This window comes from Callorhinchus milii, unplaced genomic scaffold (assembly GCF_018977255.1).
Source record: "Callorhinchus milii isolate IMCB2004 unplaced genomic scaffold, IMCB_Cmil_1.0 Scaffold24, whole genome shotgun sequence".
In the NCBI taxonomy this organism is placed as follows: Eukaryota; Metazoa; Chordata; class Chondrichthyes; order Chimaeriformes; family Callorhinchidae; genus Callorhinchus; species Callorhinchus milii.
The window spans coordinates 3,056,651-3,345,008 of record NW_024704765.1 but is presented as its reverse complement, the minus strand read 5'-3'; the positions used below and the strand labels follow the sequence as shown (position 1 = coordinate 3,345,008).

General features: G+C 44.3%; 2 protein-coding genes across 2 annotated transcripts; one reads left to right on the top strand and one right to left on the bottom strand.

The window, feature by feature from the left end:
• Nucleotides 1-66,771: 66,771 nt before the first annotated feature.
• hspg2 (heparan sulfate proteoglycan 2) lies at nt 66,772-264,157 on the top strand. The gene is made up of 88 exons (XM_042343774.1): nt 66,772-66,910; nt 116,884-117,010; nt 118,451-118,522; nt 139,702-139,811; nt 141,227-141,285; nt 143,387-143,547; nt 145,634-145,762; nt 146,826-147,104; nt 149,563-149,682; nt 150,620-150,751; nt 151,896-152,040; nt 154,056-154,207; nt 154,463-154,609; nt 157,402-157,565; nt 158,734-158,913; nt 159,027-159,223; nt 159,814-159,961; nt 160,122-160,249; nt 161,538-161,624; nt 162,283-162,341; nt 164,170-164,240; nt 165,142-165,282; nt 169,125-169,304; nt 170,121-170,300; nt 170,460-170,578; nt 170,865-170,976; nt 171,681-171,794; nt 172,889-173,016; nt 173,806-173,892; nt 187,441-187,493; nt 188,172-188,242; nt 189,201-189,341; nt 190,224-190,409; nt 191,591-191,629; nt 192,904-193,005; nt 194,216-194,545; nt 196,661-196,744; nt 198,104-198,196; nt 199,226-199,309; nt 199,397-199,627; nt 200,163-200,276; nt 201,262-201,389; nt 204,205-204,291; nt 205,071-205,129; nt 205,233-205,397; nt 205,753-205,863; nt 206,518-206,618; nt 207,100-207,280; nt 215,698-215,751; nt 218,895-219,017; nt 219,158-219,310; nt 219,685-219,830; nt 220,928-221,008; nt 223,733-223,868; nt 224,635-224,786; nt 225,740-225,869; nt 228,195-228,349; nt 228,840-228,969; nt 229,941-230,081; nt 231,821-231,955; nt 233,684-233,865; nt 234,668-234,863; nt 235,455-235,634; nt 236,051-236,311; nt 237,873-238,035; nt 238,140-238,237; nt 238,877-239,143; nt 239,694-239,806; nt 240,812-240,959; nt 242,116-242,232; nt 243,094-243,111; nt 243,801-243,885; nt 244,078-244,222; nt 245,962-246,064; nt 246,149-246,258; nt 246,909-247,017; nt 248,394-248,492; nt 248,895-249,116; nt 250,203-250,447; nt 251,356-251,527; nt 252,027-252,149; nt 257,793-257,868; nt 258,938-259,016; nt 259,716-259,757; nt 259,893-259,963; nt 261,662-261,745; nt 262,511-262,614; nt 263,020-264,157. The coding sequence occupies exons 1-88, from the start codon at nt 66,833-66,835 to the stop codon at nt 263,190-263,192; spliced, it is 11,487 nt and encodes a 3,828-aa protein (XP_042199708.1). The 5' UTR covers nt 66,772-66,832; the 3' UTR covers nt 263,193-264,157.
• A 12,166-nt stretch (nt 264,158-276,323) lies between these two features.
• Nucleotides 276,324-287,386, bottom strand: ldlrad2 (low density lipoprotein receptor class A domain containing 2). Its single transcript, XM_007897813.2, has 5 exons — nt 287,196-287,386; nt 284,251-284,757; nt 282,930-283,079; nt 278,640-278,798; nt 276,324-276,579 (listed from the first exon to the last, which is right to left on the bottom strand). The coding sequence occupies exons 1-5, from the start codon at nt 287,275-287,277 to the stop codon at nt 276,335-276,337; spliced, it is 1,143 nt and encodes a 380-aa protein (XP_007896004.1). The 5' UTR covers nt 287,278-287,386; the 3' UTR covers nt 276,324-276,334.
• Nucleotides 287,387-288,358: the final 972 nt, after the last annotated feature.

The window sequence follows — 288,358 nt, the reverse complement described above, 5'->3', positions numbered from 1 at the left end:
GGGAAGTGTACAGTGGTGTCCCTCAGGGGTCAGTATTGGGACCACTGCTGTTTTTGATCGATATAAATGACCTGGACTTGGGTATAGGGAGTACAATTCCCAAGTTTGCAGAAGATACTAAGCTAGGAAAAGCAGTAAACAGTGAGGAGGATAGTAGCAGACTGCAAGAGGATATAGATCGACCGACTGGTAAAATGGGCAAACACGTGGCAGATGAAGTTTAATGTGGATAATAATAATAATAATCCTTGCATTTGATATAGCGCTTTTCACGTCGGGAGGATGTCCCAAAGCGCTTCACAGAACACAGTGTAAAGTGAATTGACTGTATATTTGTGGGCGAATGCGGCAGCCAATTGCGCACAGCAATGTCCCACAAACAGTCGTAGATTGAAAATGACCAATTTATTATTGTTTTTTTATTTTGGAGGGATTATTATTAGGCTCTGTGTGGAGTAAGGAAACTTGCCCAAGGTTTCGCCCTCTGCCTGGAATTGAACTCAGGTCTCTCGCTTGCAAAGCGAGTGCTCTAACCACTGAGCTACAGGATAAATGCGAAGTGATATATTTTTGGGAGGAAGAATGAGGAGAGGCCATATAAGCTGATAGTAGAATTTTAAAGGTGTGAAGGAACAGATAAACCTGGGCTAAATCTTTGAAGATGGCAGGACAGGTAGATAAAGCTGTTAATAAAAAAGCACACGGGATACTAGGCTTTATAAATAGGGGCATAGAATTCAAAAGTCAGGAAGTTATCCAAATAGATAATTATTTGGTGAGGACAAGTTTATAGGGCTATGGGGAGGTGGTCGTAAGCACGGTCATGAGGAAGGTTTTCAGGAAGGTTGGGACTTGAAAAAGGGGAGGGAGTGGGCAAGGTGGAGGGATTGAGGGAGAGTGTTCCAGAGTTTCAGGGCTCAGTGGCTGAAAGCGCGACCTCCAATGGTGGGGGGGAGGCATGAGCAGGATGTCATGCCTCCTCTTCGACAAGGGACGAGCAGGAGGTTGGGGCCAGTCGAGAGGAGGCATCGGGTGGTGGATTGGGGAGTGAGGAGATGGGAGAGGGAGGGAGGTGCCAGAGAGTGAAAGGATTTGAACATGAGCGTCAATTCATTTGGTGATGGGGAGCCAGTGGAGCCTGGGCCGGAACTGGTGAGATGTGGGGACGGAGTTTGGTCCAGATCAGTATGCGGGCGGCAGAGTTCTGAATGAGCTGGATCTTTTGAATAATATGCAGATACCAAAAAGGTAAGCCAAGCATAACACTATTGGAAAGCAACACATATGAAACATATAAAGTAGATTAAGTAATGAAGCATCTATAGGGCTGTTAAAGTATTAGTAGCCCGATCAAATCACAAACCATATCAAACAGATGATGCCTGTAGATGCTTGCATGGTTTACAGGTAATAACTCAAAACAACGGTAGGTTTGCACAGTTGAAGGCTCTATTGGTGAGGCGAGGTTATAGAGTTCCCTCACACTCAGCAACAAAGCAAAGTCCATCAGATCATCTTCATATAACAAAAATGTATCAAGCCCGTAAACACCTCCTGAGCAGGGGACCAATTGCTTCAAAGTGATTGTCTGGTGCTAAGTTGTTGGTAGGTTTCCTGTCCAAGATAAGGTGGTCGTCTTCCTCCTCCGCAAACCCCTCATCCAGTCATGGAGTCCTGTAGCTCAGTGGTTAGAGCACTCGCTTTGCAAGTGAGAGACCTGAGTTCAATTCCAGGCAGAGGGCGAAACCTTGGGCAAGTTTCCTTACTCCACACAGAGCCTAATAATAATCCCTCCAAAAAAAACAAAAACAATAATAAATTGGTCATTTTCAATCTACGACTGTTTGTGGGACATTGCTGTGCGCAATTGGCTGCCGCGTTCGCCCATAAATATACAGTCAATTCACTTTACAGTGTGTTCTGTGAAGCACTTTGGGATGTCCTCCTGACATGAAAAGCGCTATATCAAATGCAAGGATTATTATTATTATGATAGACTCTCAGGCAATGGCACAGGAGGAACTGGAGGGCTTACACCTGCAGTGTTCTCCATCCAAATTGACTGTCGCATTTCGCCCACAAAATATACAGTCCATTCGCTTTACAGTATACTCTGTGAAGAATTTTGAGACGTTTCAATTATGTGATAGGCGCGACTATATAAAATGCAAGGATTATTATTATTATTATCCATCCAAAGGGATGGATAGCTTGTCTCAGCATTGTCCCTTTTGCTGGCCCTCTGAGATGATTCTTTTCAAGGCTGAAAAGCCCTAACTTGTCTAATTGTTTCTCATAATTCATTCTTCTGACCCTGGGGATCATCCTCATTGCTCCTCTCAGCACTGAGAACCTGGGAAGTTCTCTGCATAGCTCAGGCTTATCATAGGAGATTGAGCCGATTTCAAGATTCTACTGCCAGGCATGTCACATTGAAGCTAACTTCAGCCCAAAAAGACCTTGTCCTCCCCTCTCCTCACCCTCTTCACTTAAGAAAATCACTACTTCAGTGAGCGAGTAGTAAACAGGCTCCCGAGGGAGACAGACAGACGGTGGAAGTAGAAAGTATCATTTGTTTCGAGAACAAATTAGATAGATTTCTGCTAGAAAATAATATCTCAGGGTACAGTACGTAGTTTGTCAAGTGACTGCCAGGAGGGTGGAATTAGTCAGACCTTGGTCTTATGTTCTTATATTCAGGGTACTCATTAGTTATTAGACCTGTTGAGCCAAATGAGACCAGTTATCTTAAACTGTAAACATGCATTGCTTCCAGGTCAGGCATTGATCCATGCCAAAAATTAATCAATGGACTGTGCACCATTGATTTACAAATCTTTCAAAAATCAAATGACGCCCTGTATTAATCTTTATCTAATTCATACATCATATTTTTCTCATTACCCAATGATCAACTGTTAATGATTACGCTGAAATATAAATGTTTACCACATAATCTTCAAAGATTAGTAATTATTAGAAATCAATAGCTGACGAGCGAAAAACAAATTTTAATCAAGACTTCAGGAAGGCAGCTGGGATTCATTTAACCCTCGAATTGCTGGTAAATTAAGTGACCCATAACTGTGAGCAACAACAATAACAAATTACATTTGTATAACGCCTTTTACATCAGGAGGATGTCTGAGATGCTAATCCACATGACTATATGTGGGGGACTGGTAAGCAGAATGTTTTTAGAAGGTGAATAGGGAGGTGACAAAGACAAGGGTTGAGGGTTTTGGCTGATCGGGATAATGTTGTAGCAGACAACATTGCGGAAATGGAAGAAAGTAGACTTGATCAAAACCCAGATAAAGGTTTAGAGAAGTGAGAGTTGAATAAAGTGTTGAGGTTCTGTACACGTTCCATAAGTTGGAGTGAACAACCAGGGAGATTGAGATGGTCAGCACCTGAGAAGAGAAAACGCTAGTGGGAGCCCAGCAGGAAATCCTTGGTTCTGTCTATATTGAGGTGAAGAAAGATTAGACCCATCCAAGTCTTGATGTTTGTCCTGCAGTCTATCTGAACAGCAGTGGTCTGGAGTCAAAGGTAGAGGCAGGAAGTTAGAGTTGCATGTCACCTGCTGAAATACAGAAGTGGATCTCACATCTGCAGAGGATGTCACCAAGGGGGAGCACATAGATAAGGAGAGGACAGAGGATAGCGCCCTGAGAAACACCACCACCACCACAACAACAACATTCCATTTATAGAGTGCCTTTCACATCGGGAGGACGTCCCAAGGCGCTGGACAGTTGGGTCGGGACCCGAGCAGGGGGGAAATGGTCAGGGTGAGGGGAGGGAAGGGAGGGAGCGAGGAGGGGGTAGAGAGTCAAGAGGGGAGCTGAAGGCACGGTCAAAGAGAAAGGTCCTCCACACATAGGAGGAGACATAGGAGAAGACCCTGAGACAAGAAGGAGTGGGGAAAAAAATTAAAACAACAACTTGGATTTGTATAGCACCTTTCACAAGGAGGAGTAGCCGTGAAGATGGACTAAGGAGATAACCAGTGGAGAAGGAACAAAGAACAGAATTAAAGAATTTAAAAATTCTGTTTACTCTGAAATGCTAGAAAAATAGTATAAATCTGGACCCCTGATGATGTTTAAAACTTTCAACAGGTAATCTCTCCACATCAGCTAACACTTGTTGTTTAATTCAGTACCAATTTTATTCCACACATTCCAGTGGCAAGTGGAGCAGGTTTCATTGGGTGAGTATCTGGATAACAGAAGATATTCAACTGGAAGAGGCTAATTTCAGTTGAAAAGGGATCTGGATGGACTGGAAAATTGACGGCTGAAATAGTAATCGGGCAATGGGAGACCTTCAAGGAGGAGATAGTTCGGGTACATGCCAAACACATTTCTATGAGGGGAGAGGGATAAACCTGGTAACTCCAGGCCTAATGTCGATGGTGGGGAAACTTCTAGAGACCATAATCCTGGACAAAATAAATTTTCACTTAGAAAAACATAAGCTAATTAATGACAGTCAACATGGATTTATTAAAAGCAAATCATGTTTGACAAACTGACAAATAACTGAGTTATTTGATGATATAATGGAGAGGATTGATGATGGTAGTGCAGTTGATGTAGTGTATATGGATTTTCAGATAAGGTGCCACATAATAGACTCGATAGCACAATTGAAGCCCATGGATTAAAAGGGACAGTGCCCAATTCTGGGCACCACACTTAAGGAACGATATCAAGGCCTTGGAGAGGGTGCAGAGGAGATTTACCGGAATGGTACCAGGGATGAGAGACTTTAGTTACGTGGAGAGACTAGAGAAGCTGGGATTGTTCTCCTTAGAGCAGAGAAGGTTAAGGGGAGATTTAATAGGTGTGTTCACAACGATGAGGGGTTTTGATAGAGCAGATAGGGAGAAACTGTTTCCACTGGCCGGGGGGTCAGTAACCAGCGCACAGAGATTTAAGGTAATTGACAAAAGAATCAGAGGGGAGATGAGGAGTTTTTTTTCCCCAAGAGAGAAGTTATGCTCTGGAATGCACTGCCTGAAAGGGTGGAAACAGATTCAATAACAACTTTCAAAAGGGAATTAGTTAAGTACTTGAAAAGGGAAAATTTGCAGGGATATGGGGAAAGAGCAGGGGAGTGGGACTAGTTGGTAGCTCTTTGAAAGTGCTGGCACATGATGGGCTGAATGGCCTCCTTCCGTGCTGTAAGATTCTATGATTCTATGTAGATATTACAGTTTGAGGCTAGTTTCCACTTTTATCAAGAAACATAAGCTTAGAAGGTAAGTGTTTATAGAGGGACCTACGATGAAGATGGAAGGACAGCACATCAGAAATATTAAATGCTTCACCCTATTGTTGATTAGTTAGTTCATTTTTAAGTCTTGTTTGCATTGAAGAGGTTGCTAATGCCCTCTTTTATTTGTTCATCTGTAATGAAAACCTGTCCTGATCCTTTGTGTTCTCTCTCACGGTGATAAATTTATTGTAGTCACGGCATTCTGGAGCCATAAAATAGACACTAATCCTGGATAATATCAGGAGCAGATCACAAAGGTGCTACGTGGTTAACAAGAGATATCTTATCTTACATGTGACAGGTACTGACAGATGAAACATCTTGCTAATTGCTTAAGGTAATCGTGTCAAATTCTTCAGCAGTGAAACAACTGCAGTCCAGAAAAAGAGAGGGAGTGAATTTAATTGCAGAACAGAATTGATGGGAAAATGATCTCCTCCTGTTTTTATAAACTCAACCAAACACAAATCTGAGGTAAACTGCTAAGTTTCTGTGAACAGGCACTGAAATAAACATTGGTGCCCTTGCATCAGCTTCCAACCCCTGAGCCAAGGTTAGGTAGGAATCCACCAGTTTGTAATGGTCAGCTGGACTTGCTGCATTTATCAATGACGGGATAATTCTCACCGGTGATAATAACTCACATCACACCTCACAAATTTTATACTATAATGGAATAATAAAGCTGTTTTGCTCGCAAACTCCCAGGGTTTTATCTGCCGCTGTGAAACTCACTGATGCACTCTTGTGGCTATTTTCAATCTCTTCACCTTTCTCTTTCAACGGTGTTGAGTTTCTCGATTTAATAATATTGTACTTGTAGTGAATTTAGTGCCTTGTCATGTCATGTCAAAGACTTTCACATCGTGGGTTACTCTGAAGTGGATTAGTTTCAACATTTGCCAATTTAACAACATTCACTTTCATCTTGAATCAATTATATTTTCTTAAATGTAGAACAGTTTCATAAGTGTTCTTACGTTTTGGAACATTTATTTCATATGAATGGCAATTTTCTTGGTCAAGCGGATGTCTGAGACAATTGAAAAACCCACCACTATGTTGAAGAATATCCAAAGCAAAATAAGGATTCCACAAATGTATGATTTTTGATTGACTGATACACATTGAACCCTCTCTCTCCAGAGGGATTTATACTGCTTGCTTAGCATTTAGCCACAAGATGGCAAGGCTTGGGGACCCTAGATGGTATTAGGACATGAATAACCCTCTACTTACCTCCCAGCTCCACCTCCTTGCCCCTCAACTAACAAGATAAACCTTGTTATTGCAGATACTGGCAAACTTGTCCAGCTACGTCATCTGTTGGCATGGGGTCTATTTCCACACATATCAGGTGGACAACCAACTCACCTTTCTGCCTCCACCTTCATCGTTAATGGAACATTGATATCCTGCGCCTGTTGCTCAATCTCCGCTGATTTCTCCTCTCTCTTCACAACTTTTCCCCTTCATCTACTCCACCACTCACATCCATGGCCACCTGCTTGACCTGGTGATTACCTCAGACCTAACCATCAATGACAAAAACCATCTCGGACCATTATTTCATCTCACTTAACTTCTCAGTCCCTCTCCCCAATGCCACCCAGCCCACCTTGATCTTCAAACGACTCCAGAAAAAAAATCTCCCATTCCCTATCCCTCTCCACTACCTTGGAATCATCTGGACTCCTCTCGAAATGACCTATCCTCCTAGGTCACTCTCCTCCATAACTCCTTCTCCACCACCCTTGATGTCCTTCCCTGTTAAGGAATTTGGTAAGAGTGGGAATTAGATGCAGAGGGGGGAAAGAGGTGCATAATTATAAAATATATAAGTTATATTAAAATAATATAAAATATGTCTGGGAATATACAGGGCAGCTGAGACCGGTTCCATGCACATTATGTGCTATGTCGGAAGTCCAGGATTCTTTGTGTGCCCTGGACAGACACGTGTGTAGGATGATTTACCAGAATGTTACCAGGAATGAGGGACTTCAGTTATCAGGAGAGGTAGAGAAGTTGGGATTATTCTCCTTTGGAGCAGAGAAGGTTAAGAGGAGACTTAATAGAAGTTTTCAAAATTATGAGGGGATTCAATAGGGTGAACAAGGAGAAACTATTTCCACTGGCGGGTGGGTCGGTAACCCGAGGGCACCGATTTAAAATAGTTGTTAAAAGAAACAGAGGGGAGGTAAGGAGGAATGTTTTTCACACAGTGAGTTGTTGGGATCTGGAATGCATTGCCTGGAAGGCTGGGGGAAGCCGAGTCGATAACAGCTTTTAAGAGAGAAGTAGATAATTATGTGGGGAGGACAAGTTTACGGGACTATGGAGAGAGACCGGGGGAGTGGAATTGAATTGGATGCTCTTTTCGAAGAGTTGGCACAGATACGATGGGCCAAATGGCCTCTTTCTGTGCTGTCTAATTCTATGATTCTATGATTCCACTCCAAGATAAACTTGGAGGCCAAGGACAAGCCCAGGCTCCTCTTCTCCACCACCAACCAGCTCCTCCGCCCACCCTCTCACACTTCGCCCATTCTCTCCTTCAATTTCAACTGCAAAGATATGTTGGACTTATTCGAGACCAAGATCAAAGGGATCCACTCAGCCTCCTCTGCCCTTTCAACAGCTACCAACTCCCGATCTCCCATTCACACTCTGGCCCCTACCCATTCCTCCCTCCACACCTTCGAAGTTATTTCCCCACCTCTCTCACAACCATTATAACCCATATGAAACCAACCACCTGCTCCCTCAACTCCATCTCTACCTCTTTACTTACCTCCCAGCTCCACCACCTTGCCCCTCTAATCACAGACATCACCAACCTCTCCCTGACCACTAGCAACATTCCCACTCATTTAAAAACAGCCTTCATCACCCCATCCTCAAAAAACATTCCCTGGACTCATCCCTGCTCTCAAATTACCGCCCCATCTCCAACCTCCCTTTCTTTGCCAAGGTCCTAGAATGAGTCATTGCTTCCTAGCGTCGCTCCTTCCTTCCCGCCACTCACTTCAGAAACCCTCCAATCGGGTTTCTGTGACACCCACAGCACAGAAATAGCTTTGGTTAAAGTGACAATTGACATTTTGTCTATCTGAGACCAGAGCTCCCTCTGCCTCCTCATCCTCCTTGACCCCTCTGCTGCATTTCATACCTTTGACCACTCTATCCTCATCCACCACCTCTCCTCTCACCTCAACCTTCAGGGCTCTGTCCTTGAATGGTTCAGATCGTACCTCTCACACCATCTCCACTTTGTCTCCACAAATGGTTTCTCCTCTAGCCCCCGCACTGTCTTGTGTTGTGTTCCTCAGAGCTCTGTCCTTGATCCCCTCCTCTTCAACATGTATATGCTCCCTCTTGGTGACATCATCTGCAGACATGGGGTCAACTTCCACATGTATGCAGATGACACCCAACTCTCCCTTTCTGCCTCCACCCTTAACTCCAGGACCCACTGCTGTCCTGACAGAATGTCTGTCAGACATCAAGTCCTGGATGAGAGCGAACTTTCTCCAGTTGAACGCCAACAAGACCGAGGCTCTCCTGATTAGCTCCTGTCAGCAGCTTCACACCTCAGGCATTGACAGCATCACTATCCAAGGATGCACAATCCTGCAACAGGCTCCATGACCCTATTACCCACCCCCTCGCCTGGATCCACTGGCTTCCCATCCCGCAGAGGATATAATATAAAAAAATCTGTCCTTGCCTTCAAGGTCTTGCTCCTCCCTACTTCTGTGACCTCCTAACCACATATTAACCTGTCTGATCCCTCCGCTCAGCGGGCTGTGGCCTGTTTTACATCCCCCACTTGACCCGCCCCATCATTGACGGTCGGCCCTTCAGCTTCTCCCACCCACCCATTGAAACTCCATCCCACATTCCCTTTGCCTCGCTCCTTCCCTTGCCTCCTTCAAGGCACATCTCAAGATCCTCCGCTTCAACCGCAGCTTTGGCCACCCTCCTACCCTCCCCTTCCCTGACCTCAACCCCCACCCCAGCTTGGTTCCAAATCTCTGACTGTCCAGCAACTTGGGACGTCCTCCTGACATGAAAGGTGCTGTGTAAATATAATTTTGTATTGTGTTGTTTTGTATCTTCAACTCTAGGATTGCTGCTGTTTTGACAGACTGCCTGACAGAGCTTACAGATGAGTTGGACCTTTTTCCAACAATGCGATATTGGAGCAATACAACATTGAAATCTATTGTGTTAGACTTCCATCAGCTCTTTACCTCAGGAGCTGTTGACCATATCAAACTCCCTGGCTGCTCATTTTTTGGAGTATGTGCAAATCCTTTGCATTTTGATCAACCCTTAACTCTCAGACCTTTCATTCAGACTCTGACCACTCCACTTTCTTTCATCTCCTCAACTTTGCCTAATTCACCTTACAGTGAAGCACTTTGAGATGTCTCAACAGCAAGGATTATTATTGTTATTATTACCTCCACCTCTTCCTTACACCACATGCAGCCGAAAGCCTCATCAACAACATTTGTCACCTCCAGACTTAATGATTTTCTCCTCCTCCTTAATGTTTTCTACTATCCACAAGTTCCAGACCATCCAGAACTCTACAACCATATCCTCTCTGGCATTAGCTCTGTCCCACCATTGGAGGCAAACCTTCAGTCACTTTGCCTATGCCCTTGAGACTCTCATGAAGTCTTTCTGCTTCAATCACCACATTCAAAACCTGCCCAGAGACTGCTCTCTGACGGCATGTTTAGCTGCCTGCCTCGACAGATACTCAATGTCTGTGAAATGCTTTGAGACATTCTTCCAAAATCACAAACTTCCAATGCTGTTTCCAATCAAATATGTATTCAGTTATTTTCTTGAAGAAAGTACATCAGCACAGTAAATAAACTTGCCACGCAAGGATCGTGGTTTGTGAATGAGGATCGGGTGAAAAACTCTTGAGAAATAATGGTCTTTGTGAAGTCACAAACCAAAGGATTAGAGCAGGAAAGAGCCCGTCACAATATTTGTCAAATAAACCAAGTGTATTTATTCATGATAGCTTTATAGGATTATCCAAAATAATTTCAGCTGGTGTCTTCTTTATGTAAATGCACAACCAGCAAATAAAAAAGCCAAACCATTCTTCCCGTGTAAAAGGTGTGGATGTATTAACTCCACCGCTTACCTGTATGGCATCTGTGTGAATGTGAGATTTGTGCAAATTAAGATAACACACCAGGCCTTGTATTACACTGTATTAAGAATACATTACAAATATACTATGAGATGCAGTTCATTTGAACCAGAAAATCATGTTTAAAATGTAGAAAACATTTCTTTACATTCTAGACCAAGCAAGTGAACATTTCTTTACATCCTGTGACCACAGCATAGACCAAACAAGTCCGCATTTTGAAAAGCCAAAAGTAAAGGAAATAACACATTTTCTCTAGTTTGATTGAACTGTTTATCAAACATAAATAATTACTTGAAGGTTTCTGTTTTCTTGCTTTAGTTGCTGGCCATCGTCTGGAAGAGAGAAAGAAGATTATTGGTGAATAAATATAGTGAGAGTCACCATGACTGCAACTCTACCCTGCTAATGTCTTGGCTTTGGCATGATCTTGCCTAGCTTATTCATATTTAGTCATACAACAAACCATGTTAGTAAGCAATGTGCTGCCACTCAAATAATATATAAATGGATAAAAATGAAATTCGATCCAGCTCGTGTAGCTTGTTTATCCAGCATCTGTTCAGTTAATATCCATAACTTTCATTGTTCCATTGGTTCCCCATCCCCCAGACGATAGAGTTCAAAATCCTCCTCCTCGCCTTCAAAGCCCTCCATGGCCTTGCTCCTTCCTACCTCCGTGACCTACTGACTCCATATTGACCCACGTCCGCCATCTGGTCCACCCCACCATCGGCTGTCAGGCCTTCAGCCTCTCTGCTTCTACCCTTTGCACGTCTCAAGACCCTCCTCTTCACCCGTGCCTTCGGTCATCCTCCTTCCCCTACCCTCCCTGTCCTCCACCGTTTATTACTGTTTATCAGTAATGTTTACTTTATAGCTGTTTATTAGATATTGCTTTGGATAATTTTGACGTGTGTCACAGCTAAATTGACACTGTTACTGAACTGATTAGAAGGACATCAATAACAACGACAACAACAACAAGATTACATTTGTGTATCGATTTTCACGTCGGCATGTTATTTTTTATTTTATTAAATAAATTATTGCATTAAAATATCTTAACATATTAATTTATATTAACATATTCATATTATATTATATCAAAGTACATTCACGGCACAGAATCAGGCCATCAGAAAGTTTGTGCTGGTGTTTTTTCTCAACCAGTCTGATTTAGCCTAATACCTAAAAGCTAATATAACACTTAATTTAATTGAAATTTTTTAACTATTTACTGTTAGATGTACCTTAGCATTGCCCACTGACTTGGCTTTAAGACTGAAAGTGGTGGAGGTCAAAGAAATCTCCACAATAAACTACATCTGCTCAATCTCCACAGTAATACATACCCACCCGCAGAGGAAATGACAGAGGGGAGAAAACGAGGTACACATACCATAAAATGTTTTTAGAAAACACAAATAATTTTCTTTTTTCAAAAAACATTTAAATTGATTAATTCTGTTGTCAGTCGGCAGAACAATGAAGGGTTTCAAATTCTTGACATTTTCAACATTATAAATGATCAAAATTCATACACCATTCAATTTGGACATTTGTAACAATATAAGAGCGCAATGACTTGTGACAACCAACATATAATAATCAATACAACTGTAGCACATTAGATCACTGGAAAAATACAATGTAAAATAAGTAATATAATAATAATCCTTTTTGATAAAGCACCTTATCACATCGTTGAGACATCTCAATGCGCTTCACAGGATATACGATAAAGTGTATTGACTATTTTGTGGGCAAAACGCGGTAACCAATTGTGCACAGCAGCGTCCCACAAATAGTCGGGTATCGAGTGACCAAATTATAATTTTTGTTGTTGTTGGAGTGATTATTACTTCCGAAAAGTGATTGATTCACCAATTGACTAACAACTGGATTCCTACTTACTGGAAGGTAAACAGAGGCATGTGGAGTAAGGAACCTTTTAGCTCATTTTCCCCTCACTGTTTCAGTTATTACCGCTGCATTGAGTGGGATACAGGCTTCTAATTCCCCTCAGATATCTCCTGGGATTCTAAACAGGAGGTGAAAGCAGATCAAGTTCGGTGGAGACTCTCCTCCTTTGCACATCAGGATGATATGTGTTCCCTTATTCTGAGGTTCATCATATCTATCCTCTAGATACTGGGATCAAGTCTCCACTTTTTATTTCAGCAACATCAGCCTTGTGGCTAAAATGTGACACTTGTGCTGCACTCTCTTAATAATAATAATAATCCTTGCATTTGATATAGCGCTTTTTACGTCTTCTGGATGTCTCAAAGTGCTTCACTTAGACTGTGAAGTGAATTGACTGTATATTTGTGGGTGAAATGCGGCAGCTAATTGTGCACAGCAGTGACCCACAAACAGTCGTGGATTGAAATGACCAATTTATTATTGTTTTTTTGAGGGATATTATCAGGTGTGTGGAGTAAGGAAACTTGCCCAAGGTTTTGTCCTGCCGGGAATCGAACCCAGGTCTTTTGCTTGCAAAGTGAGTGCTCTAACCACTGAGCTACAGGACTTAAGCACTATCACCAACATTGGAAATATGGGGTCAGTTGGAGATTAATGTTGATAATTTGACAAAGAGCTTTACTAATCGCAACTATCTTAACAAGAAGCATTCACGCAACACAGAGGAAGTCTGTCGATCTTTTCATTCTTTTGGCACATCCTTAATTGCCAGAAGCGAGCATTTTACAGGGCGTGTTATATCCCCTTTAAAATCTTGAAATACAGAAACTCCAACCTCACCTAATCTTCCTGGTATTTCAATCAGTTATGACCCCATGAATAGGAGTGCTGAAAAAGTCTTATGTTTGATGCAAATATGTGATTTCCTTTTGTGTCTTCACAGATTTTTTGCCTGATGATAGGACATTTTACTATCTTATTACATTTTTTACTTTTAGTTCCTTTGCTCCCCCTCAATAATCACTTCTACAAATCAAGAAGCATGTCCTTTAGCTCAGTTACTAAATTTAAACCCTTCTGAATCCAAAGAAATATTCATCCACATGAATTCCCTCTCTATTGAATCATTCGTCGTAATGTGAAAGAGGTAGTCGCACAGTATAGGTGCTCTCTAATCTTGTGTGTTCAAATCAAGACTATCTTACAGTTGTGATTTCTCCTTGGTTCCATCAGATGTGGAGAATAATTGATCTAAGGAATTTAATTATTTGGCTGTTCTGTTGTCTGGCAATATAGTGAATGAATTTATTTTTGGATTACTGAGTTTATAGAATTATAACCTGAACAAAATGAAAAAGAAGACCTATTATTCGACGTCCAGAGGTATCTAGATTTTTGGATGCAATCCTTATTGACTTAATGGTATGGATAAACTCTATTGGAATGCTTTACATGATCTGAGCTTGAATGATTGGGTACACATAGTCTAGTTTGAGCACAATTTCGAACGTTATGTGGCAATGTCACACATTCGTATCATATACAGTACTATCTCTGGTGAGGATTAATCATTGGCCCAGCAGAGAGAACTGATGCTGTTATTGGAAGCCATGTTGTATCTTGACGCTAAAATTTGCTGCTGAATGTGTATTCTACTGCACAGAACTGATATGTCTCATCCTGAAAAGCACAACAAATTGATAAGTGTAAGTGAAGGGCCCTTATTATTGGCTTCTTTTAATGGGGCAAATTAATTATCAGGATTTCCAGATAATATTTATCTCCTCATGGTGCAATTCAGATTCAGTTTATTTTCAGGACGCTATTGAAGATTTGTGGTCTAGTAGCTTTGGAAATATTATGTGAAAACAGGAACTCCTTCAACACCTTCCATAAAGTTTTGTTGGTGAAGATTGTCATAGAGTAATACCTGCTTTTCTTCAAGTTGGGTCTCTACTTGTAGACTCTACGGAGTCCTGTAGCTCAGTGGTTAGAGCACTCGCCTCGCAAGCGAGAGACTTGGGTTCGATTCCTGGCCAGGGCGAAATGTTGGGCAAGTTTCCTTACTCCACACGCCTCTGTTTACCTAGCAGTAAGTAGGAACCCGGTTGTTAGTCGATTGGTGGATTGCTTTTCTGGGGGTAATAATTCCTTCAAAAAAATTATAATAATAAATTTGTCACCTCAATCCATGGCTGTTTGTGGGACACTGCTGTGTGCAACTGGCTGCTGCATTTCACCCACAAAATACAGTCAATCCACTTTACAGTTGTTTGAAGCGCTTTGAGACGTTTGTAATGCGTGATAAGGCGCTATATCAAATGCAAGGATTATTATTGTTATTATTACTTGAAGTGATGGTGTTTGACCAATCAGCTACCAATTCTTGATAGTTCCCACTTCTCTTATTGAGATTTCCCCCTTCTGGCCATCAGCATTGTGACATTCGCTGTCACCATACGCTCCACGAAATTCATTTCTTTAGTTAGTACAGGAAACGGGAGATGGCCCAATCAATTAGATATCTTCCCTTCAGTAAATTTGAAAGTGAAGCTTTGTTTGGAGTTCATTTATAAAGGAAATTAAGCTTCAAACAATGGGTTTTCAGCACTAAAATGCATTCAACTGGTGTAATTATGTCACATATTGCTATGCTCTAAATTTAAGTTTCATTATTTTGAAAAAAAAGTTTTGCTTCATATTTGAAAAATAAAGATTCTTTATGGTATTTTGTAATCAAATGTACAACCCCAGAAAGTCTATAAAATGAAACTATATAAAGAAAGTGACTCTCAGACATTTTCTCACTTTAGATGCACTAATAAAATGTTGAGCAACTATATATTATGTCATTTGCAGCAGCAACTGTTCCTTTCCTGTTTTTGGAGAATTGTGTTCATTTTTGCTCAATGGACCATTGCAGGAAGGATATCATGAAGATAGGAAGCGACAAGCTAAGTTAGGGCTGGTTAATAATAATAATAATAAAAATCCTTGCATTTGATATAGAGCCTTATCGCATCTCCGAGACATCTCAAAGCGCTTCACAAAGTGAATCGTATATTTTGTGGGCAAAAGAAGAAGTGGTTCCACTGGAGCAGTGGATATTGAGGGAATATGAGCAGTGTTTAAGATAATAAGGGGAGTATGACAATGTAAATCAGGTAAGTAATCTACTATCGAAATCCTAACATTGGGATAAATATTTTGATAAATCTTATAGGAACTGTTAACTAAGAATTCTGAATAAGAACTACAAATAATCTAATATCTATTATCAAGGAAACTCCACTCAGAAAATAGATCAATAGATCAGGTTGAACTGGACTTTTGGATTTCATAATTAAAAAATTGTGATAAATTCTGAAAAAAACCTGTCCCAGAGTCTTTCCCTGTTAGATCCTCCCTCACCACTCTGAGATGCAGAAACCCTTCATCACTTCCTATACACTTTTTAGTTTGGAATAGGTGAAAATAACGATACAAGAGAAACAAAGTCTATTAATCTCTGAGAATCCCTTTGATTTTCTGTGAAAGTGATGAAAGATATGTATTTCAGGCTGAGCGAAACAGGAAACCCAGAACCACAGATCAAAAGAATATTAAGTAGAAAAACCTAAAAATCAATCATTATATGCAGGATTACCAGCTGTGTCATGTTTGTACAGCATATTTGGCAAGTGTATTGTTCTACATACATAAAAGAATGAAGAATGAGTAATTTATTCGTAAATAATATTCACACCAAATTGTTAATCATCAGATATATTTATTAGTATTCTATGAACCAAAATAAGGTGAAATTGTGACTTTACTTCTCTACTCAGTGAGAGTTTAATAAGCTGGCACTGTGTAAAATCAAACCAAAATGTCACTCGCCTTAAGCTGCATACATTGCTATTTAATATTGTTTTAAGTTCTAACTCATTTCATTTGAAGTATGAAATGAGTTAGACCAAGGGATAAGCCACACAAAGGGATCATTTATATTTCAATGCTTAAATTTCGCCCACAAAATATTCACTTTACATTCTGTGAAGAGCTTCGAGACGTCTCAAAGATACGATAAGGCTCTATATCAAAATGCAAGGAGTTTTATTATTATTAAATGCTGATACTTACTTCATTCAACCAGTTGTTGAAGGCAGATACTCGGGTATAGACTGTGGGCTTTCCTGGCACATCGCAGTTTACAGGTCCGATAAAGCTTCCCACACCATGGATATACCATCGTCCATCAATACCAATACAATTCAAAGGGCCTCCGGGATCTCCCTGAAACAGCAGGCAACATGGTAAGAGTTCTGGAATCAGGAGAAGATCATTGTTTCATCCAGCGGCCAAACCAATTTCCCAAAAGCTTCCTTGAACACATCTATCTTATGATTGAGTTGCCCCAAATACTTTCAAGAAACTTCTCCAGTTCTCTTTCACCCACTGCCTGTTTGTTCTATATTGATGTTTTGGGGGTCAGCTTGGTGTCTGTCACACATGGAAACCTATTGCCATGCTTAAGAGTATCCAAAACAAACTACTGCGAGTTTCACATAGTGTATGTGTGGAAATTTCCCTTCGTCTGGAACAGAGAGCACAGTCCCTTGTGAAACAAACATTCTTGCAAAATTCTGTACAAGTTATCTGTTGATTATGCTGCAGTGTATTCATTCTTCCTTCATTGACACACAGCCAAATTGGCAGCATCTATTAACACAATACACATGTCTCACTATCAGGGTCTATTTTAACTAATGCAATTATTGCAATGTTAACCATCTGGGGATTCTTTTACATTGGTATCTAATTTGAGGTATTTCCAAATAAGAAATCCCATTAAAATTACTGCCAACCTGCAGTAACTCCACTCCAATCAAACACCTCATGTTTCTGTGAATCAGTGTAGTGTACTTCCCCATTTGTAGCGATAACAAAATTATATTTGTAGAGCGCCTATCATGTTGAGAGAACATTCCAAGGAACTGACAGTCAGTGTTTCAGACCCGAGCTGGGGGTTGGGATTGGGGAGGGTGGAGGGCAGGGGGGAAAGGAGGACGGATGAAGAGGAAGGTCTTAAACGGTCTTAAACGGGTCTTGAAAGAGGCAAGGGAGGGGGTGAGGCAGAGGGACTGCGGGATGGAGTTTCAGAGGGTGAGGGCAGAGTGGCTGAAGGCTCATCTACCAATGTGGGGCGGGCAAGGCGGGGGAATGTGAAACAGGCAGGAGCCCGCTGAGCGGAGGGAGCGGGCAGGTTGGTAGGGGGTTAGGAGGTCGCAGAGGTAGGGGGGAGCAAGACAGTGGAGGGCTTTGAAGGTGAGGGAAACCAATGGAGTTGGACAAGGATGGGGTGATAGGGTCACGGAGCCTCGCATGGGAGAGGACATGGGCTGCCATCTTCTGGATGATCTGCAGCCTATGGAGGGAGGAGTTTGGGAGGCCGGCAAGCAAGGAGTTTGCGCAGTGAAGCTTGGATGTTATGAATGTGTGTATGAGGGTTTCGGTGGCCTGTGGTGTGAGTAAATGGCAGAGCCGGACGATGTGAGGTGAAGGCAGAGCGGGTCATGTCGCGAATGTGGGGTAGAAAGGATAGTTGAGGGTCAAACAAGACCCCAAGGTTCTGGACCGGCTTAGCAAGGTGGAGTGTGCAACCACGGATGGTGATGCTGTCAGCGCCTGAGGTGAGGGGGCGCTGACGGGAGCCAATCAGGAGAGCCTCGGTCTTGTTGACGTTCAACTGGAGAAAGTTCGCTCTCATCCAGGACTTGATGTCTGACAGACATTCTGTCAGGACAGCAGTGGGTTCTAGAGTCAAGGGTGGAGACAGAGAGGGAGAGTTGGGTGTCATCTGCATACACATTGAAGTTAACCCCATGTCTGTGGATAATGTTACCAAGAGGGAGCATATAGAGGAGGGGACCAAGGACAGATCCCTGAGGAACGCCGCACGAAACAGAGCAGGGGCTAGAGGAGAAACCGTTTGTGGAGATGAAGTGGAGGCGGTGTGAGAAGTACAATCTGAACCAATCAAGGACAAAACCCTGAAGGTTGAGGTGAGAGGACAGGCGGTGGATGAGGATAGAGTGCTCAAAGGTATCAAAGGCAGCAGAGCGGTCAAGGAGGACGAGGAGGCAGAGGGAGCCCTGGTCGCAGATGAACAGAATGTCATTTGTCACTTTAACCAAAGCTGTTTCTGTGCTGTGGGCAGCATGGAAACCCAATTGGAGGGGTTTGTGAAGGGAGTGGTGGGAGAGGAAGGAGCGAAGCTGGGAACCAATGACTTGTTCCAGGACCTTGGAAAGAAAAGGGAGGTTGGAGATGGGGCGGTAGTTTGAGACCAGGAATGGGTCCAGGAAGGGTTTTTTATGGATTGAGTAATAATGACCATTTTTAATGTGGTGGGAAAAGTACCAATGAGAGGTTTATGATGTCTGTGAGTAGGGGACAAGGAGGTGGAGCTGGGAGGTAAGGAGAGGGGTAGGGATGGGGTCAAGGGAGCAGATGGTCGGTTTCATGCGGATTATAGTGGTGGTGAGAGAGGAGGGGGAGACAGGTTCTAAGGTGTAGAGGGAGGGATGGGTGGGGTGTGAAGGGGAGATAGGGAGGGGGTAATAGATGGAAGGGCAGAGGCAGCTAAGTGGATCCCCTTGACCTTGGTTTGAGGAAGTCCAGCATCGCCTCGGAGTTGGCATTGGAGGAGAGAATGGACAAGGCAGGAGAGGGTGGGCGGAGGAGCCGGTTGGTGATGGAGAAGATGAGCCTTGGGTGTCCTTGGCCTCCAAAATTGTCTTGGAGTAGAATGACAATTTAGCAGAGGCAAGGTCGGAGCGGTATTTGCACACTACCAATACACAGTCGCTCCACTTTACACTATATCCTCGATGATGTGACAAGGCGCTATATGAAATGCAAGCATTGTTATCAGTACTAGTACTATCCTCCTGACAGGAAAGTAATTTGGCTCCAAGATGACATGCCTGGCATTGCAATACCGGAATCGAGTCAGTCCTCTGTGACAATCCTCGTCATCCAATAACTGAGATGCAGGCCCACGATACTCCCAAACTCTGTTGACAAACTAGGCCATCAACAGGAGTTATAGGAACAGACTAACTGCCAAGGGCAGGCATTGCTAATCGGTCCCCCTGAACCCAAAGGAAGCCAAAGCCCTAAAGCGTGGATCAGCTGGCCAGGCAACTCGAAACTGGCCAGTCAGGGTTCAAAATATTGGGTAGATTAAACTCCAGTATTCTCCAGTGCACACTCTAGGCTCCCAAGCACCGACTCTAGTCAACTCCCTGTCCTATACTTTCCAGAATTAGGTGAGGAGAGTGTGATCCTTTGGGAACGAGCATGCACTCTATTCCAGACAACGGGAAAATTCCATGTATATCTGGGGCTTGCAGTACTTTGATTTGGATACGCTTAATCGTGGCGATGGGTTTCTACATGTTTCACACACTCAGCTAACCAAATAATCTCCATTTGCGTGTCTTGCATTCCTTATTAAGAAATACAGCAAATGTTACTGCTTATTTAACTGAAAAATAACATTGAAAAATGACATTATTGGTGTATAGAGCAGTCAGAAAATTTATCGATTACACGTTCTAAATTCTGATTAATCAGATTTTACTTCCTTCCGGGCCCAAGTTAAAACAAAAATCATTCACTTTTGTAACATCATAATAGACTTTATGATACAAAGTGACTGTGAGTTTGATTTATGTGTGTACAAACCCCCCAGTATTCTATAGCATACTTCACATGCAGTCTTTTCGAAACCTCCAACACAAACCATGCTGTCCACCACAGTAGTTCCCCACCAGTCAGCACGGCTACAGGTCTCATAATCGATTGCAGGCAAAAGGGACTGTAGGAGCTTGCGTGGTTTCTGACCCTTTGCTGTGTAATGTAAGATAAATGATTTCAGTTGATATCAAAACAATCGGCTGAGTTGCTGCAACATAAAGTAATTCAAGTTTGATGTATTGTAGGGCACTTTTAATGGCCCATCTTACAGGTCAACTATACTGTCATGAATTTCTACAAAATGCCTTAAAGAAAATTTATACTTTGGTGTACTTCAGTGTCTGCCTTGCTCCAGACATTTATATGCTTCACAATTAAAGAGATCACCACTTAGAAGCGTTGGTTAGGCTTCACCATCTACTAAATGATGAATTAGACATTGCACACTCAGTATGAAGCTTGAGTGCTATTTCAGTCCTGTCCATCCTTCGGATGAGACGTTAAACCAAGGTCTTGTCTGCCTGTTCAGATGATGTTAAAGAAGAGGGAGTTTCTCCCAGAGCCCTGGCCAACAAACCCCGCAACTAAAATTGATCATTCATTCACTCCATGGCTGTTTGTGGGACATTGACAACTGGCTGCCATGTTTTGACTACAAAGCACTCCACTTTACAGTATATGAAGCCTGTGAAGCACTTTCAGACGTCTCAACGACATGATGAGCCGCTGTATCAAATGCAAGGATTATTATTATTAATTAGAGTGTGTCCCTCCAGGGAGAGATTGTACATTCCATTCCAGACACAAGGACATTTCCAAGTGCAGGTGACTTACATATGTGGAACTCTATCTGGTTTGGATACTCTAAAGCAGAGTGACGAGTTTCCACACACATCAGACACTTGGCTGATTCAAAAAAGATCAAAAAGGTGATTTTAGGAATTGTTGGCCATTTCTTATAACAGTTTAAAACAGAGGTTTATTAAAACATTTTATCTATCTATCCATCTCAATTATATATCTTTTCTTGATACACTTGATAATCAACATTGCCTTCAGCTGTAGAAATAGAATCTGACTTAATTGTGCATAAATAAAGTACTATGATATTCAGAACTCGAGAGTATTGAGAAGCAAATTAGCTCATGGCAGTTTGAGATACTGAGGGGCAAAGAAGTGTGAGAGGGAAGAAAATGGAAGAAATGTTGACATAAAAGATGAGGTTAAACCGAGGTTTTATTTTATTATTTTTCTGGAGGACATTCCTTTATCCAACATTGATAATGTACAAGGATACTTAACACCAAAGCTGAAAGAAACAGAAACATCCAAAATGTAATAATATGTTTATAAGCATGAGACATGAATACAGAATTAAATTTGCTTAGCTCCCACATTTTGGTTTCTTCCCACACTGGGCTCTGGTCATAAATCTACGCTTCTCTGGTGTTTCCAAAAGTGGTAGCGATTATGCAGCAGTTGCCCATGATCGTATTATTTGAGGTGCTAAGTGCAGAAAAGGTATCTATAATAATAATAATCCTTGCATTTGATATAGCACCTTATCACATCGTTGAGACGTCACAAAGTGGTTCACAGAATATACTGTAAAGTGAATTGACTGTGTATTTTATGGGCGAAACGCAATTGCGCACAGCAGTGTCCCAACAGGCCAGTTGTGACCAAAGTAATATAATTTTTTTCCATAAACTCCCTCAAAGAGGCTTTGAGGGATTCCAGGAAGCCTGCTCTTGTAGAATCCAGTGGGCCACAGTTTCTGCCAATCTTGGTAATGAATTCACCATCAATCTAAATTAAAACCAAAATTAGGGATGAAATGTTTTACTCGTAGATGATTGGGTCCGGTAAGGTTGTGGAAGATACAATCACTGTGTGAATCTCATGATAATGTCTCTGCGTTGGCAGGTTGCTGGTGTCCTCCTGTCTCAGTACCACATTAAAAATAATCTAGGGGAGAGAAAGGCAAGCCATAACAATGTATTTGCTTCAGGGAAATAAAGTTAAAATGTCACCAATTTAGTAACTCATTATGTATGTGCAAGCAAGATTATAAATGCTCTGAAAAGCAAATTTAAAGTTTTTTTTCAGAATATGTTTGAAAGGATAATAAAAAGTTTGGAAAAAACCACAGTTTTTTGATCTGAGCTTCGTATTTTATAATATTTATAGTATTTTATAATATCTAGGAGAGGCTAGAGAAGCGAGGGTTATTCTCCTTGGAGCAGAGAAGGTTAAGAACAGACTTAATAGAAGTTTTCAAATTTTTTAGAGGATTCGATAGGGTGAACAGGAGAAACTATTCCCACTGGCGGGCGGGTTGGTAACCCGAGGACACCGATTTCAAATAGTTGTTAAAAGAAACAGAGGGGATGGGAGGAGAAATGTTTTCACACAGCGAGTTGTTGGGATCTGGAATGCATTGCCTGGAAGGGTTGTGGAAGCCGATTCGATAAGAGCTTTTAAGAGAGAAGTAGATAATTATTTGGGAAGGACAAGTTTGCAGGGCTATGGGGAGAGCGCGGGGGAGTGGGGTTGATTTGGAAGCTCTTTGCACAGAGCCGGCATAGACACGATGGGCCAAATGGCCTCCTTCTGTGCTGTATAATTCTATGATTCTAATATAAAAATCAGAATAGCACATTAGACTACTTAAAATTACTTAAAATGATTTTGTTTCCTAGAGATTGGATGTTAATAAATAGGAAGCCAATTATTTTGGGCCAGTTACATTATTAATAAAAGTTCTGGGAAGGCCTGGTCAGACCTAACACTCATAGAAGAGCATAGATAATAATAATAATAATAATAATCCTCGCATATGATGTAGCGACTCATCACATCTTCGAGACATCTCAAAGCGCTTCACAGGATTTACTGTAGAGTGAATTGACTGTATATTTTGTGGGCGAATGTTGATGATATGCAAGTTGCGCCCTGGTTAACACAGTCAAAGCAGTTACATGTTATGAGACTGTCAAGATAAATGAAAGACTTGCCAAGTGCCTATTAAAAAAGTTTCAACGAATTGATAACAAGAGTACAATAGTCAAATTAGAAATGACTGAGAAAAGTTCCTTGAGAAGTGCAGATAGCTGAGCACTGATGACCCATGGAAAGACTTCACGGAGAATACATTTAATTTCATTCATTAAAAAATGCATCAGCAACCTGACTTGACTGCTCAATACAATACAGATGAAGTTAATACTGTTGTCAGGGACAAAGTTCCATCTTCAGTATGATTCAAATTTCTGATCTGACAAAGGGCCCTGAATTCTCAACATTAAGTGGATTCAGAGCAGCAACACAATATTAACCACAAGAAATATTCCTGTCAAAGTTCGACAAGTTGATTGCATGTGGAAAGTGATCACTGATGGTGAAATTATACATTTGCGATTGCCAGAGTGAAAGTTTTTTTTTGGTCAGCCGGGTGTCTGACACTGCGGAAACCCATCACCGTGCTTAAGAGTATCCAAACCAAGCTGAGATTTCCATGCATCCCACCTACACATAGAAATCGCGGAGATAATCCCAGAGACAGAGGGGAGGAATGTTGAAGGTTTCTCAAAATAAAAGTCGATGACACTGCTATTCCATCGCCCATCCGAAAAATAACATTAGAAACTAACTTAGAAATACATTAAATTCTGTTTAGCCATCATTGCACATGCTCCGTTCTGAAAATCAGAGCCTTCTGGAAGGCTATGGTTACCGTACAAGACATACTTGCATTTTTATATTGCCTTATCACGTCCAAATATCTCAAGGCACTTTACAGGTAATTACTGTCAAGTGTAGAGACTATTTTGAAGACAAGTTGCAGAAGAGTCGATAGCAAGTTATCTTAAAAACTCATAAATCCCCCCCCAAAGACTAAGTATATCTAGTAAACTTTTAACAAAATCACAAATATCTCATAATACAAGAACAACTGGCACTTACATAGCACCCTCCACGCAGGGTAGTGTCTCAGAATGCTTTAATAGTTTAGTGTTCTGAGCTAGAATAGTACAGAAATAGTAGACTTGAGCAGAGAGCCCAGCAGAGTGAGGAAGGAACTGAGTGAGTTAGAACAGAGTGAGAATTCTGTTAGGGAATTTGGTGAGAGTGGGAATCTGGCACAGAGGAGGAAAGCGAAGCATAATTATAAAATATATTAGTTATATTAAAATAATATAAAAATGTCTGAGAATATAGCAGGGCAGCTGAGACCGTTTGCATGCACAATATGTGCCATGTGGGAACTCCAGGATGCTTTGGGCGTCCTGGACAGACATGTGTGTAGGAAGTGCCTCCGGCTGCTCGAGCTGGAGCTCAGAGTTTCTGAGCTTGAGGAGAGGCTGGTGTCACTACATAGCATATGGGAGGCTGTTTCAGGAGGTGGTCACCCCACAGCCACCGAGGGATCAGAGGGAGAGTGAATAGGTGTCCATCCAGCATGATAGGAGGAAGGGATGGGCAGTGCAGAAATCCCCGAGAGTGTGGCACTCACAAACTTGTTCTCTGTACTGAATACCAGTCAGGGTGATGACATCTCTGGAGAGGGGAGTCAAAACCAAATGGATGCACATGGGGACACAGGGACGAGTGTCAATGCAATTGTCATTGGGGACACAGTGGTGAAAGGAGTAGACAGACATGTCTGCAACGTGACTCTCACATAGAATGTGTCTTCTCTGTCAGGGTTGAAGACATCACAAAACGGGTCCTACAGGGAGAGTATCAGAAGCGAGAGAAAAAGCTAAAGAATAGAACCTAAAAGGTGGTGATCTCTGCCTCGTGCAAGTGAGTATCAAAGCAGTAGGATCAACATATGAATGCATGGCTGGAGAAATGGTGCAGAAAGGAGGGCTTCAGGTTCCTGGATCATTGGAGCCAGTTCTGGAGCAGGTGAGACCTGTACAAGGTGGATGGGTTACAGCTGAACAGGGCTGGGACCAATGTCCTCACAGGAAGGTTAACCTCGTGCTGTGGGGAAGGATTTAAATGAATTTTGAGCAGGGAAGGGAATCAGGATGTAGCATTAGAGAGGACAAACCAGTTACGTAGAGGTCTGGGAGAGATGAATAGCAATGTAATAAGAAGTAATCCAGAAAAAGGAGGGATTAGATGGGGGAGAAATGCAGAGCAGATGCAGTTGGTCTTGGAGTGCATGTGAGTAAATGCATGGAGTGTGACAAATAAGATTGGTGAGCTTCAGGATCAAGTTGCCACATGGGGTTATGATGTAGTGGCAATAATGGAGACCCGGCTCAGACAAGGGCAGGAATGAGAGCTGATTAATCCTGACTACAGTGTATTCAGGAGGGATAGGGAAGGAAAAAAAAGGAGGGGAGGTGACAATATTGATTCAAGACATGGTTATGACCCTGGAAAGGGAGAAGCATTCTGAGACTCCTTCTGGCGTGGAGGGCGCTATATAAATGCAAGTTGTTGTTGTTGTGCTAGAGGGTCCAAAAGCAGAATCTATTTGGTTAGAGTTAAGGAGTAGAAAAGGAGCTGTTACTCTGTTCGGTGTAACTATAAACCAACCAAATAGTGGGAAGGAGATAGATGAGCAAATCTGCAGCAGATTTCAGAAAGATGCAAAACCAATAGAGCAGTGATAATGCGAACTTCAATTACGCTAATATAGACTGTCAAAATAACAGTGTAAAGGGCAAGGACGGGGAAGGATTCCTGAAATGTGTGCAGGATAACTTTCTGGATCAGTAGGTTTCCAGCCTAAAGAGGAAGGAATCAGTGCTGGATATAGTTCTGGGGAATGAAGTGGGGCAAGTGGAGCAGGTTTTAGTAGGAGAGCACCTGGACAATAGTGATCACAACACCATTAGGATTACTTATGGAAAGGGATGAAGAATAATCAAAGGTGAAGATACTCAACTGGAAGTGGGCTTAATTCAGTGAGTTAAAAAGGGACCTTGCCAAGGTGGACTGGAAAGAAAGATTGGCAGGTAACTAATGGGAATCTTTCAAGGATGAGATAATTCGGGGATGGAACAAATACTTTTTCATAAAGGAGAAAGATAGGGCATCCGAACCTCCCTGGATGAATAAGGAAAAGGGGATTAAAATCAAACAGAAAAAGGAGGCTTATGATAAATGTCAGATCCAAATACAAAAGATAATCAAATAGAATATAAAGAGTACAGAAGAGAACTGAAAAAGGAAACAAGAGGGGCAAAGAGATTGTATGAGAAAAGATTAGTGGGGAACATAAAAGGCAACCCTAAGGTATTTTATAAGCATATAAATAATAATAGTAATAATAATCCTTGCATTTGATATAGCGCTTTTCACGTCGGGAGGACGTCCCAAAGCACTTCACAGAACACACTGTAAAGTGAATTGACTGTATATATTTGTGGGCGAACGCGGCAGCCAATTGCGCACAGCAATGTCCTACAAACAGTCGTAGATTGAAAATGACCAATTTATTATTGTTTTTTTTTTTTGGAGGGATTATCATTAGGCTCTGTGTGGAGTAAGGAAACTTGCCCAAGGTTTCGCCCTCTGCCGGGAATTGAACTCAGGTCTCTCGCTTGCAAAGCGAGTGCTCTAACCACTGAGCTACAGGACTCCATAAAGAATAAAAGGTTAGTCAAAGGAGGATGGGTCCAATTAGGGACCAAAGAGGAAATCTTCTTGTGGAGGCAGAGGGTATGTCTGATGTACTGAATGAGTACTTTGCATCTGTCTTCACAAAAGAAGAGGATGCAGCCAATGCCACAGTATTGGAGGAGAGGGGAGAGAAATTGGATAAGATAAGAATAAACTGAGAGGAAGTACTAAAATGTTGTCGGTGCTCAAGGTAGATAAGGCACCCGGTCCAGACAGGATGCATCCTAGGTTACTGGGGGAAGTAAGGGTGGAAATAACGGAGGCTCTGGCCACAATCTTTCAATCCTCCTTGGACACTGGGGTGGTGCCCGAGGACTGGAGGGTTGTAAATGTTACTCCCCTGTACAAAAGGGGCAGAAGGATAAACCCAGGCATTACAGGCCAGTCAGCCTAACGTCAATAGTGGGGAAACTTCTAGAGACTATAATCTGGGACAAAACAAATATTCACTTTGAAAAATATATGTTAATAAAGGACAGCCAACACGGATTTGTTAAAGGCAAACCATGTCTAACAAACCTGATATAGTTTTTTGATAAAGTAATGGTGAGTGTGGATGAAGGTAGTGCAGTTGATTTAGTTTATATGGATTTTAAAAGGAATTTGATAAAGTGCCACATAAGAGACTTGTAAGCAAAATAGAAGCCCACAGTATTAAAGGGACAGTGGCAGCGCATACAGAACTGGTTGTGAGGCAGAAAGCAGAGAGTGGTGGTAAACAGTTGTTTTTCTGACTAGAGAGATGTGTGCAGTGGTGTCCCCCAGGGGTTGGTATTAGGATCACTACTATATGACCTGGACTTGGGTATAGGGAGTATAATTTCCAAATTTGCAGATGATACTAATCTAGGAAAAATAGTAAACAGTGGGGAGAATGGTAGCAAATGGACATAGACAGACACGTGGCAGATGAAGTTTAATGTGGAGAAATGCGAAATTATGCATTTTGGGAGGAAGAAATGAGGAGAGGCAATATAAGCTGATGGTACAATGTTAAAGGGGGTGAAGGAACAGAGAGACTTGAGGGTTCATATAAGTAAATCTTTGAAGGTGGCCGGACAGGGAGATAGAGCTGTTAAAAACGCATACGGGATACAAGGCTTTATAAATAGGGGCATAGAATACAAAAGTCAGGAAGTTATGATGAACCTTTATAAAACATTGTGAAGGCCTCAGCTCGAGACTGTGTTCAGTTCTGGGCCCCACACTTTAGGACGGATGTCAAGGCATTGGAGAGGGTGCAAAGGAGATTGACCAGGATGGTACCAGGAAGGAGGGTCTTCAGTTATCAGGTAGGTAGAGAAATTGGGATTATTCTCCTTTGGAGCAGAGAAGGTTAAGAGGAGACTTAACAGAAGTTTTCAAAATGCTGAGGGGATTTAATAGGGTGAACAAGGAGAAACTATTTCCACTGGCGGGTGGGTCGGTAACCCGAGGACACCGATTTAAAATAGTTGTTAAAAGAAACAGAGGGGAGGGGAGGAGAAATGTTTTCACACAGCGAGTTGTTGGGATCTGGAATGCATTGCCCGGAAGGCTGGGGGAAGCCGGTTCAATAACAACTTTTAAGAGAAAAGTAGATAATTATTTAGGGAGGACGAGTTGGCAGGGCTACAGGGAAAGCAGAGGAATGGGATTGATTTGGATAGTTTTTTTTTAAGAACCGGCACCGACACGATGGGCCAAATGGACTCCTTCTGTGCTGTATAATTCTCTGATTCTATGAAAAAAGTGACAAAGACAAAAATAGAAAGGTGCTATTTATATTGTGCAGAGAAAGAAGTCATAGAAAGCATGCTGCACAGGCCAGGATACCCATAACAAGGATCTAAATATTGATCAACTAATCCCAAATAGCAAAGCAAACAAGATCTGATATAAGAAAGGATGAGATCAAATAATGACTAAGAGGTCAAGAAACAAGTTATGATCAGGACAATCTTCTTGCTCAAAGTTGATCAAAGCAAGCAATTAGAGTCAATATGTCTAAATTACCAGAGATTAAAATAAATATGCAGGATACTTACATTAATAAAAAGCAAAAACATTAAATTCTGTGTAGTACATGGCAATATAATTTGCTTTCAACTTTAGTGATGTGGTTTTTGGATTCAGAAAACAGTTGAAGATTGCAAACACGTTTCATAGAACAAATGGGGTTTCAGACCAAGGAAATACCTAGAACTGATATTTGTTCTGTATCATCTACTAGAGAATGACAAACAAGTCTGGAAACAAAAATATTATTAACAAGCCCAAGGGAAATACTTTAAATACTTGGGAAATTTTGTGCAGAATGCAAATACTTAAAGTGCAAACTTATAAATGCCACTCATTTCATCTAGTCTAATTTCAGCTAAACATTTTTATTGCAAACTAACAAAATTGAAATTTGACTTGCAGGCAATATTGCACAAGAGACTTGAAGAAGCACAGTCGAATTGATTTATCCCTAAATAAAACTAGACAGAACATCCTTTCTACAGTGTTGAGATTACCAATTTAGCCAATTGTTTGTGGGCAGAAACAATCTACTCGAGAGATAGCTTTGTGAGCTTTTCAGACTTAATAATAATAATTCTTGCATTTGATATGGCGCCTATTCACATCTTCGAGACATCTCAAAGCACTTTGTCTTGTTGAATTTGAATCATTTTAGAGTGATCTTAAAAACACAATGCATTGTGACTTTGTGTCTTTGCAACTGCAATTTGTCTTTGTTCAGGATAGTCACATTGCTATTATCTTCCTCTCTTAGGGAGGAGTACATGATTGACAACATTTGAAGAGTTAATTCAAATGAGGCAGAGATACCTCAGCAGGTTTAATAGACTTGTCCTATTTTCTTGATTGAATATGGGGAGGGTCCAGATTGAGAAGGGAAGCCGAGAGTAGATTGTTCTGTTATTTGCTCCAGATATGCAAACTACTTTGATGTTTGCTACGAAAGTCTTTCAAGTTTGTGTCAGAGATTATACTGGTAATTGCTTAGAGCTAAGTGTTCAATTGTGATTGAGTGATTAAGACTCATGACCTAATTTTCCTAAATTTCATTGTTCGGCAGTACTCAAAGAGAACAGCTAATAATATTCCTTGTATTTGATATACTGCTCTTCACCTCGTTGAGATATCTTGAAGCACTTCACATGATTTTACTGTCTCAAAACACTTCTCTTCGACTGTGCCTTAGGTCACCCCTACTCTCCCCGCCCGCCACTTCTCCTGAGCCCAGCAACCAGCCCTGACTGTCCAATGTCTTGGGATGGCTTCCTGACGTGAAAGGCACTATACAAATGTAATTTGTTGTTGTTGCAAAGTGTAATGACTATAATTGAAGGCAAATTGTCAAGACAGAGGTCTATGCAGGATTTTAAATAGTTCAACTGCTCTATCAAGCGCACTTTGTAAAGTACTTTGCACTTCACTGCAGCAGATGAGAAGTGTTTAATCAGTGAATATGTAGTTTATTTAGAAACATGGTGTTTAAGTTTATAACACTGAGATTGTTTTATGTCACTTACTGAATAATGTTGTGCTTTTGCAAAGAAACACTTTCCACCCCAGTCTGTAGCTCTATGGAGCAGGAAGTGTGATTTCCACTTGCTTTCTTCATTGCAATAAATCAGGCCATAAAACTTAAACATCTAATATTTCAAATTCCCACTCAACCATTGGATGTCTGGGTTTGCGTTATTAAAGAGCATTCATGATGTGTAATTTTCTCTTTAGTTACATTTTTAAAAAATCTGCTGAAAGTTCCCGAGAAACTCAATGGTTCATCTGAGAGCATTCATCAGAATAATGGGACTCAACTAGAGTACTTTGCACCCACCACAATTATAGAATAATAGAATCAAGGAATTTTACAGCACAGAAGGAGGCCATTCGGCCCATTGTGCCTCTGTCGACTCTTTGATAGAGCGACCAACTAGTCCCACTCCCCCGCTCTTACTCCATAAACCTCCAATTTGTTTTCTTTTTAAATACCTATCTAATTACCTTTTGAAAACTATTATCTAATCTGGTTCCACATTCATAACATATTTAACGGAACAGGTTTTGATATGAGCAGGCAGCAAATGTTTGTGGAAAACTAAAGGTGCAAACAAGACAATAGGTAGGAGAATTAAATACAAGTCAAATTGATCATTCAATAATTTACTCCACCTGCAACTGTGTAGGAAATCACAGGCTGTGGTTTTGCTTTAGAATATTCCACCTTCTCTCCTTCAAAATCCTCCTCGTCTACCGTCACTCCAACCCACCTGACTCTTTCCTTTCGGACATCTCCTCCCTCTTCTCATCTCTCTGTCTCTGTACTGGACACCTGCTCATAATGGGTGAAACCTTACACGTTTCCTTACTCCACACCCCTGTGTGTTCCTAGCAGTAAGTAGGAACCAATTGTTAGTCAATTGGTGATCACTACCTAAGGGTAATAATCTCTTCAAAAAAAAATGTGGTCACTCAATCCATGGCTGTTTGTGGGACACTGCCGTGCGCAATTGGCTGCCGTGTTTTGTCCCCACAACGTACAGTAAATTCACATTATAGTATATCCTGTGAAGCGCTTTGAGACATCTCAAAGATGACAAAAACAACAAAATTACATTTGCATAGCACTTTTCATGTTGGGAGGACGTCCCAAGACGTGATAAGGCATAATATCAAATGCAAGTATTATTATTATTATGAACACCCTCTCATCCTCGGTCCTTCTCCCTTTGTCCTTCCACCTGTAATAATTCTCAACCTTCAATTCCCTTGCCCCCCTGAAAGCCAGGACAGTGCCCAAACCTACTTGCTCCCCCTAGTATAATACCCACCTCCACTCCTTTACATATATATATATATCTCAAACCCAGTCGCTCAAGCTCAGGTGGCACAAAACTGGCCTCACGGTTCACCACCAAATGTGGCTCGAGGATTTGCATTCCTCCCACTTCTCCCTCTCTCAGGCCAAGGTTGTCTTTTACTCCAAGGCCATTCTGGAGCACAAAAATAACCCTAAAATGCTGTTCTCCACCACCCATCACCTCTTCTGCATGATCTCTCAAGCAACCTCAATCCTTACATCGAATGCCAAGTTAGAAGAGGTCCTGGACTTCTTCATATCCAAAATAGATGACATCTGCCTGGCTGCCTCCTCCCTCCAACCCCATTCCTTCTACGTCACCCACTCCTTCCACCACAGCTCCTCCCACTGCCCCACCCTAAACTCCTTTGCCCACATTTCTCTTTACTCCCTCTCAATCATCATCACCAACATGAAGTTCACCACCTGCTGCCTCGAACCCCACCCAACTGCTGGTGACTCAAATCCCCCTCCTCTGGCCCTTGTTGGCTGACACAGTCAACCAATCCCTCTGTGCGGGCTCCACCCCACTCCCCCTCAAAACCACTGTCATCACTCTTCTCCCCTCCCCACTTGGATTCTCAGAACCTTACAAATGACCGGTCCATTTCCAATTTGCCCTTCCAGGCCAAAATTCTGGAATGCGTTGTTACAAATCAATTTGGCTCACACCGCTCCCTCCACTCCCTCCATGAGCCTCTCCAGTCTGGTTTTCGGCCAGCCCACAGCACAAAGACAGCCCTCGTCAAAGTCACAATTGACATCCTCTTTCTCTGTGACCAGGGCTCCCTCTGCCTCCTTGTTCTCCTGGACCACTCCGCTGCAATCAACACAGCCAATCATGTTGTCCTCCTCCACCGCATTTCCTCCTACATCCACCTCAATGGCACCGCACTAGCCTGGTGTGAGTCCTACTGACTGCCATCACTTCCACTCCACACGTTTTTTTCCTCCCGCCCTACAGTCACCTGCAGGGTACCCCAAGGCTCCATCCCTGGCCCCTTCTCCTCCTCATCTACATGCTTCCTCTTGGCGATGTCATTCACAGACATCGGGTAAACTTCCTCATGTATGCGAATGACACCCAAATCTACTTCTCCTCCTCCTCCAGTTGTGACTCCCACTGATGTTTTGGCAGCTTGTCTGTCAGACATCAAGGCTGGATGAGCGCAAATGTTCAGCTTCCTGCAGCTGAACGTCGACAAGATGGAACCCATATACCTTGGCTCCCAAGGAGTCTTCTCTTCTGTGGCTCTGCCTCCTCGCTCTCCCTGGCCTTTCCCTCACCAAACCTCGGGGGTCAGGTTCAATCCCCGCTGTCCTTCCTCCCCACATTCGGTCCCTGACTAGGATCACTTTCCTCTGCCTCCATCACATTACCTGACTTTGACCTTACCTCATACACGAAGAGTGCTATATAAATGCAAGTTGTTGTTGTTGAAGGAAGAATTACAAATGCCACAACCCAGATACCAAACTCTACGGCTTCAGATAAAAACCTTTCTACATCTGCCACAAAATCTTCCTTAGGACTTTCTCTGGGTGGGAGAGCCTGAAGGTTTTCAAAACCGAATTGTGGAAGTCATCAAGTCATCAGCCTTGTGAGACTGATGGTGGACTTGAGCACTTCCACCTTTATACAGAACCCGCAGGAAGGTAATTACCTGCTTCCACTCAGTCTGCTCATCATATTTGATACACACACAAAATCTCTCTCTCATATTGCCAAGACACTGCCCTTCCATGTTGCCTCCAATTCTCTGAATGGATCTTCTCTGTAGCTAATAATCAGTTCTCATCAGTGACTGACGTGACTCCAAATAATGATTTCTGGAAGATCCTTCAAGTGATACGCTGTGTCAATACTGTGAATAGAACACAGTTTAGATATAAGAAGACAAAGCATCACAATAAAATATTGCTGAAACATTTTCTCATTATCAAGATTACTGTTACACATCATTTTTCAGTGTTTAGAATTGTAGTTGCACCACAGAAATATATTATTCAAGTATTTACTTTTATATAAACTAAATAATAACTAAAGCAATGATTTTAATTCAATTATAATGATTGTACATATGAGTTCTGAACTGCAATATTTACCTGGTTCTCACAGTGAACTATTTCCACTCCTGTCTCCAGTGTTTTTCCTTCTTTGTGGCAAATTTTCATTTTCATTTTATAGGTGGATTCAAACCTCCAGCATGTTACGCATTCAACTTCCCAGTTCAACTCATTCAGTTTATAGTTTTTTTTCGTCAAGTATTACTCTCTTCTGTTTGACTGTATTTATGCAGAGGTGTTCCAACAAACACTTTCGTTCTTCCAAGTGTTGCTGTTGTGTGTCCGTGCCAATATAGTTGTGTCCACCCAGAAAAATGCCATAACAAAATGTAGTGCAGTTTCTTGGCACTCAATGGTATTGGCTTACGTCAACCAATGGTAATGAAATTGTGCCTGAAATGTCACATACCTCCGGTGGTGCCATTTTAAAATTCAGAACGTGCAGTATTACTTTCTTGTAGTTGCACCTGCCCATTAATAATTGGCTGAATTGGCATTTTTAGTAACTTCGACAGTTAAAATTTCAGCATGTTAACTCGATTACTATAATCTCAACTATGTTAAATACCAAAATGCAAAGTAACATTATTTGTACTGCCAAAGCAGCCTTACAATTCCACCCCCCCCGCCCACCCAGCCCCACATTAAAGTCAACATAAAACATTCCAACATTCAGAATATTAGCTCCCAAATCACTTTGGATTATGTTCTCACCTGGAACTTGTTAGTTGACCAAATAAGTTTAAACTGAAGCCCAACATGAAAATAATGTTCATAATTGTCTTTAAAAAGTTCACCTAAAAATGTGATACTGTACCATTTAACTTTCCCCATCCAGTGACGACACATGTATAGTTATGGGGCAAAGCTTCTCCAGGTCCTGGGAGACAGCCTAGTCTAACCTTGTCAGTAAAGACTACAGGCCATGAGAGCTTCACCAAAGCTATATCAAACCTATGAAGAACAACATGAGACAAGTTTCTTTTTGTCACAGCTAATCATTTTTCTTTAGAAAAATCAGTTTTAAGTAATTATTAAACATCATTATTTGACTTTCGGCACCCACAAAACTATATTTGTACTGAAACTCGGTAAATTAAACATTCAGTGTGGCTTTGCTCTGGAGAAATAGTGGCTCACAAATAATTAACGGCATTTCATATTTTCTCTACACCACCTTTATTCCACTTGTGTCTACCACATTGCCTTTCTCCTGAGTGGCTGCTTGGTTCTTTGACCAACACTCTTGTCAAAAGGGTGACCATACGTTCCTGATTTCCGTGGACAGTTCCCGGTTGAGGTATTGTGTCCATGATCAAATGTGCCCTCTCTTGAGTTCAGCAACGAACCGAGCAACAACAATAATATTTTAAACCAGATACATTGGCAGAAGTGACGTCCTTCACAAAAGGCGCTAACCAAGGTCTTGTCTACCTGCTCAGGTGGATGCAAAAATTCTTAGGAACTAATGGAAGAAAGGAGGGAGTTTTCTCCTGGCTGACAATGTGCGCAACTGGCTGCCACGCATTACCCACAAAACACAGTCAACTCCAATTCATAGTTTATCTTGTAAAGTTCCTTAAGACGTCTCCACAACACAAGGCAAGGATTATTACTATTATTTAAAGACCACAAGAAAGGCTTGTTAAATCAATTGAATTAATTAACCCCAAACATTTTCCTCCAGGAAGCGATAGGTGTTCTGTTCTGATAATCAAAATCATACTAAAGCAAAGCAAACAAAGATGGTCCAAAATTTGCTTAAATTTGAGTGAAATTATCTTCATTTCGATCTAGGTTGTTCTCCCCAAATGACTTCAAAACTATAAACTGTACATAGATATTATATATATATATGTGAGCATAAACTTCTTGCAATTAATTGTCAATGACTTTTGTCCTGCAACTCTGACCTCCTTAACCTCTCCGGCCTATCCCTCGGACTCACCAAATTGGTGGTTAACCGAGGCATCAGGTTTGACTCATAGCTGTCCGTCTTACCCCACATCCAGCCCCTGACCAGAGCCACCTGCCTCCACCTCAGCCATATTGCCAGCCTCCGTTTGTACCTTACCCCGGACGCAGCCAAAACACGTGTCCATGCTTTCATCACCTACCGACTGGACTTTTCAAATGCCCTGCTGTTCAGTCTCCCCGTTTCCTCCATCCACAAAATCCAGCTGATCCAAAACTCCATCGCCCCCATACTCACCTGTACTAAACTCCGTATCACACAAGTTTTAGCCAAGTTCCACTGGCTCCCTATCACCGAATGAATCGATTTCAAGATTGTCACACTCGTATTTAAATCCCTTGCTGCCCTGGCATCTTCCTACCTCTCTGACCTGCTTACCCCTGAACCCACAACCCGCTGCCTCCACTAGTTTGACTCCGGCCTCCTGGATGTCCCTCGTTCCCTCCATTCCACCATTGGTGGCCGTGCTTTCAGCCACTCTGGAACACTCTTCCTCTGTCCCTCCACCTTGCCCGTTTCTTCCCCATCTTCAGATCGTGCCTGAAGACCTTCCTCTTCAAGCATGCCTACTCCCCCTGGCTCGGAGTTGTGTAAGGAACGCCATATAAATAAAAGTTATCGTTGTTATATTTTGTTGTTGGAATTGCTGATGTAAATTTGTATTGAAGTAATTAGCTCACAAAATACATAAACCAGAAGTACGGTGAATGTGCTGCTGGTATTTAGCAGTATCAGCTCCTCAGGATGTCCTCCTGATGTGAAAGGCGCTTTACACTTATAATTTGTTGTTGTTGTTTTGAAAGTGAGAAATACTCCCCCCCCCCCCCCAACCCTCCACATCAACAGCCATTTCTATAGTGAAACTCCATTGATGAAATGTTCACACACCAGATTGATATCTTGGTCACTTCACAGATAGTGGGGATGAACAATAAACCTGTATTGAAGGTGATTCCTATTGAAGGTGATTCCTACAGTAATTGTCAAAGTCAGTTTGAAGAATATAATAGGCTCTCCTCTTTCCCATCGACTGTTCTTCTGCAAACTTTATGCAATCTCATGAGTGAGGTGAATAGCGAGAAATACAACTTCAAGATTGAAATGGGGAGTTGATGGATTACAACTTGTCGGTAAAGAAGAATTTAAATGCAGCAAAACAACAACAATAGATTGCATTTATATAAAGCTTTTCACATTGGGAGAATGTCCCAAGATACTGGACAGTGAGCATTTGCACATGAGCTGGGGGTTGGATTCAAGGAGGGCAGAGGGCAAGGAGGGTGGATGTGGAGGATGACTGAAAGCACGGTCAAAGAGTAAGGTTTTGAGACGGGCACTGAAGAAGGGGGTGAGATGGAGGAGTTCCAGGATGGAGTTCCAGAGGGTGGGTGCGGAAAGGCTGATGGCTTGACCAACGATGGTGGAGAGGCCATGGTGGGGACATGGAAGCGGCCAGGTTGGTAACGGTTTAGTAGGTCGCAGAGGTAGGAGGAGGAAGACCGAGGAGTGCTTTAAAAGTGAGGAAGAGGATCTTGAACTCAATCCTCTGGGGGATGGGGAGCCAGTGAAGCCAGTGAGGATGGGAGTGATCGGTGCACAGAGCTTAGGATGGGAAAGGATATGAGCTGCAGAGTTCTGAATAATCTTCAGTTTGTGGAGGAACGCAGACTTTGCTAATCAAAATAGTGCAGGTAGCCTCTGACTTTCATTTCCCATTATCTTGCTTATCCTTACCCTATCCAGTCTATACATAGCATCATACTCTATTGCTGTATTTCATTCTATGGGGTAAAACATCTGCAATGCTAGTAGTTTATACACCTGTAAAAGTTTGCATTTCAATACAAATTGTTTCAGAATCTTGGTTCTGTCCCTAGAAATACTAACATTTCAAATTCATAGAAATAATTTCCAAACAGACATCAACTTGGATGAAATTGCTGGGACTTACCCGCACGTAACACATTTGGGATTAAACATTGGGTGAATAATAATTTTTGTAGGATCAATAAACTGTTCGGAACCCTCGGTGAATGTCAGATCATATTTTCCCAGCACTATGCGATACTTTGTATTATAGCTTTAAAGACAAAACACATATTTGTGTCACTCACTTATTACACAGAAAAAGAATGCTAATACCTGTGTGTTGATACAAATATAAAATATAAGATTACATTTATACTCAGGGATTTGGACCCGAGCCGGGGGTTGGGATCAGGGAGGGGTGGAGGGTAGGGGAGGAGGGTGGCTTAAGGCGTTGTTAAAAGAAGAGGTTATTGATACGTACATTGAACGAGGCAAGGGAGGGAGCAAGATGAAGGGCGGGGGCACAGAGGCTGAAGGCCCGACCGCCAATGGTGGGGCGGGCTGGGTGGGGCATGTGGCTGCTGAGCGGAGGGAGCGGACAGGTTGATATGGGATGATATGGGGTTAGCAGTCACAGAAATATGAAAGAGCAAGGTCACGGATAGCCTTGAAGGCGAGGATTTTGAACTCTATCCTCTGGGAGATGGGGAGCCAGTGGAGCCGGGCGAGGGTGGTGGTGATGGAGTCGCGGAGCCTGGTTAGGGAGAGGACACGAGATGCAGAGTTCTAGATGATCTGCAGCTTGTGGAGTTGAAGTATTGGGGAGACCAAGAAGCCTAGATGTGATCAATGCATGGATCTTAGCGGCCTGAGGGGTGAGGTAATGGTGGAGCCGGGTGATGTTGCGGAGGTGGGGGAAGGCAGAGCAGATCATGGCATAGTTAGAAAGGACAGGTGAGGGTCAAACACTGCCCCAAGGTTCCGGACCGGCTTAGCAAAGTGGAGTGTGCAACCATGGATTGTGATACTGTCAGCGCCTGAGGTGCGGAGACGCTGACGGGAGCCAATCAGGAGAGCCTCGGTCTTGTTGATGTTCAACTGAAGAAAGTTAGCTCTCATCCAGGACTGGATGTCTGACAGACATTCTTTAGAAGAGCGACCTGATCAGTCCCACTCCCCCGCTCTTCCCCATATCCTTGCAAATTTTTATCTATCTAATTCCCTTTTGCTATTGAATCTGTTTTCACCACCCTTTCATGCAGTGCATTCCAAAACCATAACAACTCTCTGTGTAAAACAATTCTCCTCATCTCCCCTCTCGTTCTTTTGCCAATTATCTTCAATCTATCTGCCCTGGTTACTGACCCACCGGCCAGTAGAAACAGTTTCTCCCTATCTACTCTATCAAAACCCCTCATAATTTTGAACAACCCTTTAAATCTCCCCTTAACCTTCTCTGCTCTAAGAAGTTGGGAACCATCACAGCTTCTCTATTCTCTTCACATAACTAAAGTGCCTCATCCCTGGTACCTGGTACCTGGTACCTGGTACCAAGCCAAGGATCCCATATACTTTTTATTAACAGCTCTATCAACCTGTCCTGCGATCTTCAAAGACCTGAGTATGTGAACCCCCAGGTCTCTCTGCTCCTGTACCCATTTAAAACTATACCATTTATTGTAGATTGCCTCTCCTGATTCTTCCTCCCAAAATCCAACACTTCACACTTCTCTGCATTAAATTTCGTCTGCAAAAGTAAGGAGGAACACCGCATAAGATGGTGCAGGGGCTAGAGGAGAAGCCATTTGTGGAGATGTAGGATCTGAACCAGTCGAGGACAGAAACATGAAGGTTGAGGTGAGGGAAGAGGCGGGGGATGAGGATCGAGTGGTCAACTGTATCGAAGGCAGCAGAGAAGTCAAGGAAGACGAGAAGACAGAGGGAGCCCTGGTCACAGATGGACAAAATGTAATTTATCACTTTTACCAAACCTGTTTCTCTGTTGTGGGCGGCACGGAAACCCGATTAGAGGGGTTTGTGAAGGGAGTGGTGGGAGAGGAAGGAGCGAAGCCGGGAAGCAACAACTAGTTTTCAAGGACCTTGCAAAGGAACGGGAGGTTGGAGATGGGGTGGAAGTTTGAGAACAGGGATGGGTCCAGGGAGGGTTTTTTAAGGATAGGGGTGATGACGGCTGTTTTTAAGGGGGTGGGGGTGATAATTTGGGGAAATGTAATTATTTCCTTTCAAATGTAAATGTTTCAATGTTATTAAATAAACTTACTTGATACATTTCCCAGCGGTCAAAATCCAGAGAGGGGTGATGAGTGTTCCTCCACATATATGAGAAAATGCAATTCCGCTTTTGGATTGTAGGGAAACCTATGAAATAGCAACATATGATATTGTACTTTCAGTATGATGTATCTTGCAAGATATTACCGTACACGCTAACAAAGTCTCTGCCTTGATTTACCTGCCATGGCCAACTGAATGGTGCTGCTATGTCATAATTTCCATTCAAATCTGGTTTGTAGACTGCTTCTCCACAGCTGAACTCAAAACCATAGGCTGAAAGTATGGGGAATTATTGATGAGTGATCCATTCTGGTGAAAATATCTTTACTTAAATGTGTTGTTATTTCTGGCCTAAGAAGCTGTTTGACAGAAGTTAATCAAAGAAACAAATCAATTTAAAATCAGTATTTTTTTTATTATTGAAAGTTATCCACTTTGAAACTTTCTTTTGCCTCTAAAGCTGATGTTTTATTTGCAATAGTTCTCTGACTTCCATTATTTGCCAATGGGTTTGTGCTAGAAATTCAATCAGAAGTAAAACTGAGAACCTACCAGTTGCTGCTAACAGAAGAGTGAGGAGAAGTTTCCTCATTTTCGTTCAGTAGAACTGGAAAAAAAAATGGTACAAACTTTTTGTTTTTATGAATAATGTTTCAAAGCAAGAAATAAAGCAAAGTTTAAGACTGAGGTTTAAGCAAAATAAACCTCTCGCACACAAAATGAGTGTTTATATTTTGTAGATAATTTCCTGGAATCTATCATTAGGGACAGAGTAACAGAACTTGAATAAGTATGCACAGTTTGGGAGATACAATTCCTGGGACTGAAATTTGTCAACTGCAAAAAAAAACAAGAAAAAGAAGTGGATAATACAAAATGTTTATTGACATAATATAGAAAATACAATGGTAATTCAAATTGCGTACGTTTCCATGCATTTAGACCACTTTTCATCAAACAAATCAGTCAATAAATGAACTAATATGTGTGAAATCCTAAACTAATGTGTACAATTATTTTGAAAAGAAATTTAAGTACAACGTGATACAGTGGTGTGGAAGTAGATAACATTCTCTTAACGTGTTTTGCAGATAATCCATTTAAGTGCTCGACAAGTTTCATTAATTTGACAAAATGCTGTATCTAATGCATTATTATACATTTTATGATTTATATATTTGACAAATTAGGAAGGTAGGAACAGGAGGAGGCCATTCAGCACTTCGAGCCTGTTCCGCCATTCAATTATATCATGGCTGATCTAGTTGTAAGTGGATATGCAAAACTTTTTTTTTCCTTCTACAACCCTATATGGCCCCCTGACTCCCTGACCGAGGGCGGGCTTTAATCGCGCAGCGTTGCCAAAAGTCTGTTGAATGAATTCAGCGCGGGCTGGCCTGTCTGTTGTGATCAACCACCTCAATAGGGGGTCCAAGGCAATAGTTCTTGACATTCTGCCTTATTAGTGTGAACAGCAAAATTTCTTCCCCTTTGCTACATTGTGCAATATCCAGCAAACTGCGACTACTTGGCACAACTTACATAGTACCTCAAAGCAGGTCCGAGTGCTACTGCAAAGCAGCAGGATTGCTGTTTCAGTAATAATAATAATAACAATACACTAAATATGTCCTCCATGACCGCCTAGGTGCACCAATGTCTACCATTGACTTGTTCCTTGGGTGGGTCCATGAGTTTGGTGTGGGGGCCAGCAGTCATATAGCTCCTATCGCCAAGGAGCCACTTCTATGACCCACGGATTCTCAGTGGATTCTCAGAGGGATAAGTGCGTTGTGTGCAGCACCTGGGAAGCAGGGAAGGGATGTGTGATGGAGCTGCGGGTAGGAAGATGGTGGCAATACTCTCATGCATTTCATGCTGAGCTATATTCCCCATCAGGAAATTCGCAGGGAGAAGATAACCAACCCATGCTTGGCGGATGTCAAATACCCAACTAGTGACTGTCCTCCAGGGAGGGAGGTAAATGGGGTGAATGAAGCTGGACTGGCTCCAAAATGACATTCTGTTTCCCTTCCACTCTCAAGCATGTGGATCATCTTTCGAACCTTTCCGTGCTACTGCGGCAAACTGATAGCTTCTCTTGTCAACCGTGCCGAGGAGCTACAGTGATAGGTCACTGGATTGCACAGATCTGTGGAAAATAGCATTCAATACAGAAAAGTGTAAAGTAATATACAATAACAGCCGCTTTAACCATGGTTAACCTCGGACACCGGTAGATTGGAATAAAACATCTGACCCCCGATTCATTTGTATTCTTACCCCTGTTAGGTCTTCTGGTTAATTCATAGAACAATCATAATAATAAACCTTGCATTTGATTTTGCACCTGATCACTTCTTCGAGACGTCTCAAAGCGCTTCACAGAATATACTGTAAAGTGAATTGACTGTGCATTTTGTGGGTGAAAAGCACAAAATATACAATCATATAAGAATCTGAAATTTAAAAAATCACACACAACGAATCTGGGAAAGATCTGGAAAGTTAATCCGGAAAAAATGCCGCGCTGGTTGCTGCTGAATGTACTCACTCGGGCCTTCTGTCTCCAGCAGCTCCATCAGCCACTGGTGGCTCCAGGATGGAGATGGGAGGAGCTCAAATTGTGATTGATTGACAGCGGACTCCAGCCATTCACACGCGGCTGGAGTTGGGCTGTCAATCAGTGAGGGGACGGAGCAGTGGGGAAGAAACAAGGGAAGGAATGAGAGGAGCAATTGATCAACAGTTGGAACTGCTTGTGACGAGGCGTGTGGAGTAAGGAGACTCCACCCAGGAATTCTCACTTGCGAGGCGGGTGCTCTAACCACTAAACTACAGGACTCCTCATCTATACAGCATGTGGGAGATGACGAAGGTGTGGACAAGGGTTTCGGCAGCTTTTGGAGTGAGGTACACAGACGGAGGCAATGTGGCGGAGGTGGAGGAAAGCGGATCTGGCCAGGGACCGAGTGTGGGGTAGGAAGGACAGCTGGTGGTCAAACCTGACGCCTAAGTTGCGTTTGGTTTCGTTGAGTCTTAGGAAGAGATCGGGTAGGGTGAGGAGGTCTGAACCGCAGGAGAGAAGACGTTGCCGGGAGTCAAAGAGTATGGCTTCCTTTGTCAAAGTTCAGCTGCAGGAAATTTGCGCTCATCGAAGCCTTGATGTCTGTCAGACAAGCTGACAGGACATCAGTGGACTGGGAGTCGCAGCTGGAGGAAAAGAAGTCGATTTGTGTGCGTCATCCACTTACATGTGGAAGTTTACCCTGTGTCTGCGGGTGGCATCGCCCAGAGATCTTTAGAGATCTTTAAACGTTTACCTTTATCGTCACGCACTTTGCGATATCCGCCCGATGTCAAAGGTAAGTACCTTATGGTATCCTCCCATTGTCAGACAGAATGGGATGGTGGGTGGGAAGGGGTTGGGGTTGGTTGGCTGACTCTGATGAGAAGGAAAGACTTGGGCCGCTCTCAATCAAGTTCTGGCTCTGAAATAGTCTTTTAGGTGATTTTGAGATATTTCTTAACACGATAATAATAAACCTTGTATTTGATACAGCGCTTTATCACATCTTCCAGACATCTCAAAGCGCTTCACAGAATATACTGTAAAGTGAATTGACTGTATATTTTGTGGGCGAAACGTGGCAGCCAATTGCACACAGCAGCGTCCCACAAACAGTCTTGGATTGAAGTGACCAATTTAATATTATTTTTTTTTGAAGGAATTATTACCTTTGGGAAAGTGATCCGACAATCGACGAACAACCAGGTTCCTACTTACTGCTAGGTAAATAGAGATGTGTGGAGTAAAGAAACTTGCCCAACATCTTGCCTTGCCAGAAATTGAACTCTAGTCTCTCAATTGTGTGGCGAATACTCTAACCACTGACAGGACTCCACCTAGCGCCTTATCCCATATTCTTTGATGCAATAAACAGAACTCTTATTATTACAATAATAATCTCTGCATTAGATTTAGTATCTTTCAGGTCAGGAGGATGATTCAAAGCGCTTTGCAGGCTATACTCCACGCTTCATTGACTTTATTTTGTAGGCGAATGGGGAAGCCAGTTTGTCCACAAACAGCCATGGAGTGAATGAACAATTTTGATTTGGGGGAATTATTGACCAGGTCACCATGAAACTCCCTAGTCTTTTTGACCAGTCCCTAGGCAGCTTTAACATCCACCTGAACAGGCAGATGGTATCCCGTTTTAACATTTCATCTGAAGGATAGCACCTCCAACAATACAGAGTACTGGAGCTCAGTGGTTAGAGCACTTGCCTCGCAAGCGAGAGACCTGGGTTGGATTCCCGGCAGGGCGAAACCTTGGGCAAATTTCCTTACTCCACATGCCTAATAATAGTCACTCAAGAAAAAAACAAAAAATAATAATAAATTGGTCACTTCAATCCATAACTGTTTGTGGGACGCTGCTGTGTGCAATTGGCTGCCGCGTTTCGCCTACAAATATAAAGTTAATTCACTTTATTATATTCAGTAAAGCGCTTTGAGACGTCGAGAAGACGTGAAAAGTGCTATAGCAAATGCAAGGATTATTAGTTTATTAATATCACAGAAGCCCCTCAGCACTGCTTTCCAATGTCAGCCTGGACGAGATGAGATAAAAGTCCCAATGTAGGACATTTTCCATTAAAGCAGAGAAGGTTGAGGGTATGATATGATCCAAATATTTAAGATTATTAAATGTTATGATGATAACTGTTGAAGAACTGTTTCTGCTGCTACATGATTTGAGGACAAGAGAACAAGAATTTAAAATTATAACCAGTCGTGTGAAAGGAAAAATTCAAGAGATTCTTTTCTCTCCCAGAAGGTTATTAGAGGTTGTTATAAATTGCTGGATGTTTCATCAGAGGTGATTAGGGGGCATTTAAAAATGAATTGAATGGAAGTGCAGAAGGAGTGTATTAAAGGGCATAGGGGAAGAGCAGGGAATTGTCATTAATATAGATTCCTTCATTGGAAGAGGCAACATCACAAATCATATTAACTTGAGGATTAATACCTTGGCAAACATTTGAACAAACAAAAGAACACCGTGTATAACAACATTTATATAGTGCTCCTCACTTAGAGTAAGGTGTCGGAGTGCTCTAGAGATCATGTGGACACTGAGTAGGAGCGAGATGATTGCAGCCATGGTCAAAGAGGTAGGTTTTTATATAGCTTTTGAAGACTGATAGAAAGGTGGGGCAGAGTGGCTAAAGGCAAAGAGGCCTGAGTTTGCCAAATGGAGGGTTGAGTAAAATAGTGCAATTTGAGTTCACAGAGGGAGAGGGAGTTCGCTTGCGAAGCGAGTGCTCTAACTACTAAGCTATAGGACTCCTATGACAGTATTTTAGTATAAATTTGTCAAACGCACTAGATTACTAATTCTAGTGAAAGCTAAATCCAAAAACATAATTTTACTATGGCAATCAAACTCCATGCAGCACAGAATGTATTTGCATGTTTTAGACCAGATGAATAGTATTACTTACTTAGTAGGATATCAGTGCACACGACTGGAAGATAATTAGCCACTACTGCCACTTCCTAATGCATAGTAACTTCAAAATTTAATAAAGTTTTCAATGAGAACCCATCAGAGACCTTTTTTCGAGACATAAAGATCGCTATATTATTCATTATTCATGGAATATAATGAAATATCCAGCAATAGTAATTCAAAATACCTCAAACCACATCGTGTTGCTAGAAAGTGTAGAATTTGAGCCTCTTTCCTGGAGCACAGAGTCTTACCTCTTCTTGCAGGTGCTTCAGATGGAGGAAAGCCCGTTTCAAAGAAAATCCTAGATAGTCGAGGGAAACATGCGGGATTTGACCAACATAGGAGTTAAAAGACACCAGTTTTTAAGATCACTTAGGCCCTTCCATCGGGTAAGAAGTAGTAAGGAGGACTGTTGTTAAGGTTTAACTGTGACCTGATGGGAGTGTCATAATGCTCCATTGTTATGGTCATTTATTAGCTCTACATTGTGAGTTAAAAATCAAATTTGTTGTTGACATCATAAAATTATACCATGACGACCACAAGTATTGAGTTCTAAAGTTCTGTCTGTTCCTGCTAGCCCAATAAATAGAAAGGTTGCCCCTCAAAACTGTCAATTGAGTGCCTGGACTAATATTCTGATTTGCAGGTATTAAGGCATGAAGGGCATTCCCATGTAAGCAATAGTCAGGTACTTCATGTGGATAGATTGCATCACTTGTTGCTGGCTGTAAGTATGGCAAAATGGAGGCTAAATCTGGATTGGAAAAATCATTTTTTTAAAAAAGAATCTGTAGTTCTTAACCTGAAGTTAATGAACCTTGTGATTGGATGCAACAAAGCTGGCTGTGTTGATCTGCTGGGGAGACAGAAAGGACATTATTCTGGTTTAGTTTTGACATTAAGATAATGTGTACCAGATATTATTATTATATGTGTACCAGACGAAAGACAAAGACCCTATTCTTTAACAAATCTGACACTACACAGAAGGACTCGAGTGCATGGCTTGTAAAGAACATTTACAACATTTAGAAAAAAACATGGCGTGCCAAAGAACCTGAACATTTGTCTCACAAGGAAGAGGAATACAAGAATTAAAAGAATGGCTATGAGGATCTATTAAAAAGAATGAACCTTGGCAGAATTCATGATAACCATGAATTTCAAATTATGAAAGTTCCAACAATTTAGTAAGTAAACATAACAAGTTGATTTTTACCGATACTGCTCAGCAATAATCTTTACATTTTCACACATTGGGAGGGTATCTTAAAGAATTAAACAGGATTTACTGAATAGTGCAATGGTTTATAATTTGTAGGCCCATAGAACAATAATTAAAACACCATACATAATGCCTAAATCAGATTATTGGTATCACTTTACATATGTGAGACATGAATGAAGTTCTTAGAAAATATCCCTCAGCTACACTTTAACTACAGTGGTACTTTCTGGGTCGTTAACACTAGTAGCCTTCTTTCCCATTACGAATCATCTCGAGCCATAACCTGATTAATAATGTTCTTTCTCTCTCCCCAGAGGAGTCATCTTAAACCAGCTCGAGTGACCATTCCACAAGGTCCACCTGACAGAGGACACTTACTAAGAACGGGATGGGGGTGGGGTGAAAGACTACCCATAGCTAAATAGTCCCTCTTGCCAGACGGATATATCAATTATTGCTGGGTCATTCCACAATACCTTCTCTGGGGGACGTGCAGCAAGATCTAATGGCTGAAAATAAGCTATCTCAGCCATGAAAGGGAAATTATTTGCTCTGCCTCCTATTTTGGTGACGTAACAAACATGGAAGTTGTGTGCAGTTGGCCTGTGGGTGGTGCTCTAAGCCAAGTGAGCACTGTGTTGATTGTCTAACATAAACTTTCTAATCTGAATTTACTAACCTGGGGGTGAGTTAGGCATTCAGAGTCAGTTTGGTAGCAACATTGCTAAAGTTGTGGCACAAATAACTGTAGTGGCAAATAATTGTTGTTTATTTCCAAGCACCTCATAGTCGAGACATTTTTAGGCCTGTGCCAAAAAAGCCACTGTTTCTTCTCCTCAATCAGTTACTCCCACTGCTGCTCAATTTCGATATTAACACTGTCCAATTGTGAGTGTCTTGGCACAGATTGCCCTTTATTGTACTGCCCACATTGCAAGCATACATGGCATACATTAGAGCCATTTATTCCTGTATTGGACTTTTCTAATCCTGTCCAATGTGTAGCAGTCATTGACAAAGAAATAATAATAATAATGCTTGCATTTGATATAGCGCCTTATCACGTCTTCGAGACGTCTCAAAGCGCTTCACATGATATGCTGTAAAGTGAATTGACTGTGAATGTTGTGGGCGAAACGATAAAACACTATCCGTAGCTTAAAAGTAAACAAATAAACAAAGTAACAAATTATGTCCTCTCTCTCTCTCTGTGACCAGGGCTTCCTCTGCCTTCTGGTCCTACTGGATCTCTCCATCCAAGCCATCCTCCTCCAACGGCTCTCCTCCTTCATCCAGCTTAATGGGTCCGCATTTGCATGGTTCAAGTCCTACTTGACCAACTGCCAGCACTTCATCTCGGCCAATGGATCGCCCCTCCACGCCCCCCTGGTCGCCTGCAGGTACCCCAAGGCTCCCTCCTTGGCCCCCTTATTTCCATGCTCCCTCTCAGTGATGTCACCCTCAGAATGAGGTAAACTTTCACTTGTAAGCGGATGACGCACAAACCTACTTCTCCTCCAGCTGCAACCGACCCCCAGTCTGCTAATGTTCTGTCAGCTTGTTTGATGGACATCAAGGCCTGAATGAGCACAAATTTCTTGCAGCTGAACGTTGAAAAGACAGAAGCCATACTTTGGCACCCATCAACGTCTTCTCTCCTGCGGTTCAGACCTCCTAACCCTCGTCCACGCCTTCGTCACCTCCCGCCTCAACTACTCAATCGCCCTCCTCGCCGGTCTCCCCTCCTCCACTATTCACAAAATTAAAATAGTTCAAAACACTGCCCCCCTGGTGTTCCCCTCTCTCTCTAACCAACTCTCTCCCGACACCGACAGCTGCTGCCTCCGCTTGACTAGCTTTGGCCTTCTCAACCCCCGGACACTCCACCTCACCATTGGCGGCCGAGCTTTCAGTCACTATACCCCGAAGCTGTGGAACTCTCTCCCTCAATCCCTTCACCTTGTCCCCTCTTTCCCCATTTTCAGGTTGCACTTGAAGATCTTCCTCTTCGACTGTGCCTACGGCCATCTTCCCCTCCCCCTGGGTTGGCAACAGGCTCCGCCACTGATAAGCGCTCCGAGATGCCGACCAGTGTGAAGGTCGCTATACAAATGCAAATTATTGTTAGTGTTTTTGAATTTCTTGTGGAGTAATTGTTTGCCTGCAATAATTCTGATGTACACCAAACAGTGAGTGGCCGACTGACTAAATGTTGAGTTACACACAATGGCAGACTGGCTCTGTGGAAATCTCCCAAGTGCTCCCATGATTGGTTCCTGAGGGCACCCATGAATGTTTTCCGATGCACGGGGTGGGAAATCGGAGCCACTCATGGGGGCGCTCGGGCACTATCCTGCCCCCGCTCTCAGGAACTACATGCCAATGTCCCTCCACCTTGTCCCCTCCCTTCCTATCTTAATTCAATTAGGATTGTACATAGGAACAGGAGTAAGATAATTCAGTCCCTCAAGCCTGTTCTGCCATTGTATTAAATCATGGCTAATCTTTGCCTCAACTCCAATTACCCACCTTTGCCCCATATCCCTTGATACCCTGACCAAACAAAGATCTATCCACCTCAGTCTTGAAAACTTCAATGGATCCAGCATCCACAGCCCTTTTGGGTATGGGATGAATGGAAGTAGTTCTATGGTTAAGCCTTCCATTAGCTAATAAGCAGAAGTATACCTATCATCACCAAACACTGACTCGATTCCAACATTCCATTCCAAGCATGTCATGTTGGATCCAATTCAGCTCCACGGAGACCCCGATTACCTCCTCCCTAAGGAGAAGAGTCAAACTCGATGGGCCTTCTTTTTGTTTGTCCAGCACCTGCTTATCTAATTCCAAAAAGTATAAGGCGCAAGTTGGCAAAAGCCAAGGCTTGGGGACTCCAGGGTGCGTTGGGGTAACTGCTGGAGTCTAACCAGCTAAAACCACACAGCTTGCCATTGATAACCACTGTCTGGCAAGTTTTCCTGCTGCTTGTCCACGTAGGACCACCCGACCCATTTGAGCTTTGGTTTGCAGGGTTAACCCTTCTCAGGCTTAAATAATGAGAAGGATCACTTGAGTGCCTGGAACATTAGTTTCTTAAAGGAACTGTGTTCTATATAATCTCCCCTTCCCCCCTTCTGTGGGGTTATCACAATTATTTGTTTATAGAAGTTAAACTGAGGAAGAATAGATTATTCAAGCAGAGATCAATAATGGCATAAGTCTGTAACAATGTGACCAACCTTTCTTCCAAGGAATTAAATCCACATGAGAACTCTAGTATTGTATTTACTCAAATCAACCAGTTACAGTGTGCCATATTGGAAACAGCTGTTAAAGTGATGGAAATGAAGGTAATGCCAACAGTTAATTGGTTGGCGCTGCAAACATCCTGCAAAATGTGAAGACTGATTTCCCATGACAAATCCCTATCTATTACTGCATAGACAAACATCCTCTGTAAACTTTTATTCAAGATGTCTCAAAGTGTGAGCAACAATGATTAAAGAGAAAATGTTGTCCAGAGATCCATGTCTGAGTCTCAGCTTCATCAACATACTTTCTAAAGACTTATTATTATTATTATTATTATTATTATTATTATTATTATGTTACTTAGCCTCTCAGCTTGGTTAGAGAAATAAGAGCATTTTAGCAGCAGGCAAGATTGGTCTGAGAATTCTGGCCTGAACATTTCAATTGCCAACTAAAGAGGGAATCACTAACGGGGAGATATGATTTCGAGCTGTGTTTCTGCTCGGCTCAAGGAAAACGACTGACATTCGTAATGTGTGAGAAATAAGAATATAGTGAAAAGTATTATATTTTTATTAAAATAGAACTTTTTTAGGCTGTCGCCTTTCTCCTTTGCCTTGGGTCTGTATTTTTTATTAATCACAGTGTTATCTCAATCTGATTAGAGCCCTGTGAAGTGACACCTTCAATCTCAGATGTGGATGACCACCTGGTTCAATTGGTGCCTCCCTCACGTCTGAGTCAGAAGATTGTGGTTTAATGTGAGGATTTTGAACACTGCATCGCTGGGTGCTGCCGTCCTTCTGATGAGATGATAAACTGAGGTCCTGCTCTGCTTGTTCAGATGGATTTTAAAGATCCCATGCCACTGTTTGAAAAGGGAAGGGAATGTCTCCTGGCTTTAATTGCCCAAGAGAAAAAAAAATGGTCATTAATTTCATGGCTATTTACGGGACATTGCTTTGTATAAATTGGCTGCTGCATTGAACAATACAAATACAAGTCACGACATATTACAGTAAAACGTTGTGAATTGTTGTGAGATGCTTCAACAAAATTGTGAGGCGCTAGATCGAATGGAACTGTTATCTCATCTTACTACTGTACCAATCAGTATTTCTATCTCTGAAATAACCAACTCCCTACTCAGTATTTTCTGATTATTAAAGGATTTGCCACACAGCTGGTTATCAACTCGTCTTTCTCACTGAAGTATTTTAATTAGAATTTTCGCTTGGCAAAATGATAATCTGCACAAGCTTGAGAATGGAATACTGCACTATATTTATTCAAAATCTAAAGTGCAGGATGTGTCCTAAAAGTTAGGGTGCATTATAAAATGGCTGAAAATCTGCCTGCATTTTAGATTAAGGGGCATCTTAGGTTGGATTAAATATCTTCCAGTTTAGGAATATGGTAGTTTACAGAGTGACTTGCAAGTCAACATAATAATAGTAACACAGTACATTGAGTAGGATGTATGTACACATTGCAGCTCTTACTCACATCGATGAGCAAAACACATTTGTGAATCATTTACAAGGCCTTGGGTGACTGAGGAGCGCTCAGGATAGCCAAACGAACCTTGCTTACCTCCCCCTAAGGGGGTTTGTTTCAAGATACGGCATTTATTTTATCAACCTCAGAATCTTCTGAGCCCAAATCTATCTCTCAACCAGCTGAGCTAGCAAAATTATTTCCAAATCAAAAATGATTTCCAGGTGCTGCTCTCAATCAGATCTAACTCTCACCCATCCCTAACATTTTGTGGTGCAATATAGATATAGATGTCAACAATTTAAGGAAGAGCCTTCTTAAACATGCAATGTGTGATTCAGACATTCAGAAATATTACCGAATTCTCTTTTCTCAGTTTTCCACCAAATTTGCTGATTTTCGGGATGCACTGCCTGTATTTCTGACATATCTAACAATTATAACATTACCCAGTTTGTTTCTTTCATCTCTGTATTCAGCCCAACTTGTGATTCTCTTTGGGGCACAGGTCAGTCTACTCAACTATTTCTGTTTTTACAGGAATTTGGACAAAGACTTCTTGCTCCTTTGGTGTGAAATTCCATGGTATCCTGGAAAGCCATCTTCAAAGAACATTCTCTTACTTATTCTATACCAGTTTCTTTCTGTGATTTCGAGCTGAAAGACCAACATTCAATGATAAGCATCACTAGCAAACTGATAGATATCGGAGACTAGTCAGTCATCTGAACTTTAAAGTAAGGGTCTTTCTCAAGAGAACTGGTGGAGAAAATATGCATTATCCAGTAGAGCCATATGCCATCTTATATAAATGATGTCAGTTTTACTTAGAAATCCTGGAGTATTTAATATGAAGCGTTGTGAATTTGAAAGCATTATGCCTATGTAAATATTGTAAAAAATATTAATTTTCTCAGCTTAGATCTCACTTTGAAAAATAGTTTACTGGAGTATGCTATCCCACAGCAAATATTAATGTATATACTTTTACCGAATTTGATGGAGGTCATAAAATATTTCAGTGAATACACTCTTCCTCACTTAAATATTTGGACTTTTCATACATATTTGCTTCTTTTTAACCTCCTTTAGTCACATATAAACTGTCATCTTTTATGTTTAAGGTAAACAATATTTGTACTACCACCAATGTAGTTTACTGCATTCACTGCTCACGATGTGGTCTCCTCCACATGGGCGACCGATTTGCTAAACCATTCTGTCCACAACCCTGAGCTTCCGGTTTCTTGCCACTTCAACTCTCCCTCCGCCCCCTCCCCTTTGCTCTGCATATTAACACCTCTTTAACCCATCACCCCCTGTCCTCTAACCCATTTTCTCCTTTGTTTTCCATGCCCGGCCTCCCCCCTCTCTGTTAGTCCTTGAAAGCCTCTCCCTCCCAAATGCTCCAGTTCTGACGAAGTTCTGCACGTGTTTCATCTGGTCAATTAAAATTACTGACCTACTCAAGTGCTCTGCGTGAATGGTGTTATATCAGTGCAAGTTGTTTTTGTTGTTGCTGACCTTGACTGTGCACCTTACCAATGTTATCCCTTCTCTCCAGGCAGCCCATCATCAGTGTCCAGGAGGCACCATTGAGATGCTCCAAATAGTGAAAACTAAGCATTGGACAACCAGTTTTGTGCAAGTGTGCAATCGTTAGGTTACTCTGGAGATGATTATAATCATTTGCACAAATTCACATATGTGCAAATTTGACTAATATGCAGAAATTTGGCTAATTTGGAATGAGGGGTGAGGGGGAAATTTCACTCACCTTTTCAAAAAAACAAATTCATTGTAAAATAAATCTTTCAGTTCCAACTAACACAGTCTGAGTGAGGTGGCAAATTCTTGGTACGTTTATGATATGGGTGGAGAAATTGCTGCCATGTGTATTGGTGTCCATATGCAGGAGTGCATTGTCACTATATTTGTGGGTGGATTTGTTGAAGATTGACAGTGTTGAAGAAATGAACCGTTTAGAATTTACATTTGGCAGCTGCTCAGTTTAACGTAGGTCATTAGCAAAGCTATGCATGATGCGGGTCATTAGCAATGTTATGTACGCTTAGCCAGCCTCAAGATGCCAAGTCAAAGCAAAGTCATTTCCTTGAATTCAATGCCTTCATTCAAGTCCTCCCCCACTGAATCCAACAAAAGTACAACTATTCACACTGAAAGGTCAGAATTAAAACAGTTCACCTTCCAAAAATGCATTCATAAGATTCCTTATTTTTATCGCTACATCGCTACATGTGGGGGGCTCTATAAAAATGTGTGTTGTTCCTCATGTGTCTGGCTCTGGAATGTATTTTTAGGGGTTGCCACACAGCCGGCAATACCAGAAATACTCGGACTTATTACTCAACTTGTTATTTTACTGATTTGACTTTGCAGTGTGGTATTATAATCTCATAAGTACACGTTGCAAAGATGAGTCAACATACTAACAAGCAGAGAATAGCCCACATGGTTTGCTTACCCTGTCCAACTGTAATTACTGTCTCAATTGTGAAAAACGGACAATGGCAGACAGGTTCAAGGCCAATCCATCCTCCAAGAATTGTTTTAATTGAATTCAAATTTAAGGAACATAAATCAATGCATCACAAATCACATGTAGCTGCTCTGCATCAATGACTATTTGGCCTTTTTTTTTACCACTGGCAGCAGCAGATACACTTCATGCTAATCAAGGTGATGATGCCTATCCCATCTTGAGCAGACAGCTGTTATCTGCTATAAGCAGCACTGATATGGAAAGCATAAAGCAATAACAACAAATTACATTTGTATAGTGCCTTTCACATTGGGAGGATTTCCCAAGACGTTGGTCCAAAAAAAAACTCTAAACTGTTAATGCTTATCAACAATGGTCAATGCGTGCAATCTGCCATCTGCCTTAAAGGTGGAACAGTAACAAAAAATCTCTTGCCAAAACAACTTTTTTACACACAATTCTTCCTCGTTCTGCAGTTTCTATGAACTCCTGAGTTAAACTCTGCTGATATTTTTTAAAAAGTTCTACTTTAAGAAGCTTTATGGTGTTGCATTATGTGATAATGCCGTGCTGTATTCTGACAATTTAGGAGTTGGCATTATCAAGCTAATAATTATTTTACATTTGTATATGTGTGTATATTTTATTTTACACACACACATATATATGCACATACATGCTGTCCTGGTCACCTTGGTTTGATTAATGCTCTATCTCTTTCTAACGATATTTGCTGAGATAGTCTGTGTACATAGTGTTTGCGTAAAATAAGATGCTTTCGCTTTAAGTGCATTTCTGGTCTAGGGACCAGAATTTAATTTTAAAGCAGTACAGCCTTGACAACACAAAGTCTGTGACCTGACCATTACCGTTGAGATTTGTATTCAGTGCATCTCAAATCACTGTTAAATTCAAGGAGGGAGTGGGGGACACAAACAGGTTACCGCGGACGTCAGCTATTGCGAAGGACACTGACTGAAGCATCTCATTGTTGCGCTATAACAACATCAACAAAATTACATTTATAGAGCGCCTTTCACGTCGGGAGGACGTCCCAAAGCGCTGAACAGTCAGGTGTCGGGGCCCGAGCGTGGGGGAGGGTTGATGTAGAGGGGAGGGGTGGCGTAGGGTGAGGAGTGGTGTAGGGGGAGGGAAGGCAGAGAGGTGGGAGAGAGACCAAAAGCACGGTCGAAGAGAAGAGTCTTGAGACCAGCCTTGAAGGAGGTGAGGGAGGACCGTGGGATGGAGTTCCAGAGTGTGGGCCAGAGAGGCTGAAAACCCGGCCACCGACGGTAGGGTGGGTCGGGCGGGAGACACCGGAGCCCGGTGAACGGAGGGAGCGGGTAGGTTGGTAGGGAGTCAGCAGGTCAGAGAGGTAGGAGGGGGCGAGGCCAAGGATAGCATTGAAAGTGAGGACGAGGATCTTGAATTCAATCCTCTGGGGGATGGGGACTAGTGGGGTCGGGCGAGGGTGGGAGTGATGGGGTCACGGAGCCTGGTGCGTGAGAGTACACGAGCTGCAGAGTTTTGGATGATCTGCAGCGTGTGAAAGGAAGAGTTGGGAAGGCTGATGAGGAGGGAGTTCCCGTAATCAAGCCTTGAGGTGATGAATGCGTGGGTGAGGGTTGAGGCAGTGGCGGAGTCTGGCAATGTTGGGGAGGTGGTGCTGGTCATGGCGCGGATGTGGGGGAGAAAGGACAGTTCAGGGTCAAACAAGATACCCAGGTTCCTGACTGGCTTAGTGAGGTTGAGTGTGCAGCCATGGAGGCCGATGTTGCCAGCGCCCGAGGTGTGGAGGTGCTGGCGCGAGCCAGTCAGGAGGGCCTCGGTCTTGCTGATATCGAGTTAGAGAAAGTTGGCCCTCATTCAGAACTTGATGTCGGACAGGCAGTCAGTCAGGACGCCAGTAGTCCTGGAGTTCAGGGTGGAGGCAGAGAGATAGAGTTGGGTGTCATCCCCATAGATGAAACTTACCCCATGTCTGCGGATGATGTCACCAAGGGGGAGAATGTAGAGGGTGAAGAGGAGGGGACTGAGGACAGAGCCCTGAGGAACACTGCACGAGACGAGGCATTGGGATTACCTGCCGTCGTGTTAATTCTCGCTTAGTGACGTTTAACACAGAGAGGGAACTTACACAACATAGCGGAGGATCTACACAGAGGCCACCTAGTACACTGTGCACTTCACATGACGCGGGTATAAATTAAGGGGTGAGAACCATCACAAAGCATATGTAAATGTCTCCCAATATGAAAGGCACTCATATCCTCCCACAGCAAACACAAGGCTTATTTAATGACCAACACTGAGCAATTGGAAACAGATTGCTTTAGCTGAGAGTAGGGCTCTTATTTTGCAATTATCTGAGTAATCAACAACAACAACAACTTGCATTTACATAGCGCCCTTCATCACTCTGTAACTTAATGTTAAATTCCATCATGTTATGGTCACTCTGCCCTCGAGGAGCCTTAACTTCCAGATTGCTGATTAGCCCTATTTCATTACGCTACCTACAAATGTAAATTGGTATTTAGGAGCAGCTGATTCTTGCTTCCAGTAACCCATAGGCAAGCCACACTTGTCGTGGCCTTGTTATTACTCCTCAATCATAGTAATGGTACTTGCATTTGTTGTCACGTCATTGAAATGTCTCAAAACAGAATAAATTCGTAAAGTGGATTGATATATTTTGTGGATGAAACTTGGCAGCCAATTGTGCAGAGCAGGATCCCACAAGCAGTCGTGGGTTGAGGGTTGTGAATCATAGTGAGCAACATGGAGGAACAGGGAGGAAAATAAATAAATGCAAAGAAAAAATGTTGATAGCTCAACAGAACAAGGAAACCGTAATTCCTAAATTGGCCCAACCCCTACAGCCACAGCGTACTCCCAACCAACATAGGGGACTAGAATGAGGCAGCGATGGAGTCAACATTGTGGCAGGCAATCAGATCAGTACAACAAAGTCAGTTTATCTGATGGCTTCTTGTGGAACACAATGGAGAGGAATATAAAAAGAAGATTTAGACTGATAACTGACTAACGTCATAATACATGCCAGGTGATTTCTGGAAGACACAACACAAAATGCTCTGCCGTCATTTCAACTGGGAAATGCTTTGAAATCAACAGCTCTCACATTTTGTTAGGTCCCATTCCCCACACACCTCTCTCGACAGGGGAAACGGTTACAAGGTTTATACTGAAGCTTATAAATGTCAACAGACAGCATACCACCCCTGCCTATGTACAATAGTGCTTAAAATGGAGGGACTTTTTCACATTTAGCTTTCATTAAAAAAATTGGTCACTTCACTGTTTGTGGGACATCGCTGTGCGCAATTGGCGGCTGGTTTCGCCCACAAATATACAGTCAATTCACTTTACAGTGTGTTCTGTGAAGCGCTTTGAGACGTCCTCCCGACGTGAAAAGCGCTATATCAAATGCAAGGATTATTATTATTATTATATAATTACCTTTGCAGCTGTTGGTAAATGCTTCTGGAGAAGGTTTAGTTGAAACTTTAGTTACATTATAGTATTACATACTTGTAACCTATTGGTTTGACTGTTAAGGCACCAAAGAGAATATTTGGATGCCTGAGGTAGCCTAAGGCTCTGGCAGAAAAACTAAAAAGTAATTAAATACCAATTATACCCGGCAGAGGTGAAAAGTCGCACAGTCAGGGATTTTTTCTTAAGCTATCAGCAATACCAGCAACATTCTGTCGCCACCACAGAATTTGTTCATAATTTGGAAAGATAGGACATGGGTTCATTAAACCTAATTCCTCACAGTGAGTTCCCAATCCTGGTTGAGACACCAGAGGAAATGTTTTTTCACCTGGAGGCAGAGAAATCAGGGGATAACTCCTGTGTTATTTATGTTATTTGTCCACACAATAAATAGTGTATCCTGTGAAGCGCTTTAAGACATCTCAACAACGCGATAAGGCACTATATCAAATGCAAGGATTATTATATAGTTTGATTCTTCTCACTGCAACAGTTGGTTTAAGGCCAGTGTTTCCCAAATGTGGCTAGCGGGCAGGGCAACTGGACCTCAGCTCCCAGGACAGGCAGCTGGTCAGACATACACACGTTCTCTCTCCCTCTCTCTTTTTCTCTCTCTCTCCCCATCTCCCTCCCTGTCCCCCGTCCGGGGCTTGAGGAGTGGGGCGGTGATGCAGATTACTAAGAGTGGCACTGTGGCCACCAGTAAGTGTTGGTGGCTGCACATTGAGGTCACCAAAAAATGCTGTTTGAGAACCACTGGTTTTAGGGCAGTATTAACAATGGCCCCAATGTTAGGTCCTCGTATCTTGCCCACAAATGCCGTTTGGTATGAGGCATCTGACAAGACTCAGAGACTTAAAACAAAAAGGGAAACATCAAATAAGTCAATGAATAAGAACTCTGGCTTGTGCTGAAAGTGGCCATTGACTGGTTCTAACCAAAACGCTACAGAATTTGGCTTCTCTCCCACTCCCTGCTCTTGGCAAACGGACAGTATCAATCTGTAGTGAATGAATATTATGAAGGTAGTAAGGATACTCCTACTGGAACATTTCCTGTTGCTTTAATTGATAGCAACATTGTGCACTTAAATAGTGCCTTTCAGGTAAATAGTCTTGCGTGCTTCGGAGAGTGTAGGAGCCTGAACAGGGATATGAGATACAAGAGTTAGGAGTGAGATGAGTGAAGGTATAGTCCAAGATATGGGATTTTCGAAGGGGTTCGAAAGTTTAGAGAGACAATGCCAGGTGGAGGGATTTAGCGAGAAAGAGTAAATAAGAAAATATAAGATAAAAGGTCAAAGCAGAACATATTCGAGGATTACTCTTACTTTGCTCTTCTTCAACGATAATTACAATTTTCTGCTAAAAACAATTGCTATTGTTTGTGTCCTCATCCAACACGCAGACTTTTCAATAGGAGCTGCATAGCAGTCGGAAGGAACAACTCAAGTTCATTCGTCCATCCTTTCGCAGCAACATAGGTTAATGAAGCTAATGACAATGCAGACACGACACTCTAGCTGAGAAAATAATAATAATAATTCTCGCATTTGATTTAGCGCTTTTCACGTCTTCGAGACGTGTCAAAGCGCTTCTTAGAATAGACTCTAAAGCGAATTGACTGTATATTTGTGGGCGAAATGTGGCAGCCAATTGTGCACAGTCGCGTCCCACAAACAGCCGTGGATTGAAGTGACCAATTTAATTTATTTTTTTCTTGACGGATTATTATTATCAACTAACAGGACTCTCCTGTTACTCTCGTCTACTCTCTACCATGCCTCGCCCAGCCTCTCATACCTCGCCCACCCTCTCCTCCAATTCCAACTGCGAGGAGATGCTGGACTTCCTCAAGACCAAAATCATGGGGATCTGCTCCATAAGACCATAAGACCATTAGACATAGAAGTAGGTCATTCGTCCCCTCGAACCTGCCCCGCCATTTAATAAGATCATGGCTGATCTTCTAACCTAATTCCATTTCCACGCCCTATCCCTGTATCCCTTAATCCCTCTAACCTTTAGAAATCTATCAACTTCAGTTTTGAATATGTTCAAGGACTGAACATCTACAGCCTTCTGGGGGTAGAAAATTCCACAAATTCACTACCTTCTGAGTGAAGAAATGTTTCCTCAACTCAGTTCAAAAAGGCTGACCCTTAATCTTGAGACTATGACCTCTAGTTTTAGATTCTCCAACCAGGGGAAACAGTCTCATGGCATCTGCCCTATCAAGACCCTTAAGAATCTTATAGGTTTCTATAAGATCACCTCTAATTCTTCTATATTTTAAAGAATTATAGACCTAGTTTACTCAACCTCTCCTCATAGGTCAGTCACCTCATCCCAGGAACTAACCTAGTGAATCTACACTGCACTAAGGCGAGGATGTCCTTTCTTAAATAAGGAGACCAAAACTGCACACAACATTTCCGACTCCGCCACTACCTCACCCCTCAGGCCGCTGAAACTCTTGTTCATGCCTTCATCACCTCCAGGCTCGACTATGCAAACGCCCCACTTGTCAGCCTTCCCAACTCCTCCCTCCACAGACTGCAGATAATCCAGAACTCTGCAGCCCGTGTCCTCTCCCGCACCAAACTCCGTGACCCCAACTCTCCCATTCTCGCCCGACTCTATTGACTCCCTATACTTCAGAAGATCCAGTTCCAGGTCCTCACCTCCATGGCCTCGCCCCACCCTACCTCTGCGACCTCCTAACCCCCGACCCACCCGCCCCACCATTGGTGAGAGAGCCTTCAGCCACTCTGCCCCCAACCTCTGGAACTCCATCCCCCAATCATTCCGCCTCGACCCCTCCTTAGCCTCCTTCAAGTCCCACCTCAAAACCTTCCTCTTCGACCATCCCATTGGTCAGCCCCCTTCCCCTTCCCTCCCTTCTCCCCCCGACCCCACCTCGGGTCTGAAATGCTGTACACTGTCCAGTGCCTTGGGACGTCTTCCCGATGTGAAAAGCGCTATACAAATGTAATCTTGTTGTTGTTGTTGTAGGTGTGGTCTCACCAAGGCCTTATACAACTGCAGCAAATCGTCCCTTCTCTTCTACTCTAACCCTTTTGCAACGATAGCCAACATGGCATTATCCTTCCTAGTTGCTTGCTGTACCTGCATACTAACTTTTTGTAACTGGTGTACAAGGACACCCAAATCCTTCTGAACACTAACATTGCCTCGTCTCTCCCCCGCTAGAAAATAATCTGCTTTTCTATTTTTACTACCTAGGTGAATAACTTCACACTTCCCCACGTTATACTCCATCTGCCACCTTCTTGCCCACTCACCTCGCCTGTCTATTTCCCTTTGCATTCTTTGTGTGTCATCCTCACAGCTTACTCTCCCACCTATCTTCTTATCATCTGCGAATTTAGATATGTTAAGTTCTATTTCCTCATCTAAATCATTGATATAGATTGTACACAATTGAGGCCCAAGCACTGATCCTTGTGGCACCCCACTAGTCACATCCTGCCAATCTGAGAAGGACCCGTTTATCCCTACTCTCTGTTTTCTTCCTGTTAGCCACTCTCCAATCCATGCTAATATATTACCTTTCATTCCATGGGCTCTAATCTTATGCAACAGCCTTTTATGTGGCACCTTGTCAAATGCCTTCTGGAAATCCAAATACACCACATCTGCTGGTTCCCCCTATCTAACCTGCTAGTTACATCCTCAAAAAACTCTATAAGATTTGTTAAACATGATTTCCCTTTCGTAAAGCCATGTTGACTGCCTAATCATGTTATGATTTTCTAAGTACCCCACGATGACGTCCCTAATTAAGGACTCTAGAATTTTCCACACCACCGATGTCAGACTAACTGGTCTATAGTCCCCCATCTTCTCTCTCCCACCCTTCTTAAAGATCGGCGTTACGTTTGCGATCTTCCAATCAATGGGAACCATTCCAGAATTCATGAAATTTGGGAAGATCAAAAACAAGGCATCCACTCTCTCTGCAGTCGCCTTATTTAACACCCTAGGATGCAGGCCATCATGTCAAGGGGATTTATCGGTTTTTAATCCTATCAATTTCTCTAGTACTATTGCTTTACTGATGTTGATTTCTTTAAGTTCCTCACTAACATTAGCCTCCAGCTTCCCCTCTATTTTCGGTACATTTTCAGTGTCTTCTAACGTGAAGACAGAAGCGAAATATTTGTTTAATGTCTCTCCCATTTCTTTATCCCCCATTATAATTCCTCCTGTCTCTGCCTGCAATGGACCTACATTCACTTTTGATAGTCTCTTCCTCTTTATGTACTTGTAAAAACTCTTGCAATCTGTCTTTATCTTCCTCGCTAGTTTGCCCTCATATTCCATTTTTTCCCTCTTAATCAGTTTCCTTTGCTGTTCTCTAAAGCCTTCCCAATTTTTAGGTTTACTGCTCTTTTTGGCAGTATTATAGGCCTCTTCTTTCAATTTTATACTTTCTAGTTAGCCATGGTTGAACCACTTTTCCGGTGGTATTTTTATTTTTCAAGGAAATATGTGATCACTGGGACTTATGTACTATATCTTTAAACGTTTGCCATTGCTGGTCTACTGTCATATTTTTAAATCTAATTTCCCAGTCTATATTAGCCAAATCCTCCCTCATACCTGCAAAGTTGGCTCTATTTAAATTTAAGAGCCTTGCTTCGGACTTAACTATATCGCTCTCTAACTTAATGTTAAATTCCATCATGTTATGGTCACTCTGCCCTCGAGGAGCCTTAACTTCCAGATTGCTGATTAGCCCTATTTCATTACACAAAACAAGATCTAGGATAGCCTGTTCCCTGGTTGGTTCCTCAGCAAACTGATCTAGGATACTATCTTTAATGCATTCCATAAAATCCTCCTCTAACTTACTTTTGCCAATTTGGTTTTCCCACTCTATATGAAGATTAAAATCACCCACTATTAGTGTATTTCCTCTGCTACATGCTCCTCTACTTTCCTGGTTAATACTCTGCGCAATAATGTGACTGCTGTTCGGGGTCTATAAACTACTCCCACTAGCGTTTTCTGCCCCTTGTTATTTTGTAATTCCACCCATACTGACTCTACATCCTGATTTTCTGATTTAAAATCCTTCCTCTCTACTGTTTCTATCCCATCCTTTATTAGCAGGGCTACTCCCAACCCTTCCCCCCGCCCCCCCATCTCGTTTTCCACATTGCCTATCTTTCCACACAGAGCCTAATCATAATCCCTCCAAAACAAACAATAATAAATTGGTCATTTTCAATCCACGACTGTTCGTGGGACATTGCTGTGCGCAATTGGCTGCCGCGTTCGCCCACAAATATACAGTCAATTCACTTTACAGTATATTCTGTGAAAACGCTTTGGGACGTCTAGAAGACGTGAAAAGTGCTATATCAAATGCAAGGATTATTATTATATTATTATTATTTCCTATATGACAAACACCCAGGAATATTTAGCTCCCACCCTCGATCTCCCTGTAACCACGTCTCAGTAATGGCTACTAGTTCATACCCGTTTGTTTCTGTTTGTGCCATTAATTCGGCTATCTTATTAGGAATGCTTCATGCATTAATATCAAAAATATAGCGCTCAGTCACCTCCGCCCTCCCAACCGCCATCTCCTCCCCATCTCTTCCTCACAATCCGGCCCCTACCCATCCATCCCTCCCTCCCTCCACATCTTTGAACCTGTCTCCCCCTCCTCTATCACCACCAATATAACCTGAATGAAACTCACCAGCTGCTCCCTCGACCCTATCCCTACCCCTCTCCTTACCTCCCAGCTCCACCTCCTTGCTCCTCCACTCCCTATCCACTGGAACCATTCCCACCCCTTTAAAAATGGCCATCATGACCTCTATCCTCAAAAAACTTTCCCTGGACCCATCCTTGCTCTCAAATTATCGCCCCCATTTCCAACCTCCCTTTGCAATCCAAGGTCCTAGAACAAGCTGTTGCTTCAGCTTCACTCCTTCCTCTCCCGCCACTCCCTTCATGAACCCCTCCGATCGGGTTTCTGTGCGGCCCACAGCACAGAAACAGCCCTGGTCAAAGTGACAAATGACATTCTGTCCATCTGTGACCAGGGCTCCCTTTGCTCCTCATCCTCCTTGACCTCTCTGCTGTCTTTGATACCGTTGACCACTGTATCCTCATCCACCACCTGTCCTCCCACCTCAACCTTCATGGTTCTGTCCTTGACTGGTTCAGATCTCTCACACCGCCTCCATTTTGTCTCCAGGAATGGCTTCTCCTCTAGCCCCCGCACCTTCTCGTGCGGTGTTCCTCAGGGCTCTGTCCTTGGTCCCCTCTTCTTCAACATCTATATGCTCCTTCTTGGTGACCTTATCTGCAGACATGGGGTCAACTCCCACATGTATGTGGATGACACCTAACTCTAACTCTCTGCCTCCACCCTTGACTCCAGGACCCATCGCTGTGCTGACAAAATGTCTGTCTGTCAGACCTGGATGAGAGCTAATTTTGCACAGTTGAACATCAACAAGACCGAGGCTCTCCTGATTAGCCCCAGTCAGTGCCTCCACACCTCAGGCACTGGCGGCATCACCATCCAGGGAGGCACAATCCACTTCACTGAGTCAGTCTGGAACCTTGGTGTCTTGTTTGACCCTCAACTGTCCTTTCTACCCCACATCCATGCCATGACCCACTCTGCCTTCCCCCACATCCACAACATTGTCCAGCTCCACTGGCTCCCCATCCCTCCCTGCATGTCGGCCTTCCCAACTCCGACCTGCTAACCGCTTATCAACCTTTCCACTCTCTCCACTCAGCAGGCTGTGGCCTGCTCTACATCCCCAGCCCGGCCCCACATCGGCGGTCTAGCCTTTAGCCTTTCTGCCCCCACCCTTTGGAACTCCATCCCACATTCCCTTTGGTTTGTTTCCTCCCTTGCCTCCTTCGGGGCATGTCTCAACACTCTTCTCTTTGGCCACCCTCCTACCCTCCCTGCCCTCCACCCTCCTTTATCCAACACCCTCCCCACCCTTTCGCGCCCAAATCCCTGACTGTCCAAAGCCTTGAGGCGTCCTCCAGACACGAAAGGTGTTGTACAAGTACAATTTTATATTTGTACCACATTATGAACCCAATGAGCGTATAACAACAACACCAATTTGCAATTATATTGCACACTACACATGGGATATTGTCTTGGAGTGGTCAACAGTGGCTGAGCTGAGCCTCCAGGGAAGCCCAGTTGTGTTTCTCCTTATCTCTGGTTTTATCTCAGTGATATATTATAGGCGTTGACACCAGTTACTAAAAATAGTATTTTTTTTTGTTATATCTTTATCATAGGACATCGCAAGCTAAAAATGTTGACCTTTTTCGGGTGGATATTTCCAACATTTTGATTTGTGTCAGAACACACTGTTTGTATTTATTAATAATCCTTGTATTTGGAACTTGGAATCGCATAGTCTAAGATGACCAGTGCAGTGCTGGGGGTGCGTTGCATTGTCAAAGGTGCCATCCTTCAGATGAGACATTAAACTGAGGTCCCATCCTGTTCTAGTGGATGTTAAAGATCCCGTGACGCTATTCGAGAAGACAAGGGAGCTTCTCCTGGTGTCCTAACCAACAATCCCCCAAATAAAATTGGTCACACGGCTGTTTGTGGGACATTGTTTTATGCAACTGGCTGCCACATTTCACCAACAAAATACACAGTCAATCCACTTCACAGTACATCCTGGGAAGCGCTTTGAGACCGCTCAACGATGTGATAAGGTGTTATATCGCATGCAAGATTTTATTTGATAAAGCACCTGTGCGATATCAAAACATGTTGACCAGGATCTGCTCACAAATGTAGTGATTTTGTATTTACAGGCAATCACAGCAGTCAAAGCGCAAACAGCAATGTCCCACAAACAGCCACGATGAATTTATGTGTAAGAATGTTCATAAGGACACGAGGACAAACTCACTTCTCTCTTTGTATAACCTCACGGGATCCTTAACATCAAACCTAAACAGGTTGGCAGAATTACAGCCTCAGCTTTAGGAGACAGATATGGACGAAACGAGGAAAGCGCAGAGCCATGGAGGTAGACCAGGGAGTCCTGTAGCTCAGTGGTTAGAGCACTCGCTTTGCAAGTGAGAGACCTGAATTCAATTCCAGGCAGAGGGTGAAACCTTGGGCAAGTTTCCTTACTCCACACAGAGCCTAATAATAATCCCTCCAAAACAAAACAATAATAAATTGGCCATTTAAAATCTACGACTGTTTGTGGGACATTGCTGTGCGCAATTGGCTGCCGCGTTCGCCCACAAATATACAGTCAATTTACTTTACAGTGTGTTCTGTGAAGCACTTTGGGACGTCCTCCCGACGTGAAAAGCGCTATATCAAATGCAAGGATTATTATTATTATTATTAAAAGATGGTGGAGGAGGGTTGAATGGCCGACAGTGTTGAAGGCTGTAGAGCGAGCAAGCACGACAAGGAGCCCGAGTCAGAGACTGAGAGGACATCATCGGTGACTTTGAAGCTGCTGATTTGAAGGCTAGACTGCTGCCAACTGTGTCAAGCTGACACCTGGTCAACTGCGAGCCCATCACACACGCACAGCCCTAACCAAGGTAAGCAGACATTTTCCTTAAAAGAAGGCCATTACAAGAAAGAAAGAAAGAAAGAAAGAAAGAGAGCGCGGGAGGAAAAAAAAGAGAAAAGAGCGAAAGGAAGGAAGGAAGAAAAGAACAAACCGAGTTGGAAACTCTGGTTGTAAGAGTTTTCCAGGTCCGGCATTGTGCTGCGGAATGATGGAACGGATGGAAATGGAAGCTCCATTCCTGAGAAATCCACTCCAGAGAGTGGGATGTTGGAGCGGCTGAGGATCCATTCCCGACAATCCAGGCAGTGGGTTGTCCTGGTCAGACTCTCTCCAAGAGAGAGCGAGAGCGAGAGAAGGAGTGAGATGAAAGTTTGAGAGTTCCTCCCAGTCAGCACTGCCTTTGTTCCCGGACTGGAGGCGCCGAGAGCGCTGTGACCCGCAGTAGTGTTTGGGGGGGAAAGCTGAGAGCAAGAGGGCGGGTTGGGATCTGTGGGGGAGACAAGGCTCGGGCTGGGGAGAGGAGGGACTCTGATTTGGTCTGCTGGGGCTGGTGTCTGGGGCTGTGTCTGGGGCTGTGTCTGGGCTGGTGTCTGGGGCGGTGTCTGGGCTCGTGTCTGGGGCTGGTGTCTGGGGCGGTGTCTGGGGCGGTGTCTGGGCTCGTGTCTGGGGCTGGTGTCTGGGCTGGTGTCTGGGGCTGGTGTCTGGGGCGGTGTCTGGGGCGGTGTCTGGGCTCGTGTCTGGGGCTGGTGTCTGGGCTCGTGTCTGGGGCTGGTGTCTGGGCTGGTGTCTGGGGCTGGTGTCTGGGCTGGTGTCGGCTGGTGTCTGGGCTTGTGTCTGGGCTGGTGTCTGGGCTGGTGTCTGGGCTGGTGTCTGGGGCTGTGTCTGGGCTGGTGTCTGGGCTGGTGTCTGGTGTCTGGGGCTGTGTCCGGGGCCACGGAATGGAACGGAGAAAAGTTCCCCACAGTTTCCTCTGCACCGTCCTCCCCGCTCTGATGTTACTGTCTTCTGCCCTTTGTGTAAGTACAAATCGTTAAAGTTTTTTTTGGTTCCATTTCTTAACTTTTTATATGTTACTCGGAACCAGAGACAGAGACAGAGACAGACAGAGAGACAGAGACACAGACAGACAGAGAGACAGAGACACAGAGACACAGAGAGAAACAGAGACACAGAGAGAGACAGAGACACAGAGAGAGACAGAGACACAGAGAGAGACAGAGACAAAGACACAGAGACACAGAGAGAGACAGAGAGACAGAGTAACAGAGAGAGACAGAGACAGATAGAGAGAGAGACACACAGAGACAGAGAGAGACAGATAGAGAGATAAGAGACACAGAGACAGAGACAGAGAGACAGAGAGGGGGAATGGGATAGTTTCCCAAACGTTTAGAAAACAAAGTTACTGCAGAAAAGTTTGTGTGTGTGTGTGTAAGTGTGTGCACAAGTGTGTGTATATAAGTGTATGAGTGTGTAAGTGTGTGTATAAGGGTGAGCGTGTGTGTGCGCGCGTGAGTGTGTACATGGTTTATAAGTGTGTACGAGTGTGTAAGTGTGAGTGTGTGTGTGGAAGTGTGAGCGTCTGGTGGTCCCGATCTCAAACATTCCCCCAAAAGGTGTTGGTTTGATTAGGGACGGTTTTGCGCTGTGTTTATTTGTTGTCAGTAAAGATTCTCGGCTTGACGAGCCTGGCACTGTTGCTATGCCCTTAGGTATGAAACTTCTATTCATAGTTTTCCCTAAAACAATCCCTTGAATAAACTCCTGTTGTCTCTGCGCCGTATCCTTTAGTTTCTGGGGTGGGAGTTGGGGGTTTATTTTAACTTAATGTTACTCTCAAAGACTCTCGTGGCATCAGTGGGGACCACAGGGAAGTTGGTTTTTAGAAATACATTTTGGGGGTTGAATGTAAATCCCTGTAAAGCTGAACTGTGTTCAATCTGAAACGCTGAACCTCATCTGGAAAATGTATTCGGTGGTTGCAATTTGGCGGTTTATGTATTAGCTGGACATTGGGACAGTCAGTCAGTCAAGCCAGTCACTACACTTGCCGTCACTTGTGTGAAAGCGCCGGGCTCTCAATTATAAATTGCTATTTTACAACCGTGTGGCCATTAATATGGACAGGAGTCAGAAACTTGGCTTTGAGGGTGAAAGGGCGTCACAGGGAAGGAAGGTGGATACCAGCGAGTTCCTCTTGGAAATGTGTGGAAACTTGTCATTGTATCGTGGGGAAGTCAGTCACAGTCACTGGGAACAGGAGGAGCCCCTTGAGCTCATGGAGGCTGTTGTCTCAGTTGATTAGATCTTAATGTAATGATAATAATAATTCTTGCATTTGACACAGCGCCTTATCACGTCGTCGAGACGTCTCAAAGCGCTCCACAAGTATACTGTAAAGTGAAATGACTGTATATTTTGTGGGTGAAACATGGCAATTGTGCTCAGCAGCGTCCCTCCCACAATCAGTCGTGATTTGAATGACCAAACTTTTTTCTGTAGGAAATATAACCACTGGCAAGCGCTCTGCCAATCGACTAATTGCTGTGCGCAATTGGCTGCCACATTTCTCCCCACAAAATATAGTCAATTCACTTTACAGTGTATTCTGTAGACGTCTCGAAGATGTGATGAGGCGCTGTATCAAATGCAAGGATTATTATTTATATTGTTATAACAACCGGGTTCCTACTTACTACCACGTAAACAGAGGTGTTTGGAGTAAGGGAACTTGGCCAAGGCTTCACCCCGTCCGGGAATCGAAACCGGGTCCACAACTATGGAGATATTGGCAGATCTTTTCCCAAGTCTCTGTCTGTCTTACGTTTAAACAGCCCTATTGATTCTTGTCTCTCCTTGGGCAGCCCATTCCACATCATCACATCCTCCTGTATGATGAAATGCTTCCTGACCTGAGTGCCTATGATGTGAAGTCTTTCTTCTGATTATAAGCCCCTGCCCCTTGTACATAGTCAACGGTTCAATACGTCGCCTATCCGTTCGTTTCAGTGACTTTGTAGAAATGTGTATATAAACTATCCCGATGATGATCCTGTATTAATCCAGTTATTGTGAACATTGTGAATGATGCAATTCTCACTAACTGTGTGAAATGGTTGAACAGAAGTGCACAGCATCAAATTCAAAGGCCATACAGATATTTCAAATATACAAATGGGAATCTGGAATAGTTTAATAGATCATTAATGCATCACAATTCTGGTGAAATTCCACACCACTGAAGTTGCCTAAGGCTACAGAATTTTGGTTAAAACTATCAAAATATTTTCTCAGTACAATATACGTACGTTTTTACAGGAAAAAAAGTTCTAACTGTCCAAGGCTCATTGCATTTTGTCTCTAATAATCCTTGCATTTGAAATGTGAATCTAGAATAATCTCCATCAGTGAGAAGACACGAGCAGTGAAGGTAGTGATGTTTTCTGCTGCTCAGGGACTGGCATTGATAGGGATGGAGATCAGAATTTGCAGTGATAGGGGGGAGAAAATATTTCATAATTAGATTTCAAAAGAACTGTAATTTATTTGTTTGTGAATGAGTCTCACTGCCCCCACTCTTTGGAACTCAATCCCACAGTCACTTTGCCTCGCTCCCTCCCTCGCCTCCTTCAAGGCACATCTCGAGACCCTCGTCTTCGACCGGGCCTTCGGCCTCCCTCCTACCCTTACACCCCTCCTGATCCCATCCCCCAGGGCCTTGGGACGTCCGCTCGACGTGAAAAGCAAAAGGTAAATGTCATTTGTTGTTGAGTCAATTCTTGTAGAGGTCAAAATTACGAAGGTTTGTTTGTGGGACATGCTGTGTGCAAATTAAGTGCCCTGTTCACCTACAAACACACAGTCTCTACACTTCACAGTAAAATCCCGTGAAGCACTTTGGCACAACAACATCTCGCGGTTATGTAGTGCCCTCCACGCAGGCCAGTGTCTCAGAGACGTTGCAACAATGTGATAAGGTATCCTACAATACAGGATTATTGTATACTTATGATGGGGTAGAGAGTGGGATATGGGAGGGGGGGGGAACTCAGTCATTTAAAATATTCACAAAAGGAACTAAAATGAAGGTTAGAAAAACATCTTCACACGTAGAAGGTGGTTGAAGTGTGAACTTCTCCGCTGCAAGCCGTTCGACCGAGCCTACGGTCACCTCTCCCCGGCTCAGCAAAGCGCTCTGGGACGCTAAACTTGTGTGAGGGACGCTTTGTAAAATGCAAGTTGTTGTTGTTGCAGTTGTCTGCAAGCTGTTGTTCAGATTCCACCTTAACAATACACACAGTAGCCCAACAAGATGTGGTCAGTTTCAGGGGTTATTAATGAGTCAGGGAGGTTTGACTCTCTCATTCCTATACCTTCTATGCTAAATACAGTGGGAATCTGACACGGTACCACGTACTGCAATGTAATGAGCACTTTTGAGAGTTATCGTAAGAGAGAACTTCACAGATGCAGTATTTTTAGAAAATCTAATTTTAATATACAAAGCTCCCCTTACACGAGGAATCACTCTGTGCCATAAAAAACACAACTCAACTCCGCGAATGTGTAAAGCAGTGATCTATTCACGTTAGGGTAACGTCTGACTTGTTCTATTCATGTCGGGTAACAAGCACTCCGGGACGCTACTCTGCGTGAAAGGAGCTGTGTGAATGCAAGTTGTTGTTGTTATTGATTTTCAAGTTTGCTTTCACTTAAGCGGGAAGTATTACTTGATTGCGGAAAGGTATTTCCTGGCTCAGTTGGTTGCGCACTGACCTGCGGATTTCGAGCTGATGCTTTGGGATATCATCCTGACAGGAACGGTGTTGAGTTATCAGAGGTGACATCCTTCGAATCAGACATTTAACTGAGATCCCATCAGGTGGATGTTACAAATTACATGGCACTATTCGAAAAGAAAAGAAAAAGGAGTGTCCTCGTGTTGGCCAACGGTCCTCGGGGTGAAATTGGTTCTTTGTGGAATATTGCTGGGTGCAAATTTGTTGCTGCTACTTTAATCTGTCATGAATAGTTATGCGTATTGACGCCTTTCCCTGTTGAATAAATGACAGTATAGGGTTAAATAAATAGTAATCCTTTTTGATGTAGCACCCTTTCATGCCTTGGGATCTCAAAGCACTTCAAAGGATTTACGGTAATGTTAGTGAGTGTGTTTTGGAGGCAAATGCGCAGCCGGTTTGTGCACAGCCAATTTGTGCACAGCGATGTCCCACAAGCAGTCATGAGGTGAATGATCCATTTTATCTGGGAATTTGACTCGGACACCACCAGAAACTCCCTTCTCTTTTCAAGTAGTGCTATAGGATCTTAGTGTCCCTGTGAACAGGTAGGTGGGACCTCAATTAAATGTCTCGTCCAAAGAACAGCACCTCCAACAATGGAACGTTCCCCCTGCATTGCACTGCAGTGCCATTCTGGACGTCGGACTCTTCTCATCTAGAAAACAACAACAATAAATTGCATTTATACAGCATATTTCATATCGGGAGAAAGTCCTAAGGTTGTGGGCAGTGAAGGGTTTGCTCCCGAGCTGGGGGTTGGAATCGAGGGGTGGAGGACAAGTGGGTCGGAGGATGATCGAAGGTGCGGTCAAAGAGGAGGGTCTTGGGACACGCCTTGAAAGAGGAAAAAGAGGGGCCGAGGGAAAGGGACCGTGAGCTGGCATTTCAGAGGTTGGGGGCAGAGAGGCTAAAGGTGACCGCTGGTGGTGGGGCGGCCAGGCTGGGGGACATGGAGCAGGTCAGTGGCCACCAAGCGGAAAAGCGGGTAGGTTGGTAAGGATTCAGTAGGTCGCAGTGGTAGGGAGGGGGAAGACCATGGAAGGCTTTAAAGGTGAGGACAAGGATTTTGAACTCGACCCTCTGGGGGATGGGGAGCCAGTGAAGCCGGGCGGGGAGGGTGGTGATGGAGTTTAGAGCGGGAGAGGACACGCGCTGCAGAGTTCTGAATAATCTACAGCTTGTGGAGGGAAGAGTTGGAAAGCCCAACGAGCGGGGAGTTTGTCTAGTCAAACCTGGACTAGACGTGGGGCTTGAACCCACAATGTTCTGACTCAGGCGACTGAGCCAGGCTGACGCACTGCTGGTTGCGGTTGGCACAATTAATGGTTAGACTACTTTGTGGTTAAAGCTAAACTTCTTTTGCTCTGGACAAGTAGATTGTGGTTGGGTTTGAAAACGAAGGAACCGCTGTCACTTTCTGAATATAGATGCACACAATAGGATTTGTCGAATTCACTGTCACACTTGTAAAAAGACGGTGGTTTTTGCTCGCAGCTGTTATTTGGGTGAATTCACGTTTCAACATTTTCAACATCTAATGTTTCACACAATTTACTGAGTCTGCAGAATTTGTATTTATTGGATTTCAGGCTCTCCGGCTTGAATTCAGGTACAGTTTAAAATAACCTGATCAGTAAATTGCCTCCTTTTTATTGTGACCCGTTCTCTAAGTTTCTCAGCCACATTATGGTTCTTTTAATACTCTGGTTTTAGGTCCTTTCCTGGATAATGTGGGTGTTGTACAATGCAGTGGGATTACAAAACATATTGCTCTACAGTGAATTCTCCCAAATCAAGGATTTCAAATAGCAAATATTTCCAGATTGCTGTAATAATAATAATAATTGCATTTAATACGGCGCCTTATCGTGTCTTTGAGATGTCTCAAAGCGCTTCACAGAATAAACTGTACAGTGAATTGATTGTATATTTTGTGGGCGAAACGTAGCAGCCGATTGCACACAGCAGCGCTCCCCACACAGTCGTGCATTGAGTGATCAAATTATTATTATTATTTTGTTTTAAAGAAAATTTGAAACGATCCCTGAAAAACGATCCGCCAATTGTCTTAACAGGCAGGTTCGTACTTACTGCAAGGTAACCAGAGGCGTGTTGAGTAAGGAAACTGGCTCAACGTTTCACCCCGCCCGGGAATCGAACCCAGGTCCTCTCGCTTGCGAGGCGAGTGCTCTAACCACTGCGCTGCAGGATCCTGTAGACCTATTCTCTTCTGCTCTAGAGTACATTAGTAAATCTAATCCAATCCTTCCTACAGATTATTTGCATGCATTGGTCATGCCAACAGCAGGAATTTTCATTCCCCTTCAGAGCAAAATATTCTTCAGCACTTTGACAGTTAAAGGAACAGCGTACAGTACATTCCCACATTGAATCTCCTTGATCATTCCACAGGAATGAGATCAGAGCCTGGATGGGGCTTGCCTAAATAAAAGTTAATCACTTAGCGAAGAAGCTAGTGAAAGACTTGGGAAGTAGACTCCATGGATTCCATCATCTTTCCATGCGGTTTTCAACTTCATCTCGACTTGTGTTCCAGATAATATTTCTAAGTACAACTGATTTCAGCCTCTGAGACAGAAGGATATGAAGTTATTGGTCTCTGAAGCTTTGAGCTGCAGGAAACTTGAAATAATACTCCAAATGCAGTTGATTGTGTGTTATGTAAAATGGTGCTAACCTGATTGGAAGCTCTTTGAGAAAACCCTGTATGTAATATTATTAGTAGTATCACTGGTCCTCACCATGAAAGCCCACCATGGTCTTGCTCCCCCCTACCTCTGTGACCTCCTACCCTGCCCACCTGCCTGCTCCCTCCGCTCAGCGAGCTCCGGCCTGCTTCATGTTCCCCCGCCTTCAGTGAGCCTTCAGCCTCTCCGCCCCCACCCTCTGGAACTCCATTCCACAGTCCCTCTGCCTCGACGTCCCTCCCTCGCCTCCTTCAAGACCCATCTCAAGACCCTCCTCTTTGACCGTGCCTTCGATCACCCCCCTTTCCCTCTGCCCTCCACCTGCCCCAATCCCGACCCCCAGCTCGGCCAAAACGCTGATTGTCCAGTGCCTTGGGACGTCCTCCCGACATGGAAGGCGCTTTACACATGTAATTGTGATGTTGTTAGACTCTGTATTAATAATAATAATAATCCTTGCATTTGGTATAGTGCCTTTTCATGTTATTGAGACGTCTCAAAGCGCTTCACAGGATACACTGTAAAGAGAATTTACTGTATTTTGTGGATGAAACTAGTCTTTCTTTCAGTGAAACTGTAGCCTTTCAATGAAGGCTACTTTTATACTATATTATAGTAGAATCTCCTTATTGGGCCCAGTTTTCACAGTCACATTTACAGCCTTGTGCATGTGGAAATCCAATGCAGGAGTAAGAAAAGTAATTTTACATGAAACGGAAAGCAATCAATGAAAATAAGAGGCAGATGTTCTGGAAGGCAATAAAATTACAGGCACGCCTCAGATGTTGGATTTTCTCACAGTTCTTCCTCTGGGTTGACTCTGTGTATTCTGCTGCTCTGTGTGTTACTCTGTGTGTGTGTGTGTGTGTGCAATTAGGAAGGCTAACGGTATGTTGGCATTTGTTACAAAAGGGTTAGACTATAAGAGTAGGGAAGTCTCGCTGCAACTGTATAGGGCCCTGTGAGACCGCACCGAGAGTATGGTGTGCAGTTTTGGTTTCCTTATTTAAGAAAGGACACACACCTTAGAGGGAGCGCAGCGTAGATTCACGAGGTTGGTACCTGGGATGAGGGGGATGAGTTACGAGGATAGGTGGAGCAATTTAGACCTATATTCTCTAGAATATAGAAGACTGAGAGGTGATCTTATCGAAACCTATCAGATTATTAAGGGGCGCGACAGAATAGATAGTGGGAGAGTTTTTCCCGGTTGGAGAAACTATAACCGGGGGTCACAGTCTTAAAATTAAGGGTAAGTCCGTTCGCACTGAGTTGAGGGAAAACTTCTTCACTCAGAGGGTAGTGAATTTATGGAATTCTCTACCCCACAGGGCTGTGGATGCTCAGTCCTTGAACATATTCCAGACTGAGATTGATAGATTTCTTGTGGATAAAGGGATTAAGAGATATGGGGATAAGGCGGGAAGTGGAGTTAGAATACATCAGCCGTGAGTTTACTGACTGGGGGGAAGGCTCGAGGGGCCGAGTGGCTACTACTGCTCCTAATTCTTATGTTCTTATGTGTGTGTGTGTGTTGCTCTCTGTGTGTGTGTTGCTCTCTGTGTGTGTGTTGCCGTGTGTGTGTGTGTGTGTGTGTGTGTTGCTGTGTGTGTTACTGTGTGTGTGTGTATGTGTGTGTGTGTGTTGCTGTGTGTGTGTGTGTGTGTGTGTGTTGCTCTGTGTGTGTGTGTGTGTGTTGTGTGTGTGTGTGTGTGTTGCTGTGTGTGTGTGTGTGTGTGTTGCTGTGTGTGTGTGTGTGTTGCCGTGTGTGTGTGTGTGTCTCTGTGTGTGTGTGTTGCTGTGTGTGTGTGTTGCTGTGTGTGTGTGTGTTGCTGTGTGTGTGTGTGTGTGTGTGTGTGTTGCGTGTGTGTGTGTGTGTGTGTTGTGTGTGTGTGTGTGTGTGTGTTGCCGTGTGTGTGTGTGTGTGTTGCCGCGTGTGTGTTGCCGTGTGTGTGTGTGTGTGTTGCCGTGTGTGTGTGTGTGTGTGTGTTGCCGTGTGTGTGTGTGTGTGTGTGTTGCCGTGTGTTGCTGTGTGTGTGTGTTGCCGTGTGTGTGTGTGTGTGTGTGTGTGTTGCCGTGTGTGTGTGTGTGTGTGTGTTGCCGTGTGTGTTGCCGTGTGTGTGTGTGTGTTGCTGTGTGTGTGTGTTGCTGTGTGTGTGTGTGTGTGTGTGTGTGTGTGTGTGTGTGTGTGTTGCCGTGTGTGTGTATGTGTGTGTTGCCGTGTGTGTGTGTGTGTTGCCGTGTGTGTTGCTGTGTGTGTGTGTGTGTGTGTGTGTGTGTGTGTGTGGCATTACCTTTGGGGTTCGACTTTTTTTTTAAAAAACTAATTTTTTTTGCATCTTCAGTTCACATGAGGTTATGTCAGAATGTCCCGTCACAGGATCAACAACAACAACTTCTCTTTATAGAGCCGGGTGTCACCCAACAGCACTCAACCATTCCTAATCCAGTCTGAACCTTACCTTCTGTCAATTGTAGTGACTGTTTGTAAACAAATATGCCAAACTCGGTCCCTCAAACAAGTTTGGAGAGAAAGACCAGTTTACCTGAATGATTTTTGACCAGAAACCTGGAAGATACTCCTTTCTCTTTTCCAATAACAGAACCTTTACATTTTATCCGGAAAACAGGACGATAGCACCTCTTTAACAGATCATCTGAAGGACAGCACCTCTGACAGTACAGACTCCCCCAGTACTGGGCTGGAATATACCATAACCCACAGCCTTCTGACTGCCTGAGCCAAACTGGGGTCCTGATCGGCCACACTCACACTAGTTCTTTGCTACCCACTCACTGTAGATCTGCTAAACATGTTGTCCTCCTCAGTCTACCCTGCATTTAGCTGAAAATAATGTTCTTATATCCTGTTGAGGAGTTTGCAGTCAGCAAAGGCTCTCTCGCCTTCCAGATAGTCCTGTGGTTAATCTGAAACTCACAAATCAGCACAACACTTGCATTTCTGAATCATTAGTCAATGGCTCCACCCTGACCTTCCTAATTACGCCAATAATCTGCGGGGAGAATGTCTGTCTGCTTTGGGGGAAACCCACGCTATGTTTCTGGTTATCCAAGGTGGCAGCGCACACCCTTTGAGTAGCCCAAGAACCTTTCTTTACGCTCCCGGGTTTTAGGAAACAAATTAGAGCAAATCATTCCTGAATCATATTTAATCAGATGATAACTGACTGTACTTGGCTGCTGCTTGTGTTTTGAGGCATAACTGAGTGTCTGAGCTGTTGAAATGAGTAGAATATCCCGTTGGGTCTCTATGGGGGGGGTGTTAAACTCTGTAAATGACTTGTAAATGGACAGAGAGAGAGAGAGAGAGCGAGAGCGCGAGCGAGGGAAGTAACAGTATTGAGCAGCTCTAGTAAAACTACAGTGTTCAAGTGTATTTGTTTACTGTAACTATGACTTCCCCTCTTTTAAAGACCGTCCTTGCTGATTGTGCTTGCGGTCACCTCCCCCCCCACCCCCACCCCCACCCCCACCCGGCTCGGTGTCAGCCTCTGCCATTGGCAAGTGGTCCAGGTGATGGGCGCTGTGTAAATGCAACTTGTTGTTGTTTTACTTCCCTCATTGAATCTGTTTCCCAAACGCTTCACTTTTAGCCTTTGTTAACCTGCCTTCAAAACCCAATCTCTGGAAACCCAATGTCTTTGTCACACCATTGGTCAACACCCTCAATCAATCCCTTCATCTCTCCCCCGTGAAGTGAACCCCCCGGGAGATTATGTAGCTGTTTGTGACGGGGAATTGCCTTCTCTGTTTGGCTTATGCTATATAAGTGGCATTTGTTGTTGTTTGTTGGACCATTGAGGCCTCGGGGTAAAAGCATTGAGTAAAATATTTTATCTTTAGAAACCGATGTGAGTAATGTAATGCAATGCCCCAGAGTACAGATGATCACAACACATTTTTAAGCGGTAATTTTCTATTAGGGCTGCCACATTTCGACCAAAGTATACAGTCACTTTACAATATATTCTGTGAAGCACTTTGAGATGTCTCGAAGACATGATAAAGCGTTTATGAAACGCAAGTATTATTATTAGAAGGAGACATAATAAATAGGTAGAAAATACTTGGTTTCTGTGAAATCTTAGGTGAGTGCTCACCGCGTGAATTTTTAGATGCAAATGTTATAATTAAGTGCATGATACAAACAAACATTAGAACAAGGAGAGTGATTATTAACTGATTTTAGTACTGGATTATTTTCCTCAAGAGGTAATTTTGTGGTGTTTAAAGCCGTTGTAAACTTTTGGCGTAAATCCATTGTTAAATTAAGTCTGTAATTGAATCTCAGACATTCACAACTGGATAATTTAGAGGAAATGACTATTATAAAAACACAACATGGATATATTGGTGTGGGATTGTAGAAGCTTATTTTCTAAGTTAGTAAATGGTATGTATGTCTAGACGGAAGGGATTTGTGGAGCGTTGTGTGTGATTGTGGGATGCGATAATACAGTGTTTTAAGCAGCAAACAAATTCCCCTTTTATATCGCTATGAGGCAGAGGCGGAGTCGGGCAATGTTGCGGAGGTGGGGGAAGGCAGAGGGGGTCATGGCACGGATATGGGGGAGAAAGGACAGTTGAGGATCGAATAAAACGCCCAGGTTGCACATTGAGGTGGAGGGTGCAATGCTGAGGTGGATGCTGAGGTGCTGGCGTGAGCTTAGTGGAACTAAGCTTCCAGTATTCCCACTCGGAGCAGGCAAGTGGATTTTATACTCTTGCCTTTTGCAAATTGGTCTCGCCAGGGGCTGAAAACACAGAGCTCTGTGCTAAATGCAGGTTGGTTTTGTTTCGTTTTGTTGTTATAAAAAAGTGTTTCTTCCTTTAAGCTTTCTTTAAGGGTTAGCTGTCAACTTCGAAATGGTCCATTTTATTCTCGCTTCCAGGTTATTGATGTACAGGATGAAAAGCCGAGCCTTGTAGAAGGCCCAGCTTTCTTATGTAGAATGAATGCCTCAAAAAAACCTAACCAATATGACTGGGACCAATGTTGACGCAGTTAGAGAGGTATGTTGGAGGGTTTTGAACGCAGAGAGTGAGGGGAAGCAAGCCAAAGTTACTGCGATACATGTGAGCCTTGTTTTTGAGTTTTGGAAGACTCTTGAGCTGTGTGGGACATCACAGCAGAGTCCTGATTCCTGTATTATTGTTTTTCTTATGGAAAAAATGTGACTGCTGAGTTTGAAATATGACTCACTGAAGCAGCTTGGGAACATTTTTACTGGTGAGAAGCGTCTGTAATTCAGAAATGTTCCGAATGATTCACATGGATACGTGCATGTTCCCTGTGATCCACTTGCTCCATTAGACCCCAAAAGTCAGATTTCTCCTCGATCTGCCTTACGCTCCATACTAGATGCTCTCAATGTGCAAATAATTATATATTTACAAACTGTTTGCAACTGTAATTCCTTCCAGAAAGGACAGAAACAAGGTTTCATTAAATGTAGCACCATTGCCAACTCCCACTTTCATTATAAGAACAAACTCCATAAAACCTTTGCTCGAGGTGAAAGGCAAGTTTTGATGTGAGGATAATCTGAGGCGTGTTACACACACTGCCCTCAATTCACTCAGAATTCTATCCTCACAAGTCAGGCTGTCTCGGAGCCCCAAGGGATGACTATAAGAGCCATATCTAAAGACAAATAATCTCGAAAAGACCCACATTCTGTTGTTATTGGGTGGGGCTCATGTCAGCAACTCCTTTGTAATAAAATCATTCTGGTAAACCACAGGAGTGGTGCGGTCAGCTGAGCGGTGACTGTTCAGACCTGATGGGCTTTCCTCACGTAATTTAACCCATTTGTGGGTGATGCCACTGTGATCAGTGCTCCTGCAGTGATCTGCTCAGGGACATCTTATAGGAGCAGATGGGGGGCGGCGGGGGGGGGGGGGGGGGGGGGGGGGGGGGGGGAGTGTGGGGGGTTATTGGTGGAAATGTACCATTACACGGGATGTAATTTCAGCAACACACAGCGAACATCAACAGTAACAGCTGGTCTATAAGAATCTCTAATAGCAGCCAGGGATCCGTAGCTTGGATGGTGGTGAAGGTTCACCCAAGTCCAAAGCAAAAGTTTGTCTCTCTGTGAATTCTCTTCTCTGTGTGACCATGTTTTACTCACTTTATGTTACCTGTTACTTTCCTTTTTCGATTATTCGCAGAGCATTCTATCTGACCAGAGCACCACGTAACTTAAATAATATGCAATACATAATCGTGGAAGTGGTTGGGAACAAGTGAAATCTCGTGTTGGGCAGATGTGGCAAGATTTATTGATTCTTAGTTATGAGATCGTTTGTATTTACTCCAAGCCCAAAGCGTAGGAACTGACAGGGCTGGAAACGATACTTGTCCATGTGGCCAGTCTCTCTGAGGGTTATCTACACTCAGATCTTGGTGGACTAATCTTCAGTGGTGATCTGACTCACTAGGAAGAGGAGAATAAGACGGATGTCTTATCACTTTTTGTATTGTATTGTACAATGTACCACACCATCCTTATTGGAGGTTATTCCATTGCTTCGTACATTTCGCCTTTCTCCGTCACTTCTCAAGACCCTCCCCTTCGACCTCTCCTCCGGTCACCCACCTGACCCTACGCTCCCCGCCCTCTCTCCCTCCTGATTCCAAACTCCTGTTCGGTCTAGAGCCCTGACGGTCCAGCTCCCTGAGACGTCCTCCTGATGTGAAAGGCACTGTACAAATGTAATATGTTTTTGTTGACCAACATAACCAGTGCAGGATGCGCTTACTTTACTGCCCTCAATTCAGGGCAACTAGAAATGATTTGGATGTTCCCCTGCCACTGGAGCAGAANTTTTTTTGCCAGAATATGTATATGTGAATATTGGACCAGACAAGGATAAGGTTATGATGGCAATAAATGCACGGTTAATGCCTTTGTCTGGGTTGACAGAAGATTATGCCCCAGTTATTGTACATATCCAGCACCAGTCCTCATGTTTGACAGAGGAGTGGAGGCAAAAAGATGCTTTTCTCCGGATGTTTTTGATATCTGGCTGCATGTACAAGTTTGGAAAATATGATCTTAAAAAGGACAATGCCACTGGGAAAGGATGATTTGCTGATGGTCAGTCTATCTGTGGTTCATGGAAAATGACAAAGTTGGTGGACAAAACAAATATGTGACAGAATAATTGTCACCGTTTGCTTAGGAGACGGGGATGTTCAGTATTAAAGGTCTGAACAAGGAGGTATTCAAAAGGTGAAAATGTTTCAGGAGAAAGTGTTGGTTATCTCTTAGTGAAGTCCTGAATTTCTGTGGCAGTTGCAGTGGAGTCCGTTATTGTTCCATCAATAATGTTATGAACTGAGATTCCTTCCTCCCCCTCTGCAGCTGCTTCAAACCATCAGCAACGTCTGAACTGGAGGAGAACAAGGTTTGGCTTGTGTCCATAATCCACCCCCACCTAGTTTCCCTTGAATATCACCTGTCCTCCTAGAGGTGGTGTTCAGCAGGGGACCTTCAGAATGGCCTCGTGGAAACAGATGTTGCAATTGGATCCTTTCAATTAGTTAGCCTTTTGCTAAAAAAAATAGTATTTTGGTTGGTCTACGGATAGAAGAATACATACAATCCAGTCCCTTTGAGTTTGTTCTGCTTGATGTGTATCTGATGTACAATGTAGGTTTGCAAGTTGTCAAACCAGCACTGTTGTTGCTGTTGAGACTTGTTCGGCTGTTAAACAGAAAATAGACTCTCCAAGGGTCTCGCTTACAGTGGCGGCACCAGTCGACACAAGTCAGTTTAAACTGTTTTGCCATTGAAACAGAAGAGGAGACACTGGAAGCAGCTGTTTCATTTTCCCCCAAATAATGGGATTTCAAGGGGAATTAGTGAAACGTTTTCCATCTTTTGTGTTTGACCCCGAATCTGTGTGGAGCCAGTAGCAACCCCCCAACACACTGTAGTAACTATTCCCCGACATAATTGACATTTCAAACTATTCATTGCCTCAATGCTGTTTTCTCGCCTGATTCAGTGCTCTTTAGTTTGACGACACAGGAACAGTCTGTGTAAATACACTCCCAGATAAAAAGGATCATTTTCTTTTCCCCCCAATCACAAACCCAACCACCATTCATTCTCCTTGTTTTGTCTGGCCATTGTCTGCCAGCAGGAGGTCAGTGGTTTATTTTCTTTCCGTGACATGGTTGACTTGTCGCTGACACTCTCGAGTCCAATTTACATGGCCAATTGGAATTACCAAGCAGTGAATTGTAAATCATTGGGGATTTCTGCAAGACTTTGACTGTTTCTATGTGGGCTTTTGAGGCACCATACCAGCTCCTTATGTCACTGCTTGCATTTATGACCCCTATATTGACTTGGGAAGTAACATAACATTGTCCTTCACCCCACCACACAAGGAGGAATATTGGCCATGATAGCGGGAGGAAACTCCCTTCCCTTTCCTAATAGTGTCATGGGATCTTTATGTTTAACCGCATCCCAAAATTGAGCGTTTGAATTCATCACCACGGCTTGTTCATGTTCATGCCAGAATGTCTGGTTGTTTCAGCTGTCTGGTGATCTATCGTTAGAAAAGTTACCCTAATTCATAAACCTATCCTCCAAATCAACTTGATTTGTAAACGTGATGATTACACTCCTGTGCTATTGGAACACTGGAAATGGAAATTCAGTCATAAATTTCACAAATTCTACAAGCACCAATCACCCTGCTTTGCGAGGGGTGGTGGCGAAAGGTTCTGTTAGCGGTGTTTACACACGGCATTACATTCAATAGATAAAAAGCGATACTGCCTCTTTGAAGACCGCTCCCTACATGCCTGTGCTTGAAGTTTTGATCTCTCGAAGTTGTGAATAGGCCAGAGTTGTGAGTGTGTGTGATTAAAACCAGTCCATCTGTGAGCTCAGCCAATGCTGCTAACTTACCATCTCCAGAGGGTGGTTATGTTGGCTGTGGGTGGGGGACAGAAGAACAGATTGAGAAATGAAATGGTCTGTATTAATGTGCTCACTCATTTCTGATGGAGGATCTCAGTGTCACTTCAGTCTCATTGTAGTTCCATTTTCAGTGAGTACTATAAACCCTTCCATGATTGCACGTCAATAGGGTATAGATTATATTACAAACGCATAGTTTTTTATGAGACATTTGGTTCAGAGTTTGATGAACATAAGATTTCAGTAGAGCTGTCTTGTTCGTATCTTTGGTCTCTTTCACTAAATATGTTGATTTGTTCTCTTAATATGTTGACACTAATTCACATTGATTTATTTTCTTAATTCCTCCTCCCTCCCCTGAAGGCACGGTCTGCTCAGGTTTTAGTTCCCGGCTCCAGTTAATAATAGTAACAGTAATAATAAGCCTTGTATTTGATATACCTTTATCATATCTTCAAGGTGTCTGAAAGTGTTTCACGTGATATACTGTACAGCCTCTCTCTCATATGTGTGGCCACTGAATAACAATTAGGAGTGGGAATCCTGTCTGCATTTCTTTTTCTTACGTCTATCCCTTGAGTCCTGAGGTCCACTGGACTTTGGAGTAAGGATTCAGTTTTCATGCAAACACTGTATCTGGGTATCTCTTGTTGGCATCTCCCACACTCCTGCACCGGATACAAGAAAAGCCTCATTTTCTGCAAAGGTAATTATTTTCCTTTGTTCTTCCCTCCAACATCCCTTTGCCTGTTGCAACTTTTCCTAATTCCCCTGAAACATGTAGGCATTTCCTTGGCCAAGTGGGCTGCTTGTCAGTGGTGCTATTGCAGGACAGGTCTGCTCTGATTGTCAGCTTCTGGCTCCCTGTCTGACACTCAATGTGGCCAAAACCCTTAGCTTTGTTGCCTCCAAACTTGACTTCTCCAATGCTTGTCAGTCTTCCCTTCTCTACCATTCACAAGCTTCGGCTCATCCGAAACTCAATCGCTGGTATGTTTATCCACTCTTAAGCTGCACGTAGCCATTTCCCACGTTCTCACCAGGCTCCTCTCCCCCTTGGTTTCACTGTGGATCAGTTTCAGTATCCTCACTCTCACCTAATAATCACTTACGTTCTCGCCCGCCCCAATATATGGGACTTTCTCCAACCTCACTATAATAATAATAATAATCGTTGCATTTGATATAGCGCTTTTCACGTCGGGAGGACGTCCCAAAGCGCTTCACAGAACACACTGTAAAGTGAATTGACTGTATATTTGTGGGCGAAGGCGGCAGCCAATTGCGCACAGCAATGTCCCACAAACAGTCGTAGATTGAAAATGACCAATTTATTATTGTTTTTGGTTTTGGAGGGATTATTATTAGGCTCTGTGTGGAGTAAGGAAACTTCCCCAGGATTTCGCCCTCTGCCTGGAATTGAACTCAGGTCTCTCACTTGCAAAGCGAGTGCTCTAACCACTGAGCTACAGGACTCCACACTGTCCTGCTCTCCGCTCCGTCAGCAAACTGTCTCAGTCACCAGCCTTTTCCTCCATCCATGCTTGGTGTCGGGCACCATTTCTGTAAAGCACTTTGAGACTTGCCCTGTGTGAAGGGTGCTATATAAATGCAAGATTATATTAACATTGACTGCTGCTGTGTGTCTTCACTTAGTTTACTGTTATTGGGCAGAAACACTTTCCACGATGAACAAATCCAGGTAACTCCAAATTTGATAATAATCTTTATACTTGGAGTGAATTTACTTTTACTCTGGGTAAAAGCACAAGTCTTACAAAATTTGGTCAAAGATTATACTACAAATTACACATCTGGATCACAGACCTATTGTGTAATTAAAAAATGATGTGGACTGTTAAATCAATTTTCGTAGAAGTAAAACTGGACAAACTTGTGTGTGTTTAGGGAGTTAAGTAATCTGATCACGTAAAGCATATGTGTTCTTAAAAGTTCAAAATCAGATTTATATGGAGTTTCTTAATGGTCGATGAAATAATTTAATTCCCCGAGAGGTTGTTCACATTCATCTCTTTCATTTCGCCCATAAAATATACAGTTAGTTCACTTTACAGTATATTCTGTGAAGTGCTTTGACACATCTCAAAGATGTGAGAAGGCGCTATATCAAACGAAAGGATTATTGTTATTGTATCGCACCAATATCCTGCTTTCAAATATTTGATGTTACTGAAAGCTCATGGGTTTTACAGAAGTCTCCTTTATGGATCCCAACCACCATTTTGTCACAGGGCATTATAACCACTGCTTTTCCATGTTCTGATTGAAGGGGAAATTAATGAATCCTCTGCTGTCGGCCTGCCCAGTTGGCTGCTTTTAAGTGCTTCGACATGAGAGTGTGAGGCTGTGATAGACAATGTCCTTCCTCTGAAACATGCTGCAGTCAGTCACCTGAGAGTTGAGAATGAGAGGATCATACACACATTTGGGGCAGATTTGTTCCTCGTCATTCAAACTCTACAGCCTGAGTCCTCTCCCATACCAGGCTCCGTAATCCTATCACCCTCATCCTCGCCTGACTCCATTGGCTTCCCATCACACAGAGGATACAGTTCAAGGTTGTGGTTCTCACCTTCAAAGCCCTCTTTGGCCTCGCTCCCCCCTACATCTGCGACCTCCTAATCCCCTGCAAACCTGCCCGCTCCTTCCACTCAACGGCCTGTTTCACATCCCCCACCTCGCCTGCCCCACCATTGACGAATGGGCCTTCAGCCACTCTGCCCCCACCCCCTGGAACTCCATCCCGCAGTCCCTCCGCCTCGCCCCTTCCCTTGCTTCCTTGAAGATCCATCTCAAGACCCTCCTCTTCGACAGTGTCTTCGATCACCCTAGTTCCCCCCCCGCTCTCTACCCTTCCCAACTCCGACCCCCAGCTTGGGTCCGAAACACTGATTGCCCAGCGCCTTGGCATGTCCTCCCAATGAGAAGGGTGCATACAAATATGATTTTGTTGTTGTTTTTCTTTCCCCATTTTCTTTTCCACTGAAAGTATTGACTCCTTCTGGCGGTTTGGTTCCTTGGGAGTTGACTCCCCTATGTGTAACCCTGGCCAGCAAATGTGGCAGGCTGTGAAGAGCATCACAGTGGAGCCAAAAGCATGAACCAAAATGAGATGAAAATGAATGAGATAGTGATAGGGTAATGGTGATTTATAGTGACATGACCACATTGGACTCTGCTTTTTGGTTGTTATCATTCGATAAATAACTCACATTTGGGTTTGATTGTTCTCCTTGTTTAATTAATATTTGTCAATGATAATTCAAATCCAAGGCCGCCACCACCAAAGCCGTACCTGAATACACGGAGCACATAGCTGTCCGCAGCCTGATCTGTTGATGTTTTATAAGCTTCAGGGTTGATGAGCCATGTAACCAATCCTCCTCTGTACAGAGTGTGGGCATGTGAACTAGAAGAATGTTAGCGCTGTCTGTCTGATTTTGAAGTATGCGTCTGCTGAAGTGACGGCTGAGCACACTGTACAGCCTTTGTGTTGTGTCTGCCAGAAATCACCCGGTGTTTTATTGTGTTATCAGCGTACATCTTTTTGTAATCGCTTCCATTGTGTCCAGCAAGAAGCCATTAGATAACCTGGCTTTGCTGTGCTCATTTGGATTGCTTGCTACGGTGTTGATTCCACGACTGCCTCGCTCCAGACCCGTTTGCAGGCTGTGGGTACCGTTGGCCGGTTGAGATGCTGAGGTTCACGTGTTCTGTGGGGACACAAGCAAACGTGCTACTTCAATATAAACTCTTCCACTTCAGAGTCAGATCACGTTGAGGAATAGACAACCCCGGTCGTCAACACAACGCATATTGATTCTCCCTGAATCCAATAATTCTGAACTTTTGGGGACGGTTGTGATGATTTTCAAAGAAATGTTACAGCATTAAATAAGTCTACTTTTTTTCAATATAGTTAGTTTCACCTCAGGTGGACATCTCAAAGCTTTTAACATAAAAACAGATAAACTGAGGTGTAAACTGTGGTGACTTTATTTTGTGGTTGAAATGGATAATGTAACAGGCTCTACATTGGACTCTTTTTTGTGTTCTCTCGGCTAGAGTTTGCTCTGCTCTGGAGCACTCGACTCCAATCTAATTCTCCTCTTCTAACCGTGTAGCTTATAATATTTCTCCAATTACAGTATTTATCTAATTCCCTTTTAAGCGCCGTTATAGACTCTGAAGTGGTGAGGCAACAATATAAACAGTCAGTCCACTTTATAGTATATTCTGTGAAGGGCTTTGAAGCGTCTAGAAGATATGACGTCTTGGAGTCTTGTAGCTCAGTGGTTAGAGCACTCGCCTCACAAGCGAGAGATTTGGGTTTGATTCCTGGCAGTTATCAACTGCAAGGAATATTATTAATATAGTAACAAGGCAAAAAAAAAGTAGTTATTGTAAGGTATTGTGAGACATTTTGACCTGATAAAGGAATGTAGAAAATGCAAGTGCTTTTATCTCTTTGGTGATTTGATTCTTTTCAGCGTATAAGCATCTACATTGTAATTTGAGTGATTGGAGTCAATATTAATTCAAGCACTATATCGAACAAGGATTTTATTTAATGCTTTGACACTTCTCTGTTCCCAAAGAGTTCCCAAAAAGTATTCCCAAAAGTTCGGAAATATTGGATTCAGGCAGAATCTTTGAGTCCTGTAGTGTAGTGTGTTGGTCAGAGCACTCGCCTCGCAAGCGAGAGGGTTTGGATTTGATTCCCAGGCGGGGCAAAAAGTTGAGCAAGTTTCCTTACTCCACACACCTCTGTTTACTTAGCAATAGGTAGGAATCCGGTTGTTAGTCGATCGCTTTTCTGGGGTAATAATCTCTTCAAAAAATAATAATAATAATAATTATTTGGTCACTCAATCCACGACTGTTTGTGGGACGCTGTTTTGCCCACATAGATATAGTCAATTCACTTTACAATGTGTTCTATGACGCTCTTCGAGGCGTCTCGATGGTGTGATAAGACGTTGTATCAAATGCAAGTATTATTATCATTAGAGAATAAATTTGTGGCACTCACATCATTGACAACTCTGGACAAGATTTGAAAACTGAAACAATGAAAGGCTGTGTGTGTTTGTGTGTGTGAGTGTGTGTGTGCGCGCGCGCGCGTGCGTGTGCGTGTGTCAGCACACCGTGTGGTGAGAGATGCTCATCTCCACCCACACCCTCCCTTCCCAGCTGTTTTAGAAGTGGCTCGGTTGACTTCAGGAAGTAACATTTGGTCTAAAATGTCCTCTTGCATGTCTTACAGCTGAGAAATCAATAAACGGGTTTTTGTGTGGAGAAAAATGCTGGCTCACAATTGCTGCTGTGTGACCTGAAATAGCTTGCCTCAGTGTAACCGAGTTGACTTGACGTTGATTCACATTTTCCTATGGCGTGTTCTAACGTTTTATAGGAAGCCCTGCGATGGTGCACGTAAGGATTCCGCTCTGCCAATACTTATGAAAGAACAATTTTATTTCACGGGGACAGTGGAATGGGATGAATTTCTAACATTTTGCTGCTTTTAAAATGGAAGTTTAGCAAACCTCTTGCTTGGGTTGGTGGTCAACCACAACACTTCCATGCTGTCCCTCACGTTCCCTTCATTCCAGCTGAAGTTAGTTGAAGAACTCTGACTGTGATTTTTTTTTTGAAGAGTTGCCGTTAGGGAGAGGTCTTATATTATTTTAAAAAAAATCAATCAGTACAAAATAAGTTGAAGAAAATAAGCTCTAAAATAAAGATGTGATCTCAATCAATCTTGAGTTGAGAGAGAGAGAGAGGTAAGTGTTACCACTGTGATCCAGCTGACGATTTCCATCTGGATCTCATTTAAAAAATAAGAAGATTCTGTTGTGGAGGAATGGCAGATCAGTTGCCTGGACTCGAGTAACTGCAGCATTTTGGAGAATGTTTTATCTCATTTGGTTTTCTACTGGCTAAAGGATTCAGCAACATCTTTGAAATCTCCTGAGCATCAATTATCTGCAGAAAAGCTCAAATTTGCTTTTAATAGTTGGATTTTGTACTTAGCTGGATGTGACTATTCCCAGGAGGGAACATAGGAACAGGAAGAGGCCATTCAGCACCTCAAGCCTGTTCTGCAGTTCTATAACATCATAACTGATCTGGACCTCAACTCCAATTACCCGCCATCGCCCTGTACCATCTACACTGCCATATCAGGTACCATCTACACTGCTTCACCAGGGTACCAGTGGTGGGTTCCATACAGAATAAAGTGCTTCTACAATGTCCCGTCAGGCATTCTCAGGGTAACTAGACTTTGTGGTTGTATACAGACTGAGGATGAAGAACTCGAGCTGATCTTTTTCTCTTTGATTCAGGTGCACTGTGTCTGAGTTTGAGTCGCTGAAGGATATGAACTCTTAACTTTGTGTTCCACCAGCCATTATAATAATAATCCTTGCATTTGATACAGCGCCTTACCACGTCTTCAAGACGTCTCAAAGCGCTTCACAGAATAGACTGTAAAATACAGGGACTGTATTTTGTGGATGAAACTCAGCAGCCAATTGCGCACAGCAGCGTCCCACAAACAGTCGTGGATTGAGTGATCAAATTATTATTTATTTTTTGAACAGAGTATTACTCCCGGAAAGCGATCCGCCAATCGACTAACAACCAAGTTCCACTTACTGCTAAGTAAACAGAGGAAAAATACCTGAAGCCACAGCTACTGATGTTGTTGCTAATACGTGGCTGTCAGCAATAGAGCAGGGCTTTCAGTGGTCAATATATAAACTGATGCTCGTGGGAATTTAAAGACGAAATGTAAAGCTACAATTTGTAATACCAGCAGGAGAAAGAAACCTTTCTTATTCAAAGGATGTAGTTAATATAATTATCTTGCTCACATGATTTCTGCATGGTCCACCCCTATCTATTCATGGTATGTATATTGAGTAGAAATATAAGTATAGTATCGCTTACAGATGGAAAAGAGAGATTTATTCTCAACAAGCAGAAGTGTGTGTGAACATCTATTTGAGGGCTCAATGACTACAGAACAACTTCAGTGCATAATTGCGCAAGTTGAGTCCAGGCCAGTGGTTAGCAGGTTTCCGCTGGAAAACTGGTCTGCTATTAATCTGGTCTGGTATTAAACTGGTCTGGTATTAAACTGGTCTGGTATTAATCTGGTCTGGTATTAAACTGATCAGGTATTAAACTGGTCTGGTATTAAACTGGTCTGGTATTAATCTGGTCAGGTATTAAACTGGTCAGGTATTAAAGTAGTCTGTGTTAATCTGGTCAGGTATTAAAATGCATCACCTTTCACCTACAGACTGTTGGGCGATCTTTAAAGCTGTGTTATTTGTATCATGTATTTTTGGAAAATTTTTCAAGAATTGAAGCAGTGATATCCTCAAAATGCTTCCAGGTTTATAGACAGTAATGCGGTTTCCATTCGTGCTGTATTTAATTTAATTTATCCGTTCTTCCTAGATTACACAGTCCATTAAGCCCTCGTCCCTGAATCTGTTCCTCATGTGTTATAATTTATTGTAGTATCATTCTTCAAGGTCCTTTGATCGTGTGTGTGTCGATGCCATGTGTGTACCAGCTGACTCAGCTCTTATTTTCGTCTGTGTAAAGTTTCTAATGTAAGCAATAGATTTAGGCAGCGCGAAACGTAAGGCAAGTTTCCTTACTCTACCTGCCTCTGTTTACCCAGCAGGAAATAGGAACACGGTTGTTATTCGATTAGTGAATCACTTCTCCGGGGTGTAATAATCCCTCCAAAAAATAGAGTCCTGTAGCTCAGTGGTTAGAGCACTCGCTTTGCAAGCGAGACACCAGGGTTCAATTCCAGGCAGAGGGCGAAACCTTGGGCAAGTTTCCTTACTCCACACAGAGCCTAATAATAATCGCTCCAAAACAAAACAATAATAAATTGGTCATTTTCAATCCACGACTGTTTGTGGGACGCTGCTGTGCGCAATTGGCTGCCGCGTTCGCCCACAAATATACAGTCAATTCACTTTACAGCATATCCTGTGAAGCGCTTTGAGACGTCGAGAAGACATGAAAAGCACTGTATCAAATGCAAGGATTATTATTAATTGGTTTGACAAAAAGTAGAGTAACATAATAGTTAAACATAATAGTCAGCAGAATGTAAATGGGTGACAATCAAACTATAATTGCTTTATTTGGGGGAGGCAAAGAATGCCACCGGGAGGATGTATTCTGTTTGAAAGAGGAGAAAAGAATAGGTCTACAAAGTCCTGTAGCTCAGTGGTTGGAGCACTCACCTCACAAGCGAGAGGACCTGGGTTTAATTCTCGGGAAGGGTGAAACATTGAGCAAGTTTCCTTACTCCACATGTCTATGTTTATCTAGCTATAAGTAGAAACCCAATTGTTAGTTGATTAGCTGATTGCTTTCCGGGAGTAATAATCCCTTAAAAAAAATTAATAAAAATAATAATCTGGTCACTCAATCCACGACTGTTTGTGGGACGCTGCTGTGGTTCACCCACAAATTATACAGTCAATTCACATCACAGTATATTCTGTGATTTGAGACGTCTCGAAGATGTGATAAGACTCTATATCAAATGCAAGGATTATTGTATTCTCTTTAAAAACTTCAGTCGCTACACTTAATAGAAGTTACTGGAAAGCACTTTGAAATGTTTTGCCGTGATGATTTGCTATGAAAATGCAAATTCTTTTTTATTTTGATTCAATTATTGATTCGGGTATGAGATATTTAAGGTTCCCTCTGAGCAATCTGTTTCCTTGAATCTGAGGTAGGCCAACCCATCAAAGGACTAATTTCCACTTGCACTGACTATAAAAACAGAAAGGCTTGTCATTGCTGGAACCTGTGACTCCTGGGAACAGTGATCGAACAGACTTCCTGGAATTTGCTGGAAAAAATCATCGTGAATTTGGCTTAAGGTTTTGCTGTTAACGTCTACAAGAACACTACCAATATTCCACGGGAAATGTGTCTTATGTTAGTCGATATTGGTGCCGCACAAGTATTGTATTACATCCTCTTCTCGTTTCCTGTAGCATAGGTGGAAGGTCCCTAAACCAATACTTAAGCTTCCTCAAAATAACACGTCATGTAGCACAGAGATCCTGCAAAGGAAGGTATGTTTCATCCACACCTCTAGCGACATCTTCAGAAGTGATCTGCTGGATGCAGTGTTCAAATAGTTAATTTTCTATACTGTTGATTGGTTAGTGTTCCGTCTCTCCACCCCTGAACATGGTTCCATGGTTTGCGCTGCAAAGAGACTGTTTTGAGCCTGGCTTTGGTGTCTCCTGGCTGACACTGCAGTGCAGTACAGAACTGACAGAACTTCAGATGAGATGTTCAGGTCAAGGTCCTCTTGCCTGTTCAGGTCACACTGTTGGATTGTTTTCTGGATAAGAGAAGGGAGTTTCTCCCCAACTCATGGCCAACAATCCTCTGGATAAATTGGTGATTCACTTTGTGGCTGTTTGCGAGAACTTGCTGTGCGCCATTCCGTGTTAACCTGATAAACATCAGCACACTTAACGGTAATTACTGTCAACTGCTTTGAGAGGTTTCAACTTGACACGGCACTGCAAAAATAAAAGTTAGTCCAATTTTTCTTTTCTTTATACAGTGAGAGCGCCGACTGCTTAAGGCTGTAAACTGCAGAAAATACGTGTCTACTCGTAAAACACTTCCTAGCTTCTTCGGGTGTTTGTGTTTTAAGATGGCACGATTAATATTGCTCCTTCGTTTGCTTATCTTCCAAAGTACAGGAAACAGAACAAGCAACAACAACATTTATAGATCCCCTCACACAGGGTAGTGCAGTGCTTGGCAGTGTGGAGCCTGACACGATGCCAAACAAACTCATCCACATCACTTGCTGAGCTGTACGTGGATTAGAACATTAAATACATAGCGAGCCTGGAATTGATTTTCCACTAAATCAAAAATGACAGCATTAATATATTTGAAAGTAGTTTTTTCTGCGCCATAAGGTTTCCTTTGTACGTTCCTTGCGACTCCAGTTGAAGTGGAGCACCTGTGTCAGTCTAATGGTTAATCATTCCCGAGCAATCAGTTTCCATTTTCTCGGGGCTCCTCTTGCTCCTGTGCACTGCTGATCACTCCAGCAGGATTCAGCCGTTTCAGTGATGTGGAAAATCAAGCCTTTAGCTTCAGTCTCTGCGTTTCTCCAGTTTGTTAACACAGCATATCCTGCTCTGACCCCAATCTGCTTTGTTTAAAATGATTCAACATGAGGGAAATTGAATGCAATTAATGCACTTCCTAATCTCCTATCTGCCCTTCGTCTTTTAGAGATTTGGTGACTGTTCTGGTGGAATTGGTGCTGGGTTCCCTGCTGCAGAGGCGGTCTCGTCTCACACAGGAACTCGTCCCGAGCAGTTGGCACCTGTTCACCCAGCTGTAGACCAGTAAATCTTCTTTAACGACTGCTAACGGAACCCTGTGCGTTTGATCAAAGTGATGTTGTGTCGACCGGGACTGTGAGTTGTCCCCAGTAATGTCATAAATCCAATTGAAACAGCAAGCCATCGGAGGTTTACAGAATGTTCACAGCACAAAGGGCCTTAAACCAGCAAACGGCCAGTGGGATGAGTAAGCCACTCAAAAACTTCACTCTTAGAATAGAAGGTCAAACAGCATCTAAAGTGGTTGGGGCAAGAACCAAGCTTGTGGCCACATGTTGCCAGGGCCAGCGGTAAAGGCAGATTTGCACAACTCCTCCTCCAACACCACCACCGCCAACAACAAAAGCACCATTGCCACTAATCAATCTTACACTTTATTCAAAAGGTTTACGAGAGTAATCCTTGTATTTCTAGGGCAAGTCCTGTGTCTCAGTGGTGAGAGCGCTCGCCTCGCAAGCAAGAGCCCCGGGTTCGATTCCCGGCAGGACGAAACACTGGCCAACTTTCCTTACTCCGCACGCCTGTATTTACCTAGCAGTAAGTAGGAACCCGGTGGTCGATTGGTGCATCGCTTTTCTGGAGGTAATAATACCTCCAAAAAATAATAATAATAACAATAATAATTTGGTCATTTAATCCACGACTGTTTGCAGGACACTCCTATGTGCTGCTGTGTTTTGCCCACAAAATATTCACGTTGCAGTATATTCTGTGAAGCGCTTTGAGGCACGTCGAAGGCGTGATGAGGCGCTATATCAAATGGATAGCAAGGATTATTATTATTTGATACACTCTGCCTTTTTACGTCATTGAGATGTTTCAAAGCGCTTCTCAGGATGCTAATGTGGAGTGGAGTGACTGTACTTGTAGCCAAATTTTTATCTGGAAGATTGACAGCCGCGGAAACCTCGTTCACTTTTCCTATAGTGCCAAGGTGTGTCCAGTTGAGGATGGACTTTATCATCTCAAAAACAACAAAATTACATTTGTATAGCACCTTTCATCCAAAGGATGGACCTCAGGCAGACTGTGAAGTGGATTTTGATGGTAGGATATAGAGTATGAATGACACACGAGGGCAGTCAGGAAATGACCTCCCTCAACATTCACGAGTCCAGGTAAATCCTTGGTCGTGTGTTTTCATCTTTTGTTTGATTCATACTTATTGCCACGAATCAAAAAATATTTATTATCAAAACATTTATTTAGTTGGTCGAAAATAAAGGTTGGCCACCACTGCCATGATTTCCATTTCCTGTGATTGTTGCTGCGTGTGTGTGCGCAAGTGCTGGCCCAGAACACGATGAGCGTTGCCAGTGACTCAATGGCCAGTGTTCAGGCGCCTGCTAACACTTGATTCTTAGATTTGCATGAAAGATTGGACAAAGTCCCAGAGTGCTGCCAACGGCCGTGGAGTGGAAGCTAGCAGGAGTATTTGCATTCAATAGAGAAGTGAGGCATGAAATCGAGAAGATAGGGCAATGAGCTCGGCTGAATTAGGAACACAGATTTGTGTTCTCTTCAGAAAGTCTGTGTCACTGTAACCCGTTTCTTTAAACCTCCCTTTTTTTTAATAATGCCATTTCCAGCTCTCTCCTCAGATCATTTAATGTTTTAACATGTTTACCCAATTCCCCGTTGAATAATTCTTTGAATCCAATCTCAATAGCCACTTGTGCTTATGAATTGCAAACCTGACAACCCTCTTACAAGTACAAACTCCTTCTAACCACTCCCTAATTGTTCTGCTTAATAAACTGAGACAAAGCCCTCTTGCCACTCATTCAGTACTAAACGCCCTGCCATATCACCTCTTAATCTCCTCTGTTCCAATGGAGAAAGCCCAAATTTAGCCAGCTTTACTTCCAAATATGTTCCACATATATATTCTCATACTCATTATCATCTCAGTGTACTTGCTTTGCATCCTCTCTGTCTCGGCTATCTTTCCTATAATGGGGAGCTAATGGATCTAGGCTGAGACTCCATTGCAGTGCTTGGAGAGCGCTGAGATGTCAGAAGTGCCTTCCTTTCAATGATGTTAAACTGCGATTCTATCTGCTTGGTCACGTGGCATTATTTGAAAAGACAAGGGAGTTTCTGGCCATCCATCACTCAGATAAAATTGGTCAATCACTTCATGACTGTTTGTCGGGCATCGCTGTGCAAAAATTGACGGCTGCATTTGTCTACAAAATACACAGTCGTAGAATTATACAATCATAGAATTATACAGCACAGAAGGAGGCCATTTGGCCCATCGTGTCTGTGCCGGCTCTTTGAAAAGAGCTATCTAATCAATCCCACTCCCACCTTCTCTCCCCATAGCCCTGCAAACTTGTCCTCCCCAAATAATTATCTACTGCCACACGCCTAATAATAATAATAATAATCCCCCCCCCCAAAAAAAACAATAATAAATTGGTCATTTTCAATCTACGACTGTTTGTGGGACATTGCTGTGCGCAATTGGCTGCCGCGTTCGCCCACAAATATACAGTCAATTCACTTTACAGTGTGTTCTGTGAAGCGCTTTGGGACGTCCTCCTGACGTGAAAAGCGCTATATCAAATGCAAGGATTATTATTATTATTACTGCTCTCTTAACAGTTGTTAACGAATCGGCTTCCCCAGCCTTTCAGGCAATGCATTCCAGATCCCAACAACTCGCTGTGTGAAAAAATTTCTTACCTCCTCTCTGTTTCTTTTAACAACTATTTTAAATCGGTGTCCTTGGGTTACTGACCCACCCGCCAGTGGGAAAAGTTTCTCCTTGTTCACCCTATCAAATCCCCTCATCATTTTGAAAACTTGTATTAAGTCTCCTCTTAAACTTCTCTGCTCCAAGGAGAATAATCCCAACTTCTCTACCTCTCCTGATAACTGAAGTCCCTGATTCCTGGTACGCTATATCAAATGCAAGGATTATTATTATTATGGTACCATCCTGGTAAATCTCCTTTGCGCCCTCTCCAATGCCTTGACATCTTTCCTAAAGTGTGGGGCCCAGAACTGAACGCAGTCTCGAGCTGAGGCCTAACCAGTGTTTTATAAAGGTTCATCATAACAAACAGACCCTACACTTTACAGTAAATCATGTGAAGTAATTTGAGATGTCCTCCCGATGTAAAAGGCGCTATATCAAATGAAAAGATTATTATTATGAACCTTAAACTGGAACTCACTTTTACTGCAGTAATGTTAAGAGAAGATATGTGAGTTTCACAGCAGACTGACTGGTGAAACGGTTAAAGTTAATTCTTCCAGACTTTACAAAAAGCTTAAAGCTTGGGGTTGGTTGGGGGTTGTCGGGTTGAAGGGCAGATTAGATATCTCACGATCCACAACTGTAAAGAAAAGGAACAAACTGGAAGGTTTTGTGGGGGTACAAGATGAAAGTGGGAAAAAGTCCCTTTGCCAAAGTGACTTAATAGGACAAGAATTTATGTGGGTGGAAAACTACTGATTTTGAAAGCCTCAGGCTAAGGTTTTTCTTTTGAGCGTGGTGTCGCCCTTTGTGTGTGGAACCGCAGAGCTCATGTTAAATCAGTCTTTAAATGTAGGCCTTGTGGAGAAGTATTTTAAATACTTAATAGAACTGCACTAGATCAATGCCCTGGAGACCGATGTCTCTATCACCCTTTGTACTCACTTTACACCATACTTCATTCCGTCCGCACTCAAGTGATTGAGTGTCCTTGTTCATTATAAGATTGAAGTGCTGCCTGTTAAATACATTCCTGTTCCTTTTTTTTCTTTTGCTATCAAAGTGAAGTAGTTCATTAAGATCTTCCAAGGGATGAAGGGCAGCGTCGGGCTGGTTTTGTAGTGCAGGGACCAAGCGATCCAGCCCTTCCCCTCCAAACATTCCAGTTTAACTGCATTGTCCACGTTTACGTTTTGCATCAATGTGAGGTTTGTGTCTTCAATCCTAGGTTTCCTTGTAGACTTTTAAATTGTGACTATTAGTCACTGAATTCTACATGGCCATTTTGTGGTGTGATGTCTTGACATCTGTGAAAGACACTAATACAAATGCAATTTGTTGCTGTTGGATCGAGACAGTTCAAACACATTTTACTTCTGCTGGCAGTAGACGGAGGAAATTTGTGTTTCTTTGAATGGGATGTTTGGTTTAGACGCATATCTGCTGAATTTGACATCCTTTTAGAAAAGCTAAACAAACCACATTTGAACTTTTGAATTACCTGTGTCACATGAATCAGTCTCAGGAGGAAGGACGTAAACTTGGGAGATTTTTCCACCTACCAGTTTGTTCTACCACTGTTGTAGTTTGGAAACTCTTCAAGGCTGAGCTGAGGCAGACTGCCTGTGTCCAAATTGGGATTGATGTCGCCCATATAATATACAGTCAATTTACTTTACAGTAAATCCTGTCAAGCGCTTTGGGACGTCTCAATGGCATGATAAGGCGCTGTATCAAATGGGAGGATTATTATTGTTATACATGTGTTCTTCTCGACATCAAGCATGGATGGGTGTGCATCTGCATGATCTGGATTCAAATCCAGATCCCAGTGATGAAAGCACAGTTACAAACAAACTCATTACTCCCTAACAGGATATTATTCTGAACGCAACTCAGGAGTTGCATGTGTTATCATTGCCCCAGTCTGATGGGTTAATAATAATAATAATCCTTGCATTTGATATAGTGCTTTTTCACGTCTCTCTGTAGTAGTATTACTAGACCAGACTATGACCCATTTAAGGGATTTTATTTAGTCCTGATATGACTATATACACAAGTGAAACTTAATATAGTAGTTATATTAGAAATACAGGACCACACAAATAATAAATAATAAATACTTGTTGGTCCTGGGAACTGGTCCCGAGATACTGAATGTTCTTGTCAGCCAATAATCCAATTCAATTTACTGTTGGGTTCTTCAAACTTTTATAGCCCACTTGCTTAAATTTAACAATATATAATATAATAATCCTTGCATTTGATACAGCGCCTTATCACGTCTTCGAGACGTCTCAAAGCGCTTCACAGGATATATGTAAAGTATACTGACTGTATATTTTGTGGGCGAAACAATCTTAAACTTAAATACCTAAACTTGTTGGCCATTGTCCCAGCGTGGGACGTTAATAGCACTATCCTGGTCTTAGACTGTTATTGCAATCAGTGTCTCCAGGCATTTCCTGTTTCCCTTTGTTTCAAGAAGAAATGTTCTCAGACCGGCAATGTCCTAATGGTGTCTTTCAATCAAAATGTCTGCACTAAGGTGATTTGTTGATTAGCTTAGCCCATAGTCCTTCTTTCATGACCGCATTAACTCATTCATTTATAATTACATTAATCCTTGCATGTGACCACAGCGCCCACCATGTCCTCCAGAAGTCTCAAAGCGCCTCACAAAATACATGCAAAGTGAGCCAACCACTTATCCCGCAGCCAAAACATTTACATCCCAACAAATCTCAGGTGACGGGGTGGTTTTTGAACCGTTTGAAAACTTTCAGATGACCTAGTTTAAAGAAGGTTCGGTAAAATGCCCTGCCCTGCTTTCAATGACCCTGAATTGGCATAAATTCCCAAATATCCACCACTTGTGTTGAAAACCACGGAACATTTCCTGATCGCAGTGCCAGCTACCATGGTAACCTGAGGGAATCGGATAAACAGCCTGTTTGCAAAGCAGTGGTTGAAGGTTACTGGAGTAAAGGAGGTACTGGGTTTATGAGCAACCACAAAGGCTGGGGTTAAACTATGGGCACAAAGGTGAGCAATTGCAGCAATGTCAGAGTTGTGTGAAAATAGTGGATAAAGGTGATAAGCTGGTGCCTGGCGTTGGGTGACTTGCCCAGAGCAGATCAGTCATCATTTCCCTGTTTGGCCCAAATGCTCTTTTTAACCCACTGAAGGTCGTATTCAACACTTGTCTCAAATGCTTTCTCCTAGAGCCGTTTACTTAGCCTGCGAGAGAGATCGGGTTGAGCTGTTTACACACCAGAAATGGCAGAGGAACTCGGACAGTGACAAGGCTGCAGGTTGATTAGGTGCACTGAGCCGACAGAAAGCAGCAGCTCTACCATAGAGCGGTAATCCACATCACAGACACCAGCACAGCTTTTCAACCATTGAGATCTAATTGCAGTACGGAACTCGGTATGAAAACCTAACTCCAAACGCTTCCGATACAGCTCACATTGCCTACTTCACACTGCTCTGGTCTTGAAGCAGTCACAATAGTATAAATAGCCTTGCTGTATCAATTGCATTACACTATAATAATAATCCTCGCATTTGATATAGAGCTTTATCACATCTTCGAGACGTCTCAAAGCACTTCACAGAATATACTGTAAAGAGAATTGACTGTATATTGCACATTAGCAGTGTCCCACAAACAGTCGTGGTTTGAAGGGACCAATTTATTATTTTTTTTGAAGGAATTATTATCCCCGGTAAAGTGATCCGCTAATTGACTGACAACTGGGTTCCTACTTACTGCTAGGTCAGTATGAAGGCAAAAAGTAGAGTGAGACGTATCTCGGGTACACAGTGCTCCAGCACTCGAGAAACACTGAACAGAAGCGACTTCGCTGGAAGTTAAACTACAATTAATCACATTTGTACCACCAAAAAACATGCGTGATGTCTCACAATGTCCACTGAGCAGCACTGTCACCGCTGTGTTAGAAGTTCAGATCCCACGTACTTTTCGCCTGCAAAATACAGTCAATTCACTTCACAACAACAACACAATTACATGTGCAAAGCGCCTTTCACATCGGGAGGACACCCCAAAGTGCTGGACAGTTAGTGTTTCGGATCCGAGCTGGGGTTGGGATTGGGGAGGGTGAGGGCCAGGGGGGAAGGAGGGCTTGGAAGGTGAGGACCAGGATCTTGAACTGTATCCTCTGTGTGATGGGAAGCCAGTGGAGTCGGGCGAGGATGGGGTCACGGAGCCTGGTGCGGGAGAGGACAGGGGCTGCAGAGTTCTGGATGATCTGCTGCCTGTGGAGGGAGGAGTTGGGGAGGCCGACAAGCGGTGAGTTTGCATAGTCAAGCATGGATGTAATGAGGGTCTCGGTGGCCTGCGGTGTGAGACATTGATGGAGCCGGGCGTCGCTGTGGAGGTGGGGGAAGGCAGAGCAGGTCATGGCGCAGATGTGGGGTAGAAAGGATAGTTGAGGATCAAACAAGATGCCAAGCTTCCGGACTGGCTTAGTAAGGTAGAGTATGCATCTTTTAAACGCTTTGAGACATCTCAACGGCGCGATAAAGCATTATATCAAATGCAAAGTATTATATTATCATTATAATACTGATTGTCTTCAGAAACATCAAATTCTTCAACCTAAAAAGGATGTATCACAACTTGTGCTTGAAATGGTCCCAGTACTTTGTGGCTGCATCGACTGAATCATTCAAAAGACAGTTGGATCAGCAGCTCAGTAAAAAAACATTAAGGAATATGGGAAAGAGTTTGAAAATGAGTCCATACAAAAAGAGTGACTTCTATGTTTCTGGGAATAAGACGCCACCCTGGTGAAGGGCGCTATATAAATGCAAGTTGTTTTTGTTGAATAGATTGTATGATTGATGGGGAAATAAATGACAAAAAGGGCTGAAAAGCTCCAGGATATTTCATCATGACTACATCAGGGCCAGTGAAAGGGTTTGGGGGCATGACCAGTAAATCTGGCCATCCTCAGTACCGTTGCCCCTGGGATAGGATTCCAAAATTCCCAACGCTGCCCCCACAATTCTCACTCCGAGCTGGTGGACACGTGCAGGATTTCTCTCCTGTCAAGAAGGCCAGTGCTTGTCAGCTGTAACTGACGCACACTGTGGCTGTTACAGAATTGCAACGCAAAGATATTTATGGATTTAGGATTACGTTCCGTAACTTCATTACTACAGGAGATTAATGCTCTCGATCACAGCAATTATTTTTCTCCTTCTCCTCCATTCCTCTTCTTTGTAAGAGCGAGCGCTGCAGGCTCCCGTTTCCTCTTCATGTTCGACAACGATTGGATACAGAATGTGTGGTGCTGAGTTTGGAGAGAAGCCCAAATCATTTCACATGAAAAAATTGCTGGTCTTGTAACGCGCTTGGGAGGCAGTGCGTTGCTCTCTTGGAGTTGGCACCAGACAATATGTGGGTACAGGTTGTGACTAGCTTTTCTTGAGAGTGCTAGCCCATACGTGGAGTCTGAAAATAAATTTGGGGCAAGTTTCGTTACTCCACACGCTTCTGTTTACCTAGCAGTAAGCAGGAACCCAGTTGTTAGTTGATTGGCGGATTGCTTTTTCGGGGGTAATAACCCCTTCAAACAAAAATAATAATAATAATTTGGTCACTCAATCCACGCTGACGTGGGACGCTGCTGTGCGCAATTGGCTGCCGCATTTCGCCCACGAAACAATACAGTCAATTCACTTTACAGTATATTCCGTGAAGCGCTTCGAGACGTCTCGAAGTTGCAGTGTGTCAAATGCAAAGATTGTTGTTCTTATTATGATTAACCACTTCTAAATTAATGTTGCCTTTTAACAGGAAAAATATGTTATAATAAAAATATAATAATGTTCAAGCTGCTCTCCTGAATCATCTTAATAGCACAGGACCAGTAGTGGGCCATCACGATGGCTCCATCAGGGCCTTTCTCAATAGCCTTATTACCTCCTTACCATATTATGTCCCTCTCACACACCTCAATCTACCACCTGCCTCTCGGAGGCTTCTGGAGTTGTGTGTTGTTCCAGTTCCTCACAACCCTTTGAATGAGGGGATGTTTTCTGATCTCACTTTAACCCAATAACTATAATAATAATACTACTACTCTTTGCATTTGATAGTGACTCAGAACACAAGTGAATTAATATTGAAGAACTAGTGTTATCTCATTGACCTTGTAAAAGTCACCAGCTTTAAATCCCTGTGGTGACAGATGCTTTAATTGGTGTTTGTAGCCTGGTGTCATATTCAAGCGTGTTATTACGTGTGTTATTATGAGCAGTTACTGAACACAGTGGCTTTGTGAAACTCACGTTAGTGTTCTGCCCAGCTATCTGCAAGGTTTTGAAACATTTTGAAGACTGGGCAGTACTTAAGCGAGAGATAGAGAGGCGAGAGAGAGAGACAAATTCGAGTTAAGCATTTTGAAAATACTTCCCACTTTGGAACCCTGTTTCTGATCGCTTTCGGAGAAGGGGGGGGGGGGCGCTATATAAATACACGTTGTTGTTGTTGATCGGCGATGCTCCTCAGTTAACTATCTGTTGAGTCGCTAAGTTTGAAATCCACACCTTTTCAAGAGCTAATCTTCTAAACTACAGGGGCACTTTTACATGTGAGGAACAGATGAATCCCTCTACTACTGCGGAACAAAAACTGAATTAAAAATGATTTTGGCCAGCCTTATTCTAGGGTAATCCTGCTTATAACGTGATGATTTGTATCCACAAAATTAGAAGCTGTGCCATCTGGTTTAGTGGAAAAAAAGTCCTGGCAACCGCTCCCAAGAGCATTTTGTGGAGACTTGCAGCTCAGTGGTTAGAGCACTCGCCTCCAAGCGAGAGGACCTGGGTTCAATTCCCAGCAGGGCAAGATGTTGGCCAGGTTTCCTTACTCCACACGCCTCTGTTTACCAGCAGTAAATAGGAATCAGGTTGTTAGTTGATTGGCGGATCGCTTTTCCGGGGGTAATAATTCCTTCAAAAAAAATTAATAATAATAAATTAGTCACTCAATCCACGACTGTTTGTCCCACAGACTGTTTGCTGCTGTGCATAATTGGCTGTCGGGTTTCGCCCACAAAATATACAGTCAATTCACTTCACAGAAGCGCTTTGAGACGTCTCAACAACGTGATAAAGTGCTGTATCAAATGCAAAGATTATTATAAGCAAACTGGTGCTCTATGAGGCTGGGGGGAAGGAGGAGGAAAGGCAGAGGGATTGATGTATGCCATAGTTTCAACGTGTAGTGGCTGAAAGCACAGCGGCTGATAGAGTAGTTTATTGCCATGACTGTGGATGGTGTGAGTGGGAGGAACAGATATTTTTCAGGTTTCACTGTGAGGAGGGTGGCGAGGTCCTTGTGCTTTATGGACATAAAGTCTGTGCTTTCATGGTTCTTTGATGTTGATCTGCATGCAGCACTGTGTACACTGTACGTACTCGGGGGGGGTTTAACACAGTGTCCCCGTTGGGATTGACGCTTATCTCTCATGAACTAATCTCAAAGGCTAACCAGCTGATTCAGCCTAAAGCCAGCATGGCTAACAGATCCAAGATTGCGGGTCAGGACTGGGGTGAATGTGGGATTGATATTTCATGCATATGTGTAAAAAAAACCTTGGCTAGTAGGAGCAGATGAAAGCTTGGCTCGATTAGCTGAGATTTATAAAGGAGCTAATCGAGTAATTTGGCCAAACTTCAGACATGTAAAAACTGCATCTGGATCTATATGGTCTAAGGGCTGTTATTTCATGTTGCATGTGTATTGTTTTTGTGGTGTGGTTTTGCTGACCCCCTACTCAAGCTTGGGCCTATTGGCAGCATATTATCTCTTAAGAGGAAAATGGACGAATATTTTAAAAAGCACATTATTAAAAGGATTTGAGAAGAAGGCCAGAGCATAGATAGCTCTCGCAGAGAGCTGGCGATGGTCACAATGGGCAGATTGACCTCCAGGACATACTGCTCAATTATTAGTATGCGGGAATCTCTAACTCCAGAGCTTTGTCAGTGCTGAGGATCAGATGCATTGGTTTCGTGAATACCCGGGATAAGGATCCCACTTACTTGCTAGAATAAAGTATTACTCAGCGGGCTAAGGCCGGCTTCACCACCTCGCTCGGCCCACCATTGGCGGGCGGGCCTTCTGCCACTCTGCCCCCATCCATTAGAACTCCATCCCGCAGTCCCTCTGCCTCGCCCCCTCCCTTGCCTCCTCCAAGACCCGTTTCAAGACCCTCTTCTTCGACTGTGCCTACGGTCACCCTCCTTCCCCCCCCGCCCTCCACCTTCCACGATCCCGACCCCTCAGCTCGGGTCCGAAACACTGATTGTCAAGCGCCTTGGGACATCTCCCGACGTGAAAGGCGCTTTACACATGTAATTTTGTTGCTGTTGAACTTTTTTTGTGATTGGGTCACAGACTTGAATGGTGTGTACACATCCCCTGCTCACTTCATTCACAAGTGGAGTCCTGTAGCTCAGTGGTTAGAACACTTGCCAGACAAGCGAGAGGCCCTGGGTGTGATTCCCGGTCAGGGCGAAACCTTAGGCAAGTTTCCTTACTCCACACACCTCTGTTTACCAGCAGTAAGTAGGAACCTGGTCGTTAGTCGATTGGCGGATCGCTTTTCTAGAGAAAATAATCCCTTCAAAAAAAGTAAAAAAATAATAATTTGGTCACTCAATCCACGACAGTGTGTGGGACGCTGCGGTGCTCTATTGGCTGCCGCATTTGACTACAAAATATACGGTCAATTCATTTTACAGTATATTCTGTGAAGCGTTTTGAGATGTCTCATCGAGGTGATAAGGCACTGTATCAAATGCAAGGATATTATTAACAGAAGTGGGTGTAAGCTGCACAGCAATATGTGGATCTTCTCATTGACAGGGAATTTCAGGTGTTCAGTTTGAGATCAAAGACTTTCTTTTGAAGTCCAAATCCTGTCCGTACTAGATAATTATTTGGGGAGGACAAGTTTGCATGGCTATGGGGAGAGAGCGGGGGAGTGGGGTTAAATTAGATAGCTCTTTTCAAAGAGCTGCCACAGACACGATGGGCCGAATGGCCTCCTTCTGTGCTGTATAATTCTATGATTCTATGATCTTGGGAGCAGTTCATCTTCATGACTCACAGTTCCTTCCTCCTTCCCTTCCTCCCCCACCTGGTGTCTGCAGTGTCTCTCTTTACTGTGAAGAATCACAGGTATTTTACCGTCCTTTTTACCAGTCTGTAACGCAATATATTTTTGGTTACTTCGCTTTAGTTATAATAAAGAATCATAATCCTTGCACTTGATATAGCGCCTTATCACGTCGTTCAGACGTCTCAAAGAGCTTCACATAATATACTGTAAAGTGTAGTGACTATCTATTTTGTGGACGAAACATGGCAGCCAATCGTGCATAGCAGTGTCCCACAAACAGTTGTGGATTGAGTGACCAAATCTTTTTAGTTCTGTGTAAGTTTTGCAAAGAACTAATCCACCAATAGCAGCAGTTTAGCATCAGGACTGGCTTTATGTGTTGTCTGAGACTGTAAATGGAACCAACTGTTTACAGCTGCTTACAGCCCACTTTTCCATCGCTATCGGGAGTGAAGTACAATGTTATGATGTGTGTGAGGAGTCAGAACAAAGTCCGCTGTCAGGCTGGCACACACTTAACAGGGGAACCAGGTGACTGAAATCCACACTCACATCGTACGTGGGGCCTCTAGGTATACAGAGGATTAGAGATTACTTCTGTAGCATGTCCTCCCTTCCCCCCTTCTCCCATCTCACCCAACCACACCATAGAACGTCAGATACCAATCATTACTAGATTCCGAATAAGTAGGTTAAGTCTGCTTCCTATCAGTGTGTTAAAGGCCATATCTTTTCTGGAATGCCCATGGAATGTATTTTTCACTACCGTGCTGCTATTATGTGCTAATCTTTTCACACAATGTATTTGCCCAGGTCACAGAAAGGTTGGCGTTCTCTAACTTTGTCCCCAGCCGTGCAAATGCAGCACAGCTCGCACAGCGATGGGGCTGTAAGTCAGCGACTGGTGTGTAAGAGGATCACTTTGAAGAGGGACATGGCTTCCCATATGCTTTGCTAAGCCGTAAACTGAGACTCAACTGCATCTGGATTCCTTCCTTTTCTAATCTTATTTCACTGGTATCCGAAGTCACTCAATGTGTCTGGGGTTAGGTGACAGTGTGAGAAATTTCGGTGCAGCAGGAAGCAGTCCTACAGGTTGTAGGATTTATATGGCAATGCTCTGGTTCTGACATTTTACAATCCATTAACATGCCATTCCCTAACGTACATTTTAACCTGATTTCTCCTGGGTTTGAGGACTTGGAGAATTTTTGTGTGACTGTAGATTTTTATTTTATTGCGGGATATGTGTGGGAGTACACTATCTTGGTATGGTTGCTGGATTCACAGGGATACTAGAGTAGTTTATTGCCGTGACGATGGATGTGTGGCAGCTTTTAACATTATTTGTGGAGTCCTGGCGATCAGTGGTTAGAGCACTCGCCTTGCGAGCGAGAGGACCTGGGTTTGATTCGTGGGCAGAGCAAAACTTTAGGCAAGTTTCCTTACGTCACACACCTCTGTTGATCTAGCAGTCAGCAGGAACCTGGTATTAGTCAATTGATGGATCGCTTTTCAGAAGGTAATAATCCCTTCAGAAAAATAATAATAATAATTTGGTTACTCAATCCACAACTGTTTGTGGAATGCTGCCGTGTGCAATTAGTTGCTGTGTTTCCCATTGCTCTGCTCTTGCTTTCAGCTGAGGAACCTGAACGTCATTACAACTGAATCGAGGGTTTATTGAGAATGGCCGCCGGGATAGTCTCACCCTCAGATGTAACAAATCCACAGTGAACACGGACAGAGTGTGACCTTTTCACAGGAATGTTGCCCGGATCTGTTTTTTGTCAGTAGACTGATCAGCTTTGCTTACGGGTTGTGTCAGCTTTTGACCGCAGTTGAAATGGGAGAAGGGGTTTTGATTCAAAAACCCAAGTCGTCGGGAACACTCAGCAGCAGGTCAGGCAGCATCTATGGAGAAAGATTGCCAGTAGTTTTTGCTCCTAAAAACGATGGGTTTCCATGTGTAAGCCATATATACCACTGAGCAAAAAACTCTCTCCCTCTCCACCCGCCCTCATCGCCTGCTTTTGGAGACGAAAGCTGAGTTTGAATTCCTGAGCAGATGCTGCTGGAAAGATCTGAACTATCTCGGGTCTCCTGTTACTCCCGGCTGACGCTCGTATTTCTCACCTGAAGACGGACTCCTGGGGTGGGGCAAGTTCAGCTTCTTAATGAGAAATTCATAACCTTCGAACTCACCAGCAATCATTCCAACAGCTGTCTGTCTTCATGATAAGTGGGCCTGATAACTGGAAGTCCCGTATTGGGTGCCGATTTGGGACACGGAGAGGAGAGCCTGACCTGTGCGGAAAACCCCTCACTATCTCACAGTCTCCAGGTCCCAGCTACTGGAACACACACAAGCACAGGCTCTATTTGCCAGTTCTGGAGTGTAAATCTCTTTCTCAGGAAGTAAGGAAGTAAGGAAGGAAGGAAGGAAGGAAGGGCGGGAGGGAGGGAGGAAGGGAGGGAGGGAGAATGAGAGGCACACTGAGAGCTTGTGTGAATCTGGATTGGTCAGTGAAGGGGTTAAGCACCACTGCTTGTAGAATTCAGTCGCCGCCCGAGGGCATGTTCTAGTAAGGCAAACACAGTAGTACATCCTTGTGTTAGGGGAAACCATATAAGTAGAACATAAACCTCGTTTAAAAGAGGGGGAAATAGATTAATTCACAAGAAGGTGAGAGGAATTTGGAGCATTGCTTTGTGCCAACTGCTTGCTGTAGCCTGTGGTGTCCTACAGCAACCAGGAGATGTCTGAGGGCCCAAAACCAAACTATAAATACCTTTCCACCTTGGAACATTGCCAGACGTTCCCTAATCTTTGCAAAATCAGACGTCAAAGAGCACACTGCTCGTGACCGTCAATGCTGTAAATACGTATTACTGGCCAAACTCTTCTAGTGTCGCTCAAATTGGGATTGACTAGGTTGGCAGTCTACATCAACAACAGTTTGCATATATATATATATAGCGCTCCTCACGTGGCGTAGCGTAATATTTTTGCTCTTTTCTATTGGCCCAGGTCTTCACCTCCGCTGTCCACATACATTATAAGTTTCAGCAGCGTTCAGTCAGACAGCGACCAGGTTGGGATCCTGACTTTTTTTCCCCCTCTTCTCCTGGAGCTCTGGTACACTCGGACATCCCAGCCCAGCTAAAAAACAGCAGTTCTGGCATTTGATCTCTAGCACACTCTCAGCTTAGATGGTGGAGAATAAATTGTGCCAAAAGATGTTCAGTCATTATGTTGGCCAAGTGAATCCTGTGAAAGCCATGTTTCTGTGCCTTTGCAACATCAGTGATTTCCAAATTCTATTTTCTCTGCAGTAGCAACAGCCAACAGTCCTTCAACTCCCAATTTCTCAATAAAAAACTGCTGTGTAACTAATTCAACCAACATAAAAACTCTAGCCGTCAAAATGGTAGGACAGTTTTCCTACATGCATCCAGTTAATTTGCCAGGAAAAATCTAGGATTGCTTTATAGACTGAACTGTCCTTCCGACAGGTTTTAAACTAGACATTAGTGGGAATAATTAAGGAATGGAATCTGTTGAGGAATACTGCAGTTGTGACCTGTAGTTTATGGTGTCTTGTCTCTAGGATTAAAAAGTCTTTCTAAAAACAATTTTAGCCTAAAAACAGAATCAAATGACTTGACCGACTGACGACAGAAATGTCCATCCCTCCTTCATAGGACTTGCTGCTGTTACAAGCACCAGAGCAAATCCATTGCTCTTATGTTTTGTCTTCTCATTAACTTCATCAATGGCGTGGCTTGTTCTCCTACCTACACAGCCAAATTGTCCTCTTTCCGTCCGCTAACGTTTCTATTCCACTCTTGAATTTTTTTTCCCTCAGTGTCAGTGGCTTTTGCAGTGTTATTTTGTTGGACAATATTTACATAGGCAGTTCCTCTCAGCGGTTTGAAAGATAATAAAATTGTTCAAGAGTTCTTTCAGGTGGCAGGAGAGGGGTTGTAAAACCGTACTGCTTCCTTGACAATGAACAGGAAAGGTCACAGGGGACGTGTGCTGAATACTGTCTTCAGGTTAACCCTTAAGACCCTTATGACTTTTTTTTATATAAAAACTATTTTTGCTGAAATTTATTTTTTTAACTGGTGACCATTTCTGCTGAGTGGCTTTTTGAATGCATTGTATTTTGCTGCCAATGACATAGCCGGTAGGTTGACAATCATCATGATAATAATAATAATAATACTTGCATTTGACATAGCACTTCATCACGTTGTCTAGATGTCTCAATTCGCTTCACAGGATATACTGCAAAGTGGATGGTGTATTTTGTGGGTGAACATGTCACCATGTGCTTGTCTGTGATGCGAATGGGACTGTAATGTGGAAATGTCTGGTCTTCTCTCTCTCTCTCTCTCTCTCCCCGTTAGGTTCATCTAACAAGGAGCTGGTGAGATCACGTCCAGCCTTTCATTCCAGGACCTGATCCAACCTTAGGTCATTTCTAAACTGTCTTGATAGATTCCGAGGCTGCCATCCATTAACTGCGGTGCTGTTTAAAAACAACTTTGGGGAAAAAAATTCCTTACCAGTTCTGGTCGGGCTGTTGGGAGCTATTACTATATTAGTTCCGCTTCAGGCTGTGTGTTTTATGGCTTTGATGAGTCGTGTTAAAATATGCAGTTGGCTGCTCATCCATATCATGATTTCACAAACTTTACATCAACTGGAATTTATTGGTTGCAAGTCCAAATCCTGCCTCTCGTGTTTTTAATAACTTAAAACCTTCGTCCTTTTAGTGTCTTTACTTGCTGGCGAGTGAAGTGGTTCTGTTTTGAGTTCAAGCCTCAGTTTTTATGCTATGACATTAGAGTCAACTAAAAATTCCATCAGCCAGCTGGCAGTCTGGGCTTGAACCCTGTGTGATCAAATTACTGAACTGTTCATTTTACAGCTTTCCATTGAAATAACTGGAGGCTCGAGTAAGGAGGGTGCAGAGAGCAAATGGTGGGGATTGTACATGTAGGAAAGGACAGACGTGTGGATGGGGTGTATAATTTGGAATGCAATAATATATGGTACTGAGCTACAAGTTCTGAAACTCGGGCCCACAAACACATAATCGTGATCTTTCCAGTGATCGGCAATGCTGTCGGGAGATGGTGCATCAAGTCTGGGTTTGAAATTGGATCAGTTGGGTACAGTAAACATTGGTTTCTTTCCTGTCCCCGCGCACATTATCATCGCACTCGCACACGACTCGTTTGCACACCACACACTGAGATAGTGCACTCACCGTAATCCAACTGATGGTAAAATTACAAATAGTACCATTGTTTAGTGCTGAGCTCAGTACATTTACCTCAGAAACTGCTTATCTGTACGACAACCACAATATATACAGTCAGTTCACTTTACAGTATGTTCTGTAAAGCGCTTTGAGACGTCTCGAAGACGTGATAAGGTGCTATAACAAATGTGAGGATTATTATTATTATTGAAGCCAGACCAGGCGTGTAGGACGTTTGAGGTTTTCCTCACTTCAGTTGACCAGCCATCTCGTCGCAGACTGAGGGTTGTCCTGGTTTGAGCGGCATTTACCTACTTAGCTACCCAGGAGGCCAGCATGTGTTTAGTTGATTCTAAATAAAATTACAACAAAATTAATGGGGATATGATAGGGTATTCCGGAAAGATGAGATCAAATGGGCCGAAGATCCTTCTTTTACTGAACTTCTCTTATTACAATAATAATAATCCTTGCATTTTTACCAAGCGCCTTATCACATCTTCGAGACGTTTCAAAGCGCTTCACAGACTATACTGTAAAGTATTTTGTGGGCGAAACGCAAACTCTTGTGCCAATTCCTTCTGCGGTCAGCCAACAAGTACACAGTCACTGCACTGAACAGTATAATCTGTGAAGCACTTTGTGACATCCTCCTGACGTGAAAGGTAATATACAAGATGCAAGGATATCAGCATCATGTAGATTGCAATATACAGTACAGCAAAGAACTGGTTACCCACAGACAATGATCCAGTCTGTTAGTGGGCTCTGATGTATTGTCAGCAGACTCTCACGGCCTGGGTTTGGTGCCTTGTGTTGCTGCTGCACCACAAACCCACTCCACAGCTCGAGGGCTCCAGATACTGAGGATTCTTTCCCAGGAACAATTGAAATATAATAATAATCTTTGCATTTGATACGGCGCCTTATCACGTCTTCGAGACGTCTCAAAGCGCTGCACAGAATATACTGTAAAGTGAACTGACTATGTATTTTGTGGGCAAAACACGGCAGCCAATTGCGCACAGCAGCGTCCCCACAAACAGTCGTGCATTGAGTGACCACATTTTTTCTAAGAGATTATTACCCCTGGAAAAGCGATCTGCCAATCGGCAAGCAACCGGGCTCCTCCTCACTGCCAGGTAAACAGAGGCGTGTGGAGTAAAGAAACTGCCCTATTGTTTTGTCCCGCCGGGAATCGAACCCAGGTCCTCTCAAGTGCCTTAACCAATAGACTACGTATTCCAGGAGACGAGGAGATTTTACCTGACCCTCCGTTAGTGAGTCTACGGCTTTGAAAATAGAGTGAAGTTTCAGGCCAACAGTCCTTCAGATAAATCAGCCGTTCACCTTGTGGCTTTGTGCAGGATTGTGCTGTGTGCTGGAGTATTTGCCTATTAAAAACAGTCACCGCATTTCACAGCAATCACTAATGCATTTGAAATATTCTGCCTCGCAGAGGACTATACAAAATGCAAGTTGTGTACTGAAGTGGAGAGGTTGAAATACATTTCCAGAAATGTAATTATCTTCACAAAAGGGGGCGGTTTGATTCATTGTGCTGTAGTAATAATAATCTTTTGATGTATTTGATGTAGCGCCTTATTGCATCGGTAGAACATCTCAAGAGTGCTTCACAGAATGTTACCGTGAAGTGTAGTGACTGTGCATTTCTAGACAAAACTAGCTGGTTTTCTAAATCAGCTTTTTTTTAATTAATCCCGCAATGAAGGGACGTGTACTGGAGGCAGCTTTTGTGGTTCCAACTCTTTATCATTGAGGGTTTGTTTCTCACTGCTCTCCCTCACACCCCTTTCCTTGTAAAGCCAAACAAGCCAATTCTAAGCCAACGTCTATTTAAACACCAGTGTGATGGCTGGAGACTTTCCGGCAGCTCAGGAGTATTCCGCCCTCTCTGTGTGAGCATTGTAAAGCGGGCGTCTGTGCTGAATTGTAGTGTGTTCTGCTCACAGTGGCAGATATTAATTGCTGGTTTCTGTGCCAGAAATCTGAAACTAGAAGTTCTGAGCCTGGCTCAGTTGGTAGCGCTCTTACTTCTGAGCCAGAACAGAGGAACAGGAGCAGGCCATCAGCTCCTCAAGCCTGTTCCACCATTCTATAAGATCATGGCTGAACTGTACCTCAACTTCATTTATCGGTCCTTGCTCCATATCCCTTCATACCCTGAGCTAACAAATATCTATCCACCTCAGTCTGGATAATGTTAATTGATCTAGCATCTGTTTCCTCTGGTAGAGAATCCAGAACAAGGGGCATAACCTTAAATTAGAGCCAGGCCATTTAGGAGTGAAATCAGGAGGCAGCTCATATATAATAATAATAATAATCCTTGCATTTGATATAGTGCCTTATCACATCTTCGAGACATTTCAAACCACGTCACAGAATATACTGTCAAGTGGATTCACTGTATATTTTGTGGGTGAAACGCAGCAGTGTCCCACAAACAGTCGTGGATTGAGTGACAAAATTATTTTTGGTTTTTTGAAGGGATTATTACCCCAGAAAAGCGATCCACCAATCGACTAACAACTGGGTTCCTACTTACTGCTCGGTAAACAGAGGTATGTGGAGTAAGGAAACTTGCCCATCATTTCTCCCTGCCCGGGAATCAAACCCAGGTCCTCTCGCTTGCTCTAACCACTAAGCTACAGGACTCCACTCATACTGATGCTCCATTGCCTTATTCTCATCTTATTTTAAACCTAATGAGACTGCCTTAATTGGCAGCAGTTACGAGCAGAGCAAATGGAAATGCTGGGAACGGGAAAAGGATATTAATTTCACAGACACTGTGAAATTTCAGCACAATTCATCACAGTGATACAAGTGGAGCCATTAATAATCCTCTCTGTGTTTGATGGGAGACAGAGCATCTTTTCAAAAGCTAAATGGTGGCAGCAAAATTGAAAGAAAGCTGGAGTTCAAGTGCTAATGTCAAAGCTAACCGGAACAGTCAAAATGAACGTTTGTGCCCAAAACACGCAGTCAATTCACTTTACAGTATATCCTGTGAAACACATTGCGACGTCTCAAAGACACGACAAGGCGCTGTGTCAAATGCAAGGATTATTATTATAGTCAGCTGTGCATTAGAACATAGGAAAGATAGCACACAAAGACTGCCTAAATTTCACTGGATCTAAGTTTTTCTGTGGGAAAGGATGGGCTTATTGTAACCCTGGACGTGATATTAAGCTTATTAACTTCCTGTTCCCTGTTCAGGTGGATAATCAAACAGTAACAAAAATTTACATTTATATATGTCTATATATCACATCTTTGCAATGGGGGAGATCTCAAAGCACTTCACACAGATGATTAGCTGCTGGGGGGAGAGTTGAGGAGAGTGGGGGCAACGGGAAAAAGATGACTAAAGGCGTGGTCAAAACCGATGGGCTTTAATGTTGGGGTTGGGAGGGGTGAGGTGGAGAGACTGCAGGACTGGAGTCTCAGAGATTGGCCGCAGAATGGCTGACAGCTCATCCACAATGGGAGGCAGTTTGGGGAAGGATATGAAGCAGTTTGGTGTTCACTGAGTATCTGGGAAGGCTGAGGGCCAACCAGGGATTTTGAAGGTGAGGGCGAGGATCTTGAATTCGATCCGTTGGGAGATGGAGAGGCACTGGAGCCAAACGAGGACGGTATGGTCAGCTCATTGAGTCTGCTGTGGGAGAGCGACAGGCTGCAGAACTCCAGATGATCTGCAGCTTTGGGTTGGGAGGAGCTGGGGAGTCTGATGAGCAGCTGCCAATGTCACTAGACTGTACAGTAAAACCCTGTGAAACTCTTTGAGATGTTTTGATATGATAGTACAATGATTATTGTTATAATAGGCTTTATAATTAGATGTCGTCAGGGATCAAATGTCAATCCCCGGGAGACTAGAATTGAAGGTTTTTTGACAAGAGCTGAGAAGGTTAAAAGGCAAGATTAGATAATAATAATAATAATAATCCTGGCATTTGATATAGCGCTTTTCATGTCAGGAGGACGTCCCAAAGCGCTTCACAGAACACACTGTAAAGTGAATTGACTGTATATTTGTGGGCGAACGCGGCAGCCAATTGCGCACAGCAATGTCCCACAAACAGTCGTAGATTAAAAATGACCAATTTATTATTGTTTTGTTTTTTTGGAGGGATTATTATTAGGCGTGTGGAGTAAGGAAACTTGCCCAAGGTTTCGCCCTGACCTGCCTATCTACTGACAGATACTATCAGCACATCAGTTCCAGGATGGTCAATCTGTGTGCACCAGTCACTGATGTAGTCTGTGCCTGTCTGTCCCAGGTATGGCCTGCCTGTGCAGATGATTTTGCTTGTTCACGTCTGTTTGTCTTTCTATGAGTCTGTTTGCGCCACAGTCTATTTGTGCAGATCTTTACATGCACGTATGTCCTAAGGATGGGCCTCAGTCTGTGTCTCAGTCCGTCTGTCTCTCCCAGGGATGGGCTTGTCTGGGCTGATGGCAAATCGCCACGATGGTATTACACAGAATATGCAGCATGATACTTCTGATATCCACCTGCCCCATCATCAGAGCTTGCTGCCAGTGAGCTGCCAGTGTGTTAAACAGCTTTGTCTGTTCCAAATCCTCCTCTCTCCACTGACTGAGCAGCTTAGAATAATATTTCGGTTGCTTTTTTTCTTTTAAAACTGCTGCGTCTTTGAATTCTTTGAAATAAAATAGTCAGCAGGCAGGCACTAGTGGGTGAGTGGTCTGATCAGAACACATCAGCCTCGCCTTACTCTCCGTCCTGTTTCACATCTGTTTGCACTTGTTAAATTTATAGTATCAGCAAACTGCAATTAAAGCAGTAATTAAAAGCTACCATAGATATTTTAATAAACGTAGTCAAATTTAGTTCCTTCTCCAGCATTGGTGGCAACTTCATTCAGTTCATAACAGTCTCACCTTTGGGCCAAAAGCTTTAAGTTCGGGCTAGAACTCGCAGTCTTAGGCTGAGACTCCAGTGCAGCACTGGGGGAGCGCTGCGATGTCTGAGGTGCCTTCTTCTCGGTAACACGTTAAACTGTCTTCTTGCTTATCGTGGAGTCCTGTAGCTCAGTGGTTAGAGCACTCGTTTCGCAGACGAGAGGACCTACGTTCGATTCCCGAGCGGGGAGAAACCTTAGGCAAGTATCCTTACTCCACACACACGCCTCTGGTTACCCAGCAGTAGGGAGGAACCCAGTTGTTAGTTGATTGGGGGATGGCTTTCCGGGAGTAATCCCTGAAAACAAATGTGGTCACTCAGTCCATGACTGTTTGCGGGACACTGCTGTGAGGAATTGGCTGCCGTGTGTGGCACAGTCGGGGGGTGGCAGGGGTGTGGCAGGGGATTTGGGATTGTGGCACAGGTCGGGGGGTGGTAGGGGTGTAGCAGTGGCTTTGAGGTTGTGGCACAGGTAGGGGGTGGCAGGGGCGTAGGAGGTGTGGTGGTGGGCATGGAGTTTGTGGCACAGGTGGGGGGTGGCGGGGGCTGTACAACAATATTCAGACAGCACAGATACCTAAATGTTCACTTAGTTATTTTTGAGGCTGTTACATCTTTGATGAGAAACACAAAGCCATGCCGCTAAACACTGAACACTTGGCGGTTGGTTTAAATATCTGTCATAATCTCTCTCTGTGTGTGAGCTGTGGAATCAAGTTCAAACCTGAATTGAGGTTTAAACATGAAGTAACAATCCCTCCAAAAAAAATGTGGTCAGTCACACAATCCACGACTGTTTGTGGAACATTGCTGTGCGCTGTGTTTCATCCACTTGTGGAATGGTATAATGCTAACTTGGTTCTCAGCCACCGTGTGTTCTGTTCTTGTGATGGATGGATGTGAATACAGCTGGCTTGTGACTTTGTTCTGTAATTATCTGTAAACCAGTCGCTTGGTAAAGCAGGAGGAGAGGAAGAAGCTTCGTAGAATATTCCTCACGTTACAAATCCAAGATGGGATTACAGAGTCCATCCTCCCCAGCGTATTTGGCTGAGCTTCCCCTCTGCAACTAGCTTTCATGCTTTGAGAAGTCCTCCCAACGTGCAAGGAACTATATAAATGTAAATTTATTGTATTTACTCTATCCCATTCCCTTGCTCTTTCTCCGTACCTTTTATTATTAGTACAGTAAATTCAGTAAACTCGTCACTCCAAGGGAAAAGCTCAGTGACGTTATCAGGAGTGGTTGAGTTGGGCTTATATATAAATACTTAAAGAAATCCAGCCGGGATATTGACAGGACGATGACCTAAGAGGGAGTGACAGGTTGAGCCATGCTCGAGTTATCAGGAGTTTACTGTATAATATGTGTACATTGGCTTGTCAATCTGTTGCGTACACACAATTCCCACTCCCTAACTAAGGAGGTGCGGATTCCTGACCAGTGGAATCCACAAGACATGGCGGCTCGGTATTTAACCATAAATAATGGAAACCGCGGCCACATTTCTTGCCGTAACCAAGCGCTGCACGGTTTATAATGCTAATAATCCTTGCATTTGATATAGCGCATTATCACGTCATTGAGATGCCTCGAAGCCCTTCACAGAGTATATGTAAAGTGGATTGTCTGTGTATTTTGCGCACAGCGATGTCCCACAAACAGTAATGGATTGAGTGACCCAATTTTTTGGAGGGATTATCACCCCCGGAAAGTGATCCTACAACCGGATCAGTAAACAGAAGCGTTTGCATGGAGTAAGGGAACTTGTGTTATCGAGTTATCAGGAGAAACCTAAGGTTTTGCCCCACTCGGGAATCACACCGGGTCCTCTCGCTTGCAAGGCGAGCAGGCTCACCACTACCCTACAGGACTTTTTGAGAACGTGCCACTTCAATGAGGTTTAAACCGCTGCTAAATAAGGTGACTATGTTGGGTTTCGTTCCAGATTGTAAATGCCTCTAAAGTATTGGATGAAGTGCCCCTGGGAGAGGAGGTGGAGCTGGACTGGAGGCACTCCCGTTGGCAACGCTACCTGGGAGAATCCGACGACGAGGACTTTGTGAGCTCTGCAGGTAACAGGCTGAGCATCGCCTGGACTCAGGCTGGGTTCCATCTTTATCTGTTCCACTCGTAAGGGAAGGAAGAGAGATTAGCGATGTGATGCGATAATTATCCCATGGACCAAAAGTGTGGCTGAAACGTGACCTTGACCACTGCATTGGGGACTCAAAGCTGCTAAACACACTCCCCCGCCCCTCCCCCTAGGACTTGGGGGGAATAGTTGAGTTCATTCCCGCTTAAGTATTGTTGCTGTGTGTCCTTTAAGCGTGAGAGAAGTGGAGATTGCCTATATTCCTGGCCGTGGGATCAGTGTGTGATAATTAGCACGTTGCACATTGCTTTTTTTTCTCTTTCTCGTTGTATTGAAATTTTATATTTCCTGTTTTAGCTTATTTTCCTTTAGTGGGTAAAGACCCTGAGCTGTGCTGTATAGGGCCAAACCCACTGCAAAACTGAAGTTTGGGCCATGACCCCCACCGCTGCAACATTGCCCAGCTCCGCCACTGCCTCTCCCCTCAGGCCCCTGAGACCTTCATCCACTCATTCATCACATCTCGGCTTGGCTACACCAACTCTCTGCTTGTCGGCCTTCCCAACTCTTCCCTCCACAAGCTGCAATTCACCCAGAACTCTGCAGCTCGTGACCTTTCCCTTTCCAGGCTTCGTGACTTCATCACCCGCTACCCTCGCCCGGCTCCACTGGCTCCCCATCCCCCAGAGCATAGGGTTCAAAATCCTCATCCTCACCTCCAAGGCCCTCCATGACCTTGCCCCTCCCTACCTCTGTGACCTGCTGACCCCGTATCAACCTGTCTGCTCCCTCTGCTCAGCAGCTTCTGGCCTGCTCCACGTCCCCATCGGCGATCGGGCCTTCAGCCTTACTGCCCCACCCTTTGGAACGCCATCCACAGTCCCTTCACCTCCTCCATCCCTTGCCCCCTTTCAGGCACATCTCAAAACCCCTCCTCTTCAACCGTGCCTTTGGTCACCCACCCTCCCTGCCCTCCACCCCTCCTGATCCCAACTCCCAGCTCAGGTTCAAATCCCTGACAGTCCAGCGCTTTGGGATGTCCTCCCGACGTAAAATGCGCTGTGTAAATGTCATTTGTTGTTGTTATTATCTGCTTAGTTAGCTGGTCTCCTCTGGTGAAATATTTAGGATAATGCAATTGGCCAAGCTGTCCTCTCTAGCTTATCATGAGATATGGTGGGTGGACATCAGCTGTGGGTAGAATTGAGCTTGAATAGTTCACAGATAATTAGACAAGAAGATTATCCGTGGTTGGAGGCGCTATTTTGTGCTCCTGAAACAATATTCCAGAGCTGGAGTCTATGGTAGGGGTAGAGGGAAGGGAGAGAATTGTCTAATAAAAAATCACACCAAAATATTAAACTCTTGTACCGACGCCAAGCCTAACCTGGTTGGTTTCTGTTCCCTTTCCTTTCTGCAGAGGGAAGTGCAGACCGTGAAGAAAGCAGTGGAGTTTCACCGGAGCCAGGCACCATTTCCAAAGGGCAAACAGGTAAGGAGGCTTATTTAGGCTCTTGTCTGTCTTTTGGACGTAGACTCGATTGAAAAGAAGGCAATTGATCCATTGAATGGCCCACTGATGTGAAGTCCAGCGCCTTGCGACATCCTCCCGACGTGAAAGACGCTGCGTAAATGTAATTTATTGTTGTTGAGTGTGAAAAGGGCAGCAAAAGAGAGGAGGAAATGTAGACGACTTTGTTTTGGTCAACCTGTCACAAGTCTAACACAAGCCAAACCCATCATCGTGTTTAAGAATTTCCAAACCAAGCTGAGAATTGAGTGCAGCTCCACCCCCAACATGGAAACTCCAGAGATAGATTAATTGTTGGAATGGAATGCGCTCTCGCTCCCTGGAGGGACACATCCTGCTTACCTAATTCCAAAGAGTATTAGGCGCAGGTTCGAGACTTTTTAAGTAAAAGGATGATCAGACAGGCAACACAAGCAGCGAAGGAAGAACCTACAGAAGATTTCCAAAAGAAACTAGACAACAACATGATCCTGAGTTACTAAATTTAGAGGCAGATACATCAAAGGAACCTTGTGGGGAATTGCAGATGGTCAGTGCTGGACAGTCTACTCCTGCCTGACGTTGTTGCTACTTTTTATCTTTTTACTTTTTCGTACATAGGTTGTATTGGGGTGTAACTGGGTGCTGGGTGTGGGGACAGGGTGCTAGAGTGGTTGGTGAGTGTTGGTTGCTATTTTTAATGTGCATTTAATATAGCACCTTATCACGTCACGTTCTCAAAGTGCTTAGCAGAGGGAGTTGCTTTAAAGTGTCATGAATGTTATGAGGATATGTCATAAGCAGAATGCCTCAAGTATCCAGGGGGCTGCAAAGGGCAGAGCCAGAGATGACGATCAAGTCAAGCAGACTGAGAAAGGTTTGGATTCTTTGTTTGTAGATGGGCCACATTCCACCACTCACTGCTGGGAGACTGCTGCTCTCCCTCTGCTGGCTGGAAGGTACATTTGGTCCATCTCCAAACAAATTGCTAATAGACATTGGCCCACGGCAGAGCTCCTAATTTGGCACTAAATGTGGTCTGTGACTCAGAGCGATGTGTCAGTAATTCTTTACTATGGACATCATCGCCCATCAGATTCCGCTGGCTGTCAGGAGAGAGAAAAAGAGCAAAAATTTGAATTAATTGGCCGTTCCAATTTATGAAAAGTGCTGGATTATTCAGAACAGCTACAAGAGATTCACTTTATTAATGGGTTGAAATTACAGGTTCACAGATGTCAGCCTGACCCATTGGTAGCAATGTTGCCTCTGAATAACAAGGTTGTGGGTTCAAGCTCCAGACACTGGGACTTTGAGCTCTTGGTCCTGGCTGAGGCTGCAGTGCAGTGCTGGGGTGTGCTGCGTTGCTGGAGATGCTGTTCTTTGGATGAGACATTAAACTGAGGTCCTGTTCAGGTAAACGTTAAAGACCTCATGACACAATTTGAAAAAAAGATTTCTTTCTGATGTGCTGGGGAAACAGTCCCCAAGATTAAATTGGTCATTCATTTCGTGGCTGTTTGTGGGACATTGCTGTGTACAAAATTGCTGTTGTATTCAGCAGCAAAATACAGTTGCCACAGTTTACAGTACATCCTGGGAAGAGTTTTTAAGACGTTTAAATGACGTGACCAGATGCTATATTGAAAGCTTCATGATCAAAACAAATCCTGTGTTCATCAGGCACCTCAGAAGGTGAGAGGGGAATGTAATTCTGACCTTTATAACACCTCACTGCTTGGTTTCCATAAAAGAAAAAAAACATACTTCCTCCAGATAAGCGTAGATTGTGTTTCCAACTCTCGGTCATAAATCACAGCGAATACAAGAGGATTAGATCCATTTACTGGAACCATTCCAGCCTCCACTGACTCTCAGCAGGAACACACCATGTTTCACTGATCTAGAAAATCCAACTGTCTCACTTACTATGTTTCTGTCTCATAAATGTATTTTCTCATCCATCTTCCCTTTCCATATTCTCTCAGTTGAATTGTTGGGTTTAACAAAATGAGAAATGTCAATGTTGTGGGGAACGCACTAGCTTCCTACTTTTTACATCTATGACAGCTGTACGCACTGTTAGGTCCATGCAGCCCTGCGATCTGCCTTAAATCTAACACCCAAGAGTTTTTTTCTCCCCAGTTGGGTGTCTGATACATGTGGAAACCCATCACCGTGCTTAAGAGTATCCAAAACAAGCTGAGATTTCCATGCATCCCTTAGATCGTTGGAACCGAATGTGCACTCTCTCCCTTGAGGGACGCATTCTGCTTACCTAATTCCGGAGAGTATTAGGCCCATGTTGGCTTGGGGACCCCAGAGTCTGTGTTGGGGTAACTGCTGGAGTCTAACCAGCTAAAACTGCACATCTTGCCATTAATATTGCTGTCTGGCAAGCTTTCCCACTACTTGTCCAGCTAGGACCACCCTACTCATTAGGACTTTGGTATGCAAATGATTTACATTTATACTCTACAGTATCTTTCATCTAAATGAAACATGTGGAGTTGCTTCACAGAACTGATGAGATCAATCAGATTCATTAGAAATTAAGTGAATATTTTTAACGCCTTCCATGCGGGGTAACGTGTTGGAGCGCTAAACAGTGGTGAAGCTTGATGCCAAGCCAGGGAGAGAGTGGATGAGGAATCTCTTCAGGTGTGAAGATGGGCAAGGAGGGTTTAACACTGGATAACTGGGAGAAAAAATACCTTTCTTTGAAAAACAACTTGCATGTGTCTGATATCCTCAGTTCTGTCCCTAACCATCCTGGATGTCAGCCTACGATCTTATCTTTGAGTCAGAAGGATTGGGTTCAAGTCCTGCATTGGGACTTTGAAATCACACAACCTTGGCTGAAACTCCATTATAATAATAATCCTTGCATTTGATATAACGCCTTATCACGTATTCGAGACGTCTCAAAGCACCTCACAGAATATATGGTAAAGTGAATTATTGGCTACAGTTTGTGGGTGAAACATTACAGTGTTGGGAGAGTGTTGCATTGTTAGTGGTGCTATCCTTTGCATGAGACATTGAACCAATGTCCTGCCTATTCAAGTGGATGCCAGAGATCCTATGGCATTATTTGAAAAGAATAAGGAGGCCAACAATCTCCAGATAAAATTGATCATTAGCTTCATGGCTGTCCATGGAACATTGCAAATTGGCTGCTGCATTTACCTACAAAATGCACATACGCAACAACTTACAATAAACTTCATGAAGCATTTTGATTCCTCTTGACGTGAAAGGCCCTAAATCAAAGCAAAGATTATAATAATTTCTGGCTTCTGAGAGTGAAATTACGAATTATCACCTTTTTATTATGCAATGATGTTAAGCGTCCGCCTCACATGGGCAGCGGCTCTGAGCAGAAAAATTGGCCAGAAAGTTGTGGTTTTTCACAGTCCAGGTTCGGTCACAGATTTTTGAGATGTTCTGGATGAGGTTGATTTGCAGACAATAACCACTTGAGCCAAGGTGTTTGGAAATCTTGGCTTATCTCTTGGGACTATTCTGCAGAGACTATTCAGGCAACAGCTGTTGAAACATAATCCTGATTTACTGTGGCACGCTTTTTACAGAACTCTCAAAATACACTGCATGGAAATAGAAGTGTTTTCAGCCCAGTGGTTCATTTCACTTTGGCTTAATATAGTTGTCTTTCCAGTTGAGGTATTACACTCCGAGGCAGTTTCAAACAAAGTTAAAATGGGCACGTGATTAATGTTAGCATGGATGGAATGACATTGAGGCTTTACTCAATTTTGTTACATTTTGGTAGAAAGGTTCCCAAATATCCACATAATGTGGCTGAGTAATGGGACTTCCAAGATCCTCATGCTCGTTTTTCACATCCCTTCATGCCCTGGCACCTCCCTACCTCTCCGACCTGGTTATCCCCCAACCCACTACCTCCTCTCGACTGGCTCCAGCCTTCTGCGTGTCCCTCGCACCTTCCATTCCGCCATCAGCGGCTGCACTTTCAGCCACTATGAAACTCTGGAACACTCTTCCTCTATCCCTCTGCTCTGCCTTCCTTCTCCATCCCCGGTGCCCAAAGGCCTTCCTCTTTGACCCTGCCTACAATCATGCATCCCCCACCTCCCCCTGGCTCGGTGTCGCACTCCACCATGATCAAGCTCTCTGGGACGCTTGTTGTTGTTGACTTGCACTGACTCACAACACCTGAATTCTACAGAGTGAAGTGTGAAGTTGCTATTGCCCTGTGTGTGTGGGCAGGTGAAAGCTTCTCTAGTGCAGGGATTAGTGGCTGGGGGAGGAGAGAAAGTTTCCCCGAATGCAATCTTGCGCTGGTTGACTCCACAGTCATCAACTGTGACAGCAAACTGGAGACATTCGCAGCCTCTGTTATAGCATCGTGTCCAACTGTCTGCAGCTTAGGGTTTGGATATGTTTGGACATAGCGTTGTGATGATCTCAGACCTTCACACGGGCAAGGCCGGTACAGCTTTATTTTTGCCGCTTTCTCTACTGGGACAGCAGGACTGGAGCCCGTGTGTGTTTCTCATTCCCAGGCCACTATACACAGAGGCTTTTCACATTTTCCCTGCCGGTGTTTGGGCAGGAGTGATCTAATTATATCTTTAATGATTCTTCACCGAGGTGTAATTGCGACAGTAACATCATGAGCCAGTCATGCCAGGTCCATGACATTTCATTACAGAATTGGAGCTCTTATAAGTGGAGGCAACGAACAATCTGAATCCAGTGTTAGATGCTGAGAAAAGCATCCCTTTTACACTGGGAGATGGCTTGCTCCCCGAGGACAAGAGCAGGATTACAGTGAAGCCTTTGGGGGACAAGATGCTCCTACAGCAGTTGCCTGTTTGAGGAGGTGGAAGGCGAGAGGGAAGCAAATGCAAGATCACTTGTGACTTAAGTAATGTGATGACGCATTGATGTCCGCATATTGGCTGCCGTGTTTTGCCCACAAATATACAGTCAATTCACTTTACAGTATGTTCTCTGAAGCGCTTTGAGACGTTTCAACGTTGTGATAAGGCGCTATATCAATTGCAAGGATTATCATTATCATCATCATACGAGGTGTGATTGCCAGAGCAGGATTTTTGCTCAATCATTTTCTCAGCATCCAGTGTACTAAACTGCCTATGTATTAAATCCATTTCTGATCAATTACTGTATCTTTTGAAGTGCACTGCGACACTTATGTTTTACATGAAAGACTTTATAAATAGTGTAATTGTTGCATTTCATATCAAATCTCAAAGGGTAAGTGGAGAAGTTTCCTTCTTAGTGAAATCTCCAACACTGTTTGAAATGAGAAGAATAGACAGTGGCTGTGAATTCCATGGGAATCTCTGCTCAAACACCAGCTCCTTCCTGAGCGGAGTTCCCACGGATTAGACAAACCCAACTCCTGTAACTCCCATAAAGGCTGTGCTGATTGTTACGTTCAGATCCCATGCATCAAGATTTTAAAGCTTAAAATTTCCAGGCTATTCAGCTAAGTGTTAGCTTGCATGTATTTTATTAGATGTAGATTATCTCGTTAGCCTTAGGTTCAGAACTATACTTTACGTAAAGTTCACTTCAGTTAATTCGTAATTATAAAATTGCTTGTGGCTTCATGTAATTATTTGATTTTGTATTACGTTGACTGCAAAGAAGTAAAGAAGAGGCAGTAACTGGCTATTAAAGCTCTGTTGTTGTTCATGTGCTTGTTATGTACAGTAAATTCCTGATAACTTTACATCACTCAATTCCACGACTGTTTGTGGGACTTTGCTGTGCGCGATCAGCACAAAAGTCATAAAAGTCAATTCAATTTACAGTACATTCTGTGAAGTGCTTTGAGACGTCTTGAAGCCATGATAAGACCCTGTATCAAATGCAAGGATTAGTATTATTATTATAACTTGTCATTCCGAGGAAAATGGGCTCAGTGACGAGTTATCAGGAGTGCCGAATTAGGCACATTATAAATACACAAATAAATGACAGGATATTGACAGCATGGGTGACTTAAGTGTTAGTGACAAGTTAAGCCAGGGTTGAGTTATCAGGAATTTACTGTATCTGGCTGTCACTTCTGCATTGAGACTTTTGACTCCATTTGGATTCATTTTAAATTGGTTTTATTGTCTTATTTCGCGATGGAATTGTTTTCCAATTACATCTCTTCCCCTGAAGTTGCCTGTCGTTTGTGTGTAGTGACTTGCTTATCAGGTGCCCTGCAAGGCTGTACAATGAGTGATGCTAGGATTCGGACTGGGACATAGTGGAGCCGAGTCTAATCAGATCGTCCACCGTGTTCAATGGTTCCACAGACTATTGCAGATAATTTCTGGTTGTGATACTGATTACCAGACACGTGTACTGGCAATTGGCTGGAACATTTTTTTTGCTCTCTTATCACAGACACCTGACAGCCTGCACTCATGATAAGCAAGCAGCCAGAATGTGTGTGGGGGGGGGGTAGGGTTGGTCTTTGACCGACTACCTGAGTCTCATCTGAAAGACAGCACCTCCCGACAATGCAGCTCCCCCCAGCTCTGCGCTGGACTGTTGTGTCCAGAGTCCTGAGGTTTCCCCCATTGCCTTCCCATTAATATCTGCATAGTTTCCCCCACTCAACTGCTGGATCTGCAGGAGATATTAATTTCAGCACTGACTTTGGGATGGATTGGCAGTGCATCAAAAAGAACATTGTTCAGATAAATATTGACAATATCTTCCCCTTTTGAGCGATTTCTTCACACCTCGGGTAAATGATATCATCAGCTGTTTTTTTCTGGGACGTGTCAGGCTATGTTGCGCCTGAGTGGCTCTGAGATGATCACCTCTGATGATCACCAGTTGCTGTTACAGGGCGACACCCGTTCGAAGTCGCCCTAGTCTAACACGTCCCGGCTTCCTGTGGACTCTGCCCCCACCCTTTGGAACTCCAAGCCACAGTCCCTTCACCTCGCCCCCTCCCTTGCCTCCTTCAAGACCCGTTTCAAGACCCTCTTCTTCGACTGCGCCTTTGGTCACCCTCCTACCCCTGCGCTCCACCTCTCCTGATCCCGACCCCTAGTTTGGGTCCAATTCCCTGACTGTCCAGCGCTTTGGGACATCCTCCCGACGTGAAAGGTGCCGTGTAAATGTTATTTATTGTTGTGATGTGAATGGTGAGTTTGAATGTAACAGTTTGAGCTGCTGGAGCCAGCGCAGCACACTCCGATAGCAAATGGCATTTTCCTTGTCATTTTCATTTTATTCAAGTCGCACGTTATTATTTCTGAAAATCAATCTAATTTCCAAAACAAGGAGAACAAAATTCAGTCGGACGTAGTTTTAATTGCTTCAAAACTTTTGAGTTGCTGCGCGCGTTATCCTGACCTGTACCTTCCAGAAGATATTGTGTTGTGTAACCATCAAATCCCCAGCCTCTTCGTTATCAGTAAATCAGAGTGGAATGGCTCCTCTGGGCCGATCTGTATAATGAAACTGAAAGACGGGGTGTTTATGGCTGATAACTACTGACTGTAGGCAGTTCAGTGTTAATTGCTGTGAGATTGGGCCTTGGGGAAACAGGTTTAGAATTTCCTGGCTTTGCTTGCAGAGAGATCTTTGACTGAGTGGTAGCCTCTCCAGGCTCTGCTGGGAGCAATCTGGTCTCTGGGTCAAAGGTTGTGGATTCAATCACAGATGGAGACTTGAGAATTGTAAATGGCACTGCATTATTTAAGAAGGGAGGGACCTGTCAACTTCACTTCAGTTGTGGGGAAGTTACTGGAATCTCTTATCAGGGACAGAGTGACTGAGCACGTGAAAAGTAGGAGCTAATCAAAGAGAGTCAGCGAGAATTTGGGAAGAGTTAGGTCAAATCTAATCTTGTGAGGAGGCCACTAACATGGTGGATAAGAGAATGTCTGTGGATGTCGTCCACGTGGACTTCCAGAGGCATTTGATGAGGTTCCGCACAACAGGTTATTAGCGAAAATAAAAGCACATGGAACGGGATGTAACCTTGTGACGTGGCTTGGTAATTGGTTGGGAGCAGGAAACAGAGTAGGGACGAAAGGAACGTTTTCTGATTGGTGGGATGTGATGAGTGGTGTTCCCCCGGGGTCTGTACCGGGGCCTCAGCTTTTCACCATAAATATATGGATGAAGGAATAGAGAGTTTTAAATTTGCACAATATTAGGAGGTACAGTAAATTGTGTAGATGGGAGCAGAAATATACAAAGGAACTAAGATTAAGTGAGTGGGCAAAACTGTGGCAAATGGAATTCAATGTGGGGAAGTATGAGGTCATCCACTATGGATCCAAAAATAGTAAAACAGAATATTTTCTAATTGGTGAGAAACTAAGAACTGTGGGAGAGCAAAGGGATTTGGGTGTTCATGTACACAACTCACTAAAAACAAGATCACAGGTACAAAAAGTTATCAAAACAGCTAATGGGATGTTGGCCTTTATCTCAAAGGGCCTGGAATATAAAGGAGAGGAAATGATGCTTCAACTGTATAGAGCCTTAGTCAGACCCCATCTGGAGACTGCGTTCAGTTTTGGGCACCACACCTCGGGAAGAATATATCGGCTCTAGAGGGGGTGCAGCACAAATTCACCAGAATAATACCAGGGCTTAGCCTGGAGTCCTGTAGCTCAGTGGTTAGAGCACTCGCTTTGCAAGCGAGAGACCTGAGTTCAATTCCAGGCAGAGGGCGAAACCTTGGGCAAGTTTCCTTACTCCACACAGAGCCTAATAATAATCCCTCCAAAAAAAAAAAACCAACAATAATTAAATCGGTCATTTTCAATCTACGACTGTTTGTGGGACATTGCTGTGCGCAATTGGCCGCCGCCTTCGCCCACAAATATACAGTCAATTCACTTTACAGTATATTCTGTGAAGCGCTTTGGGACGTCTAGAAGACGTGAAAAGGGCTATATCAAATGCAAGGATTATTATTATTATTAAGGGTTAAATTATGAGGGCGGGTTGCATAACCTTGGTCTTTATTCCCCTGAATTTAGAAGGCTGAGGGGTGATCTGATTGAGGTTTTTAAAATAATAAAAGGATTTGACAGGGTAAATACAGAGAAACTATTTCCTCTGGTGGGGAATCCAGAACGGGGCATAATCCTAAAATTAGAGCCAGGCCATTTAGGAGTGAAATCAGGAAGCAGGTTCTCACCCAAAAGGGAGAGGAACTCGGGAACTTTCTCCCCCCAGAAGGTTGTGGATGCTGGGATCCAGTCACATTTTCAAGATGGAAGTAGATAGATATTTGTTAGGTCCGGGTATTAAGGGATGTGGGACAAAGGCAGATAACTGGTCTTGAGTTACAGATCAGACATGATCTTATAGAATAGCAGAACAGGCTTCAGGGGCTGAAAGGCCTAATCCTGTTTCCATGTTTCTGTGTTTTGAGCCACTGTGACATGATCAGGCAGCACATAATGTACGTGTGGACAGAGTATTTGCCAGTTTCCTGCTAGGACTATCTGCTAAGACTACATTTTAGGATTTGGCTTGCAGGGTTATAAGGTGCTGAGTGAAAAGAATCGCAGCACCAGTTTGTAGTCTGGATCTGCAAGTCAACCTCGTCAGTAACTTCACAGTTACCGGTGGCATCCAGTACATGTGTTCAGTAGAGCCTAAATCTGGTGTCTAAGAATCCAGGGTAATGACAGACTGTAACAGCAGTTGGGTGCTTGTCCACCATTTTCCCCGACAGCTCGTGGATAAAGAACGTGAGTCAATGTCCCGGTGATAGTCCGGAGGAAAGGTGGGACTAGCTGGCTGGCCTGTGTGCAACTGCAGTCAATTAAAAATAGACATGAAACTTGAAATAAATTGAATGCACACAGGAACAGGAAGAATTTGGGCGATTTGTAATTTCCTTGATTTAATCTCAGTTTTACAGCTGCCTTGGAATTGTTGATAAAGGCTTTCTGTACACACAAATATACTTGGTTTCCCTGCAAGTTTGCCATGTCCAGGCAGGGGACACGGAGAGGGTTGGGAAACAGAACACTGATATCAAAAAAAAAAGGCCTGTGAAGTTTCAGATAGTTTTAGCTCAGAGAGCTGTGAATGCCGCCGTGTGGAAGGCCTCGGTTTATCTCACTATCAATCAAGTTAGTTTGAGTTGTCATGATGTGGACAGTAAAGTTCGCTCCCGGCACGAGCAGCGCACAGGAAGTGATGTGGACAGAGGCCCGAAGACCTGAGAGTCGGCCATTTTTTAGCCCGGGAACAGCTGGTGGGTGGTTTGAAGCAAGGTAACCATTTTGTATGTTCGTGTAAGTAAATGTCAGGGTGACGCACCGTCAGTGAAGCACATTAGGATGGGTTCTGTTGCCGTTCCTCGCTCAAACTCTCCACCGTGATCTTCTCAAACTCGACGCAGCTCCTGTAATTCCCACCAGAGAATGTGGCCAATGATTAGTTACCAACCGAGACAGCTTCAGGATAACCCGAATCCTTACAAACCTTCTTTATGAACTCAGTGTGCAGGAAGTTATAATAATATAATATTCCTTACATTTGATATAGCGCCTTATCACTTTGTTGTGAGGCGTCTCAAACGCTTCACAAAACATATTGTAAAGTGAATTGACTGCATATTTTGTGGCCGAAACACAGCAGCCAATTGCACACAGCAGTGTCTCACAAACAGTCATGGAATTGAGAGACAAAATAAGTTTTTTAGGGATTATTACCGCGGAACGTGTCCGCTGATCGACTAACAGCCGGGTTTCGTACTTACTGCTGGGTAAACAGAGGCGTGTGGAGTAAGGAAACTTGTCTAAGGTTTTGCTCTGCCTCGGAATCGAACCCAGGTCCTCTCCCTTGTGAGGCCACTACACTACAGGACTGACTCCTTGTCAAAAAAAAGTTAGACAAAAGTTTAAAAAAGTTAAACTCTCTACGTTGGAGTCCTGTAGCTCAGTGGTTGGAGCACTCGCCTCGCAAGCGAGAGGACCTGGGTTCGATTCCCGGGCAGGGCAAAACATTGGGCAAATTTCCTTCATGTGCCTCTGTTTACCGAGTAGTAAGTAGAAAGCTGGTTGTTAGCTGGTGGCGGAGGTAATAATCTCTTCAGGTTTTTTAAAAAAAAAATAATTTGGCCACTCAATCCACAACTATTTGTGGGACACTGCAATGCGCAATTGGCTGCGACGTTTCGTCCACAGAGCATAGAGTCACTACACTTGACAGTATATTCTGTGAAGCGCTTTAAGACATCTCAAAGGCATGATGAGGTTCAAGCAAATGTAAGTATTATTATTACAGCGATAGTCTTGCCAGAGTTAGGATGGGAAACCAATGATTCAGAGTTGAAAAAGACAAAGGTTTTGTTTGCAGTTTGCCTTTTATGTGCTGGTGATATGGTTTTATCTTCCAGCCAAAGATAATTCCATACGGTCGGGGGGGGTTAGGTGTCAGGACTCTGCTTTCCTGTGATAAAACACAACCAGTTTCAACCAGTTTCCTGAAATTGTGTAATTGTGAATTTGTGTAATCTTTTCTAATTTTGACAGAAAAAACAATATAACCTCCTTCCCTCTCCCCCCCCCACACCCCCCAACACACAGTCTATGTTTTCAGCCCAATGAACAAGCGCATCAGTAGAATAAAGATTGGATGACATAATTGTATTGCATCAACAGCACCATCTTGCATTTATATAGCACCCTCACGTAGAGTAACATCTCGGAGCGATTGTGCTAGACACTGAGCCGGGGGTGTTGTGGCCCGGTCCAAGAGGTAGGTCTTTAGATAGCTTTTGAAGGTAGAAAAACAGAAAGGAACAAGATTGAGGGCTTGAGGGAGGGAGTTCCTAAGAGTGGAGGCTCAGGGGCAAGCATTGCGTTGTTTCAGTTTATAACAGCAACGAGATTACATTTGTATAGCGCCTTTCACGTCAAGAGGACGTCCCAAGGCGCTAGACAGTGTGCAGCATTTTAGACCGGAGCTGGGATTGTGGGGGGAGAAGGGAGGGAGGTGACCAATGGTATGGTCGAAGAGGAGGGTTTTGAGGCGGTTTAGGGCTTTGAGGAGGACATGTTAAGATCCTAGCAGACTTCCCACAATCCGTACTGGCTTGAATTGATAAGAAAACTCTTAAGAGTCTCTGCGTTTTTATCTTTTTCTTGTAAGTTCAAACACACACTGTAAGTTCGAGCCTGCAGTTAGGTTCTGAGTAAAACCATCATGTGAAACAATGCTGAAAGTGCAATAAACATAAATATGAAATGTTGGCATGATATAAAAGGGGAGCCAGGGATTTGACAGGTTCAAAACCACCCATCAGCCAGCAAATCAGATATTACATTTGATGGCGGGCAACAGGAACAATTGGGGTGTATTTTTTTCTCACAAGCAGCTGGAAATCCATCTATTCACATGGGTTCAGGGGAAGAGAATGGGCCTTAGCTTTGCTTTGCTAGCACCTGGCAACAGGCCATTCACCATCCATTTGCCTGATGGGACCAGCAGCAGATCAGGGATCGGCATTCCGACCGGATTCCAGCCTCAGGAAGCACACATGCCGCCCTGACACCCGGGTTCCTGCAATGCTGGGAAGGAGGAAGAAATTGTTCAATTTATTTCTGGATAAACTTATTTTTAAAGCGGAAATGTAGGATTGTTTCAGGGAAGCTATCAGGGGAACAGCCGAGGCAAATGGGGTTTCCTCCTGGGTCTCTCACTCGCTGACTGTGATTTGGCTTGAAATTGGTCACTGGTGTTACTAATTGGTGTGTGAGACTCATTGTGTTCAGGATATTTTAACTTTCAATACTAATCTTCTTTTCCTTATTCCCTTGTTTCAATTTTGCTGTTTAAATCTAATCTCCCCTTCTTGTCCCCGCCCTTGTGTGTGTGTGTATGCATGCGTGTGCGTGTACCTGTGTGTGTGCGTACATGTGTTTGTGTGTGCGTACATGTGTTTGTATGTGTGCGTGTATGTGTGTGCGTGTGTATCTCTCTCTCTCTCGCTCTGTCTTTCCCTATCTCAATCTTTAATTTTTCTTCTCTTCCCTTTTGCTCGCTTGCACACTCGCTCACTCCCTTCCCGCGCGCGCTCTTTCTCTTCCCACACAAGCTTGTTTTCTCTTTCTCTTCTTGCACATTTGCTCTCTCTTCCACACTCACTCTCTCACACACGTGCCCTTGCTCTCTGCTTTCCACATCTGTCCAACGTCTCTTCTCTCTATCCAATGTCTCTTCTCTCTCCCCTCTCTCTCTTTTTGTCTCCCCTCTGTGGGTTCTGCAGCTTTTCTTCCAATGATTCCACCTCCAGCAGGAATGACCAGTGTGTCCGAGTCTCCTCGTAAGTAGCCTTGGCCTGACCGTGTGCAGTGCTACAGCATGACCTGACGTGTGAACACTCACTCTTGTTAAAGCTAATGTTGATGCTCGTCCCTGTTCAGTCAGTGTAATGTGGCATGTAAAGAGTGGTTTGGAAAATGCCCTCGACCTGTAGACTTTATCCTCTTTGACTGAATGTTATTCCCGATGGTTTTAAACGATAAACTCTTCAGTGCCGGGGTGTCTCACAGCATGGATTTACTGTGAATCCACATGCGTTGCCTGACTGATGCAATTTATACTTTGATGTTTTTCATCCATCAATGACAAGATCAGCCCATTTGATATCATTTTTCTAGAATACACACCCCAGTGTCCTCCCAACACAGCCTACAGACCTCAACCCACCCTGCCTTGGGATGTCCTCCCTCCCGATGTATGTCGATCTGCCCTCCTTATCCTCTCTGTGCCTCTGAGTCGCTTACACAGACGGTCTAGGAGGAGTTTTTCTCTCTCTCTCCGTCCCTGTATAAAATGGCGGCCGTGTCTCTCTCCGCTTCACACGACACGCTCTTCTCCTGTCCGGCTGCTGCGCCTGTGCCAACCCCTCACCAGGTGTCACCAGTCGTTTCACTGGAACCTCCTGACCAGTTCATGCTGGTTCTCCCTCCCATTGGAAACCAGCCCGAGATGAGAAGGTTGGGGTGGGGGGGTGGGGGGTTGGGTGCTGCAGCCACATTCCTTCTGCCAGGATACACCAAGTGTGATGACTTAGTGTAAAATCATCAGCTAACACACCCTCCCCGGCCACTGGTTCCAGTTGCCGATTACCTTTTGGGTAAATAAACGCCCCATGTCTGAAATCGTCCTTTGCTGCCAACCCTAACCCTGTGTCCATCTGTTCTGCTGTCTTGGTGCATGAGACCGTATATAATAGACATCGCCCCAGGACACAATAACAACTAGCACTTTGGATCTTAAACAAACCAAACCAGCGACATGACCACCTCTCACATGATGCCTATTGACCGTGCTTTCTTCCTCCCTCTCCCCCTGGCTCGGGGTCAGGCTCTGACCCTGTCGAGCACTCAGACACCACCCCACATGAAGGGCACTGTATAAATGCAAGTAGTTGTGTTGTTTATCCGTTTTACATTATATCCTGTGAACCGCTTTGAGACGTCACAGTGACGTGATAAGGAGCTATAGCAAACGCAAGGGTTATTATTATTGTTTTGCAATATTAGGTAAGTCACAATTATGATAAATGGACTTTACTGGGAACCAACAATCCACCCAAATAATGTAAAACACCTCTCCAGAAATCCAGGTTTCAGCTGAAATGGACTGTCCCAGGCAGACATCTCCAATAAAGGTGAATTATAAGAATTGAACCCAAGTTTGTATGTTACAGATCAGAGTGTGATGGTTGCTGGTCACATCTCTTATTGTATGTTCACTGTTTAGTACAGTCATGAGCCAGGCTGGTTCCCAAAGGGTTTCAGATACATACCCACTGCACTCCTGCAACCTTAGTAAAGTCCAGTCAGGTTGAGTTATTATCAACAAAGGAGTTGCTTTTGAGCATTTAACTTTGTAACCTGAAGTACAAAAAAATACACCATTACCTGTATTTGCCTGGGCTCCCTCCCTCGCTCCCTTCCTCCCTCCCTCCTTCACTCGCCCCCTCACTCTCTCTCACATTCCCTCCGTCTCTCCCTCACAGGGCGGGGGCTGGGGAGAGGGGCTGAAAGAGATGCTCTGGGGGTTCTGGACACTAGATTAATTACATTTCTGAAAGCAATATGAATGTATGAATAGAGGCATTTGATCGGCAGTTAATCTTGCAATGATAGGACCTGATCAGCTATTTAAGAAGCTTGAAGCTGATTCTCTCTCCACTGCCTTCAAAAGTGTTTAACTATTTTTAATTGTATAATTAAGGATCTGAAGCACTTTGCACCATATTCACTTTTGCTGAATTTATTTCCAGATGGAAACAGTATTGATAAAGCCATTTTGCTCACAGCAGCAGCCCCACAAACAACTGTCACTGTAGTGACTGTCAGTGCGATTGACCTGGATGGTTTAATGTCCACGATAGCCAGCAAAACTCCCTTGACTTTTCCTAAAATATCGCAGGCTGTTTAATGCCCACCTGGTTGGCAGAGGATCTCTCTTAAATGTCCCCCTAAAGAACAGGCAGAGACTGATCCCCGGCACAGAAACAGTTTGTGCCTCAAGAGTGAACAAGTTTAACTCAGAAGTTTAACCCTCAGGCCACGCAGCTCGCCATTGAGAGCACTGTTTAGCGAGAGCCATCAGTGTAGACTTACTGAATAAATGGATTATATAGCACTGTATGGTTATGGGGCAACAGGAAGTGTCCCATATAGTCAGTAGCCAGTGGCACTCCGTCAGCAGCTGACGGGACAATCTCAGGCGACACTAATGGCAGCAACAAGAAAAAAAACATTGTTTCCTTTTTTTAAACACTTTTCGACCTGATTGTCGCAGGTTTGCGAGAACTTGTCAACTCACTCTTGCTTTGTGGAGTTGCTCTCTGTGGTTCACTTAGAATCGTACAACAGCAACTTGCAACACCAACACAGGCCCCTCACGCGGGGACGGTGTCCCAGAGCGCTTGACAGTGACGGAGCATGACGCCAAGCCAGGAGGAGGTGACCGTCAGCACGGTTGAATGGGAAGGTCTTCGGGCACGATCTGAAGTTGGGGAAGGGGCAAGGCGGAGGGGGGATAGAGGAAGAGTGTTCCAGAGTTTCGGGGCAGGCACAGAACCAGACAGAAGGTGGCCATTCGGCCCATCGTGCCTGTGCCGGCTCTTCGAAAGAGCTACCAACCAGCCTCACTCCCCCGCTCTTACCCCATAGCCCTGCACATTCTTCCTTTTTGAAGTACCTATCTAATTCCATTTTGAAAGCTACTATCGAATCTGCTTCCACCAGCCTTTGAGGCAGTGTATTCCAGACCGTGTGACCACATTCCACTTAAACTATAAGAGTAATGGGTAGGACAAGGGTACATATCTGTTATACTGAGGGCTTATGTACAAGGGGTTGGAATGTACTGATTTGGAACCAGTGAGTATGAGACACAAGTTGGCAAGAGCCGAGGCTTGGGGACCCCAGTGTGCATTGGGATCGTTTAACCAGCTACACCAGCTAGCTTGCCATTGAGAGCACTATTTGGGAAGCTCGCCACTCTTTGTCTGGCTACGACCTCCCAGTCTGTCAGGGCTCTGGCTTGCAGGGTTAACAGGAGCTGAGTGAGAGCAACAACAACAACTTGCACTTATGTAGCGCCCTCCATGCAGGGTAGTGTCTCAGAGCGCTTAACGGTGACTATCTGCCTCTCCAAATCTCGACTGACTATTTCTGCCCCTCTCTCTTGCTTTCTCTCCGCTCTCACTCTGCTCCCTCTCCAGCCCTGTGCAGTACCTATTTCAGGTCCCTCACTAATTCTCGCTTCCAGCATGACACAGGTTCGTGAATAAACATGTTGCTCATTGAGATTCACGTGCTCGTATGTCAGACTTGCACCGCACTAACTTTAGTTCCTGATCTCAATGTACTATGGCTGGACAGGCTAAACCTGGTCACGCAAACATTAGGGCACTTGCCTGTAAATGTCTGAAGCACCCAAATCAAAGTCCCTCTTGAATCTGGTGCCATGATGCTCGTCAACTGTTATATTTGGCAAGTTCTATCCCTCAGGAACACGTCTGGACAAGAAACTCTCCCCAACACACAACACAGCTAAAGAACTCCCCGATAGCCTCTTCTGGCACTACTCCTATGCACCTAAACTGTTAGTATGCAAAGCCAGTTTGCAGAAGCATGAACTCTGCAATAATTCCGCAGCACAGAGGGGCTGCTGCCAACATCAGTCACTGCCTTTTCCCTGTGGTTCCCAGTGCATTGCCTACTGATGGATACTGACGATATGGTCAATAGCAGGTGCTACATCAGCTTTTACAGCTTGTGGGCAATGCAAATTATTTTCAAAGGCTTCACCTGTCTAAAAGTCCTGACGGGTAAGTGGTCCTAGCTGGACAAACAGCAGGAAAGCTTGTCAGATCGCGCACTCAACGACAGGCTATGTGGTTTTAGCTGGCTAGTCTTGGAACAGTTACCCCAGTGAACACTCTGGGGTCCCCAAGCCTTGGCTCTTGCCAACCTGCGCCTAATAGTTTTGGAATTAGGTAAGCAGGATGTGTCCTTCCAGAGAGAGAGAGAGAGCACATTCCCTCCCAACAATCTATATCTGGGATTTCCATGTATAGGTGGGATGCATGGAATTCTCAGTTTGGTTTGGATGCTCTCAAGCACGTTGATGGGTTTCCACATGTGTCAGACACCCGGGCAAAAAAAAATCTGTTAGACAAGCCTTTGATGCTATTCAAAACCTAGAATGCAGTAGATTTTCAAAACCTCTGATATCATCTTTCCAATCACCCTTGACAGACCTGTTTAAAGCCCCTTTAAGTTCACAACACTGGGAAGATTGCTCAGTACAGTGGCTTCAGTGTCCAGTGAGCTTTCAATGTGCCGAGGAAATGAAAGCAGGAGGCAGCTGGCCAGAAAAACTTATCTCAAGAAAGAACTCTAAAGCAGTAAATCCCTGGACATCAATTAAGATGAACATTGGGCTCTTGTGTGTAAATGTTTGGACAGTGAATGTATCCAGAAACCACTTGAGATAAGGGTCTCTCAGTGATGGGAAAGATACACAGTCAGGTCACAATGTTCACAACGGCTGTTGAGTTGTATTTTTCAGGGTTGGGCAGAGCCTGTGGTATTCCAGCAATGTCTGTTGCCGCCAGTTGTGGATTTGCCACCATGTGGCATTCCATTCCACAGACTCGAGACAATGGGTGTGATCTTCTCACGTCTACAAATCCCTTCACCCCCCGGCACCTCCCTACTTTCTGACCTGCTTTCTCCGCACTCCACTACCCACTGCCAACGCTCAGCTGGCTTTGGCCTCCTACTTGTCCCTCGTCAGCTCCCCTCCACCATCGGTGGCCCTGCTTTTAGCCAATGTGCTACAAAGCTTTGGACACTCTTCCCCCAATCTCTCCGCCTTGCCCACCCGACCTCCTTTGGATCACGACTGAAGATCTTGCTCTTCGACCGTACTTACGGATATCTCCTCCTTCTCTGTTAAGCAGTCCGAGACGTTGTCCCATGTCAAGGGCTCTATATAAATCAAGTTGTTGTTGTTGTTGTAAGCTGCTTTCTGGTCCCATCGGATTGCTTCTCTTGGGACAGCAAGAATTCTAAACTTTTGTCTTTTAAAAAAAATGTACGCGAAGAGGCGATGGTCTGAGCAGGAGAGAATGTCAGCTCAGGTTTGCGTGGTTGCAGTGCTGGGGAGGATAAACTTCCTGGCCTCAAACATCCCCCGGGAGAATCCTGTGCGGAGATGCTGTTTGCAGATGTGGCCCAGAGGCAGCCTATTTTTCTGAAGCAATAAAAGCGGATGCTTAAAATAATGGTGAAATTATATAAATCTGTTTTCTCAGAACTGGGCATGTGGCCCAGCTCAGCCTGTTACTGACTCTTAAAAGCTTTTCGAACTGCCCTCATGACTCTGCACTAAAACACAGTGTGTGTGGATAAGTGAGAGAGACAGCGTTTCGTAAATGTCACAGCTACTTCTAACTGTTAGAGACCAATCTTGGCTTCCCCAAGTAAAACATGCAGAGCACAACCCTGACTGTTGTGAGTTTCAGGTGAACATTCAAAGATCCCACAGCACTATTGGAAGAAAAGAGCAGGGAATTTCTCCTGTTGTCTTACCTCTAATTTCTCTCTCTCGCTCTCTCTCTCATCCGAATTCAACACAACTAATTGAAGTTGATCTTTCATCTCATTGCTGTGCATAACAACAACAACTTGGATTTATACGTATCCTTCACGATAGGGTAGCGTCCTTCACATCCCGGATCACTTTAGTGCATAAGTGACACAGATCAGCTTCTGCATGTGCAGCCTAACAGTTACTAAACTCATTGTTCTTGGAGCTGTTTGGACGTGAGCTTTAAGAGATGATTGCATCCAAGATGGCAATGTGATATCATGCAATAAGCAGTCAATAAGCCACCAGTGACTTCTCATTGCTTTTGTTAGTGTAGTTGGCAAGCGAGCGACTGAGCAAGTGTGTTCATGTGCTGCTGGCTTCATTGATGGGGATTGAGGGTTGGAGCCCGAGGTGATGCACAGCTGAGAAGCAACAAAACGTTTACAGCTGGAGAATAAACCCCCGGCTGAATTCCCACAATCTGGACATGTTGGGATATCAAATCCTCGCATTTGAACGCATTCTGCCCATCCATCCATTTGCAAATATGTTGAGCTTGTGTGGGAATGCTGCTGTGGATTAACAGTTCTTAAAACATCTTCAGTGTCTCCAGAGCCAGAAGAGTTTGCACAAGTTTCAAAATCCCCCGTGTTTGTCCTGGTGTTTATGCTGCAGTGATTGAATTATACGGATCAACTTGAGAAAGGCTGAATCCCATTCCAAACAGCCTCTTTTGGACTCTGATTTTAGCTTGGGATCGTGTTCTTCATCTATAAATACAGTCAGTGGCTATGTCGGCTCTGAAAGTGCTGGAGGCTAAGATTGTAATTCTGGGAGAGAAGCATTCGGTAGTGTTGTGGAGCAGGATTTATATTTCCCACCTCCCCTCACTTTCAATCGGACAGAGAAATATTCCCAGTTATTGGGTTGCGTGTGTTTGTGATTAGCTCTGTAATAACATTGCAAAATCGGTTCACCTTCCCAGATGGCTTACACAGCATTTCTCCACGACTATTTGTGGGACGCTGCTGTGCGCAATTGGCTGCCGCGTTTCGCCCACAAAATATAGAGTCGACCCACTTTACGGTGTATTCTGTGAAGCGCATTGAGACATCTCAACGACATGATGAGGGGATATATCAAGTGCAAGGATTATTATTGTCATCTCCGAACAACAACACTCGAGAGGCATTTTTGCAAGTCTCTTTTTTTCAAAAAACACAAGCATTTTTACCACAATATACAGTCGCTGGCACAGAGTCCCAACAGCTGGGAACCATTCGGACACAAGACAATTTGCCTTTTCTTTTCCTGAGACAAGGTCTTAGAGTCCGAATCTACCAGAGCAGATTCTATAACATAGAAATGCTCTGCTCGTGAGGTCACACTGCTTTTCTTCAAAGAGACAGTAGTGCGCAGTTAATGAGAGGCCCTTCAGAAAAGGTTAGGGCTCCTCTGGACAGTGAACTGAAGCTCTCTCTGTTGCCACAACAATACTGTGCCCAGCACTGCATTCATTAATTTCTGAGTTGAACAGGAATTGAGACACATTTTTTAAATTTTTGGGGCATTAGTGGTGTAGTGGGTGTGTGTAACTGGTTTCTGGATGAAGTTAAGAGAATCGCTGCTTTGACAAGTTCATGTGCGTGCATGTGCATGTGTGCGTGTGCGTGTGTGTCTCTATGTGTTTGTCTGGGTGTCTCTATGTGTCTGTGTGTGTCTCTGTTTATTGCTTCCTGCAGCAGTTACACTCATTTTATTGCACAGCTCGTGACCACAGCCAAGTGCTGACACATTGATGCACTGCCATCCTTTCATCTATAGCCCCATCTGCTGGATATGGGGTGAAGATTGATGTTTCACAACCGATTTCTGTATCAACATTTCTTAATGCACAACATTTGCTATGAAGTATCTTCATTTTGCACCTATTCTGATATGAACTGCACCCCTACATCTTGTGCCAAACTTAAGAAAAACTTTTTCAATTGTGATATTTCGCTATAATGACATTCCTCTTGATTCCGTTGCAGTGTACTACAGGGTGCTGGTCAACTTCACAAAGTCAATTGAATACGACGATGAATTGGAGGACTTCAACTCTGAGCGGTTCACGGAAGTGTCTGAAGCAATCATTGACACTGTGAGTATGGTTGGTTTAGTAACTGTTGTTGCACTGATGTCCAAACCCAGGGCATTAATTACTGCTAAAACTGAGAAAAGGAGGCATTTCCACACAGAGGGGTCAACTTGGCTCCTCTGGTTGCACTGGGTCAGAAGTTCGTGGGTTTAAACCCCACATTGGGACTTGGAGTTCACAGTCTAGGCTGACTGGCAGTCCAGTGCAGTGGTGGTGTGGGGTTTGGGAGGGGCGGGCGGGCTGGGGGTGGGGAGCGCTGCATTTACAGAGATGCTATCTCTTTGGGAACCAATCTTCCAAGTGCCATGACTAATCCCGACACTATTAGGAAACAGAATGGAGTTTCTCTATGCTGCCCTGCCCAACAATCCTCCAGTTAAATTGGCCATTGATGCCCGTTTTGTAGGACTGTGTGTAAAATGGCCGCTGTAGTTGTGTAATCAACAGTTACTGCACTCAACAGTAGTTACTATGAAGTGCTTAGAGGTTTTCAACGTGACAGGGAGCTATCAACATGCAAGTTCCTCTTCAAATTGGCCGCGGTGGAGGAAGTGTGGCTCACAAAGCAGTGCAAACAGAGGCCATTGTTGTTCTGTGATTTTCCTCAGTTCTGGTGCTCGGCACAAGCTTGGGTTCTGGTCCTTTTTTGCAGGTTTTTAGAAGGTGGTGTCACGGCCACAGTAATGAACCCCTCACTAAACGGCTCCCACCTCACAACAAACACTTGTCAGGTCTACTCTTGTGTTTGGTTGTAGTTAATAATAATACAATAATCCTTGCATTTGATATAGCGCCTTATCGCGTCTTCGAGATGTCTCAAAGCGCTTCACGGAATATACGGTAAAGTGAATTGACTGTATATTTGTGGTCATAGTTAAAGAGAAAAACTCCACCTGGGTCGAGATTTGCTCTGATCATGTAGCAATTCGGAGCGTCCAAAATATGACCAATTGTCGAAACGAGACGTCTCGTCTCAGGCTTGAGATGTCTCAACGACGTGATAGGGTGCTATATCAAGTGCAAGGATAATTATAATTCATTCTTAACTGTGACGTCGGTATCCTGTAGTTTCTTCATTTAATAATAATGACAATATAATAATCCTTGCATTTGATATAGCGCCCTATCACGTCTTCGAGATATCTCAATGCGCTTCACAGAATATACTGTAAAGTGATTTGACTGTATATTTTGTGGCCGAAATTTACATTTGAAAATATTAAAATTTACATTTAAGAAATCTAAATTTACTTACCAGAAATCTGGCTTAAAAGTTAAGGCTCCAACAAATAATTTGCTAATTCTGTCGCTCTTATAGATGCTACATAAATTGAGCAAATCTGGACTCGAGCAGAGATTTTTCCCCAAGTGTTTTTAAACCATATGAATATTAAACAAAGACTTCTCTTCTATTACAGCTGGAGTCGCAGTTCATCAGGATCCCAGGAGAACAAACAGTGACTGTAGTATTGATCGAGTGAGTGCCAATTTATCAATCTCTCACTGATCTGAAATGTCTACCAGGTCCCCTTATCTTTACCAGATATGAAGGGTTTCAGTTATGCAGAGACTGGAGAGGTTAGCGGTTTACTTACTATTACAACTGAGATTAAGGGGGTGAACTCCTAAAGATCTTCAAGATTATGAAGGATTATAACGGTAAGTTTGCTTCTCTCGGTCAGTGAATCAGTAAATGAGAGGGTCTGAGCCTATGAAGATGACAAAAGAGATTAAAGCAAAGAGGGAGATTAGAAGAAGAATCCTTACAGAGGGGTTGGATGGCTGGAATGTGGATTCTGTCACAATAAGCAACTCTTTTAAAAGGGAACCCTCAGCAGGTCAGGCAGCATCTATGGAGAGAAGCAAGTGGGTTAACATTTCAGTTCGAGACGAAAGGTCATCGACCTGAAATGGTTTATAAGGGAATTAGATGTTTGAAAAAGAGAAATATTAAAGATTATGGTGGGACAGTGGGATGAGACTGGGTGCAGATGAACACTACAGTGTAGACTTGATGAGCTCAGTGTCCTGTTTCTGTTTGTAACATTCTATGAAAGAGAAAGTAACAGACACGACTCAAATGAATTTCAATGTGGAGAAATGTGAGGTAATGCATTTTGGTAGAAAGAATGAGGGGCGGCAATATAGGCTACAATCTTAAGGGAGAGTGAAGGAACAGAGAGACCTGGGGGTCAGGTAAATGAATCCTTGAAGGTGGCAGGACAGGTAGATACAGGGCATATGGGACACTGGGCTTTATAAATAGGGGCATAGAGTAGAGTCAGGAGGTTATATAAACACTGGTTAGGCCTCAGTTAGAATACTGTGCCCAGTTCTGGGCACCACACTACAGGAAGGATGTTAAGGCATTGCAAAGTGTGCAGAGGAGATTTACAAGAATGGTACCAGGAATGAGGGACCGTGATGATGAGGAAAGGCTGGAGAGGTTAGGATTATTCTCATTGGAGCAGAGAAGGTTACGAGGACCTATAGAGGTCTTCAAAATCATGAGGGAATTTGATGGGTTAGAAAGGGAAAAACTGTTTCCACTGGTGGGTGTGTCGGTGACTCGAGGTCACAGATTCAAAATAGTCTCTAAAAGAAGCCGAGGGGAGAAGAAATGTTTTCACGCAGCGAGTTGTTCGAATCTGGAACGATTGCCTGAAGGGGCGGTGGAGGCCGATTCGATAACTACTTTTAAAAACGCGATGGACGGGTATTTGAGGAGGACGGGTCTGCGGGTTATGGGGAAAGGGCTGGGAGTGGGATTGACATTAATTGCTCTTTTCAAAGAGCCGCACAGACTCGATGGGCTGAATGGCTTCTTTTTGTGCTGTACGATTCTATGATTCTATGATTCTATGAAATGTGAAGGCACAAGTGAGTTTCCATTGGCAAAAAGGAAGCACAAATCATTTTCCACATGGAATTCCCTGTGGGAGTGGAAGAGGCTATTTGTTTCCCCAACTTGACCACCTTGTGTGGTTTTCTGCATTCCCTGGTAAGGGACTGAATAGTCAGAACAAGGGAGAGATGTAGTTAGGATATTGGGGGTGGGGGGTGGGGGGGGGAGATGGAATGGAGGGAATTATCCTGGGAGTGAGTCCTGGGAGTAAGTTTAATGAGTTTCTGTGCCTTTCTATGTATCTAAATGTACTGTAATTGGTTTTAAGGACAACCGATCTTTCCATCTGTCTCTTCAGTATCTCAACATTTTTTCAAGCAGTTTTTGGTGCCTGAGGTGGCTTTAAATATTCTTGGTTAATGAATTCTTTGGTTCGTATGATTCTTGTGCCTCTGCCTTACATTAGTCTTCATGATTGATGGTAGATTTCGTGAGATGTGCTGTATAAAAAATGCAGCATTGTGAGACTCGAACGAGGATTAATTAATTAAATAAACAATTGACCTGGTGATTAATGATTCACACTCCCCCAAGCCTCCAGCCCTCTTGATTCCAACCGTTTAATTGTCCAGGCCTTGGGACGTGCTTCTGATGTGAAAGGCGCTGTATAAATGTCATTTGTTGTTGGTGGTCGTGATGGAGAGCTGAGAGCTGGTGCTGTTTGACTCCCCAGGAAAGTGGGCGAGGACATCATTGTGCAGCTGGACGTAGGGTCCGAAGGCAACAACAATGACCAAGAGATTGAGGACGTGGTGTACTCGATGGCGAGGAGTGGCTCCTTTGGTCCTTACCAGTCATCAACCAGCGGCTTTCTGTTCCGGCGTCTGGGAACAGGTATGGAAAATCGCTTCCTGCCTTCTTTAATGTGGGATTGATTCTCTGTGATATTATTATGAGCATTAGTATTATGTGTTACCAGAGGACAAAAGGCTTCTTTTTGAGTTAAATTTGAATTAAGATGGCTTTTAATTAGAGAAATGGTCAGAGTTGCGTTAGATGCAATTCAACATTGTCAGAGCACCATCGTTCAGGTGAGGCTAAGGCTATGTCTCTATCTGCCTGTTCAAGTCCCACAACACTATTGGTAAAAGAAAGAGAGTTTCTCCTGATGTTTTGGCCAATAATATTCCAGACTAATCGATCATTCACCTTATCGCTGAAGGAAAAACAGCTTATAATAATAATAATCCTTGCATTTGATATAGTGCTTTTCACGTCGGGAGGACGTCCCAAAGCGCTTCACAGAACACACTGTAAAGTGAATTGACTGTATATTTGTGGGCGAACGCAGCAGCCAATTGCACACAGCAATGTCCCACAAACAGTCGTAGATTGAATATGACCAATTTATTATTGTTTTTGGTTTTGGAGGATTATTATTAGGCTCTGTGTGGAGTAAGGAAACTTGCCCAAGGTTTCACCCTCTGCCTGGAATTGAATCCAGGTGTCTCACTTGCAAAGCGAGTGCTCTAACCACTGAGCTACAGGACAAACACAGAAGCTACAGCTTCTGTGTTTGTCTACAAATTACTTTTGGTGACTTTGACATATTGCAACATAGGCTGCTATAAACATGCAAATTCTTTTACTTTATGTTCATATTAGTCTGTGTTAATGATTTACTTTCAGTCATTCTCAGTATTTAAATTATTCTGCTGTCATTTGGTTAGTATGGAAATAGAGAAGACTTTGGTCTGGCACAAAGCACTGAGGTTAAAGACATTCGGAGGTACAGGGAAAGAGATGATGTGGAGGGTGGAGAGGTCACTCAGCCGTATCACTTTGACACCATAAAGATATCACAAACTTGCAGCTGCTGTTCCAAACACAGTGCCTTCCAAGTCATTCATTTCTCTACCGTACTCTTATCCTCCCCACTCCACAACCCGCTGCCTCCGCTCGCCTGGCTCTGGCCTCCCGTTTGTCTCTCGTCCCCTCCTCTCCACCATCAGCGGCCGCGCTTTCAGCAACAACCCCCCAAAGCTTTGGAAATCTCTCCCTCAATCCCTCCATCTTGCCCTCTCCTTCCCCACTTGTAGATCACGACTGAAGACCTTCGTCTTTGACCGTGCTTACAGTCACCTCCTCCCTCCCCCGTCTCGGTGTCAGGCTCCGCCACTGTTAAGCGCTCCAAGACACCGCTCCGCATGTGTAAAAAGTTTTTGTTGTTGAAAGTAGCCTGGAACCTTACCCTGCCTCGGGCAGTCAGTCACTTCACACTAAGTTGGTACGCATTCCCACATCAGCAATGTGAAGTGTTTTGAGATGTCCTCCTGAAGTGAAAGGCGTTATATAAGTTGCATTGTAATGTTGTAAGTTAATCGACACAAGGACACGGGGAAAGTGCCATCAAGGGATGCTTCCTGCTTCCTACTGTGTGCAAGCCCAGAGGGTCAGACAGTGAGAGGACATTAGTGTCCATCCACACAGCTGGGAAGTCCGATCAATTGGAAAAAAAAGTGATAAATTGAGATAGTAACAACAAATTGAATTTATATAGCGCCTTTCATGCTGGGAGGATGTCCCCAGGTGCTTTATAAATGCAAGGGTTTGCACCCGCGCTGGGGGTTGGAATCAAGAGGGGTGGTGGGCGACGGGGATGGGAGGATGATCGAAAGCACGGTCAAAGAGGCGAGGGGCCTTGAAAGAGGCGAGGGAGAGGGCGAGGCAGAGGGGCTCCAGGATGGAGTTCTAGAAGGTGGGGCAGGGAGGCAGAAGGCTTGACCACCGATGGTGGAGCAGGTAGGGTGGTGGAGTGGAGCAGGCTAGTGCCTGCTGAGCGGAGGGAGTGGGAACGTTGAGAAGGTGGCAGTGGCACAGACAGATGCACCGATTTACAGGTGTACAGATTTCTGTTTGTCTCGCCTTGTATGTTCAACGTTCTCTGGTTCTGACTTTATTTTTGCTGTTTTACTTTCAGTGGATGAGGATCAGGAGGGTCAGTGCCAGAGCACGGAGTTTACCTGCAAGTCTGGAGACTGCATCCCCATTGCCTATTTCTGTGATGATCAGCCTGACTGCCTTGACATGTCTGATGAGGATGAGTGCGGTGAGACCTTTTGCCCAGCCCGAGTTAGGCTTTACTGCACAGACTGACGGGCGCATTTCCCAACATCATTCCATTCACTATTAACTACAAGTTAATACAACCTCTGGAACTCCAGCCCAGAGCCCCGCCTCCTCTCCCCCTCGCTCGCCTCCTTCAAACCCGTTTCAACACCTTCCTTTTTCGCCCGTGACTTCATTCATCCACTCTCCACCCCCTCCGGCCCCCCACCACCACTTGCCCTCCACCCCTCTCTGATCCCAACCCGCATCTCGGGTGCAAATCCCTCATTGTCTGGCGCCTTGGGATGTCCTTGCAACAATGAAAAGTGCTGTATAAATACAATTAGTTGTTGTTGGTGACACATCATGTAGGTTCTGTCTCTTGTCCAATTGGGGCATAACTGAAGGCTCCCCCCTTCCCCCCGCACCATACTTGTTATGTTAACTCCGGCCTCCTGTCTGTCCTTCGTTCCCTCCGCTGCACTATCGGTATCTGTGCCTTCAGCCACTACGCCCTGAAACTCTCTGACTCTCTCCCTCAATCCCTCCGCCTCCCCCTCACCCCTTTTCAAATCCCTCTTAAAGACCTTCCTTTTTGATTGTGCCTATGGTCACCTCCTCCCTCTCTCTCCTTCTGGCTCGGGGTCAGACTCCGCCAGTGTCAGGCACTCTGTGACGCTATCCCACGTGAAGGGCGCTATATAAATGCCAGTTGTTGCTGTTTTTAAAGAAAAGCCAGTTACAGATTAGCTTCTGTGAGCAACATTCACTGTATTTCTGGGAACTCTCAGCAGGTCAAGCAGCATCTATGGAGAAAAGAAAGCGAAGAAGAGTCCTGGACCTGCATCTGCAGTATTTTGCGTTTTATTCACTTTATTTCTGATCCATTTCATTCCTTTAAAGTGCTTTGAGATGTTTCTTTGTTGAGAACAGGCGTGGGCTGATTGGACATTTTGGTGGCGTTGAAAATAATTTCTCTCCGCAAAGACGTTTGAATTTTACTCTTTTTATTTTTTTTTCCCCTATTCGACGTGTTGTCTTTTTTAACACGATCACTGGCACAGGAACGACCCCGTACAGAGTGGGGATGTCGACGATCAGGCCAGCCGTTCCTACCGCCAGACCCATTCCCACCCGCACACAACTCCGCACCACCCCTGCCACGCAGACAAGGACCCTCACCCCGCGGCTTCCTGTCATGGCACCCACCACGGATCGGGCTTTGCCTCTGAGGCCCTGCTCCACAGACCAGGCCGTGTGCCAGAACGGCCAGTGCATCCCCAGGGATTACTTGTGCGACGGTGAGAAGGATTGTGAGGACGGCAGCGATGAACTGGACTGCGGTGAGTTTCTGCCATTTGCCTTTCATGAGGTTGAGGATCCGGTTGAAATGAAGTGAGGTTTTTACAGAATAATTTTCTCAAGATTTATTCTCCGATACATCTCCTCTTCACCCACAAAATACACAGTCAACTCGCTTTATGGTATATTCCGTGAAGCACTTTGAGACGGCTTGAAGGCCTGATAAGTCGATGTATCAGATGCAAATTATTATGATTGTTATTCTGCTCTATTCAAAATAACAATAAAAGGAAATTGTTATATTTGTACAGGGTGTCCACTAAGTCCTGTGACCCCCCCCACCCCACCCCCGGGTATTTTTTTCTACACTGACCAACAACTGAAACGTGGAAGAATGATGACAGTTGTACATAGAACCACAACAGCTTGTATTTATTTATACAGCACCCTTCACCCGGGGTAGTGTCCCGGAAAACTTCACAGGGTGGAGTCTGGCAACGAGCCAGGGGGAAAGGGGAGGGGGGAGGTGACCGTAAGCACGATCAAAACGATTAAGCAGGTCGGATAGGTAGGGAGGTGAGAGGGAATGAAGTGATTTGAAAGCCAGTGAACGGGTCTTGAAATCGATCTGTTCGGTGATTGGGAGCCAGTGGAGCCCGGCAAGGGCTGGGGTGATGGGGGGACAGAGTTTCTTTCGTGCAGGTGAGAATCCAGGTGGCGGAGTTTTGAATTAATTGGGTTTAGTGTATGGTGGAGCTGGGGAGACTAGTGAGGAGGGCATTGAGATTGTCCAGCAGGGAAGTGCCGAAGATCTGGACGAGGGTTTCAGCTGCGTCAGTTGTGAGTTCCGGACGGAGGTGGGCAATGTGACGGAGGTGAGAAAAACACAGCCCTGGTCAGGGAACGGATGTGGGGTAGAAAGGAAAGCTGGGGATCGAACCTGATGCTTAAGTTGCGTATGGGTTCACAGAGTCTGAGGGAGAGTCCGGGGAGGTTGAGGAGTTCAGACCCGTAGGAGAGAAGATGTTGACAGGAGCCAAAGATTATAGCTTGTGACTTGCCAACATTCAGCTGCAGGAAATTTGTGTTCATCCAGGCTGTGATGTCCGTCAGATAAGCTGAGAGGATATCAGTGGACTAGGAGTTGCACTGGTGGATGAGAAGTAGATTTGTGTGTCATCCGCTTACATGTGGAAGTTGACTCTTATGTCTGTGGGTGACATTGCTGAGAGAGAGCATGTAGATAAGGAACAGAAGGGGGCCAAGGATGGAGCCTTGGGGTACCCTGCAAGTGACCAGGCAGGGGTGAGAGGGAAATTCTTTGGTTGAGAAGAAGTGCTGGTGATTTGTACTAAATTGTATTCACTTACAAGTGTTTAACTGTATTTAGACTTCCAGAGGAAGAGGATGGGTGTGTGTGAGCGACATCATTTTCATGGCAGATAATAATCCATCATCTTGTTCTGTACGACATCTTCCGTAACATGGATAGAGTGACGAGCGAGTCACTGGGATCAGGATAGAGTGACGAGCGAGTCACTGGGATCAGGATAGAGTGACGAGCGAGTCACTGGGATCAGGATAGAGTGACGAGCGAGTCACTGGGATCAGGATAGAGTGACGAGCGAGTCACTGGGATCAGGATAGAGTGACGAGCGAGTCACTGGGATCAGGATAGAGTGACGAGCGAGTCACTGGGATCAGGCTAGAGTGACGAGCGAGTCACTGGGATCAGGATAGAGTGACGAGCGAGTCACTGGGATCAGGATAGAGTGACGAGCGAGTCACTGGGATCAGGATAGAGTGACGAGCGAGTCACTGGGATTAGGAATCGTTTCACTCGACTCGTTTGCAACAGAAAATAAAAATTAATTGTAAGAAAAAAAGCGGGTGGGGGGGTGTGTCGAGAGAGGTTGGGGGGGGTAACAGGACTATAAACACCCTGTTGATACATTGATCACATTGATCAGTAGGTGGAGGGGAGGGGATTAGTGAGTGTCGTTGGCTCTCCTGTCATGGGAGGGGGCAGACTGCTGTTGTTGTTGGGTGAGATTGGGTAGGTTTGGGTTCTTATGGTCTTCGCCATGTCCCCCACTGCAGGGCCTGAGCCTAGTGGACCTGGTGTCTGGGCTGATTGATGAAAAGTGCCCTATTCTATTTGACGATTGGCCAAAGCTTCACCCGCAGATAGAATCAAAGTAACTTATTGGATTAAGTGTTTTGAGATGCCTGATATGATGAGGTGCGAGGTGAAAAAAAGGGGATTATTATAATTTTTCTTCACTTTAACCTAACCACTTGATAACAATAATAATCCTTGCATTTGATACAGGGCCTTATCACGTTGTCGAGACGTCTCAAAGCGCTTCACAGGACACACTGTAAAGTGCAGTGACTGTGTATTTTCTGTTGAGATCGTATCTGAAAACGAGAGTTCAGGCGATTGTTTGCTGCCGTGTCGATGCCGTGTGCCCGCGCTCACCGCTCCTCCTTTTCCAGGAACCCAATCGCCGTGTGAGCCCAACGAGTTCAAGTGCAGAAACGGGCACTGCGCGCTGAAGCTGTGGCGCTGCGATGGCGATACCGACTGCGCGGATGGCTCGGATGAGGAATATTGCCGTAAGTCAGCCATTGCTGCCATTGTTACCGGCAGCCATCACTGCTCCTCAGCAATGGGAATGCTCCAGGAACCATCTGCTCCCATTTCCATTCCAACAATCTGGCTCTGGGGTTTCCTTGTGTAGGTGCATGTGTGGAATTCTAGGTACCAATAAGAGCTTTCAATAATCCTGCATTCATGAGGTAAATAGTCATCCAGGGAAGACCAGGCGGAATTTGGGGACAAATGGTCTTAAGTCTAAGAATGTGAGAAATTTTGGGACCGGATTACTCGACGACGTTCGGTCAGGCTCTGAGATCCGAATGTTCTCAACGCCTGATTGCGAGGGTCTGTGGCTTATTAGATGTTTGGCAGAGAACAGGATCGTAACATTCCACGCTTAGGCAATGGAGACCATTCCTAGACCACAGGGAATCATTTTTGTGTGCGTCCTGGGAGTATGTAAAGTTACTGTGAGATGGTAATGAAGTGCACGTTAGGAGCCTCCGATAGCTTCTGTACACATTCTGTGCAGCAATCTCCCCAAGGAGCCTGTGGTGAGGAAATTCAAGGCAGCTGTAAACGTTAACTGGCACATGTTTAACATTGATAAAAAAAACGTGTTCAGATCTGCAGTAAAGTTGCACATCGTTGAATTGGAGCCAAATGCTTTTCCAGCGCTCTGGGGCTCTATCCTGCACGAGGGGTGCTTTATAAATGCACGTTGTTGTTGCTGCCTCTGCTTTCCCTTAGGTCCTATATGTCTTCCAACTTGCAATGTGTTTTTTCTCATTCTCCCCATTAACTAACCTACCTTCAGCTTGAAATCTACCTTCCTCCTTTTGCTTTCTCTTTTTTCCCCTCCTCCTCCTCCTCTTCCCCTTCCTCCTCCTTCTTCTCCTCCTCCTCTGGCTGTAGTTCTCAGCTGTGTTAATGTGCATTTTTCTGCCTTTTCAGCTACTAAAGGGCCAGGAGACATGTGTGCTCCAGAGCAGTTTGTCTGCGTGTCTTCGCGCACCTGTATCCCAGCGAGTTACCAGTGTGACGAGGAACCTGACTGCCCAGACAGATCAGATGAATTTGGATGCAGTAAGTAACGTAGGCTACTGTGTGTCACACAGCAGAATTATTATCCTGTAGCTCAGTGGTTATAGCACTTGGCACCAGTGTTTGGGAGGGAGAGTCACACTTGTGGTCTTTCTTTACGGAAACGTGGAAAAATGCCATGTTCGTAACGTTAAAGATTAGAAAAGATGTATTTGAAAAGAGGAAAGAGTTGATTTATAACAATAATCCTTGCATTTGGTATAGCACCGTACCACATCAGGATAAGGACACCTCAAAGCGCTTCACAGGGTTTACCAGGAAATGGAGTGACTGTGTGTTTGTAGACAAACATGCCAGTAAAAAATCTCACACAGTAATGTCCCACAAACAGCTATGGAGTGAGCGACCAATTTTATTTAGGGGATCGTTAACCAGGACATTGGGAGTGAGAGAGAGAAACTCCCTTCTCTTTTCCAACAGCTCCGTAGGATTTTTAACATCCACCTGAACAGGCAGAGGGGACCTCGGGTTAACGACTCATCAGCGCATCACTGGAGCGTCATCTGAGACTATGGGATTCCAAGACCCGTGGGGTTTGAACCCACAACTGTCTGAGCTTAGAGACGAGAGAGGGCACTACCACTGAGCCAAATTGAGCCACGAGTTTCATCCAGTGTCCTGGCCAACAATCCCCCAGAATAAAAACTACATTCACTTCATGGCTGTTTGTGGAACTTTGCTGAGCATAATTCATTAGGTGCCTGGTTCCCCTACAAAATACAGTCATCAGCTTTTACAGTGAACTACTGTGAAGCAGTTTAAGGCGCTCCTTAGATATATGAAAGGCACTATACCAAACGCAAGGATTATTTATGATAACATTCAAGAGGACATTTGATAAGTACCGAAACGTTTTTAAGTATTTTCCACCTTAAAGTTTACAATGCTCTTACCCATTTTATAGCCAAGTAAATGATTGGATGTTGAAGGTTTACTGGGTTGGTGGTGCTGTGCGTGGGTAGAAATCCCAGTGCGTGAGGTGTTGTAATAGCTATAGTTTATAGCAGTGTACGTTACTGGGCAATAGCTCGCCTATGGGAGATAACACTCTCTGTACAGTGCATGGTGATGAAAACGAGAGAGAGAGACATGGCACCATCACCGATTGCACTCTCTCTCCCCGCAGCTTCTCCACAGGTTGTTACTCTCCCGGAGGAGACGGTCCAGACCACTCGAGGTGCTACGGTCACTCTTACCTGTGTGGCTACTGGGGTTCCCACTCCCATCATCACATGGAGGCTGAACTGGGGTCCCATTCCCGTTAGCAGCAGGTAATGTCAGTGTGGTGTAAAGTCGGAGGCTCTCAACACTAGCCTGTCGCAAGGCTCTTTTGGCTTCTTCCAAGCTTTGACAGCAGTGGTGGATTGAGTGCAGTTTAGCACAGACTGATCATGGCTGCTGCACATGCTGTCTGAGGAGCAGAGCTCCCTGAACAGCGCACAGACATTGCTAAGTCTGTGGGTTTGGATATTTTTAATTATTTTCCTGTTCCCAGAGTTGCTAATTAGAAGCAGACTTTCCCTGCTGCTGCCTTTGCCAGAGTTGATGCATTTGCTGTAGTTAAATGACTGGTATTATTTCACTTGTAGTTGATGTTTGTAGCAGTGAGTCGGTGTCCAACCACAAAGGCTGTCTCTGTGACTGTCTGTGACTATCTCAAACTTCCGCCCCATCCCCAACCTCCCCTTCCTCTCCAAAGTCCTGGAACGAGTTGTTGCTTCCCAGCTTCACTCCTTCCTCTCCCGCCACTCCCTTCACAAACCCCTCCAAATGGGGTTTCCGTGCCGCCCACAGCACAGAACCCACCCTGGTCAAAGTGACAAATGACATTCTGTCCATCTGGGACCAGGGCTCCCTCTGGCTCCTTGTCCTCCTTGACCTCTCTGCTGCCTCCGACACTGTCGACCACTCTATCCTCATCCACCATCTGTCCTCTCACGTCAGTCTTCATGGTTCTGCCCTTAAATGGTTCAAATCATACTTCTCACACTGTCTCCACTTCATCTCCACAAATCGTTTCTCCTTTAGCCCCCGCACCATCTCGTGCAGGGTCCCTCAGGACTCTGTCCTTGGTCCCCTTCTGGATGAGAGCTAACGTTTTTCAGTTGAACGTCAACAAGACTGAGGTTCTCCTGATTGGCTCCCATCAGCTCTTCCACACCTCAGGCGCTGACAGTAACACCATCCATGGTTGCACACTCCACCTTGCTAAGCCAGTCCAGAACCTTGGGGTCTTGTTTGACCCTCAACTATCCTTTCTACCCCACATCTGTGCCATGACCCGCTCTGCTTTCCCCCACCTCCGCAACATCACCTGGCTCCGACACTGTCTCACTCTGCTTACACACTTTCATTCATCGAGGCTTGACTATGCAAACTCCCTGCTTGTCGGCCTCCCCAACTATTCCCTCCATAGGCTGCAGATCATCCAGAACTCTGCAGCCCGTGTCCTCTCCCGCACCAGGCTCCGCGACCCTATCACCCCCATCCTCACCCAACTCCACTGGCTTCCCATCACACAGAGGATACAGTTCAAGATCCTGGTCCTCACTTTCAAAGCGCTCCATGGCCTCGCTCCCCTCTACCTCTGCGACCTCCTAATCCCCTATCATCCTGCTTGCTCCTTCCACTCAGTGAGCTGCAGCGTGCATATCCCTTGCCTCGCTTGCCCTATTATTGGTGGACGGGCCTTCTGCCACTCTGCCCCCACCCTTTGGAACTCCATCCCGCAGTCCCTCCAGCTCGCCCCCTCCCTTGCCTCCTTCAAGACCCGTCTCAAGACCCTCCTCTTTGACCATGCTTTCGATCACCCTGCTTCCTCCCTTGCCCTCCACCCTCCCTGATCCCAACTTCCAGCTTGGGTCACGTCCAGCGCCTTGGGACATCCTCCCAACATGGAAGGTGCTATACAAATGTAATTTTGTTGTTGTTGTTGTGACTGTAGGAGACTGCGTGTGTGACTGTGTGTGTCAGTGAGACTGTGTGTGGGACCTGAGGCACTGAATTCTCCTGCAGGTGTGGTTCTGTACACACAAGCTTTGCTCTAATGTAGACTTGGTTATAAACAGAAGAAGGGTTCTATCCCAAGGACCTGGTTGCCCTGAGCACAGAGTGTAGAACACATTTCAAGTTTTATTCTTGTGATGCTTCGCTTTTGGTCGGGAAATAAATATTAAAACCAGGATCTGAGGCAGGATCATTTCAGAGACTTGAAACCCTGTGCATTGCCAGATACAGCAGCCGAGAGACTGATCGGGTAAAATCATCTGATTTCTTGGCTCTCCAGAACCTCGATGACCAGTCAGAATGGCCAGGGGACCCTGATCATCAGGGATGTGAAAGAGTCTGATCAAGGAGCGTACACGTGTGAGGCCATCAATGCCAAAGGGATGATCTTTGCTATTCCGGATGCCGTGCTCATTTTGAGATCCAACTCTGGTGAGTGCTGTAACAAGGAGACACTCAGCCGGTTCTGGGAATGTTAAACCGTATTTGTTAGTATCTATAATGACACTGTACTATTGAGATGTTAAACTCAGATCTGTCCACCAGTTCATATGAATGTTAAAGATTGTGTGACACGTTTTCAAAAGAGAAGGGATTTAGATATTTGAATGTGTTAAACTTTTATATTAATCTGAAGCGTTGAGCCTGAGGCAGGCAGGACTTTTAATGTATTATTTTCCCTCTCAGGAAACTGTCCAGGAGGTCACTTCAGTGTGGACGGCAGCCAGCGCTGCATTCCTTGTTTCTGCTTTGGGGTTACCAAGATCTGTGATGCCACAGGCCGTTACCAGACACAGATCAGCCTCCGCTTCAATGAGAACGATGATTTTAAGGGTAAGTGCTTGCCACTTCAGTCAGAAACAATGTCACCATCTCATGGGCTGCCTAAGAGCACGAAACGTGAAACAAGAAAATGGCCCCTGAAACCTGCTCCTCTTTCTCCACCAACACCATCCAAGTCCTGTCCAGTTGGGGACTTTTTCCAAGTTTGCCCCTGGTGCTTCCTGATCCCCATAAGATAATTAAGCGCTAACTCAACAAACTCCACTTCGCAAGCCTGCCTCTTCAACATTCCCATCATTATCATCATTTCCTTTTAAATTTCCACGAAATACACAGTCTACACTTACAGCATATTCTGTGAAGCGCCTTGAGACATCTTAACAACATGTTAAGGCAAATGCAAGGATGATTATTATTATTTTACAATAACTTCTGGGAAAACTTTGTCTTCCCATTCCCTTCTTGAACCCCTCCAATCGGGCTTCAGTTCCACCCATAGCACAGAACCCACCCTGGTCAAAGTTACAAATGACATTCTGTCCATCTGCGACCAGGGCTCCCTCTGCCTCCTCGTCCTCCTTGACCTCTCTGCTGCCCTTGATACTTTTGATCACGCTATCCTCATCCACCACCTCTCCTCTCACCTCAACCTTCACGGCGCAGTCCTTGACTGGTTCAGGTCGTACCTCTCATACCGCCTACCTTTAATCTCCTCAAATGGCTTCTCCTCTAGCCCCCGCACCCTCTTCTGTGGTGTTCCTCAGGGCTCTGTCCTTGGTCCCCTCCTCAGCAACATCAATATGCTCCCTCTTGGTGACATCATCCGCAGACATGGGTTCAACTTCCACATGTATGACACCCAACTCTACCTCTCTGCCTCCACCCTTAACTCCAGGACCCACTGCTGTCCTGACAGAATGTCTGTCAGACATCAAGTCCTGGGTGAGAGCAAACTTTCTTCAGTTGAACGTCAACAAGACCGAGGCTCTCCTGATTGGCTCCCGTCAGCGCCTCCTCACCTCATCCATGGTTGCACACTCCACCTTGCTAAGCCAGTCCGGAACCTTGGGGTCTTGTTTGATCCTCAACTATCCTTTCTATCCCACATCTGCACCATCACCTGCTCTGCCTTCCCCCATCTCCTCAACATCGCCCGGCTCCACCACTGTCTCACACCTCAGGCCGCCGAAACCCTCATACACCCCTTCATTATATCGAGGCTTGAAGATGCAAACTCACTGCTTGTTGGCCTCCCCAACTCCTCCCTCCACCGGCTGGAGATTATCCAGAACTCTGCAGCCCATGTCCTCTCCCGCATTAGGCTCTGTGACCCTATCACCCCCATCCTCGCCCGCCTGCTTCATGTCCCCCACCTTGTTCATCCCACTATCGGCGGGCTGGCCTTCCGCCACTCTGCCCCCACCCTCTGAAACTCCATCCCGCATTCCCTCCGTCTCACCCCCTCCCTCGCCACCTTCAAGACCCACCTCACGATCCTTCTCTTCGACCGTGCTTTCGATCTCCCTGCTTCCCCCCTGCCCTCCCCCCTCCCCCACCCCGACCCCCAGCTCGGGTCCGTAACTCTTGTCTGTCCAGCGCCTTGGGACTTCCTCCTGACGTGAAAGGCGCTTTACAAATATAATTTTGTTGTTGTTTTCTTGCCTTTTTTGCCTGTTTTTTTTTCTTTGAAAAGAGTCGATACACGTGGCAGGAATCTATCTTTTTTCTTCTTGTTTGTGTTGGATTTTGGTGTTTGTTTTTGTTTTGGGAGAGAGGAAGAGCTAAGTGATTGGAATTGTGTATAATCAGACGCAGCGCTAGTTGGTTAGATACACAGTTTGCCATTCTGTGGTGTCCCTACACTCTAATTTGACTCTAATTTGTGTTCGTCATTTATAGCTGTGTAAACAAATGGCCAGATTTAGCTGACACTGATTTAGAAGCCGTTTGCAAATGCTAATTATGTTCCTGAACTATTTAACACACTGTGACCTGTTGGATCTGTGAACAACATCAAAGCAGCATTTGATGATAATCTTCCTGTTCACAGTGGGAGTTTATGAGTTAGCCAATGTAAGCAAGTGTCAGGTCTCAGTTTGGCTTTTACCCGTGCAGTGCTGGAGGAACATTGCTGAAGCTGCCATCTTTCGGGTGAGGTGTTAAACTTGAGACACTTTCCACCTGTTGAGGTGGATTTAAAGATCCTGTGATGATATAGGAAAAGAGGAGGAGGTTTCTCCCTCTATCCCTACCCACAATTCTCCAGATAAAGTGTCCATTCAGTTCATGGCCACTTGTGCGATCACTTTTTTTTAAAAAGAATGCACTTTTTTTGACTGCTAAGTTTGCCTGGAAAACAGTCAGTAAGCTTGGCAGTAATTGTAAGTTTGTTCTTTCTCTAAAACGTGAATGTGTGTTGCAGCAATCTTAGATCAAAAGAAGCAGCTAAGCTCTGTTTCTTTTAATGTCTACTTATCAACAATAATAATCCTTACTTTTGGGATAGAGCCTTTCACATCGGGAGGATGTCTCAAAGTACTTTGTAGGATAATAATAGTAATCGTTGCACTTGACGTAGCACATTTTCATATCATTGAGACATCTCAAAGCGCTTCACAGAATATATTGTAAAGTGGATTGACTGTATTTTGTGAGTGAAATGCCCATAGATATACTGTCAAATGGAGCGACTTTCTTGTGGCTTACCTGTGCATATAAGCATATCTATATTATATACGCACACACCCCCGTGCGCGCACACACAAAGTCTCCATACCTTGTCTTCAGTAAGTATCTGAGGAACCATTTGATTGCATTCAGTTTCACTGTAATTTCTCTCCTAGGTGTGAGTGTAACTGTACCGGCCCAGTCTGGGACTCCACCTCTCTCTACCTCACAGATCCTCGTGGACACAGACTCGGCAGAGCTCCAGCTAGTCGATCTCTCCAGGCGTTTTCTGAACCATGACTCCTTTTGGACTCTTCCCAGACAGTTTCTAGGAAATAAGGTGAGGTGTGAAGACTTGTTGTGGCAGAACATTTGTGCTAATCCTAAACATATTCCGTTCCTTAATTATGTTTTATGTTCTATCAATTTGATTGATAATTGTGATCCCAAACCGACTGCAGAATGTCAGTTCCCACCGCACCATCACCTTGAATTCTCGGGTGTAGTGGTAGCACGAAATAAATAATTAATTCCTATCAAATCAATAATTGATATCAACAACAACAAATGACATTTACACGGAACCTTTCATGTCGGGAGGACGTCCCAGGGCCCTGGGCGGTCAAGGAGCTGGGGGTGGGATCGGGAGGGAGGGAGGGTGACCGAAGGCGTGGTCGAAGAAGAGGCAGAAGAGAGTCGGAAACCTTCACACTCAACCACTTTGCGGAGGGGAAGGTCTTTAATCCCACACCTGTTAATGTGTCTGTCACTCAAACCAAGATAGTTTATGGGAAACTGCTGTGCGCAATTGGCTGCTGCATTTCACACACAAAATACATAGTCAGTCCAGTTTATTCTGTGAAGCACTTTGAGACGACTCAACAACGCGATAAGGCGCTATGTCAAAAGCAAGGATTATTATTACTATTATTCTACATATCACATCTTCTCCCATTCTGGTTTTAGCCTCTGCCTGGCAATGCAGCTCCACTTTTGATAAAGCAGAGACGAAACCCGAGTTTTCTTCTGCCTCAAATCAGGATTTCGATTTACTCTGATGCAAATCTGAATTGTTTCACGTTATAACTAAGGGGAAATCTGTTTGTAACTTGAACAAAATATCTGAATGACATTTACCATAGTGAGACGCTGAGGATTGACTGAATAGTCTGATTAAATGATGAAAAGATTGGGAAACATTTTTATATCTTATAGGTGGAGTAGATTCTTAATGTATCTAGATTCCAGCTGCAAATTAGCACGCTCTTGCAACAATTTTTGTGGGTTTCAGATTAAACATTTTTTTTGACTTTCCGTCCTCCACCCCTTCCTGATCCAAACCCCCAGTTCGGGTCCAAATCCCTGACTGTCCAGCACCTTGGGACATCCTCCCGACGTGAAAGGCGCTGTGTAAATCACATTTGTTGTTGTTTTGTTGTTTTTGTTTCGCTGCGAACTGGACATTCCCACATTGACAGTCCTTTTCTCATTACAAATATTTCGCTCAGGTTGATTCGTACGGTGGCTTTCTGCGCTACAAGATCCGATACAGTTTAGGCCGGGGACAGAGTGAGCCCGAAAACAAGGCTGACGTCATCATCGTAGGAAATGGGAAAAAGCTGATCTACAAAGTGAAGAGACCGAGCCAGCCCAGCGTCACTAACCAGAAGGAAATCCAGTTCCTCGAGGTAAGTAGAGTCGCTTCACTTTCCTTTCCTTTTGCTTTCAGTTCATGGTGGGTTTGGAGAAGTGCTCAGAAGTGGTGATTGGCACCTGTTTTTTTTTTTGTTTTTTTTTGCAGGATAACTGGCAGCACGCGTCTGGGGGGGCTGTAACTCGTGAGGACCTCATGATGGCTTTGGTCAATTTGGAAAAATTAATGATCCGAGCAAAGTACGATAACAGGATGGCAAGTGTGGGCCTCAGTGACGTGGTCATGGACACCACCACCGCGGGATTCACCCGTCTGGGGAAAGCTCAGATGGTGGAAGAATGCAGGTGAGAGGCAGAGTGTCTGAAGATTCAGCACTTTTATTGGTATTGGATGATTAACCAGTAAACTGTTAGGCCAACAGAGAGACTGTGAGGAGAGGCTGGGAGCAAGGGTATTCTCTGGGAGGATGAGATCAAATGGGCAGAAGGGTTTTCTTCATCCAAACCTCTCTTGTGATCTTGTGAAATCTTTTGAACGTTGTGATCTTGTGAACACAAGGAGCGAAACCTTAGCACATTTCCGTACTCCACGCGCCTCTGTTTAGCAGTAAGTAGGAACTGCTTTGTTAGTCGATTTGCGGATCGCTTTCTGGGGGTAATGAATAAAATAATAATTTGGTCACTTAATCCACGACTGTTTGCGGGACGCTGCTGTGCGCAATTGGCTGCCGCGTTTTGCCCACAAAATAAACAGTCAATTCACTTTACAGTATATTCTGTGAAGCGCTTTCAGACATCTCAACGACGAGATAAGGCTATGTATGAAATGCAAGGATTATTGTTTTATGAAAACATTCTTTTGTCTTTGTACAATCAAGGTGAAGCCAAATGAGCTGCTCTGTAGACGAGTAACGGTGTGATTCCTGTCCTTCTAGGTGCCCTACCGGTTACACAGGTCTGTCATGTGAGACGTGTGCCGCTGGATTTAACCGTATCCAGACCAGCCCGTACCTCGGAACATGCAATGGCTGCAACTGCAACAGCCATGCCAGCACATGTGACAAGGTTACAGGCCATTGCTTGGTAAGATCCTTCACTGTTATTGCTGGAAATTTCCCTTTCCCGGAGTCAAACGTTAGATTTGTAGAACATCAGAGCACACAGAGCAATCAGGCCATTCATCCCATCAACTCTTTGCTGGTATTTTCCTCAACTTGAGCCTATGTTTCCTTGTGATTTGCAGAGCTGCCAACACAACACGGAAGGTTCACGATGTGACAAATGCCGAGCTGGTTATTTTGGGAACCCGACTCTCGGGACCCCCAGTGACTGTATGCCGTGTCCCTGCCCCTTTACGGGCCCCAGCAGGAGGTGTGTATCACTGTGCTCACAGACCACTTTCCAAAACACAGACATGAACAGGTGATGTTTCTGAAAATTATCACATTGAATGGGTTCAGAAACTCACAGAATTCCAGTCTGGTTTCCCGTGTGAACATCCCGCTTGGTGGGTCAGCACAACGGCTGTTCACAAAGCCTCATTTCAAAGTATTAAAGTATGCGTGTGTCTGTGTGTGTGTCTGTGTGTGTATCTGTGTGTGTGTCCCTGTGTGTCTGTATGTGTCTGTGTGTGGGTGTGGGGTGGGGGAGGGGGGGGCAGACCTAAAATCAATGGATAATTATTGCTTGAAATGTTGATGTTTCTTAACATCCAATGAAATTGGTTGTGAAACATTTCAAGTGTTACCCCAAAGCAACGCTTAAACCCTTCTTTGGGCGGAGTGATAGGGTGCAGTTCACGTTGTGTGTGAGTAAGTGTGTGTGTGTGAGTATCTATATGTGTGTGTATGTGCGTTGGTGTATGTGTTTACGACGGCTAAATTGATTTGGTAACATTTACAGAACAATCAGAAAACCATTATTTGAGGAACAATTTTGTTACATTTGCAAAAAATAGGCACAATCTCTCCTTTTTTAGAAACCAAACTTTGCTGGTTCCTGGTGAGGGTCGACTACTGTCTGACCTACCTGTTGTCCGCCCTTGTCCTTGTTCACACTCCCCTCACACTCTCATCAGTCAGTTCCTGGGGAGGGAGTGGGAACCCTGACTAACAGTTATGTTCCCAACCAAGAGAATGAGAGAATGTAAGCGGTGGAATAGAACTGATGGTTTAGTGATGATGTGAGACAGTGGATTCAATACTGGATACCGAAATGCTGGACTAGTCACAATAGTGTGTGAAATGTTGTTGTGAGAGCTGTCATGTTTATGGTCCATGTGATGTTTTATCACATAGAATGGACTGGAGGTGGGAGGAAGGAGCCATTCTCTTTCCCTATCTCCTCATTTCCCCTCCTCCATTCCCTCCCCTCCCCACTCCATCCTCCCCCCCCCCCCCCGTCCCCAATGCTATTCTCAAGTGATGTTGGAGAAGTGAAGCCCATAATATTTCAGAGCAGCGAAAGAGAGAGTCTGGGTCTCCAGCTATTGGGTGTGAGATCAGATGGGACACCCGGTGAATGAAGGTGACAATGTAAATCAAATGGAAGGATTATGTATATTTTACACAGGGGGTCACTCAGTGGATTACACTATGGGTTACACAGTGGGTGACAGAGAGTTCTGATGTGAGTAGCTCTGACGTCTGCTTCTCCCCAGGTTTTCTAACACCTGTTTCCTGGATACTGATAAGCGTCCTACCTGTGATGCCTGTGCTGAAGGCTACACTGGCCGTAGATGTGAAAAGTGGGTACAGTATTGAAAGCCTGTGTTTTTCTAATAAACCATGCATGACCCTCGACTGTTTGCGGGACACTGCTGTGCGCAATTGGCTGCCGCGTTTCAATTCACAGTCAACTCACTTTCCAGTGTATTCTGTGAAGCGCTTTGAGACGTCTCGAAGGCACAATGAGGCGTTATATCAAATTCAAGGATTATTATTATTATGGGCAGTCACTGAACTTGGCTGGCGGACCTTCTGCCAATCTGCCTCCACCCTCTGGAACTCCAGCCCACAGTCCCTCTGCCTCTCCCCCTCCCTCACTTCCTTCAAGACCCTCCTCTTCGACCGTGGCTTCGGTCCTTCCCACTCTTCTCTCCACCCTCCCCGACCCCCAGCTCAGGTCAGAAACACTGGATTGTCCAGCAACTTGGGACATCCTCCCGATGTGAAAGGCGCTATACAAATGTAATTTTGTTGTTGTTGCACTTCTCAGTGAATGCTGCGAAGCTCTTTGTGTCATCCTGTCATCAGGAAAGCCTCAATAACAAATGCATAATTATTATTTCTGGACGTGTTAAGCTCCGAGGTGCTACCCACATGAAGGGTGCTATGCAAGCTATTGGTGTTGTGTTGAGTGGCGGCTTTGTTTCGGGGTTAACCTTTGGCTTTGCTTCCATGTAGGTGTGCCAGTGGCTACGAGGGGAACCCCATGATTGAAGGTGGAGGCTGCAAACAAGTTGGTGAGTGCTTGTGAAGAACAATCTTTTTGATGGCCCTAGTTTTGAATTGACCTCTGTATTAATTTATATTCATAGCAACTTTCACCCTTCATCTGCTGGAGTCTCTGGATAGAGAACAGGGCCAGGAACCAGGGTTGATAATTGTCTCTTCTCCTCGCTGCCCCCCCCCCCCCCCTCTTCAGAACCCCATGTTTACCCAGAGTCTTGAAAGCTGAAGTCCTTTAGAACAGGGTAGCGAGTATGGACACATTCTATGATCCTCATTGGGTCACAGGATGTGTCCATACTTTCTATTCTCTACTCTCCAGATATCACTCCATCGCCAACCTCTCTTTCCTCTCCAAGGCCCTGGAACGAGTCGTTGCTTCTACACTTTCCTCTCCCGCCACTCCCTCGACGAACCAACTAGGTTCCAACTAGGTTTCTGTGCTGCCCACAGCACGGAAACAGCTCTGGTCAAAGTCATGAACGACATTCTGTTCATCTGCGCCCAGGGACTCTCTCTGCCTCCTTGTCCTCCTCAACGTATCTGTTGCCTCCAACGCTGTTGACCATTCTATCCTCCTCCACCGCCTCTCCTCTCTTCACAGACCTGCCCTTACCTGATTCAACTCCTACCTCTCCCACCATCTTCACTTTGTCACCACTAATGGCTCCTCCTCCAGCCCCCGCACTATCATTTATGGTGTTCCTCAGGTTTCTGTCCTTGTTCCCCTCCTTTTCAACATCTACATGCTTTCCCTTGGTGACATCATCCGTAGACATGGGTCAACTTCCACATGTATGCAGATGACACCCAACTCTACCTCTCTGCCTCCACTCGACTCCAGGACCCACTGCTGTCCTGGCAGACTGGCTGTCAGACTAGTCCTGGAGGAGAGCTAACTTTCTCCAGTTGAATATTAATAAGACCGACGCCCTCCTGTTTGGCTCCTGTCAGCACCTCCGTACCTCGGGCGCTAACAGCATCTCCCTCCATGGATGCACATAGCACCTCACGGAGCTAAAACAGAATCTTGGCGTTATGTTCAACCCTCAACTGTCCTTCATTCCCCACATCCGTGCCGTGGAGTCCAGTAGCTTAGTAGTTAGAGCACTCACCTCGCAAGCGAGAGGACGTGGGTTTGATTCCTGGCTGGCAGGATGAAACGGTAGGCAAGTTTCCTTACTCCATGCGCCTCTATTCACCTAGCAGTTAGTAGGACCCCGGTTGTTAGTCGATTGGCAGATCGCTTTTCCGGGGGCAATAATCCCTTCCGAAAAATAAATAAATGACTGCTTGTGGGACACTGCTGTGCGCAATTAGCTGCTGGGTTTAGCCCACAAAATATACAATCAATTCACTTTACAATATATTCTGTGTAACTCTTTGAGACGTCTCGAAGATGTGATAAGGCGCTTATTATACGTCTGACCTGTATAAATCATATAATCGCCTGAGTTGTACATCTGCCCAAGTCCCGTTGAATTTCCTGTTAAATCCACTTTAATGGATCTGCATGAGTTGTATTAAGAAGCTCATAACCCCATGACTGCACTTACCTGTATGGTTGGCCAACAAAATCCATGTTCTTGATTGAACATTTCTTGGTTTATGCCATAAATCAAGTACATTCAATCAAGAAAAATCTGGAAAGGCATTGCTGGAAAATGGACTCACCTAAACTAGTGCAGATGTTTGGTGGGCTACTTCTTGACATCCTCATGACCACTTCTGGCCATGGTTTAGCCACTTGCTCTAGAACATCTTAAGGATGTCATTGATTGTCTTTACATTGGGTCTATCTGCAAAATGTCACTGCATTGTTAAAATTGTCCTTTAATACAGGTTTTCTTACAAAATGTGATGACAAAGGAACTGACCCCAAGGCTTCTATTGATGGCTCTTGTCAGTGTAAGGTATGTTCCAGGAGCAAGTGTTAGACCTCATTATAACCTCATTACGTTACAGTACTGTAACATGAGAGAGTTCACTGAAAGTCTTTGTGGTTGTGGGCCAATATTAATTGTTTGCAATATGATCTTGTGGGAAATGTGGGAGTCGATTCGAACAATACAGCCAAAGCAAATGTTAGTTTTGCTGTACGTTGCTCTGGGATCATGTACAGTATTTTCTTGTATGTTCAGCCGCATTTTGTGTGATTGACTTCTATTTATACTTGTGAATTTTGGCACCATTGTTTTGAATAGTGAAGGGAGTTTCTTTCTCTCTCTCGGTGTCCTGACCAACAATCCCCCAATATAATCGGTTACTCACTCCATGGGTGTTTGAGGGACGCTGCTGTGTGCAACTGGCTGGCACGATTCACCCACAAAATACACAGTCAAAAAACACTTTGTAGTATATCTTATGAAGGAAGCTGTTTGAGACATCTTAACAACGTGCTAAGGAGCTATATCAAATGATATTGGATTATTATTATTTGTAGTCTGTGACGTGGACTAAGATGAATAGTTTGTTCTCACTGACTGAAATATTTTGCTGTCGACTGAATTGGTTGGCATGCAAGATTTCTGTGGAATTTTTCATTGGGTAATACCTGATCCCAAATCATCGTTTAGTCCCAAACATGTTGTTTTTAATAAATAGTAAATGATATTGTACCATTTATCTTCAATCCATTTAAAGTCCTAAATCATGAATAGAAATCATAAATAGAACAAATCTGTGCCTTCCGTATTACACTTTTCTTTGGGATTGACTGGGGAATAGTCCAAATCTGCTCCATTTGTTGAATAGAGCTGAATGCCTGACCTGTACACTTATTGCTCTCTCTATTCTGTTTGGGCCTTTTTGCAGCTGAATGTTGTTGGAAGACTGTGTAATAAATGCTCACCAGGATCGTTTCACTTGGATGCTGCCAATGTTGCTGGGTGCCTGACGTGCTTCTGCATGGGCGTCACACAACAGTGTGCGAGCTCCACATGGCACAGAGACCAGGTTAGTCCACAACCAGCAAAGCAAGAGCTTGGCCCAGTATAAACCAGCAGGGATGGGATGCTCCATCCCCTTGTGGAGAGGACGTGTTTCCCAGAAATCGTCCTCTGTTCCTCATGACCTTGCTTTGATGGCTTGATGATTGAAGCCTTAACCCAACCAGGTTTTATCAATTTCTCAAAATGCTTCTACTTTAAAAGTGTTTCGAGACAAAACAATAAAACAACCCCCATCGAGCTCTGATTTTCTGTTCACCTTTGAAGAATAATGCATTGAGGATCTGGGACGCTACCCCACATGAAGGGCACTACGTAAATGCAATTTGTTGTTGTTGTTGACCCAATGCCATTCACGCTGGTGAATGGTCTATGTCTTCAAGTTAGAGGACACTGAAAACTTACCAAAAATAGAGGGGACGCTGGAGGCTAATGTTAGTGAGGAACTTAAAGAATCAACATCAGTGAAGCAATAGTACTAGAGAAATTGATAGGATTAAAAAACTATAAATCCCCTGGACCTGATGACCTGCATCCTAAGGTGTTGAATAAGGCGGCTGCAGGGACAGTGGATGCTTTGTTTTTGATCTTCCAAAATTCCTTGTATTCTGGAATGGTTCCCATTGATTGGAAGATCACAAATGTAACGCCGATCTTTAAGAAGGGTGGGAGAGAGAAGATGGGGGACTATAGACCAGTTAGTCTGACATCGGTGGTGGGGAAAATTCTAGTGTCCTTAATTACGGACGTCGTCGTCGGGTACTTAGAAAATCATAACATGATTAGGCAGTCAACATGGCTTTACAAAAGGGCAATCATGTTTATCAACAACAACAAGATTCCATTTATAGAGCGCCTTTCACGTCAGGAGGACGTCCCAAGGCGCTGTACAGTTGGGTCAGGACCCGAGCAGGGGGGAAATGCTCAGGGTGAGGGGAGGGAAAGGAGGGAGCGAGGAGGGGGTGGAGAGTCGAGAGGGGAGCCGAAGGAAGGCGAGAGTAAGCTCAAATCTTATAAAGTTTTTTTGAGGATGTAACTAGCAGGTTAGATAGGGGGAACCAGCAGATGTGGTGTATTTGGATTTCCAGAAGGCATTCAACAAAGTGCTACATAATAGGTTGTTGGATAAGATTAGAGCCCATGGAATGAAAGGTAATATATTAGCATGGATTGGAGAGTCGCTAACAGGAAGAAAACAGAGAGTAGGGATAAACGGGTCCTTCTCAGATTGGCAGGATGTGACTAGTGGGGTGCCACAAGGATCAGTGCTTGGGCCTCAAATATTTACAGTTTATATCAATGATTTAGATGAGGAAATAGAACTTAACATAACTAAATTCGCGGACGATACGAAAATAGGTGGGAGAGTAAGCTGTGAGGATGACACACAAAGAATGCAAAGGGAAATAGACAGGTGAGGTGAGTGGGCAAGAAGGTGGCAGATGGAGTATAACGTGGGGAAGTGTGAAGTTATTCACCTAGGTAGTAAAAATAGAAAAGCGGATTATTTTCTAGAGGGGGAAAGACGAGGCAATGTTAGTGTTCAGAGGGATTTGGGTGTCCTTGTACACCAGTCACAGAAAGTTAGTATGCAGGTACAGCAAGCAACTAGGAAGGATAATGCCATGTTGGCGATCGTTGCAAAAGGATTAGAGTACAAGAGTAGGAAAGTCTTGCTGCAGTTGTATAAGGTCTTGGTGAGACCGCACCTAGAATATTGTGTGCAGTTTTGGTCTCCTTATTTAAGAAAGGACACACAACAACAACAACAACAAGATTCCATTTATAAAGCGCCTTTCACGTCAGGAGGACGTCCCAAGACGTCCCACACTCGCCTTAGAGGGAGTGCAGCGTAGATTCACTAAGTTGGTTCCTGGGATGAAGGGGTTGACCTTCAATGGAGAGGTTGAGTAAACTAGGCCTATATTCTCTAGAATATAGAAGAATTAGAGGTGATCTTATAGAAACATATAAGATTCTTAAGGGTCTTGACAGGGTAGATGCCATGAGACTGTTTCCCCTGGTTGGAGAATCTAAAACTAGGGGTCACAGTCTCAGGATTAAGGGTCAGCCTTTTCGAACTGAGTTGAGGAAACATTTCTTCACTCAGAGGGTAGTGATTTTGTGGAATTCTCTATCCCAGAGGCTGTGGATGCTCAGTCCTTGATAGATTTCTAAAGGATAGAGGGATTAAAGGATATGGGGATAGGGCAGGGAAATGGAATTAGGTTAGAAAATCAGCCATGATCTTATTAAATGGTGGGGCAGGCTCAAGGGGCTGAATGGCCTACTTCTGCTCCGACGTCTTATGATCTTATGGTCTCAAAAGGAAGAAGGTTTGGGATGGTAGTTAATGATTGGAAAGATTGGAATCTTGTTGGTTACTGGTCAACCTACGTTTTTTCTTGTTAACTGGAAATAATGTCTTTCTTCAAAGCCGGAGTGTGTGACAAGCTTTTTCTTTTGACCTCACACAGGCAGCACATCACCCAGTTTGCTTTGTTTGCAATCCTATCTTGTCTGTGATTTGTCTGTGCTTTTGTCCACAATATGGCTTGATTTCCATTTATCTCAGGAAACATGTTTTACCAGCCTGAACCAAGGCCAGGAAATCTTCCACTGATGCTCTTTTGTGTTCTGTGAAGATAAAGACGGGATGTTTGCCAATGCAAGCAACCTCTCATCTTGTTGGCATCACCACTTGAGACATTAAAGAGATTAGATTAAGCTCCTTGAATGAATCTCATGTTACTCCTTAGATCTATTCATTCCACTTGAACCCTGGCAACACACTGGACTGCTGAGTGGCTGTTTTCCTCTGTGTGATCTACCAAAGGGGAATCTTGGCTTTAACTAAACCTAATTGCCTCTATCTGATAGTACAACAGTTTGGATTAGCTGTCCCTGTGTTTTTCAGTTCATGGTTTGAAATGATCTTCTACCTAATGTTTTTGATATATTTAATCTGTTCCTATTGTACTCTCTGACTTATTCCTGTGTTCACTCTGTTATCAACGTTAGCAAAGCTGAGGCTATGCTGCTCAGCTCCTACTAGCACTTCCCACCTCAGTTGCTCTGTGAATAACCTCAATGTTTTGCCCCCTCCCCAGCCCCTCCAACTCTCCTTCAAGCCTTTCACCCAGGCTCTGGCAAAGTCCACATTCTTCCATCTCTGCAACATTGTCCGCCTCTGCCAATACCTCTCCCTCAACATAGGCAAAATCCTCATAGAACCATAGAAATTTACAGCACAGAAGCAGGTCATATACCTCGTTGCCTCTTGAAAACTAACATGGATTCTAACTTGCCCCCTGCACCTGGAAAGAAGTTGCACATCCCAACCACCCTTTGCAAAAAAATCCTTCTAAACATTGAAATTTTCTTGTTGGTGGTTAGTAGGAGGGAAATTGACTCGAAACCCATCGAATGACAAAAAGCTGCTTGTTATGCTGTCAGAAATGGGGCTTCAAGGAATAATCTGAGGGCTGGCAGCTCATGTGTCCTCAACTTCACGAAGTCTGCACCGTCTGATTCATGTCTGAGGGTCACAAGTCGCCTCTGCGGATCCCTATGTGATGGGAAAGTGAGGAAGCGATCTGAGAGATGGCGATTACAATAAAGCATTGCTCTCTGGCTCGGAGGTGAAAGTTGTTTTGGGGGTGAATCAGTTTATTGAGGAAAATTGTCATGGGACTGGTAGAAAATGCTGAAATTAACCAATGTTACGAGCAAGCTTATCCGTGGCCAACAATAAGGAGAATTTGTGTTTAATAAGGAGAAATAAATGTTTCATTGGGCTTCATTTCAGATGGTGTCAGTGTTTCATTCTGTTGCTTCTTTCCTTCAAAGGTCCAGGCTGGTTTTGAGCGTGATCATACTTTATACAGGCTGACAAACATGGCCAATACACTGCTGCTGGCAGAAGGGATTCGGATCAGCGGACTGAACGAGTTGGCTTTTGGAGGCTTCGATGCCATCCCTCAGGATGTCCTCTACTGGGTGCTGCCAGATCGGTTTAAAGGGGATAAGGTAATTGTGTCCAAGCTTGGGGTCATCTACTGTTACTTGATTATAGAGAATAAAAGATGAGTCCTGCAGTTCAGTGGTTAGCACGCTCACCTCGCGAGCGAGAGCACCCAGGTTCGATTCCCACACAGGGCGAAACCTTAGCAAGTTTCCTGACTCCTTTGTTTATCCAGCAGTAAGTAGTAACCCGGTTGTTAGTCGATTGGTGGATTGTTTTCCGGGGGTAATAATCCCTTAAAAAAAAAATTTGGCCCTCAATCCTCTAAGGTTTGTGGGACGCCGCTGTGCGTAATTGGCTGCCGTGTTTCACCCACAAAGTATACAGTTGCTCCACTTTACAGTATATTCTGTGAATCGCTTTGAGACATCTTAACGATGTGATAAGGCGCTATCTCAAATACAAGGATTATTATTAAAATTAATGTATTTTTTGCTGTATAGTTGTAAATGTAATTGAGGGCTTCTGCCATAACAACAAAGGTGAGAGTGAAGCTTGAATGTTTTACAAGGAAACAATCCAAACTGGGTTTGAACGCTCAGTAAAGATAAGACTTTTATTTACATCGTTAATATACACTTCTGTTCAAATCCAGTGCAACTTGTTTTCCATTTGAAGTAATTTTGTGACCGGATGATGTGAGAATGCAGATGTTTGATTAGCTTCCCGAATATCTCCACGTATTGAGACGTTTAGTGACCTTGTGGCTGATCCAGACTGTTTGGTTTGGGATTGTATTTGATGCTTATCACAGAACATGTTCCCAGGCCGTTGGTTTTGTTCTGAACCCCTTTGTTTACCAATCCATGTGCAATTTCCAGGTCACGTCCTACGGAGGGGAACTGCGCTACATTATTCTGCATCGTGTGTCTCCTGGGAGTCCCCCAATTATTGACCGGCCAGATGTTGTTCTACAAGGCAACAACATCTTCCTTGAGTACTATTCGACCAGCAGGCCCAAACCTGGTGTCCCGACAACATTCACCGTCCCGCTCAGAGAAGTAGGTGATCATTGTGTTTCTCCCTATCCTAGCAGGTGCTGAAACAGTTGCTGGGTTGGACGATTCTATGATAATACTTTTCCAAATCTCTAGTAAGGAATTATGGAGGACTGCTTTTATTCCCAATAGACCTTCAGGAAAATCTTGCTTGTTTTTCAGTCGGGTTGGCGACGGACAAATGGTCAGCCTTGTTCACGGGAGCACCTACTGATGGCTTTGGCTCAAATTGACCTCCTGATGATTCGAGCAACTTTTGCTGAGAAGATGTTGGAAACCAGGTACTGATTGAGAGCTTGTGTTTGCGGGATTGCTCATTCCAGGGATGGATGACAACAAACTCAATCTTGAATTACTTTAGGAATAAGATGGCTTATACTTGTTTTAGTAGATAATATCTTGGGATACACTATATAGTTTAGAACATGATGTGTGCATGTGATTGCCAAGGTGGAGGAAGGTGAACTGGACGGACATTGGTCTTCTTTCATCTCGCAATTCTTATGTTCTTATATTCTTAAGATAATCATTGCACTGGGAGATTAATTTACAGCTGGTTAATTGCAGAATTTCCAAGATCCGTATGGATATTGCTGTCCCACATTATACTGGACAGGAGCAAGCAGTGGAGGTGGAGGAGTGTATCTGCCCACAGGGTTACAGAGGACCATCCTGCCAGGTAACAGATCAGCTGTATAGTCACTGCCATTAGAAATATTAACATGCAAAGCTGGGAAGCAGAATTGCAAGCATATCAGTCCAACAATTCTCTGGCATTCCAAAATCTGCCTATCAAAGAAGACCTTTCTCATACAGAACAACTAGACGCACTGTGTGCTTCACATAAGAATGTGCATTTTTAGTGCCACCATTTACATCAAAACATCTTGAAGAGCTTCAAAATAATTACTGTCAAAACTGTTTTTGGATGCAAATTCTTGTATGCAAATGTGCAGGGTTATGGGGTAAGAGTGGGGGAGTCGGACTGATTGAGTAGCTCTTTGAAAGAGCTGGCACAGGCTCGATGGGCCAAATGGCCTCACTCTCTGCTTTAAAATTCTATGAAATGTGAAGGTCATTTGTGCAAGGTCTCAAGGATGGCCTTGAGCTGAGCCGAAACATTTCACCCGAAGGACGGTATCTCCACCTGGACACTGTATTGTTGGAGATGCCTGACACAGGGCTGGAGCTCACAACTTGCTACCAACTGTATCAAGCAAACACAATTATAAAAATCTCCCCTTTATATAAAAAAAATCACCAAATTTAAGAAATAGTTTTTATTCTGGTTCTTTTTGAATGTATGTTTCAAAGTTGCATTTTGTTTTGTTTTTAAATTGTATTGTTGAGCTGAACTTTTAAGCTGTTTTTCTCTGCCGACAGAATTGTGCATCTGGCTACACCCGAACTGCAGGAGGACTTTATTTGGGAACGTGTGAACCCTGTAACTGTTTTGGCCACTCCAATGAGTGTGATGAAGATACTGGGAAGTGTCGGGTATGGACAGCTCCGTAAATGCACTCACAGCTCTAAATACCAATGCCACTTCTTCACAGCTCGTCTAACTGAATAGCTAACGCATAAATAAGCCACTCATCCAGCAGAATTACTTTACACCCTCGTCAAACTTTGAATAATTACAAGCTTAGAAAGATGTATTTAATCCCATTTCATCTGGTCTGCAAGATGTTTCTAAGCGCCTCCTATAATATAGATGCTTTTCAAGTGTCAGTTAGCTTATCTCAATTCGCATGCGCTCACACACCCGCACACAATTGCACGTCTGATGGATGTTGACTGACTTGTTACAAGATAAGTTGGCTTATGAATTTGGCATCTCGACACCTTAAAAACCACTTGATGAGCTGCCAATAGCCGAGGAATTTGGGATAGGAAAGGATTTGCCCCAGCACTGCTCCCCATGGTGGGATAGACTGCCAACACTCGTACATACATCACTGTGGCCACTTTCAGCAAAGGATTAGAGGTGGAGGTTTAACTGAAGCAAACATGCCAACCAATGTGGTTCCACCCACAACATCAAATGAGTTTATTGGAATGGGGCGGGGAGGGGAAAGAGATTTGGGTGATATAAATAAATACACACCTGGATAACCAGGAGCAAAACATCTTTTTATAAAAAAAGACACAATAATAGAGAAATTAAACTAAATTGGAAGTTGCTGGAACGTAAAGAAGGCGAGAGCTCAATACTATTAGCAATTTTTTAGGATTTAATCCAAAATACAATTGCTGTCCTCTCAACTCGCACAGGATTTTATTCAATGTTCAAAAACCATTTCTGCATTCACGAAGAAGAGCCTTGTGCACAACTTTGGACACAACAAAAATAAGGAGAAGACTTAATACTGGGGCACAATGAACGTTAACTAACCGCACACATAACCAAAGCAAATCTGTGCAGCTGCTTAAAAATATCTTTATAAATTTTCTATCTGTTTAGTACTTTTTAGCTTCGCCTATTGATGTGCTGTGTGTGAGGGATGCTATATAAATGCCTGTTGGTGTGCTGTTTATTCGATTACAAGCTTGTTAAACTGATGTCCATTATTTTTGTTGTGTGGCTGAAGAGCTGCCAAGACAACACCGAGGGCAAACACTGCGAGCGCTGTCGGCCAGGCTTCTACGGAGATGCCAAAGGTCGAACACATTCCGACTGCCAAGTCTGTCCTTGTCCAGGGACCACAGCCTCAAACCAGTAAGTATCCCCCGATCAGAACCCATCCTGCACTTCTTTTTGGTTGTAATATTCCGCATTCATTCAACTTCTAGATGAATAATAATAATAATCCTTGCATTTGATACAGCGCCTTATCACATCTTCGAGACGTCTCAAAGCGCTGCACAGGATACACTGTAAAGTGAATTGACTGAATATTTTGTGGGTGAAACGTGGCAGCCAATTGTGCACAGCAGCGTCACACACACAGTCGTGGATTGAGTGACCAAATTATTATTATTTTTAGTAATGTCCAAATAGTGGGAAATACTGAGAGTCTGATGCCCTCGAAAGCTTCACTGCAACTTTCTCAACCTTCAGCTGCAATGTGAAAGCCTCCTGCTGTTCACTGGATTGCTTCTCATCTCATTTGTACTTGACAACTAGCTTTACTTGGTGCTTAAACGAGTATTGAACTTTTTTTTTTGATCATTAATTCAATAGGGAACTAGTCTATCTGGCTGATTATTGAGATATACAGACACATCCCCTTCACTGTGAGCAGAAGCCCAGAGGGATCTATGGTTCTGCAAGAGATTCTGGGGAAAAGCAGGAGAATGGGCTTAAACTGTTGGCTCTTGAGACAGCGAGAACAGACACAATGAGCCAAATGGCTTCCCCTGTGCTGCTAATTTCTCTGCTTCCAAATGTACAGTGCTTCATAGTGGAGAGCTATGATGCGGTTATACCTTACGTTTGGACAGTTGATTGTAGATTTTTAAATCAGTTTCTTTGGGATGAAATAACAAATGTTTTCTTTTTATCCAGATTTTCCCCGACATGTTTCTTGGATTCTGATGGACGCCCAACGTGTGATAATTGCCACAGCGGATATGGGGGAAGAAACTGCGAAAGGTACAGTCACTCAGTCTCTCCTCGTTCTTTTATTACAGTGGTTAGTTTTCTATGCAGTGTTTTCCTAAATGAATGAAATGAGTATTTCCCGTGTGGAGTTTAGCTCCGAAACCTACTCATTTCATGTAGTAAGTGTCGCTGCTTTCAGAGTGGTGCCATTCCCTCCCCAATCAGCGGATCAATCAGATAAACTGCCTCTTCACCAGTTTGTCATCTTCAGTTTATCTGCACCAGCTGAATTCATATTTCAGTCGAGTATCTTTGCATTCGGATCTGTTGCCGAATGTTGTATGGATTCACTGTGAAAGGATAAAACTGGTAGCATGTCAAACCAAAACACAGTCAATCATCCAGGAAATCTATCCTCACCCAATTGGTGTAGTGTCCCAGTGAGGAAGTTCAATTTGACCAAGTCTGCTTCATTTTGCGTGACCAGTCTAACAGTAAGCTTCTTGTGTTGCCGTGGCAGATGACTCATTAAACCCAATATTCAAAATGATTCAAATCAAAACGTGAAGCTTGTGTCTCATTGCCAAACTTCTGCTGCTCCATCTCGTCAATGACCTGGGCGTCCTACAAGCTAACACTCTAGAGGGCATGGGTGTCATTGATGGAACGACTTCCATCAATGGAACAGGCCATTAATAGGAAAAGCAGCATAACATTGATGATAAAAAGCCCACGTTTTCAACCGCCTACTTTGAATAATGAACGCATCTGCTGTTGGCATTTAGAAGCTGGTTGGACATTGACTTTGGTCATTTGATTTAAAAAGCAACAATGTAGACGTTTAAATTTGCAAACCAAACCAGTATCTGTTGTACAACTCAATGGGACAACTTCCCCAGTCCTCGGCCACTTCACCTATTAGAGCCTCAATATGTCAACCCATGTACATCGGGGATAAAACACCCTTCAGGTTGAAGTCAAATGATTCTGCCAAATGCAGGTGCATAAACGCCAAAGGGCAAACACAATTGGCCTGGAAATTGATTGATCAGTATTAATGTGGCGTTTTCTTTGGAAATAATGTTCTTTAATTGTAAAATGTCCAGATCCATTAATTCATTTCTGCAACCTGTATTTACCCACCAAACAAAAGCAACACTATGTTGAAATTCAGCCAAGCAGACCTGGGGACATGACACCTTCGATCTCTGTTGAAAGCAGATAATTTCTATTTAGTTTTTTTATCCAAAACTTCATACAATGCCCTAAGCATGCAGGGACAGTGCATGAATATAGCAATATTATCAGAAAGTGACTATATCATTTACACAGGGAAATGAAAGTATATCATTGGCTGTAGTTTAAACCAGGCAGGAGAATAATTAGAATGGTAATGATTACAATCTTGTGCAGAAAATGGGTCTCGTGCATCATAGCTCATCTAAAGCTACTTTGGAAAGTTACTCTGAATTTTTGCCTTGATACTTTGAGAACTTTCAAACAACTTTATGATTAATGATTGGACTTTAAAGCAAAATCCTCATTTCCGCCCCTGGTATTGGGTGTGGATTAACGTAGCCGGTAAATCACGTGTTGTTCACTTAATTATTTTCATGGAGTTTCCTGTCTGCGAAGATCTTCACGACTATTCAGGGCAACTCTTTTGGCAAGAGGATATCATTATTGTCTGGCATTCAAAATTCAAACATAGTGCAGATTGCTTGGAAATGTCCCTGAAATTATTATGTCGACTCACACTTAGAAATGTATGTATGATGGCCACTAATGTTGGCCAACAACATTCTCCCTGTTGTGGTGTATTGTAGCAGTGCAGTAATATTATTATTAAAGAGTAGGGAGTGGGAATAATTTCAAAGATCCAGCACAGGAAAGATGGCTCAAATGGCCTCTTTCTGTGCTGTACAATTCTGTGATTCTATAAGTATCCATCTTGGAAGGTGATGAGGATCTTCTGCATACTTTGCGTCCAGTTGAAGTAGAAGCTAAAGTTTAAATAAAGCGAGTTACTAAAATAAATAACCGTATAATAAATGGACTGCCGGGAGCAGAGGCTGGAAGGATAGAATATCCTGGAATAATTTGAATCACAATAATAATGGTTGGTATATTCCCCATTCACTGCCATACAGGTTAACAATAGAGAAGTTATCTGTTATCCAGTAGTTGGATACGAGGTCTCGAAGTGGGTGGAGGTGGGTCACTAGATGGGGCTCTCACACATCATCGACAAGAGGAAAGAGCGATAGGACTGTGGTGTTATTGAGTCAAATTGAAAATGAAGCCAGAGGCATGACAGTGCATCTCGAAATAAAAATATAAACTTTAATAATGTTTAAACTGTGGTAAATATCGATCTTTTCTCTTGTCTTTATTGAGAATGCGCGAGATATCACCTAGCGACAGTGGACCGGTTGGAGATCTGTTGGAGGTTTAGACATTTAAATGCATCAATATTTACTAATGTCATTGTTTCATAATTTGAATAAGTTCATAGAACTTATAAGTTTCTTTGAGGGAGGAAAACAACATTTTGGCCAAAAAGGGGTAATGTCTCAGTTCTGAACCATATTTTCTTTGCCAATTTGGGGGCAGGGGGAGGGGGTGTCTGGGTTGCAGCAAACAGCTGAACGCTGGATATTGTAGTTGATTAAGATACTCAAGGCCTTTCAGCTTCTGAAAAAAATCCCCGCACTCGTTGGGCTTTGTGGAAAGGCTGTGTGATGCTTTGGTTGCGGGAGTGCTCCGCTAGTTTGGGGCAGTAGTTCTTAAGATGCTTGTGGTGGGCTTGGAATCTTTCACGTCTTCATAACTGTACTGTAGGCTCTGCCTGGCAGTGGCATTTGTCCCACATCTTTTATTTGGAAACTTTGACGCAGCAAAACCCAGATGTGTTGAGATTCAGTCTGAAGTTAGTTCGGATCTGGAAGGCTTTGTTTTGCACAAAGTATCATCTAACATTGCTTCTTCAGCTCTGACTTTAGACATCCAAAGTTTGATTTCTTTGTAGTAAAAGGATTTTCCCCCCTCCTCCTTGTTTCATCCACCCTTACTCCACCCGCCTCTGTTTACCTAGCAGTAAGTAGGAACCCGGTTGTTAGTCGATTGGCGGATCGCTTTTCCAGGAGGTAATAATCCCTCCAATAAAAATATATGGTCATTCAGTCAACGACTGTTTGTTGGACACTGTTGTACACTGCCTCGTTTCGCCCACAAATAATACGGTCAGTTCACTTCACAGTATATTCTGTGAAATGCTTTTGAAACGTCTCAACGATGTGATAAGATATATATCAAATGCAAGGATTATTATTCATGCCCACTCACCCCCACCACCCACCACCACTCTTCCATCCACTTGCAATTAGTGTCTAACCCGTATCAGAAAGTTGTCATTCAGCTGTGGTCAGGCGAAGCAGTCTTGCTGTTTGCTTCTCCTGTGCGGGTCTGAAAGACTTGGTTGAAAGGCAAATGTGAGTCGCTGGCCTGGGCTCAAGACAGCAGCATTTAATGGGGGAGAATTTTCATGAATGTAAATAGTTATTTGGATATTGCTTCTGAAGCATTTGATTTGAAAGGATTTTCTTCCTTGCCAGCATGTGCAAAGTGATACTATTTCAAAGTTCAGCTCATGCGTGAGAGTGGGTCTGTCTGTCTGTGGAGTTTGGAGCTTGATTCTATCTGCAGTAATCACTGATTTGTTTGGTCTTCTTTCGTAAAGAGCAGTGGTTAGATGTGAGAGCTGGAGCGCTGGCTACCGCAAAGCTCCACCATCGGCAATCAGGCCTTAAGCCTCTCTGCCCCCACCCTTTAGAACTCCATCCCACTGTCCCTTTGCCTCCTTTAAAGCCCATCTCAAGATCTTTCTATTTGACTTTGTCTTTGGTCACCCTCCTAACCCTACCCTCCCTGATCTCCACCCCTCCTGATCCCAACCCACAGCTCAGGTCCAAATCCCTGACTGTCCAGCAGCTTGGGACATCCACTTGATGTGAAAGCACTTTGTAAATGTCATTTGTTGTTGTTGTTGGTGGTGGTGCCTGTGCTGAGCACATCCGAATATTGCAATAAAGCTCTAGGGAAGCGAGTCATGGCCACACAAGCTTTCTATTACCCTTTGCATGTGAGCGCAGGGATGCAGTGGGAAGGCTGGCTGTTCGGTTCTTATTGTGCAGTGCCACGGTTTCACCCCTGATTTTATACAACAACTGTGTTATGACAAAGTTACTCGGCAGCCTGTGTATCAGTCCTTTCTCTGTATTGTGCAAGTTCCCTCTGAGTGAAGCTCCACTGATGAGAATATAAACACGACAACAGGTAATCCCGATGCCTTATTGTGTAACAAAGAGATGCATTCATCACCGTCCTTTGCACTACCTGACTTCAACAATAACCTGCTCATGTTTCCTCCCTCCCTTCTTGATCTTTACAGAGACTTGAGAAGCACTGTATAGAAAACTCTTAAGTGTTTTATTGGTCCTTAAACCCTATACCTAACTTAGACTGCCCAGAACATAATAACTGTCACAACATTAAGGAATAGAAAATGCCCCGACACTAAGCTATGACATTAGCAGCTTTACCCAAAGTTAGTTAACATAGAAAAAACAATCATGACCTGGAGGTGAGGCTCTCAGGTCAGCCACACGAGTCGAAAAGCTTCCCCGAGTTCAGTTTCTTTGTATAAAAGTGTGNTTTTTTTCTCCCCTTTTTTTATTTCTGAGGTAATTTAAATCCATTTGTTCAAGATACTTTCAGTCAAGTGTATTATCGGTTGAAAATGTTGTTTTTAAAAAATGTAAATCTGCTTAAAACATCGAGTAATTTGGGTGTGAAGTGCATCTCTAGTGCATCTTTCCAACGGTGTATTTTAATTTGGAGATTTGTTAAATAATATATATATATAATCCTTGCATTTGATAAAGCGCCTTATCACATCTTCAAAACGTCTCAAAGCCCTTCACAGGATATATTGTAAAGTGAATTAGCTGTATAGTTTGTGGGTGAAACGCGGCAGCCAGTTTCATTGTTGAATGAAGGAAAACAAATAGTGTGTTGCACAATGTTTGCAGTGGGGTATGGAACCTAATTTAGTTAAATCATTGTGTAGAATTCAATAACTTTATCAGACATGGTGAGCAATACTCCAATTAATGGATGCTGTGAAATACGTTGTACATTAATTTATATGTGAGTGAATCTGGAATCGAGTCCTTAATTCTGCCCCTTTTGACTGTATTTTTTTTAGCTTCTTTGCTTCAGGTTAATACATTTTAAGAGATAATAATTTTGCAATGTTAGCAACTTCAGTGTTTGTAAGCGAATGAATTCTGTCAGACCTGTCTCCTACCCCAGTAGTTAAATGAGGCTTTGAATATTGCTGATTACTACTCAAACAAGCCATTGTTGCTCTTACATGATAATTAATTGCTTCCGTAGCCCTACAATGGCTTTAATACCACACATTTTGACTGCAGTACACAGTGGGTAGGTTTGGTGCTGAATAGACATTTGGATAAGTGAGATGGAATATGAGATAATATCTGTATAAAAAATGATGATTGGACTTTCATGCCTAGTAGTCCAGAACCTTTGCTGTAACCGCTTCCTAATCATGTCCTTGAGCTTTGCTTCGGCTGCCACTAACACCTGCACTAACTAGTCCAGCTGTTGGGTCTACATGTTGGCTATTTGTTGGTCAAGGCTTGCAAGAGCTGTGGGGTTGTCTTGTGAAGCCTTTCCACACTGACACAAGTTACAAAAGAAACTGGCTGAAATATATCTATTGTTGTTAACAATAGAGGTTTCACTGGCAGTTTTTGTCCACGTGGCTCAAAGAAACTCATCTCAAATGAAACCAACTTAAACTAACCAAAAGGCTTCCGTCCGCCTCAGGGGGCCAGTCTTAAATACGTCTCGAAAGAAACAATGCTTTGCTGTTTGCTGACCAACCCCTTTAAACCCTTTACAAAGAAACTTGACGGAGTTCTGCAAAGACTGGATTCTCCCCATAAAGGTGCAGACTGAGGAGTTGATCCCAATCGACTGTCAGAACCTTACACAGAATAGCTCAGAGGAGCTAAGCAGCAATGGCACCGAGACTGTGGAATACAGTGGTGCTGGTGAACTGTACCCCAATGACGTTATCAGTAACACCACTGATGTTGGGAAATTCTTCAATACTTCCAGCGTAACCGCTCTTTCATTAACTACCAGAGGAACAACTGTTATCAAAACATCCTTAAAACGCAATACATATAACTTCCAGCAGTTAATGAAAAACTCCCTAGTTAGATTCAACAAAAGGCTGACTATGTTAGAGGGCGACCGACTGGACCTTAAAGACAACTTTAAGCTTTTACGAGATAAACAAGATAATTTCAGCTCACAGCTGAAAAATCTGACACAAATGCTGATCGCATCCACAGACAAGAAGCAGATTTCAAACCTGCAATGGAAATACGTTGATGTGAATGATAAATTGGCCGCTTTGCAGATCAGGCTGGAGATTCTTATTGATGGTTTTGCTCTCCTGGCACAAGAAATCTCTGACCTGAAGAAACTGCGAACTCCAGTCACGAGAAGCACCACTCACTCCACCACACACCCATTCACACAACACACCACAGTCCATGTTGCAGTGCAATCTAAAGGCAGGAGAGGTTTTTATGGCAAACGCAATGGAACATCAAGGCAAGGATCGATGCCCACAAGGAGACCGTCCATTCAAAGTCTTTTTAACGTCACAGGATTTCAGCTTCACAGAAAAGGTTCTCTGACAACCATACAAACAGCTCCCAAAACCATAGGAGTCCTTAAAAACAAAGTGCGGCCTACAGATAAGCAAAAAATGAATAGGATTTCTGCTAATGTTTTAAATAAAAAATACACATCAGCTAAGAAAGATAAAACTGTTGAGCAAAATCCCACTACAGCTGTAACCCCAACACCTACAGTGATTTTTGAATCAGTCTTACCTCCAACATTAACAAAGCTTCCTAAAGTGACCACGGTAAAAATGGGACCCACAGCTAAATCACATCTGCGCTTCTCTGGAACGAAGGTAAAACCGGGATCTCCCGGGACACCAGCAAAGACCCGAGTTTGGACTAAAAGTAAAACGAATCCTGGAAACCAAGCCCCAGCACCATCGCAAGGAAAGCTCAAAGCTGATGGCACGACCACTTTACGGGTTCAAAGTGCAGCAAAAACTGGAAACAGAGGAAATAATACACAATCCAAAACTGAAATGAAGTCTGATAAAAAACGAACTAGGCATTCACTAGGGACCACAACACAGTCTGTCACCGCAGCAGGAAGACCTAGAAAGCAAAAAGTAAATCCCATTCGATCGCCAGATGCTATCCATCCCTCCAGCCCAAGAAAGATGCTGTTTACAGCCAACACCATCACACTAGCTCCACTAACAACACAGCCAAACCCAGCACCTAAACTTACAGACAGAATAGCAAAACTGCCCACATTGGCATCAAGAAAAAAGGTCATTGAGAAGTTTCAAACATCTTTGAGCAACGACATGCCTATAACGTCACCACCGCTGGAGACATCAGACCACCGACCCAAAGGTGTTTCAAAGACCAAGAAAAAATGTGATGAAAGCAACGATGATCCCCTTAGCAAGAAGCCTAACGGGAAGAAAAAGAAAAAGACTGAAAAAGTGACCGGAATGGACATTCTGGAACTACTGAGAAGAGGGCTCCAACGCAACAGCAATTCATACAGAAGATACAAGGACATCCCCCTTTATATCAGCTTGGGCAGGCTAGCCATACCAATAAAAATTATCCCAGATTGAGACTCTTCTGAGCTATCCTTCAGGGTTCCTTCCTTTCAATGATCGAGATAGGAAGCGTACTTTTGCATTTCCATTGCCTAATCTTATACTTGAGAATCGTAAGCCACACAGGTGTAGAAAGTGCAGTCTTGTTGAGAACTCATTGAGATTTATCAGCAGTCATCTGTATCACATTATTTGTCAGGGAAATTGCCAAGAGGTTTGAAAGGGTTTTACAGTGTGGTTTTAGAGAATGCAAAATGTAACTCATTTGAAATGGTGCTGGATGAGGTCCAAGTAACTACCTCAATATAAATGGTGCACTTCTTTTTTCCACTTTTATTGCAGAGGGTTGACATGAGTATTATTTTATTGAAATAAACCAGTCAGCCTGTTTTTGAGTGAAATATCCTATAGGGAGGGAGTTTAAAGATGTTGAGAAAGTAACTTCAAGAGGAAAGCAAACTGTTTGGAGATAGAAAGCCTTTCTCTCTGGAGCGTTGACTGGCAGTGTACACACTGAGCCTCAGTCACCAGCCCACACTCAACCACCCAATCCCTTTTCTCAGCAGAAATCTGTTGAGATCTGAATATTGGTGAGGAGCTTGCAAATGGGTAATTGAGTTTGAGTATTAGCCTCATTAAGCTGGGTCTGACACCACTGAGAAACTGCATTGACATGGGCCAACCATGGTAATTCGTACCAGGCTCCATAAACTCACTCTTGTGTCCTCTGTATCTAAATTAGCCAATACACTGGAGAAAATAATGTTTATTTGTTATGAGTTGCTAAATGTTCTCTCTTGAATCCCCATGAGTAGAGGTATTGATTCTGTTTGAAAGTACAGTGTTAGTATTTTTTATTAATAGGCGAAAAGAAACTTTACCTCTGTCTTAATTTTGGTGCTAAAAAAGTCTTGTTCAACTCAGCTACTTTCTGGACAATATTTACCGTGTTTAAAATTGAGACTGAATCTGTTTGAAACACTGTGTTGCTGTATTGTGTTTCTACGTTGAGATTAAAACAAGTCTGCTCTCAATCAACTCGGTATTTCTTTACAACCACATAAAGATTATTGCTTTACCTCCACATTATAATAAAGACTAATAATGGCTTCCATCCTTCATCATTTTCACAACCTTAGAAAATGCAAAAGGGAACTCCTTATGGCTGTGCTCTTACTCTGAGATTCCTCCAGAGCTCGGAACCATCACAATAAAACGCCCACACTTTCGGTCCTTGAATGGGGGTATTCTTCTTTTCAGCTTCTACCTATGTAACTTGGAGAGTTATATAACTATTGCCTGTCATTGTGTCTCTATACGTCACCTGGCTTAAACCCATTCATTACTCAAACTAGTTTAAGTTGGAGATTTCCATTAAGTACAAACCGTATTGATGCTGAAGTTCCTGATTGGTTCAAGTGATTTTTGCTTTCAAGCGTATCACAATAATTTAAACTTGCACACAAAATTGAGTGATTTTGACAGTTTGCACATTAACTGTCAAACGTAATCTAATATTGTGAGATTTTAAGGAGCATTTTCTGACGTACGTCAAATCCTATCATTCCCGTTGCGTCACAGTGATCCTTTGAATCAGTTAATAATACTGTGAGTTACATTATCAGTGACCATGAGGCACAATACAATATGGTTTGGGTAGCGGTCTGTTAAATACGCTTTCGGATATGATGCTCTCACTGGAGTCTTAAGAGGCTTCAACAGATGCTGCTCACTTTATCTGTCAGCAGATCAGTACAATCAAAGACCTCTACAAATTGAGTGTGGCAGCGTACTGTACTGTAAGTACTGTACATCATAGTGAGTGTGAACAGCCCTAGCTCCAGTTAATTGAAAACTCAGCATGGAAAACTAAAAAAAAGCTTCACCGTGTTTATATACGACTGGTGAAATAGTTGAATACTCTTTGAAGGCCCATCTCAAGACCCTCCTCTTCGACCGCGCCTTCGGTCACCATCCTACCCCCACCCTCCCTGCCCTCCACCCTTCCTGATCCCAACCCCCAGCTCGGGTCCAAATCCCTGACTGTCCAGGTACTCGGGACGTCCTCCTGACGTGAAAGGCGCTGTGTAAATGTAACTTGTTGTTGTAATTTTCTTTGCACAGGTGAGCATGTTCTGGGTATAGGTGCACATCACATTACACGGCAGGTTCAGGGAATGTGCACACATCGCATTAGTGGTTGGAGTGCTTGCCTGGCAAGCGAGAGGACCTGGGTTTGATTCCCGGGCAGAGGGAAACTTTAGGCAAGTTTCCTTATTCCACACGCCTCTGTTGACTGAGCAGTAAGTAGGAACCTGGTCGTTAGTCGATTGGTGGGTCGCTTTCCGGGATAATAATCCCTTCCAAAAATTGAGGTCACTCAAAATCCACGACTGTTTGTGCAATCGGCTGTCGCGATTCACTCACAAAATATACAGTCAATGCACTTTACAGGATATTCTGTGAGCACTTTGAGACGTCTCGAAGACGTGATAAGGCGCTATATCAAATGCAAGGATTATTATTAAGGGAACTGTTCTTTAAAAACAAGTTAAGAGTTTGTTAGGACTGTATCTATTTTCAACATATGTGTCAAATTTTCTTTCCTGCCTCCCTCCCGTTTCCCCACTTCCCAAACATTGATTTGTGGATAAAAATCTAATTTAAATTGGCCTTATTGGCCTTATTTATATTGTGTATAAGCGTGCAGTTGATGCGTCTGCATCAGTTTTATTTGAAGGACATTAAAATGTAATGGTTTGGGGCATTTAACACAATTGTAGTAAAGTGTTTGTTGGTTCAGGCCTATTGTTTGGTACAAGATTTGCTCTGGAATTGGCTCTGGGGAGATGCACCATACAGGCCACTTTATCAAGGTAAGAGCTGATCAACCAGGTTCTTGGCCAGTTCCTGTGGCGAAGGACAGTTGGTAACTCCTGCTGCAATTTCATATCTTTGGGATGAGGTGCTTTGCTGAGCTGGGTGATCTATGTCTCTTTTTGGGGCAGTTTGCTTTCTGTGTGAACAGAGTCTGGTTTATTGTGTGTGCTTTCCAATAACACCAAGAACTGGAGTGACGTAAACTTGGATGTTCTACCGAGAGGAACATTCTGCTGTTGCAGCTCGTGTTTCGAAGCACATTTCTTGTTTCTCTACTGTTGTTTCCTATTGTGATGTGCTCTAAAGTTATTGAATGCTTCCTCTCAGTTGCACAGTGGTTTGGACCAGCCATTTCACAATGAGCTTTCAGTGATATCCTTTTGATAGGCGATTCACTCAGTGAGATCAGGTTAGCTGCTGAGATGTAGTAAGATAGTTTTTGTACGATTCAATATTTCTACCCACTCACCGCAGGCTGTCCACGATGATGTGATTTCAGAGATAACTTGCATTTGGAACCTGAAAGTCTATACACTTGGCTAGAACTTCAACAAAAAAATTGAAATCAAATTGTGTTCTTGTTGGGATGGGGGTGGGGGTGGTAGTGGGAGTCTTTTTTGAGAATTGCATTACCCCTTAATTAACTTGGCAAACAAATGTACAGAGCAGTGTTTGGCCACTAGTTTCTAATGAAATCATCTTGTAGGACAGGGAAATCTTCTCACTACTTCACCAGTGTGATAGAAACTCATCTGTGGGGTGGTTCCCGTCTGCAAAACCAAGTTGAAGCCTGTTTCAATATCTGAGGCCAACTGCCTGACCCCCAAGGACACCCCCTTTCCAGTGGGATATTTATTCTGTCAAATTCCTGCCATGACCCATTCTGATTAGAACACCTCGCTTAAACTAGGCTGAAAAAGAGGGTTTGGGGATGACTTTTCTAACTCAATGTTGGGATGAGAAGATGCTCTTGTGAGGTTTCAAGAGTATATATATATATATATATATAAAAAAGAAGAAAATATGTACTGGCAATGATGAGGAGAGGAGATGCCATCCCAAACCAGTGCTAAGTTGCCTTTTGAAGAGATGTTGCCCCGGGAAAGAGGGAAGGTGCACATCCAATGTGATCAAAACACATTAGGAACATAGGAACAGGAGGAGACCACTGAGCCTCTCAAACATTTTATTAGATCATGATTTATCTGTATTTCAATTCCATTTACCTGGGGCCTTTGCCCCATGATCCCTTCATACCCTGACCTAACAAAAATATATCCACCTCAATCTTGAAAATTTCATTTGATCCAACATCCCCAACAGCCTTTTGGTGGGGGGAGAGTTCCAGATTTCCACTATCCTTTGTGTTAGAGAATAGATTTGTGTAAATCCAAAGGAAGATTAAGCAAATGGTATTTACTGAGGGGTGAAGGAATGCAGAATCCTCTAGTAACGATGCTTGTTTGGAAAATTGTCCATTTTGGTGATACTGTCTTCACACATTTTCCTTCCGGAGGAGAAGGAATGTTCTGTACACAGCGTATTGATGGATAAAAGCTCAGAGGAGAGATGCTAAAGCCCAAGTTCCTCAGAGCTGGATTCCCGTTCTGTCAGGCTTGAGCTGCAACAGTTGGCGTTCATTTCATCTGAGGTTTTTTTTAAATTTGATTTGTGTTTCAATAACTTTGTGCTCAGTCACTGCAAACTGTTTTTTTGTGCTTCTCTTATCAAGTGAACCATCTAACTGATCGCCCTGAGCCTCTGTTCCTTTTACCACTTACTGCCTTGAATCTGTGTGGGTGCTGGTGGGTGACGTTGCATTGTGTCTTGTGTTTCTCTGTCTTTAGTTGTTTTCAGTCAGTGCCTTACCCTGATTTCAAGCTGATGTGTTCTACTGATTTGTTCACTGTCTATAAAGACATCTGTTAGCAATAATATTAACTGTAGCCTCATCCAGCCAGTAGGGTCTGGATTGGAATGTCAGTCGCAACTCATCAATCTTTGAAGTCTATCAGTTAGTTCTCCCAGTGGCTTGTAACCTGTTAATGATCATCCAGAATCCATTGGATTTTAACACTTTTCAACTTTAATAGCTGTAACCATCTAAAAAATATATTCCAAACTTCTGTCCAAATGAAAGTTTTTTTTAAAAAAATTGGGAGGAGAGGGAGCCACGAGGTCTGACCTGGAAACCAGAACTCAACTGGCAGCAGGAATGCTGGAGACAAACAAGGAGAAGGCCAAAGTCATATAGTAAAGTGGAGCTTCACAGACTAGTGAGATCTTGTGGTGTGCGGTTGTTTACCACTGCTCGTTAGTGAGAGGGGAAAGTCCTGTGGTTCATGTGTCTTCTCTGGAGGCATTTAATATGCAGTTATTAATAATGTTTTGCAGAAGGGGGTTTTATGCTGATTTACAAGGGAAGCTATACACCTGGAAAGTCCTTTTTTAAAAAATAAAAAAAGCAAACACTTTATGTGGGTTCAGCATGAGCAGGAGGGCTCAAAGCAGATAGGGGACTGTAGGATTGCCAGTGAAATATGTCCCCCCATCCCCCTTCAGGGCTAAAGTGTGTGACTTACACTTACCAGTTATACAGATGGGAAGGTGAGGTTCGAACACAAAGCTTTCACGAGCCACCAGAACAGAGGTCTTATTGAAGCTGTGTTTTCTTTATTTGTAATGTTACTAGCTAATTGGACTTGCATTCCCTGTCCATTTGCTGCACTATTTGCCTTATTAGTGTAACCAGGTGGTTAGAGCCAATTTTCCTGCACAAAATAAATAAGTGAACATGGAAATCATCTGCAAACTGGCATCACCCATGAGCTAAGCAGGTTCAGTGTAATGGATAGTATTGTACTGTTTTCTAACCTCCATGTTGGCGCTGTTTGTTACAGATGTGCTCCAGGCTACACTGGAAATCCCATCTATGGACAACCTTGCACACAAGGTAAGTTTTGCACATTTTTGGCTTCACCTTCACCAGGGGCTGGAATATCAGGTGGGTTTCTGTTCATTTCCTTCAATCTGTTGGGACCGTTGTCCTTTGTATTTTCTCTTTGAACTCTTCACAGCTGACCCCTGAGAGGTGTGGGTTTGGATCCTACATTGCTCTATTTTTGTAGCAAGGCCCAGAGCCAAGTGTGTGAGCAATTGCAATTCCAAATGCTTGCTTACTGTGCTAAGGCACCATCAGTGGGTTGAGATTTTCAGAGAATTAAATGTTGGTCCAAACCCTAGCATCCTCCACTGACAGCCAGCGCCGGGAAAGGTCTGTCATGGGAGGTGACATCTGAGAAAGGGAAAAATTATGAAATGGAACCAACTGAGCTCCGAGGTCAAACCGAGCAGGTTTGTGACTGGGTCCAGCGTTCACTGCTGTTGGTGTACAAGCTTGCACTGGCGAGTTCTGGTGTTAATGCAGAGATCAGCAGCTGAGCTCCTTCGTGCTGAGAAACCTGACACTGGGACAAACTGCTGTTTAGGATTTGGAAATGATTTATTTTATTTTGAAATGTTTCGTGGGGAAGTACTTTACAGGAGTCAGTGTTCTCATTAAATCATGACCATAATCTTCGCGGATGCATCAGTGAAACCAGCAACTTAACTTTGTTCCTGTGTGTTCCAGCTGGCTGTAGCTGTGACGGGAGGGGAAGTGCTACAGACCGCTGTGATGCCAGTGGGCTCTGCCAATGCAAGGTAACTACAAGCCCCCCCCCCACCCCAGACGATGCAAACTCGATACCATCAGATTCATTCAATTACAACTTTTACAAAATAATATTTTGGGATCCAGCATATGAGTAATTTGAGATGTGACATAGAGTCAGTGTAACATGGCTTGGAAGAACCAGGCAACTGTGGATCTAAGGTTCCCAAAGTCTCCCACTGTGATGTAGACTAATCTAATATTGAATTAATCGCTATCAACATCTCCAGTAGTGCAGCAAGTGACGACTAGGATGGTAGAAGGTGGACTAGATGGACCTCAATCNTTTTTTGTCCAGTAATTCCTATGTTCAAATGTGATCCAAGGATTGTATTCCACAATCTGCTCAGGCCACCAGGCAGTTAATGGGATGTTCTTGGACCTTGGATGGGCCACATGGACTCATCCAGATTCAAGCCCAGCTCATAATATTTAAACTGCCAAACCAAAGTCTAGTGCTCATGTGAATAAGCTTCTCGTCTTCCCAGTGCTAAATAGGGATTAGAGACCGGAAACGCAAGAGCCAATTTTCTGCTCTCCCTTTCTTCACCTCCCCCACCTTCCCTCCATGTAAGTGGTAGCATGACACAACAGAGGCTCACACCACTAGACCCATCCACTATTAATGATGTTAATAAGCCTTAACGCTTGAAATAGCAGCTTTCATGACAGGAGAATGTCTCGGAGTACTTCTAAGGTATTTACTAGAATGTGTAGTGGTTGTTGGCAAACACAATTCTTCCCCAATACATCTTTAATAGCGTTTTGCTCAGCGAGATTGGCCAAGACTTATCTTTCAGAGGTGGTGACAGGCAGCCCTTAAAAAACAAAGCCAGATAGCCTTGCAGAATACATCTAACTGATCCAATACGAATTGCCTCGACAGTTACATAAGTGTCAGTTATCCCGAGTTAAACCGAGATCTAGAATGAGTTTTTCTGATTCCAGTCTAACGTTGAAGGACGGAACTGTAACATGTGCAGAACTGGTTTCTTCTTCCTTGATGCTGGAAACAGAGATGGCTGCCTCCCCTGTTTTTGTATGGGTGTCACACAGCAATGCAGGAGCTCCACCTACTACAGGGATACGGTATGTTAAGTGCTCTGAGACACCGCCCTATATAAAGGGCTCTACGTTGTTGTGGTTTGTTTCTGATTCCAATTCCCTCAAACTCCCCGGCCTTTCTCTCAAACTCACTGAACAAGTGTGCAAGTTCAATCTTCACCTTCTCATCTCACCTTCCTCCTCATCACCCGCCTCTGTCCATATCTCACATCATTGCTACTAAGATCTTCATTCACTCCCTCATCGCCTCCAGACTACATTTTTCCTCAGCAGCCTCCCCAGCCCCTCTATCCGCAAGCTCACAATTCATTCAAAATTCCAGTTCCCAAATCCTTACCCACATCAAACTTTACATACCAGTATCCTGTCCTCACGAGGCTTCACTGTCTCCCAACAAGACCCTCGCTCACATCTACAAATCCCTTCACACTCAGGCACATGCCTTCTTATGTTATCTTCTCCAACCTTCACTCTTCTACTCGCCCCCTCTGCTTGGTAAACACAGGCTTCAGATTGTCCGGGAGCCAACCCACAGAGTGGGAATGGCTCTATCGGGGAGGATGGGGAGGTCTCCTTTCCCAGCCAAGAACATAGAAACTGTGAGCTGTCGAGCACTTCAAACTTCAAGTGGACTTCCCAAGAATTGAGTTACAAGTACAGAAGGAAATCTCCTATTCAGCCTGGTTGGGTGATGGTGATTTCCGAGGGTACACAAGCCTATACCTTACCCCACGTCTGACTGCAGTTTGTGTGTATAGCTAAATGTCTATAACAACCTGATGTTCTTCGATAGATGCATTAGATATTGTGTTCAGGCAATAGCTGAGACGTGGTTTACCTGGGCTTTGTTGCCTGGTTTCTCTGCGTTGTGCTGTAATGACCCTGGCTGTTGCTAATCCCCTGTAGATCGTGACTCCCTTCTTTCCACCGAGCAACTTCCAAAACTTTGCTCTTGTGAACCGCCAACGTACCACCAAGATCACCTCAGGCTTCACGGTGGAGATAACAAACGAGGAACCACTGCTGTCGTTCAGGCACTTTGGCCCAGAGTCGTACTTCTGGCAACTCCCAGAGCCCTATCAGGGCGACAAGGTACGTCCCAGTGGGTCAAGTCTAACAGCTTTGCCTCCCAGCAATTTCTAGATTTACCAGTGTTCTTTTTATCTTTTCATTCTTTTGAACTTGAACAGTTCTGAAGAGCAGAGCTGTTGGAAGAAACGTTCTATTCTGTGGTAACTTAAGATCAGTTATTTGATGCAAGATTAACACTCCTGGGTTCTGTCGCGCACGAGCAAACTACTCAGTGACGTACAGTAACGTGTAAAGTCTGCTAATGGTGCAGAGTTTGGTTTTTCACCAATGTTTGTATTTTTATCGCAAAAAAAATGATGTTGCTGTTACTGAGCTGTTGAAAGCGTGTTGTTCCACAGTGGTGGGCGGATTGTGGAAATCTCCCAGTCGTCAGATTGTGATGGATGAGGTGGATGAGCAGCTGTTTGTCATTTAGAAGTAGAGCATTTCTATTTCTATTCTATTCAGTCCTTTCTGATAACATCGCAAAGTAATGTGGAACTTGTAACCTTAAGGTCTTCTCAAACCTATATCTTTTCGGAGGATTGGGAGAAATCTGGCTAGAATATCCAGTGAAGGAAAGAAGCCAAAAGCCTTCCAGTTTTCTTGTTAACAGACATTAAGAGGAGGTTTAAACAGTTCACAGATTTCCGTTTTTACTTCAACACAGATACTCAGAGGTTCATGTCCATGTTGGGTGCCAGTTGGTAAGACTGAAATCCACTTGCAGTTGAACTATTTACTTTGCCAAATTGTTGCAGTTGACGATGACGGCTGGGAATGAACTGCAGGAACTAGTTTGGGTCCCGGCAGTTGTTGTATCTTGTAATAGTAATTGAGGGTTAACGGTAGCTACAGAGCATTGAAACTGTAAAACTGAGCATACAATACACGTGTGTGGTTAAGTGGTAAGAATTGCTGATTGTAGGAAGCCTGTTCTTTGCTCACGGCAATAGGAAAGCCCTGTTTTTGGGCTGAGTTTGATAAGTCAAAGCTTTGCAAGTGTTTTGATTTCAAAATTAGGTACAAGTGAACCATCTATATATCTATATATGTGTTCAGATACATACACTACGCTTACAAGCCATCGCTGCTCAATTTTATGGATCGGTTCAAGGTTTTCTTCAGTGTTAAAGGAGTTGATGATCCTTTGATCCATTATCTGCAGATTAACATGACTCTTCTTTACTCCCCTTTCTCAGAGGGAACAGTTTTTTGCCCGTATAAGGCGTGGCCAGCAGGTAGAGTGTGCTGTGTAATTGCTGTGATGGAAACGTCCTGCTTGGGTGATACCTGGCTGTTGGGTTGTGCTGTTTGAGGGCTGTGGGTTCAGGCCAGGTTTGGTGCAAAAAAATGCAAAGTTGCAGCTTGTATTTTACTGAATAACATCTCTTTGGGAACGAGCATGGTTTGGGATATTTCATAACCTGCTACCGTAGGAAATAAGCTTTAGGACATCAGTCTGCTCCTGGTTTTCTTCCTAATGGACGTTAAGAAGTTTATAAAAGTTTACAGATTTCTGTTTTTATTTCAACAGCTTTTCTTCATGTTTCAAAGCCATAACTAATTCCCGGCAGTTTTTTCATTTCCTTGTTGTGCAGGTTGAGAGTGAGAGGGTCCATATCCTTCCTCCAACTTTCTGAATACGCATTGCAATCATAAAAGCCCTCGATGTGACTCAAACTAAAAATCTAAACTTCTGTTTCAACTCCTTCTTTTGGCTCAGGTTCTCGCTTTCCAAACCTTCCTGTGAAAGTCATGTTTACTTTATAGATCTGATAGATTTACACTTATATTTTTATGCCTTTTATCTGTTCTCCTGCTTGTCTCTCGTGCCCAGCATTACACCATTGGTGGCCACACTTCAAGCCACTACCCCCCGAAACTCTCTCCCTCAAACCTTCCATCTTGCCCCCTCTTTCCCCATCATCAGGTCATGCCTGAAGACCTTCTTCTTCGACTGAGCCTACGGTCACCTCCCTACCCCTGTCTTTGCCACTGTCAAGCAATCTGAGACGCTGCCCTGGATGAGGGGCACTATGTAAATGCAAGTTGTTGTTGTTGTTCCTCGGTCCCCAGAGAAATCTCTGCAGAGCAGCAAATGTTTACAATACTGATGGCCAGCTTTCTGATCAAATGGCTTTGACAGACGGACAGCACTTACACAATCCTGACCGCTTACACTCTGCTTAAGTAGTTTTTTTTCTTGATTTGAAAAAGACTGGAAATAACAAATAACAACTGAGTTGATTTTTTTATTACGTTAGAATTTAATTGCATGGAATACACCCGATGTACAACAGAGAATATGTTCTCCTGGACTGGGACAATGCAAACTAATGATTCCCCAAACGTAATCCTAAACACTGGATAGACTGGAATGTTTGCATTTGCCAGCTGTGCAGAAACTGTTGCGTGATTCCTCGCATGCGTTTGCATGTGTGTTGGAAGCAGAGGAACTCTGAACAGCAAGACGCCTGTGCAATGGTGTAACGTGTAATATTACGTTTATCAGAAAGACCCCTCTCTGACTGAGGTGCAGCTGAGGAAGGACGCCGCTGTCTGGCAGCTCCTCGATTCTTCTTCATCACTTGCTAGATCTAAGAGGTCCTCCCAGGTAGTGAAGTGCAGCATGGTGTTGTGAGCCGCATGGTTAGTGACCACAGATGGTGCTAGTGAATTGCTGGTTAGATTTAACCTTCAATTCACAACCAGTGGTTTATAAACGCAACAGCGTCGGGAAGTGGGATTACTGTATTTTCAGCTCAGTTTTCTCTTTTTGCCTAAAAACTTAACAATGCCATCGTGCACATTGTTCACCTCTGTGTAACTGTGTGTAGCTCTGTGTAGCTGTGTGTAATTCTGTGTAGCTGTGTGTAGCTGTGTAACTGTGTGTATCTGTGTGTAGTGTGTAGTTGTGTAACTGTGTGTAGCTGTGTAACTGTGTGCAGCTGTGTGTAACTGTGAGTAGCTGTGTGTAACTCTGTGTAACTCTGTGTAACTCTGTGTAACTGTGTGAAGCTGTGTGTAACTGTGTGTAACTGTGTGTAGCTGTGTAACTGTGTGTAACTCTGTGTAACTCTGTGTAACTGTGTGTAGCTGTGTAGCGCTGTGTAACTGTAGCTGTGTAACTGTGTGTAACTGTTTGTAGCTCTGGGTAACTCTATGTAGCATGTTCCCCTTGAATAGTACAAGTTTGTGGGATGAATGGTTGACAGTTTCCCCTCGATGGACGTGTATCACAATTATCTCTATCACCTTGAGTTCACTGTCTCAACTCCATAGTCAGAAGTGGAAGGAGCAGCTTCGGTTGGAGATGAACTAATCAAATATATGTGGCTTTGTTTCTGAATGTACAGGGTGTCCACAAAGTCCTGTTACCCTCATATCACTGTTACGTAACAGAGTGGGGGTGGGGGTAACATGACTTTGTGGCGACTGTGTACAAGATCTGCTGCAATTAATATTAAAGTACATAATACTGAGCTCCCTTTCACTGGTCGTTACTGATGTCTGACACAGTTTAATTGGGTAGTGAACGTCCACTCTTCCTCTACATTCAATATTTCCAAGTAGTTTGGGGATTAGGAATGGGATGAGATCCTGTAAAGAAAAGGGTTTAAGAGATGATCAGTTCCTCAAAGTGAAGAAAGGTTCAAATTCTCATGTGTGATTTTATTAGCGATTGATTGGTTGGTTGGTTGGTTGGTTGGTTGATTGCTCGATCGATTGATTGCATAACACGACTTGCTGAGCTTTCTGGCAATGATGGTTTTCACAAAGAGTTTCCCTGTCTGTGGGTGACTTCTTCCTCCACTTCTTTATAGTCCTCGCCCGATCTGGAAGAGCAGAAACGTATAGATGACGAGATCTGGGCGATAATTACTGGCTTTACCTCTCAGCAAGACAGTCACACTCCCAGCCCAGCAAGTGGCCAGAATCTGTCCCTTTCCTCCCGAACATTTAATAGACCGGGTCCTGTTGGTCCTCCGGCTCCCTCTGCCTCTCACACAAATCCTCTCCACTCTCTATCCTCCTCTTCAAGAGTTGCTGTTTCTCATTCTTCTCAACCTTCCTCTCTGCTTTCCTCTCCTGGTCAATATGCTAGACCCTCAGCCACTCAGGTACGCAATCCATCTCTTCAGGGAAAGGAATTATAATAGTAATAATAATCGTAATAATAATAATAACACATTGAGCTCCCAGATGACTGAGTTGCTACTATTAATAATTAATTAATAATAATTGACCGTCAATGACCAACCGTTCCATTTATATTTGTGAAGCGGCATTGGAAACTATTAAAAATAGATATTTTTTAACATTTCTTTTTAAAAAAATATTTGGAAACCTCTCCCAGTGCCATGACATTTGTAGCTCAAATTTATCAAATGATACACTTGGTGCGAAGAGGACTTCAGCTGAGGAATATTAAATTGGGTCAACTGTTTATCACAACTCATCTCGGGTAGCACCTCAGTGATCTGGGAGCTCAGTGTGTTCGTGTTGGGAGTGTGATGTAGCACAGGTCAGAGATGTGCACATCATTGCCCAACACTCCTCATCTGGTGACTTCCCAAACCAGAGTGGTCCTGCTAAATAACATGGATGTCGGGTGAAGGTTGACTGCGACTGTGAGACCCAGATGATCAAAATCCCTGCGGACACTCATAACTATGACAGAGGAGTGGAACCTGGGCCCTTGGGAAGATACTGATAATTCCTATGGATCCATAGCCCAGCAGAAGTCCTGGAGGGGTGGTGGGTGAGGGCTATGGGACTGGGGAAGGGGAAGATCCAAACTGGGCTGAGATCCTTTAATCTGGGCTGAGTAAATTCTGCCCCAGAAACTGACTACTCTGACTTTAGCGTAACTAACTGTAGCTGTTATTGTTCTTGGTCTGCGGTTCCTTTGAGTGAGGGGCTCTGTTGGTGACTGACGGATATTGCCTGTATATTTTTCTTTGAAAGTTCACGGAAGGGAGAGGGGATAGACGTGTTCCCTCATCACAACCTCAACAACCAACAAACCTCCTTCCTTCCTCTACGCTGAGCGTCAGAGCAGCAGGGTTTGAGAAGGTAGACATGGCTTGTGCATGGAGTGATCTCAGTGTAGGCGGAACTTTTACGCATGTTCAGGATGCGAATGACTTCAGAAAACCACTGTGTAGACACTGCTTCTCCAAGGGCTTGCAAAGCTGACTCAGAACATTGTAATTTGCAATAGCAACGTTTGCTGTGAAGTGTGTTTTATGAATTATTTTGCAACCACATGTTATTGTGCAAGATGTTTTTCTTTACTCAGCGGGTGATTAACAGCTGGAACAGGTGGTTGAGGCCAGGACACTGGGACTCGTTTAAAAAGCAGCTTCACGCTGCGATAGGAGGATGTTAGGGTGGTGGTTCTGGATGAGATCAGATGTGCTGAATGGCCTTCTTCATTCCAAACCAATATTGCGATCTTTTGAGCCTCTCTCCCTTGAGGCGGCCTAACCTCAACACTTAACAATCTTTTATTCCGTGCTTTTAATGAGAAACCCCGAGAGCTCAGACTTGTAGATGGAAATATTCAGTTTCAGTCCCAGTGAAGTTCACATGAGTTTCATGTCTAAACATTGGGGGAGGAGAGGGAAATCCTTTCTTGGCAAAATTTGGCAATAATTCAGCGGGTTGTTTTTTACCTGGCTGTGAAGACAATCTCTGTCCGAGATGAAGTTCTAAGGAGCGGAACAAATCAGATTGGACAAGAGCTGTCATTGATACCAGCATTACCAGTAAACTGCACAGATTCATAAATCATTTAGTTTCAACAGAAGTCTTGCTTATGTAAGAACTGTTGTGCTACTGTAGCAGATTCTAAATATCCCTCAATTCCTACATTTAGGATTAGGTAAAGTACCGTAGCAAATAGTTTCCTCACTTATAGCCCGTTCCCGACCCCCAGCTCGGCTCCGAAACACTGACTGTCCAGCGCATTGGGACGTCCTCCCGACATGAAAGGCGCTTTACAAATGTAATTTGGTTGTTGTTGTGTTTGTCAGTTGTAAATACAACAATTCCTAACAGTTACAATTTGACTGCATGATAAAACACCTGAATATTTTCTAACGTCGGACTATCAGGGCAGCTAAATCTGGGTGCAGTTTGTTGGCAAAGTGAAGGTTTTCTGAAGCCATCCTTGTGAAGAACTTTAAAAGGATTTGATCTATATCAGTGTCTCTGTGCTGACTATTTCTGCTCATCTCGTATCTGCCTCTTCTCTCCTATCCTAGTATGCTTTGGTTTACAAGGGTTTCAGCCTTCTACCTGAAAGCCATTACTATTGGCAGCTACCCCATCACTACCTGGGCAACAAGGTAATCAGTGCTGTTCACAGCTGAATTCAGCAACCATGTAGGATTGAATATTGCACATATTAAACAAGGTGTCTAGTTATCTAACTGACTATTATGGCTGTACACTTACTGGAAATCGTGACTGCTGATTGGGAAGCAATCTACAAATCGATCATCAAAATGTGGGGAAAAAATGATACCAACTCAAATACACGATTTATATAGGAAACGTTGGTTGAAATAGTGTATCACACATTTTACCTGAAGAAGTTTAGTGCTAACTAAGACGTCGATACATTTGTACGATTACTGTACACATACCTTGTTCTTGTGTTTTGGAGGAAACTCAAGAGCAGATGTTTTGTATGAAATTTCACCGAAATGGCGCAAACGTCACTTTGTTCCTCATTTGCACCTCTGACTTTTTTTTGCGGGATCTTATTAAAAATCTTTGACAGAGTTCTAATTGCTGCTTGTAACTTTTCTTTACTGCTCTAGAGTCGATGCGGTGCAAAGTATTTGTGAAGCAAATTTAGAAATAGGTGCTCTTGAGAAGTTGATATACAAGGCACCAGTTTAGTTATTGCATATATGTTTTTGTTAGTGGGAATATTACAGTGATGATAGATACACTATGATCGTGGATAAGATGTGTACCTAAGAGTGGTCCTAAAAGTGACATACTTTGCTGAGATAGGATCTACTCTGAATCACTTTGCTCTTGGTAATGTCAGAAAATAATAGAATATTTAAGTAAAATATTACCGGCCTTTTGGCTAAGATCAAGTGTAGTTTCTGTTCACGTCGGTTACTCCAAAGCTGGGGTTCATCTGCTGTTGAGATTGGCTTGTGTCGTTACCATGACCCAATCTCACCCAGAACTGGACATGGGGAGGATTGAGGTCCTGGTTACAGCTGTGGGTCCATCACCTTGGGAAGTCCTCCTGACGGGAAAGGTGCCATACAAATGTAAGTTTGTTGTTGGAGCACTTCCCTGAACAGTGAGACTGCCCTCACACACAGGTCCCGACTTGGGACTTGAACCCTCAGTATTCTCACTCAGGATCGAGTGCTACCAACTGAGCCTGTATAATACTGTATAATACTGTATAATACTGTATAATACTGTTTGGGAAAGTCTTAATGTTAGATATTAAAGTTTTTGAAGAAGTGAAAAACTGCCGTCAACAAATGATCAATTTCTGTATGGAGGAGCACGGTGGTCAGTTTGTCTGATGTAAGATGGTTCATTAGGTGTTCACCGATGTGGGTCTCTCTTGCTCCTCTCTCAGACCATCAGTAAACCATCTGAAGCATCGATCCATTTGGTCTGCAATAAAACCTGTTGTAATTGGGTGTGTGTTCTGTTCTGTATCACAGGTGGCCTCCTATGGGGGACGGCTTAAGTACACGCTCTCATACAATGCAGGATATCGAGCATCGTCTGTGCCAGATTCCGATGTACAGATTACTGTAAGTTGTGAGCTAACTGTTTCGTTTCTGTACACAGGCATTTATTTATACATCCTGAGGGATTAATTGATTAGCGCCTTGGGACTCCCTCCCAAAGTGAAGTATACTATTATAAATACAACTTGCCAACACTGCACCCCAAAGCTTTGGAACTCTCTCCCTCAATCCCTCCACCTTTCCCCATCCTTCCCCTCTTTTAGATCACGACTGAAGACCTTCCTCTTTGACCGTGCTTATGATCACCTCTTCCCTCCCCCTGGCTTGGCATCAGACTCCGTTACTGTTTAAGTGCTCTGAGATCTTGCCCCACAGGAAGGCGCTGTGTAAAGTTTCTGTTGTTTCTTGTTGTATTAAAATCCTCCCAATATATTAACATGTTTCCTTTTGGACCATAAGAACAGGAGGAGGCCATTCAGCCATTGAGTCAGTTTATCAGATCATAGCAGACATTTAATCCTAGTTCCCTGCCTTCTTAATACCCTTCCCAAATAGAATTTTACACACACAAAAAAGGTCGTTGGTGCTTTGTGCCATTGGTGCTTGTCTCTGTGCCTGTGAACTGGAAGAGCTATCCATTTCTCCCAATTCACTGCTCGTTTCCATACACTCTTTTACAATTTCTTTTTATATATCTATATATATTTGTGTCTTTCCCTCTTAAAAGCTATTATGAATTCTGCTTCATACATCATTTTTGTTAAGGCATTCCTCTTAAATCTATTTTTCAGAAGGAATATTACGTTATAATGTACTATGATTTGGCAATCATCTTAAATCAATGCCCTTTTAGTTGCCTATTCATTGTTTAGCGGAAATAGTTTCTCCCTACCTTAACTTATCAAAGCCCCTTTGATCAAACAGTACTCGGTTCCCCATATCTCTTTGAGACGTAGTACTTAATAAAACCAAACTACCTGATGGCTAACATACAATCTGCTGTTGATTGAGCTAAAGGACCATTGCTTTAGTCACCCTGTGAGTTGTGCACTTACCCACGTGTAATTTACAAGACTGTTTGTGGCCTTGTAGGGCAACGACATCACTTTGGTGGCTAATCACCATGAACAGCTGCGGGCAAGAGAGACCAAGACCTTTGAGATCGTCTTCAAGGAGGTAAAGGCTTCATTGTTTTACGCTGTGTGATAAGTGGCCTTTTGGCCTTGATAACAAGGCTAATTTCTCTCGATGTTTCTCTGTCAGCAATTGTGGAAACGTCCGGATGGTCAGGCGGCCACTCGGGAGCACCTGCTCATGGTCCTCGCTGACCTGGATGAGATCTTGATCCGGGCCACCTTCACCACAGACATGATCTCCGCTAGCATTGGGGGCGTGAGCATGGAGACTGCTGTCGCAGCTTACACCAGCCGGATCCAGGCTCAGGAGGTGGAGGAATGTCGCTGCCCGCCTGGGTACACTGGCTTGTCCTGTCAGGTGACTACAACAACAACATTACATTTATATCTGTAGCTCAGTGATTAGAGCACTCGCTTCACAAGCGAGAGGATCCGGGTTTGATTCCCGGGAAGGACAAAACCTCGGGCAAGTTTCCTCACTCCACATGCTTCTGTTGACCCAGCAGTAAGTAGGAAAACGGTTGTTATTCGATTGATGGATCGCTTTCCAGGGATGATAATCCCCCCCCATAAATGAATGAATGCAACAGTGAAAAAATATATAATTTGGTCACTCAATCCACACTGTTTGTGGGAAACTGCTGTGCCCAATTGTCTGCCACATTTCAGCCACAAAATACAGCCCACAGTCATTACGCTTTACCGTAACTGCTGTGAAGTGCTTTGAGACACAATAAGGCTCTACATCAAACGAAAGGATTATTATTATGTATTGTTGCATTTGCGTTCCTCTTGGAAAGGGGAGGGGGTGAGCGTGGAGGTTATGCAGTGAAACCAAGGGAAATAACTGAATAGAGGCCGGGCTGTGAATAAGGATGTTGTTTCTATGCCAGGACTGTGCTCCCGGCTATGCCAGGACTGGAGGCGGCCTGTATCTCGGACACTGTGAGCTGTGTGAGTGCAGTGGACACTCGGAATCCTGTCACCCGGAGACTCGGGTCTGCTCGGTAAGGAGTTTACTCTTATTTACACTCAAGCGAGCAACGTGCAAACAGCCTTCGAATATCCCGTAGCTCAGTAGTTAGAGCGCTCGCCTCACAAGCGAGAGGACCTGGGTTTGATTCCAGGCGGGGTGAAACATTGGGCAAGTTTCCTTACTCCACACGCCTCTGCTTACTTTGGGACGTCTCAAAGACATGATAAGGCGCTGTATCAAATGCAACCATTATCATCAGCTCTTTGTGTTCTGGTAAACTGACTCTGCAGCCAGAATCCTCTTGATTACAGCCTTATTGGGAGTTCTTTGTAAATGCTCCGACAGCAGGAAGGAGGGTGGGAGCTCTGGGATGAGTGACAGACAAGTGGTGAGAATGAGAAAAAATTCAAGTTGTAAATTGAGAAAGCTCTGAGCAGCCAACAGGGAAGATGCCAATATTGGGGCCAGGGCCTCGAAGGCTACACGAGATGTGGTGTGCGTCCACAACAACAGTTCTACATTTACACGCGCCTTTCGTGTCAGAGGACATCCCAAGGCGCTGGACAGTCAGGGATTTGGCTCCGATCAGGAGGGTGCAGGGCAGGGAGAGAAGGAAACCCTGGGTAGATTTGGGTGGACGTTCTTTAGAGTTGAGTTGAGAGGGGGTTAAGGTCTGATTGAGTTATCTAATATAATGAAGGGAATTAAGAAGCTAGATAGTGAATGACTCTTCCATCCGGTAAAGGGATCCAAAACAAAGGCACTGCCCCAGAAGGTTATCTGAGCTGAATCGATTGCGATAAGTAAAAAGCAGGTGGATGTTTGGGGTCGATTTGGGCAACATTCCTTAGAGGTGACAGGCAGACAGACAGCCATTATAAGGGGTATTTAGAGGTTAGGAGAAAAGGTGGTGAAATTAAAAGTTCTACCTTGATTTATTTAACTTGTGGAACAGGCTTCCTGGACTGCAGGTTTCTCTGTTGCTCTGCTGTGAATCTTGTGTGTGTTCCTCACAGGGCTGTTTACACGGCACAACGGGGGAGTTCTGTAATTTTTGCGCTGCCGGATACTATGGAGACGCTACAGCCGGGACTCCAGAGGATTGCCAGCGCTGTGCCTGCCCTCTGAGCAGCCAAGAAAACCAGTAAGTTCCACGGTATCATTTGGGAAGTCTCTGGAGCGGTTACTGCAGCTTTTTACTGTGTTGCTGTATATATTAACATTGAGGCCATGTTATTACATTCTCCTAGCGGCTAGAGTTTATTCGTCTCTCACCCAAAATTAACCCGATGGCCTCCTTGAACCAGTTCATGTTATTACAATGAATTAATTTGAATTCGGGGTTAGTTATGTGGCACAGCGCACATCAGCTGATGCCCTTGGCCACAGAACTGACACTACAATTCAAATTAATTTGTTGTGGGACGTGTTTGAAGACGTTTTGTTACCATGTGTACTGGGCTTCCCAAGCCTTGACTCTTGCCAACCTGCGCCTAATACTCTCCGGAATTAGGTAAGCAGGATGTGTCCCTCCAGGGAGCGAGAGAACATTCCATTCCAACAACCTATCTCTGGGATTTCCATGTGCAGGTGGGATGCATGGAATTCTCAGCTTGGTTTGGAGACTCTTAAGCAACGGTGATGGGTTTCCTCATGTGTCAGACACTCACCCGGATGACCAAAACAAATTGAAGATATTTTCGTACGATATGGTGTTGTAACTGAGTGAATGCACCCCAACAACAGGTGCCAACAAGGCAAACTATTCTCATCGTTGATCTGCCCTGAGCAAGTAAAACAATGGAGCGGGTTTAATAATAATAATAATAATAATAATCCTTACATTTGATATAGCGCTTTTCACGTCGGGAGGACGTCCCAAAGCTTAACAGGTTAAATCTCCTGTTTCTCTGCTATCTCTCATCTTATTGAGCTCATAAAATCACCAGAAACAATAAATGTTATATAATAATTGCTGTCCTGAGCTAATGCACGCTGGCATTTGTTAAGCTGCTAAAGCAGCTCCCATTGCTGGTTTTGGTATTTTTCACAGTTAGTTTCCAAATGTACGTTTAGAATTCATTTCCTATTACTGTATGTTCACTGCACCTATTTTATTGGCTTACTTTTTAAGTTATAGTCAGGGTATATCCAATTATTCCATTTACTAAAGCATATTTTACAACAATTTTCCATCCTAACCATTTTCTTTCTGAAGTGTAAATCTTGCATTTCTATAATTTTCCTGCACCGTTAGTCCCAACATACAGCAGCAATCCACGACTGTGTGCATTTGGCTGCCGCGTTTCGCCCACAAAATATACAATCAATTCACTTTACACTATATTCTATGAAGAGCTTTGAGACATCTTGAAGATGTGATAAGGTGCTGTATCAAATGCAAGGATTATTATTGTTATTATTATAATAATTACGCTGTATTATTCGGGTTTCCATGCTGCTCACACATCCTCCTCAACCTCTCTGCTGCCTTTGACACTGTGGACCACTCTATCCTCCTCCACCACCTCTCCTCTCACCTCAACCTTCAAGGTTGTGTCTTTGAATGGTTCGGGTCTTATCTCTCACACCGTTTCCAATTTGTCTCCAACAACAATTTGCCTTTCAGTCTGACGTGGTGTTCCTCAGGGCTCTGTCCTGGGTCCTCCTCTTCAACCTCTCCATTTTCCCCCTTGGTGACATCATCCATAGACATGGAGTCAACCTCCACACGTACGTGGATGCCACCCAACTCTATCTCTCTGCCTCCACCTTCGATTCCTGGACAACTGATGTCCTGACAGAACGTCTGTCTGACATCAAGTCCTGGATGAGAGCCAAATTTCTACAGCTGAATGTCAGCAAGACTGAGGCTTTCCTGATTGGCTCGCACCAGAGGCACTGGCAGGATTAGCATCCAGGGTTGCATACTGCACCTCACCAAGCCAGTCAGGAACCTGGGCATCTTGTTCGACCCTCAACTGTCTCCCCCATATCCGAGCCATGACCCGCTCTGCCTTCCCCCACCTCCGCAACATTGCTCGACTCCGTCACTGTCTCACCCCTCAGGCCGCTCTGGCCTGCTTCAGGTATCCCACCTGACCCATCCTACCATTGGTGGCTGGGCTTTCAGCCTCTCTGCCCCCACCCTTTGGAACTCCATCCCACAATCCCTTCGCCTCGCTCCCTCGCCTCCTTCAAGGCACGATTCAAGACCTTCCTTTTCGATCGGGACTTCATCCGCCCTCCTACCCCCTCTGAACTGGTCACAAACAACAACAATTTGCATTTATGTAGCGTCCTTCATGCAGGGCAGTGTCTTGGAGCATTTAACAGTGACGGAGCACGACACTGAACTGGGGAAGGGAGGAGGTGATTGTAAACGCTCTGAGACACTACCCTGAGTGCACGTTGTTGTTGTTGTTAAGCACGGTTGAAGCGGAAGATCTTTCCCTAAAAAAGGGGTCAAGGTGGAGAGATTCAGGGAGAGAGTTCGAACGTTTCGGGGCGTAGCGGCTAAAAACGCAGCCATTGATGATGGAGCTGTTGATGACTGTGGATGTTGGATCCATTCACATTTTTAAGACTGAGGTGGACAGATATTTGTTAGGTCAGGGGATCAAGCGAGATGGAGTAGGGGTGGGTAATGGGAGTTGAGGTACAGATCAGCCATGTTCTTAAAGAATCATAGAACAGGCTTGAAGGGTTGAATGGCCTCCTCCTCTTCCTATATTCGTATGAGCGGAAGAGACGAGGGACAAGCAGGAGGCCGTAGCCAGCTGAGCGGAAGCGGCAGGGGGTAGAATGTGGAGTAAGCAGGTCGGAGAGGTTGGGAGATGTCATGGCGTGAAGGGATTTGTAGACGAGTGTGAGGACAGATTGAAGACTTTAAACTGGAAATCTTTGTGGAGTGCATTTGACTTCCTCTCTCTCTCTCTCTCTCTCTCTTGTTCCACAAGGTTTTCTCCTACGTGTGAGAGCAGTGGAGATGGTGGGTACCGATGTACCAGTTGTGCCCCTGGCTACACCGGGCAGTACTGTGAAAGGTAAGTACTGTGCCTGTGTGTAGGAAGCCATGCAGTCACGCAGGGAGTGATTTAAGTGACGACACAACAAGCCTGCAGCAATGTTCTTCCCCCGTCCCATTGCATTGCCCTGTCTACCTTTACGCCATGTATTTTGACGCAATTTGAAAAGAGAAGGGAGTGCCTCTCCCCCAGTGACCTGGCCAACACATCTACAAAATAACATTGGTCACTCACCTCATGGCTGTTTGTGAGACACTGTGTGTGCAATTGGCTGCTGTGTTTCACCCACAAAATACACAGTCAAACCACTTCACAACATATCCTGTGAAGCGCTTTGAGATGTCTCGAGAACCCCTATCAAATTCAAGGATTATTATTATTATTTTAAATATAAGTTAGTTTATTTGCAGGCCTTTTTCAGTTGAGTCACGTATTTATTTCTCCAATTACATTAAGGTGGACCATAAAGAATAGGTCAGGAAAACACCATTTTCCCAATCTTCCTTCGAGTCCCATTCACCTACCATTTTGATCCATATACCTCAGAGATTGACTGCTGCAGTCTGGTCTGTCAAGTTGTCCACCAGGTCTTCTAGAAATAAAGACAAACTTCAAAGTAAAGCTTCAACACACATCATTGTTCCTTTAGTTTCGCCCACAGTCTATTCTGTAAAGCTTTTTGAGACATCTCAACAACGTGACAAGTTGCTGTATCAAATGCAAGGATTATTATTATCATTATTATTATTTCCTAATTTCCCTTTTCTGAGGATTTCATATTTTCGTGTTTATTCCAGCTGTGCTCCTGGTTACACCGGAAACCCGAACATCCCAGGGCAGAAGTGTCTTCCATTTGGTACGTTGGTGTTCGGGGTGGGAGCAGATGTTATCTGTGAGAGCCAGTTGACCAGCCTTCTCATCCTGACTCACTAAACGTCTCATTGTTGCTCCTCTGTCAGATCGTATTCCTTTGCTGATCCGTGTTGTCCCAGAGAGAGTGACAGTTTCTCGTGGAGACCGGGTACAACTCAAATGCCAGGTGTCTGGCCAGGGTCCGTACCGTTACTCCTGGACAAGAGCTGATGGGCGGCCCTTATCAAGGCGCGTGATTCAAAGAAACCGAGGTAATCCTGCAGGGAACACGTGGTGCGGAGCTCGTGCCTCCCTCACCTCCTTTGTTTTAGGGATGAATTTGATCTCCACCAAACGGTGTGAATATTGTACACGGTTTTGTGAGCTGTACGTTGATTATCTCGCCAATCTTGGGCTCTATGAAGTTGGTGTGTTTTGGGCCACAAAATATAGTCATCTCACTCTGTGCAGCGCTTTGAGACATCACAACAACTTGATAAGGCGTTATATCAAGTGCAAGGATTATTATTATTATAAGTATTTGTTATTTTACATCGTTCAGACCCAAGAGCGGGATATATGTGTGTCAGTGACGAGTAGCATCGAATAATTGCTTTGATATTTTAGGGGAAGAGTTGTTCATCCAGGAGATTGAACCCTCTGATGCTGGAGTTTACCTGTGCGTCTGTCGCAATGCTCAAAGCACCAATACAAGCCGGGCTGAAGTGGTTGTTAGTGGTGAGTGACTTACAGAATAAAACGCTGGAGTTTTACATTGAATGTGAAGGAGCCCAGAGTGGCGGAATGGTTAAATTGTAAATCTTTTTGAAACTGTGCCCCGTCAATGTTAAGTCACAAAATAATTCAATTTTTTCATCACCAGGGTTATTGAAACCAGTATTTTTCACAGCGAGTGTTTGGGAGAGGCAGTTAGCGTTATCTGAACTGTACAAAACATAAAGGTCTTTGAACATAAAGTGAGATCGAGATTTGCTTTATTCCAGAATTCAAAATGGTGCTTTTTACAAATCGCAAAAGTGTTGCTAGATGTTAAATAAATGGAGCTCAGGCTATTGAGCTCCCACTACCAGAGCCCTCTATAAACTTCTACTAAACTCCCCTTCCTGTCTTTGAGATGAAAAGGTAAGCCCCCTCCCCCCCTAATGCATGGGTATCGGGTAAAGATAGAACCAGCACAAGGCAGAGGGTCTACCCTGGTTGAACAGCCTGTCAGATCTCACGTGATTAATGATATCACCCAATACCAGGGAAAAGTCGAAAGGCAGAGGGGAGAACGACTGGCAGGAAAAAAACAATCCTTTCTGTTGAGCTAACTGTTTGTCCTCGTCCATTCGCACTGTGATGTATATATATCTGCCTCTTTGCTCACAGTCCCCCCTTTCAAGGCCATAACTGTGACTGTAGAGGAACCAAAGATACAAACAGTGAGACCTGGCGTTACCATCAATTTTATCTGCACAGCGAAGAGTCAGGTGAGTAATACTGACCCTCAGCCTCACACGCCAACAAATACTCTGTTTGTGATTTCATGTTTAACTTGATACAGTAAAGTGCTCATAAGTCTGATCTCTATATATCTCTATACCTTGGACAAGTGTCCTTACTCCACCCGCCTGATAATGATTCCTCAAGAAAAAAGCAATAATAATTGGTCGCTCAAATCCACCACTGTTTGTGGGACGCTGCTGTGGGCAATTGGCTGCCACGTTTCGCCCACAAAATACACAGTAAATTCACGTTACAGTATATTCTGCGAAGCACTTTAAGATGTCGCAAAGACGTGATAACAACAACATAATTACATTTGGAAAGTGCCTTTCACGTCGGGAGGACATCCCAAGCCGCTGGACAGACAGAGTTACGGACTCTATAAGGCGGTGTATCCAATGCAAGGATTGTTATTTATTATGTTGCATCAATGCTCGCCTGATGACCTTGCTATTCTGTCTCTAGTCTCCGGCTTACACCCTGGTGTGGACGCGGCAGCTCGGAGGAAAGCTTCCCGACACCGCAGTCGACTTCAACGGAATCCTGACCATCCGCAACGTGCGTCCCGAGGATGCGGGAGGCTACATTTGCACTGGCTCCAATATGTTTGCAATGGATGAGGGAAGTGCTGTCCTTCACGTACCAGGTTCGTGATCTGCACCATTAAATACTCATCACCCTCTTCTCCCATGGTGCATGGCTCCTGGCTGCCTGTCCTGTATCTGTGTGCTGCACTTTGCCCTGATAGCTGCTCTCCCTCACTCAGTTCCTGGCTTGCTCTCTCTCTCTATCTCTCTCTCTCCCTCTGCGCTGTGGCTGATGTGTTTCTGGTTCCTGACTCTCGCTCTCTTGCGCTGTGACTGATCCCGGCTCCTTCTCCTTGTTTCTATTGTCCACAGCAGCTCAGCGTTGCTGACGCATCTATAGCTCCGGTTTGTGTGTCTTTCTCCGTTCAACAGAATTGGTCTTTTCTGCAACATCTAAACCAATCATTAAATACACCATTAAAATAGAAATTAGGTTTTTGTTTTTAGCACGAGAGTTTGATTTTTAGGAGGCGTCTGAGGTATAGAATTGCTGTGAGACCTGAGAGGGTTCCCCCTCCCTCGATTTTACTGTTTCTGTTGACCCAGTTTCCAAGTTTATATTTCTTCTTTCACCGCACTAATGGCTACCGATCCCCCACTGAAATTCTTTACCAATGACTCCCCCGACTCACAGTGTCCCAGCCTCAGCTTGTTCCTCAGCAGAGATGCCTCTCCTGGGCCTCTGTCTAAGGTCTGGAGGTGGGATGTAATGGAGAAAGAGTGACGTTCATCACTCTAGACCCTGAATGTTTTTCTTTGCCATAATGTCCTCGTCTGACGGCTTCTATTAACGACATCATCTCCGTGGGTTACTGTTTAAGGTGTTCAGCGACAGCCTTTAACTTGCTAACCTGCCAGATTTCCCATTAATCAAACACAGTGTGGAATAGCACAGGAGTATTTACCATTTAATGGAGGCACGTAAGGATTTATTGGTTTACGACCTCGATTTTAAATATTGGCATCTGACTGGAATTAGGACGCTCTTTGAAGTTGAAGGTTGTTATTGATGTAAATTGATGCCAATTATCCATTATTACTGACAGCTATCTATGTACCACTCTCTTTCCCTAAGTAAAACATTGCAAATATTTTCATGCCAATTTCTGCATGAAGAGGCTAAACGTGTGGTTAGGTTCAATAACTTTACTTCTGGAGAAAAAGGATCACTTGAGTTACTTAATTTTAATCGTTTACTTTGCAAATTGTAAGTTGTAGATATTTTCTATACATATATTTTATTTATAGTTTGCTGTAAGGAAATTGGAGGTGTTTTATGGTACTTTTAAAGCCGTAATTAGCATTTTATAAGATGCAGTGTTGCAATGGCACATTCTTTACAAACATCTGCCCAGCAGATCAATCTGCAGTCGAGCTCTCCAGTGAAGCCCGGTCTATTTGGACGGGCTGAGATGGTTTGAAACTGTGTTCAAGCACACTTTGTGCAATTGCCATTGCATCACAACCGGTTCCAATTTGCATTACTTTTTAACAGGATTTCTCAATTTAGCATTCCTGATGATTTCTCTCACTCCAGAAGTTAGGTCACATTGGTGCAAAGTTTCCACTCGGAGTCCTTGTAGCTCAGTGGTTAGAGCACTCGCCTCGTAAATGAGAGAACCTGGGTTTGATTCCCGGGCAGGGCGAAACCTTATGAAGTTTCCTTACTCCACCCGCATGCCTCTGTTTACCTAGCAGTAAGTAGGAACACGGTTGTTCATTGATTGACAGATCACTTTCCAGGGGTGATAATGCCTTCAAAGACATTTTTTTTTAAAATAACGTAATTTATTGTTGTCGAGTTCTGGACACTGAAAGGGGTTCCCCTTGTTTGCACGATTCGAATCCCTTATCAAAAATGCCATTAAGATTAAATGAAACCCTAATAAATAACCCTTAGTAATAGATGAAGAGATTGTGAAGAGCTGAACAGAATGCTTCAAAGTTCCAACGAGTGCCTTGATAATCTTCCTCTTCTCCATCGATCTAATTGGAGCTCCTCAGATTAAGATATTTCTGTGCCCACAGTGTCCTTGACAAAACTCCAGGGTCAATGTTAGAAACATCTCTTACTAGCTTTTTTTGAACCAGCTCCTTATTTGGAAATCCAAGGATGCCATTATAATAACAATAATAATAATAATAATAATAATTCTTGCATTTGATGCAGCGCCGCATCACGTCTTCGAGACGTCTCAAAGCGCTTCGCAGAATATACTGTAAAGTGGAGTGACTGTATATTTTTGGGGCGAAAATATACAGTTGATTCAGTTATACGCGGAGTTCAGCTGGTAACAGACCCTGGCTGCCTCGGTTTCTTTTTCTTCCCTCTATGTACGTGCTGGCCTCCTGTTGGGTGTTGGTCTTGTTCTTGGTGTTCTTTCTGATGGTGTGAGATTTGTTCCTTTACACTCTATTCAACCCCAGGGCAGTGGTGAGTGATGAGGTAACCAGTTTATTCTGCCGGTGCTACGAACCTTTTTTATTTGACATTTGACGTAAATATCCACCCCGCTCCCCCCACCCCTCCCTCTCATCCTCCCGAGAAGTCCCAGCCCCCAACCTGGGCTCTGAGATGTTTCAAAACACTTGGAAGTTTGTCTATATCAGAGTGTTTGTTGGTGGTGTTGTTGGTTCATTTTATTTTTAAAGAAAACTGGCCTCAATATTTCATGCATTTTGTTTAAAAAAAAAGAAAATGTACCCGATTGACTGAGTGATTAATGATGGATTGGGATGTTCTGTCTTTGCTCCATCTGAATGATTCATTCCTCTTTTGACTAGGAAATAGAATGTTTTTATATATATATATATAAAATGCCAAAGGAGACTGTATGTGTTGAAGTGATGTATTTTGTTTTGTACTTTTTGAACGAAACACGTTAAAACCAAACAGTGGAGCCCGTGCACCAAACTGGTAGCTTTTGTACCTTTTAAAGCACTGGAATAAACCTAATCAGATCAGCTCTCGCACAATACACATCCTCAGGCATTTTATAGCAATGCAGGTTTATTTAAAAAAGCTAGACTGGTATTTTGTTCTCATTTCTAACTGAAACATGTATTGCTATACATTAAGGCCATGATTGGTGAATGGCTTCATATTTACAAAGTTGTATTAGGTTAAATGTGAAAGAGACAAATGTGATCCCCCCCTAACAGGGTCACAGTTCGCTGGTGCTACTACATCATCTTGAAAGTTGTAGAATTTTCTTCGACCTTGTGTATTTTTTATCTGAAAGAAGACTATGTATACGAAATGCAGATGCTTATATCAGTTTTATTTAACTGTCCGCTTCGCGACTGATATTTTTACGCATGTACACCGAATCAATTGTATCCCCTCTGTGGAAACGAGTACATTTACTTAACAAGCGCTCCAGCAAATCTGAACGTAAAACATTCTCTCCTCCTCCCCAAAGAACATGCAGAACATGTGGTTTCACTTGCAGCTGGTGTCACAGGCATCAAATACCGTTCATTTCATTTCACAGTAAACAGTGCGAAAGGCAGGTAAACGGCAAAAAAAAAAGTTCTGATCGGGGTTTTTCTAGCGATGAAATCACCAGGCAAAGGGAAAAGGAAAGCAGGAGTCCTTTTTTGCAAGGATTGGGTCAGATTGGTGAAAATTTTAGATTATTTCAGGACAAACTTAAAAATTGGTTGTTAAACTGAGTTTCTCCAGAAAATATATCCATCACATTCTCTAATTAGCGAGTTACCCGCTTCTCAATAGAACTTTTATGGGATGTCCTCCTGACGTGAAAGACGCTATAAAATGTAATTTTGTTGTTGTTTTATTGAATGGTTTATGTTGTAAGACCCCTCGCACTTCCCAAACAGTCGTAACCTATAACATTTACTGCAGTATAACTCACAATAGTTTCCAGCGTTTAAAAACTTGCTTTGCGTATATTAGAACAGTATATAGTTCAACCTTTACATTCAGTTGATTGGAAAGAAAGGAACTGCAAAATGCACCCCAAATCTCGCCTCGTCTGCGAGCTTTTAAGTCAATCCGGCACTGCGTTACCAATTCCTGGATCCAGGAACATCATTGAATTCAGTGTCCCATTGTATTCTCGAACATTCACTACACCTGCTGCACAAGAGATGGTTAAAACCCTGTCTGAGATTCTGTACTCAGAGGACACGGGAAGACTGGGGAGATAGGAATGTAAAAGATGCACTTCTGAAAGTCTGAAGCTTACCCACAGGCTACAGCAGGTCTGTAGATACCCACATCTCCCTGAGCTGATTCTTGACCAATTCTTGACCATTTTCAGCTCGTGCAAACACGCGTGTTCCAGTACTGAGGCTACTCAAACTTCTGGATAGGTTTAATATTACAGTCATGAAACATCGCTCTAAAAGTATTTCAACCAAAAATAAATGTTACCAGCTTTGCCTGTTATCTCCCTGTCATCGCTTTAAACCTATTTTCTCTTCCTCCCTATTCTCTTTGTACGTCAGTTTTGTATTTCCTTTACTCTTTGTTCCCCCTGAATGTTACTTAGCTTTATTTTTCTCTCGCTCTTGATGTCCAGTTTGGAATTGTGGCCACAGCGTTTTAAAAGTATTTTTATTGCTCAGAAACAGTGCAGCTGTATCCAGCTGACAGCCAGTGAGTGAGTGATTGATTGAAGCTGCTTTGTAGATGGATCTTTGCTAATCTCTGGACATCATCTTCGCATCTGAGATAGGAAGTGGGGTCATGGATGAGCAAGATCAATAGTTGTTTCCCCCCCAAAACTAACCCAGAAATGCTCAGACTGGTGACCTCACCCGAGGGCTCTCACGGTTCGGGATTTATTGATTGTTGTCCAGTCGGATAGTCTTCAAAACACAGCAGATCACAGTTACAGCTGTCAAAAGTAGCATCACTACCTGAACCTTTTGAGACTCACAGCAGCAGCTTGTATTGATTATCGCACCAGTTCATATAAAGCAACATCTTTTAGTAGTACAATAACCATTTGCCATCTTTTTGAAATAATTAGGATTTTTTTTGTGCTGCGATTAGATGAGGGTTAAGTTCAGACCTCAGTAAAACATACAGTAAAACCACCTGTCCTGATTTGCCCAAGGTCTCTGATTCATGAGCATAAAACTGATGTTCAATCAGTATTTGACGTTGCACTATGTTCGATGATCTAAAATTTTGAAATAAATTGCTGGAACAAAAGTGATTCTTCCTATCAACCTCCTAACAATATGACCTTCAGCTAAGATAACACAAACCCACACCCAATACCAATCTGATTATTTCTATGCCATCTCACTGAGAGCTTCGTACAATCCAGTTCGACCACAAAGTATCCCAACAACTTCTCTGCTTTCAGTTACATAACTCAGCACTGACTAGACCTGTCATGTTGGGAATTTTAATGCTCTAAATGGATTTGTTCCTGGTTGTTTGGAGATGGAAATCTAACAGCAGTAAAGGACAGTAAATACACATTTGAGATTGTTATCATGGAGCAATTTGTTTCAGGACGAGACCTGATCAAACACACACTTTGTCATTGTTCAGGAACATTACAGGTTTGGACCAGACAATGACAGACAGACTTGAAGTGAGTCTTATCTCGCAGACTACCTGCAGGTTTAGGATTATACACGGGTTGTCAGCTTGTAGTCACTGCTGTGAAAATAAAACAGATTATTGCTTGACGTCGCGTTTAAACATTTCATCTTAAATTGTGCAAAAATACAATTGTTTGCCAACACAAATCAAATCAGTAATTTTCTACTTTGAAGCTTTCCAAGTCAATGCTTATTATTATAGAAACGAGACATTTAAGAGCTTGTTTGCTCAGCCCACTAAAGAAACATTTACAAGATCACTAGTTCGAGATTCCGAAGGCTTATAACTAATGCTGCCGTCAATGTGCTCCCAGTGTACTCACAGTGCACTGCCTGGGTGGACACGTGTAGAACCACTTGTTTTCTAATTCTGGAGATGGAGGTTTAAGGTCCAGCATTGACACATTAGGGATGTGCCTGTCAGATCATTAGGGATCACTGCTGAGAGAATACAGCTTGGCCTTTATCCTGGTTCCCCAAGAGCAGCAGGACAGACAAAGGCAATTCACTGAGAAATAGCAGGACACAAACTCAATCCCTCTGATCAGGATGTGAGAGGAATGATTTAATGAATATTTGGGAACGAATTGGTGGTTGGAAAGATTTCCTTTTGTCAGAGAAGATTTATTCCAATTGCTTGAGCAGAGTCCGGCGGGTGTTACCAGATGCTTTATTGTAGATTGAGAATTCTGCACAGCTCAAACCAGCTCACATCGCCAAGCTGTAACCACGTTACTGTGGGATGATCACACTGTTTGGGAGGAGGGGGCGTGAAGACTGTGCGCAAATCTCCACAGATGTCAGCAGCTGAAGCACTTTTAAGAAGTATTGTTGGGAATCTTCTGCAGATGTTTAGGAGGTGAGGCCCTGGGTATTTCAGAGCAGTTCTTTCAGCAACGCCAAAGACAGTGGTCAATACTTTACACTAGTGCCCTTTCAACCACTGAAACCAGCTACTTTTCAATCGTATAATTGTAACTGTTTCAAATCATATTTATTCCAGAATTGCAGCTAATTCTCTGCATGTGTCTTTGCTGTTTACCACGAAGCTTGTGGAAACAGTCTTCGTGTTCTGTTGGTCAGAATTGTTTGCTCGCAAGCAGGAATTTCCTCATGGTGCTATTAGCTGCAGATATTCCAGGTGTTTAAGTGACCACGTGATTGAGCTGCAATCACTTCTCTTTCTTTCCACCATTGTAGATGGTGAAACCGGTAAAGAAGCCATGTAAATCTGTTCATTGTATTCTGTACAGAAGTAAAGCTTTTGCATTTGCATATACTAACAAGCATGTGTGTGCCTTGGCATTCTTTTCACATATCATTACACACCTGACCCTCCATACCTCCACTGTGTGTATTATTGCTTCGGGGTTTGCTCAGGGCAGACACTTAGCCACATTGGCAGAGTCTCCATGGAGAAACTCCATTGTCCACGTGGCTTGGACTGTGAGTTTGAGTTGCCTGGACACTGGCTCCGGACTCCACGGGATTGCAGTCATCTCAGAGTCAGGGAACACAAGAGGTTTAAAGGGAATCATCCACAGTCCTTTGTGGGTAAGTTACTAAAAGATAGCAGGGTGATGAGCAACCTCATATTACTGAGTCCTCTAACATTGGGTGTAAGGGGTCCACTAGATTATAACCAAAGCACAAATCACAGAAATGATAAGATAACAGCGGAGCTTTATATTTTGTACAATTCTTTCTCGTTCGTAAACGCAGCGTACAAATGTGGTGATCAAAAGCGGGGTGTGGACCCTTTAAGCAACCCCGAACCTAGGAAACCCGGGTGTTTATATTTGCCCCGTGGCGTTGGTTTGATCTTCGAAGATAATTCACCAAATATCTTACAAGAATCCTTTTGCAAAGTCTCAAAAGATTTCGCCAGTTGTTCCAGTTTCTGCATAATCATTGGTGTCCAATCAGTTCTACTCTTGCCATGTATTGCTGTTCATTGTATTGATGCTGACGACTGTTACTTGGGTCAAAGCCTCCAGAAAGTGGGGGGGGTTTCACTGGCTTCATGAAGCACTTCTGATGTGTTTGGTTTCTCATGTGTGTAGACTTGCACAGACGCTCCCAACGAGCTTTGCTGATGAAGGTAGCGGCTGATGCTGTAACATTGCCTGATACATTGCTTCCTGCTCCAGAGAGACCTTGCGGTGTTGCTCCATATAAACCACAGGATTCTCCCAGAGAGAGCAGAGAGTTAAGCACTCCCTCAACTCCCATTGTGGTTATTATCATTGACTTCAGTAGCTATATAACATTAAACCTGATCTTTTATGACCCTAAACCTTCAGCCTGTACAGAGACTGATTGTCGGAGTTCCATGTTATGCGGCACGTTGCCTTGCAGTGAATCACAGAGAAAATCAGGGTGAATCGCTACAGATTCACCACAAAGGCTAGCGGCAATCCAGAACTCTCTCTCTCCCCCTAAAGGCTTTGGATTCTGGGTCCATTCACATGTTCAAGACTGAGGTGGATAGTATTTTGTTAGGTCAGGGGATCAAGGACTATGGAGCAAAGGTGGGTAAATAGAGTTGATGTACAGAACAGCCATGATCTAATAGAATGACGGGACAGGCTCGAGGGGCTGAATGGGCTACTCCTGTTCCTATGTTCCTAAATTGCGCATGTGTGACAAAGACGTCTGTTATCAAATTCCCTGTGTGTGAGAAAGACAATATTAATCAAATTCAGGTAAGGATTTTCAGATATTGGATATCTGCGCGATAATGTGATACAGGTATTGGATACACAGTGATCATACTCTTCCATTTGGCTGCATGGCCTTCATTTTCAGTTGTTTTGGACTCTGTGTGTCCTCAAATACTGTTGTGAATGCTCATTTTCTAGATGTTTAATCTGACATGTTAACTCCACAGCCACAGCACAGGTCCGTTATCAGGCATTTGAGACTCTGGAAGGCCACAGACTATGTAAGTGGGCATGGCGTCATGTTGATGCATCACATATTGCTGGAATCTTCCTCTCACTTTTCTCTCACTTAATTACGCTTTTTTTTTCTCTCCAGTATCCGTTTAAAGAGATCTCCCAATGTTGGTGCACACTCTGCAGCAGTAAAGCGGGTGTTTTAGCTCTGTGTCACAACCATGTGCTGCCAGTGAGATATCTGCTGCTTCGTTCAGTGTGAAGTTACAAAAACAAAGTTAGAAAAACTGTACGGTCACTGTTTGACATTCTCCACAACCCTCTCACCTAAACAATAGATAAAGAGAGACCAGTGAGTCACTAATTGAGATGTGACCGTCTGTTAATGCTGCACAAAAGCTATTTGCTACTAATAATTCCTTTTGAGTTTGCACAAGAGAGAACTGTTAAATATTCAGGTCAAAATCTATATACTGTACCAGCAAAACCTGTGAGTTCATAAAATAAATAATTGTTCATCAGTGCTTAATTCCCAGCTCTTATACAGAATGCAAACAGCGTTCCGACACAACAGGTTGATCCGGCTGTATCCAATCTCACTACACAGTGTTTTAGAAAGAAAAAAAATGTTGTCTCCATTTCTCTATGAAAGTGGAGCTGGTCTGGGCATTTTTCTTCTTGAAACATTAACAATGCAGTCTGCTTTGACATGGAGTGTGTGCATCAACATTGGTCCTCAAACCATTGAGCTCTTTTGAGTTGAATTTATTCCGCACGCAATGTCTTTGGGAATGATGGGTTAAATGTGCATGCAGGGCAGAACTGGACACTGGTCTCGCCATCTTTCTCCTGACAAAACCACTCTGTGCATGACCTGAATCACCTTCTTCAGTATCAGACCAGCATGGCGTGTGTCTCTTGTGTTTTTACAGACCTGATTCTTACCTGCTTTATTATGGAATGATGGCAAATTCGAAATTGCGCCCTGTATCTTAGTCGCTGACCATAACATAATCTCGATCAGAAATTATAAGGCAAGATTATAAGGGGTGGAAAATGTAATGATTTATAAAAGAGTTGACGTAATAATTATCACCCACTGTTACAGAACCTTGGTTGGGACTAAACCAGTAAAGGAAAGGTTAGCTTTCCCCAACTTATGATCAGCTATTATCACATCCCATCTTTAGGAATCATCCAATGTTTCACCTCATATTTTTCTTTTTATTTGCCATCTTTGAGGGTACAGTCGGTTGATGGTTTGAGGTGTGATTTCCTGAGTGCCCTAAGTCAGCTCTTTGTTTCCTGGCAAAGTGCCCAGATAGTGTATCCTGGCTGGCTTTTCATCTGTGAGAGGCATCACAGCCAATCTTCGTCCTGTTGATGAACTGTGCCCACACATTTGCATTTGCAACAGAAATTGCTAGATAACAAAGCAGGTTTGCAAATCCACAGCTTAGTTTTCTCTTCCTACTTTCTGCACAAAGCAACCTGTCCATTCCTTCCGCTCGGCCGGCTCAGGCCTGCTCCACATCTCCCGCCCTGCTCATCCCATCGTCGGTGGTCAGGCCTTCAGCCATTCTGCTCCCACCCTTTGGAACTCCATCCCACATTCGTTTCACCTCCCTCCCTCCCTTGCCTCCTTCAAGGCCCATCTCATGACCCTCCTCTTTGACCGCACCTTCAATTACCCTCCTACCCCTACCCTCTCTGCCCTCCATTTCTCCTGATCCCAACCCCCACTTCAGGTCCAATCCCTGATCCTCCCAATGTGAAAGGCGCTGTGTAAATGTAACATGTTGTTGTTGCTCATTCTGGCCTTGCTCGGATCACATGAAACAGAAACTGAAGTGAACAAATTCCTGGACATTCAGGTCACCCCACAAGACAAGAATCACCAACTAAACCACCACTCAGTAATCATTATTGGCTTACAACTAATGCACTGCAATTATTGAACCCACAGGAATGGATATTGCTGATGTATACATTCTTCCTGCCACCAATCTGTTTTTCTGTGTCTATGAAAGCGTTCCATTAAGCCTTGAATGGATAATTTCAGATTTCCATTTGCAAAAGGGTTATGCGAGTGCTTCATGTCCAAGGTCCAAGCTAACATTTAACCATGTCTCTTTGTTAAAGATCATGTTGAACAAGACAGCTGTGTATCACTATGTCTTGTAACCAAGAACTGATCTTTGCATGAATGATGAGCTGGAATCTCTTGAGTGAAAAACTAACAGCTTTAAGATTCAGCAGCAATTTCCCCTTGTAAAAGCGTCTAAGACCAGCCCATCCAGGTAGTAAAACTACAATGGCCCAGTGATAGTCAATCACTAACGGCTTTTGCTTAGGTATTGTTAAACATCTAAGCCCGAAGGATCAAGGATGCATTTTATTTATGGGATAAATAAGAAAATCCTAGGGTACCTAATCATTAGCTTTCACTTGGCTGCTAATTTCCCAGAGAAGTTGGCCTGGAAATGATGGATTTGATGTAAGGAGGAACACTTCTGAGGTTTGTGATGTTAAACCAATTCACTGAGAGGTGATGTCGGGAAAATCACACGTTATGGTGTCATTTTCTGGCTGTTTTTTTCCTCTGCTGAACGGGGATGGTCTGTGCAAGAGGACAGGACTGAGCCACCAACAGCTAGAAACCACAAAACTTCTCCAGAGACAACACTTTACACTCACCATTGGACCAGCTGGCTCCAGAGGGCAGTTGTGCAGTTATTAGTAGCCGTCAGAGGCAATGCTGTCAAGTAAAGTAGACACAGTTGCTCGATTGTAGAGACTAGAGTTGGTTTGACTTGAATCATGACCCAGATCCTAAACTTATTGCTGGCACTGACTGTAGAATGGAAAATTGTTACTCATTCATTTATATCTCGTTCGTTTCAACTCAACGAACCAACGAATAATGTACCATCCACATTGTGGTTCCGAGTCCACGGAGCTCGGTTCTGTCACCGCCCGAAAGCTGGGAGTCAAAGGGCGTTGTGCGGGTTGCTCTCTGTACACAGTTGTTTAGTTCAGCGACGGGAGGCATGTGTCTGTGGAACGAACGTTTTCTGCGTTGGTGAACAAGAGGCTGGGTAACGTTCAGGTAAAATCAGGGGTTTGCAAAGGTACTTACTGCGATGTGGAATAAAATGCTTTTCATCGATGTCTATTTGCCTTGTCGTAGCTACAGCCCCATCGGCTCCTGTGGCTGCGATAGAGCCCCAGATCCTTACCGTCAAACAGGGACAGACGGCAGAACTACGCTGCACTGCCACTGGCAACCCACCTCCAACCCTGCAATGGTCCGGTACGTGACTCCTCTGGTTCACTTACGATGTTACTGTCATGAGCGACGCGGGGAAGGGTTGTCAGTAAGTTGAATTGAAACCTCCTGTTTTGCGCATCGACCCATCATCTCTGGTGCTTCTTCCTCCGGCTCTCTTTCAGGAGGCCAAGGGAGCGTCATCTCACCAAATGCAGTCGTTCGGGGTGGGCTGCTTCGAATCGCCGCCGTGGAACGCTCTGACGAGGCGGTGTATTTCTGCCAGGCTCGGAACACTGCTGGGGAACATACCGCCAGGACCATCATCTACGTGCAAAGTACGCAGCGACCTTCAACTTCATTCCAAACCTATTGTCTGCACAGGGTGTAGTGTCACCAGTAAAGGCACTTGGGTTAGATTGAGCTTCACTGGTTTATCAGTTGAACTAAGTGACAGATCAGTGACAAAGGCACAAAATACTCAGTAGCCATTAGGCAGGGGAACGGTCAATTCAGCTTATCTCCTCCGCCCCCCCACCCTGGTGATAGCTGAGCCAGGATACAGCACTCTGGACGTGAGGGCTTAGACCCAAAACCTTCTGACTCGGAGGCGAGAGCGCTACCACTGAGCCAGAGTGACGGTCACAGTGACCTGGATTTCCAAACGTATTATATATATTATTGTGCTCTCTCTCTCTCTCTCTCTCTGCAGGCAATGGTAACCTGCCCCAGGTGCAGGTCAGCCCCCAGCAGATAGATGTGTACGAGGGCGAAACTGTTCGTCTGTACTGCCGGGCAGGAGGCCATCCTACTCCAATGCTGTCCTGGAAGAAACTGGGAGGAGTATTACCAGCGCAGGTACTGATCTCCATCACGTTGTGTTGCTCCATCAGCAACACGGTAACGGGGAATGGCACAGAAGGCCAATACACTAACTTTCTGTATTTAGTGAGATGTCAGTGGGGAGATACAGACAGAGATGCCCTGACCCCCGGGGTATTCTGGTGCCACGCGAGGATGGTTACCGACACTAAACTGCTGAACCAAACTGACAAAAGCAGATGCCGTGGGTTCGGGGAGGGACGCAATCTTCCAGCTTTGGGATGAATCGATCCAACAACCAGATTGGAATAAAAATAATTCTCTCTGAACCCTCCATGAGAGCTGAGCCTCCTGACCTCGTGTTGACGGTGTATCTAAAGTGGTTAAGAATTAACCAATTACAATTTGCAGAGTGTGGCAGGAAGGTGGTGGTGGTGGTGGATGGGGGAGGGTCAGTTGTGATCTGGGGAAGATGAGAAGATGTTGATGGTATTAAAGATTGGTGAGTGTTCCCCATTTCCCAGCCTTACCTTCAACGTGAATTTTAACAGGTAGGACCATCAGTACAAGACTTTCTGATCACACCCTCCGACTCCCCACTGCAGGGATAATGAAACCTATTGGAATAGTCAATCTGTACAGACCAGGCTTGTTATGTCTAATTTAAGTACCACGTCACAAGGCAGTTATCCTCCCGTGCCCCACCCTCACACCCCCATAAGACACACACACATATATACACATACCCACACCCCCACACACAATTCTGGAGCCCGAAGTAAATTCTTCCCAAATTGCAACTTTACTAAACGCCGAAAACTTTCAAGTCCTGATGTATTTTTGCTTGAAATTCTGGCGTATTAAGGCCTTTGGTGGCAATCCCTTCACTGTCCAGCGCCTTGGGACGTCCTCCCGACGCGAAAGGCGCTGTATAAATGCAATTTGTTGTTGTTGTTGCTCTTCTGTCTTACACACTCCAAACTAGAGATGAAGAGAAGAGTTCCTGCCATTGACCTGCTTAATGGAAGTCAAGAGCGTTGAAGGGGAATTGTGTCTCTGCTTTACCTGCTCTCTCTCTCTCTCTCTCTCTCGCCATTGCTCACCAATCTCTCTCTTCTCTCCTGTCTGTCCAGGCTATGAATTTATTTGGTTTCCTTCACATGGGGAACGGCCACAATGACGAGGTTTCACGGAAGCGTATTTGGGAGCTGCAGGTAGCTGCGTGGACCTTACTGAGCGGCCACAGCACTCCAGCCCCCCCCACCCCACATGCTGACCATCCCCCCCACACATACCCCCCACACACTGACCATCTCCCCACACACACACACACACTCCCCACACACTGACCATCTCCCCACACACTGACCATCTCCCCACACACTGACCATCTCCCCACACACACACACTCCCCACACACTGACCATCTCCCCACACACTGACCATCTCCCCACACACTGACCATCTCCCCACACACTGACCATCTCCCCACACACTGACCATCTCCCCACACACACACACTCCCCACACACACACACTCCCCACACACTGACCATCTCCCCACACACTGACCATCTCCCCACACACACACACACTCCCCACACACTGACCATCTCCCCACACACTGACCATCTCCCCACACACTGACCATCTCCCCACACACACACACTCCCCACACACTGACCATCTCCCCACACACTGACCATCTCCCCACACACTGACCATCTCCCCACACACTGACCATCTCCCCACACACTGACCATCCCCCCCACACACACACTCCCCACACACTGACCATCTCCCCACACACAACCCCCACACAAACACCCCCTCACACACCCCACACACTGACCATCTCTCCCCACACACACACACCCCCCACACACACCCCCCACACACACTGACCATGTTGTTGTGCACAAAATGCCGGCATTTACCAACAAATACACAGTCGTTACATTTAACACAATTGGCCATTTTCCGTGCTGAAAACTCTTATTTTCTTTGCTTGTTTCAGAACTAATAGAACTATTTCCTGTTGTCTGTCGAAACCTCTTTTTTTTTTCGAACTTTTAATATCATCGTCTTTTCCAGTTCGCAATTCCGTTGTGACCCGTAACTAAAATAATTTAAGATTTTACTTTTATTCGGGGGTGAAAGGGCCATGACGTTGGGTCAGCTTTTGGAAAGGATTGAATCTGCCAGATTTGGAGAGAGGGTCACAAGGGCCACAGCTCTCAATCCAAATGAGAATCAGGATCGTTTGTTTTACCAGCGACGAGAGAGAGAGAGAGAGAGAAAATGATAAAGTCCCTCGCAATAATTCTGCTGCTAATTGATGCCTTGCGTTCAGTGCTCTGTGCCAGGAAAATCAGTTGTAACTGTGGACGTTCTCCACAGATCAGCCCAGAGAAACCTTGTTGACGTGATGCTTCATTGCTCGTATATACACAGGTGCCTGTAACTCGCGATAGCAGTCAAGAGCTTTTGAGAAATGCTCTTTATGTGAACAGCTCTGCACACTGCCAAACGGCGACTGTTTGTTTGGCGCACTCGAGTCTGGAATTGTTGAGACTTACAGATGTGGAAAGCAAACAAACAAAACCGGGAGAGAAATTAAAATATCCAGTGTTTATATTTCTCATCCCTTTCATGTCACAGCGCTGTTTAACATGATGTGTTAGCGGAACCATTGGCTAGTACACGAGCTCCCTCCGGTGACTGGTGGGGGGAACCTCAGCTTAAACAGCAGGTTTCCTCACTAAATAAGAGTGAAAAAACAACATTCAATGTCATTTATTGTCAGAAAATCCAACTTGTCTGCGAAACTAGCCTTTCCCCTCATTGTGGCTGTGCCAGGAACCACTGCATTTCACAGCAATTACTCATGAAGCTCTTTGAGAGGTTTTGAAGTAATAAGGTACAATAAAATGCAAGTATTATTGTAGCTCCAGATTGTAAAAGAAACTGGGCAGCTCATATCCATGTTTGCACAGCGTTGCCATTGATCATGTAGTGACTAGCAGAGGTTTGGCTCCAGAAATGCAAGCCTGCAGTACATCGTCAGTCCACGTATGGCTCAGGGAGGAAAGTGTCTCCCTAGCCCCTGGATGTAGGTTGTACACTTTCCTACCTTTCCCCTCGTGGATACCTGCAGCTCAGAGGTTAGAGAGCTCGCCTCGCAAGCGAGAGGACCTGGGTTCCACTCCCAGGCAGGGCGAAACCTTAGGCAAGTTTCCCTACTCCGCAGGTCTCTGCTTACCCAGCATTAAGTAGGAACCCGGTTATTAGTTGACTTTCTGGGCTAATAATCCCCTAAAAAAAAAGGCCACTCAATCCATGACTGTTTGTGGGACTGTGCGCACTTTCGCTGTCATGTTTTGCCCCCAAAATCAATCCACTTTCCAGTATATTCTGTGAAGCATTTTGAAACGTCTCAATGACGTAATAAAGGCCCTAAATCAAATGCAAGGATTATCATTTTTATTACTGAAACTGCTTTTTAACTCAATAGAACGTGGCCTTGTATGAATAATAGAGCCACGTGTGAAGGATCGGGTCGAAGTGTTTAAAATGATGAAGTGAACTGAAAAGTTCGAGTAGACAGTGGAACGTTTGCCGCTGTAACAGTCAGGGAGCCAGAGGAGGGAAGATTGCCTCAAAGCAGCGCTGGGACGGTTAGACTTGAAATCAGAAAACATTGCTTTACCGGAGGTTTGTGAAAGTGTGAAACGCGTTTGATCAAAAAGGCCGTCGATGCAGAATCAACTGAGATGTTTGAGAGGGCATTAGATCATCGGTTTATTAAGAGATATGGGGAAAAGGTGGAGGAACCGCCAAGAAACTCCCAACTGATGGGAGAATGGGGTTGATGTAAATCAGGTAACCTGAGGGTCGCTGCTGCTGTGTAACCTGTTTTGCTGTTGTTTATTTTACAGGCCAGAGCGGAGCGGACAGACATCGGGACTTTAATCATCCCGTCCATCGCTGCTGCCCACGGGGGCGTCTATCTCTGTGTCGGCTCTAACTCAGCCGGCTCCGCAGAGGGGCGTATCGAGGTCACAGTCATTACCTGTAGGTACTAGTGTCCTGGGCGATTATTGTCAAGTCCTCACCCCCACACCCACCCTCACCCTCACCCCCACCCCACCTCCAGCCTCACACCCACCCTCAAACCAACACCTCACGCCCACGCTCACCCCCTCCCTCACGCCCACCCTCACAACAACACCCACCCTCACCCCCACACCCACCCTCATGCCCACCCTCATGCCCACTCTCACCCTCACACCCACCCTCACACCGACCCTCACGCTCACCCCCACCCTCACCCCCACACTCACCCCCACACCCACCTTCACCCTCACCCTCACACCCACCCTCACCCCCAATGCGCCCTCACCCCGACACCCACCCTTACCGCCACCCTTAGCCCCACCCTCACCTCCACCCTCACGCCCACCCTTACCCCCACCCTCACCCCCAACTCCACTCTCAGCCCCACCCCCTTCCCCACCCTCACCCCCTTCCCCACTCCCACCCCACCCTCACACCCACCCTCGATTCCACTATCGCCCTCATCCCACCCTCACTCTCACCCTCACACTAACTCCACCCTCATCCCCTAGTTTGGGTATTTGTGTTGCTCACCACATGGTCTCTTTGTCCTCTCTCCCCTTCTCCATCACTCTTTCTCCCCCACCACTGCCCCTCCCTCCCTCTCTGCTCCTTCCCTCCCCCTTCTCCCCCCACCCCTTCCTTCTCTCTCCCCCCTCTCCTCTCTCACTCCTCCCTCTCATCCCCTCTTCTCCCCCCTTTCCCCCCCTCTCCCCCCCAACAGCACAAGGCAGTCCCCCCAGAGTGCGGGTTCACCCCTCTCCGGCCTCGGTAACAGAAGGAGGATCCCTGGAGCTGGTGTGCCAGGCACGGGGACAGCCTGAGCCCACCCTGACCTGGCACCGGGCGGGCAGTGCCCTCACTGCCAATCACCAGGTATGTAACCTGCTGCCACTGCGCTGTGGGCAATACTCCCAACACACACTGTGGCCAACACTCCCCAACACATGCGTGTGTGAGTGTGAGTGCGTATAAGTGAGTGTGTGAGCGAGAGATGGTGTGTGTGAGTGAGTGAGTGTGTGTGTGTGAGCGAACGAGGGTGTGTGAGTGAGCGAGAGTGTGTGAGCGAGCGAGGGTATGTGAGTGTGTGGGCGAGCGAGAGTGTGTGTGAGTGTGAGCGAGAGATGGTGTGTGTGAGTCAGTGTGAGCGAGCGAGGGTGTGTGTGTCAGCAAGCGAGGGTGTGTGAGTGTGTCAGTGAGTGAGTGTGAGCGAGCGAGGGTGTGAGTGTGTGAGCGAGCGAGGGTGTGTGTGTCAGTGAGTGAGGGTGTGTGAGTGTGTCAGTGAGCGAGAGTGAGTGTGAGTGAGCGAGGGTGTGTGTGTGTGAGCGAGCGAGAGTGTGTGTGTGTGAGCGAGCGAGGGTGTGCGAGTGTGTCAGTGAGTGAGTGTGTGAGCGAGCGAGCGAGGGTGTGTGAGTGTGTCAGTGAGTGAGTGTGAGTGTGTGAGCGAGCGAGCGAGGGTGTGTGAGTGTTTGAGCGAGCGAGGGTGTGAGTGTGTGAGCGAACGAGAGAGCGTGAGCGAGCGAGGGTGTGCGAGTGTGTGAGCGGGCGAGGGTGTGTGAGTGTGTGAGTGAACGAGAGAGCGTGAGCGAGCGAGGGTGTGCAAGTGTGTGAGCGGGCGAGGGTGTGTGAGTGTGTGAGCGAACGAGAGTGTGAGTGAGCGAGGGTGTGTGAGTGTGTGAGCGGGCGAGCGAGAGTGTGTGAGCGGGCGAGCGAGGGTGTGTGAGTGTGTGAGCGGGCGAGCGAGGGTGTGTGAGTGTGTGAGCGGGCGAGCGAGGGTGTGCGAGTGTGTGAGTGTGTCAGTGACAGTCTCTGCGCTGTGTGTGTTCCAGGTGTTGGGGTCTCGGCTGCAGATTGTAAAGGCAACAGTGGCCGACGCTGGTGACTATAGCTGTGAGGCTGAGAACTCTCTGGGGAGGGAGCGAGCGACTGTCTCGGTGTCAGTCACGTCTCTCTCAACCCGTAAGTCACCCACTCGCTCACTTTTTGTTACTAATTCTGTCCCTCAGGGGTTGTGGTGAAGTTTCTGCGGGGAGAGGTGGTGGGGGTGGTGGGGTGGGGGGGGGGGGGGGTCAAACCGAGGATCTGTCTGCGTGTCCCTTCCATTCGAGAAAGAAGTCTCTCTCTCTCTCTCTCTTTCTCCGCAGCTGAAGTTTTGGAAGTGTTATCAGGCGCTGCACCAAATGCGAGGATTATCGTTGTTGTTGTTATTGCGATCCTGAGTTGTTTTATTAACCGCAGACGGTGACGCTCGGTGTGTGGGGGATGTCAGTTAGGCAGACCCGGGGGATTGGGTACAGTTTGGGTACGTGTTACAGAGGAGAGCCACGAGCAGAGGGAGGAGCGTGCAGCAGCTCAGGCACCTGCGATACTAACACAGAGAGCACACACAGGGCACACACAGAGAGCACACACAGGGCACACACAGAGAGCACACAGGGCACACACAGGGCACACACAGAGCGCACACAGGGCACACACAGGGCACACAGGGCACACAGAGAGCACACACAGGGCACACAGAGAGCGCACACAGAGAGCACACACAGAGAGCACACACAGGGCACACAGAGAGCACACACAGGGCACACACAGAGAGCACACACAGGGCACACAGAGAGCGCACACAGAGAGCGCACACAGAGAGCACACACAGAGAGCACACACAGGGCACACACGGGGCACACAGAGACAAGTGAAGGCTGTTGTAATTACGCAGACAGAATCGGTCGGGGGTTTTCCACTGGATTTTTTGAATTAACAGAGTCCGCAGCTGTTCACAGAGATGGTAGGTTTTACGGGACATCTTTGATACATGGGCACCATTACAGGGAGAGGTGACGATGGGTGTTTAAGATGCTAAAGGGGCTTTGCCTGGGAAGCTGGAGAGAAACTATGTCCTCTGGTGGGCGGGGGAATCCAGAACAAGGCGACCATAAGCTTAAAACAAGAGCTAGGAGTGAAATCAGGCAACGTTTATTCTACACAAGTGCTAGTGGGCACTCTCTCCCCCTAAAGGCTGTGGATGTCGGGGCAATTGGAATTTTCAAGACTGGGGTGGATAGCAATTTGTTATTAAACGTGCAAAAAACCGAGGCCCTCCTGATTGGCTCACGTCAGCGCCTCCGCACCTCAGGCGCTGACACCATCAGTATCCAAGGCTGCACTCTCCACCTCTCAAAGCCAGTCAGGAACCTCGGCGTTTTGTTCGACCCTGAGCTGTCCTTTCTCCCTCACATCCGCACCACAACTGGCACCGCCTTCCATCACCTCCGGAATATCGCCAGACTACGGCACTACCTCACCCCTCACGCTGCTGAAACCCTGGTTCACGCCTCTGTCACCTCAAGGCTGGACTATGGGAACTCTCTCCTCGCCGGCCTTCCCGCCACCTCCCTCCACAAGCTGCAGGTCATTCAGAACTCTGCAGCTCGTGTACTGTCCCGCACCAGGCTTCGCGACCACATCACTCCTACCCTCGCTCGCCTCCACTGGCTCCCCATCCCCCAGAGGATTGATTTCAAGATCCTCATCCTCACCTACAAGGCCATTCACGGCCTTGCTCCCTCCTACCTCTCCAACCTACTATCCCCCTACCTACCTGCCCGTACCCTCCGTTCCTCTGGCTCCGGTCTGCTCCACGTCCCCCGCCCCAACCGCCCTACTATCGGTGGTCGGGCCTTCAGCCTCTCAGCCCCGAGGCTCTGGAACTCCATCCCCCAGTGCCTTCGCCTTGCTTCCTCCCTTTCCTCCTTCAAGGCCGGTCTCAAAACCTTTCTCTTTGACCGTGCCTTCAGCTCCCCTCTCGACTCTCTTCCTCCTCCTCGCTCCCTCCCTTCCCTCCCCTCACCCTGACCATTTCCCCCTCCTCTCTCCCTCCCTTCCCTCCCCTCACCCTGACCATTTCCCCCCTCCTCTCTCCCTCCCTTCCTTCCCTCACCCTGACCATTTCCCCCCTGCTCGGGTCATGACCCAACTGTGCAGCGCCTTGGGACGTCCTCCTGACGTGAAAGGCGCTCTATAAATGGAATCTTGTTGTTGTTGTTGTTGTTGTTGTTAGGTCAGGGGGTCAAGGGATACGGGGCAACGGCGGGTAATTGGAGTTGAGATCCTGATCATCCATGATCTTATAGAATGGCGGAACAAGTTTGAGGGGCTGAATGGCATCCTCCTGTTCCTACACTTGAGATCCTTGTTAACCGCGACACTAGGAAAGGTCTGGAGTCTCTCAGTTCCCAGAGTAGAAATGGTCCATTCGCCTCACTCTCGCCTTTCCTGTTCTCCCAGCAGCACGAGGCAGCCCCCCCAGGGTGCGGGTTCACCCCGCTCAGGCCTTCGTAACAGAAGGAGGGTCCCTGGAGCTGGCGTGCCAGGCGCAGGGACAGCCTGAGCCCACCCTGACCTGGCACCGGATGGGCAGTGCCCTCACTGCCAATCACCAGGTACGTAACCTGCTGTCACATTGAGTTCTGTTTGTCACGGAGTGTCAGGTATGGTGGAGGGTGACGACCTCACTCACTGCATTAAACCCAGCACTTGCTTTGCTCAGTTGGGTGTCTTGACAGGTATGGAAACCCATCATCATGCTCAAGCGTCTCCAGACCAAACGGAGAGTGTCTTGTCTGTCTGTGTGTCAGTGTGTGTGTCTGTGAGGGTGTCTGTGAGCATGTGTGTGTGAGCATTTGTGCGTTAGCTTTTGTGTGCGCGCGCGTCCGTGCGTGTGAGCGAGTGCATGCATGTGTGTGAGCGAGTGTGTGTGAGTGCGTGTAGGTGAGCTTGTTTGTGAGCGAGCGAGAGTGTGTGAGTGAGCGAGGGTGTGTGAGTGAGCGAGGGTGTGTGAGTGTGAGCGAGCAAGGGTGTGTGAGTGTGTGAGCGGGCGAGCGAGGGTGTGTAAGTGTGTCAGTGACAGTCTCTGCGCTGTGTGTGTTCCAGGTGTTGGGGTCTCGGCTGCAGATTGTAAAGGCAACAGTGGCCGACGCTGGTGACTATAGCTGTGAGGCTGAGAACTCGCTGGGGAGGGAGCGAGCGACTGTCTCGGTGTCAGTCACGTCTCGCTCAACCCGTAAGTCACCCACTCGCTCCGCTCAGTGTTGTCACTAATTGTCGCCTGTGTCTCTCTGTGGTCCTCCATGCTGTCAGGTTACGCTGCGACCCTTGACTCTTTCATTAGTTTCTGTGAAGGAGTTTGGAGGGCTTTGTGATCTGCTTATTTTCCATACAACAACAAATCGCTTTGCGATGTCTCAACAACGTGATAATGTCAGTTATTACACATGGCTTTTCACGTCACGAGGATGTCCTATGGCCCCCGGACAATCAGGGTTTGTACCCAATCTGTGGGTTGGAGTCGAGGGGTGGAGGGCAAGCGGGGGTGGGAGTGTGACCGAAGGTGTGCAATCGAAGAGGTAGGTCTTGAGATGTGCCACCAAGGAGGCAAGGGAGGGGGCGGAGGGGATCCTGGATGGAGTTCCAGAGGGTGGGGGCAGAAAGGCTGAAGGCCCAGCTGCCGAAGGTGGAGCGTCCAGGGCGGGGACGTGGAGCAGGCCAGTGCCCGCCAAGCCATGGCAACGGATAGGTTGGTATGGTGTTAGTAGGTTGCCGAGGTAGGAGGAGCAAGACCATGAAGGCCCTTGAAAGTAAGGGTGAGGTTCTTAAACTCAATCCTCTAGGGATGAGGAGCCAGTGGAGCCGGGCGAGGATGTGGGTGATAGGGCCACAGAGCCGAGTGCTGGAGAGGACACGAGCTGCAGAGTTCTGAATAATCTGCAGCTTGTGGAGGGAAGAGTTGGGAAGTCCAGCGAGCGGGGTTTTAGTGTAGTCCAGCGTCATCTCATCATTCCATCTCCACACATGCTGTCAATTTACAATGAAGATTGGATGTAGGTAAACATAAACGTATGAGTGTTAGATAGTTGGCTCGATGTTTATTGTCTGTGCTGAATTTCGTTGCTTTGTGTGATATAAAGTTATTTACACAAGTGAACTGTTGTTTTGGTCACTCATTAACTGTGTTTGTCTATCGTTGTCCTGCAGGGCAGCAGTCACCAATAATAAGCACCGGCCCCCAGGAAGTCACCGTCATCCAAGGCCACAATGTGTCCCTAAAGTGTGAGATTCTCGAAGGAGCTCAGCCTCTCCGCATCGAGTGGATCACACCCAGCCAACAGCCACAAGGTACTCCACAGGCTCCCAAACCATGAGGTTCTTAGTCTTTAACCTGACAATAACACGATTAAAACTATTAAAACAACTCCCTGGATGAATAAGGTAATTGGAAAATTGTCTTTAAAAAAAAAGGATGCAGCCAATGCCACAGTATCGGAGGAGAGGGGTGAGAAATTGGATAAGAGAAGAATAAACCAGGAGGAGGAACTAAAAAGTTGTCAGTGCTCAAGGTAGATAAGCCACCTGGTCCGGACGGGATGCATCCCAGGTTACTGAGGGATGTTAGGGTGGAAATAACGGAGCCTCTGGCCGCAATCCTTCAATCCTCCTTCGACACCGGGTGGTGCCAGAGGACTGGAGGGTTACAAATGTTACTCCCCTGTACAAAAAGGGGCAAAAGGATAAACCCGGGAACTACAGACCAGTCAGCCTAACGTCAGTAGTGGGGAAACTTCTAGAGGCTATATACCGGGACAAAATAAATTTTCACTTAGAAAAATATGGGTTAATAAAGGACAGCCAACACTTTCATATAAATAAATCTTTGAAGGTGGCCGGACAGGGAGATAAAGCTGTTAAAAAAGCATATGGGATACGAGGCTTTATAAATAGGGGCATAGAATACACAAATCAGGAAGTTATGATGAACCTTTATATAAAACACTGGTTAGACCTCAGCTCGAGACTGCGTTCCGTTCTGGGCACCGCACTTTAGGAAGGATGTCAAGGCATTGGAGCAAAGGAGATTGACCAGGATGGCACCAGGAATGAGGATCTTCAGTTATCAGGAGAGGTAGAGAAGTTGGGATTATTCTCCTTTGGAGCAGAGAAGGTTAAGAGGAGACTTAATAGAAGTTTTCAAAATGATGAGGGATTTGATAGGGTGAACAGGAGAAAATATTTCCACTGGCGGGCGGGTCGGTAACCGAAGGACACCGATTTAAAATAGTTGTTAAAAGAAACAGAGGGGAGGGGAGGAGAAATGTTTTCACATAGCGAGTTGTTGTGATTTGGAATGCATTGCCTGAAAGGCCGGGGGAAGCCGATTCAATAACAGCTTTTAAGAGAGAAGTAGATAATTATTTGGGGAGGACAAATTTGCAGAGCTATGGGGAGAGAGCGGGGGAGTGGGATTGATTCGGAAGCTCTTTTCAAAGAGCTGTCACAGACACGATGGGCCGAATGGCCTCCTTCTGTGGTGCATAATTCTAGGATTCTGTGAGGTGGAGTCTGTAGCGTGTTGGTTCAGTTCGCTCACCTTGCAAGCGACAGAACCTGTTTCCTTATTCTACACGCCTGTTTAGCTAGCAGTAAATCGGAACCCAGTTGTTAGTCAATTGGCGGATCGCTTTCCAGGGGTAATAATCTCTTTATTAAAAAAAAGAAGCAAAATTGGTTACTTCAATCCACGACTGATTGTGGGACGCTGCTGTGCACAATCGGCTGCCCTTTTCGCCCACAAAATACACAGTTATTACACTTTACAGTACATTCTGTGAAATAATTAGAGACGTCTTAAAGACATAAAGCGCTGTATGAAACGCAGGGATTATTAAATTAATATTATACATCTCAAAATTTCTGAGGATGTGAGATTTGAGAAAAGTCTTAAATCGAGTCTGAATCTGCGCTTCAGCTGCTGCGTTAAACGGGGTTCCAAACACGGGTTAATTGAGGTTGATGCGGAAGCTGTTTGCGAGGTGGAGTACGGTCCCCAGGACTCAGCGCTCCCTTCTCCTGTTTTTCAGACAACATAAGCATCACTGGCGCGGGCACCACCATCACAATCACCAACGTTCGCCAGACGAGCCACGGACAGTACAAGTGTGTGGCTGGCAACCGCTTCGGCCTGGCGTACAGCACCGTGACTCTGATTGTACAAGGTACGCACACACTCAACACCCTCCTCCCCCGCCCCACACATATACACTACCCTCCCACACACACACACACACACACACCACCCTTCCCTCCCACACATACACCACCCTCACACACACCACCCTTCCCCACCACCATTACCCCCACCTCCTCCCACAGACACACACCACCCCGCCACACACATCAACCTCCCCCGGACACCCACCCACATACACACCACCCTTCCCCCCACCCACACCACCCTCCACACACACACACATAAACTCCAGTGAATAGTTGCTGCTTTTCAAGTTCAAGAGACTTGTCCTCATATTTAAAGCCCTCCGCAGTCTTGCTCCTCACTCCCGCTGCGACCCATTACCAACCTGTCCGCTTCCTCCGGCACTGACTTGATCCACGTCTGTCCCCCTGCCTGTTCTACCATTAGTGGTCGGGCCTCCAGTCTTTCTGCCCCCACCCCCTGAAACTCCATCCGGAGCCCCTCTTACTCTCCCCCTCCCTTGCCTCCTTCAAGGCCCCTCTCAAGACCTTCAACCGTTTTCAACCGTACCTTCGGTCATCTTCCCTCCTCCGTCACACTTACCCTCCACCCCTCTGTGATCCTAACCCCCAGCTTGGGTGCAAATCCCTCGTTGTCCAGAACCTTGGGACGTCCTCCGGACATGAAAGGCACTGTATAATGCACTTTGTTGTTGCCATTTAGACCCGGAGAGGATTTCTGCTCTGGTAGTGCGCGCGTGTGTGTGTGTGTGGGTTGTGTGTGTTCTTTACCTGACAGTGCACTGAGCCATTGCTGTTCTGCGGTCATCATGATAGCCACGCAATCGTTATTTGCTTCATTTACCCGAGACTCCAGTCAGTGCCAGAATTGCCAATGGCTTTGGGATGTCCTCTCAATGTGAAAAGTGCTGTAGTTATTTAGTTGTTATTGTGGTCATTATAATTATATGTGATGAACACACTGGGGCTGCAGCAAGAGCCGAGCCTGAGGCTGAGCAGTGCTGTGCTCGCCATGAGGTCCTGGATTAATGAGGGATTCCTCACCAGCCCCAATCACATCCCAAGTCACTACCACTTCTGGTGCCAACTAACAGTGCTGCCCTGCCCTGCCCTGACTGGGCCCTGCCACTGCCCCCCAAACCTGCCCTGTAGCTCAGGGGTTAGAGTACTCACCTCGCAAGCGAGAGGCCTGGGTTCAATTCCCAGCAAGGTGAAATGTCATGCAAGTTTCCTTACTCCGCACGCCTCTGTTTATCTAACAATAAGTAGGAACCCGGTTGTTAGTCGATTGGTAGATCGCCTTTCCAAGGGTAATAATTCCTTCCAAAAAAATAATTTGACCACTCAATCCACGACAGTTTGTGGGGGACACTGCTGTGTGCAATTGGCTGCCGCATTTCACCCACAAAATACACAGTCAATCCACTTTACAGTATAGTCTGTGAAGCGTTTTGAGACCTCTTGAAGACTTAATAAGGCGCTGTATCAAATGCAAAGATTGCTATGATTATTTACACTTACTGTATTTTTGGGTGAGGTTCATTTTCTGTCGTCTCTTGTAGTTTGAATTTTGTTTTGTGGAATTAATGTTGTGTTTTTTCTCATTGAGAGTTTTCCTCAGAATCGCAGTGGTGGTCACATATTCATTGGTTGGATGGTTGGTTGGCTGATTGGTTGGTTGGTTGATTTTGCTGTTTGTCAATCCATCAATCTTGTGTTCTGTTCCCCAGGAGTTCCCACTGTGTCTGTTTCCCCCAGAGGGCCAGTCAGGTTGGGGGTGAGGGATTCCATCACAGTAGAATGTATAAGTAAGGCCGAGCCTCGGCCTGTGGTCAGTTGGCACCGGATTGAAGGCAGACAGAGAAAGCCTTTGGATGCACAGACAACACAGGCAGGACATTCCATTCTGAAGGTGAGTGCACTTCTAACTCCGTGCAATACGTTCTCCTCAACAGCCTTGCATCGTCAGAGCTCCATTATAACATGACTTGTTGGCATTTGGTTTTAGTTGGTTAGGCTCCAGCAGTTATCCCAACATACACTCTCGGGTCCTCAAGCGCTCGCCAACCTGCGCTTAATACTTTCCGGAATTAGGTAAGCAGAAGGCGTCCCTCCAGGAGAGAGAGCGCATTCTATTCCAACAATCTATCTCTGGGGTTTCCATGTGCAAGTGGGATTTATGGAAATCTCAGTTTGGTTTGGATACTCGTAAGCTCGGTGATGGGTTTCCTCATGTGTCAGACACCCGGCTGACACCCCCAAAAAGTGACACAACTTGGTATTAAAATAGAGGCTCGCGATAGATCCTGTCACACAGACGAGAAGATGTCCTATTGAAAGATCCCTGAGTGACAGCAAATCCCAGAATGATTTCTCCACAGCAGTGGACTAGAATTATGATTGAAACGATCATTCATAAATGCATTTAATCACTACGGGCTGTCCACAATGTCCTGTTACCCCATGCGGGTTTTTTCTGCAGCGCAGTCCATATCCACACGCACACACAATCACAATGATCCTCTGGACGGCTAAATAGAGTTAAATGCTTGTACTGAATACAATGATGTACTTCTAAATACAATTATCGTCATTCTCCCACATGTTTCAGTTGTTGGTCAATGCCCTGTGTAAAAAAACACACAAACACATGGGGTAACAGGACTTTGTGGACACCCTATATAGTAACTGGTTATTGCTGTACTTTGGTTTAGATTTCTTCTGCCCGAGTGGAGGACTCTGGGACCTATTTGTGCCAAGCGGTCAACCAGCTTGGCTCGGCGGAGTCCCGGGTGGAGGTGTTGGTGGACCTGACTCCCTCAGCTCCCACTGCCCCACAGATCACCGTGGAGGAGACCACCAGTGTCGCTACCACGGGAGGGACGACCACACTTCACTGCTCGGCCACTGGTACGTCACACAGACAACCCCCAGCCCAGCCCCACATTGGTACATTTTACTAGGATTGCTCTGCAAGAAATTGGTTTGTGAAGCCTCCTAGAGGTGAGATGCCGTAACATCCAAAAATTGAAGGAAGCCCCGAGATACGGCAGATCACTGCTAGATCTCTGAAACTCTGGAACACTCTTCCTCTGTGCCCCCCTCCTTCCCTGTCTTCAGATCGCACCTAAAGACCTTCCTCATCAACGGTGTCGACAGTCACCTCCCCCTGCACCCAGGCTCAGCGTCATGCTCTGCCACTGTCAAGTGCTCTGAGATGCCGCCCTGCTTGAGGGGCGCTGTGTAAATTCAAGTTGTTGTTGCAGTAGATCTCATTTGGGAATACAGATTGACCCAGGAGAGGTGTTAGGGTTCCTCGTCTGGTGTTTAAACTTCACCTACTTTGTCTTTCCTGAATTCTAAAATTGTGCAGAATTTCGGAAAGGTCCAGTGGTCATTTGTCCAGTTTTAAAACTTATGGACCCGAGAAGAGCATCAAATCCAAACTGGAATGAATTACATTTGTAACGTCCTGACTGTTTCTTGTCTGACTGCCTGTAGGTTACCCCACCCCCGTTATCCAGTGGTCTAAACTACGGGCACCACTTCCCTGGCAGCACAAGATCGTCAATGGTTCCCTGGTCATCCCTAACCTGGGGCTGCAGGACTCCGGCCAGTACATCTGCAATGCTTCCAATTCTGCCGGCTTCAAAGAGATCTTCATCATGCTGGACGTGGAGAGTAAGAGCATTTCCATCTGTGCGGCTCAGTGGGGTGGGGTTGGATTAGTTTGTTGACTGCATGTTTTCAGAACACCCGCTTTTCAAGAAACCACCGATTACGTTGGAATCACTGACCTGAATGTTGGCCACCCTTCCTGCTGCTCTGCTCGCTCTCGCTCAGCGGCGCTGTGTGAATTGTGCACACGCGGGGAATGGCGTTTCACCAGCTGGCAGCCCCCGGCACAGTCACGTGCTGAGCGTCGCCAAGTTAGTCCTGATCCCTGTCTGTCCAGCGCCTTGGGACGTCCTCCCAAGCACTCTTCAAACGTAATCTTGTTGATGTTTGTGGTTGTTGTTGTTAAACAAGCCGAGCCTTTGTGAGCCGCGGTGCCTCCTGTCACATGGCAGTAACACCAGCTTCCCTCGTCCTCTCAGGTCCACCTTATGCCACCTTTAACAACGAAGCCGTGACTGTTCGGGTAGGTGAAGTGATCCGGCTGCAATGCCTGGCCCAGGGAACACCCCCACTCCAGTACCAATGGTCTAAACTGGGCGGAAAGCTGCCATCCAGAGCCCGCATCCGGGATGGCGTCCTGCAGATCAACCTGGCCGTGATCTCCGATTCCGACACTTACAGTTGCCTGGTCAAAAACAAGGTCGGGGAGAGCGAAGCCACAGCGACTGTCAGAGTTAGATGTAAGTTTATTGCCATTGTCGTCAAAGCTGAATAGCTGTGGGCGTTTTATCTCATATTTGTCAAGATCACATGTTCCAGTGGAATCATAGAATATTACAGCACAGAAGGAGGCCATTCGGCCCATCGATGCCTGTGCTGGCTCTAAAGCTACTCAACCAGTCCCACTCTTAACCCACAGGCCTGTAAATATTTCCTTTTCAAGTACTTTTCTAATTCCCTTTTGAAAGTTGTTATTGAATCTGTTTCCACCCTTTTCAGGCAGTGCATTCCAGACCGTAACAACTCTCTGGGTTAAAAAAAATCTCATCTCCCCTCTGGTTCTTTTGCCAATTATTTTAAATCTATGTGCCCTGGTTACTGATCCACCCTATCTACTCTATCAAAACCCCTCATCATTGGGAACACCTCTATTAAATCTCCCCTTAACCTTCTCTGCTGTGAGGAGAACCATTCTCTGGTCTCTCCACATAACTAAAGTCCCTCATCCCTGGTACCATTCTGGCAAATCTCCTCTGCACCCTCACCAAAGCCTTGACATCCTTCCTAACGTTTGGTGCCCAGAATTGGACACAACATACCAGCTGAGGTTTAACCAGTGACTTATAAAGATTTAGCAGAACTTCCTCGCTTTTGTACTCTGTGCCTCTATTTATAAAGCCAAGGATCCCATATACTTTTTTAATAGCTCTATAACCTGTCCTGCCAGCTTCAAATACATGTGTTACGTGAACCCCCAGGTCTCTCTGCTCCTGTAACCCCTTTAAACCTGTACCATTTGTATGTATATTCTTCTCCTCATTCTTCCTGCCAAAATGCATCACCTCACACTTCTCTGAATTAAACATCATCTGCCATGTGTCTGCCCATTTCACCAGTCTCTCTTTGCCCTCCTGCAGTCTGTTACCATTCTCCTCACTGTTTATCACGTTCTCAAGTTTTTGTCAAAATAAAGTAGATTATAACAAATGCACAATAAATCTGTTGAGAAAGAACTTAATGCACTAGAAAGTGGAAATACATTATCACTTAATTTACATTATCACTCATTTAATATGACTTACACAAAGTCCAAGTTGCAAGCAAACGTAGTCATATATTATCCAATTTAATCAGTAATCTGCACTGCGTGTGCATAATTCAACGCAGTCAGTAAGTGTGGGAGGAATGGAGGGTTGGGGAACTGCGTTACGGTTAGAAGATGATTAATGCGACTCATGCAAAGAAATCTTAAGCGGTTTTGATAGGAAATTGAATAATAATCTTTGCATTAATGGGACTCAGGTGTATGTACGACCTAGGCAATTATATGATTTATAAATATAAGACTTATGTGAGTTTTACTATATTTCCTGTAAATGTTTAGCTCCGAGAGCAATAAGTGGTCAGAGCAGAGCCCTGGAACCTTAAAGGATGGGAAACCATTCTGATGTTATTATCCCTCTTGCTTGTGCTGATGTTGGCACTGTTGAGACTCAGGGTATAAGTCATACTACCTCTTGGACATACTTGCACATACCGGCTAATCATCCATTGCTTATTTCCTCCTGTCTGTGACCCCAGCTCCCCTGGCTGTGAGAGTGACTCCACAGATTGACGTGAAGAACATTGGTGGCACAGTGGAGTTCACCTGCTCAGTGATTGGTGATCCCAAGCCCAGGATCCAGTGGCTTAAACAGGGCGGTCACTTGCCCCCGGACCACAAAATCAGCAAAGACGTCTTGAGGTAAAACTTAATGTAATGTTTTGAGGTGTGAGTTGCAGAGCAGGCTGTACTGATTTGAAGCGAAGCGAGGATTGTAATGGTGAGGTCTTTTGTGATATTTCCAGAATTAGCAATCTACAACAAGAAAATGAAGGAATTTACATCTGCAGAGCAACAAGTCGGTATGAGCAGGCCCAGGATAGCGCCAAGCTCACCATCCAAGGTAGGGGTGACACTCAACTTGTTCACTGTTTGTCAAAATAAAGTAGATTATAACAAATGCTATAGTGTTTGGCTTATATCCCTCAGTTGGTAGCACTCTTACCTCTCGGCCAGAAGGTTGTGGGTTGAAAATTCCAGCGTCTTGGGACATCCTCCTGACATGAACATGTACAATTATAATTTGTTGTTGTTGAAGTCCTCTCGGCCAAGGCTGAGGCTGCAGTGCAATGCTGGGGGCGGCGCTGTGATGTGGAGATGCTGTTCTCTGGATGAGACTTTAAACCAAAAGATTCGGCGTTCAAAACCCTCCGGAACCCCTCAGCTCTCTTTAAGATTATGAGTTAGGTTTTTCTCGAGGGGCATTTTCAAGAGTTAAAACAATCGTTGCATTTGATATAGCGCCGTAACGCTTCGTTGAAAGGTCACAAAGCGCTTCGCAGCATAGACTGAAAGTGATCCACTGATCAACTAACAAGCGAGTTCCTACTTACTGCAGAGGTGTGTGGCTTTCGGGAAACTTGCCTAAGGTTTTGCCCTGTTTGGAAATCGAATCTGGGTCCTCTCGCTCGCGAGGCGAGGGCTCTGACCAGTTCGCTACGCGACCCCACGCCAAACTAACTTGTGTGTTTGCTGTCGGCAGCCTTGCCCATTGTAATGATCAATGTGAGGACCTCGGTGCAGACTGTGATGATTGGCGGCTCGGTGGAGTTCGAGTGCCAGGCGATCGGAGACCCTCAGCCCGTGGTCGGGTGGAGTAAAGTGGAGGGCACACTGCCCCCCGGGGTGCGGATTGGCAACGGAATGCTGAAGATTGCCAACGTGAAGGAGTCTGATGCAGGTCGTTACCGCTGTACAGCCACCAACCAAGTGGGGTCGGTCGAGTCGGAGGTTGTTTTACACGTCCAGAGTAAGTAAACCCCCGACTGCCCTCAAATTGCTGTGGAGCCTCGATGTGTTCACAATGATCAAGGGAGGATCCCTGTAGAAAGGGAACAACTCGTCCAAAACAAGGGGATTATCACCTCAAAACTAGAGCTAAAATTTTAAGACTTGATGACGGTGGGAATGTAGAGCACACCGGGCCTGAAGCTCTTGGAGGTTAAATGGATCGGATTGTTTAAAAGGGAAACAGTAGACACTTGAGAAGTGAGGGTATTCAGTCAGGGGGTTGGGGAATAGGCTGGGAAATGGGATGCCAAGACTTGCCATGATCGCTTTCCGTGGGTGATAATCCTCCGAAAATCAATCCGGTCACTCAATCGCCCCCTGCATTTCACCCACAAAACATACAGTCAATTCACTTTACAGTGTTATTATCTGTTGTTATCATTATTATTAGTCTCTGAAGGGCTTGGAGACGTTTCAACGACGTGATAAGGCGCTACATCAAATGCAAGGATTATTATGATAATTATTGTTATGATTGGCTTATCACCGGATGGCTGTTATTTTTCCAGCGATTCCACGCATTACCCCTCAACCGGAGATCAAAGAGGTCGCGATCGGATCCTCCGCTGTGTTCCCCTGCCTAGCGTCAGGATTCCCTGCCCCGGATGTCACCTGGACAAAGGTGGGTAATGGGTCCTGTGTCGCTCTCTGCCTAAGCTTTGTGTTTTAGAAAAAGGTTCTGTTTTCTAATGGATTCATTCTCCACACGCACCCCCCGCACCCCTACCCCGCACCCACGCATACAGACCCACAAACACACACCATCCCATCCCCTCCCCACACACACACACACACACATGCACACACACCACCCCCTCCCCCTTAAACACACTACCCCTCCTCACCACCACAGACACACACAAAGACACACACCACCATCCCTCCCCCCCCACCCCCACACACACCACACACGCACGCACATACGCACACGGACTGTGTTATACCCTTTTCGCTTACGATTATAACTTGGAAAATTCTTAAAATTAGTTTTAATTTGGAAGCCGTTCTTTTCAATTCCTCAGAAGACAAAGACTGGGAGAGGGTTTAGGTCACTCGTTTACAAGGTTTTTATGCACTGTGTACCTGAAGCCCACGAGCCACGATTTGTGGGGAAGGTGATGCAAAGAACCTGAGTGGAGTCCTGTAGCTCAGTGGTTAGAGTCCTTGCCTCGCAAACGAGAGGACCCGGGTTCGATTCCGAGCGGGGCGAAACCTTAGACAAGTTTCCTTACTCCACATGACTAATAATCCCTTTTTAAAAAAAAATAATAATTTGATCAGTCATCCCAGCTGTTTGTGGGACGCTGCTGTGAGCAATTGGTTACCACGTTTCTCCCACAAAATGTACAGTCACTCCACTTTACAGTATATTCTGTGAAGCGCTTTGAGACGTCTCAAAGACGTGATAAGGCGCTGTATCAAATGCCAGGATTATTATTAGTACATTGGAGAGGGTCATGTTCCCACTGTCTCCTCACTGATCATATGTAAGTGTCCTGTTAGACGAGGGAAAGTGGCTGAGTTTAGATCTCAAGTCCATCCAAGTTACAAATGAGATGAGTCGACATGATTTATTGGTGTCTGATTTGATGCCTTTTCTGATTGCGTTGCTGTTTGCACATTGTAGCTGGAGGGAGATCTCCCGGCTGGAGCGCGGGTTGACAACAATGTGCTGACCATACAATCCGCTACCCCGGAGCACACCGGAACGTATGTCTGCACCGCCACCAACGAGCAGGGAACAGAGACGGCCTACGCCATGCTGAAAGTCCGAGGTACAAGGAAAAGCTGCACTTTACGGACTCCATCCTCAGCTGCGATGTGCTTTGTTACTGCGGGGGGTGATGGGAGGGTTATCCCTGGAGGCTGATGATTCTCTTCCCGATCTCTCTGCTCTTGCTCGAGCGCAGGGCGAGGCTGCTGTTACACAGATGGTACAAATTCGAGTCGTAACATGGACTGAGGTCCTGTCAGTCGTGACCGTATTCAATATGGTTTGCGGTGAAGTCCGAGTTACAGACAAACTGCAAATCGTATCAAATTCGATTTAATTGATAACCTACACTGCACGGGCAGGCAGTGTGCGTGTGGTAACGGCTCAAGACTCAATTCCCAAGACATTGAATCGCGGGAAATGTCATCAGTGGCCGGGCTTTCAGCCTCTCTGCCCCCTCTGGACACTCTGAAACTCCATCCCACGGTCCCTTCACCTCGCTTCCTCCCTTTCCTCCTTCAAGGCTGATCTCACGCCTCTTCTCTTCGATCGTACCTTCAGTCGCCCTCCCACCTCTCTGCCTTCCCTCACCCCCACCCTACTCCCCCCCATGCTCAGGTCCTGACCCGTGACTGTCCAACGCCTTGGGACGTCCTCCCGATATGAAAGGCGCTCTATAAATGTAATTTTTTTGTTGTTGTTGTTCTTCTGTGTATGTGGCAACAGGTCTAGGCTATTGTTTCCTACAATTCAATGCAGTCGGTAAGCGCGGGAGTAATGGAGAGTAGGGGAGCGCTGTTACGAGTTAGGAGTTGATTAATATAAAATCTAAGTAGTTTTGATAGGAAACTGAATGGGACTCGCTGCTAAACCACACAGATACATAGATTTGAGCTACATTCATCCTGACGCGCTCTTCAAGTATTTTTCAATCTTCACCTTGTGCTGTGAAAACTTAATGTTTTAATGAGTTTTATTTCTGCTCTTTCTCTTACACTCACTCACTCCCTCTCTCTTACACTCTCTCTGACTCTCCTCACTGACTCTTACACTCTTTCTGACTCTCTCTCACTCTTACACTCTCTCTCTCTTACACTCTGACTCTCTCTCACTCACTCTCTCACTCACTCTCTCTTACACACTCTCTCTCACACTCTCTGACTCTCTCTGATTTCTTTGTTGAACTGACGGACCTCTCTACAACCCTCCCGTTACAGACCGAGTTGTGCCGTACTTCACACAAGACCCTGTGTCCTACATCGCGCTGCCAACGATAAAAGATGCTTATCACAAGTTTGAAATCAGGATAACATTCCGACCCGATGCTGCAGACGGTAAGCATTGTTTTTACACAGAATTATAGCTGTTTTTGTCCTGGATATGAACTCTTTGTAGGGCCTCATCCCACTTAGTAGCCCAGAGAGACATCCCAACCAAACTTGTTGTTCCCTCACAGACTTGCCAGCGCTGGTCACTGGTTAGTAACAGGGAGATGGTACTCTGTCTGATCTCCTCTTCTCTTTAATGCAGAGACTGACTTTTTTAGAAGCACCTCAACCAATGTACGTGTCTGTGATCCACTGGTTCATCTCAAACCAGGGTTTGACCCTTTGCCGGGCTGTGACTCTGCCCCACTCAGTGTCTTGAGCTTTAAGCTCGGCTGGCACTGGCCTCCTGCTCGTCCCTCGTGCCCTCCGTTCCACTATCGGTGGCTGCGCTTTCAGCCACTACACCCCGAAACTCTGGAAAACTCTTCCTCTATCTCTCCACATTGCCCCCTCCTTCCCCATCTCCAAGTAGCACCTGAAGACCTTCCTCTTCAACCGTGCCTCCGGTCACCCCCAGCCTCTCCCCCGGTTCGGATTCATGCTCCGCCACTATCGAGCGCTCTGAACCTCTATCCTGCTGGAGGGTACTGAGTAACTGCAGGTTGTTGTTACACCAACCTTTGCCACTGTTTATTTGGGATATTTGGTGTGAATGCTTTGAGCTCCAGCTCGCACTCTCCTTTCAGAAGCCAGTTTGATACTGTGCATAATTACTTTCCTGTCTTGTTCTTTTCGTTTCCTGTTGATGCCAAGTACAGTCTGTGTCCTGGGGAGTAGAGCATCAGCACCCTGAATGTTTCTGTCTTCCAATGTTTCTCACTTTCCTTTTCTGTCTCCTTGTGTTCCTCATGCACCTCCTGTCTGAAGCTCTTATACTCTACTCCGGTGAGTTTGGGTGTGTTTCTCTGTCAGTTACATCGCTCGTTCTTGTTCAGAAATGGCGCTGTGATTGACATTTGCATGGGCTGCCTCCTAAACATACTAAACTGCTTGGCCACCATCGCAGCTACTGTAGCCCTGAGCCATTGAGTTTATTTACTGGCCATGGTTAGTGCTGTGATACAGTGAGGGGTAGATCAGAGGCCAGGTTTAGTAGAGACTAATCTGTTAATGAGCACATTGTGTGACTCAGTGTTCCATCTGTGGAGTCCTGTAGCTCAGTGGTTAGAGCACTGGCCTCGCAAACGAGAGACCTGGGTTCAATTCCCAGGCAGGGCGAAACATTGGGCAAGTTTCCTTACTCCACCCACCACTGTTTACCTGGCGGTAAGTAGGAACCCGGTTGTTAGTCGATTGGCTGATCGCTTTTCCACAGGTAATAATCCCTTAAAAAACAATAATAATTTGGTCATTCAATCCATGAATGTTTGTGGGACACGACTGTGAGCAATTGGCTGCTGCTTTTGGTCCACAAAATATACAGTCAATTCACTTTACAGTATATTCTGTGAAGCGTTTTGATATTATATAATAATAATAATAATCCTTGCATTTAATTAGCAGGGAAAGGAGCTTGAGAACTATTCCACTTATGGCAATTCCTATCTGACTGATCTCTCATTTCCATCTTTCAGGGATGATAATATACAATGGCCAGAAGAAAACAACCGGGGCAGATTTCATCTCGTTCGGGTTAGTGGGCGGCCGTCCTGAATTCAGGTAATGTGTCTCTGCCTTGTCTCCAATCTCCCAGTGTCAAGAACGTTCTCCGTTCTCCATGGCCAGTGAGAACCATTTTGGCCACATGTTTTGCTGATGTGATAATTATCGCATGTTGAATCTTGCAGCTACATTGCCTCGTGTACGTTTGTGGCATTTCCTGATTTTTTTGATCTTGGGCTTTCGGCACAGATTTGACGTGGGTTCCGGTATGGCCACCATCCGCCACCCCAACCCCATCTCCCTGGGAGAGTACCACACTGTGGTCCTGCAGCGCAACCTGACCCAGGGCAGCCTCTCTGTGGACCACAACCTCCCAGTCAGTGGAACTTCCCAGGTAACATAATGTCTCGGCTGCTAATAACAACAACAACTTGAGTTTATATAGCGACGTTCACATGGGGTAACGTCCCAGAGTGCTGTACTGTGGCGGAGTCTGACCCCGAGCCAGGGAGCGAGGGAGGTGACCGTAAGCACGTTCAAAAGGGAAGGTTTCGGGCCATAGTGGCTAAAGGCACGAAGAACAAACAGGGTTGTGAGGACCAACAGAAAGCACGAGGGACAAACAGGAGGCCAGAGCAGGCCAAGCGGAGGCAGTGGGTGGGTAAGCAGGTCGGATAGGTAGGGCAGTTGCGAGGGAATGAAATGATTTGAAAGTGAGTGATAGGATCTTGAAATCGATCTGTTCGGTGACTGGGCAGCAGTGGAGCCAGGCAAGGGCTGGGGTGATGGGGTGCGGAGTTTCGTGCAGGTGAGTATCCGGCCAGCAGTGTTTTGAATTAATTGGGTTTAGTGTATGGTGGAGCTGGGGAGACCAGTGAGGAGGGCGATAGGATTGTCCAGCCAGGAAGTGACAAAGGTCTGGATGAGGGTTTCAGCTGCGTCAGTTGTGAATTCCGGACGGAGATGGGCAATGTGACGGAGGTGAGAAAAACACAGCCCTGGTCAGGGAACGGATGTGGGGTAGAAAGGAAAGCTGGGGATTGAACTTGATGCCTAAGTTGTGCCCGGGTTCAGAGAGTCTGAGGGAGAAGCCGGGGAGGTTGAGGAGTTCAGACTCACAGGAGAGAAGCTGTTGATGGGAGCTAATGAGTATGGCTTCCGTCTTGCCAATATTCAAGCTGACAGGATATCAGTGGACTGGGAGTTGCAGCTGGAGGAAGAAAGAGATTTGTGTGTCATCCACTTACAAATGGAAGTTGACCCCGTGTTTGCGGATGACATCGCCGAGAGGGAAGATGTAGATAAGGAAAAGGAGGATGGAGCCTTGGGGTACCTGCAGGTGACCAAGAGGGACCAAGAGGAAAAACAACAATAACTTGCATTTAGATAGTCCAGTATCTCAGTGGTGAGAGCGCTCGCCTCACAAGCAAGAGGACCTGGGTTTGATTCCCGGGCAGGGCAAAACCTTAGGCAAGTTTTCTTACTCCACACGCCTCTGTTTATCTAGCAGTAAGTAGGACCCCGGTTGTTAGTTGATTGGTGGATCGCTTTTCCAGGGATAATAATTTCTTAAAAAAAAAAAAAATTGTCACTTCAATTCATGACTGCTTGTGGGACGCTGCTGGGCGCATCCTTCATATTTTGCCCACAGAATATAGTCAATTCACTTTGCAGTATATTCCATAAATTCTGGTTTGAGACATCTCAAAGACATGATAAGGCGCTATATCAAGTGCAACGATTATTGTGTTATTCTAAGCATTCACACTGCCTAATTTGTGCTGCAAATTTGTCTATTATTCCAGCAATTGGTTTCTCAGTTTCTCCTGGACAACAAACGCCCAAATAAAACCAGTTGTTCAGTTCTTTGCTGTGTGCAAATTGTCCATATAAATATACAGTCATTACACTCCACAGTGTATTGTGAAACACTATGAAAAGTCCTGCGATTGTAAAAGGCTAATATGAAAGGATGATTATTATTTAAGAAAAATAACTTTCATGTAGTTATGGAAAGATGAGATCAAATCGGACCCAAATAACCAAACCTCTCTTGCGATCTTAAGAAATTGAGGGAAAGTGGTTTCCATTCCAACTGCAAGGATGAACCTTTACTATCTCTGTTCTTTTCAGGGGAGTTTCCGTGGTCTGGATCTGAATGAAGACCTGTATGTAGGAGGGTACCCCGACTTTGATAACATTTCTAAAGCAACTGGACTCGACAGTGGATTTATGGGTGAGAAACTCTTTTGACTGTGACTCCACATGCCTGCACCATCACAATATTTTGTGACGCTCACCAACTCATTCCCCTTCCTAGGTTGTATCCGCCAGCTCACCATTCAGGGTGATGAAGTGATCTTCTCTCTCCCAGAACTGAGAGCCACGGGAATCTCCAACTGCCCGACCTGCAAGGACAAGCCGTGTAAGGTAAGGAACTCCAGCACTGGTCACAAGATCTTCCAATATTCAGTTTCTCAATGAGATGTCTCATTGAGGATGATGGTGTGCTCTTAATCATAGAATCTTATAGCACAGGAGACCATTCAGCCAAATTATGCCTGTGCCGGCTCTTTGATAGAGCTTCCCAATCATTCCCATTCCCCCCGCCCTTTCCCCAAAGCCTTGCAATTTTTTTGGCATCAAAGCTAATTCTTTTTTTATCTCTTCTCTCCATCGGGTCTTTTACAGCATTAATTTGCAACAAGTTTCTGCCAGTCTAGAAGTGCTGTAACTATAGTATTTGTTCGGGCACCTGGCTGTGTCTGGGAGAGACTCACCCTTTCAGTGTTACACTCCCTCCGTCTGGGAGTAAAAGGGAATGAATTATTTGGTGACCTGCGGTTCCGATGTAAAACGGTTGCTTAGTAACTTGCAATCAAGACCCTTGAGGTTATTAATTGGCTTCACTGTGTGGGGGACATTATAGCAGTTTCACATCAGTCAGGAGTATTGTAGATCTGGGTTTGCAGTTGGTGTGAGAAACTGCGCTGCATTTAACATCCATTGTGGATTTAATGACAGCATTAAAACTTTATGGTTTACTCACGGAGAAATAACTCAGGCATGTTCTCTTTCAGAATGGAGGCAATTGCGTTGACTCAGACACCAGCAGATACGTGTGCTTGTGTAAAAGGGGATTTACTGGGAGCAACTGCGAACATTCCCAAGATCTGCACTGCCACCCAGGTAATCTGTGCTGCTGCTCCTACTCATGTCCTGATGGTGGGCAATGCAGTGTGTATGGACAACAGCAACAACTTGCATTTATGTATATGTAATAATAAGAATAATCCTTGCATATATCGCCTTATCTTCAACTTCGCAGTAAAGTGGATTGACTGTATACTTTTTGGGCCAAATGCGGCAGCCAATTGTACACAGCAGCGTCCCACAAACGGTCGTAGATTGAGTGACCAAATAATGTAGCATCTTTCATTTAGAGTAAAGTCTCAGATCACTTTATATGTAGCGACTTTCATACAAGAGAATGTCTCAGCGCTGCAACAGGTCTCACCCCTAATGTAAACCCGCAGTCTGGCCTCTCTTGCCTCTGAGTCGGAAGACTGCGGGTTCGAGCCCCCACGTTGGAATCACATAGTCTAAGCTGACGCACCAATGGGGCGGGTGGGGGGGGGGGGGGGGGGTGGCATAGTGGGAGGTGCCGTCCTTCAGATGAGTCATTGAACCGAGGTCCCGTCTGCCTGTTCATGTGGCTGTTAAAGAGCTCCTGTGGAGCTAATCGAAAGGAGAAGCAAGTTTCTCTCTCCCTCCCTGTATCCTGGGCGATGATTCCCCCCAAATAAAACAAGGTTGGTCGCTCACTCCATGGCTGTTTGTGGGACATTGCTGCACGTAAACTGGCTGCTGTGTTTTTGCCAATAACATACGCAATAAAACCACTTGATAGTATTTCCTATGAAGCGCTTTGAGACGTGTCGAGAACGTTTATATCAAATGCAAGGATTATTATTATCGATAGGAAGTGACAGTACTCCCAACACTCAGCTGTTTCCTCACTTTAATTTCAAAGGTCAGACAATAGCACACTCACCTCTGGGTCACAAGGTTGTGCGTCAAACTCCACGTCATAACCTGAGCTCCATCTCTGCGCTGACACTGAAGTGCAATCCTGAATGAGCACTGAATTACCAGAATTCGGTTAAAGCTGAAGCCCCATCTGCCTGTTCAGGTGGACGGACATTAGATATCTCATGATACCATTGGAACAGAGCGAACAGTTCCTCCTGGAGTCCTGGCCAACATGGTGGTTGTTCACCTATTGCTGTTTGCGGGACAATACTGGCACCAAACGGTTGCTGCTTCCCCCCCCGTATAATCGGATGTTGTAAGAGTGAAAATTCTTCGCATTTAACAGTGGTTCGTCCCCTCTCCCTGCAATCACAGCCAGGAGCTGAGGGCCCAGGGCTGAGCAGGTCTCTAGCTGGCTAGAATCAGGGCTGCCAGAGGCTAATTGTCAGCGCGCACTGTGAGATGAGAATCAGGAAGAAAGAGACTGTTATTGTACAGTGTTTCTAACACCACCTTCTGGCTTATGTCCTCAGAGGCGTGTGGGCCAAATGCCACGTGTGTGAACAGGGCAGATGGTCTTCCTTATATCTGCCGCTGTCACCTGGGCAAACGAGGACCAAAGTGCATGGACGGTGAGTGAGTGTGCGCGTGGGGGTGTGTGTGTGCGCGTGTGAGTGTGCGCGTGGGTGTGTGCTTGAGTGTGTGCACATATGTGTCTCTTTTGTTCACTATATGTGTGCGGGTGTGCCATGTCTCATGTTGTGTGCATTTACCTGCTCTCTGTCTTTCTCTATCTCTTCTGTGTCTCTGTCACCCTCGGCCTCTGTCACCCTCGGCCTCTGTCACCCTCAGCCTCTGTCACCCTCGGCCTCTGTTCTAGTGTTTCATTCTGAAATACCAGGATCACTCTCTGTAAATTACTGTCATTTTCATAATTCAGGAGTTGAACTTGTTTTAAGTGTTGCTGTATTTCCTGCTGCTGCTGTGGTTCAGAAATGGAAACATCTTCTGTTCTGTACTCTGCTGCTTTGCAGGGACCTTGGTTACAGCTCCTTCATTCCGAGGCCGCGAGTCCTTCGTGTCGTACCCAGCGCTGAGCAACATCCACAACGAGCTGACCATTGAGATGCGGTTCAAGCCTCGCTCGCCCACTGGCCTCATGTTCTTCAGCAGCGGCAAGAGGATGAAAATGAACGACTTCGTCTCGGTCGCCTTGGACAACGGCTTTGTGGAATTCCGTTACGACCTGGGCTCAGGTTAGAAGAAATTCAGTGATCAATCATAAGCTGCCGCGTTTCACCAGCGAGATACACAGTCACTCAGCTTTACAGTATATTCTGTGAAGCGCTTTGAGACGTCTCAACCACATGATACGGCGCTACATCAAATGCACGGATTATTATTACTATTATTCTCTTCCCTATTCTTTGAATGCAATTCCCAATCAAACGTTACCCGTTACTCTCTGAACTAAAGTGCTTCACAAAGTAGCTTTGAGTGCGCGTGTCTTGTTTTATTCTGTGTAACCTCAGTAGAATTAAGCAAAAAGTCAGGTGCCTTCAGGAGAGAGTGGGGGACGAGACATAGAGGGTGGGTGAGGTGAAACAATACAGTGAAGCTTCGATTGGAAAGGGTATAGGGAGGACCTCACCTTCAGGTGACCAACCTTATAACAGAGACATTCTCAAAAGCTTTCTACCCTTTGGAAAACGGAGCTCCATTCAAAGAAATGGGCAAAGACGTCTTCTAGTTTAGCCGATAATCACACAATCACAGTATTATTCCTTGTTTCACTGGAAACGGTTAATTGAGGAATCACAATGCCATCGATGACTTGACTGAGCAGCAGCTGGTAGTGGGCACGTGAGCTCTGGACCCTATGAACTATCATCGACATGTGTCACCTTCCTTCTCCCACACGTGTATGCACACACATACATACACACGCGCGCCCACACACACACGCGCACACTCACATGTCCACACACACATACGCGCACACATACATATGCACACATACACGCGCACATATGTGCGTACACATACACACTCTTAAATGCACACACATGCATGCTTGCACACACACACCAGGAGATTCCAAGGAAAATTCTGCAGGTTGTAAATTAATCATAGAATAACCCCGGGGGCCAGAAAGGGAACGTAGTTTGCGCGAGTGAGTTGCTTCAGTGGCACGAGCTGCATGTAGTGTCATCTCATGGTCACCTGAGGATAGATGATTATCATAAAACTGAACCAACAGACCCCTTGATCAAACAGCTTTCATCTGGAAGCATCTGAACTGGCTTTGATTCATTAACCAACTGGCCTCTCTGTGTCCCCAGGTCTGGCTATCCTGCAGAGCTTGAAGCCGGTCACTCTCAACAAATGGCACCAACTCCGAGCGCATCGGTACAATAAGGAAGGATCACTGCACGTTGACAACGACTTGGAGGTCAGACAGTCGTCTCCAGGCAAAAGCCAAGGTCTTAACCTGCGCAGCCCCATGTACCTGGGGGGGGTGGCTACTTCCGAGGCTCTTCCCAAAGCACTAAGTGTCACACAAGGAATGGACGGCTGTATTGCTGAGGTGAGGCTCATGAATGAGAACAAGTGAATCTTACATAGAATCATAAATCGTACAGCAGAGAAGGAGGCCATTTGGGTCATTGTGCCTGTGCCGGGTCTTTGAAAGAGGCTATCCAAGTCCCACTGCCCCACTCTTATCCTATAGACCTGCACATTTTTCCTTTTCGAATACCTATCCAATTCCGTTTGAAAGCTATTATTGAATCTGCTTCCACCTCCCGTTCAGGCAGTGCATTCCAGACCATAACAATTCTCTGGATACGGGCTACAACTATAGCAGAGCCCTGTAGATATCTACCAGCCTTCAATGGACTCAGTTGGTAGCCCTCTGGCCTCTTCTGAGGAGATACAAGTCCAATACCATAACATAGTTCTTTCCGATACTCCACACAAGTAATGTGCTCTAAATCCTACAGGAACCATCTTTTCCACCTGATAATCTTTCAGGCATTGTATGCTTACACTTACAATCAGAAGAAAATTAATTATTGAAAACAAAGTGTGTCCCTACATCAATATGTAGAAACAAAACCCGAGGCGTATTCTAGCCTCCTCAGTGAGAGCAATGTCAGTGTACCCAGTCTGGGTGTACCCGAGCCAACAGGATATCAGCTCATTCCGCACTGCATTTCCAGAAAGCTTAACTTTTTAGTTGCAACTACTTTGGCCCATCTGTTCCCATCCCTTCGTACTGTACACCCATTGCAGCTTCAAGCATACTCGCATGTACATATCCACGCATATATGTACTCCTATACATACATACAACAATAGCGCCCTTCACTCAAGGACATACACACATACTCACACTCTAGGTGCGGGGGTCTTGATGCTCTAAGTGACTGTCTCCTCTTCCTGTGCTCCTATCCATGATGGTTTTGATGCCACTGACTGATGTGTTTTGTTTAGGTGTTAATCAATGGAAAGAAGGTGGACCTTTCCTACACCTTCACAGCCAGCCTGAACGTGGGCCAGTGCTACGATAACTTGTTGTGTGACACTCAGCCCTGTCTGCATGGGGGCACGTGTCTGGCAACAGCAGAGTCAGAGTATCAGTGCCTTTGCCCACAGCAATACCAGGGTAAGTCGGGCAAAATTACACTCTTTCCTATTTCTATTGTTTGCTGGTACCAGCCAGAACTTATTGTAAAAGTATTATTTTATTCTGGGAATCTCTGGGTTGGTATCAGAGTGTTGAAGATGGATGGGAAGATAGTCATGAGCCCATCCATTGGCTTAATGGGTTAAGCTTTCTGTGACTATTTCTTGCCAGCTTCACTTGTCATTTTTCGCACTCTGTTACTTTCTCCACAAAATCCCTTTGTTTTCAAGCGCTCTGGGACACTACCTCCCATTTTCCAAATACAAGCATCAATACCAGCGGCCAAGTGTGACGAGATGTTCGGTTGCGTTCTTATCCCCTGTGTGTAATTTCTTTTTTATTCAGTTTCCATGAAATTCACACGTCAGACGACGGTAACGCTTTGGGATTTGAATGGGGAAACGTCGCTGGTTTATTGTGAAGCTTTGCTAAAGTTTTGTGACCGAGCTATTTTTTCCAATTGTGCTCCTATGTGTAGGTGAGAGGTGTGAAGTCTACCTGGAGCCATGCTCGCAAACCAACCCTTGCATGAACGGTGGCACCTGCGAGAGGAACCACTGCTTCTGTCCGATGGGATTCACTGGGCAGAAGTGCGAACTAGGTACAAATGTAGACGGAAATATTTCTTGGATATCTGCTCTGCACCTTAGAAACGTGCCCCTGATGAGAAACGACATCGTAAAAGAATCACCAGTGATTTAACAGATGCGAATAGCCTTTCCACTGCTGTGTGTGATGGCGCTTGCATGCAGTGTGGTTGCAGTGCTGTTAAGAAGCTAATGGAAAACATTCCCGTTAGGTGGACGTACTTAGCTGTTTCATAGCTTTGTGTCATATAGCATAGGTCACACATAATCCACCTACTAATCGTGCTCTTCTGCTCTCTCTCTCTCTCTCTCTCTCTCTCTACACCGTTTGATGCCCCACCTCTTCAAACATCTGTCCAATTCCATTTTAAAAGATATTTTTCGATTATGGTTTGCGGCAGAAAATACCGCCTTCCAATCACCCTGTGTAAAGGAAGCTTTCCACCCTCCTCTTTAATTCTCCTCTTGTTCGTTGTAAACTACACCGAAAGCAACTTCTGCTAGGAATCTTCCCCTTTCCGCTTCACTGTCATTTCACTGGAATTTCTGTTGAATCACCTCTATTTTAATCAGAGAATGTCATCAGCTGTGACACTTTGCTGCTCAAGCACAGATTCAGTGTTAAAGAAGTTAAAGCTAAGTGCCATTTGACACACTGCCAGTTTGGGGCAATGGTGAAAGGGTTGATAGTATCCTCAAATATCAAATGGGTGACGCTCCTCAGAAATAAAGGATTGGTCAGATCCGATTTTAATGCAAAATGATTATCTTGACTGTCATCTCTTAGAATTAATATAGATGGGGTTTCAGATTGGGATCTTGAGGACTTTCTATTGGCAAGTGAGAGGATCTGGGTTTAATTCCCGGGCAGGGCAAAATGTTGGGTAAGTTTCCTTCCTCCACACTCCTCTGTTTACCTAGCAGTAAGTAGGGTTTAATAATCCCTTCCAAAAAATAATAATAATAATTTGGTCACTCAATCCACGACTGTTTGTGGGACGCTGCTGTGGAAAATTGGTTGTTGCATTTTGCCCACAAAATATACAGTCAATTCACTTTACAGTATATTCGGTGAAGCGCTTTGAGACGTCTTGAAGACGTGATAAGGCGTTATATTAAATGCAAGTATTATTATTTGTTAGTATTATTATTACTAGTCCTGTAGCTCAGTGGTTAGAGCACTGGCCTTGCAAGTGAGACACCTGGGTTCAATTCCAGGCAGAGGGCGAAACCTTGAACAAGTTTTCTTACTCCACACAGAGCCTAATAATAATCCCTCCAAACAAAACAATAATAAATTGGTCATTTTCAATCCACGACTGTTTGTGGGACATTGCTGTGTGCAATTGGCTGCCGCGTTCGCCCACAAATATATACAGTCAATTCACTTTACAGTATATTCTGTGAAGCGCTTTGATAAGTCTCGAAGGCGTGAAAAGCGCTACATCAAATGCAAGGATTATTATTATTATTTGGTCTGATTACTGCTGCCATCTAGTGGTCAATATCCAATATTGTCTCCTCACTTTCCCAAATTGTTCAAGACTCCGACTCTGTCTGTAACACAAACCTCCCGCTCGCTGGTTTCTCCTTTATTTTGTTTTAGAAACCGGCTTCCAGATAGTGGCTGGATATTAAAAATGTTCACAATTCTCCACAATCTTAGATATCATGACAAGGATCTTAAGGGTGAGTCCAGATGGAATTTTGGGCCTCTAGTCTCACCCTTGGTCAGCAGCTAATTATTGGTGTGTTGTTTAAGCAAACATTTTGCAATTGCTATGATGCTCTTCCAACATCTCATGGTATTGTGGAGAATTGTGAACATTTTTAATATCCAGTCACTAACTGGAAGCCGGTTTGTAAAACAAAATAAAGCAGAATACAGCGAACGGGAGGCCTGTGGTACAGAGAGTCCTGTAGCTCAGTGGTTAGAGCATTCGCTTTGAAAGCGAGAGACCTGAGTTCGATTCCAGGCAGAGGGCGAAACCTTGGGCAAGTTTCCTTACTCCACACAGAGCCTAATAATAATCCCTCCAAAACAAAACAATGATAAATTGGACACTTCAATCCACGACTTTTTGTGGGACATTGCTGTGCGCAATTGGCTGCCACATTTCGCCCACAAATATAATAATAATCCTTGCATTTGATATAGCTCTTTCACGTCTTCTCGACGTCTCAAAGCGCTTCACAGAATGGACTGTAAAGTGAATTGACTATATTTGTGGGCGAAACGCAGCGGCCAATTGCGCACAGCAATGTCCCACAAACAGTCGTGGATTGAAAATGACCAATTTATTATTGTTTTGGTTTTGGAGGGATTATTATTAGGCTCTGTGTGGAGTAAGGAAACTTGCCCAAGGTTTCGCCCTCTGCCTGGAATCGAATTCAGGTGTCTCACTTGCAAAGCGAGTTTTCTATATACAGTCAATTCACTTTACAGTATATTCTGCGAAGTGCTTTGAGACGTCTAGAAGACGTGAAAAGCGCTATATCAAATGCAAGGATTATTGTTATTATTATTATCAGTTCAGAAACTTTAGGCTCACGTCCAGTGTAGACTTGGACAGACTTGTAAACAGATAAGTCTTAAAGAGACGGTGTCCCATAAATGTAGGTGAAAACGCATTTGACCAAAATGCACTCACAGATCAGGGAGTTTATATTGAAGGTGATGGTATATTTGGTGACAAGCTGACGTTGTGCTAAGGCTTGTTGCGGTTCGTTAATGATTCTATTTACACCTACACAGGATTGTCGATTGTCAGCCCAGGGTCAGAGTGGCTTGTGGAGGGTAGTGCGGGTAATGTGATTCACTTTGTGTTGTGCTTTCACCTAAACTATTGAAATTGGTGATGGTTTCTGATTTAGCACGGCCCTGGTCCTGTTTCTAACACAATGTCTGTTAAATGATGCACTGAAGTTTGACGAGAGGACAGAGGATACCATCTAAACAAGTCAGGGTGCGAGTCCCACATAGGAAGCTCTATCCGTAGCTGAATGATTGATGGCCTGCAGTCGGCTGAATTTTACAAATGCTGCACTTTTATTTCCTTTTTCTGCCCAGCCGGGTGTCAGACACATACGGAAACCCATCACCGTGCTTAAGAGTCTCTAAACTGAGAATTCCATGCATCAGAGATAGATTGAATGCACACACTCTCTCCCTGGAGGGACACATCCTGCTTTCCTAATTCCGGAGAGTATTAGGCACAGGTTGACAAGAGCCTCGGCTCGGGGAGCCCAGAATGTGCGTTGGGGTAACTGCTGGAGTCTAACCAGCTAAAACCACATCGCTTGCCATTGATATTGTGGTCTGGTAAGCTTTCCCGCTGCTTGTCCAGCTCGGACCACCCTACCCTTTAGGGCTTTGGCTTGCAGGGTTAAGGGTTACTTTCTCATAGGAATTAATACTCAGTTTAGCAAATCTGTGGAGACTTCTTACTATCTTTCCGACTTGAATCGTTTTTATGTTCCAGAGAAGCACAGAAATCCACAACATAGTAGGAGGCGATTTAACATTATTATATTTCAGAGATTTACAAAGAACATACAGCACTGTTATAGTATTAGTTTTGCTCATTTCTCCTCTAATGAAGCCAACTATCTTAATCCCAAATTCCTACTCTTTCCTTGTGTGCTTCCTCTGCATGTGCTTGTTCAATTCTCTTTTAAATACCAGCAATTAACTTTGGTCCAAAAACCATCCTTGGCAAATCATTCCAAGTTCTGACAAGCCGGCCTCGGGGAAAAAAAATCTTCCCCTTTCATGTTCCTAGTTATAAATCTTCAATTATAGAGTTTTTTTTTAATCACAAGTTACAATTCCTTTCCCATTTTTATTGAGGTTAGTTGCAGATTTTCTTTGCAAGTATTAACAACCAATCTTTGGAGAGGATGGTAGATGTTGCACTTTAAGTTGCCACATCTCGAAAGCTCACACAACAGAATAATTTCTGGCCCTGTTGTATGTCCCATTAACCATGAATCAGAACAAAGACAATATAATTTGCAGCAGCATCAATCCGATCAACCCACGTGGGAGCTGTTGCTGAACAGCTACACAAATGCAGCTATAAGTACGGAGTGTCACAGGTACTTAGTCAAGTTTGGGGACTAATATGAGCATCAACAGCAACTGAGTTGGAATCCACTCCTGTAGTGCATCATTTAGCCATAACGTACATGTTTTAATCCATTAACACTCGTGAAGTGTAATCCAACAAAACCAGGCTGTAAAGTGTTGGAAGTGTGTGTCTCCTCCCATTGAGGACATAATCTTTTGCCTCGGTGGTTGTCCATCACACCAATCCTTTAAGTGAAGGATTCCCGACCGGGGGTGACATCAGGATGTGAAGTTCCATTTCCTTAATGTTTGGAGCATGTTTCCCCCCATTGTCACGGCAACCGTTGAGGAGTTGGGACCATTTCATGCATACTTACTGTACTAATAAAAAAGCTTGGCATCTTGTGAAATTCTCAGTCCATGGATTGAACCACACTAGGTGACTCTTTTTCACCCGTGAGAAGCGCTCACTGGATTTATACTGTTTAAATTATACAATCACTTGTTTACTTGTGCATTTAGTGACTTTGGATATAAAACACAGATGGATCCCTGCAATCCCACGTTTAACAAGCATTTTACCATTTGGGATAGAATGCCTCTCCCTCTTCTTTCTTCCAAAATGCGTCATTTCACACAGCACATCATCAGAGTAGGGTAAACCTAACCTTTCTAAACCCAGCTCACGTTCCCTATCAGTGGGTGAACAATTCAACTCTTGGTGAATTCTGCTTCACAATTATAGGAAGAGCCCACATCGACGGATCAAAAAACGACGTTGCTATGAATGCTTGCATTTTCCACAAATCCTCTCACTCCGAAATATCCATCTGGAATCTCCTGGACTCTTTGTTTCTATTACCAATAACCTACAAATCTAGATATGAAACCGTGTTGTAAAAGCTAAAGCCCTTAGGTCTCCAATATCCAGAACTCACCAGAGCTCTGAGTATAAAATACAACCTGAAAGCAAGCAGAGATAATAATAATAATAATAATAATCCTTGCATTTGATATGTGTATCTGTGTATCTGAGCACAAGTTGGTATCTGCTAGGTTTATAATGGACACTGCTTCAATCCAATGTGGCACATTCGATTTACACACCTTTGGCCATCCATCAATATAATGTAATGCGTGTGGATTTGATGGCAACTCATGGCTTCCCAGTTCTTTACCCAGCAATAATCTGTCTGATTATCAAAAAAGTTCTGCACACTCTGCACACAAGTGCAAGTTGTTGAAACAATTTGTTCGGTTATCGAAACAAGAAGTAATGTAGATGGTGAAGGTGTTTATTTTACCCCAACTGTTAGCCATATTCCTGTTGGATCAACCTGTTTCCTGCTGTGCGATAGGGCAGTGGTGGTGGAGGAAAGAGACTTAGGATGTCTGTAACATAGCTTTCCAAATTTAGCACAATGAGTGTAACCAGAGCGGAGCAGAAACAAACAGCAGTGACAAGTCTTGAGATCACACCAGGAGTCTATTTTTGAGCCCAGGACTTCAACCTCACATATATCTGTCATGACATTCAGAATTAACGCAACTTCAAACTGATGGGCTCTTTTATCTCATTTGTTTCTAGATTCTCCTGTCCAGTACGGAGCATTCTTCCACGACGAGGGCTACATAGCTTTACCCAGACAAATGTTCCCGAGGAGGTAAGATCCACCGCAGCGAGTGAAAAGCCAGGGGCAGAATTTGAAGAATGAGATGCTGTCTAACAGCTGTGTGCCTTCCGCAAAGTCCTGATCTCTTAGTATAGTTTGTGGTCTTGATGGATGTCGTCGTTGGGCAATCTCTTCACAGTCAATATCGAGCCTTCGTCAGGTCAGGATCAGAGGAGCACTGGCCAGCTCCAGCCTCAAGCGGAGTCACTGTCCCATCCCAGTGACCTTTCACAGTTTAACTTCTTTGTCCTTTGATCGAAGTCTTCAAATCTTGTAAAATAATTCCCACGCATTATCCATTTCCCCAGAGACTCTTTGAAACAGAGAAATGTTCCTTATTTCCCAACAGATTTAGCAAAATGATTAACTTTTATGTGGGGCAGGCGCACTAAACAGGTTTGAATGGGTTAGTTTTGGAACATCAGAGGTAGTTTTGTTGTCCTCCTGTAATGCTGTGGTAAGGATCTTGTGTTGGTTCTCAGTGGGTGAAGTTACTTGAGCAAAATCTAGGGTGGTGCTGAGCTACATAACACAGCAAGGTCCCAGGTTTGCCACCCCCCCCCCCACTCCCCTGCACTGCATGGCAATGTCAGTCTAGAGCAATTGAGTTCCAAGTCCTAATGTGGGGTCTGAACCCACAATCTTCTGACTTCGAGGTGAGAGCGCTACCAAGTGAGCCAGGCTGACACCAAGACACAAATATTGAGAGATAGAGAGAGAGAGAGAGAGAGAGAGAGAGGTTGGGCTGGGAATCAAGAACTGGAAGTGCAACAAACTTCTTGCATTGTGGGTTTATGTCAGTGAAGCTACAGTAAGTGGTGTGAGGCCAGTATAGCAACTGGTATTTAATTTTTTATTCACCAAAAGGGAATATGCTGTTCCTAACTGTCACAGATTATTTATTCACTGTACAAACATGTGCTTCAAATCCAATTTGCTAGTTACGTTGCATTGCTTTGGCTACTTGTCACTGAAGAGTTTGTTCCTCACAAAGATTTATCTGCCAACGGCTGGGAGGAACTTTGTCTTATTTGGGTTTATTTCTTTATTTTCCTCCTAGTACCCCACGTGTCCCAGAAACCATTGAAATGAAAGTCCGAACAAGGACATCTAACGGGCTGCTCCTGTGGCAGGGAGTGGTGAGTATACAACAGTCAGTCGCAAACCCTTAACTCTTTGAAAAAGCAACTCGAGAAGAAAGTGGAGCTGTTGGATCTGTGGAATATATCGGCCTCAGATTGCAGATACACCAGAACCTAAATTTAGTTTTGATTCGAGACAAAAGTCAAATGTGGATGAAATCATGTTGACTTCTGATGTTCCTGTGGACAAGCAACAATAAACATCCTATTTCCCACGTATTTTATTTGGAGTCTGACTGAGGCCTCTTCACTCTTACAGAGCAGATTGTTTTACGTCAGAGATTCACTGTTGTATCGTGTAAAAATATTCTCTGCTCTGAGAAATTGTTTAAAGCTGATGGTAAAACTGCTGGATCTATAAAGAAAGCTACTTCAGTTAACACACAGCATGAGTGGCCGATTAACCCACATGTCATTTATAATAATAAAATAATAATCCTTGCATTTGATATAGCGCCTTATCACGCTACTGAGACGTCTCAAATGGCTTCACAGAATATACTGTAGAGTGTAGTGACTGTATGTTTTGTTTGTGAAAACGCAGCAACCAATTGAGCACAGCAGTGTCCCTAATGTGCGGAGAGCAGTGGAGATTTAATGTGTAGCTGCCATCTCTCCATTGATTAACATGCTTGGCTCCTTCCCCACCAGCCACTAAACCTTGTCCTGTTTTGCTTCCAATTCTGCAATCCCCAGGTTGGACATGACAGCCAGGAAGAGCAGCCTGGGCTCAGTGAGGTACTGAACATTGTATTGATTCCCTCACACATTGCAAAACTAAACTTCGCACAGTGTTTGTAGACCAACCAATGCAGAGCGAGAGGGGGAAAGATTAAGGGCCAGAATGACCTTTTTGTTTCTTCTGATTTTTAGGAAAATGGGGAAAATGGGAAAGGGAAAGATTATGTGGCTCTTGGACTCCGGAATGGCCACCTGCTCTTCAGGTAAGTCACCAGCTCCAAACAGCAGCCTCGCAGCTCAAGGTTACCTTCATCCTGTATTGAAGGACAGTACCTTTCCCTCATGTGTATTATGTGTGTTCTGTGCTTGTTCCCTTTCTCACCCTTTATCTCTAATGAGGCTCACACAGAAACATGGACACTTTCTGTATCAGCACCGCTTCCATTTTGCGTGATATACAAGATTATTAGATTTAGGATTCAAAATAATCCCAGGGCCGTATTGTTTATAAGCCCAAATACGTGTGTGTACGTGTGGGCTTCTGTGTTTGTGCACACGTCTGTCTGTGGGTGTGCTTCTGTGGGTGTGTTTCTGTGTGTGTGTGTATGTGTGCTTCAGTGTGTGTGTGTGTGTGCTGTGTGTGTATGCTTCTGTGTGTATGTGTGTGCTTCAGTGTGTGTGTGTATGTGTGTGCGTTCAGTGTGTGTTAATCGCAACTCTCTTTGCAGTCTTGACTTCAATCCAAATTTAAGCAGAGCCCCTTCTGGTGTTGCGCTTCCTGCAGTTTACCAAAACCCACTGATTGGTGTTTGTTGCTACATTTGCTTCAACCTTTCCTGTGGCTGTACGTTGCCACCAGTGCCAGAGTAAGATCTTATACGCAGTGTGTTTGAGGGCTATGAACATGTAGAACATGTATCTACTGTGAGGTACAAAGCTCTAACTTTCCACCTCATCCCCTGAGCGTACTTTGCCAGCTCCCCCTCCCCTCCTCCCACCACACACACACACACACTCTCTTTCCCTCACCTTACTTGGCCAACTCACTTGAACTGTCAGAATGGAGTGAGTGTGTGCACACAATTAACACCTGCACTGCAGTCTGGATGGCTGAATATATGGCATTTTGCTGGGACCCCAGTGTGAGATCTTGTGGACACAGAATGAGGGTTTCCTCAGGAAAGATCCTAGAAGCTGATTAAAGAGAATCGTCGGGCTATTTGGTGACCCCAATCTATTTGTTTACACCGCGGGTAGCAATAGACACATAAGAATTTGCTGGAGAAAGAAGACCAAGGTCCACCTAGTTCGCTTTACACCATCCTGGCAGTCTCTTGACATGTCGTGTCTCAAACTATATACTGTATCGTGAGATATTATTTTCTAGCAGAAATCTATCTATTTGTTCTTGAAACAAATGACATCTTCTGCTTCCACTGTCTGTCTTTTTCCCTCGGGAGTCTGTTCCATAAGTTTATTACTCGCTCACTGAAGTAGTGTTTCTGCAGATTTGTTCTACATTTATCCCCTTCAATCTCAGGCCATGCCCTCTGGTTCTACTGTTCAGTACAAGATAAAACAGTTTACCATGGTCTGCATTATCTATTCCCTTCAGAATCTTAAAGACCACAATCATATACCCCTCAACCTTCTCTTCTCCAGTGTGAAGCTGCCCAGTTTATCTAATCGCTCCTCGTAGTGCAGTCCCTCCATGCCCTCAATTATTTTTGTTGCCCTCCTCTGTGTCCTCTCAATCGCTGCAGATACTATTGCGGTGTGGGACCTGTTGATATTCTCATTTGATTGTGTTGCCATCAAAGCACCACTGCATTGGCACATGATGAAATGTCCGACATAAACCGTGGTGACAACGTACTCAGTGAGATTGAGTAGATCCTCTTTGACCCACCTTCAGCCACACTCCCCACTGAAGCAGTGACTGTGTTTTGTTTGACCTGCAGTTACCAGTTGGGAAGTGGTGAAGCCAATATCCTATCGGAGGACCCGATCAATGACGGGGAATGGCATAAAATAACTGCTGTGCGGTAAGAAAGCCCGTCTGGTGTTAAGAGAGTTTCTAACTTTCCAGTCTGTGGAAAATAGTGACCGCCTGGCACATGGAATTGAGTCAATGCTACAAATGTTAACGGAATCACTGCATCCTGACTTTCAGAAGTGGAGAGAGTCTGTGTAGGTCTGTTGTTCTGTCTTTAGAAGAGGAAATCGAGAGCTGCGGTGACTGAAGGCAGCCTTTTTCTGGTTTTGTAACAGAGGCCACCGTTTTTGGGGGCCTAAAAAATCCCTTTGCACTTTCTTCAGACTTTACCCACTCGGCATGTGTCAGCTGTAAATTTTGCAAATTAGAAATTGCGATTGATACAACTTATGTGGTTAGTGAATACATTAAAACTCACACAAGTTCTTACCTTTATTAATCATATAATCACCTAAGTCATACCTGCACCCAAGTCCCATTCAGTTTCCTGTCAAAACCCCCCACTTTGATTTCTTTGCACTATTTTATAAACAAATCATCTCCTGACTCCATTACTTTTCCAATTAATTACACATGTCCAGTGTAGATTATCGATTAAATTGGATTTTATATGATTTATAGAGTTTGCCTGTAACTCGGGCTTAACGTAAGTCATATTAAATGTCATGGTCCTGACTGACAGATACAATTACGTGAGTTTTACTGTAAGTGTGTCAGGAATTAAACTCTGATGTGGCGTACACACAAGTGGCTACCAGCAGCTTTAGGATAATTGCCAGTAACGATCTAAGAAATCATTTGTCTATTTTCACAGCGAAGGGAAGAGTGGACATATCCAGGTGGATGAGGATGAGGTGGTCAGGGGTGAGTCCACGGGAGACAAAGTCATGGTGAACACCAAAGGAAGCATCTATCTTGGTGAGTTCCCATACTTCGTAGTTTTGTTTGTTTATAATAAAATGCGAGGATTATTATTAATAATGACAATACTATAATTTGACTGGTACCGAATTAGTTTCCATCAGATTGAAAAGAAGGAAACTTGCTGCGTTCAAGTAACAATAGTCACTGTTAGTAGTGATTATTTTGTAAGCAAACATTTATTGAGTCAGAAAGATAAAAGCCCAATTTATCCGAAGGATTTGTTGATAACCTCAACTCCAAAACTCTTTGGCGTTGAGGTACAGATTAGCTAATAGAATGGTGGAACAGGCTCAATGGGCTCCTCCTGTTCCTATGTTCCTAAGGTCAATCAGTTATTTACTATATATTTGATTACTCTGGTGCAGTAATGTGAGGTGATGTTTGTGTTTTGATTTGAAGGTGGTGCACCGGACATCAAACCATTTACAGGAGGCAAGTTCACTTCCGGGATCACTGGGTGCATCAAGGATTTGCTCCTTCTAAATCAGAGACCGGATCAGCACTATGTGGAGCCCATCGACCTGCGGGTCCACGCAGAGGGAGGCGTCAATGCCCAGGAGTGTCCTTCATAGATGCTCTGATTCACCAAGGGCAAAGTAGAGACTTCTGGGGAAACGGTGCTTTGCTGCTATTTGTGTTGTGTATTGCAATCCTTTGTAATCCCCCTCCACTCCCCCTTCCGCCCCTTCAAAAAAAATCATCACAATTTCAGCAAATTGCAGTATCTTGAATGAAGGATCTCAGCAAATCCCAGGTCGGTTTCTTTTGTGCTTCCATCTTATAGGAAGGCTATTAACCATCCTCTCGAGGCTGAAGAACCTATGGATTTAGATCTCTCTCCAGCACTGAATTTGAATGTTAGTGAACTTTGCTGCCTTTGCCTCTGGGTTCTCGCACTGTGTTGTCAGGCACTCTGACCTGCTTTGGGGTCTGTACTTGAAATGAACCAGACTCTGTTCGTCACGGTCATCACATTATTAACTAAAAGGTTCAAAAGTTGAATGCGTGGAATCGTGTCCGGGTTCTGACTCCTGGAAGAATACATCTGTAATTGCATTGCTGAATGGGCACGTGGGCAGGTACCAGTTCTAGGCCCACACTTTCTGCAATAAGGCAAATAAGAATGACGCTTTTTATTGAACTTGTTTAGTGAGAGTTCAGAAATTTCTATCGGTTTAATGACCAGAAAGTGGAGTCTGGAACAAACAGGCTGAATATTCCTGCAGTACTGGCATCCGTTAAGCATGTGTAAACCTGCTGTAAAGCTGGTAATCTTTCCCCTCAGGGTCTGACCTCGACACAAGAGAGTAATATGCAGCATCAAAGGAAACTCAGAAACACTAAAAGCTTTGAAGCATCAATCTCCAGCACAAACTACTGTCGGCTCTGTAGACACCTTCTGGTCAAAATTGCTTCTGTCCAGAAACCAAGCAATTTAGTCACGTCATCGAGTTCTTAAAGAACCGCTGTTTGTGTGACTAAATATTTACTTAACAATTTTTATCCCCACAAAACTAGTGTTCCTTTAAGTAAGTTCCGGGGGTGGTGGTGGGGGGGGGGCGGCTGGGATCCATTGCTCATTTTGTGTTCATGACTTTTCTTAAAGGAATAAGAGTTGGGAAATGGAGTTAAATTTCTAAAGATTTCCTCCCTTTTCGTGGGGTTTTTTAATCCAATATTGGTTCTAAAAGGGTCTTTTTTTCTGTGGATAAAAACCGCTTTTAACTGTGGTGTTTGACCCAACTTTTGCATTGAGGGTAGATACAGTGCCAGATGTTCTCTCAGCTGGAGTAATGGTGTTTAAAACCAAAGAGCTTCTTTTCCAATTGCTATTCAATAGTATTTTTTTGCCGCACGTTCAAACTGTTGCTTATATGAAATTCTGAGAGAGCAAATGATTGGTTGGTTGGTTGGTTGAACCTGGTAATAGATTTAAAAGTCAGGTGTAGATACAGTATATTCCAACCATTCTTTGGACAAAAATTTGCTTATTTTATTGTGAAGATTATTTGCCATTTCTATTCTTCCAGTTTGTTTTGCCCATTCACTGATTTAACAGAATGTAGGCATCATCTGAACCTTTTGTGACAGAAATGACCTGGGTATGTACATAACACAAATGCAATTTTTAAAAAGAAAAATACCAAATTGTAGGACCCTTGCTTAGACATTAACGATGTTACAACTACTGACAACTCTTACTTAGCCTTGTCCAGAACCCTCCTCCCACCTGTTTAATATTCCTAGCATTCACAATTCAGTTAATTTTGTGCAACATCCCTAATTGTTTGTAACATGAAGGCATTTACTGTATTTTTTTAACCAAAAACCTGTTATCCAGTAAAGCTCAGTATTAATGAAAGCTGAACCCGCCATCAGTGGCTCAGTGTTTCACCAGCATTGTATTACCTCTAAGGTTTGAGACATGCAGTTTTTTTTGTGTAAAGCCATGAAAGTAATTGCCAAGGTGCTCTTGTTTTTTTTTGAGAAAGGAATAATTTATAAATAGCTTTGTTTTTCTTAATTCCGATGCTCTTCATCCATGTTCTTTGTCAGTAAACTCCTTGCAGCTTGACAATAAGCAGTTGTAGCGATTAAAAATTGCATTCTAGTTTAAAAAGATGTATAATGAAAACCACTTGTGTATTTACATCCATTTGATTGAGAACTTGTACTACAGACTACTAGAATAATTTGCTTCCCATCATTATTAACTGCGTTCCTGCCGGTGGTTAGTTGAAGACGCTTTTTGATTCCGCAAACTATCTTGAGAAGCAAGTGCCTTTTTTGAAGCTGGAATGAGATGAGCTGGAGGGCAAGAAGGATAATGATGAAGGTGTCTGAATGAGAGATTTGTATTAAATGTGATCAGAACACTGGCTGATACTAGAGTGGGGAAAGGAATAAAACCAATAAGAGCCAAAGCCATCCAGTAATGCCCATTGAGTGAGCTAGGACATTTATTAACAATCCCTCTGAACCTTTTATGCATTTTATTTTGTAACCATGTCTTATTCATTGATTTCCTGATCAGAGGAGCCAATAAATGTGAGTGTGAAGTGACTGATTGAAGTTAATTTGACCAGTTTGACTATGTGTTGATATCGGAGAAAGAAAGAAATGGATGTCTTTCTAATCTCAGTATACTTTGAGAAATATTGAACTATATATTTTATTTCTATTCCATTTCTACGCAACCTTATTTTTAAGACTATGTGATGCAATCCTCTTGTACTTTTTATGAACTAGAATTTGTTTCAATGCAAACTAAACCGTAGCCAGACAGGTGACACACCAAGGAATTGATGGTTTTAGGACCTCAGCAACACAATGTGAACTGTACATTGACAAGTGACCGGCTGAAATAACAGAAAAGGTTCAGAAAAGGTTTGATGTCTTTTGAAGATGTTTTCACCATTTTCTGTCTATTGCAATCTAACAAGGATCCTAGTCTGGACATCCCCATTCTTTGTGTTATACTAACCATTAGAATGTTAAATCATTAACTGAATACTGAATATTTCTATGCAAAGAAAGTTTTTTTTTCCATAATAACTTTTACATGAAGGACAGAGGCCGTGCCATGGAGAAAAGCTCCTTGAGAGGTGACTTGGGCAACTTGCAAGCAAGACTGTGATTAAAACATATCTGTGTTGGTGCTCGCTCCCCCACTGGAGCTGTCTACCCTGACCCCATTCCTCAAAACACTTTCATCTGATTCCCTTCTGTAATTAAAAGCCACTTGAGTTGCACTCACTGCTAACTTTTTTGGTGGAAAAAAAACCCTCCTCATTTATGTTCCAGTAAGAATCTTGCCTCCCAATTTGGTTTTCGGATCTCCAGGAATATCCTAAGAGACCTGCAATAACTCTCTTCATTGTTGGCTTGCGAAGATGAGTTTCATTTTATTTCTGCCCCAGTCACATTGCAGCACGAGATTATTAATGCAGTTTTGCTCAAGTCGCCTCCATTATCCTTGGACCATCGTACAATCTTGGTCACTGTGACGGCAGCACATAACACGCATTCTGTACACGGTGCTAACAGAGGGATGACTAGTTTATTGTCTGACCAGTGCTGCTTTGAGACAGCGTAGACCTTGGACGGGGGGTGTCTTCATGTAGGAATCCTCGTTATCTCTCACTTTAGTAAAGTTTTGTAAAGTCGAGGAAACGGAGGAGTGACAGTAAACGGGGATGAGTGAGAGAGAGCAGCTTTGAATGAAGGAAAACCTTAAGGTAGAAAAGCAGACACGAGAAACAAGGTCAAAATGATTCTATTTTTCTACATCATGACATTTTCTACCAAACAAGAAAAATGTGAAGGCTTTATCGTAACAGTAATATTTTATGGACATAAGATGCCAAAGAGCTGCCAGTGGGGGAATGTAGCTGTCTTTGGGTGGCGTGGCCTGGTGAAAGTGTAACGAAGTATAATTCCAGTGGATATTGTATTGTTTACCAAATCTGAAGTGTTTTAATATAAAAGTCTGATAGTCCTATGGCATCTATATATCACAATTGCCACTTATTTGGTGCTTAAATGGTTTCCTTGGAGTTCCCAAACGGACCTGCTGTCTGTGCCAATGCATTTTATTTAAACAATAAAAGCTTTTTAATTCACTGGAGCTGGCAATTGTATCATGCATGGTCATATTATAGCCAGGAGACTGATATGAAACAACACACACGCGCACGCACACACACACTGAAGAATTTACGTGTGCAATCAACGTCTGCTGATAAATCACACAGCCAGTTATCAGCATTAGATTGACCAGGAGCCTTACAGAGATTTACAGCTCGGCAACAGACCCTTCAGCCAAACCTCCACACGAGTTAATCTGATGCTTATGTTGTAGTCAATTGGCTGCTGCGTTTTGCCCAGAAAATATACAATCAATTCACTTTACAGTATATTCTGTGAGGCGCTTTGAGACTTCTCGAAGACGGAATAAGGCGCTATATCAGATGCAAGGATTATTATTATTATTATTATTATTGTTAGGCTGACGTGAGAACTGGGGGATGCAGTGCATTGTCAGAGAATAATTCTTGCATTCACATCTGGAGGACCTTGTGAAATGCTTCACAGGATTTACCATAAAGCGTAGCAACTGGATTATATCTTTTGGGTAAGACTTAAACTGAGGCCCGTCATTACTGATCTCAAGGTGTGATTCGAAAAGAGAAAGGCAGTTTCTCCCACCAAAAATTATATATATATTGTGGGTGAAACACGGCAGCCACTGCACAGCAGTGTCTCATAAACACTCGTGGATTAAACCTTGGTGCAAACTTTAGGTCTCAGAAGATTTGCCCAGAGAGATGGCAGATATGTGGCCTCTGTGTGCGACCAGGGAGGTCAGTTCCGGGATCTCTGCTGGAAAGGCGTTGTTCCGCATTCTTGCTTCTCTCTCTGCGATTGCTGGGGAGGTGTCTGTCTCGTGCCCACAGACCTTTTATCCCTCAGTCTCTGCTATTTTTTGCAGTGAGAATACTCTCTGGTGTCCTTTAAATGTTCCCGAAATAATACGGAGGATCCAGGTTGCTAAGCGCAGAGGACAATGGGAATGAGGAGACCACAGATGGCGAGTGTTCGAAACATAGAAACAAGAGGAGGCCATTCAGCCCCTCGAGCCATTCTATAAAATTATGGCTGATCTGTACCTCAAGTCCAAACACCCACTCTTGCCCCATATCCCTCGATACCCTGACCTAACAAATAGCTATCTGCCTCAGTCTTGAAAATGTGAATGGATCCAGCACCACAGCCTTTTGGGGGAGATAGTTCCAGATTTCCACTATCCTTTGGATGAAAAACTCACTCCTGATTTGACTTTAACTTTAAGGTGATATCCCTCTTGTTCTGGATTCCCCCAGCAGAGGAAACAGTTTCTCTGTAGCTGCCCTAACGAATCCCTTTATTATTTTAAGAACCTCAATCAGATCAAGGGAGTAGATACCAAGTTTATGTAACCTGCCCTCATAATTTAACCTTTTTAGCCTTGGTACCATTCTGATGAATCTGGGTTGCAACCCCTCTGGAGCCAACACCCACCTCACAAGCGAGAGACCTGGGTTTTGTTCCCGGGCAAGGCAAAATGTTGGGCAAGTTTCCTTATTCCACGCGCCTCTGTTTACCTTGCAATAAGTAGGAACCCGGTTGTTAATCGATTGGTGGATCGCTTTTCTGGGGGTAATAATTCCTTCAAAAAAATAATAATAATAATAATGAATTGGTCACTCAATCCCTGACTGTTTGTGGGAAGCTGCTGTGCCCAATTGGCTGCCATGTTTTGCCCATAAAATATACATTCAATTCACTTTACAGTATATTCTGTGAAGCGCTATGAGGTGTCTTGAAGATGTGATGAGGCGCTATATTAAATGCAAGGATTATTATATCCTTCCTGAAGTGCAGTGCCCGAAACTGAACACAGTCTCCAGGTGGGGTCTGACCAAGGCTCTGTATAGTTGAAGCATCATTTTCTCTCCTTTATATTCCAGCCTCTTGAGATAAAGGCCAACATCCCATTAGCCTTTTTGATAACTTTTTGTACCTATGATCTTGTTTTTCGTGATTTGTGTACGTGAACACCCAAATCCCTTTGCTCCTCCAATCCTATCCTTAGCTTCTCACCATTTAGAAAATATTCCATTTTTATATTTTTGGATCCATATTGGATGACCTCAGACTGCCCCACATTGAACTCCATCTGTTACAGTTTTGCCCACTCACTTAATCTATCTAAATCCCTTTGTAATATCCTGCTCCCATCTACACAATTTACTGCACCTCCTAACTTTCAAATGCAAGGATTATTATTTGTGTCATCTGCAAATTTGGATATAAAACTCTCTATTCCTTCATCCAAGTTATATTCACTTCACAGTATATTCTGCAAAGTGCTTTGAGACGTCTTGAAAACATGATAAGGCGCTATATCAAATGCAAGGATTATTATTTATATTTATGGTAAAAAGCTGAGGCCCCGGTACAAACCCTGGGGGAACACCACTCGTCACATCCCACTAATCAGAAAACGTTCCTTTCCTCCCTACTCTGTTTCCTGCTCCCAATCAATTACCAAGCCACAAGGTTACATCCCATTCCACGCACTTTTATTTTTGCTAGTAACCTGTTGTGCGGAACCTCATCCAATGCCTCTGGAAATCCATGTGGACGACATCCATAGACACTCTCTTATCCACTATGTTAGTGGCCTCCTCACAAAACTCAATTAGATTTGTCACACATGACCTAACTCTTCCCAAATCCTCGCTGATTCTCTTTGATTAGCTCATATTTGACCATGTGCTCAGTCACTCTGACCCCGATAAGAGATTCCAGTAACTTCCCCTCAACTGAAGTGAAGCTGACAGGTCTGCAGTTACCTGGTTTCTCCCACCCTCCCTTTTTCTCCCTCCCCAATCCAAGAGCACAATTCCCGAAGATAGAGCTTTGGAAAATTATGACTAATGCATCTGCGATTTCCTTCCCTATCAAGGGGATCTGCTCAGGCACCTCTGCCCTCCCAACCACTACCCCTTCCCCATCTCCCCTCACACTCCGGCCCTTACTTATCCCTCCCTCCACATCTTCTTCACACCTGTCTCAAACCATTATAACCCACATGAAACCCACCACCTGCTCCCTCAACCCTATCCCTACCCCTCTCATTAGCTCCCAGCTCTACCTCCTTGCCCCCCTACTCACAGACATCATAAACCTCTCCCTGTTCACTGGCACTTCCCAGAGAACAGCCGTCATCACTCCTATCCTCAAAAAACCTTCCCTGGCTCATTCCTGCTCTCACATTACTACCCCATCTCCAGCCTCCCTTTTCTTTCCAAGTTCCTGGAACGAGTTGCTTCCCAGCTTCGCTTTTTCCTCTCCCGCCACTCCCTTCATGAACCCCTCCAATCGGGTTTCCGTGCCGCCCACAGCACAGAACCCACCCTGGTCAAAGTGACAAATGACATTCTGTCCATCTGCGACCAGGGCTCCCTCTGCTTCCTCGTCCTCCTTGACCTCTCTTCTGCCTTTGATACCTTTGATCACTCTATCCTCATCCACTACCTCTCCTCTCACCTCAACCTTTATAGTTCTCCTTAAGTGGCTCAGATCCTATCTCTCACACCGTTTCCACTTTGTCTCCACTAACAGTTCCTCCTCCAGGTCACACATCGCCTTGTGCAGCGTTCCTCTGGGCTCTATCCTCTTCAACTTGTACACGCTCCCTCTCGATGACATAATCCACACACATGGAGTGAACTTTCACATGAATACGGATGACACCCAACTCTATCTCTCTGCCTCCACCCTGGGGTGGAATCTATCAGGACCTGGAGATTTGTCTATCTTTAATCCCATTATTTTCCCCATTACCATTTTTCATTTATATTAAATCCATTTTAATATTCAGGTTTCCTTGTACCGCTGCTATTTTGTCTTTTCCTCTGTGGTGAAAACGGAAGCAAAGTATTCATTCAACAAGCCTGACATTTCCTTATGGTCAACGACTGTTTGTGGAACACTTCTGTGCACAAATGACTGCTGTGTTTTGCCCATAAAATATAGTCAATTTACTTTACAGTATATTCTGTGAAACCCTTTGAGATGACTTGAAGACATGATCAGCCACTATATCAAATGCAAGGAATATTATTATTACAGTCTCACCTACATCTGTCTTTAATGGACCCACATTTCCCTTTACTACACTCTTTCTTTTAATAGATTTATAAAAACTTTTACTGTTGCCCTTGATATTCCTTGCAAATTTATTCTCATATTCCCTTTTTGCACCTCTTCTTACTTTATATGTTGCTTCTTATAAGTCTCCCAGGCCGCTGGATTTCCATGGTTTCTTGCAGTAGTGTAAACCTTTTCTTTTAGTTTGTTGCTGCCACTCACCTCATTTGTTGACGATGAACTCCACAAGAGGAGCTTTTGTGTTTAGGGGTATGGACTGGTTTTGTATTGTACCAAATTCTTCTTTGAATGGTTCCCACTGTATGTCCGTGGGTTTATCCATTAACAGTTCAGCTCAGTTTACTGCAGTTGATTTATTTCTCATCCCTTCTAAGTTCGCCTTGTTTAAATTTAAAATCGTGGTTTGTGACTCTCCCTTCTCCCTCTCAAACCTTATATCAAATTCAATATCATTATAATAATGCTTTAATTTCATATATAGCGCCTCGTCACGTCTTAAAGCATTTCACAGAATATGCTGTAAAGTGAATTGACTGAATATTTTGTGGGAAAAACAAGTCTATTTGAGTGAATTATGGTCACTATTTGCCAGATGTTGCCTTACCTTCACATTGTTAACTATTCTGGTTCGTTACTCATCACCAAGTCTAGTTCGCCTAATCTAGTCCGTTCTAAAATATATTGTTCCAGAAAACTGTCCTGAATACATTCTGGAAATTTGTTGCGTTGCCTACTGGAGCTATTCTGCTTCTCCCAGTCTATATGAAAATGAAAATCTCCCATTACAACCACATTGCTTTTGTTACATTCTTCCCTGATCTCTGCATTTATTACATCCCCCCACGACATCACTACTATCTGGAGGTCAAAAGACAACTCCCACCTTGTCTCCTTTGCTGTTCCTTAATTCTATGCATAGTGTTTCCACGGCCTGATCACCGTTACTGAAATACTTTCTACTGCTGGATTGTGTCTTTTATCAGTATTGCTGCTTCTCCTCCTTTCCTAATGTCCCTGTCCTTTCTAAAGATCTTACAGCCTGGAATATTTAGCTCCCAGTCATGCCCAGCTTGTGGCCAGCTCTCTGTAATGGCATCATACCCTTTAAGCTGAATTTGTGCTCCCAATGCACTTGTCCACTGATAAACAGCTGAGCCCAGAGAGTGGAATGCTGGAGAAAGCAGCATATTGAGGCAGTTCCTAAATTGTATTCCCTCAAACTACCTCTAACAGCTACAAAACAACAACTTGTATTTATATAGCGCTCCTCACATGGGGCAGAATTTCAGAGTGCTTAATCCCCCAAATATCCATCATATATTTCAATTTATTTAATTCTATTAAGTGCTCTGAGATGCTTCATTTATGTGAAAGGCTTGTAAAACATGAGTTGTTGATCTAAATCCTGATCTTACTCCTTACTCCGTTTGCTTTTTAATGGAATTGAACTGGCAGCGGAATATTAGATTTCAGTCTAATAATAATGGTAATGGTCTTTAGTCCAGTTCCTGAGCCAAATGGGTCTACAATATTCCAGAGCGTTGCTAATAACAGCACAGACTCATGGCTGGGGGCAGGAAGTCCACCTACTCAGCTCCTGTTAACCCCACAAGTCAAAGCCCTTACAAGTCGGGTGGTCCAAATGTGGATATCAACGATACGTTGTGGCTTCAGCTGCTTAAACTCCAGGAGTTACCCCAATGCACACTCTGGGGTCCCCATGCCTTGGCTCATGCAAACCTTTGTCTAATACTTTCCAGAATTAGACAAGGAGGGAGAGAGCGCACATTCCATTTCAATAAATATCTCAGAAATTTCCATGTGTAGGTGGGATGTGTGCAATTCTGTAAGTTTGGTTTGGAAGCTCTCAAGGTTTGGTGCTGGGTTTCTGCATATATCAGACTCCAGGCTGACCAACAAAATATATAATGTCCACATTTTTAATCTGCCCATTACATTTACAGCACTCACTTTGATCCATTCAACATTCTTGTTTTACAGTAATTACACTAAGATCCAAATCACAGACTTATTGTGTATCACAGACCAGCATTGTAAAACATATCTCTTCAAATCACAATCCCAAATTACATGGGAAACAAAATAAATACAATCAAAGCTTACTTTTCCGAAGTATTTTGTACCATATGGATTTGGAAAGCTTGTTGGAATAGTCACTTAATACAAAAAATTGGCTTTTTGCTGGTAAGGAACATTCTTGCAGTCAATAGTCTGTTGTCTTAAGGGTTTTATGCTTTTTTTTATCAATTGTATTATCATTGGAAATTTGCATCTTTAGAATATTCTCTATTGTGTTATCCTTATCTATTATCCTTGCAAACCAATTTTTCTAGTTTTTTTCTGAAAGATGAACTGTACATTATTATACGCTGTGATTCAATAGACAATTGAAATAAAATGAACGCAGGAGTTCACCATTAAAAACATTCAATTAACTAATTAATTCAATTTTTCAACAACAACAACTTGCATTTATACAGTGCCCTTCACATGGGATAGCGTCCCGGAGTGCTTCAGAGTGGCAGAGTCTGACCCCGAGCCAGGGGGAGAGGGAACGGGGGGGTGATCATAAGCACGATCAAAAAGGAAGGTCGTTAGGGGGATTTGAAGTTGGGGAGGGAGGGGGCAAGGCAGAGGCAGCGGGTGATGGAGTGGGGGGTAACCAGGTCAGATAAGTAGGGAGGTGCGAGGGAATGAAATGATTTGAGAGTGAGTGAGAGGATCTTGAAATCAATCTGTTCGGTGATTGGGAGCCAGTGGAGCCTGGCAAGGGCTGGGGTGAGTTTTGTGCAGGTGAGTATCCGGCCAGCAGTGTTTTGAATTAATTGGGTTTAGTGTATGGTATGGTGGAGCTGGGGAGACCAGTGAGGAGGGCGATAGGATTGTCCATCCAGGAAGTGACAAAGGTCTAGACGTGGGGTTCAGCTGCGTCAGTTGTGAGGTACGGACCGAGGCGGACAATGTGATGGAAAAAAGTTCTGGTCAGGGAATGGATGTTAGAATAGAAAGGAAAGCTGGGGATCCAACCTGATGCCTGAGGGTTCAGAAAGTCTGAAGGAGAGGCCAGGGAGGTTGAGGAGTTCAGACCCACAGGAGAGAAGACATTGACAGGAGCCAAAGATTATGGCTTGTGTCTTAGCGACATTCAGCTGCAGGAAATTTGCACTTATCCAGGTCATGATGTCCATCAAACAAGCTGACAGGAAGGATATCAATGGACTGTGAGTCGCAGCTGGAGGAAAAGTAGATTTGTGTGTCATCCGCTTACTAATAATAATCCCTCCAAAAAACAAAACAATAATAAATTGGTCATTTTCAATCCATGACTGTTTGTGGGACGCTGCTGTGCGCAATTGGCTGCCGTGTTCGCCCACAAATATACAGTCAATTCACTTTACAGTATATTCTGTGAAGCACTTTGGGACGTCTGGAAGATGTGAAAAGCGCTATATCAAATGCAAGGATTATTATTATTATTATTACATGTGGAAGTTCACCCCATGTCTGCGGATGACATTGCCGAGGAGGAACATGTTGATGAGGAAAAGTAGGGGGCCGACGATGGAGCCTTTGGGTACCCCACAGCTGACTGGGTGGGGCCGAGAGGAAAATCAACAATAACTCGCATTTATATAGTCCTGTAGCTCAGTGGTTAGAGAACTCGCCTCGCAAGCGAGAGGATCTGGGTTCGATTCCCGGGCAGGGCAAAACCTTAGGCAAGTTTCCTTACTCCATACGCCTCTGTTTACCCAGCAGTAAGTAGGAACCTGGTTGGTAGTCGATTGGCAGATCGCTTTCCTGCGGGTAATATTTCCTTCAAAAAATAGCAAGTCGGTCACTCAATCCACGACTGTTTGTGGGACGCTCCTGTGGTTAATTGGCTGCTGAGTTTTGCCCACAAATTATACAGTCAATTCACTTTACACTGTATCCCGTGAAGCGCTTTGAGACGTCTCGAAGACATGATACGGCGATATATATCAAATGCAAGGATTATTATTATTATAACGATCTGCACGCTGGGCAGCGTTTCTGACCCTGTGTCTCTGAGATAGAAAGACAGTTGTTCTGGACGGACGACATGTTTCTATTTCGCGTAACAAAAGTTTGTGGTTCATAGTCACTGAGCTGGAGAATTAAACTTGAGCGTCTAAAAATAAATTTGCAATAAATTTGGATTTTTGACAGCTGTCTTACACAGATCAGTAGTGTAATTGAACCTGCTGCAGTCAGCATTTCAATTGGGTGCAGTGAAAGGACAGATAAATGCTCTTTTAAAATAAACAGCACAGACTCGATGGACTTCTGTGCTGTAAATTGCTGTGGTTCGACCGGCGACTGGGCTAAAGGTAAGAGGTCAATCCCATACAGCCTGTTAGCTAAATTAATTGGCTCGCAGTTGAAAGAACTTCATTAACCTGACAGTCAGACTGACTGCTGGACAAATTGAAACATCCCTCTCAGAGGAAGGCAAATCGTATATTTCTTAACTATGTGAGTTGTGTTAACTGCGAATTACAAGGGTCAACAGTGTGCAAACATTCTTGTAGGAATGTTTTACTGTCGGAGCAGCCCCCGAGGATGGATCTCGCTGGTTCAGTTCCCTCTGTGTTGAGTTTGCAGGCCCTGCGTGGGAAGCTATATTGGCAGTAGCCTTTCGCAGGGATAAGAAGGGGAAACCATCAAGACATCCTGCTCCTGGGAAACACCCCCAGTGAGAGGCCAGACCAGGGGCCTTCCAAGGACCTCATGAAATCTGCTCCATCCATTCTCTGCTCACCCCGGTCCCCTGCCTAAGGTTTCGCCTCACCCGGGAATCGAACCCGGGTCCTCTCCCTCGCGAGGCGAGGTGCTAACCACTGCGCTACAGGACTGAATGTAAGGTTGGGATGTGGAAGCTCTTGTACAATTAACGTTCGTTACTTGGAGTGTGTGTGTGTGCGTGTGTGTGCGCGCGCGCGTGTGTCTGTGGTAGTTACATGTGAACAGTGACTGTGTTTTGTGGTGTGACCTTGGCCAGGCACCTACTGTCCTTCTGGGAGCAGCTGCGGGTACAGAGTTGGCAGGAGGCACAGAAGGAGTTGCAGCACGGGAGGAACCTGCAGACACTGAGTCTCCAGATGCAGCAGCCCGGTGACCAGCAGCACCAGAAGAGGAGCGCAGCCCCGCCGAGCGCTCCCAGCACCACGTAAAGCACCAGCCACGAGACGTACGAGGTGTCTGCAAGCAAAGCCAGAAAGGACATCAAGATCAAACATTTCCCAATCTCAAGAAAACGCTTCAGCTCCCACAATAATAATAATAACAATAATAATAATCCTCGCATTTAATAAAGCGCCTTATCAAGTCAGTAATGCATCTCAAGACTGTAAAGTGTAGTGACTGTATTTTGTGTGCAAAATGCAGCAGCTAGTTGCACACAGCAGTGTCCCAGGTGGATTGAGTGATCAGTTCTTTTGAGGGATTGTTACCCCCGGAAAGCGATCCGCTAATCCACTAACAACTGGGTTCCTACTTACTGCTAACCAGGAACGTGGAGTAAGGAAACTTGCCTAAGATATTGCCCCGCCCGGGAAACGAACCCGGGTCCTCTGGCTTGCGAGGTGAGTGCTCCAACCCACTACCCTATGGGACTCCATTTTTCCAGAGGGCCCATGTTTAACACCTTCCCATTCAGAGCGTCGCACTATCTCACAACATCACAAGATTCCCCACATGGTGTTCATCTGCAAAACACACTGAGCAATTCTCCCAAATGTTCCCAGATTTGTGCAGATTGAGACCTTCATTAATGTTAATTCACAGCAGGTCATGGCTTGTTCCACAGCACTCTCTGGTGGACAGTCCACGTCACTCAATTGCTCGATAACATTCCAGCACCTGGTCATGTCATCAAAACATCTCAAGGGATTTACTGTACAACAGCGATTGAAGGTGAACGCAGCAGAGCCAATTTGCAACACGCAGCGTCAAACGAATAGCCATGAAGGGAAAGACCGATTCCTTTAAGGAGATTGTTGGCCAGGACATGAGGAGAGAGAAGCTCCCTTTTCTTTTCTTGAATTAACGTCTCATCCGAAGGACGCACCCAGGACAATGCAGCGCTATATTGGAGGTCAACCTAGGCTGTGAGCCCAAGTTACAGCAGGAATTTCTGACTCTGAGGCAACAGTGCAACCAACTGCAGCACCATGGAAATAATAATAATCCTTGCATTTGATATAGTGCCTTATCGTGTCTTCGAGACGTCTCAAAGCACTTCACAGAATATACTGTAAAATGAATTGACTGTATATTTTGTGGGCGAAACACGGCAGCCAATTGCGCACAGCAGCGTCCCACAAACAGTCATGGATTGAGTGACCAAGTATTTTTTTTTGAAAGAATTATTACTCCCAGAAAGCAATCTGCCAATTGCCCAACAACCGGGTTCCTACTCACTACTCGGTCAACAGAGGCGTGTGGAGAAAGGAAACTCACCCAACATTTTTCTCTGCCCGGGGAATCGAATCAGGTTTCTCGCTTGTGAGGCGAGTGCTCTAACCACTGGGCTACAGGACGCCACACCTTATCACGTCGAATAATCTGTAAAGTGAATTGACTCTATATTTTGTGGGCGAAATGTTTACCAAAGGTGAGAAACCAGGAGATGGTAACTTTAAGCGGAGTCTCCTCGGAGCTGAACTGGCTCCAAGGTGACATGCTTGGCAATGGAGTGTTGGAATCGATGCAACCCTCTGTGTCGGGCCGGTTCTTGAGCCTGGCGGGTCTACAGTATTCCAGGGCACTCACTGCTGATGGCAGCCCAGCCTAGCTTAGCAGGACCGGGATGGGCCGACCGACCAGTGGGCAGCGAGTCATCCCACTCAATTCCTGTTAACCCTGCAGCCAAAGCCCTAACTAATGGGCAGGGTGGTCCTAGCTGGATGATTAGTGGGAAAGCTTGCCAGACAGAGCTCTCAATGGCAAACTATATGGTTTTAGCTGGTTAGACTCCAGCAGTTACCCCAACGTACCCGTGGGGGTCCTCAAGTCTTGGCTCTTGCCAACCTTCGCCTAATACTTTCTGGAATTAGGTAAACAGGATGCATCTCTCCAGGGTGATAGAGGAGAGAGAGTGAGTGCATTCCATCCCAACAATCTATCTCTGGGATTTCCACGTGTGGATGGGATGCATGGAATTCTCAGTTTGGTTTGGATGCTCTCAAGCGACGGTGATGGGTTTCCGCATGTGCCAGACACCCGGCTGACCAAAAAAACTTGAGCAATAATCAAAGCACCTCTGACAGAATCTGCCCGGGGAGCCGTGCCAGGCTCTGCCGGTGTTTGCTTGTTGTGTATTTCGCACACGGCTGTGAGGTTGTTAGGAGGGGACGTCGAGATGTTTGGCAACACCGAGCTGGTGCTGCCGGCCTGAGTCGCTGAAGTGGAGACATGAGCTGGAAGGAAAAAACAGATATAACAATGAGAGCCACAGCCACTTGGAAATAACAGAATAATCATATTTACAAGCTGTCAGTCGCATTTACTATTTGTTAGGCGATTGGTAGATAATAATCCCTCAAAAAAAAAATTAAAAACAATAATAAATTGGTCACTCAATCCACGACTGTTTGTGCGACGTTGCTGTGCGCAATTGGCTGCCGTGTTTTGCCCATAAATATACAGTCAATTCATTTACAGCGTATTCTGTGAAGCGCTTTGAGACGTTTAGAAGACGTGAAAAGCGCTATAACAAATGCAAGGATTATTATTATTATTATAAGAACGTAAGAAATGCTAGATAAAAAAAGGCCAAGGTCCATCTAGTTTGCCTTCCACCTTCCTGGCGGTCGCTTACACATATGTCCCAAACTCCCTGCGTCTGTATCCCATAATGTGATTTCCTAAAAGAAAACTATCTAATCTGTGTTGAAAGAATCAACATTTCCTGTTTCAACCGTCTCCCTCGGGAGCCTGTTCCACAGGTTCACTATTCGCTCACTGACGTAGTGTTTGCAAAGATTCATTCTGAATTTCCCCCTTCAATCGCAGGCCGTGGCCTCTGGTTTTACTATTCTGGACAAGTTGAAACAGCCGGTCATGATCTATACTGTTTTGCCCCTTTTGAATCTTAAAGACAGCAATCATGTCGCCTCTCAATCTTCTCTTTTCCAGCGTGAATATGCCCGATTTACTTAGTGGCTCCTCATAGCCCAATCCTTCCATTCCCTCAATCATTTTGGTTGCCCTCCTCTGTATCTTCTCGATTTCTCCAATATCCATTTTGTACTGCAGTGACCAGAACTGTACACAGTCTCTAAGTGTGGTCTCAATGATGATATATACAGTGGCAGGGTTATCCCACTATTTCAGCTGCTATTCATCTTTTGATACATCCCAACATCTGGTTTGCTTTACTCACTGACAGAGAGCATTGTTGAAAGAGCTTCAATTTATTATAAATCAGGCCCCCAGATCCTTTCCATTTTCCATACATATTATTTTCGTTCCATTCAAATAATAGTCTCTTCCAGGATTTTTTGTCCCCTTGAAGTACTTTACATTTCTCCACAATGAATTTCATCTGCCACCGATCTGCCCAATTTCCAAGTAAGTTCAAATCCTCCTGTAACCCATCTTGTTCAGCTTCATTAGCTTGGAGTCATCTGCAAACTTAGCCACTGTGCTGGCGACTCCCAGCTCCAGATCATTTGTAAAAATATTAAACAAAAGAGGTCCCAAAACAGACCCTTGTGGTAACGTTTTCCCAGTCTGATGACATTCCCTGTACCACCACCCTTTGGGTTCTTCCGGTCAACCAATTGCGTATTCATTGTAATACACCTCCACTGATTCCCACTTTCTTTACTTTCAGTATCAGCCTCTCAAGAGGAAACGTATCAAAGGCCTTACTGAACCCCAGATATACAACATCCACAGCCTTACCCATATCAAGCTCCCTTGTCACACTGTCCAAGAAAAATAGTAAATTAGACTGGCAAGACCTCCCCTTCATGAACCCATATTAGCTATAATTTATGATTTTATTTCTGTCCAGATGCTCTATGATTTTATCCTTTATAAGATTCTCCACAATTTTTTACCCACAATGGATGTCAAACTTACTGTTCTGTAGTTTCCTGGGTCACTTTTCATGTCTTTCTTAAAAATAGGAGTAACATCTGCCTTTCTTCAGGCCCCCGGCACCTCTCCAGTACACAGTGATTTTTGAAAGATTTTATTCAGATTGATAATGGTTCCCAATTTACAGTCCAAATCATCCCTGAGCTAAACCGTGACCAAACCTCACTCCAGTTCACGATGAGTGTCAGATATTGATTTGTTGATAATGCTAACAGGTGTCAAGACCAGGTTATGAATATGATGACATTATCACTTTTTCATGAAATATCTGACTCCTAATTTCAGGCATTTCATGGTTTCACAATTTTAACATAACCTTTTCTCCCTCCCACTGTATAATCCTCCGGTGCCTTCCACCAGAGGGTGCTGCGAAGCATGCCATAGAACAACAACAACAACAACAAGATTCCATTTATAAAGCGCCTTTCACGTCAGGAGGACGTCCCAAGGCGCTGCACAACAGGAGGAGGCCATTCAGCCCCTCCAGCCTCCCTTCTATAAGATCATGGCTGATCTGTATCTCAAGTCCAGTTACCCTCCCTTGCCCCCCATCCCTTAATACTCTGAACTGACAAATATCTACTTGTTCATGACCAGTGAAAAAAGCCCCCGCTGAGGTTCAACATCAATGAAGTTTCAATCTTTTCTCTGTGTCTCTCACAACACAAATTACATATGGCCAGTACACCCCGTCCCTACATCCCTCCGCCAGTAACCCGAACCACATTTTAAGTGGACGCTCAGTAGTGAAACATGAACAATGAAGAGTTGTAGAATTTTTCACATATATTTACACAGATTTACACAAAACTGTACAGCACGGAAACAGGCTATAGGGTCAACCAGTCTCTTCTGGTGTTTATGCTCCACCTGAGTCTCACTCCTTATGTCTCCTGTTCCCTACTATTCCCATCTGCCTAATCTGAAGGTCCAGCTTCCTCCTGAATAATAATATTGCTTTAGATATAGTGCCTTATCACATCATTGAGACGTCTTAAAGTGCTTCATTACTGTAAAGAGAATTGACTGTATATTTTGTGGGCGAAATGCAGCAGCCAATTGCGCACAGCAGCGTCCCACAGTCAGTCATGGATTGAGTGACTAAATTATTATTTTTTATTAAAACAATTTTTTTTGAAGGGATTATTACCTCCGGGAAAGTGATCCGCCACTCAACTACCAATCTGATTCCTACTTACTGCTCGGTAAACAGACGTGTGGAGTGAGGAAACTTGCCTAAGGTATCGCCCTGCCCGGGAATCAAACCCAGACTCTCTCGCTTGCAAGGTGAGTGTTCGAAACACTGTACTACAGGACTCCACGTGCATCTAAACTACCTGCTTCAACCACTACTTCAGGAAGTGAGTTCTACATTAATAATAATAATCCTTGCATTTGATATAGCGCTTTTCACATCTTTGAGACGTCTCAAAGCGCTTCACAGAACAGACTGTAAGATGAATTGACTGTGTATTTTGTGGACGAAACGCGGCAATCAATTGTACACAGCAGCGTCCCACAAACAGTCATGGATTGAAGTGACCAATTTTATTTTTATTTCATTTTTATTTTTTCTTGAGGAATTAGGCGTGTAGAGTGAACAAACTTGCCCAAGGTTTCGATCTGCCGGGAATCCAACCCAGGTCTCTCGCTTGTGAGTAGAGAGCTTTAATCACTGAGCTACAGGACAATCTCACCACTCTGTGCATGAAGTAGTTCCTTTTAATTCGGAAATGGAGTTGGACACACTCCTCCAAATATGGTCTAAGCAAAGTTTTATTCAAATTGAACATTTCTTCTTCACTTTTATACTCCATATTTAATATCTAAGAATGTATCATTCAGACCCAGAACCTCAAGATTTCACACACCTGGGTTGGGGATATAGTGATGGTGTTTATAATGAAGGTGTTTTGCTTCCTATCCTGACACACATTATTGTTCATGGAGAAATGACTGCTTTCTGCTGCCTGGGATGAGCTTGAGCAAACAGATCACTCGTGCTTTTTTGAGTGACAGAATTTACAGTTTCATTGGAAATATCACAAATCTGAGCACTTATTTCCATTTATTCCCTTCTGTAACTAAAAGGTCAATCCTACATTTTACTGTCGTACAACTTCCAAACAATAGGTATAATAATAGACATGGCATAAGAATAATCCTTGCATTTGATACAGCATCTTTCACATCTTGAAGTGTTTCACAGGATTTTACTGTGAAGTATAGTGACTGCGTGTGTATCTTTGCCGACAAAATACGCAACTCACTACACTCTACAATACAATGTCCTTTGAGACATTTCGGCAGCATGATAAGGTGCTACAACAAGTGCAGGAATTATTATTATGGTGAAATAAATCCCTATCTCCTCAAGTCTCAGAATTGAAACCTCCTCATCGCTGGTAACCCAATGCTCTCAACAGGAGTTAGTCTTCACCAACCTTTGCAGTTTGCTGGAGAGAGACTGGACTGATCACTTCCATCTTCACAGTTGTCGATCGCTTTGGAATCGCAGACCAGACTCGAGGGGATACATTTTCCGTTCTGGCACTGAAAGTAAGATTCTGCACGGCATTCTGAGGAGTTGAAACCTGTAGGAAAGTACAAGATACTCCACACTTAGCAGGTCTAGAGCCAATACATACAGGACAATATATATTTATACAACGTCTTTCGTGTCAGGAGGGCATCTCAAAACACGGGAGTTTGTGCACTCTGCAGTTTGTGCTGTTTAGGGCTGAGTTCTCGCACGATGACAAAAAGATTGCTTATCAATAGGTCAGTTGAGACCCACAAAATACACAGTCACTACACTTTACGGTAAATCCCGCAAAGCATTTTGAGACGTCTCAACGACACGTTAAGATGCTGTATCATATCCAAGGATTTTTATTACTAGTTTTAGTTACGTGTCAGAGGGAATAGATGAAATAATAATAATAATAATAATCCTTGCATTTGATATAGCGCTTTTCACGTCAGGAGGACGTCCCAATGTGGTAGGAGAGGGTCACTGAAGTTACAGTGTGACCCCATATATGAATAACTTATTAATACCGAAGCAAAGAATTATGCCTAGATTTAAGGATATATCTCTATGATCATTAGTTTAAGGCCTAAGCCTCAAACCTCCTCACCAATTGATGTTACCAAAAGTTTCATTTATAAAAACAAGACTCCTTCTGTAACCCATCACCTTACCCTGCATCTAACTTGAAATATCACAAGTTTATATTTTATTGAAGAGTTTTAAGGAACACTTGAAGGATGGTGTGGTATGTCAGAGATTGTTTTAAAGAAAAGGGTTTTGTTTCATTTTGTTTGCAAAGTGAACAGGCTGCTGTCGGAGGGTATCAGAGTCGCAGTGAATGCAACACAGAAAGCCTGATGTTGATGTGGTTTATTTGGTGGGTGACTGACACATGTGGAAACCGATCTCTGTGCTTAAGAGTATCCAAACCAAACTGAGAATTACATGCTTCCCGCCTACACATGGAAATCCCAGAGATAGATAGTTGTGGAATGCGCACTCTCTCTCTCTCTTTCTCCCTGGTTACCTAAGCATCCTGTTTACCTAATTCCAGACAGTATTAGGTCCAGGTTGGTAAGAGCCAAGACTTGAGGACCCCAGTGTGTGTGTTGGGGTAACAGCTGGAGTCTAACCAGTTAAAACTGCATGGCTTGCCATTGATATAATTTATATTACTGATATTGTTGATGTCAATGCATTTCCACGTTCAAATGGACTAAAATACTGCTCACCTATTCTGTAGGAGGTGAAATCCCCAACAAAGTCTACTCTTGGCTGCTGGCCTCTGGTGACCAGCCTCAGAGAGAGATGGCTCCCAGTTGAATAAATTGGTCTGGGGATACTTTTTCCACATAACGGAGAGCCAATGGGAGGCGAATTCTTATCTTTCCCATCATAAAATTGCACATAGGATCCAGCATTGCATGGGTCGCCAGTCTCCTCCCAGGGGGAGTACAGCCCCAGCTTGCTGGTGTTTTGTGGGACGAAGGCTCCTGTGGTGTTGTGATGAAGTATCTCGGACGCGGTGGTGGGATAGTGGATGGAGGACTCTCTCAGGAGGCTGTAGACCAGGAAGAATCGGAAGTGGAACTGAACTTTGTCCTTCAGCCTCGCTGCCTGCATGGTGACAAGGCAGTCAGTCCTCACCGTCACAAAATAATACTTGCGAGATTCACCGTGCGAGTTGACAATCATTCCATCTCCTTTGATGTTCTGCCCACATAAATCCACCAGGTTGACTTGAAACAATAAGAAACACAATCATTGTATAATTGAGTTACATGTGTGTAAACACAATTCAGGCAGCCTGAGAAAGCTGAAGTCTGGAAACATTTTATTCATGCATGTTAATGCGATTAATTATTCATCATATTAATAATTAATAATTCATCAATAATAATGTCATGTCGGGAGGAAGTCTCAAAGGGTTTCCCGAGATATACTGTAAATTATACATAGTCACTGCTGCATGTGAAGGGTGTTGTATAAATGCAAGTTGTTATTGTTATGAAGTGCAGAGACTGTGTGTTTTATAGGAGAACGCGACAGGCAATTTCTACCACAGCACTGTCCCACAAACAGCCATGAAGTGAGTGACCAATTTTATCTGGGGGGAATTGTTGGCCAGGATACCAGGAGAGAAACTCTTCTTGGTCACATCCTTCGTAGACGCATGAAACACAGGTTGTAGGAAACACAACAGCAACTTACATTTATATAGCGCCCCTCACGCAGGGTAGTGTCCCAGAAACACGTATCCTATGAGTTTATCTTTTACTGCAGAGTTTTAAGAAGCCATAAGGAAGGTGATCGAGATTATTTTAAAGAAGGGTTTCGTTTCGCTCTTGTTTGCTAAGTGAGAAGGTTGCACTAGGAGGGCATCAAAAATTCACAAAGAATGCAATAGGAGAGCGGCCATTCGGCTCATCTCATCCATTGGTGCGTCTAATCCAATGTCATCTCGTTCCCCTGTTCTTCCACTATCCTGTCTGTTGAGACATTTTCCCTATGTAAAAGGCGGTATATCAAATGCAAGGATTATTAAGTGACTGTAGAGGCTCAGACTTAACAGAAATAATAAATAATAATCCTTGCATTTGATATTGCTTCTTATTATGTCGTTGAGGCATCACAAAGCGCTTCATAGGGTTTTACTGTAAAGTGTAGTGACTGTGTATGTGTAGGCGAACGCAGCAGCCAATTTACGTAAAGTGATGTCCCACACGCAGTTATGGCAAGAGAGTGAAAACATTTCTTCTAACCTCCCCATTAACCATTAACCCGTGCCATTACTCCCGATTGCTCAAGAATAACAAAGACGTAGAATATTTATGAAAAAGTACGTCACTGATAATCACTTCAGGTGAATGTTAAAAACTTGGACTTAGTTTTACTTCAGCACCTTATACAATGCAGCATTCCTTCAGTGCAGCGCTGGAGTGTCAGCCTAGGCTATGAACTATGGTATCTTCTCTGACATGGGGTTTGAGCCCACAATCTTCGGTCCCAGAGACAAAAGTACTAGCAATCGAGCTCTGAGCAATAATAATAATCGTTGCATTTGATATAACGCCTTATCATGTCATTAAGATGTCTCAAAGCCCTTCACAGAATATGCTGGCAAGTGAATTGATCTGTATATTTTGTGGGGGAATTGCAGATATTTTCCTTCACAATTGAGAAAGTGAGCCTTTGTTTCTTGTATTCCGCTGAGCAGACTCCGATAAAACTTAATTCGGGTTTGCTGGTAACTGTCAGCTTCTGACATTACCTATGCTGGGAGGAGACTTGGTGAGCACAGGGACTTATTGTCTCTCAGGGTTTATTAGTTTGGCGTTTCCAGGGGCTGAATGGAGTCTAGTTGGGACATTCCAAAGAATGTTTAAATCTGATTTGACTGGTGGGATTTTGCTCATCCCCTATTGTTCCTGGTCTCGCTGAGTCTGGTTGGAGAGGGCTTTGAAAATAAAACATCTAAAATTTGTCATTTAGGTGATGTTTACTGATTTTATTTCTCACACAAACACCACAATTCATTACAGCAGATGCCCGGAGTGGCTGTGTGCCCACGACAGCAACAAAACATGACCTGAAAAGTCGACGTTACAGTAGTTACAAGAGGCAAAAGTCAGTGACAAACAGTAACCAAATAATCATCTGTTCGGATAGTTCTATTTGTATTAAACTCTTTCCAGAAAGAACTCTTTCCTTGCTTGAAGAGGACACAACTGTGTTAATCAGCTTATCATGCGGCAAATCAAACATTTTGTTGCATAAAATTATGCTTTATACAAACACAATTGGTCACTCAATCCACGACTGTTTGTGGGACACTGCTTTACGCAATGGAATGTCGTCTTTCACCCACAAAATATACAATCAATTCACTTTACGGAATATTCTGTGAAGCACTTGAGACGTCTCGAAGATGCGAAAAGGTGCTGCATCAAATGCAAGGATTATTATTATTAAATATGTGTTCAAGTTAGGATTCAGGGAGAACAGGAAAGAATGAGAATTAATTGCACCCAAAAGAGCAAAGGTGCGAACCAATGGTCTCTCAACATGAAAACATTGCAAAGCATCCGGTAACTATGATAGTTCACTTTCAAATAAGCCAGTACAGACACGAAGGGCTGAATGGACTTGAGCGCTAGCGTTCTATGGGTCTGCGTACCTGTTTGCATGGAGTTCACTTGTAGCAGCATCAGGCTCAGCAGAAGAAAAACTTGTGAAGCTTTTCCTGTGTCGTTCCCCATCCTTCAAAGAGGCGTAAAATCTCTAAAGCAGGCGAACACTGACAGTGACACTGTCGCTTTGCTTTCTCTCACGGATTCAATCGCTTTCCGCTACGAACCAGCGTCTCTTGGGTGCAGAATGGGGGTGTGGTGGGCGGGGGGAAATCATGCAAATTGTAAGTCAAGGAATGTGTTTCCTTCTGGAGGGGAAGTGCTGTGTGTCTATCTTTCTGACATCCAAAAAGACAGCCAACTTTCCTGTGTAGGGGGATTTCACTTTATGCCTGGAATGTGTGGCTTTGTGTAGCCATGGAGACACCACAACACAGTTAGTCCCAACTTCACTTTCAAACAGATGTTGTCTTTCAGACAATACTGTGTCTTATCAATTGTAGAGTTAGTGTCTGTAGTTGTAGCATTCACTGCGCACCGGCTGATAGTATGTCGTGAGGATTTTTTCCATTTTACACCCAGATAAACGCTTGTCTGCTTTTCGCTGGTTGAGAAAATTATTAAATGTCCAGCTTTGGGGTCAAACTCAGTCCATCATTTTCATCGAGCTGATTTACCTTTTCCCTTAGATAACATTAATTCTGCTGTAACATAAAACCCAGCCACTGACAATCATGTTTCCAACTAAACGTAAAGCAAATCTAACCGTTACCATATTTTTGAAGATCGCGATCCGGAAATTCGTTGAACCAATATTTCGAACTGTAAGACTGATAAACTCCTTTGGGATACAGCCGTTATCTTTATTGAATGTTATCTTTGGTCGCGTTGCGGAACTGCAACGCCTGGTGGTTTGAAAGAATTCCTTTCCGGCTAATTCCAAACAAATCTGCAGAAGCACCATTGCAGCGAGCGAGTAGAAAGGTACGGAAACAGGCTCCCGAGGGAGGCGGGAGAAGCAGAAGGTGTTGAGTTTTCCAAAAGCAAATGAGATAGGTTTCTGTTCGGAAACAATATCTTGAGATACGATATAGAGTTTGGGACATGACATTCGCACGCGACTGCCAGGATAGTGGCGGGCCAATTGGATGGACCTTGGTCTTCTTCCGTCCAGAAATTCTTACGTTCTATGTTCTTATGTACTTGAAAA

What these genes read in the sequence shown, in the direction of transcription:
- hspg2 (XM_042343774.1), top strand. Translation starts at nt 66,833, where the DNA reads ATGGAACGGAGAAAAGTTCCCCACAGTTTCCTCTGCACCGTCCTCCCC. An exon ending in GAGAAGATGTTGGAAACCAG is followed by an intron (nt 170,579 to 170,864) that starts GTACTGATTGAG and finishes GGTTAATTGCAG; the next exon opens with AATTTCCAAGATCCGTATGG. An exon ending in TGCTCCTGTGGCAGGGAGTG is followed by an intron (nt 259,017 to 259,715) that starts GTGAGTATACAA and finishes TGCAATCCCCAG; the next exon opens with GTTGGACATGACAGCCAGGA.
- ldlrad2 (XM_007897813.2), bottom strand. Translation starts at nt 287,277, where the DNA reads ATGGGGAACGACACAGGAAAAGCTTCACAAGTTTTTCTTCTGCTGAGC. An exon ending in AGTGAACTCCATGCAAACAG is followed by an intron (nt 284,758 to 287,195) that starts GTACGCAGACCC and finishes TATTGTTTCAAG; the next exon opens with TCAACCTGGTGGATTTATGT. An exon ending in CTCTCCAGCAAACTGCAAAG is followed by an intron (nt 278,799 to 282,929) that starts GTTGGTGAAGAC and finishes TTTTCCTTCCAG; the next exon opens with CTCATGTCTCCACTTCAGCG.